General features: G+C 40.0%; 3 protein-coding genes, 1 long non-coding RNA gene and 1 pseudogene across 9 annotated transcripts; 3 read left to right on the top strand and 2 right to left on the bottom strand.

The window, feature by feature from the left end:
- Window positions 1–81,971: 81,971 nt before the first annotated feature.
- LOC114111290 (deoxyuridine 5'-triphosphate nucleotidohydrolase, mitochondrial-like) lies at window positions 81,972–82,528 on the top strand (annotated as a pseudogene).
- A 66,781-nt stretch (window positions 82,529–149,309) lies between these two features.
- AP1S2 (adaptor related protein complex 1 subunit sigma 2) lies at window positions 149,310–176,173 on the top strand. Of its 5 annotated transcripts, none has more exons than XR_001436851.3 (6): window positions 149,310–149,431; window positions 151,561–151,739; window positions 157,579–157,687; window positions 158,312–158,449; window positions 162,395–162,490; window positions 174,613–176,173. XR_001436851.3 is itself a non-coding variant. In XM_015104804.3 (5 exons), exons 2-5 carry the CDS (start codon window positions 151,561–151,563, stop codon window positions 174,658–174,660), a joined length of 474 nt encoding a protein of 157 aa, XP_014960290.1. In that variant the 5' UTR covers window positions 149,310–149,431; the 3' UTR covers window positions 174,661–176,173. The 5 variants fall into 5 exon arrangements, 3 of the variants coding, with proteins under 3 accessions (XP_014960290.1, XP_014960291.1, XP_014960292.1); XR_001436853.4 differs by lacking the exon at window positions 174,613–176,173 and adding an exon at window positions 163,985–164,136; XM_015104804.3 differs by lacking the exon at window positions 162,395–162,490.
- Window positions 176,174–177,602: 1,429 nt separating this feature from the next.
- Window positions 177,603–200,607, bottom strand: ZRSR2 (zinc finger CCCH-type, RNA binding motif and serine/arginine rich 2). Its single transcript, XM_012106277.5, has 11 exons — window positions 200,544–200,607; window positions 200,078–200,157; window positions 196,587–196,677; window positions 191,287–191,395; window positions 190,853–190,939; window positions 188,017–188,055; window positions 187,315–187,433; window positions 182,530–182,743; window positions 181,633–181,688; window positions 180,599–180,708; window positions 177,603–178,570 (listed from the first exon to the last, which is right to left on the bottom strand). Exons 1-11 carry the CDS (start codon window positions 200,582–200,584, stop codon window positions 178,110–178,112), a joined length of 1,407 nt encoding a protein of 468 aa, XP_011961667.2. The 5' UTR covers window positions 200,585–200,607; the 3' UTR covers window positions 177,603–178,109.
- Window positions 200,608–204,086: 3,479 nt separating this feature from the next.
- LOC114111343 (uncharacterized) lies at window positions 204,087–286,173 on the top strand. The gene is made up of 3 exons (XR_009598911.1): window positions 204,087–204,126; window positions 281,326–281,439; window positions 285,948–286,173. It is a non-coding gene; the product is annotated as an uncharacterized LOC114111343 (long non-coding RNA).
- LOC101104372 (carbonic anhydrase 5B, mitochondrial) lies at window positions 204,980–236,035 on the bottom strand. Of its 2 annotated transcripts, none has more exons than XM_004021933.5 (8): window positions 235,953–236,035; window positions 226,912–227,106; window positions 215,790–215,987; window positions 213,023–213,141; window positions 211,881–211,976; window positions 211,279–211,341; window positions 210,082–210,237; window positions 204,980–207,294 (listed from the first exon to the last, which is right to left on the bottom strand). In XM_004021933.5, exons 2-8 carry the CDS (start codon window positions 227,051–227,053, stop codon window positions 207,115–207,117), a joined length of 954 nt encoding a protein of 317 aa, XP_004021982.2. In that variant the 5' UTR covers window positions 227,054–227,106; window positions 235,953–236,035; the 3' UTR covers window positions 204,980–207,114. The 2 variants fall into 2 exon arrangements, with proteins under 2 accessions (XP_004021982.2, XP_060264274.1); XM_060408291.1 differs by lacking the exon at window positions 235,953–236,035 and adding an exon at window positions 228,318–228,428.
- Window positions 286,174–288,358: the final 2,185 nt, after the last annotated feature.

Raw genomic sequence — 288,358 nt, 5'->3', positions numbered from 1 at the left:
AGTTGGACTGTAAAGAAAGCTGAGTGCCGAAGAATTGATGCTTTTGAACTGTGGTGCTGGAAAGACTCTTGACAGTCCCTTGGACTGCAAGGAGATCCAACCAGTCCTAAATATTCATTGGAAAGACTGATGTTGAAGCTGAAACTCTAATACTCTGGCCACCTGATGGAAAAATCTGACTCACTAGAAAAGACCCTGATGCTGGGAAAGATTGAAGAGAGAGGAGAAGACGACAGAGGGTGAGGTGGTTGGATGGCATCACTGACTCAATGGACATGAGTTTGGGTAAACTCCGGGAGTTGGTGATGAACATGGAGGCCTGGCATGCTGCAGTCCATGGGGTCACAAAGAGTTGGACACGACTGAGCGACTGAACTGAACTGAACTGAACTGAACCAGGAAAAATACACCTATAAAGATAAGAATATATGTTAAAAGGAGAAAATGACCTTTAAATTTAGTATATTAAAGATAAGTATTTCAGAAAAGAAAAAAAAGAAGACAAGAGCAATATAATTCTCTTTTTACATGGAAAGTTTCCAAATAAATTTAAAAAGAAACAAGAGCTTTGATTTAGAAATATAGTCATATTCTTAAAGCTTCCACATATTCTGGCTTATAATGCAGTTAGAAGAAACTGCAATGTTCCATCAGTCAGAGTGAAAGTTCTATAGTCCACAGAGGACACTGTGAGGGATGATAAAGCAGCTCTTCAGGTGGAGACTGGTCACACACATGGGAACACTTCATAAGCATCCTTAAACCACAGGCTCTATATTCATCATTCCAGATTTAAAGAAAATCTTAAGCACGCTTACAGTTACCAAAAATCTCAATTATAGATATCCTGTCTCCTTCACTAAATGTATGTTTACCAAAATGATTTAAGAGAACAAAAGTAGCAAAGAATGGAATTAAAACTACAGCATGAGTCCTCAAACTGGGGTTATACAAAGACTTTGCAAATGGTACATGGACATAAATAGTCTTGAGGAAAACAATTTCAATTCAACTTCCATATATAACCAATATCTCCTATAAGTGATCTGCCTGAGAGATGCATTATATCTGATCTTCTTTCCTACTTCTCTTTTCACAAACATCTTTTTCCATGTTTCAAAGGAAGGCATATTTCTTTGAATTTCCAAACTGGATTATCATGCATTATCCCAGAATGTGAAAACTTTAGGGGCACCAAACAAAGGAATAGTTTAAAATATTCGTGTTTGCAAACTTCATCTATTCAAATCACCATAAACTCACAGGAGTACATCTTTCTTATCTTGTATATATTCTTATTAAATGAGAAGGATTGTAAGACTCATGTTGAAATGTTCTATATTTTAAAATATTGTAGTATGAAGGAGGGATTGTGGGCCTGATAATCAAAAATTTTCATTTAGGAAGCACACCTCTCAATTCTGTCAACTATTGTAAAATAACACATTGCTCCTGAGGATAATTCCTGTGAGACTGTTGTCAACAAAGATATGAAACCACCATCTTATGATATCATTTATTTACAAAAGAACTAGGCTCAAAAAAAAAAAAAGATCTGATTTGTTAAATGAGGAAAGCTAAGGGTACTATGGAAAAGGTACTATCATTAAAGCTTGCTTGGGAAACCTTTTACATATTAGTTTTCTTCTCTTGAAAATACTGTGATTTGAACAAGGTTATGAATCTGAGAGCACAGTTCATTCTTTACAGAAATATTTATTGAGTAATTTCTATTTACCAGACGTTTTAGATTCTCAGATGCAACACTACATAAAATGAACAAAAATCTAGGTTCACAGGAAAGACAAACAATAAATAAAATATGTAAATGTATAGTACATTAGAAAGTTATGAGTGTACAGAGAACAAGAAAAAGGGGATGAAGAACAGGGAGAGCCAGGAGGCACAGGGGATTTTAAGTTAAGTGGGCAGAGATAGCTCCATTTAAAAGGTGACATTTGCACAAACGTCAAACGTTTGAAGCAGATGAAGGAGCAAGACTTTTGGATATTTGAGTGGGGGTGGTTGCTGAGCAGAGCAGGGAAAGCATGTGGAAAGAACCAGGGGCAAAGTATGCTTGGCTTGCTCAAGGAACAGCAAGAAGGTCAGTGAGGAGAGGAGTAAGTGAGAGGGAGAGTAGAAGAAGAAGAAATGATACGGGTAATGTAGTGCTAGACCATGTGCTAGAAACTCACAGGCTACTGCAAGGATTTGACTTTTACTCTGGATAAGGATTTTGTGGAGTATCATGGTCTGACTTAATGTTAAGTGGCACACTAACTGCTGTATTGAGAAGAGACTATAGGGAGCAAGGACAGAAGCAAAAGACCCAGCAAGGCGGTTACTGCAGTAATCCAGAAAGAGACCAAGATGGCAGTCAAGGAGGTGATAAAAAGAAGTGAGACTCTGCATATATTCTGAAGGTAAAGTCAACAGAATTTTCTGACAGATTGGCTGTAGGGTGTGAAACAGAATAGCTCTATATCTATTGGAAAAATAAATTCATAGTTTAAAATTTTCTAGAAAAAAAATTCCAGAAACAGATGGTTTCACTTGTAAATTCTATTACATGTTTATGGAAGAAATCATACCAATCTTACTAAGACTCTTTTAGAAAATTAAAGATGACAGATCACTGCTCAACTCTTTTTGTGTGGTCAGCATCATCCTAATTCTAAAACCCGATAAAGGCAGTCCAAAAAAGAAATTTATAGACCAGTACCATGCATGAACACAGATGCAAAAAAAGTCCTTAACAAAACATTACGAAATGGAATCCAACAATATAACAAAAGGATAATACATGATGACCAAGTAGGGTTTATCTCAGGAATGCAAAGTTGTTTAACATTTGAGACTTCCCTGGTGGTCCACTGGCTAGAATTCCACACTTTCAATGCAGGGGGCTGCAGGTCGGATCCCTGATTAAGAACTAAGATGTCACATGCTGTGAGGCAGAACAAAAAATTGAAAAAAATTTTTTTAAGTTGTTTAACATTTAAAGATCAATCAAGGTAATTCACCATATTAATAAAGGAGGAAAACTATATGATAATTTGAATAGATGCAGAAAAAAATTCAGCACCCACTCATCATGTAAACTCTTAGCAAACTAGAAATAAAAGGGATTTAACCTGATAAAGGACATCTGTTAAAAACCTGAAGCTAACTTTGCATTTAATAGTGAAAGTCTGAATATTTTTGCTCAGACTAAAAAGGCAAGGTTGCTCACTATCATCCCTTCTATTCGATATTATAGAGGAGGTCTTAGCCAATTAAATAAGGCAAAATTTTAAAGTTAAAAGAAATAAAAGGCAGAAAGAGTGGAAAAAAGTAAAGCTGTCTGTATTTGCTGATGACATGACTATACGAAAGCTTGAATGTGAAAGTGTTAGTTGCTCAGTTGTGTTTGACTGTAGCCCACCAGGCTCCTCTGTCCATGGAATTTTCCTGGTAAGAATACTGAAGTGGGTTGCCATGCCATTCTCTAGGGGATCTTCCCAACCCAGGAACTGAACCCAGGTCCCCAGTATTGCAGGCAGATGCTTTACCATATGAGCCACCAGGGAAGCCCATACAAAAGCCTAAAGAATCACAAAATAAATGCTAGAAGTAATAAGTAAATTTAGCAAGGTCACAGAATACAATGTTAATTTAAAAAATCAAGCAGTGTCACAAACAATTGGAGACTTAAAATTTTAAACTGATTCTATCTATAGTATCAAACATTATGGAATAATTCTAACATATACCATGTTACATTATATAAACATAATAACAAAAGACTTTTAATATCTACATTAAAAATACAAAACACTGTTGTGAGTAGTTAAAGAAGATCTAAATAAATGCTAAGATAAATCATTTCATAGATTAGAACATTCAGTTTTATCAAGATGTCAATTCTCCCAAAATTAATCTACAGATTCAATGCAATTCTAACCAAACCCTCAGCAGAATTTTTTTGTATAAATATCAACAAGCTAAATCTAGAATTACACGAAAATCAAGGGGAACAAAGCACCTAAAACAACTTTGAAAAAAAGAACAAAGTCAAGAACTTAAACTATCTAACTTCATGAAATTATCATGACAGTGATAATTATGCTAAAATTATCAAGACTGGCATAATGATTGACAAAAAGATCAATTGAACTGAATATAGCCCAGAAATTGACCTCCAATTATATGGTCCTTTGATTTTTTTATAATGGCACCAAAGGAATCTGAAAAGAATAGTCTTTTCAACAAATGCTGCTGCAATAATTAGATATCTATATTAATGGGAAAAAAATAATATCAGCCTCCACCTCACGCCATATACAAAAAATTAAACTTAAAGGCTAACTTAGCCCTAAAGCTTTGAAAACCATGTATCTGACAAAGGACTGATATCCAGAATATATGAAGAATGCCTAAAAATTAATAATTAAAAGCTAAATATTCAATTAAAAAACAAAATATTTTTAAATGGGCAAAATATTTAAATAGGCATTTCATAAAAGAACATGTACTAATGGCTAAAACATACATGAAAAAGTACTTGACATCATTAGTCATTGCTGCTGCTGCTGCTGCTGCTAAGTCACCTCAGTCGTGTCCGACTCTGTGCGATCCCAGAGACAGCAGCCCACCAGGCTCCCCCGTCTCTGGGATTCTCCAGGCAAGAACACTGGAGTGGGTTGCCATTTCCTTCTCCAATTCATGAAAGTGAAAAGTGAAAGTGAAAGTGAAAGTGAAGTCGTGTCCGACTCTTTGCGACCCCAAGGACTGCAGCCTACTAGGCTCCTCCGTCCATGGGATTTTCCAGGCAAGAGTACTGGAGTGGGGTGCCATCGCCTTCTCTGAACACTGACCCTACAATCCAGCAATTCCTCTTAGGTATTACTTAACAGAAATGAAAATATATATCCACAAAAAGACTTGTACACAAATGTTCATGGCAATTTTCTTTTAAATAGTCAAAACTAGAAACAGCCCAGGTGTCTATCAATAGAATGGATAAGCAAACTATGATATAGTCAGATAATGGAATAAAACGCAGCAACAGAAGGACTGAGCTACCAATACACACTAAAACATGAATGAATCTCGAAAACATTATGTTGAGTGAAAGAAGCCATCCGCAAAAGGATACACGTTATATGCTTCCATTCAAATAAAGTTCTCAGTTCAGTTCAGTCATTCAGTCGTGTCTGACTCTTTGTGACCCCATGAACCGCAGCACACCAGGCCTCCCTGTCTATCACCAACTCCCGGAGTCCACCCAAACCCATGTCCATCGAGTTGGTGATGCCATCCAACCATCTCATTCTCTGTTATCCCCTTCTCCTCCTGCTCTCAATCTTTCCCAGCATCAGGGACTTTTCCAATGAGTCAACTCTTCGCATCAGGTGGCCAAAGTATTGGAGTTTCAGCTTCAACATCAGTCATTCCAATGAACATTCAGGACTGATCTCCTTCAGAATGGACTGGTTGGATCTCCTTGCAGTCCAAGGGACTCTCAAGAGTCTTCTCCAACACCACAGTTCAAAAGCATCAATTTTCTGGTGCTCAGCTTTCTTCACAGTCCCACCCTCACATCCATACATGACCACTGGGAAAACCATAGCCTTGACTAGATGGACCTTTGTTGACAAAGTAATGTCTCTGCTTTTGAATACGCTATCTAGGTTTCATAACTTTTCTTCCAAGGAGTAAGCATCTTTTAATTTCATGGCTGCAGTCACCATCTGCAGTGATTTTGGAGCCAAAAAAATAAAGTCTGACACTGTTTCCCCATCTATTTCCCATGAAGTGATGGGACCAGATGCCATGATCTTCGTTTTCTGAATGTTGAGCTTTAAGCCAACTTTTTCACTCTCCTCTTGCACTTTCATCAAGAGGCTTTTTAGCTCCTCTTCGCTTTCTGCCGTAAGTGTGGTGTCATCTGCATATCTGAGGTTATTCATATTTCTCCCGGCAATCTTGATTCCAGCTTGTGCTTCCTCCAGCCCAGCGTTTCTCATGATGTACTCTGCATAGAAGCTAAATAAGCAGGGTGACAATATACAGCCTTGACGTACTCCTTTTCCTATTTGGAACCAGTCTGTTGTTCCATGTCCAGTTCTAACTGTTGCTTCCTGACCTGCATATAGGTTTTTCAAGAGGCAGGTCAGGTAATCTGGTATTCCCATCTCTTTTAGAATTTTCCACAGTTGATTGTGATCCACACAGTCAAAGGCTTTGGCACAGTCAATAAAGCAGTAATAGATGTTTTCCTGGAACTCTCTTGCTTTTTCGATGATCCAGCGGATGTTGGCAATTTGATCTGTGGTTCCTCTGCCTTTTCTAAAACCAGCTTAAAGTTCTAGAACAGGCAGATCTCATCTATAATGGAAAATAATTAGGATAATGGTTTCCTGGTAGGGAAGAGGGTGTGAAGGGGCAATCAGTGTATGTGTGGGAAAGGGCAACATTCTATGTCTTGATGGGGGTTTGTATTCATCAAAATTCAGTGGATATATGCTTAAGATTTGTCTATTTCATTATACGTAAATTTTATACCAAGAGACAAACTTTAGAGAAACATTGAACTCTAATTGGTAGTATGAATGCTGAAGTATACACAGGGAGTGTACAGATATCTTCAGTTTACTTTGAAATTTGTCAAAAATTAAGATGAGTTGATATAGGTGATAAAACGTGTATAGGAAAATATAAATGGTAGGTGCTAGATATATAAATATTCACTATAAAACTCTTTCAATTTTGTGGTATGTTTGAAATTTTCCACAATAAAACAATTTTTAAAATTAAAACTATATAGCAGTGTTGATATCCTTTCAAGATAATTAAAAGGTTTTTTCCCCAAAAGTACAATACATGCACATTGATCTGGAGTTCAGAGCAAAATAATTAGTAGTGGGGTGATTTATCAGGCACTCATTAATTCATTCATACATTTAATAGTTATTCATTGAGCATCTATTATATGACAGGCCCTTGAAAGAAAGCAAAAATGCACAACAGTCCACTCAATAAGTAATTATCTATTTTCACCCAAGTAACCCACTTGGAAAGCAATGCTTTGGGGAAATGAGGCATGACAAGCAAGCCTGTCATTCACAGCTATTTTTTTAACGTAACAGTTTGCCCAGTAAAGAAGTCATTTCCAATATGAAAAAGCAACACTGTTAGACAGGAAATAATTGCACAAATACTACTGTGAATTTTAAATTGTTTCTTAAACATACTTTCAACCTTGGAAGCAGAAAAATTGAGACTTAAGGAAAGAGAAGGCCTCACTAACATAACATGTGCTTTTTCAAACGTTGGTATTACGCTGACAGATCGAGAGAGCTCTAAATGTCATTTTCTCACAAGAAGCTATTATGCACAGTGCTTGAACAGGGCTGGAGGACCTAGCAACAGAAGCAGGGGAAAGGTTTCCAAGGCGAGAGGTTTAGCTCTGAAACAAGCTTAAATTGGCATGCCTAGAGGTCTTGACCAGGAAAACGAACGGCCAGCCAGTGTATCAGCCTAATAACAGGTCTTATTTCCCTAGATGATGCTGGATTTATTAGATACATACTCTTAAAAATGCATGATTTTCCAGTGTAATTCAAGTTACATAGCACAAACACTGATGAATACTTTTGTATGCAAATATATTTCGGTCTATGAATCCACTGCTTCTCTCAGACACCAAAGCACGAGTTTTAGGTTGGGAATCGGAAATAATCCCAGTTATATACTGTTCTAATTCACATTCCAGCACTAAATGTAGACTCTGAGTAATTTAGATGTTAGAAAGCATGGCTGAAGGGTGAGACAGAGGCTGAGAATTTGCAAACCAGATAATTTAAAAGCCTTGCTTGACACTCTCACGCAGCACTGGGTGCTTTGAAATGTACTTAGGCTACGGGACTCAGTTTTCCCTTCTTTTTTCTAGGGATTATCCTACTCCCTATTTTGTCCAAATTAGCCATCAGAGTTTCTATTATTTGAAACCCTGCCTAAACCATCTCCTCTTCCTTCAAGGGCCCGGGGAAGGAATGTCTTGAATTTTATCTTCTTTGTCTTTCCTTTAATCTTCTTTCTTTTCACTATCAGGGTGGCGTTCAAAGAAAAAAAGTCACAAAAAGGGCTATTTTATAGCTAGAAATGGAACTGGAGAGAGATGCATGTGGGCATCATTGGCTTCAGAGGTAAAGCAGGGGTGGGGAGAGCAACAGTTATGGATTCTCTAAATTCAAATTTAGAGTACTTTCATCACATAAATAGTGAAGCCCTCTTCCTCCTCTCTCTGCTGCTTCTGCGAAACACTGCCCAGTATGTACAGTATGAGACCAGAAATCAGCTTCTCTCTTTCTCTCAATTTACCAAAAGGCCCTCCATAGGACAAAGAGAATGATAATTAAAGTACACTATAGACAGCTCTTGTGCCCTGATGAAACACAACCCACACACAAATACAGACGTTTTTCCTATGTTTGTCCCAAGGGCTTCACCACATCACTGACTCTAGCATCTGAGCAGAGACCATAAATAAGGAGATGTTTGTTGTTCCATGACACAAAAGCAAAAACCAGGCACAGAACTTAAAACTTCCATCTACTTTAATCTGGTTCTTAAATCTCTATCTGGCCTGGTATCTCACAAAGTCTTGAGACTTGGTGTCAAAACAATAGGATGGAGAACAAAGTTAGAGAACAAATGCCTTCATCCCTACCCTACAAGTCACATCCTAAAACTGACCCAGGCAACAAGCCCTGATTCTATCCACTGCTCTTATTTGTCCAGATGGCTGTCTTCAAATTCCTTTAACAGAAAAGTCCCTCCTCAGAGCATTCGTGGACTAAATTCACTAGCCTTCCCCTTGATCTTAATTCAGCTATTGAGATAATCCAAACCTCTTTATATTTCTATTAGTTTTTGCTTACTCCATTGTCTGTTTTCTCAATTTTTATTTATAATCTCACTTGTATTCTTTTTGTAGCACCTCAAAAAGCCACACCAAATATTTGCTTTAGAAATCTGTTTTTCTCAGCCATTGCTCAGGAAAAAAACACAATCAAATTCTTCCCTCACTACTGGTTGAAAAGTCAAAAGATAACATCTGTTTTTACAAACAATACTTTCTTCTCATAATTCAGTCAGTTCAGTTCAGTTCAGTTCAGTCACTTAGTCATGTCCAACTCTTTGTGACCCCATGGACTACAGCATGCCAGGCTTCCCTGTCCATCACCAACTCCTGGAGCTTGCTAAAATTCATGCCCATCAAGTCAGTGATGCCATCCAACCATCTCATCCTCTGTCATCCCCTTCTCCTCCCGCCTTCAATCTTTCCCAGCATCAGGGTCTTTTCAAATGAGTCAGTTCTTTGCATCAGGTGGCCAAAGTATTGGAGCTTCAGCTTCAACATCAGTCCTTCCAATGAATATTCAGGACTGATCTCCTTTAGGATGGACTGGTTGGATCTCCTTGCAGTCCAAGGGACTCTCAAGAGTCTTCTCCAACACCACAGTTCAAAAGCATCAATTCTTCAGCTCTCAGCTTTCTTTATAGTCCAACTCTCACATCCATAAATGGCTACTGGAAAAACCATAGCTTTGACTAGACAGACCTTTGTCGGCAAAGTAATGCTGTAATAAAGATTTTGGAGGTTTTAAGTGACCAAAACCCAGTTCAAATTTACTTAAGCACAAGAAGGGGGAACTCAGGGGCTTATTTTATTGACAAGTCTGAGTAATCTGGCAGGAGTCCAGAAAAAGAGCCTCATTCCATTTTCTGAGATCAAATCCTATATGCTTGGTCTTACTATTAGGAAGAAATACATATTTTCAACAGCCAGCCAAAGTCCCAAGGAAGGGAATGGCAATACGCAGGCAAGGGTTGTCCATGATCGCAATATGCTAGAAAATAGCCCATACCTCTGGATTTCCACACTGGGTCCCAGCAAAGCAGTTGAGTTTTGGGTCAGAAGAACCCTGCTGCCAAAAGGACAGCAAATTCAAAGACATCAGTTCTGATTTCCTGTGGAACACGCTTTACCCCCACCAGCTTGCTTTTAGGAGGTACAAGAAGATCTTGCCACTTTGGCAACTGGAGTCTAGGAATGAACTCATTTTGCACACTGGTGAGACCTGGGGGACACTTTAAATACAAAATGTACAAAGACCATAACCTTCTGAAAACAATGCCTTCTCCTTTGTTCTCTAACCTGGAGGAGGGGGTAGCCATGAAGATTTCAGACAATATAAAAATGGTCATGCGCAAGCCTCCAGGAACTTGCAGTTCTTCCAGGTTAAGAGAAAGGAACTCACATAAGATTATTTAGAGTGAGGTTTGATGATTAATTTAATTCAAACGCTTTAAAGATTATATTAAATATACTCCAGCAACTTTCATACTTTCAGTTCTGAAATTCTAATTCCAGATTTTGTGATTTTCATTTAAACATAGAGCAACAGTGATTTTAAAATAATTATCCCTGAAAGTGATGTCACTCAGTTGTGTCCAACTCTTTGTGACTGCATGGACTGTAGCCTACCAGGCTCCTCCATCCATGGGATTTTCCAGGCAAGAATACTGGAGTTGGTTGTCATTTCCTTCTCCAGGAGATCTTCCTGACCCAGGGATTGAAGCCGGGTCTCCTGCATTGTAGGCAGATGCTTTACCGTCTGAGCCACCAGGGAAGTCCATTATCCCTTAAGTTTTATTAAAAATAATGCAGCTATAAGTAAAGAGCATTACTTTCAAGACCTCAATTTGAAATGAAATGCAGAATTTCTAGATTTTAATGCATCATAAGCCACCAATTTCATAAAATTGCATCCACTTATCAAAGCTTATATCACCCCATGGAAGCAGCCCTTTGAAAAGGTATGAGGTATTTGAATTTCTAATGTCTCCATTTAGCCAATTATAGGCAGGTCTTCATATATCGTTCCCTTAAAAATATTATAAAGGCACTTTCTACCATGGTTCTAGCATGGTTGAAAAATGTTAAAGGCATTAATTTCATTGAACTACAAGAAAATTTTAGATCAGAAAATGACAAGAAGATGTTTTTAAAACGAAACATTTTCCTTGTGCTTAATGTGGCCTCAATTGCATTGAAACAGCTAAAATTTTGACAAAAGAGATAATCTCTGTCTTTAGGAAAAGTTTCACATAAAATGAAGATAATTATTGTAGGGATGGAAGATAGTTTTCACTCCAAATGAGATGTACATATTACTTATCAAGTTATATACAGAAATATGCTTGCCAGGCAGTGACCATTAAATCCTCAATATTTTTATACAGTAAGAGTGGACAAGCCTCTCAATTTCACCAGTTTTCATAACTTTCAAGAGTTTCAGGCCTAACAAATTTAGAAAAGGTAGGAATTAAGGAAAAGTAAAAATGCTGATTTAAATAAGAAATGTCATTATGGAAGATAAGGAAAATGAAAATAGTAATAAAATTCTTTTATTTCCTAAAAATATTACTTCTAGCCTTTCTAAACACTAGATTGATATCTGTATCTGAGAATGCGGTCACCAGTCTCCAATATGACCCCCTAGTATCCCTATTCCCTGGTTTATGCCCATGTACATAGTCCCCTACCACAATGAATAAGACAGACTGTATAATCAACAAGATATTACAGAAGGGATGGCATATGACCTTGAAAGTCTGGGTCATACAGACATTGAAGATTTTGTCCTACTTTCTCTTGGACCACTCACTCTGGGTAAGCCAGTTTCCATGCCATCATGACACTCAATCAGCAACTGGAGAGGCCTATATGACAAGAAACTGAGGACTCCTGCCAATATAGCCAGATGAGTGGGCCATCTTGGAAGTGAATCTTCTAGCCACTGTGAAACTCTCAAATGACTGCAGTCCTAGCTAACATCTTTTTTTTTTTTTTTTGGTCTGTCCTGGGTCTTCATTGCTGCGTGAGGGCTTTTTCTACTTGCGGAGAGGAGGGGCTACTCTCTAGATGCAGTGCATGGGTTTCTCATTGTAGCGGTTTCTCTTGCTGCAGAGCATGGGCTCTAGGCACACGGGCTTCAGTAGCTGTGGCACAGGGGCTCATTAGTTGTGGCTCCTGGGCTCTGGAGCGCAGGCTCAGTTGTTGTGGCAAGGGAGCTTGCTCTGTGGCATGTGGAATCTCCCTAGACAAGGGATTGAACCTATGTCCCCTGTATTGGCAGGCGGATTCTTATCCACTGTGCTACCAGGGAAGTCTCCTACCTGACATCTTGACTGAAACCTTATGAGAGGTCCTGAGCCAGAACTACACAGTTAAGATGCTCTCAAATTTTCAACACATAGTAACCATGAGATAATAAATATTTGTTGTTTTAAGCCACTAGGTTTTAGAGTAATTTATTATGCATAGTAGAAAACTAATACAGAGAATTTCAATATAATTTAGGTCTATAAATATTATAGAAGTCTTTTGCTAAAATCAATTGATAAGTTGTTAACTTGATGGATGATACTCTTTCTGTCCAAGGATCTTTGATGGTTGTCACATAGGGCTGTGACTTGTGATAGTTTGTCTAATAATAATCACAAACTCAAAGAACAATAAGACTATTTGATAATCCTTTACAGAACATTCAAATTATTTTATTACTACAAATAACATTAAAGGGACATTTCCAGACAGGCTAAGAATTCCTAATTCTAGAAGATAATACTGAAAATGTTTATTTTCTGTTTGTGCAAGAAATATCATTTTCTGAGAATTATCTGGAAAATACTTCATTACTTGGTGGTGGTGGCAGGAGCACTATCACTAAAGATTTAATATTTGGAAATGCCAAAATCGTTTTCATTTTCTCTGATTATCATGAATTCAATCAGAAGAGACTAAGAAAAACAGTTAAATCCTAGCAAAAACTTCAAAGTCCTAAGATAATCATGGCATTGTAGCAAGTAAGAAAGATAAATATAAAACATACTCTCAATGAATAGGTGAAGCAGAGGGGATTTTTTTAAGGAAGTGAAATTATTCTATGTGATACTGTAATGGTGGATACTTGTCACTATACATTCGTTAAAATCCATAGAATATACAACGTCAAGAGTGACACCTAATGCAAACTATGGACTTCGGGTGATAATGATGTGTTAATGTTGGTTCACTGATTTTAAAAAATGTACCACTCTGGAGGCGGATGCTGATGGTAGGAGAGGCTGTGGGAATGGAGGGAGGGGTTAAATGGGAACTTCTCTGTACTTGATGTTCGATTTCACTGTGAACCTACAACTGAACCTACAAGTGTTCTAAAAATGAAGTCTATTAATAAGAGGAGAAAAAGTTTCTGCCATCTAGGAATTTTTATCATTTGTTTAACAAATAGTTGCTTGGGTTTCCTTTTTCTATTCTTTTACATTCCATCTTTGCAGGTCATTATGCTTTATGTGTCTTATAAATGGCACATAGTTTGGATTTGGGGTTTTATCTAATCTAAGAAGCTCTACACTTAATGAGGAATGTTGAACCATTTATACTTATGATTACTACAGATATATGTGGATTTCTTTTCATTATTTTGAGTGTTCTAGCTACTTTGATTTTTCTTTGCTTCTTTTTTTTTTCCTTTTGCTTCTTTTTCTCCCCTCTTTTTCTATTTTCCATTTACTTAGAAAATATACATCTTATTTCAATTATTTTAATAGAAAGATTATATATACCTACCTGACTTTAATATTTTGAGTGTAATCACACGATTAGACTCCTCCTGACAATGCAAAGTACTCAGAATTCTGTAACTCAAGATACATATCCCCAGTGCTCCATGATAGGTCATATAATATTTAATTCTATTTTATTTATACTTTATACCACTTTATGCCCCCCTCCACTGTCATAATTGCTCTTATTATTATGGGGTTATTTTCAGACAGTCATTGGATCTTTAAAATTACCAACCTGCTTGCCAATTTCTTTGTTCAACGTGACTCCTTAGATATCGATTCTTCTTTCTAGGTTTGATTTCCTTCTTACAGAAGTGCATCTTTTAATTTTTTTAATTTTAAATTTATTTTTTAATGGAAGGATAATCACTTTATAGTATTGTGTTGGCTTCGGCCAAACATCAACATGAATCACATATAGCATCTTTTAATATTAAGGGTTTGTGAATAGTCAAGTCTTTCAGACTTTGTTGGGGAAAAAAACTTTATTTCACTTTAGTCTCAATAGATAGTAGTATGATTCTTTAAATTTTCCTGCTAATCATTTGATTGTTCTTACTTTGTCTACATTATCTGACTCTTAATTCCCCCGATCCTTTAAATTTTCTCCTTCCAATTTCACATTAGCAGATGTTGAGCATTCTTACTCTCCTTCACTTTCCTTTAACCTGTATTTCACAATTTCTCTTCTTTTTATGTATATAAGCTAAATTCTGGTGAAACATTTAAATCTATGTTCTAATTCCCTATTTATGTCTTATCATAATGACTCAACTTGACTCAGCTATGACTAGCATTTATACAGTGAAATTATTGAGCTAACTAGAATTATAATGAAATTATAGTGGGAAAATGAGTGTTTATGAAACGTTCATTTGTGTGATGGGGGTGAAGAGATCTGAAAGAGCTAAGTCTTGACTTAGGATAGTGAAAAAATAGTTAGATAATTCCTATAAGTTAAACCAATACAATATTGTAAAGTAATTAACCTCCTATTAAAATTAATAAATTTATATTTTTAAAAAAATTTAAAAAAAAAGAATAGACATCAAAAAAATTAAGAAGTTGAAAAGTTACCTTTAAAGAAGGAAAAGGAGTAAAATAGAGGCTGGGGACTGATATTTAGCCATAATAAGTCTTGGGAATAGCAAGGAGAGATAAGAAAGATAAGAGAGAGAAGAAAGCCTTCCTTAGTGATCAATGCAAAGAAACAGAGGAAAACAATAGAATGGGAAAGACTAGAGATCTCTTCAAGAAAATTAGAGATATCAAGGGAACATTTCATGCAAATATGGGCTCAATAAAGGATAGAAATGGTATGGACCTAACAGAAGCAGGAGATATTAAGAAGAGGTTGCAGCAATACACAGAAGAGCTAAACAAAAAAGATCTTCATGAACCAGATAACTACAATGGTGTGATCACTCACCTAGAGCCAGACATCCTAGACTCTGAAGTCAGGTGGACCTTAGGAAGTATTACTACGAACAAAGCTAGTGGACGTGATGGAATTCCAGTTGAGCTATTTCAAATCCTAAAAGATGATGCTGTGAAAGTGCTGCTGCACTCAATATGCCAGCAAATTTGGAAAACTCAGCAGTGGCCACAGGACTGGAAAAGGTCAGTTTTCATTCCAATCCCAAAGAAAGGCAATGCCAAAGAATGCTCAAACTACCACACAATTGCACTCATCTTACATGCTTGAGAAGTAATACTCAAAATTCTCCAAGCCAGGCTTCAGCAATACGTGAACCGTGAATTTCCAGATGTTCAAGCTGATTTTAGAAAAGGCAGAAGAACCAGAGATCAAATTGTCAACATCCGCTGGATCATCGAAAAAGCAAGAGAGTTCCAGAAAAACATCTACTTCTGCTTTGTTGACTATCCCAAAGCCTTTGACTGTGTGGATCACAACAAACTGTGGAAAATTCTTTAAGAGATGGGAATACCAGACCACCTGACCTGCCTCCTGAGAAATCTGTATGCAGGTCAAGAAGCAACAGTTAGAACTGGACATGGAACAACAGACTGGTTCCAAATAGGGAAAGGAGTACATCAAGGCTGTATATTGTCACCCTGCTTATTTAATTTATATATAGAGTACATCATGAGAAATGCTGGGCTGGAGGAAGCACAAGCTGGAATCAAGATTACCAGGAGAAATATCAATAACCTCAGATATGCAGATAACACCACCCTTATGGCAGAAAGTGAAGAACTAAAGAGCCTCTTGATAAAAGTGAAAGAGGAGAGTGAAAAAGTTGACTTAACAGTCAACATTCAGAAAACTAAGATCATGGCCTCTGGTCCCATCACTTCATGGCAAGTAGATGGGGAAACAATGGAAACAGTGGCTGACTTTATTTTCCTGGGCTCCAAAATCACTGCAGATGGTGATTGCAGCCATGAAATTAAAAGACCCTTGCTCCTTGGAAGAAAAGCTATAACCAACCTAGATAGCATATTCAAAAGCAGAGACATTACTTTGTCAACAAAGGTCCGTCTAGTCAAGGCTATGGTTTTTCCAGTAGTCATGTATGGATGTGAGAGTTGGACTATAAAGAAAGCTGAGCACCAAAGAATGGATGCTTTTGAACTGTGGTGTTGGAGAAGACTCTTGAGAGTCCCTTGGACGGCAAGGAGATCCAACCAGTCCATCCAAAAGGAAATCAGTCCTGAATATTCATTGGAAGGACTGATGCTGAAGCTGAAACTCTAATACTTTGGCCACCTGATGCAAAGAACTGACTCATTTGAAAAGACCCTGATGCTGGGAAAGATTGAAGGCAGGAGGGGAAGGGGACGACAGAGGGTGAAGTGGCTGGGTGGCATCACCAACTGAATGGACATGACCTTGAGTAAACTCCAGGAGTTGGTGATGGACAGGGGAGCCTGGTGTGCTGCCGTCCATGGGGTTGCAAAGAGTCAGACTCGACTGAGCAACTGAACTGAACTGAAGTCTTGGGAAGTATTCAATGCTTTAAATTATACAGAAGAATAGCAGAAAAAAAAATTTTTTTCAAAAGTGGCTGAATGGAAATGAAACTGTTGAGAAGAGTTGTGCATATTTAAATAACAAGTAAGAGGAATGAATAGGTGGAGTACAGAGTATTTTTAGAAAATGAAACTATTCTTTATGATACTATAATGGAAGATATATGTCATTATACATTTGTCCAAATCCATAGATGTACCACACCAAGAGTGAACCCTAATGTAAACTATGGACTTTGGGTGATTGTAATGTGTCAATGTAGGTTCATCAATTGTAACAAACGTACCACTCTGGTAGAGGTGTTGATAATGGGGGAGGACATGCATGTTGGGGGAAGCTTTGCTGTGAACCAAACACTGCTGTAAAAAATAAAGTCTATATTTTTAAAAATCAAATAAGAATTAGCATGTTACCCTAATTGCAATTTGAAAGTATAACAGCAAGGTAAAATGACATCCTCTAAGTATCTGCAGTCAATTCTGAATCTTTGCTAACTGTGAATCTTTTACCACTAATTTTCCATGTTGAAATTTGTAAAAAAGAAACCCCTAATGTACCTTTGTTTCTATATCTCATGCTGTAACTTATAACGTTTGCAAAATATAGAAGTACCAGTGGGGAAACCTGTGTTAATAAAATGTCTTAATGTTTTTAACTGCTGTAAAATATTAAGACATTTAGAAAAATAAAAATTTTCAATAACCAGTACAGCAGTAAATCATTTGGTGACCTAACAAATTTGGAGAAACTCGTCCACCATTAAATTTTTCTGTTTACTTGACTGAGCACACACACACACACTTACCTGGTTAAGAAGACAACTTTCTGTCCAAAGTGGCTCACAGAGAAAGAGCAAGGTGGTGAGCTCTGATAAAGTACATGCTACAGTGTTTCTATTTACTCAGTAGAGATTTGCTAATAGAAAATTGGCTTGGTTATAAGATAAATCAGTTTTGAAGATCTAAAATACACCTTGCTGGTTATAGTTAACAATACTTTATGATATACTTGAAATTTACTATGAGAATAGATCTTAAATATTCTCACACATACACATGTAGTGGTAACTATGCAAGATGATGGATGTGTTAACTAACCTCATTTCATAGCATATACATATATCAAATTATGTTGTATACTTTAAACTTAGTGTTATTTGTCAACTTTATCCCAATAAAGCTGGAAAAGAAATAAAACACAAATTGGACTCCCTCCCCCAAAACGAAGGAAAAATTCTATTTTTTGGGAAAAAAGAGAAGTGAAAGAATCCAAACCAGCACTGTCCAAAGGAATGTAACACAAGCCATACATGTAATTTTAATGTTTCCAGCAGCCATATTAAAAAGTAACAAGGAACAGGTGAATATTTTATTTAATCCAATACATCCTAAAAATTATCATTTTAACATGTAATATAAAAATATTAATGACAGATTTTACTTTCTTTTTTGTACTAATTCTTCAAAATCTGGTGTATACTTTACATTTATAGCACATCTCAGTTTGCACTAGCCACATTTCAAGTGTTCAAAAGCCACACATGCTAGCATCTACTATCTTCAATAGCATAGGTATAAACTCCCACCTTTTCATGTTCAAACAAGACTCAAAATTGTAGAAAGATAATTTACTAGGAAAAATGGCAGAAAAGCAGGAAAGACTGATCAGAGGTGCCTATGTTAGCATTTCAGACAACAGGGCTTTCCTTCCTATTTCTAAAAGTCCCCTTGATCAGGATTGATCTAGAGCAGGGTCACCAAATTTCTTCTGTAAAGGGCCAGATAATAAATATTTTAGACTTTGCAGGTTACATGATCTCTGTTGCAACTACTCTACTCTGCTGTTACAACAAGAAAGCAGCCATAGACAACACATTAAACAAGTGGGCATGGTTGGATTCCACCAAAGCTTTAACTATGGGCACTGAAATTTGAATTTCAAATAATTTTCATGTTGTAAAATTTTTGTTTCAAACATTTAAAAATATTAAAAAAATTCTTACCTCGTGAGCCCTAACAAAACAGGTGATGGGCCAGACTTGGTCCACTGGCTGTAGTTTACCAACTCCTGACCTGGAGGACAGAGATTAAGAAAAGGGAGTGCTAAGAAATTGTTTTAATTACAGACATTTGTCAAAGAATGAAAACCAGTGCTTTGGAAGCTAGAAGACAGAGAATGTGAAAAGAATACAGAACTTAGTGTTCAACCATCTCTGTTTTGACATGTCTACATGCTTGTACCCTAGTCACATTGATTCTTCTCTGGTCCTCAGCATCTTCTTGTCAGCTAGATGATTAATTACCATGGCAACCCCAATGAGTCCAACAATAGCTCATATACTTATACTGCATTAAATCAAAATTGGTAATATTTTAAACAGAGTCTGGGAAAATTTACCATTTAAAATACAGAGGAATGGCTTTCTTGAGAAATAAATAGGATTGCAGAGATCTATAAATAGCTTAAACACTGCAATACTAATTTGGAAACAACTCTTACTATAAATAAGTGAATCATCATGCATTACAATAAAGAGAGATTATATGTGACAGCCCTGGAGCCTAATTCTAATTATTATTTACATTTTAAAGAAATAATAGATGCATATCTTGAAATACTCAAATTTTCAGATTCTCCACTGTCATTAGCGAAAATATGTGTAGTTGTCCAGTATTTCACATTATTTCTTATTTCCTCTTATTTTACAAACCTTCCATTAAGTAAAGCTTAAGAAGGCAAACTCAGCCAAACTTTTAACCTAATGTAAAATAACTGCTTGGATATATAACTTTAGTTGTGCTTCTTAATGAATTAGAATTCACAATTAAAGTATAAATGGAAAAGACAATTTGTTGATCCGATTTTTCTATTAACATTAAGATGACTTCTCCCGTCATGACCTACCCCAAGAATTTCAGCCAAAAAAAGAAAGAAAGAAAACAGCAACAGAATTAGCTGTAAGTTGCAACTTGAAAGAGATGGTATGGATTGGTTTCTTCCAAACTATTCTTACCTCTATCTCTTTTCCCTTGACTTTCTTTATCAGAAGACTAAAAGGCTAACAATTTAACTTCCACTGTTAGAGTTCACCATATCACCAGGTTCTTGCCACAAGATAAAGGCTAAAGAAATCCCTGAGCAGAGTTACTTTACCTGAATAAACATAGTAGAAGCCCTTTGTTCCTCCCTCTTCTCCCTGCCTGGAACAGAGAAATAATGCTTGGAGGCACGGCAGCCATCTTGCAACTCTGGTGACAAAGACACTTGTTAAGAGTGGGAAAATAGGAAACTAGAAAGAGTCTGGTGGCTCAGAGGTTAAAGCGTCTTCCTGGAATGCGGAGACCGGGGTTTGATCCCCGGAAAGATCCCCTGGAGAAGGAAAATAGCAACCCACTCCAGTACTCTTGCCTGGAGAATCCCATGGAGGGAGGAGCCTGGTAGGTTACAGTACATGGGGTCTCAAAGAGTTAGACATGACTGAGTGACTTCACTTCACTTCAGAGTCTGGATCCCTTGATATCATCTTTGAGCCCTGGATAATAATCTGGGAAGTCTTCCTTGGCACTTTTTATTTTGTGAGAATAGTAACACTCTTTCATACTTCAGTTCAGTTCAGTTCAGTTCAGTCGCTCAGTCATGTCCGACTCTCTGAAACCCCATGAATTGCAGCACGCCAGGCCTCCCTGTCCATCACCAACTCCCGGAGTTCACTCAAACTCATGTCCATCAAGTCGGTGATGCCATCCAGCCATCTCATCCTCTGTCGTCCCCTTCTCCTCCTGCCCCCAATCCCTCCCAGCATCAGAGTCTTTTCCAATGAGTCAACTCTTCACATGAGGTGGCCAAAGTACTGGAGCTTCAGCTTTAGCATCATTCCCTCCAAAGAACACCCCAGGGCTGATATCCTTCAGAATAGACTGGTTTGATCTCCTTGCAGTCCAAGGGACTCTCAAGAGTCTTCTCCAACACCACAGTTCAAAAGCATCAATTCTTCAGTGCTCAGCTTTCTTCACAATCCAACTCTCACATCCATACATGACTACTGGAAAAACCATAGCCTTGACTAGACGGACCTTTGTTGACAAAGTAATGTCTCTGCTTTTGAATATGCTATCTAGGTTTCATAACTTTTCTTCCAAGGAGTAAGCATCTTTTAATTTCATGGCTGCAATCACCATCTGCAGTGATTTTAGAGCCCCAAAAAATAAAGTCTGACACTGTTTCTACTGTTTCCCCATCTATTTCCCTTGAAGCGATGGGACCAGATGCCATGATCTTCGTTTTCTGAATGTTGAGCTTTAAGCCAACTTTTTCACTCTCCTCTTTCACTTTCATCAAGAGGCTTTTTAGTTCCTCTTCACTTTCTGCCATAAGGGTGGTGTCATCTGCATATCTGAGGTTATTAATATTTCTCCTGGCAATCTTGATTCCAGCTTGTGCTTCTTCCAGCCCAGCGTTTCCCATGATGTGCTCTGCATAGAAGTTAAATAAGCAGGGTGACAATATACAGCTTTGACGTACTCCTTTTCCTATTTGGAACCAGTCTGTTGTTCCATGTCCAGTTCTAATTGTTGATTCCCAACCTGCATATAAGTTTCTCAAGAGGCAGGTCAGGTGGTCTGACATTCCCATCTCTTGAAGAACTTTCCACAGCTTATTGTGATCCACACAGTCAAAGGCTTTGGGATAGTCAACAAAGCAGAAGTAGATGTTTTTCTGGAACTCTCTTGCTTTTTCAATGATCCAGCGGATGTTGGCAATTTGATCTCTGGTTCCTCTGCCTTTTCTAAAATCAGCTTGAACGTCTGGAAGTTCACGGTTCACGTATTGCTGAAGCCTGGCTTGGAGAATTTTGAGCATTACTTTACAAGCATGTGAGATGAGTGCAATTGTGTGGTAGTTTAAGCATTCTTTGGCATTGCCTTTCTTTGGGATTGGAATGAAAACTGACCTTTTCCAGTCCTGTGGACACTACTGCCACTCTTTCATACTTAAACAGTCATTATCTGTGAAGTTTTCTGGGGTTTGGGGGGTTTTATTTTTACAGCTAATTTTATTTGTAGCTGGTAAACAACTAAAACCAAGGCAGGATTACTTCCCATCTACTATATATCAGTGGTTCTCACACTAGAAAACAGATCAAAATCACCTGGAAGACTTACTAAAATTCAGATTGCTAGGGTCTAGCCCCAGAGTTTCTAATTCAGTAGGTCTTGGATGGCTCACAGGAAACTGCATTTCTAACAAGTACCCAGGTAATGCAGCTCTGGCTGCATCAGGGGCCACACTTTAAGGACCATTGGATTACACAATAGCATTTCATAACATAACACACAACACAACACTCTATAGCATAGCATACCACAGAACACCACAGCACAGGATTGCATAATATAATATAACATGCATAATATAACATAACATCCAACTCTCCAGGTTTCTATTTCCCTGTTGCTTTGCTTTTTAAAAAATAAATTTCTGCCTGAAATCTAGACCAAATATACTCTTTAGTAATCTTAACACCAAGTGTAAAAATAAGTCACAAAAAGATCAGCAGATGTTATAGTTCTGCTCCTGCCTGAAGCTAGAAGATAGGGAAAGAGCCGTCTAGCACTTGCCAGGCTAGACTATTTGCCATGTCATTTCCTGGCACATAATTATGCTGCTTGCTGACAACTATTCTACCTTCTGTCCTTTCGTAAATTGTAAATGACAGTTTGGAAGCTGTTGGCTGAAAATTCTGGGAAAAAAAAAAAAAAAAACATTTACAAGGAGAGGCAAGGATAAAATCATGGTCAATTTAGACCAGGTGCTGATAAGCTAGACCTGAGAAACACTGTCAAGTTAGCATGCTGTGAAAGAGATGACATTTCCTGTACCTTCCTCTTCCCTACCTCCACTCCTATGACCCAGAGTCTCAAAGCATGTGATTCACTCAATAATTCAAATGAGTCAGAAAGACCAGTGCTTGGAAGACTTTTGCTACCTGCTAGAATAACACACAGTTGAATTTTATACTTAGGGTGAAGAGAAAAAGTTTCTATCATGTCCAAATGTTGCCCTATACCTACTGTCTGCCCCCCTCCCCATAATGACCGGCTTCAAAAGCCCTCGAAAAGAGTCATGCTTTGAGAACAGTGACTCAGCCATTGTCCAGGTCAAGTATGCGGTGTACTTTAGCTCTCCCCCCCCCCCCCCCCCCCCCCCCCCCCCGCCACCCGCTGCCCAGGAACTGGTCAAAATAATCCTTCTGCCCTAGTAGCTACATGTTTTAAGCCATGCTTTGTTAACCAACTAGGAAAGATGGATGAGTCTAATTCACCAATCACTCATCCACTCCCCATTGCATCCAGGAGCTTAGTGAGTGGGACAAAATAACTAGTGTGAGTTAAATAATCAAACCTGGTCAGGCTTCATGTAAATTCAGAATTTGGGGATCAGAGTAAAGCCCATTAGTCCTCCTAGAGATAACATCTAATACCCTGACTTTCTTTTACCTCTGCCCCACCCACTGAGCTAAGAACTCATAGCTTCCCAGAATATACTCCTATGATCACCTACACTCCTTCAAACACTTGCAGACTTCAGCACCAGGGATTTCTGGTTTTAAACCTTCTCAAGTATTCATTTTAGCATTCCAACAAGTTTTGATTCTTTGCATTTTCCGTGAACAGCCAGAGAATAAGAAACAGAGTATAGAGCCATCTCTCAGTGTTCCTTCTTGATCTAATTTAGCTTTTCAAGTGCAGTCAAAGCTCCTAAGTTTCTCTTTAAAACAACTCCAGTTGCAGCTGTTTTCAGGTATACTTTATATAAGGTATTGTACTGAAAGCACAAATTATAAGAAGCTAAGCATTAAACGGAGGCACAAGCATCCAAGTAGAGTGACTGTAGAGAAGTCATCCTCAAACGCTGAAAGGTAGAGAGGGCCTCACAGTGGACTTGAACTTGCAGGAAGGATAGACCATAACTCCAAAGAGAAACTTCTGAGAGATGTGATGCCAAGAAAGGAAGCATGAGGTAAAGTGGAAGGAACATGGGTTTGGGGGTCACACAGATCTGGGTTTGAAGCCACTGCCTAGATGTGAGTTGAGTGAGTTACTTCAATACTATGATGCCTTAATTTCCTTATGTGTGAAATAAGAATAATAATACTTCTCTTGAAGGACTGTCCTAAAACTACTAAAAAATTTTAAAAGGGTGTAAAATATCAACATATAGCTCAATCAATGAAGCTATAATGGTAAAATCTCAAGTGTGGGCTTAAACATGAGGTATACCTGGTAGGACCAGTTTGGCTGGGGTGAATGCTTTCCAGAAAGGACTCAGGGGGACATTAAAAGAAAAAAAACTGAATCAGTAAATAAATGCAGATTTCAGCTGTCCTTGAATTGCCCCAGGCTACGGAGTTCAAACTTGACTCTGGAGACAATATAAATATGAAACCTATCAAGGATTTTTTAGGAAGGGAAGTGACATGTTCATACCAGTAATTACAGGATGGGGATCATGTGTATACCTGTGGCGGATTCATGTTGATGTATGGCAAAACCAAAACAATATTGTAAAGTAATTAGCCTCCAATTAAAATAAATAAATTTATATTAAAAAATAAAATAAGAATTAAATGTTAAAAAAAAAGACTCTTCTTGTACTGACTGGAACTGAGGAAATTAGTTGTTATTCTCAAGTGGGTTAATTTCCCCTTTATGCCAAATTTGTGTTCTACTCCAGCAAAGTATCTGGGTCACTGTGGCTCTAGTAGTCAGGCTAAGCTAAGTAACAAACTAACTCCCAATCTCAGTGACCTGACCCAACAAAGATATATTTTTTCTCAGACTTCATACCCAGTACCAGTTCATGGGACTCTGCTCCATATAGTAACTCAAGAATCAAAGCTGATGGAGGTGCCACCATCTTGTCACACCATGATCTCAACACAAGATTTCTAGGGCTACTGCAAGAAGGGAAGAAACAGTTGAGAGGAGACACAGAGACCTTATGGCCAGGTGTGAAAGTGGCACATTTCACTGCTGCCCACATTCTATTGGTCATAACTCAATCTCAACCTAACTGCCCAGGTGGCTGGGAAACACAGAGGAACACATGCAATGTTAGGCAAGCAGCTCTCTGCCACCAGGGAGCCATCCCTTCCTTTTATACTCTTCCCTTATGCAATTGCAGGCCCACCACCCTAAAGGCTCCTTAGAGGCTGTAGCATGTCAGGCCTTCCTCAAAGTTCTCTTTAAGTCACTAAGTTGAGCTCCGTTCCACAGTGCAGTTCAATGAACTGAGCTACTGAGGGTACAAGACAGACAGATCGAGAAAACTTAAAGATAAATGAATGTATTTCAGATGTGTCTGCTCTTCAGAGCTGGCAAAGTATGAATAAGAGCTGAGTAAACTGGAAGGCCAATGTTGTAGTTCTAAAACAAATTCACTGTAAAGATTCCAATGCCTTTAATGCAGTGATAAAGTACAGATGTTCAGCATGTCGAGAACATAAAGAAATTATAAATGCACAGTGGAACAATATGCCAAAAGTGAGTGACTACACATGAATTATTCCAACTAATCCATAAATAAAAACATATGCCAATACAGTAGTCCCTGAAGAACAACGTGTCATGTGTTTAAAAAAATTCTAGGTGAAAGTTTGAGAACTGACGAAAGTGGGATCTTTACTACTACTAAGAATGACTCTCTTGATAAGAATGTTTGTTGTTGCTGCTGCTGCTGCTAAGTTGCTTCAGTCGTGTCTGACTCTGTGCAACTGCATAGACAGCAGCCCACCAGGCTCTGCTATTCCTGGGATTCTCCAGGCAAGAACATTGGAGTGGGTTGCCATTTCCTTCCCCAGTGCATGAAAGTGAAAAGTGAACGTGAAGTCACTCAGTCGTGTCTGACTCTTCGCGACCCCATGGACCACAGCCTACCAGGCTCCTCTGTCCATGGGATTTTCCAGGCAGATAAGAATGTTTACTAAGTGCTAAAAATCTTACAGCTGTTCATTTCATCTTCGCAACAACCTATGTGTTGATGTTATCATCATTTTACAGATAAAGGAAGTAACTCATTCAAGGCCTCCTAACTAGTAAGTGGAAGATCTAAGATTCAAACCTAAGCAGTCTTTCTAGACAAACTGAACTTCATTATTGTGTTTGGCCTCTGATACAAATGAACCATATCTGGAATTCTGCAGGCCCACTGAAACCTTCTGAGGTAACCTTAAAAACCCCATTATGCTCTCCAGCAACTGGCCCAAAAAACAGACTCTTTAGATAGCATCATTCACAAAGCTCCTCATATGGCTATTTTGCCTCTGATTCGACTTGGGAGAGACTGAAAGAGGTCTAAGAGGAATCAGATTATCCTGCTAAACTTGGGCAACTAGCAACAGAAATTAAAATATCACAGACACCATGAATCAAGAGACTTGAGTTCTAGTCCTGGATTCTACACTTTCCTAGCTGTGTAAACAAAGTCACAAATATTTATTGACCATTGTTCTGGCTATCTGGGGTTTCCCTGATGGTTCAGTGGGTAAAGAATCCACCTACAATGCATGAGACACAGTTTTGATCCCTGGGTCACAAAGATCCCTGGAGGAGGAAATGGTAACCCACTCGAGTATTCTTGCCTGGAAAATTCCATGGACAGAAGAGCCTGGAAGGCTACCGTCCATGATGTCACAAAGAATCAGGTATGACTGAGCACGTGGCACTGGTGATTGACTTTTTAGTAACAAAACACCCCAAAATTTAGTCACTTCAAAGAACAACAATCATTTTGTTGTATCTCATGATGTTATGAGTCAAGAATTTGGGCAGTGCTCAGTTGATTCCACTGCTCCTCATGTTACCAACTGAGATTACTCAGTGGTAGTCGGCTGGTGGATGGGCCAGTCTGGATGGCCCCAGATGGCTTTTTGCACATGTCTGGCAGTGATAGCTGTAAGGCTAGACTCTGCTGAGACTGTTGACTAGAGTTCCCGTACATGGCCCCTCCAACATCGTGATCTCATGATAGTCACAATTCTTATAAGTTGACTGGTTTCCCTCAAGGCAAGCATTTCAAGAGGCTTAGCTACAAGGTGTATTATTCCCTAGCCTCAGAGTTTCGGAACATCACTTCTACCATGATTTATTGATTAAGAAAGTCATTAAGTCCAGTTCTAAATGAAGGGAAGAAGAAATGGATTCCACTTCTCAGTGGGAGGAGTCACAAAAAAGAAGCCATTTTTTAAAAAACTGAAGTACAGCTGATTTACAATATTGTGCCAATCTCTGCTATATAACAAAGTGACTCAGTTATATGCATATGTACATTCTTTTTTATATTCTTTTCCATTATGGTTTATCATAGGATATTAAATATAGTTTCCCGTGGTATACATTAGGATCTGTTGTTTATCCATTGTAAATGTAATAGTCTACCAACCCCTGACTCCCAGCCCACCCCTTTCCCTTCCCATCCCCCTCACCTTGACAAGCACAAGTCTATTCTCTATGTCTATGAGTCCGTTTCTGTTTTGTAGATAGGTTCATCTATGCCATATTTCAGATTCCACATGTAAGTAGTATCCTTGATATGTCTTTCTGGCTTACTTTACTTAGTATGACAATCTCCTATCACATCCATGTTGCTGCAAATGGCATTACATCATTCTTTTTCATGGCCAAGTAGTATTCCATTGTATATATGTACCACATCTTCTTTATCTATTCCTCTGTTGAGGGACATTTAGGTTGTTTCCATATTTTGGCTATTGTGAACAGTGCTGCTATGAACATTGGGGTGCATTTATCTTTTTGAATTATACTTTTGTCCAGGTATATTCCCAGGAGTGCAATTGCTGGATCATATGGTAATTCAATTTTTAGTTTTCTGAGGAACCTCCATGCTGTTTTCCATAGTGGCTGTACCAATTTACATTCCCACTAACAGTGTAGGAGGAGGGTTCCCTGTTCTCCACATCCTCTCCAGCATTTGTTCTTTGTAGATTTTTTACTGATGGCCAATAGGACTAATGTGAGGTGGTACCACATTGTAGTTTTGATTTGCATTTCTCTAATAATCAGAGATGCTGAGCATCCTTTCATGTGCCTACTGAGTCATCTATATGTTGAAAGAAGCCATCTTGAATCTATTGCAAGCAACCACTCTATGCCAAGCACCATACTAGTCATCAGTTCAGTTCAGTCACTCAGTTATATCCAACTTTTTGTGACCCCATGGACTGCAGCATGCCAGGCTTTCCTGTCCATCACCAACTCCTGGAGCTTGCTCAAACTCATGTCATACATACATTCATAGATATACAAGGTCCATGTTTTCCTGGGTTATATGTACGCTTTTCAATATAAAATGAAAAAATTTTATTATGACATTGTATATTTTCTTTGATTGTTCATTTGAGATAGGGCTTCCTCTTGATTCTCCAGGAGAATAAACTAGTCCAATAAAGAACCAAATAGTAAATATTTTGGTTTTGCAAGTCATACAATCTCTGTTGCAGCTACTCAACTCTACTGTTCATAACCCCAAGCAGCTATACACAACATGTAAATACATGAGCACGTGTGCATACTCAGTCACTCAGTCACGTCCAACTCTTTGCAACCTCATGATCTGTAGCCTGCCAGGCTCCTCTGTCCATGGTATTCTCCAGGCAAGAATACTGGAGTGGGTTGCCATTTCCATCTCCATGGGAGCTTCCCAACTCAGTGATCAAACCTGCGTCTCCTGCATCTCCTGCACTGGCAGGCAGATTCTTTGTGGGTTTTTTTTTTTTTTTTTTTTGGATGAAAAATAAAATGTGTTTACTGCAAGCAAACATTTTGGAGAGGTAAACACTTATTGCAAGTACTGTACAGGCTTAGAAAGATCTTTTTTTAGCCAGCTAAGGGCAGGCAGATTCTTTACCACTGAGCCACCTAGGAAGCAAGTGAGAATGACTGAGTTCCAACAAAAGTTTATTTACAAAACCAGGCATTGGTCTTGATTTGGCTTGCAGACCATAGATTACCAACCCCTGGTCTAGTAGATGATAGGTGCTCAAATAACTATTGGTTGGATGGACAAATTTTAAGGCTTGGAAAATACTTGTATGAGCTTTCATTACTTCAAATGCCCATCTGTTCCTTTTCACACAGGATTCAAGAAACCCACTGTCATTCAGGTCAGCCCCACAGGACCTCCATGGATATCAAGGGTCTAGGCCATCAGGCCATGTAACCCATAATCTAAATCTGGAGTTGGAAAATCAGATTAAAAAAAAAAAAAGTTCCAAGAGGACAGATCAGATGTGGGAGATAAGCAATTCAGTTTAATAACTCAGGAACAATGGGACAAATTGTCAGCTTTATCAACTGATTTTATATACCATGCTTCATCAATTCTTAGATGACATTTATGGGAGGAAATGCGGCCAATTAAACAATGAAACACCCTAGCCTATAAGATGTATTCCAATTTCAGAGGGGTTAACAAGTGGGAAAAAGTGAATGTCAGAGAACCAATGAGATATAAATTTTCTCATTCATTTGTCCACAAAACAAACAAAAGCAAAGTATCACTTATAGCACCTATAAGTCCCAAGCACTTTGCATAAATATTTCTGTGCAATCCTTACATCCATTTAGAGTGGTTCATTATTCTATGCTTTTTACACTCCTGCCTCCCTAAACCACATGTGGTTTCTTGGATAGACCATTCTCTTCCCACTCCAGGTATTTTTCAAATGCCATTGCTTCTCCCTGGACCCTCGTCCTATTCCTATAGTTCATCCTTAAACACTTTCAGGTATCAACCCTTTTGTTTCTGACTCAAGAAAACATTTTCTAAGCACAGTGCTTATGTGGCTATAATTCAGCAAATCTAAGATGTCCTTAACTCTAAAACACACAACTATTAATATTTTCTATACCACTAAGAAAGAAAAACACAACAATTAAATCATGACCTACTATCAGGCATAATACACATCTCAGTTTCACAGATGTTAAATTGGATGTGTGAGGGGGGATGTACACTTTGGAGATGATGAAATCTGTTAGTTCAGTACAAGTCAGTGATTTTCAAAGACTTAACACCTGAAATAATAGGTGATGTCGCCTTCCATACTGTTTGTCTTCCAGTACAAGGGATGAGATGAAGGAAATCTTACTCACAAAAATTCCTAGGAAAGCTGCAAATGGTGGCAAGAAAGTCCCAGCTGAGAACCACTGCTTTAAATGATAGCTCTGAAGGACACCAATGGTTGTGGGAAGACCAGTCAGGAAGTAGTTACAGAAATTGGGAAGACAGAGTCATGACATGGAGTAGTGTGTGGTTTCAGTTCAATTCAGTTGAGTCGCTCAGTCGTGTCTGACTTTTTGCGACCCCATGAATCGCAGCACGCCAGGCCTCCCTGTCCATCACCAACTCCCGGAGTTTACCCAAACTCACATCCATCGAGTCAGTGATGCCATCCAGCCATCTCATCCTCTGTTGTCCCCTTCTCCTCCTGCCCCCAATCCCTCCCAGCATCAGGGTCTTTTCCAATGAGTCAACTCTTCGCATGAGGTGGCCAAAGTATTGGAGTTTCAGCCTCAGCATCAGTCCTTCCAATGAACATCCAAGACTGATAGAGAAAAAAAAAGTCATAGTTGTTAACTTTCCTTATACCAACCTATCTGATAGGTACTATTAGCACCATTTAACAGATGAGGAAACTAAGGAATAGAGAGTTTGGGAAACTTGTCCCCAGTGGGAGAACCAAGACTCAAGCACAGGCAGCTGGAATATATTCTTTTAGAGCCAGAAATCAATAAGACTTAGTGATGACATTAAGTGAGAGAAGGAAAAGGGGAATAAAAAGGTTATTCCAGTTTGGGGCATAAGTAATGGTGGATGGAGGTGACATTTACTGAATGAAGAGTACTGTAAGAGGAACAAATTGTGAGAGGTAAAGAGAGGGAGTCAAAAATTCCACTTTGGACAATGTTACATTTGAGGTGCCTATGAGACATTCAATGCTATGCTATGCTATGCTAAGTCACTTCAGTCATGTCCGACTCTGTGCAACCCCAGAGGCGGCAGCCCACCAGGCTTTCCCATCCCTGGGGTTCTCCAGGCAAGAACACTGGAGTGGGTTGCCATTTCCTTCTCCAATGCATGAAAGTGAAAAGTGAAAGTGAAGTCGCTCAGTCATGTCCGACTCTTAGCGACCCCATGGACTGAAGCCTACCAGGCTCCTCCGTCCATGGGATTCTCCAGGCAAGAGCACTGGAGTGGGGTGCCATTGCCTTCTCCGATGAGACATTCAATAGAGGGATCAAATAAGCAGTTGGTATGGCTCAGAACTATTCTGAATAAAAATTCTAGACTTGTCCCCATTTAAAGTTTTAGTTCTAGTTGTGGATAAAATCATTTACACAGAATGGAGAATGAGTTGTGGATAAAATCATTTACACAGAATGGAGAATGAGTTGTGGATAAAATCATTTACACAGAATGGAGAATGAGAAGGAAAGTTGTATAACTTTCCAACTGCTTTATCTGCTTCCTTTGGCTTTTTTCTCCTCTCCTGAAAAACTATCTGGCTGACTAGCAACTCTTTTAAGGAGATGTACAGAAGAATGAGATGGTTGGATGGCATCACCGACTCAATGGACATGAGTCTGAGCAAACTCTGAGAGAGAGTGGAGGACAGGGAAGTCTGGCATCCTGCAGTCCATGGGCTCCACTTACTGGACCTGCAGTCCATCCTTCAGTCCACTCAATGACAGAACAACAAACAACAACAAAGGCCAAGTTCAGCTTTTCATCCATTCCATGCTGTTCCATTATTCAACACATCACCATTATTTGGAATCTTCTTTCCATGAGATGGGTAACTCAATGAGGTCTATAGTGCAGATCATAAACAGTTCTCAAAACCTCAGACTGGTTAAGAAGAGGCAGCATAATTAGCGAATAAGAGTTCCATCTCTGATGTAACAATGCAAGGGTTTGAATCCCAGATCCATAATGTATCACCACATGAACTTGGGGAAGTTACTTAAGCTCGCAAAACCCTACTTCCCTCATCTGTAAAGTGGGCTTGATAATAGCTCCTGAGCTCGCTGGCTTATTTTGAGAGAAAATTCATTCACAGCACAGAGCAGGGTGCCTTGCCCATAGTAACTGCTAAATAAATATTAGCTGTTCTTATTAATTCAGATGAACCATAAGTAAATGGGTCATGTTGCTTGTAAAATTTCTTTTAAGCAGTCAGTTCTAAACACTGACACATTAAAAAAGAGAATGACAGTTCTTTCTGCAGCGTTCTCATGCTCATGTGATAAGATACTGTCAGGAGGCCTGAAAGAGCTCTCTAGCCCATCCTCAAACTTCATATTTCCTGATTCATAAAATCCCATTTGCATAGGACAATGCCTTCTGCTCCTATGTTCAGGGATTTGGGCAGAAGTAAGGCAGTTAATGTGTTAAGCTATTTCAAATCCTGAAAGATGATGCTGTGAAAGTGCTGTACTCAATATGCCAGCGAATTTGGAACACTCAGCAGTGGCCACAGGACTGGAAAAGGTCAGTTTTCATTCCAATCCCCCCAAAAAAGGCAATGCCAAAGAATGCTCAATCTACCACATAATTGCACTCATCTCACATGCTAGTAAAGTAATGCTCAAAATTCTCCAAGCCAGGCTTCAGCAATACGTGAACTGTGAACTTCCCAATGCTCAAGCTGGATTTAGAAAAGGCAGAGGAATCAGAGATCAAATTGCCAACATCCGTTGGATCATGGATAAAGCATGAGAGTTCCAGAAAAACATCTATTTCTGCTTTATTGATTATGCCAAAGCCTTTGACTGTGTGGATCACAATAAACTGTGGAAAACTCTGAAAGAGATGGGAATACCAGAACACCTGACCTGCCTCTTGAGAAATCTGTATGCAGGTCAGGAAGCAACAGTTAGAACTGGACATGGAACAACAGACTGGTTCCAAATAGGAAAAGGAGTACATCAAGGCTGTATATTGTCACCCTGCTTATTTAACTTATATGCAGAGTACATCATGAGAAACGCTGGACTGGAAGAAACGCAAGCTGGAATCAAGATTGCCGGGAGAAATATCAATAACCTCAGATATGCAGATGACACCACCCTTATGGCAGAAAGTGAAGAGGAACTGAAGAGCCTCTTGATGAAAGTGAAAGAGGAGAGTGAAAAAGTTGGCTTAAAGCTCAACATTCAGAAAACGAAGATCATGGCATCTGGTCCCATCACTTCATGGGAAATAGATGGGGAAACAGTGGAAATAGTGTCAGACTTTATTTTGGGGGGCTCCAAAATCACTGCAGATGGTGACTACAGCCATGAAATTAAAAGACGCCTACTCCTTGGAAGGAAAGTTATGACCAACCTAGATAGCATATTCAAAAGCAGAGGTATTACTTTGTCAACAAAGGTCCGTCTAGTCAAGGCTATGGTTTCTCCAGTGGTCAAGCATGGATGTGAAAGTTGGACTATAAAGAAAGCTGAGCACTGAAGAATTGATGCTTTTGAACTGTGGTGTTGGAGAGGACTCTTGAGAGTCCCTTGGACTGCAAGGAGATCCAACCAGTCCATCCTAAAGGAGATCAGTCCTGGGTGTTCATTGGAAGGACTGATGCTGAAGCTGAAACTCCAGTACTTTGGCCACCTCATGTGAAGAGTTGACTCATTGGAAGAGACCCTGATGCTGGGAAGGATTGGGGGCAGGAGGAGAAGGGGACAACAGAGGATGAGATGGCTGGATGGCATCACCGACTCGATGGAGATGAGTTTGAATAAACTCCAGGCATTGGTGATGGACAGGGAGGCCTGGCGTGCTGTGATTCATGGGGTCGCAAAGAGTTGGACACAACTGAGTGACTGAACTGAACTGAACTGAAGGCAGTTACTGTAATCCCCCTGATGGGTACAACAAAAGAAAAGAACTAGGATGCAACCCCCAGAGAACAAATCTCCACTCCTTCTCAGATCTATGGACAAGATAAGATTTCCCTATTTTGGACAGTAAATGGATTGTTTGGGGGGAGTTGAGATGATCACAAAGACATATGCCTGGGCATTAAGGCTGGGCTACGGAAGTCCTCATTCTCACTGGACATCAGAATCAGCAAGCAAGATTCTGAATGATACCTGTCATTCAGAGAGGGTTCCACTCTCAGAGATTCTGAGGTAATTAATTGGGGAACACCCACTTTGAAGTACTGCTTAGCAGTTTCTAACACAGTAAACATATATCTGCCCTAACAGCCAAAAAAATCCACTCCTGGGTATACACTCAACTGAAATGAGTGCTCATTGTCCACCAGAAGGTATGCACAAGAATGTTCACAGCAGTTTCATTCAAAGTAAAACAAAAATTGGAAACAACCTAAATGCCCCTCGGTATTGCAGAACATTGCTTCCATGACCCCCTGTGGATATTAAATTCTGCAGATGCTCAAGTCCATCATATAAAATGGGGTGCTTAGTTGCTCAGTCATGTCTGACTCTTTGCAACCCCATGGACTGTGGCCTGCAAGGCTCCTCTGTCCAAGGGAATTCTCTAGGCAAGAATACTGGAGTGGGTTACCATTCCCTTCTCCAGAGGATCTTCCCAACCCAGGGATCAAACCCAGGTCTCCTGCATTGCAGGCGGATTCTTTCCGTCTAAGCCACCAGGGAAGCCCATAAAATGGGGTAGCATGTGCATATAGCCTATGCACACCCTCCCACACACTTCAAATCAGCTCTAGATTTCATATAATACCTAATACAATGTAAATGGTATGTAAATAGTTGATTGTTGTTGTTCAGTTGCTCAGTTGCATCTCTTTGCAACCCCATGAACTGCAGCACGCCAGGCTTCCCTGTCCTTCACCATCTCCTGGAGCTTGCTCAAACTCACCTCCATTGAGTCAGTGATGCCATCCAACCATCTCATCCTCTGTCATCCCCTTTTCCTCCTGCCCTCAATCTTTCCCAGCATCTGGGTCTTTTCGATTGAGTCAGCTTTCCACATCAGGTGGCCAAAGTATTGGAGCTTCAGCTTCAGCCATCAGTCCTTCCAATGAATATTCAGGATTGATTTCCCTTAAGATTGACTGGTTTGATCTCCTTGCAGTCCAAGGGACTCTCAAGAGTCTTTTCCAACTCCACAATTCAAAAAAATCAATTCTTTGATGCTCAGCCTTCTTCAAATAGCTGATAGCACATAGCAAACTCAAGTTTTGCTTTTTGGAACTTTCTGGAATATTTTTAAATACATTTGATCTGTGGTCAGCTAATTCTGTGGATGTGGAACTTGTGGATATAGAGCGCTAACTTTATAGTAGAATGGACAAATAAAATGTAGTAGTTTCTACTACTACACAGCAATGGAAAAGAGTAAACATCTGATACACATAACAGCATGGAGGAATCTCACTCATGATGAAATAAGTGAAAGAAGCCAGATAGAAGCATATCTACTACATGATTCTATTTACCATAAGTTCAAAAACAGGCTGGACTCACCCACGATGATGCAGGACAGAAGAACAGTAACCCTCAGGAGTGTTCTTCTGAGGTTCTGGGAATGATCTTAACCTGGGTAATGATAATACAAGTGGATGCATATATAAAAATTCATTATGTTGTACACTTAAGATTTTTGCTCTGTATGTCTATTTACTTGTTTGTTTTAAATCTCAATTACAAACATTAAAAAGTCCCCCAAGTGATTCTTAGATGTGACCAGAATTGAGAACCACTGCCATCAGGCTACCAGGTCTGCCAGAGTATTGTTCTACCCACACCCAGCTTTGTCCTTAGATAACAGATTTTGCCATGTCATTCTTTGCTCTCCTAAAACCACTCAAAACACTCCTGAGAGGCTAACAGAGAAAGCACTAAGTGCATCATTTAAAATTCCTAGCAAGGCTATTATCTTCACTAATTCATCTTTTCTGTACTTTGCAGTTTCTAAGAGATGAGACTTTTCTCGTTAGTCCTTAAACTCTATAGGTCCAAATGTCCAGAAAGAAATCTATGGCATCACTGCTGACCTCTTAACATTCCTCTGGTTTGGAACTTTCTCTTCTATACTGAAAGCCCATGCAAAAAATTTAAAGAACAGTGGAACTATGTAGAAGCCAAGAAATAATCCACTCTGAGGCCCAGACAGGAGAACTGATTTGTCTTATGTCACCCAACAAATCAGTAATCTGACATTTTCATACACTGATGATCTGACACTTTGCCATTAACATGCATTTTTGAATAAGAAACGCTGTCCCCAAAGTCACCTGGTGAAACACCAATAGTAACAGCAGAGGCTTTGGGAAATTTGGTTGTTGTTCACTTAATGTTTTTTCATCCAAATGGTAGCTAAAAATGCATCTTCTATTTCTAGCATTATACCTGGCCTAGTGACATGGCACCAATAATCTTGAAGTCTCCATGTGCCCGTGGTCACTCATTTGAAGGTGCCAGAGTATTGCAAACTAGCTCAATCTGCAGTGAATGGGGCGAGTGTTATGGTGCAAAATACACTAATCAGATAGAGTTCCAGTCTGAAATCTGCCTCCTACCAGACCCTAAGCAAATCATGAAAACCCCAAGAGCTTCAGCTTGTTTATCTATAAAATGGGAAAATGAGCTACGGTTCAAGTATTTCACTGACTTATTTTAAGTATCAAATGAGACAAGGTTTATGAAACTACCATAAGCCTCTACCAAAACACATAAGGCTTCCTTCTTTTTTTTTTCATGATACTAAATATATCTGTGAAGTCAAAGGAGGAGAATAAAGCTGGAAATGTGCTAATGGATGGTTTTTCTACTAAAATATTTGCCAGCAAAAGACATCTTGTTAACAAGCTACTCTGTATACTGTAACATATATTTCACAATTTATCTACCTCCTGCAGGCTGTCAAAATAATTGGCCTATAATATTTTTAAAATATAGTCAGCCATCTCTGGATTTATTATGTGTATATCTATTTGCATAATGATGACTGAATTTACACATCATGTATCTTTCCAGACTTTAGGTTTCCATTACTCTTTCTCTGAAAATCCACAAGTTTTTTTACAAAATGCAAGAGTCTCTAAGCATGGTTACCATTTCCTTCAGCATAAAAATAAGTGACGGAAGCAGTGCTCCACTGTTACCCTGGAGATGAGAGACTAGTTACCATTGATAACAAACTTGGAATTTCTCTTCCGTTGGCCAGAGAAGAGGTGGTTCCAGATTTGCTGCTCAACTCTGTCAAGGCAGCAACCCCAACCTCAGTAAGTTGACAGAACACTTGAGGCAGAGGCACTGTTGCCCATCATCGTTGTATCTACTATTAGGAAAAGATTTAGTAGCCCAATCCAAGCTAAGTGTAAACAGAAAGGTGGTGGCCCCAGTAGACAGTGACAGCTGGTTCTGCCAACTGGCTCTCCCAAAGCCATCCCCAGCCCATTCTCCCTTGCTGTGTTACACTACAGAGAGTGGCAAGTCAGATGCTTTCCCATATTCCCTTGCAGCTCTGGTTTGCTATATGACCCAGCTCTGGCCCGTGAGCTACAACTGAGTTTTTTAGCTTTTTTGCCCATAGAGTCTATCTCATTATAGTCAAATTACTGTGGCTTGAAGTCATTTGAAATATTTCTTCTCCCTGTACTTTATTATTATTATTATTTTAATTTGGTCATGCCACATGGCATGTGGGACCTTAATTCCCTGACCAGGGGTCGAACCAGAAGCCCCTGCATTGGAAGTGCAAGCATAAACACAGGACCATGAGGGAAGACCCTTTTCTCTGTGCTTTTGCCACTAACTTACTATATACCTTTAGATTTGTTTCATTTTGTTTTTGATTTTTAGGAAATGCTTCTAAATTTAATTTTGTTTAGAGTTATATAAAATATTTACATGATTCCAAAGTCAAATCTGCAAAACATAGTAAATTAGGAAGCCCACTTTCTATCCCTGTCTCTTCTACCTGGATTCTTCCTTACTCCTACGCATGGCTATTTTAAAGATTTTGGCTTACTTTTCCACTGTGTGGTTTTTTTTTTTATTTTAATTTTTAAATAATTCTAGATTTACAGAAAGTTGCAAACATAATTGAAACTCCTTATATAACTTTCATCCAGCTCCCCTAATGTTATTGTTGTTTAGTCGCAATGTTGGACACTTTTGCGACCCCCTGGACTGAGCCCACCAGGCTTCTCTGTTCAAGGGATTTCCCAGGCAAAAATACTGCAGCTGGTTGCCATTCGCTTATCCAGAGGATCTTCCTAACTCAGGGATTTAACCCATGTCTCCTGCGTTGGCAGGCAGATTCTTTACCACTGAGTCTCCAGAGAAGCCCTCTGCTAACGTTACATCTTACTTAACCATGGTACATTTGTCAAAACAGAAATTAAGATTGGTACAATACTATTAACCAAGCCATAGATTTCTTTAGATATCATCATATTGTTGTTGTCCCACTAACATCCTTTTTCTGGGCCAAGATCCTGCATTACGTTTAGATATCATGACTACTTAGTCTTCTCCAATCTGAGATGGTTTGCCAACCTTTCTTTATCTTTTGTGATTTTGACACCTTTGGAAAGGACTGGTCAGTTATATTATGTAATATTTCATAATTTGAGTTTGAATGATGGGTCTTCATGGTTAAATTCAGGTTAAGCGTTTTTGACAAGAAAATCATAGACGTGATGCTATACCTTTCTCAGTGCATCGTGTCAGGCATATGATGTTAATTAACAACATTACCAATGAGGTTAACTTGGTAAAGGTGGTGTGTCACAGGTCTCTCCACTGTAAAGCTACTATTTTTCCCTTTATAACTACTAAATATTTGGGGGAGATACATTAAAACTATGCAAATATCTATCTTATTTCTACCCAAACTTTAATCCACTAATCTAGCATCCATTAAGAATTCTTGCCTAAAACAATTATTAGCATAGCTTTAAACAAATGGTGATTTTTCTATTTACATCATTCTTTCTATATTTGTTATTGAAATTCTATCAAAAACAGAACTTTTCTGCCTCTTTCACTTTAAAAAATTATTTATTTATTTATTTTTGGCTGCACTGGGTCTTCGTTGCTGTGCAGGCTTTTCTCTAGTTGTGGTGATGGAGGAGGGGAGGGGGGCTACTCTTCAATGTGATGCGTGGGCTTTTCATTGCAGTGGCTTCTCTTATTGCAGAGCATGGACTCTAGGGCATGCAGACTTCAGTAGTTGCAGTATATGGGCTCAGCAGTTGCAGTTCATGGGCTCTAGAGCACAGGCTCAGTAGTTGTGGCGCACGGGCTTAGTTGCCCTGTAACATGTGGGATCTTTCTGGACCAGGGATCAAACCCATGTCCCTGCACTGGCAGGAGGATTCTTAATGACTGAACTACCAGGGAAATCCAGCTTCCATTTATTATTTTACCCAATTTATTTACATCAGTATGAATTCATGGATATTCATCTCATTCTATAGGTTATAATCCATTACTATCATTATTTTTTTTATTGCTCATATTTTCCCAGACTTGGTCATGAAGAGTTCCTTCTTGTTGACTCTCCTGTTCTTTCAATACATTTCCATGATTTTTCAGCACTTCTATTTTCTGATACCACAAGATGTTTTGGCTCTTCCTGTATCTTCCCTGCCCTAGTTCCAAAGTCAGTCATATCTGTAAGGAATCCTGGTTCCTTTTATTGGAGAATAGATTTGAGCATTATGTGTGCTTCTGGCTACTGGCTACTGAACATCATCAAAATTAAATTATTTTGTTTTGCAAAAGATACTGTTAAGAAAAATAAAAGCCACAGATTGGGAGAAAATATTTCTAGAATATATATCTGGTTAAAGACTTGTCCCCAGAGTATTAAAAAAAAAAAAAACTCTCAAAAATCAATAGCAAGAAAACAAACAACTCAATTAAAAATGGGTCAAGAATTTGAACAGACACTTAACCAAAGAAGATGCGTGGGTGGCAAATAAGCATATGAAAAGTAACATTTTTAGTCACTTGAATATGCAACTTAAACCACAATGAAATACCATTATATACCTATTAGAATGATCAAAACTGAAAATCAAAAATAATTCAAATATCCTCCATTGGAGAATATAGAAACAAACTGGTATACATATATAATGAAACCTACTTAGCCAGAAAATGGAACAAATTACTGATACATGCAACGACATAGATGAATTTCAAATGCGCTGTGCCAGATGAAAGAAGCCAGACCAAAGGCTACATCCTATATGATTCCATTTGCATGACTTCCTGGGAAAGGCAGAGAGATCAGATCAGTGGTTATCAGAGGATGGAGTTAGGGGAGAGGATAATTACAAAGGCACACTAGGAAATTTTAGGGAAATATTCTATATCTTGCTTGTCATGGTAGTTACAAAACAGATATAATATGTCACAGTGGGTACATGCATTTGTCAAATTTCATAGACCTGTATAGCAAAAAAAAATGAATTTTTCTATATATGATTCATTCCTCAATAAAAAGGGGGGAGGGGAAGCAGGGCAGGATGCAAAGAAATTCAAATCACATCTCTGAAACTCCAGATTATCTATGTCTAGTCAAACTGCCCACAACATTTAACAGGGTGCCTTAAATTTTCTATAACTTTTTGTGCTTCTGTGATCAGAGGCCCGGAAATAGCCATGAAACATGTGAATAAAGTACCTTGTACAATTGGAACAGGATTTTACAAGAAAAAAAATGAGAAAAGCAGCTATTCTTCTACGCTGATAAAAGGTGTAAGAAGCAAACCATGTTAAGAGGCTTAAAGACCTAAGCTCTGGAAATCTTAATTTAAGAGACACAGATGGGCCAATTACTGCTTTTGAATAAAAGACAGAAAATCTTCCCCAGCTTTGTTCAGGGCAGTGAGTCATTCTGAGTGAATCTGTTCAGAACAACAATTCAGCAAGGCAACAGACATCGCTCATTACGGAGGTGGGGAAGAGGTATAGGCCCACTCTGAAGAAGAACTGTCCCCTCTGTCTTCTTGAAACCTGAAGTCAGGTATGTTCTTGTCCTAACATCCTCCTCCCATCTTCCCATCAAGTCCACCTCTTCTACATCGAGTGCAAATCCCTTATAGCCCCTTCTGCACCAATGAGGACAGTCTACAAACTGCAGTCCATCAGCCAAGCCCAGCCAGCTACAAGGTTTTGTATGACCTGTGAGTGAAGAGTGTGTTTTTACAATTTTTTAATGATTGAAAAAAATTAAAAGAAGAATAATATTTCAAGAAGTGTGAAAATTAAATGGAATTTGAATTTCAGGGCCCATTAATAAAGTTTTAGTGAAACACAGACATGCCTGTTTCTGCATTGCCTATGAATAGTTTCACAACAGCTGAGCTAAGAAACTGCTAAAAAGACCACGTGACTCACAAAGCCTAAAATATTTACTATCTGCCCCTTTACAGAAAAAGTTTGCTGACCCTTAATTTAGGCATTTTCATTCTGTTGCTTCTAAGTTGATGTCTAGACTATAAACTTATAAAAAGATGAGTTCCAGAAGCATCATTTACACAGTAGATCATGTCTCTATGACATCATAACAAATTGTGCTCAATACATTTGGCTGCTGCTAAGTAGGATAAAGACATGGAACACTGAGGGAAGAAAAGAATAATTTGAGAAATACATGGATTCTTTGTTTCTAAAACTACTTAAGTACCCCATAGTTGTACACACTCTTATAGGAAATTTGTAGAGTTTGAAACAATAACTATTCATTATGTACTGCTTCACAAATTTGAGTCACTCAACTGGAACATTTTACCAATTTCTCAACTCTACAAGTTACATTTTCTTTCCAACAAGAGTGTGAGAATCCTATCCAGAGCAGTGATGACAAGTTATATTGATTCTGTGCCTTTCCTTCCTCATCTGTTTATATTTTAGCACTGCTCATATTTTCTTTTGACATTAATCAGATTATGAGGCCAAATGATATAGCAAAAAGAATGCTGGATCCAGAATACGATTTATTTATTTATTTTACTTTATTTTATTTTACAATACTGTATTGGTTTTGCCACACATCGACATGAATTCACCACGGGTGCACATGCGTTCCCAAACATGAACCCCCCTCCCACCTCCCTCCCCACAACATCTCTCTGGGTCATCACCGTGCACCAGCCCCAAGCATGCTGCATCCTGCATCGGACATAGACTGGCGATTCGATTCTTACATGATAGTATACATGTTACAATGCCATTCTCCCAAATCATCCCACCCTCTCCCTCTGAGTTCAAAAGTCCGTTATACACATCTGTGTCTTTTTTGCTGTCTTGCATACAGGGTCGTCGTCATTGCCATCTTTCTAGATTCCATATATATGTGTTAGTATACTGTATTGGTGTTTTTCTTTCTGGCTTACTTCGCTCTGTATAATCGGCTCTAGTTTCATCCATCTCATCAGAACTGATTCAAATGTATTCTTTTTAACGGCTGAGTAATACTCCATTGTGTATATGTACCACAGCTTTCTTATCCGTTCATCTGCTGATGGACATCTAGGTTGAATCTAAAAGTATGCATTTATATCTTGGTTATACCATTTACATTAGATGAATTTTGTAACATCTTGCAACCCTGATGTCCTTATCTGTAAAGTATGAATAAAAATTACACTTCACTGGACTTCTAAGCACTAATAGTTATGTGCAGGCATCATGCTTCTGTTATGATCAGGATGATGTATTCTATCTATCTTCTGGATCCCTTCCCTTTCTGCTCCCACAACATTATGAAAAGTACTTGTCTGATATTAAGAAAGCCAACTGTTAAGTAACAGAGTTCCTCAACAAGTGTGGCCAGCAAATCACTCAAAAAAAAAAATCAGTTGTTTAAATTTTTTGATTAATTATTCTTATAAACTCACTTAACTGATGTTTGGCCCTTAAGCAGACAAAGACTAAACAGCTTAATATTGCTTTTATTCTGTGCTTAGGAAAACAGTCTCATTTTCAATTAGCAGCATCAAAGATATCTCACTAATAGGAGTTGATGATCAATTAACTATGAGCTACACTGCTGTAAAGAGAAAATGCTCACTTCTCTTCTGCAGTCATTATTCTTCAAAAACACTGGGGGTGTGTCATCAAATACAGGAATGATTATCAGATCTTATGAGTTCTGAAGTAACTATTTAAAATGTCATTAACCATTTCCATGGAAAACATACCTATTAAGGGTCATAAAAGGACAAAAACGATTGGCTCCAGATGTCGTGAATAATGTCAACTCCTACGTACATGTGCGAGGCACTGGCAACTTAGAAGCACTGAATTGGGGATCAGGGGCCTGAGTTTTAGTCTTAAATCTAATACTAACCAGTGAAATGGGCAAGTGTTGCTCTATGAGCCAGGTTTTGAGTTCACAAATGTTAACTTTCCATTCTGAAGCAATTTAATAACTGTGCCTCTTTAGTGTTCTAGGCACCAACCAAGAGGATGTTCCTTCTAATAAAGCTGTGACTGAAAGGTTCAAAATTCTGAAAGACAGCAGTTATAAGGGTTGTTGGGTTTTTTAGAAAGCATTCTCTTTTATTCTATTGAAGATTATATGCATTAAAAATCTGATACTACTCACTGAGTCTTTTGGCCATCTGCTTGTGAGGTTTCTTTTTTTTTTAACCATTTATCATTTATTTATTATTATTTTTTTTTTACTTTACTATATTGTAGTGGTTTTGCCATACATCAACATGAATCTGCCACGGGTGTACACGTGTTCCCCATCCTGAACCCCCTCTCCCACCTCCCTCCCCAGAGGTTTCTTTGCTTTAATTGTCTCCTATGACCTAGCAGTAACTCTGGGAGATGGTGAAGGACAGGGAAGCCTGGCGTGCTGCAGTCCATGGGGTTGCAAAGAGTTGGACACGACTAAGCGACTGAATGACAACAACAACATGACCTAGCAGTAAAGACCCCATCGCAAACAAGGTCAGGCTCCCTTGAATGAGTCTTAGCCCCAGACAAAGAGATTGGCTTTGCTCTGTAATACCTAAAGTGACTAAGAATATTGATCTGTGGGGGAAAAAAAAAAGCAACTTCTGATATACAAAACTAATCTAATGGTCATAACTAGACCTCAATATTTTTACAAGCTCATTTGACACTCACAGCCAGGCCATTTTTGTTCTCTTGGAGAATATAAACTCACAGTATATCAGCCTCAAACAAGATTACTCTGAGATCATGATAAAATGAAATGAAACAAGACCACTTCATAATTTTAAACACAAACAAAAACAAGGTCACTGACACTCACAAAATACCCAGCCATAGCATTGTCCTCACTTTCTGATAGCACCCCATCTAGACCAAACTCCTGCTTTCTTAGACTCTCCTCTAACTCACCCCATTGGAGCCCAAATCCTATAGTATGGTCTAACACTCTCTTACAGAGGGACCCCATGATTCCCTGCAATGAGTAATAAGCCCAATTTATTTAATCAAGCATCGTACAGTGATATTTGCCTAAAAGGCATTGACACATTCTAATATATCTTTTCTTCTCTCATCTGGGACACCCAGAGCCAAGCTGACAGAACTACTATAAAGGTACAAGCACACCAAAAAAAATCTTACAACGTATAGCAAGCTAAAAAGACTTGGAAGAACAACTTTGCACTCTAGTTCCTGTCCCTTTTGTATCTTTCCTTTATTATCTCTTGGAAATAAAATCTCCCAAGCTTAATCTATAAAAAGAATAAATTGGATTTGAAGGGAAATATCCCAAACTGTGTCCCTTGGGAAACCAGTATCCTTCAAATGTTGATAGGTGATTCCAGAAGGGATTCTGTGGGAAAATGTCTTTGAGAAACTCTACAGTCTATAGTAAGTCCCCTTTCATTGTTCTAGTTCCAGTTCTACAAACTACTTTGAGAGTCATATAAGACCTCTTTAGTTAAATCTCAGTTTCTTACCTGCAAAATGGTTGTTATAATCTGCCATGCCCATTCCCCAGTGTTTGGAAGCAAATTACAAATGTGACAGAAAAGGGGTTTCCCTGGTGGTCCAGTGGCTGAAAATCTGCCTGCCAGTGCTGGGGACATGAGATCAATCCCTGTTCTGGTAAAATTCCACATGCCATGGAGCAACTAACCCCACAAGCTGCAAGTACTGAGCCCACATGCTGGAACTACTGAAGCCCGTGAGCCCTAGAGCCCATGCTCCATAACAGAAGCCATCAAAATGAGAAGCCCACGAACTACAACTAGAGAATAGCTCTGTTCTCTGCAACTAGAGAAAACCTGTGTGCAGCAGTGAAAACCCAGCACAGCCATAAATAAATAAATAAATATTTTAAGTGACAGAAAAGTATTTCAAAAACAGAAGAGTACCATGTTTAGGTGAGACATGGAGGCAGCACTGATTCCACTAGAGAAATCCTTAAAGATAAAAGCCTAGTCCAAAAATTAGGCCAAAAGGATTTGTGTGTACAATGAAACATTACTCAGCCATTAAAAAGAATACATTTGAATCAGTTCTAATGAGGTGGATGAAACTGGAGCCTATTATACAGAGTGAAATAAGCCAGAAAGAAAAACACCAATACAGTATCAGTTCAGTTCAGTTCAGTTGCTCAGTCGTGTCCGACTCTTTGCGACCCCAGGCTCGCAACACACCAGGCCTCCCTGTCCATCATCAATTTCCAGAGTTCACTCAAACTCAAGTCCATCAAGTCAGTGATGCCATCCAGCCATCTCATCCTCTGTCATCCCCTTCTCCTCCTGCCCCCAATCCCTCCCAGCATCAGAGTCTTTTCCGATGAGTCAACTCTTCACATGAGGTGGCCAAAGTACTGGAGTTTCAGCTTTAGCATCATTCCTTCCAAAGAACACCCAGGGCTGATCTCCTTTAGAATGGACTGGTTGGATCTGCTTGCAGTCCAAGGGACTCTCAACAGTCTTCTCCAACACCATGGTTCAAAAGCATACTAACGCATATATATGGAATTTAGAAAGATGGTAATGATAACCCTGTATGCGAGACAGCAAAAGAGACACATGTGTATAGAACAGTCTTTTGGGCTCTGTGGGAGAGGGCGAGGGTGGGATGATATGGGAGAACGGCACTGAAACATGTAAATTATCACATGTGAAACGAATCACCAGTCCAGGTTCGATGCATGATACAGGATGCTCGGGGCTGGTGCACTGGGATGACCCAGAGGGATGGGATGGAGAGGGAGGTGGGAGGGGGGTTCAGGATGGGAAACACATGTACACCCGTGGCAGATTCATGTCAATGTATGGCAAAACCAATACAATATTGTAAAGTAAATAAATAAATAAATAAAACTGAAAACAAAACCAAACAAACAAAAAAAAGGATTTGTGTGTAAACTAGACCAAGCAAAGTGAGGAAGAGGAGACTAGGTATTTCAGGGCTATGGGTGGGAGACAAATCAACCAAAAACTTGCATAAAACAATCAATTATTATATGTTCACAGATTCTGCAGGTCAAGAATTTGAACAGTGCATTATAGGCATGACTTGTCTCCACTCTACAATGTCTGCACCTCAGCTGAAGTGTTTTGACAATGGCTGGTGGGTATATCATCTTGAAGCCTTCCTCATTTACCTCTCTGACACTTGAGGCCAGCTACTGACTGAAATGCTTATATATGGCTTCTCCACATGATCTCTTCACGTGGGCTAATTAGAGCTTTCTAACAGCATGGTGGCTGGGCTCTAAAAGAGCAAGAGGGACATGCATGGCACGTTCATGACCATCCCAGTCCCATTGTGTCACTTTGTCATACTTTAATGGTTAAGACAGTCACAAAGCTTCATCCAGATCAAGGGGAAGGGACACAGACCCTACTACCCAAGAGCAGAAGTGTCAAGGTCACCCCAAAGAAGAGCATATGAGATGGGAGACACTTTTGTGACCATCTTTGGAAAATACTGCCTCTTACCTGGGGCAGATGCAAAGTCAGTGAAGAAATAGGGATTCTTAAAGCCTGGATGGTGGAAGAACAAAAAGAAGAAATCAACATTTTCCCAGACTTCAAGTCTAGGTGGAAAAAGAATAACCACAAAAGGCTTGAGTCAAAGTCAGTTTGCAGAGAAAGATAGTTCAAAAGATGTTCCTAGTAGTTCTGCCTTTTGAGCTTGGAGAAGATATGAACATATTTACTGGCAGAGATAACAGAGCCAAGAGGAAGACTAAAGATAGAAAATGAGAGAGAGGGGCTTCCCTGGTAGCCTAGCGAATAAGAATCCTCCTGCCAATGCAGGGGACACAGGTTCCACCCCTGGTCAGGGAAGATTTCACATGCCGCAGAGTAACTAAGCCCGTGCTCTATAACTACTGAGCCCGAGATCCAGGGCCCACAAACCACAACTACTGAGCCTGTGTGCCGCAATTACCGAAGCCCACGTGCCCAGAGCCTGTGCTCTGCCACAAGAGAAGCCACCGCAATGAGAAGCCGGCATACTACAACAAAATGTAGCCCCCATTTGCCACAACTAGAGAAAGCCTGCACAAAGCAACAAAGACCCAGTGCAGCTATAAATTAAAGAATAAATAAAATGGGCAGAAAATTAATAGGGCAAGATTCTGGAGGAGACCAATGTGACTAAATACTCAGATGGAAGTTTAACTTCACATGGAGAAATACTGCTTCTCTGAGGACACAGGAGGAGAGGATGGGAGAAAAAGAACAGAATTCTGAAACATTATGAAGTGCAGAGAAGGGAAAATGGCAGATCTCAAACTGAATAGCCTATCTTCTCAGGGAAGTATGAGATAAGAAAATCTATTGAAATTAAGATGAGATGTCTTAAAGTCCATAAGAAATAGAAATGACTAAGCAAGAAACTGAATAGAATATCTGTAAGATATAACTCAACTTTTTCTTATTTTGAAAAAAAGTTGAAAGACTGGTAAAATAATAATTATTGACACTGAGTGATGGAACATGGGGATTTATTATACTGTTCTCACTAAGCATGTGTGTAATTGAAATTTTCATAATAAAATGCTTAAAAATTTAACAAGCTATTGAATAATACATGTATCTCTGTTTTTTTTAAAGAGAGTTTCTATAACACTACATTTTTATTTATGCTGCTGCTAAGTCACTTCAGTCGTGTCCGACTGTGTGTGACCCCATAGACGGCAGCCCACCAGGCTCCCCCATCCCTGGGATTCTCCAGGCAAGAACACTGGAGTGGGTTGCCATTTCCTTCTCCAACGCATGAAAGTGAAAAGTGAAAGGGAAGTTGTTCAGTCATGTCCGACTCTTCGCGACCCCATGGACTGCAGCCTACCAGGCTCCTCTGTCCATGGGATTTTCCAGGCAAGAGTGCTGGAGTGGGGTGCCATCGCCTTCTCTGTTTTATTTATGAGTTGTCAGTAAAAATCTTTCCCTTAAGTCAATGGCTCTCAAGAGTGAAAGGATTTTCTATTTGTCTCATACCTATTACTGCCCAGGAGGAAAGTTCAAATCAATTCAAATGTACCTGTAAAATCCTCTGCCTACCAGAGTGATGGTATGGAGAGGGAGGTGGGAGGGGGGTTCAGGAGTGGGAACTTATGTACACCCGTGGCAGATTCATGTTGATGTATGGCAAAACCAATACAGTCTTGTAAAGTAAAAAAAAAAAAAAAAATCCTCTGCCTAATATTTTTTAAATGCCTGTCATACACTTCAGACAACTTATGAAATAATTTTGCTTATTTCCCCTAACAGCACATTATTGCTTTTTGTTGAACTAAACAAAAGTCTTTTATTTCTTTATTATTGTCATCGTTATTATTATTACTTAACACAAACTGGGTTCTATTCTGTCCTCTCTACAGCAATACCCAGATGAAGAATATCACAGGTTTCCAGTCTCATTAAGATTTCTTCCTGGCATCAGGAAAACATTGAGCTGGCAAAATAAATAGCTCAAATCACAGAAATATATTAAAGTGATATGGAATCCTGTATGCTTCATAGCCCTAATCATCAACTCATTTATATTCTTGGGGATTGAAGGAAGTATATTAAGAAAGGATATTCTTGCCTTGTACAAAATTGTCACAGTTGGCTAGCAAGAAATATTAAAGACTAAAGAAATATCCATGAAGCAGTCACTTGGTTTTCTGAAGCATCTCAATGATACCCAGAATTCATCAAGTTCATGGTTCTACATCTTGGATTGTGAAAAGTAACTAGGCAATGTGCGTGATTTTGACCTTTAATCAAGATCTCTTTTTCTTCATTATAGTAGGAATAATGAATAGTCAGAAATATCATTGGCTCAAAGCAACATTCTGGGGAAATGGCTTGTGGGTTTTAGAAATTAGATGGCAGTCAACTCAAAATCTCCAGATGACTTTTTTTTAAGACACTGCAAGTATCTTAAAAGAATAGCCTGCCTTTCCAGCTTTAGCTCTTACCACACCATCCACATGTTGACCAGACTCCTGTTCAGGTAAAAAGCACTAGAGTGAAGAACATACATAATATGGCAGTGAAAAAATCTGAACAGGATAGAGGGACAGGGAGAGAAGACCAAGGAGATTAATGAAACAGGGAAGACCCAAAAGCATGAACTCAAGGTCTGAGGAGCAGAAGACATCATGCCTCCTTTGCTGAGGGGTCAAATTACTTCTTTCATGTCAGGACAGCAACGTAAAGACAGAAAACAGGAAAATTTTCAGTCAAATGCATTGTACTGGGCAAAATAATACCTAGGCAACTTCACTCTCAATGACCTCTCTTGGCAATTTGAGGAATACAAAGGAAAAATTACTGATATCAAATGATTGACACCATTCCTCCCTTGACTGACATTAATCACAAGTTGCTGTCCATAAAGGAATTTTTATTTGATGGAGAAAGAAGCATATGTCACTTTATCTTAGCATCAAACTTAACAGTAGTTCTGGAATTCATTTGCATGGACTACAGGGTATGTCTGGAGCTCTATTCCTGATTTTTATATTCTAAAAATTACAAAGAAGTATAACACATGACAGTCTAAGGGAGAGAGAAAGACCAAGAGTGAGGCTGGAGTGGGACTTATGGAGTGTGACTTTACCTAAATCCCCTCGCTTCCTTACTGGATATAAAATATCAGCCAGATATATACAGACACTCTTGGTGGCCAGAGAAGAATCATCTCATCATTTCCTTTTCTGCTTTATTGATTTCCCAAAAGATATAATCAAAGACTCAGTGTTGGATGGACCTAGTAGAGATGCCACTCATGTTTCTGTTCTTGTACAATCATCCCAGGAGAAAGCCTTGTCCATGGATAGGCACAGCTGTACCACGCACCCCCACACTCTCCGAGGCCATGTAACACAGACTCATGACCCCAGTAATGGGGTCCAAGTCCTGACACAGACTAACTCTTAGGCAAAAAGAGTGAGGAGTAAGTATAGATTTTAACTCTGCAAAATTGATTTCAGGCATTGAACATGAAGCAAATGTTGAAAGGAAAATATAATTTTTGTGCCCAAGTTTCCTTAACTGTCCAATGCCCTTCTGCAAAGATGTCCATGATGTAATACCAAGAACCTGTGATTGTCACCTTACATAGCCAAAGAGATATTCTAGATGCCATTAAGTTAAGGATTTTGAGGTGGGAAGATTATCCTGGATGATCTTGGTGTGCTCAAAGTATTCACATGGGTGCTTATAAAAGGGACATAGGAGGAGTCAGAGAGACGGAGATGTGATAGCTAAAGCAGAAGAACAGAGAGAGAGAGAGATTCAAAGATGCTATCTGGCTGGATTTGAAGACAGAGGAATAAGCCATAAGCCAAGTAATGCACATGGCCTCTAGAAGCCGCAGAAAAGGTAAGGAAACAAATTCTCTGCTAGAACATTCAGAAGGAATCCAGTCTGAAAACCCATTCAGACTTCTGACTTTCAGAACTATAATAAATTTGTGTTGTTTTAAGTCGCTAAGTTTGTGGTCATTTGTTACAGCAGCACTTGGAAACGAATATGACAATAGCCCATACAGACAAGATGAGATCAGTTTACTCCTGGTCCCAAAATTACAACACATGAAGTCCCATCTGACTTGTCAGTATAACTCTAGCCTTTCTTTGACTACTCTCAACACGTAAAAGGGGAAGTTCACTTCTTCCAGGGATTTGCCTTGGTTGTTTCTGGATGACTCAGTCTCCTCCTGGTTTGAAGCCACTCCTTCCCTCCACCCACAGGGCCACTGATGACTCTGCTGCTGGTCAGTGTCCACTCCCAGCTTCACTTCCAAAGCATTCCTGCATTGCTCCTTTGCATTGCTTCACCCAGAGCATGAGCCTAATCAGCTTCCCTAATTTCCAAAGTGAAATGCAAGGCTGCAGCTTATCGTATAAAAAAAATAAGTAATGATAAAACTACTACTTGAGGAAATGACAACACAGAAGTAACTATCTTAGATTGCATTCCTCAGAACTGAAACCTGAGATGAGAATTCTTAGGCACGTGATTTCTTCTAGGACAGAGAAAAGGAATGCGGAAAGTAGGACGGGGTAGTGGAAGGAGTGAAGTAATCGTGAGGTCTTACTGGGATCTAGCTTCAACCTGATCCCACACGGAATTCTGGAGTACAGATTGCACCAGAGGACAGTACCACCTCGAAAAAAAAGGGACCAGCCTTCTGTACCCTGTGTCAGTCTGTCATTAGCTACAGCCACTTGGAGAATGGGGTAACAGGACTCCCAGGTGACAACACTCCCATTCTTCTGGGAGCAATTCTCCAGAGAAAGAGGCAGGGATGAATAGGGGATATTCACTGCTACTAAGGGATGGTGTCAGTTCAGTTCAGTTCAGTTCAGTCACTCACTCGTGTCTGACTCTTTGCGACCCCATGAATCATAGCACACCAGGCCGCCCTGTCCAACACTAACTCGTGGAGTTCACTCAAACTCACGTCCATTAAGTCGGTGATGCCATCCAGCCATCTCATCCTCTGCCGTCCCCTTCTCCTCCTGCCCCCAATCCCTCCCAGCATCAGAGTCTTTTCCAATGAGTCAACGCTTCGCATGAGGTGGCCAAAGTATTGGCGTTTCAGCTTCAGCTTCAGCATCAGTCCTTCTAATGAACACCCAGGACTGATCTCCTTTAGGATGGACTGGTTGGATCTCCTTGCAGTCCAATGGACTCTCAAGAGTCTTCTCCAACACCACAGTTCAAAAGCATCAATTCTTCGGTGCTCAGCTTTCTTTATAGTCCAACTCTCACATCCATACGTGACTACTGGAAAAACCATGGCCTTGACTAGATGGACCTTTGTTGGCAAAGTAATGTCTCTGCTTTTAAATATGCTATCTAGATTGGTCATAACGTTCCTTCCAAGGAGTAAGCATCTTTTAATTTCATGGCTGCAATCACCATCTGCAGTGATTTTGGAGCCAAAAAAATAAAGTCCGACACTGATTTCACTGTTTCCCCATCTATTTCCCATGAAGTGATGGGACTAGATGCCATGATCTTCGTTTTCTGAATGTTGAGCTTTAAGCCAACTTTTTCACTCTCCTCTTGCACTTTCATCAAGAGGCTTTCTCGTTCCTCTTCACTTTCTGCCATAAGGGTGGTGTCATCTGCATATCTGAGGTTATCGATATTTCTCCTGGCAATCTTGATTCCAGCTTGTGCTTCTTCCAGCCCAGCATTTCTCATGATGTACTCTGCATGGAAGTTAAATAAGGAGGGTGACAATATACAGCCTTGACGTACTCCTTTTTGGGGATGGTGTCAGGGGTCCTTAAAAAGGGACATGCGCAGTCACCAAGATCATCCATGAAAAGAACCTATCACAGAGCTCACAACTAGTCCCGGAAGAGCACCTCTGCCAATTGCCCTGACTTCACCACTGTTTGAAAGAGTTAACTTTACTCTTCATTTTTCCACCTCCTTTTCACTCCACCAACAGAAATATCCTTGAGCCATCTCTTCTCTCTGGAGGAGAGGTCCCAGAGACATTTCTTTCTCCCTTAAAGACATCACCCAATTCTGTTTCAGCTTCAGAATTTTTGAAAATGATTGACAGGCCTAACTCCCTAATCTTGGTCTTGGGACTTCCAAGAAGACATTGGAACTAAGAAGCCCAACCTTAGCACATCTGTCTGAAACTAATGTAAAACTGAATAACATGCATGTACCATACTACCAGTCCAATCTACGTTGAGCCAAGGTGATTAGCTCATCATTTCCCTTTCACAGACATTCACTCCTCCTTGGGGAGGAAAAGATTAATTCTTCACTTTTTTCCTGCCATGCACAAACAACTCTATGAGAACAAGCAGGCACTGAAATTTTATAAATCACCTCCTAAGGAAGAACATATCACCAAAAAGTGTTATTCATACTACAGGAGGCAAAACATTAGAGGCCTTGAGAAAAAATTAATGAAAAAAAGGTAGACTAGAAAAGATTTAAATTCATTTCAAATAATAAATGTGCATGCTGTTTAATGGAGCAAGACTGCTTCAGTTCATATATTCATATATGTATATTCAAACATGTGTATGTCTGGGTCACGATGTATTTATTATTATATAGGTAGGAGTAAAAAAAAAAAAAGTTAAAAAAACTCACTGATGTAAATACTTTTCACCACATAGACGACTTCTCTCATTTTCATCCAGAAGAGCTTGGTTTCTTAATGTCACTGAAGGTTTAGAAACCTTCTTTTATCATTGTTGGTCTTTGCTTCCTATCTGCAAAAGAGAAAGATCCATTTGGATATTCGTTTTTCCCCTAAGCAAGAGAATTATTAACTTTATTCCATATCCCAAAGGTGAATTGATCTCTACTTCTCTACAAAGCCTGCTTTAAGCTTTGAAATGATAACATTATGGATTGGAGTAGGTAGAATCAGGTCCCCTAAAAAGATATGCTCAAGTCCTAACTACCAGTACCTATAAATGTGACCTTATTTGGAAATACCATCTTGGCAGAAGTTATCAAGTTAAAAATGGTATCATATTATGTTCAGTTCAGTCGCTCAGTCGTGTCTGACTCTTTGTGACCCCATGAATCGCAACACGCCAGGCCTCCCTGTCCATCACTAACTCCCGGAGTTCACTCAGATTCACGTCCATCGAGTCAGTGATGCCATCCAGCCATCTCATCCTCGGTCATCCCCTTCTCCTCCTGCCCCCCATCCCTCCCAGCATCAGAGTCTTTTCCAATGAGTCAACTCTTCACATGAGGTGGCCAGAGTACTGGAGTTTCAGCTTCAGCATCATTCCTTCCAAAGTAATCCCACGGCTGATCTCCTTCAGAATGGACTGGTTGGATCTCCTTGTAGTCCAAGGGACTCTCAAGAGTCTTCTCCCACAGTACAGTTCAAAAGCATCAATTCTTCAGTGCTCAGCCTTCTTCACAGTCCAACTCCCACATCCATACATGACCACTGGAAAAACCATAGCCTTGACTAGACGGACCTTAGTCAGCAAAGTAATGTCTCTGCTTTTGAATATGCTGTTTAGGTTGGTCATAACTTTTCTTCCAAGGAGTAAGCATCTTTTAATCTCATGGCTGCAGTCACCATCCGCAGTGATTTTGGAGCCCCCCAAAAAATAAAGTCTGACACTGTTTCCCCACCTATTTCCCATGAAGTGATGGGACCGGATGTTAGAGTGGGCCCTAATCCAGAGGCTGGTACCCTGGTAAGAAGGAGGAAACCTGGACACAGAGACACACGAAGAGATGGCTAAGTGATGACAGAGGCAGATCCTGGAATGATGTACCCTCGAGTCCAAGAATGCCCAGAATTGCCAGAGACTACCAGGAACTAGGCAATGGCAACAAAAGACTCTTCCAAGAGCCTTGAGAGAAAGAATGGCCATGCTGACACCTTGATTTTGGATTTCTTGCCTCCAGAACTGTGAGAAAATACTTTTCTTTCATCTTAAGCCTCTGGCAATTTGTTCCAGCAGTTTTAGGAAACTAATACAGGGGTTTTCTTATTTCTATTCTCTCCATTGAATTTTCAAATATATTAGCAAATATTTACATGTACTTGCTTGAATATTCATAAAACCTCTCTGAAAATAATTCTCTGATAACACTAGTTGCCTTTAGGAAATGGAAGTGGGTACCTGAAGAATAAGGGAAGGAGATTTTTTACTATAATATCCTTTTGAATTTTAAACCATGTGATGTATCATCTATTTTTAAAACAAATAAAAATTTTGAAAATTTATGGCTCACACTCAACCTACCTAGCAATCTTCCCCAATTCCCCAGAGATCACTGCTGATGGACACCTGCCCCATTTTTTTAAACAAAGATGTAAAGTCGTAAAAGGAAGGATCACTCTCTTTCATAGAAAACCCACGGTTCACAGTCATTTCCCTTTTGTACCAAAAACCCAAGAAGGCTAACTGTCCAGTCTTATTCAGAAATATTTTTACTCATCTGCCTCTCTCTTTCAAGCTATTTGCTTAAGGATTAAAAAGGTACAGCACTGGCAACTAAAATAATGTTTGTATTCATGCTAACCTTAATTACTGACTTAAATGAAGAGCCATTGTCAGATTTCCTCATTAAAAGACCTATTTTATGAACAGATAACTCACACAAATGATTTAAGAAGGACAGATTCATCAGTTTGAGGTTGAATCCAACAAGGTACACAAAGTTAATTATATAATTTGAAGTGCTGGGCAAAATTGGCTCAAGGGTCTTTTAACATCAAAGCCTCCAGTAGAGAAAGATGTGTAACTGGGGCCTTCAGCTAAACTCTTCTGTATGACAACTGTATACAATATTGGTGATCAGTGCATATTTCATGAATTAAATAAAATTAAAAACATAAAATTAAGAGCTAGAAGACACTCTGGAATTCTTAAGCATGTTTCCCTAGCAATGCTCTGAAAATGAGCACTGGGCTGTGTTGGAGTTTTCTCATCTGAAAAATACAGTGATTATAATTTCTGCCTCTTGGGGTTGCTGAGGAGGTTAATGGATGTGAAGAATATGCAGTAGATGCAATTGGTACCTTGCCCAGATTCCATTTACAAGGCCAGAGCACCCATCCCCTTCCTGGGGAGAATGTGGACTACTCTAGCTGCCTCCTTCTCTGCAGAACTGCCCTGGAGTGATGGTAGCCATGCCCTCCAGGAAGTTACCCCACCCCATGGTCCATCTCCAAAGACTGACTGATATGGGGGTACAAAAGAGACCCCTTCTCTCAAGGCAAGGATAACTCCAAGGTGTGGTTTGTATTTCAGAGCCTCTCTTTAAGAAGGTGAGACCATGTCCTCACTCAGCTTCCCACCTCCTAAGTTCTTCCTGAAGAGCACTGCCCACAATGCACCAGATTTCCTTCAGAGCTTCAGGTTCTGCTTCTACGGAACTCGACCTAAGAGAGGAGGTGTGCGCATGCTAAGATTCTTCAGTCGTGTCCGACTCTGTGTGACCCTATAGTCCACCAGGCTCCTCTGTCCATGGGATTCTCCAGGCAAGAACACTGGAGTGGGTAGCCATTCCCTTCTCCAGGGGATCTTCCCAACCCAGGGGTTGAATTCGGGTCTCCTGCATTGCAGGCAAATTCTTTACCATCTGAGCCAGAAAGTAGCAATACAAAACGTGGAAAGAAAGAAAGTTACTTGGGTGAGTCTATTTCCAAACTAAGAATGAGGAGACAAACCAGGAGCCAGAAAGAGCTAGGCTAGTCCTGCTTAGATTTCTTTTAAAACTAGAATAAATAAATAAAAACTAGAGACCCTGTCGGAGAAGGTAATGGCACCCCACTCTAGTACTCTTGCCTGGAAAATCCCATGGACGGAGGAGTCTGGTGGGCTGGAGTCCATGGGGTCGCTAAGAGTTGGACACGACTGAGCGACTTCCCTTTCACTTTTCATTTTCATGCATTGGAGAAAAAAATGGCAACCCACTCCAGTGTTCTTGCCTGGAGAATCCCAGGGACGGGGGAGCCTGGTGGGCTGCCATCTATGGGGTCGCACAGAGTCGGACACGACTAAGGCGACTTAGCAGCAGCAGCAGCAGAGACCCTGTAGTAAAGGCCTAAATTTAATATTATGTGCTATCCTGACATCTGGTGAAATCAGCAGGGTCTCAAATTGCCTAAATGCAAGTTCCTCTGCCTGCTCTGCCACAAAGGTTCTCTAGCCAAACACCTCTCCTTATCACAAGGACCCACAGCCTTCGAACAATTCAAACAAGCCAGTCATGTCCTCCTGCAGAAGCCAGGGTACACCTCACCCTCTTGAAGCCTGCCTCACCTCACCTTGAAGCTTGTCTCTCACAGCCCCTGGTTGTTTGCTCTGCCTCTCGGCTAACCCCTACATAGCCGTATGTCACATGTGGGATCCTCCTGCTCCAGACTGTGTGTGACTAATAAACCATTGTCCGTCTCATCCCTCCAGTAATGGATGCTGTGTGTTCAGCCATCCCCAAAACTCCAGAGTGGGAATCCACTCACCACGAGTAGGGTAAAGAGAAGGCAGTTGAAACAAACCCTTGTTACCAGGGCTTGTAAGAATTCTTAGCTTTTTAACTTCTCCATTGTTTTGTTAAACTTGTTGATTTTCATATTATGAAATTGAGAAAAGCCAAGTGTGTGTGTATATATATGTATGAGTCAAAGAAACAAGATTAGGTTGGAAGAAGCTGGAGCATCATCTTTCTCAGTGGCAAACACAGTGGCTATGTGGATGAGAGGCAGGGGTGGATAAAGTAGGGCTCAGCTTGGGCCAGAGGAAGAGAAGAATAAATGGACAACTTACTGAGACAAAACTGTGTTCCAAATAGAAGCCTGGATGCTCCCCATTAGACCAAGGTGCTTGCCATTAGAACAGAAACCAAAAATCAGTGGGAATGGATCAGAGCTCAATAGTGAAGGAAGTAAAGGTGCTTGGACAGAAACAAAAAATGAATGACGAGCAGGTGAAATACACACTGTCAAGAACTCTTGATGCTGTGGTTCTTTATTCGTGCAGAATGTGAGGGATGAGATCTGGTTTCTCTCACTAGTTTTAGCTAAGGTCATCAAAAAGTTTAGCAGCCTTTAAAGCACGCAGTACCTCGACCTTGACACTCATCCTAGTTATGAGATCATCAAGGACAAGTTGAAGGAGGGGCCCATTTTTAGAGCCTTACAGGAGAAACCTTTCTGATAATCTTCAAATCACACCCTTCTGGACTTTTCATCAATTCAACTCATGATTTAGGCACTAGGTACCTATACTATATAATACCTAATATACCATGTTTTTCCATATGCGCATCTATGATATGAGAAAATCTTCCCTTTTAACAAGCCCAAAGGTGAACCTTATATATCCCAAATTTTGAGAACTTATACCTGAAAAGATGCAAAGGATAAAACGACAGGTGAAGCAGGGATATTAAAATACAAGAGTGTTCTTTTGGAAAAGATGGGTCAGAGGCATTTCTCCAATGAAGATATGCAGCCAGCCAACAGGCACATGAAATGATGCTCAAAATCACCTTACACCGATGAGCGTGGTCATCATAAAAAAGTCTACAAACAAGGAGTTCCTAGCACTTGAGTGGTTAAGACTTGGCACTTCACTGCCATAGCCTAGGTTGAATGCCTGGTTAGGGAACTAAGATGCCGAAAACTGCAAGGCAAAGCAAAAAGAAAAAGTCTACAAAAAATAAATGCTAGAGAACGTGTGGAGAAAGGGAACTTTCCTACACTGTTGGTAGAAATGTAAATTGGTGCAGTGACTATAGAGAACAATATGAAGGTTCCCTGTGTGCATATGTGCATACTCCGTCATGTCCAATTCTTTGCAAGCTTATAGCCCGCCAGGCTCCTCTGTCCATGGGATTCTCCAGGCAAGAATATTGGAGTGGGTTGCCATTTCCCCCTCCAGGGGATCTTCATGACCCAGAGATCGAACTTACGTCTCCTGAGCGACCTGCATTGGCAGGCAGATTCTTTACCATTGAGCCACCTGGGAAACCCTAACAGATACACACTACTATATATAAAATAGATAAACAATGAGGACTTACTATATAGCACAGGGAACTATATTTAATATCTTATAATAACATACAATGGGAAAGTATCTGAAAAGAATATATATATATGTGTGTGTGTCACACACATATATATATGTATTAATAACTGAGTCACTTTGCTGTACACCTGAAACTAAATCAACATTGTAAAAACTAAAAAAATATACTTCAATTTTAAAACATGGGTCAGAGGGAGTTTTTCTTTAAATAAATAACATAAAATAAAATGAAATAAAATAAAATATTAATACAAGATCACATAGGTTGTCACACTATTAATGGACCAACAGGAGGGGAAGAAACTGTTGAAAAGAAGATGAAGGTAAGTGTTCAGCCTCCTGAAAGACAGGGAGGCTAACTTGGGCTTTGAAGATGAGTAGGATTTAAACAGACATAGAAAGCATTCCACATATCCACACGATGATGAAAGTGAGCACTCAGTATTGATTAATTACTAAAAAATATAATAATAATAACAAACATCTCAACAAGTACACAGTGGCTGCCATTTTAATTTGGCTGACTCCCTATTTGAGGGAAACATTTTGGTTACAAGTGACAAAGAAATCCAATTTAAACACTTAAATCATAAAAACCACAAGTAAATGGTACCACACTAATTTTTTTAAAATAACTTTATTGAGGTTAATTGACATTCAATAAACTGTACATGTTTAAAGTGTATAATTTGATAAGTTTTGACTTATGTATATACCCATGAGGGCTCCCCTGATGGCTCAGTCTGCAATGCAGGAAACTGCCTGCAATGCAGGAGACACAAGTTTGATCCCTGAGCTACAGTCTATGGGGTCGCAAGAGTTGGCCATGATTTAGCGACTAAACCACCACCACCACATACCCATGAAACCATCACCATAGTCAAGATAATGAAAATAAACATCACCCCCAAAAGTTTCTTTGTGCCATTTTGTAAACCCTCCCTCTCAACACCTCCCCCCAAATTCTCCCTCTACACTAACTCTATTCATGAGACTTGACTGTGTAGCTCATGCAGTACCACCAAGGACCTGGTTTCTCACTATGTAGTTTCTTCTCAGCCTTCTATGCTTTTGGCACCATCCTCAGGGGTTCACACTGATCTCCTGGCTTGCTCCTCACTGTAGCAAAATGGCAGCTCAAGTCCAAACCTCATCATCCTCACACCAACACTTTAGGTCAAGAGATGGTTTCTTTCTTTCTTTCTGCTCCATCTTGAATAATGTTCTCACTTGCTCTCTGCACCCCAGCTTCACTGGACTATTTCAAGCTCATCACATTTTTTATTCTTACTTCTATCAAAGCACATGGGTTTCCATGGTACATTCCTCCTCCTCTTCACCTGGTTAACACACACTCTAATTTCATCTCCCAGTGTAAATCTCATGACAAGGTCAGTCCCTGTTATATGCTCTCAGTACATAGTGTAGTTCTCTTTCATGGCAATATTATTCATATAGCCATTTGATTAGTATTTGCCTTTTCTACAACAAAGAAACCATGTCTGGTTTGGTTTATCACTGTATCCTCAGCATCAAGCCAGTGTCTGGACAGTGGGCACTTAATACACATTTATTTGTTGATTGGCTAATTGGATGGATGGATGAATGGATAAATGAACTGATATGTGGATGGATGGGTGGACTTGGCTTCTAAAAATGGTCATGTAACTAATTAGCTACATAACCTTCAGCATTTTTTTTGAGCTTCAGTTCTCTCAACTGTGAAATGAAAAGGTTGGACTAGTTGACCTTTAAGATTCTTTCTGAATTTAAAGTGCTGAATTCATAAAGTGTTACTGGCAACAGAATTTCTTTAACTGCAAGAATAGTGGAAACAAACTAAAAAATGGTGTTTGGAGCTACTCTACTATCCTTTTACAAACGTCACTTTTAATCTAATCCTGACTTTGTGTGGTCTCATGCAGTAGTTAGCAATCTGGAGAAACTGATATCCTACAACTGTTATCAAGCAGCTGGAATTGCCAAAAAGCTAATACAATTTAGAAAAAATATATATTGACAGTCTAGGCAGATGTTAAGTTAAATGTTATTGAGAACATTTTACACACGTTCCTTTCCTAACCCTATCCCCCAAGATTCAGTTCAGTTCAGTCGTTCAGCCATGTCCAACTCTTTGTGACCCCACGAACTGCAGCATGCCAGGCCTCCCTGTCCATCACCAACTCCCAGAGTTCACCCAAACTCATGTCCATCGAATCAGTGATGCCATCCAGCCATCTCATCCTCTGTCATCCCCTTCTCCTCCTGCCCCCCATCCCTCCCAGCATCAGAGTCTTTTCCAGTGAGTCAACTCTTCACATGAGGTGGCCCAAATATTGGAGCTTCAGCTTTAGCATCATTCCTTCCAAAGAAATCCCAGGGCTCATCTCCTTCAGAATGGACTGGTTGGATCTCCTTGCAGTCCAAGGGACTCTCAAGGGTCTTCTCCAACACCACAGTTCAAAAGCATCAATTCTTCGGTGCTCAGCTTTCTTTATAGTCCAACTTTTACATCCATACATGACCACTGGAAAAACCATAGCCTTGACTAGACAGACTTTTGTTGGCAAAGTAATGTCTCTGCTTTTGAATATGCTATCTAGATTGGTCATAACTTTTCTTCCAAGGAGTAAATGTCTTTTAATTTCATGGCTGCAATCACCATCTGCAGTGATTTTGGAGCCAAAAAAATAAAGTCTGACACTGTTTCCACTGTTTCCCCATCTATTTCCCATGAAGTGATGGGACCAGATGCCATGATCTTCGTTTTCTGAATGTTGAGCTTTAAGCCAACTTTTTCACTCTCCTCTTTCACTTTCATCAGGAGGCTTTTTAGTTCCTCTTCACTTTCTGCCATAAGGGTGGTGTCATCTGCATATCTGAGGTTATTCATATTTCTCCCGGCAATCTTGATTCCAGCTTGTGCTTCTTCCAGCCCAGCGTTTCTCATGATGTACTCTGCATAGAAGTCAAATAAGCAGGGTGACAATATACAGTCTTGACGTACTCCTTTTCCTATTTGGAACCAGTCTGTTGTTCCATGTCCAGTTCTAACTGTTGCTTCCTGACCTGCATATAAGTTTCTCAAGAGGCAGGTCAGGTGGTCTGTATTCCCATCTCTCTCAGAATTTTCCACAGTTGATTGTGATCCACACAGTCAAAGGCTTTGGCATAGTCAATAAAGCAGAAATAGATGTTTTTCTGGAACTCTCTTGCTTTTTCGATGATCCAGCAGATGTTGGCAATTTGATCTCTGGTTCCTCTGGAGGCCTTCTCTAAAACCAGCTTGAATATCTGGACATTCAAAGGGTAGATTAGGTTTGATACAATGCTAAAAATAAAATTTCCATCTTTGAGTCATATTTAGTACAAAGCATTATTATAATATTGACATAGTTCTATCTTGAATTTACAAAATAGCCTTGCTATATCAAAATTCACAGAAATTTGATTAGATCCTAAATATATTTTCATTCAGGGTCCAATTCATATCCATCTATTTCTGCATCTTAAAAGAAAATATAAATCATCTTTTCGCTTGACATGCCTATGAAGTGCAAGATAAAATTTCCTACCTGCTCCCCCATTCAACATCTGGATCTGAACTATAATTTGCCTATAAATAAGAAATGATAATTTTGATCAGGCAGCTTTGCAATCTGTTCAAAATAGTCTAGGAATACTTGATTGCATAACAAATCTCCAAGTAAATTAAGTGGTGTTAGGACAGTTTAACTACTATACAATATTTCATTATATTTTATCCCCTTAAAAATTTATACTTTCTAATGAAATGATGCAGCCAGAGTACTGATAAAGAGAGCGCTATATGGAAATGTCTTTGTGAAAAGAACCTTCCCTTGTTGAGGAAACCAAGGCCCTGTTGTTTCTCCTCTAAGTGGCTGGGGCAGGAACTGGCTTACTGTTCCCCAAATCCATTTTCATATTCTCCTTTGCTCCCAGGTAGACTGCATTTCTCAGCCTCCCACATGACAGATTCCTGGCCAATGGAATATAGGCAGGAGGTTATACACCCCACTTCTAAGCCTGGCTTATAAAATCCTCCCATTAAACCTCTATCCTCTTATCTCCCACACATTAAAGATGGCAGAGCTAAGTATGCCTTGCTTTGTGAACACTGTGTAGGGCAGAGCCTCTCTCCACTGTCTCATATTCCCAACCACATCACGAACTTTCAGAAGAGAAACTACAGTATCATATCTCTCATTCTTCTCAGTATCTTAGGCTTCTGAGCACAGCACACTACCAAAAGCCACCACTAAAAATTTGCTATAGGTGATTATTTCTTTTTCCCATTTGTTTCTTCATTTTAAAGACAGAAGAGTAAGGAAGAGAAGAGAGCTTGATATTCCATGACTTTTCTGCCAAAGAACCACCAATCCTTGCATAAAATGGACCCATAAAATAGAATGGCTGAAAGAATGGAGAATATTTTTAGCTTCTTCAAATGAGTGTGTTAGTCCAAGTTCTCACAGAAGCACATGCCAAGATAAGATTAAATATACAGGGATTTTACTAAGAGAAATGCCTATGAAAGAAAATGGAGAGTGAGCCAGGAAAGCTGGACAGTCATGAGACCATGATATGAGGCTGACCCAGAGTGAAGAAGCGATGGGGAGAAGGTGGGGCAGAAGTGTGCTACCATGTAGTCTAAGGAAGGTTTGACAAGGCCATTAGGGAGTCCTCAACCCGAAGTTAGCCATCAGAGGAATCCCATGTCCTTCCAGGAAAAAAAAAAAAAAAAAAACCTGTCTTCTCCTGCCACACATCATTGGCTGGGAGCAGCCCGTGGAGCTTGAGCCCTTGGCTCAAACTTGGAGGTGGATTTCAGAACCCAGTAGCTGGGGCCATCAATCAGTTATACTCCCTGCAGTTCTTCAAAGCACATTCTCATTGTCTCTACAGAGTTCTTTTAAAAGTGACATGAGTTTATCCATCTTATCTATATATCATTTTGTTTTAATAAATTTTAGACACTATGAATAGAAAAAGGATCAGGACCAGAAAAAACTAGATTCCATGATGGGTCCTGTCATAAATTTTGTTTTTATTAGTCACCATCAGTCAATCAAGTAATGTTCCCCCATTGAATAATTAACCAAGTTAGGATTTACACTCAGCTTTTTGTTATGGGTAATGGATTTTAAAAAATGGTTTAATCAAGACAGAGGTTTATTTCCCTCTTATATAATGGAAGTCTGCAGTTAAGTATAACTCTCAAGTATTGTCCTGGACCCAGCCACCTACTATATTTCTATTCCTTCATTCTTAGAGTATGATTACCATCCTCAATGTTACCTCAGGTTCCAGAATGGATGCTGAGAATCCAATTATCATGTTTGTATTCCAGTTAGTTTAAAGGTGAAAAAGTGAAAAGCATAAGGGACATATGCTAACTATGGGCCCCTTTAAAAAAAAGAAATTATTCCTGCGAAGTACCACTATATGCAGACAATTTCAGCATACAACTCATGGGCAACACTGTGCTACATGAAAGGCTGAGGAATATATTCTTTAAGCTGTGCATAAAAATTCCCCAACTCTTTTCATAGAAAAAAGGTTATGAATGCTGCTGCTGCTAAGTCGCTTCAGTCGTGTCCTACGCTGTGCAACCCCAGAGACAGCAGCCCACCAGGCTCCCCCATCCCTGGGATTCTCCAGGCAAGAACACTGGAGTGGGTTGCCATTTCCTTCTCCAATGCATGAAAGTGAAAAGTGAAAGGGAAGTCGCTCAGTCATGTCCGACTCTTAGCGACCCCATGGACTGTAGCCTACCAGGCTCCTCCGTCCATGGGATCTCCCAGACAAGAGTATTGGAGTAGGGTGCCATTGCCTTCTCCAAAGGTTATGAATACTGGACAGTATTCTTTTTCCCAGCCATTTCTTAGGTTTGGTTCTGAAAAGAAAGTTTTAAATAAAATAAAAAAAAAACTGGTGAGGTTTTTCCTGTGCTACTAGATGAATTGATTATATTAATAACAGCCACTGATCCACTTTAATTGCCTTCCATAAATTTGCATATATTGTTTATCAGTTGTCTTGTCCATATAATCTGTTCACTTCGTACTTTATTTCCTCTATGGAGGAAAAGTGTTTTTCCATTGTATTAGAAGCCTTCTAGGCTATCTGCCCAACCCACCAGCTTCCTTCTCTGACAATTGCTCTCCCAGACAAGAGTGGTTCCTGATTCATACTTATAACTACCCAATGCATCTCTTGAGAGTCCCTTGGACTGCAAAAAGATCCAACCAGTCCATTCTGAAGGAGATCAGCCCTGGGATTTCTTTGGAAGGAGTGATCCTAAGGCTGAAGCTCCAGTACTTTGGCCACCTCATGCGAAGAGTTGACTCATTGGAAAAGACTCTGATGCTGGGAGGGATTGGAGGCAGGAGGAGAAGGGGACGACAGAGGATGAGATGGCTGGATGGCATCACTGACTCGATGGACGTGAGTCTGAGCGAACTCCGGGAGTTGGTGATGAAGAGGGAGGCCTGGCGTGCTGCGATTCATGGGGTCACAAAGAGTCGTACATGACTGAGCGACTGAACTGAACTGAACTAATGCATCTCTTGACCCTTGAATATTGAGTCAGAAATAGAAACTAACCCAAGCTGAGCAAACCCATTTCTCTCTTCTGAAAACTAGAATCTGGAATCAAAATTACATATCTGTCTCCACTGGTCATTTGAAGAAAGAAGATGTAAATTTAGAAATTATAGGGACACAACCCAGAGGGATGGTACAGGGAGGGAGGAGGGAGGGGGGCTCAGGATGGGGAACACGTGTACACCTGTGGCGGATTCATGTTGATGTATGGCAAAACCAATACAATATTGTAAAGTAATTAACCTCCAATTAAAATAAATAAATTTATATTTTAAAAAAAAATGATAGGGACAGAAATCTTCTGCCATATTTATGGGACAGTCAAGACAGCCAGTTTGCTGACAGAGGAGAGACCAGCAGAGATGGCACAGCTCTTATTATGCTATAGTTATTGGATTAATGCCTTTCCCAGATATTTTCCAAAATACTATATCCAAGTAGATGAACTGGAAAGAAAATAAACAGCTGGTAGCTAGTTTCAGGGTGCTTTCCAAACTACCTTTATTATTATGCTCTAACCAATACAATCCAAACCTTTTCTTCTATGGTTCTTCCAATGTGGTACACTGGAACCAGAGTAGAATGTGTTGATTTTTCAATGTGTTCCCCAATCCCTATCCCTATCCTTAATGTATATTTCTTTGAGTAGCTGTTACTTCCTACCAGTAGACTTATCCTTCCTGTCATATGTTATCACAGTTATTAAGGATAAAGATAGTGATAAGGGATCAGGTTACTGGTTTGGCTTGTTGGATTCAATCTGAGAAATGGAGTTCACTTGGGGTTCTACACTATGCTACGTCTGGAAACTGAACAGATAAGACATGGACCCTGTCCAGCATTTTATAAGTGACTCTCACCAAACTCTAGTAGTATGTGTGCACATCAAGTCATATCTAGCAAAAAGGAATTAAGATCTCTTAGCTGGAAGATGACTCAATAGCCTAGAGGTAGAAGGAGAAGATGATTCCACTGATTTCTTGGAAAAAGGGGATTGTTTCAAAAGTTTTTTATTTTCCCTCTGTAACCTGATTTTTACCTATACCCTTCTGTTTGTTTGTACTTGGTGTATAGATACTGAGAAGGGGATCAAAAAGAATGCCAAAGCTCTTTTCTGAACACAACGCTATAAGACTGAAAATAACTAAAAGGAAAAAAACCACAAAAAAAACACAAACACGTGCCCACTACCAAACAATCAACAAATCACTAAAGAAATCACAGAGAAAACTTTGAAAAATACCCAGAGACAAATGAAAATGAAAACACAATGATCCAAAACTTAAGGAACACAGCAAAAGCAGTTCTAAAAGGGAAGTTTATAGTGATACAAGCTTGCTGCAGGAAACAGGAAATATCTCAAATAAACAACCGAATCTTACACCTAAAACAAGTAGAGAAAGAAGAACAAACAAAAGCCAAAGTTAGCAAAAGGGAATAAATCATAAAGATCAGAGAAGAAATCAATGAAAGACTTAAAGAAAATCAATAAAACTAAAAGTTGGTTCTTTGAAAAGATAAACAGAAATTGATAAACCTTTAGCCAGACTCATTAAGAAAAAAAGGGAGAGGGTCCAAGTCAATAAAATAAAAAATGAAAAAGAAGTTACAACCAACACTACAGAAATACAAAGGATTATGAGAGACTACTACCAGCAACTATATACCAATAAAATGGACAACCTAGAAGAAATGGACTTCTTAGAAGGGTATAATTTCCCAAGACTGAACCAAGAAGAAACAGAAAATATGAATAGACTAATTACCAGCACTGAAACTGAATTAGTAATTTTAAAACTCCCAAACAAACAAAAGTCCAGGACCAGATGGCTTCACAGATAAATTCTACCAAATATTTAGAGAAAAGTTAATATCTGTCCTTCTGGAACTTAAAATTGCATAGCAAAGAATATTCCGAAACTCATTCTATGAGGCCACCATCACCCTGATACCAAAACCAGACAAAGATACTACACAAGAAAGAAAAATCACAGGCCATTATCACTGATGAACATAAATGCAAAAATCCTCAACAAAATATGAGCAAACCAAATCCAACAATACACTAAAAGGAACATACACCAATATCAAGTAGGATTTATCCCAGGGATGCAAGAATTTTTACTATCTGCAAATTAAACAATGGGATATACTGTATTGACATATTGAAAAATAAAAAACCATATGATCATCTCAATTGATGATGAAAAGCTTTTGATAAAATTCAACATCCATTTATGATAAAAACTCTCCAGCAAGTGCACATACAGGAAACATACCTCAAGATAATAAACACCATATATAACAAACCCATAGCAAGCATCATTCTCAATGGAGAAAAGTTGAAAGCATTCCTTCTAAGATCAGGAAGAAGACAAGAGTAACCACTCTTGCCACTTTTATTCAGCATAGTTTTGGAAGTCCTAGCCATAGCAATCCAAGAAGAAAAAGAAAGAAAAGGAATCCAAATTGGAAAGGAAGGAGTAAACTGTCACTGTTTGCAGAAGACATAATACTATATACAGAAAATTCTAAAAACACTACCAGAAAACTAGAGCTCATCAATTAATTTGGTAAAGTTGTGGGATACAAAATCAATATTCAGAAATTTGTTTCATTTCTATAGACTAACAATGAAATATCAGAAAGAGAAATTAAGAAAACAGTCCCATTTAACATTTCATCAAAAAGAGTAAAATACCTATGAATAAACCTCCCTAAGGAGGCAAAAGACCTGTACTCCAAAAACTATAAGACACTGATGAAAGAAACTGAACATCACACAGATAGAAAGATATACCATGTTCTTGGATTGGAAGAATCAATACTGTTAAAATGACCATACTACCTAAGGCAATCTACAGATTCAATGCAACCCCTCTCAAATTACCAAAGGCATTTTTCACAGAATTAGAACAAAAAATTTTACAATTTGTATGACTCAGATGGTAAAGAATCTGCTTGCAATACAGGTGACTCGGGTTTGATGCCTGAGTTGGGAAGATCCCCTGGAGAAGGAAATGGCAACCCACTCCAGTATTCTTGCCTGGAGAATTCCATGGACAGAGGAGCCTGGAGGGGTACAGTCCATGGGATCGCAAAGAGTCAGACACAACTGAGCGACTAACACACACAGACACACAGACACACACACACACACACAGAGAAATGCCAAAGACCCTGAACAGCCAAAACAATCTTGAGAAAGAAAAAACAAACTTATGTTTACCAGGGAATGAGGGCAAGGAGGGATAAATTGGGAGACTGAGATTGACATATACATATTACTATATATAAAATAGGTAACTAATAAGAACCTACTATATAGCACAGAGAACTTTACTCAGTAGTCTGTAATGGCCTTCATGGGAAAAGAATCTAAAAACAGAGTGGATATATATATAACTGATTCACATTGCTGTACACCTGAAAATAACACAACATTGTAAATCAACTACACTCCAATAATTTTTTTTTAATTTTTAAAAAATTAAAGAGCTGGAGGAAATTAGACTTCCTGACATCAGACTATACCTCAAAACTACAGTAATCAAAAGAGTATGGTACTGGCAGAGAAGCAGACATATAGATCAATGGAACCGGACAGAAAGCCCAGAAATAAGCATACAAATTTATGGTCAATTAATCTACAACAAAAAAGGCAAGAATATATAATGGAGAAAAGACAATCTCTTCAATAAGTGGTGCTGGGAAAATTGGACAGCTATATGTAAAATAAAATTAGAACATTCTCTAGCACCATATATGAAAATAAACTCAAAATGGATTAATGATCTAAATTTAAGACTGGATACTATAAAACCCCTAGAGGACTATATAGGAGAATGCTCTGACATAAACTGCAGCAGTGTTTTTTTGGTTTTTTTTTTTTTTTGGACCCATCTCATAAAGTAATAGAAACAAAATAAAAAATAAACAAATGGGACCTAAATAAACTAAGAAGTTTTTGCACAGCAAAGAAAACAAACAAAAAGGCAACCCTACTGAATGGGAGAAAATATTTGCACATGATATGACTGACAAGGGATTAATTTCCAAAATATACAAACAGGTCATGTAGCTCAAAATCAAAAAATAATAATAATAAATAAACAACCCAATCAAAAAATGGGCAAAAGTTCTAAATAGACATTTCTCCAAAGAAGACATACAGATGTCCAACAGGCACATGAAAAAGATGTTCAACATTGCTAATTGTTGGAGAAATTCAAACTGAAACTGCAATATAGTACAACTTCACACCAGTCAGAATGGTTATCATTAAAAAGTCTACAAATAATAAATGCTGGAAAGGGTGTGGAGAAAAGGGAATCCTCCTACAGTGTTGGTAGGAATATAAATTGGTGCAGCCACTATGGAGAACAGTATGGAGGTCCCTGAAAAAACTAAAAATAGAGTTACTATAAGATCCAGCAATCTCACTCCTGGGCATATATACAGAAAAGAGAAAAACTCTTAATTCAAAAAGATATATGCACCCAATGTTCATAGCAGCACTATTTACAATAGTTCAGATATGGAAACAATCTAAATGTCTATCAACAGACGAATGGATAAAGAAGATGTTGTATATATAGACAATGGAATATTAGTCGGCCATAAAAAATAAATAATGTCATTTGCAGCAACATGGATGGACCTAAAGGTTATCACACTAAGTGAAGTCAGACACAGAAAGACAAATATCGTATGATATCACTTTTATGTGGATCTAAAACAAATGATACAAATGAACTTATTTGCAAAACAGAAAGAAACTCACAGCATAGAAAACAAACTTACGGTTACTAAGATAAATTGGGAATCTGTGATTAACAGATACAGACTACTATATATAAAGTAGATAAACAAGGACTTACTGTATAATATAGAGAACTATACTGAATATCTTGTAATACCCTATAATAGAAACAAATCTGAAAAAGAACACACACACATATATATACTATTGTTCAGTCGCCCAGTTGTGTCCAACTTTTTGCAACCCCACAGACTGCAGCATGCCAGGCCTCCCTATCCTTCACCATCTCCCAAACTTTGCCCAAGTTCATGTCCACTGCATTAGTGATGCCATCCAGCCATCTCATCCTCTAACGCCCTCTTCTCCTGCCCTCAATCTTTACCAGCATCAGGGACTTTTCCAATGAGTCAGCTGTTCACACCAGGTGACCAAAATACTGGAGCTTCAGCTTCAGCATCAGCCCTTCCAATGAGTATTCAGGGTTGATTTTCTTTAAGATTGACTGGTTTGATCTCCTTGCTGTCCAAGGGACTCTCGGGAGTCTTCTCCAGCACCAGAATTCGAAGGCATCAGTTCTTTGGCACTCTGCTTTCTTTACAGTCCAGCTCTCACAACAAGAGTACATGACCACTGGGAAGACCATAGCCTTGACTATATGGATCTTTGTAGGCAGAGTAATGTCTCTGCTTTTCAACACACTGTCTAGGTTTGTCAAAGCTTTCCTTCCAAAAAGTAATCATCTTCTGATTTCATGGCTGCATTCAGCCATCTCAAAGCCCAAGAAGAGGAAATCTGTCACCTCTTCCACCTTTTCCTCTTCTATTTGCCATGAAGTAATGGGGCTGGATCCTGTGGTCTTAGTTTTTTTAATATTTAGTTTTAAGCCAGTTTTTTCACTCTCCTCCTTCACCCTCATCAAGAGGTTCTTTAGTTCCTCTTCGCTTTCTGCCATTAGAGTGGTATCATCCACATATCTGAGGTTGTTGATGTTTCTCTCACCTATCTTGATTCCAGCTTGTAACTCATCCAGCCTGGCATTTCTCATTATGTACTCAGCATATAGGTTAAGTAAACAGGGTGACAACAGACAACACTGTCATACTCCTTTCTCAATCCTGAACCAATGATTTGTTCCATACAGGGTTCTAACTTAACTGTTGCTTCTTGAGCTGCATACAGGTTTCTCAGGAGACAGGAATGATGTCTGGTATTCCCATCTCTTTAAGAGTTTTCCACAGTTTGTTATAATCCATACAAAGGCTTGAGCATAGTTGATGAAACAGAGGTAGATGTTTTTCTGATTCAGATTTATATATACACATATATATATATATATATATATATATATCTGATTCATTTTGATATATACCCCAAACACTGTAAATCAACTATACTTCAATTTAAAAAAAAAAAAAAAAAACAACTTTCTCTTACAAACTTCCTGTGAGAAGAATACAAAACTTCTGTGGGATTCATTAGACCTGTGGGATTCATTACTGGAGACCACCCAGTGTCTTTTATTATATGAAATAAATGGGATGTAGCCTAAAAACAAACAAACAAAAAGTGCCAAAGCAAGGTAAACAAAAGATAAAAATCTACTACAGGTAACTACTTTTAGGTGGTTTTCAAATCAAAAAGCTCAAAATTATGCCAGGTTATGAAAGTTTATAAAAATTTTAATGCAGATATAAGGAAACAGCAATAATTTTTCTTAATCTTCCCATTACCTCTGATCTGCCTTGCTATTAAAAAAAAAAATTGAGTTCCCTGCCTTCTGGAACTTTTTACCAGCAGGAGGTGAGAAATCATATAAATTGCTAGAAACAAATGGTAACAGTCAGTCATTTCTTTTGTAATGGACCATTAGATTGGTGTATTTGCATGTATCATTAAGATTTATTGCAAATTCTCTAATGGAATGACAATGCTAGAGAGATAGTCTGTTTAATACAATTAGAATGTAGGCTTCTGAGGTAAAATTACTACACATTTTTCTTGGAGGAGAAAAAAAATGTATATCCTCTACCATGAAAATACCAGTGAGAAAGAAGGAGCTACTCTGAATGCTTTTGTCCAATTTAATATTTTTCTATCATAACAAAGTTCTTATGAATTTCACATTAGCCAGTGATTTGTAAGGCAAGCATCTTCCAAAGTAAAAAATTTTTAAAGGTATAACACAGGATAATTAAGAACAGGAACATTTCTTTTATTCTTTGATGGAAAAGCCAGACGCTTTCTGGATGCAATTATCAGTGAAGGTCAATGATATGTCTCTAACAAGGAACCGCAGAACACGCATCTGAGCAATGCTTCTTTGTGGCAGATAGAGTTGGAACTAGATACAAACTCCCAAGTGGGACAGAACCAGAGGCCTGCCCTTGTTTAGAGACACACAAAGATCTATCCCAGCTTAGAGGTTGGTTTTTGAGAATTTCTGGTGCCAAATTTAAATTTCATACCTCTTTTTCCCATTAATATTTGGAAGTATTGGTCAAATATCTCCTATCCCCAATGGAAGGACTCCCCAATGAACATTGCTCCCTTCTACTCCCTCAAACAACAGAACTATCCCATCACTCCTTGAACTGTTGTCACAGCTTTCATGGCACCCTGACTCGCTCCAGAGAAATTATAATACCATATGGAAATTAAACTCAATACGGTTCTGCATCTGGAAGAACTTGGGGAATACCTTCCCAAGCTTGTAGTTTTATACTAATTTTTTAAATGAACCTAAGCATTTTGGAGACTTTATTTTTTTAATACAACACTAAATTAACATACTGAATGTTATGCATATATTCTATAGAAAGGTGAGATTAGTAAAAGGAAGAAAGAGAGCTAGATTTAAAAACCAGTGACTTTAATATGTATTTTAACAACATGAATAAGGTAAATCTTCCTACTAGCATCAGAAAGACATTCTGGAATATTTTTCAGAGATGAATTTTGGTTATTTGAAATTTAGTGATAGGATGGGTTTAGGTACAGTCAAATGGATCAATACAAATGGAGTATGGCTAACTCAGAATGCTACACCACCAGAGGAAAGAAAATATTCAAGAGAAATATGTAGTTTACTATACATTCAGAAGTTTAAAGTATTTTTTTTGTTGTTATACTTAAAATGCACATGGTATACTATATTACAAATGAGGAAATAAAGTGTGAAATTAAGTGAACTACTGAGTGGTCAATCAGTTTAAGTACATCATATAGAATATTCATTAAATTGGTTGTATGTGTTACATATTCTAGACAGATCATCCGAGGATATATATACTTTGAAAACAGTCCTGAAGAGTGTAAAGCTATTGACACGTTGATGGATGCTTTCGGCAAATATTCTTCCAAATGGTATATCCAACTAGATGACACTAGCGAAACCCATGTCAGGTACTTTCCTAACTACCCTCTCATTATTATGACTTAACCAATACAATCTCAAACCTTTTCCTCTGATCCTTCCATATGGCATATGGAAATCAGCATCCAATTTGGGGATTTGTTTTATGTCTTTCTCATCCCCATCCCTACCCTCAGTCAGTTCAGTTCATTTGCTCAGCCGTGTCCGACTCTTTGCGACCCCATGAACCGCAGCACGTCGGCCTCCCTGTCCATCACCAACTCCCAGAGTATAGCCAAACCCATGTTCATTGTGTCAGTGATGCCATCCAGCCATCTCATCCTCTGTCGTCCCCTTCTCCTCTTGCCCTCAATCTTTCCCAGCATCAGGGTCTTTTCAAATGAGTCAGCTCTTCGCATCAGGTGGCCAAAGTATTGGAGTTTCAGCTTCAACATCAGTCCCTCCAATGAACACCCAGGACTGATCTCCTTTAGAATGGACTGGTTGGATCTCCTTGCCGTCCAAGGGACTCTCAAGAGTCTTCTCCAACACCACAGTTCAAAACCATCAATTCTTCGGTGCTCAGCTTTCTTTATAGTCCAACTCTCACATCCATACATGACCACTGGGAAAACCATAGCCTTGACTAGAGAGACCTTTGTTGGCAAAGTAATGTCTCTGCTTTTCAATGTGCTGTCTAAGTTGGTCAGAACTTTCCTTCCAAGGAGCAAGCGTCTTCTAATTTTATGGCTGAAATCACCATCTGCAGTGATTTTGGAGACCAGCAACATAAAGTCAGCCACTATTTCCACTGTTTCCCCATCTATTTGCCATGAAGTGATGGGACCAGATGCTATGATCTTCGTTTTCTGAATGTTGAGCTTTAAGCCAACTTTTTCACTCTCCTCTTTCACTTTCATCAAGAGACTCTTTAGTTCTTTTTCACTTTCTGCCATAAGGGTGGTGTCATCTGCATGTGAGGTTATTGATATTTCTCCCGGCAATCTTGATTTCAGCTTGTGCTTCTTCCAGCCCAGTGTTTCTCATGATGTACATGAGTACATCATGAGAATAAGAAGGGTGACAATATACAGCCTTGACGTACTCGTTTTCCTATTTGGAACTAGTCTGTTGTTCCATGTCCAGTTCTAACTGTTGCTTCCTGACCTGTATACAGGTTTCTCAAGAGGCAGGTCAGGTGGTCTGGTATTCCCATCTCTTTCAGAATTTTCCACAGTTTATTGTGATTCACACAGTCAAAGGCTTTGGCATAGTCAATAATGCAGAAATAGATGTTTTTCTGGAACTCTCTTGCTTTTTCAATGATCCAGCAGATGTTGGCAATTTGATCTCTGGTTCAGCCCCAGTGCATATTCCCAAGTGCTTGTTTACTTGTTCATTTATGCATTTGTTTACCATTCTGTGGGCAACCTGAGATTAGCAGTTCATCTCAGCATCCTCAATGCCTGAGACACGGTAAACATCCAACAAATGTTTGATGACAGCAAAATTATGAACCTCAGTCATTTATCAGTGGTGGGATCTTGCCTGGTAAATGGAAATCTGTCTCTTCATCTAAAAAGTAGGTATTCACTCAAGAAGGGAAGTTTGGCCTCATTTTTTGAAGGGAGTAGCATCAAAGTCAGTTGCCAAGCCAGGCTTCAACAGTATGTGTACTGTGAACTTTCAGATACACAAGCTGGATTTAGAAAAGGCAGAGGAACTAGAGAGCAAATTGCCAACATCTGCTGGATTATCAAAAAGGCAAGAGAGTTCCAGAAAAACATCTACTTCTGCATTACTGACTATGCCAAAGCCTTTGACTGTGTAGATCACCACAAACTGTGGAAAATTCTTCAAGAGATGGGAATAACAGACCACCTGACCTGCCTCTTGAGAAACCTGTATACAGGTCAGGAAGCAACAATTAGAACTGGACATGGAACAACAGATTGGTTCCAAATCAGGAAAGGAGTGCATCAAGGGTGTATACTGTCACCCTGCTTATTTAACTTACATGCAGACTACATCATGCAAAAATGCCAGGCTGGCTGAAGCACAAGCTGAAATCAAGATTGCCGGGAGAAATATCAATAACCTCAGTTATGCAGATGATACCACCCTTATGGCAGAAAAAGAAAAAGAACTAAAGAGTCTCTTGTTGAAAATGAAAAAGGAGAGTGAAAAAGCTGGCTTAAAGCTCAACATTCAGAAAACTAAGATCATGGCATCTGGTCCCATCACTTCATGGCAAATAGATGGGGAAACAATGGAAACAGTGACAGACTATTTTTCTGCAGCTTGTGACTGCAGCTATGAAATTAAAAGACGCTTGCTCCTTGGAAGAAAAGCTATGACCAACCTAGACAGCATATTCAAAAGCAGAGACATTACTTTGCCAACAAAAGTCCATCTAGTCAAAGCTATGGTTTTTCCAACAGTATGTATGGATGTGAGAGCTGGACTATAAAGAAAGCTGAGCACCGAAGAATTGATGCTTTTGAACTGTGGTGTTGGAGAAGACTCTTGAGAGTCCCTTGGACTGCAAGGAGATCCAACCAGTCCATCCTAAAAGAAATCAGTCCTGGGTGTTCATCAGAAGGACTGATGCTGAAGCTGAAACTCCAGTACTTTGGCCACCTGATTCGAAGAACTGACTCACTGGAAAAGACCCTGATGGGGGGAAAGATTGAAGGCAGGAGAAGAAGGGGACAAAAGAGGATGAGATCGTTGGATGGTGTCACTGACCCGATGGACATGAGTTTGAGCAGGCTCTGAGAGTTGATGATGGATAGGGAAATCTGGCAGTCCATGGGGTCGCAAAGAGTCAGACACAACTGAGTGACTGAACTGAACTAAGCATCAAAGTGCCTACAGACATAATCTAAAATCATCAGTGTGATTTCCAGAAGTGGTCACTGCAGCCAAGATGAAGTATAATTAGTATAGTTCACTGTCAACCCATCACCTCCCTTGATGTGGACTTTTACCTTAACATAAGTATGGTGCAGTGGTCAGTACATAGGCTCTGGAAGCCAGGCCCTCCCCTTTCGAGCTGGGGGCCCACAGGCAAGTCAGTCAACTTCAGGTTCCATTTTTGTAAAATGAGAACGGTCATTTATATTGTTCTTCCGATGATCTTAGAAATGCTTGACCCAATTGTCAACATGTTCTCAGGAAATTTTAACAAAGCTCAAGATGGTGTACTTTCTTAAGCAGTCATTTCAGTCTGTCAACTCAACTGAGACCTCATGCTCATGTTGTTGTTCAGTCACTAAGTCTTGTCTGACTCTGCGACCCCATGGACTGCAGCAAGCCAGGAAGAGCACTTAGCCAACTCAAAATTGCAATTTTCTTGTTTTCATCTTATTAAACTATAAAGTCTGGCCTCTCATGCTGATTTTCTATAAATACCTTTTTCATCAATTTTTTATGTTAAGATATAGTTCACATGCCATAATATTTACCATTTTCAAATGTAAAATTTAAAAAAACTTAAAGTGGGGATTAATAATACTTGCTTACATTAGCGTTATTTTAAAAAACAAATAAGCTTGTTAGACTATTTGATTTTTATTGCACTGTGATCATCATTATTTTTACCACTATTATTCTCATGATGAAATTTCAACCATTATCCTAGAAGAGAGATTGACTCAGTCCTCTCAAAGTCTATGACTAAATTTGAACTTGAAAGATAGAGCCTGACTCATAGGAACAGGATAATAATGAGACTATATTTTCACAGGAAAATCTGAGTTAGCAGCAAGAATCCTGTTTGTTAAAATTCAGATACAGGTAAATAATGAGTATGGTTCAGGAATAATTGCAGAGTATCCATGGTTACAGAAAATGTTGCAACACCCACCTTGGGAGACGTGTCACTACATTTCTATAAATAGAGTAGAAATTGATTCATTTCCACCTTGATCATGTGTAAGATTCTAATCTTCTCAAGAATAAAGGAACTAGACTTGACATAATAGGGGAATAGGTAATTCAATGGGTATAATGGGCCACATATCTGAGGAAGATCAACAAAGCAAAGGAGGAAGAACGTTTATGAGAGCAAATGGGGCTTCCTTGATCTCCAGGAGGCAAATGTGTGGGGGAAGACTGACCCTGAGAACCTGAACAACCTCAAGCTACCTAAGAGTTTCTCCTGACCACTCATTTCAGTTTTAGAAACAAAACAAAAAGACAGTTGGAAGATTTCTAATTAACCACAAGAGAAAAAAAGGATTTTTAAGGATGGCCATAAGGCCAGAAAGAATGAGAGTAGATGACAGCAACCGAGAGATGACCATAAAATTTTAAAAGCTGCGAAGTGGATGGCTAAGTGGTAAACGACTTAGCATAAACCTAAAATTTGAGTATTTACAAGGATTCAGAATCAGGTAGCATTGTCAACAAAAAAGCCAATCTGAGCTGCAGAATCCCAGGAATGCTCAGAAGTTGGCAGCACCAAGTACTTTTGAAGCTTGAGTGGCAAAAGGCTAAAAAATAACCATAGCTGAGGGAAGTAGTATAATACTAAAATGGAGGAATTAACTCAGAGTTATGACATCTCAGATAATGATATCTTCCCAATCTGTCTCCTACTAGGCTCTGAGAATCAGCAGTTGCTCACTTAGTTCCCAGATAAGAGAATGATGCCTGAGAAATACTGACATGTTTAGTATTTGCTTAGTTACAGACGTGAACATATGGGGATCTCCAATGAAACACTGAGGCCCCATCTCTGTCAAGTCCAATCAGTGTACAATTTCCACTAAACTAAGTTTTTCAGTGTTTTACTCTTAGACAGACTGAGGCAGGAGACAGATGGGCCCCAGGCTGAACAGTTTCTCCCCATGGACAGAAACTCCATAAAAGCAAGATGATGGAGGAGGCTGGGCCCTGCCCAGATGAGATAAAAGACCACATATTTCTCATTCTGTAAGTCAAGGAGAAGAATTATATGAAAAAGATCCTAATGACCCAGATAACCACCATGGTGTGATCACTCACCTAGAGACAGACATCCTGGAGTGTAAAGTCAAGTGCGCCTTAGGAAGCATCACTATGAACAAAGTTAGTGGGGGTGGCTTCTCTCATAGTTCAGTTGGTAAATAATCTACTTGCAATGCAGGAAGCCTGGGTTCGATTCCTGGATCAGGAAGATCTCCTGGAGAAGGAAATGGCAATCCACTCCAGCATTCTTGCCTGGAAAACCCCATGGACAGAGGAGCCTGGGGGGTTACAGTCCATGGGGTCGCAAGAGTAGGACACGATTTAGTGACTAAACCACCACCAGTGGGGGTGATGGAATTCCAGCTGAGCTACTTCAGATCTGAAAAGATGATGCTGTGAAAGTGCTGCTGCGCTCAATATGCCAGCAAATTTGGAAAACTCAGCAGTGGCCACAGGACTGGAAAAGGTCAGTTTTCATTCCAATCCCAAAAAAGGGTAATGCCAAAGAATGTTCAAACTACCACACAGTTGCATTCATCTCACATGCTAGTAAAGCAATGCTCAAAATTCTCCAAGCCCGACTTCAATAGTACGTGAACCGAGAACTTCCAGATGTACAAGCTGGATTCAGAAAAGGCAGAAGAATCAGAGATCAAATTGCCAACATCCATTGGATATAGAAAAATCAAGAGAATTCCAGAAAAACATCTATTTCTGCTTTATTGATTATGCTAGAGCCTTTAACTGTTTGGATCACAACAAACTGTGGAAAATTCTGAAAGAGATGGGAATACCAGACCACCTTACCTGCTTTCTGAGAAACCTGTATGCAGGTCAAGAAGCAAGTTAGAACCGGACGTGGAACAACAGACTGGTTCAAAATTGGTAAAGGAGTATGTCAAGGCTGTACATTGTCACCTTGATTATTTAACTTATATGTGGAGTACATCTGTGAAATGCCAGGCTGGATGAAGCACAAGGTGGAATCAAGATTGCCGGGAGAAATATCAATAACCTCAGATATGCAGATGACACCACCCTTATGGAGGATGTTAAGAGGAACTAAAGAGACTCTCAATGAAGGTGAAAGAGGAGAGTAAAAAGCTGGATGAAAAGTCAACATTCAGAAAACTAAGATCATGGCATCTGGTCCCATCATTTCATGGCAAATAGATGGGGAAACAATGGAAACAGTGACAGACTTTATTTTCTTGTGCTTCAAAATCACTGCAGATGGTGACTGAAGCCATGAATTAAAAGACACTTGCTCCTTTGAAGAAAAGCTATGACCAATCTAGACAGCATATTAAAAAGCAGAGACATTATTTTGCCAACAAGGATTTGTATAGTCAAAGCTATGGTTTTTCCAGTAGTCATGGATGGTTGTGAGAGTTGGACCAGAAAGAAAGCTGAGCTCTGAAGAATTGATGCTTTCAAAGTGTGGTGCTGGAGAAGACTCTTGAGAGTCCCTTGGACTGCAAGGACATCAAACCAGTCAATCCTAAAGGAAATCAATCCTGAATATTCATTTGAAGGACTGATGCTCAAACTGAAGCTCCAATACTTTGGCCACCCAATGCAGAGAGCCAACTCATTGGAAAAGATCCTGATGCTGGGAAAGATGAAGGCAGGTGGAGTAGGGGATGACAAAGGATGACATGGTTGGATGGCATCACTGACACAATGGACATGAATTTGAGGAAGCTCTGGGAGATGGTGAAGGATAGGGAAGCCTGGTGTGCTGCAGTCTATTGTGTTGTGAAGAGTCAGACATGACTGAGTGACTCAACAACAAGTCAAGGAGAGCTCCCTGACTACACATGTGCAGAAAGGCTCCTTGGAGGTCAAAAAGGGAGAGTGCATCATCTGAAAGTAAGTAATGTCAACTTCCCATAAGACTCTTCACCAAAATCTATCTGGGCTAAGAGATGAGTATGCACACTTGGGAGGATACTGAAATATGCCTAATATGGACTCAGAACCAGACAAATCAGAATGACTGGCCAAAGGAAACCTGGAAGGAATGCCCCATAAAAGTGATTCAAATCACTATGAAGGCACGACTCTCTCTGAGCCCACCCAGGTATGTATCTACACATACTGTACTCTTTTTCCTCCTAATAAACACTTTACTTGTTTCACTACTTTCCGTCTTCATGGGAATTCTTTTCTGCAAAGCCAAAGAGCCAGGGCTATGTCACTGACCACTGGTATAGTCGCTAAGTCAGTGCCCTCACCACCTAGACTCGACCTCAATCTCTAGCTAGGAACCGAAGCCCCACTTCAAGTCATTGCAGGCTGAGGTCACCTGAGATCAAGACCACCAAGAATTTCCATTTAAAGAAAATTTCTAACATGAAAGGCAAAGAATATATGGGGTGTGGGGAAGGAAACCAGAGAAAACAGAAACAATGCAGAGAGCAGAAGAAAACTAAACTTCACTGTAAGTAGTATTTTCAAATGATAAATGAGACTGCATCATCCAAGAAACAAGAAGGACATGCTATACAGAAAACAAACAACCCAAGAATATAAAGAGCTTTGAAAATTAAAATATAACAGAAAATAAGTCAATAAAGGAGTGGTAAGATAAAGCTGAAGAAATCTTATAGAAAGTTTTGTCAGCTACGAAGCGGCACTTGCTATCTACCTCTACAAGGATTAAATCACATGCAGATGGAGCTGCTGATTTTCAACATCCCCTGAAAGGAGTTCAGAGTGAAGAGAAGAAATGAGGAACTCTGTGCTGGCTGAGGGAGTGGGGGGGAGGGGAGAAGGGAAATGGCAGAACAGGTTTTCAGATAGTTAGATATTTTCAGGAGCTGATTTTATGAGCCCAATTCTTGTATCTCCTCATATCTAGAAAAGCACCAAAATCCTTCCCGGTGACCAGTGAAGAAAAGCACTAAAATCTTTCCTGACTAGTGAAGGCTTCACAAGACTCATAGAAACCTTCTGGAAAAATATATGCTTGATAAGATCACATATATACTGACTTCCCCCTACCCCCACCCCTGCCCCACCTCTTTGGAGCAATTTCTCAGAGCTATGTGAGATGTTCTTTCCCAGGCTGCGGTCCTCATTTTGCCTCAAATAAAACTCAACTAGAAACTTTAATGTTATGCATTTTTTTTAAGTTGACAGTAGAATAGACAGAAAAAGAAAGAAATGGAAAGTATTATAAGAAAATAAGAGTAAGAAATTCAGAGAATCAATCCATGAGGTTCAAGATTGAATTGTAAGGGTTCTAGAAAGAAAGACAAGAAAATGGACAGGAGGAAACAATTAAAAAATTTTTTTAATTTCCCAGAACAGAATAAGGGGCCAACCCAGCACCATGCCATTGCTAAGGTATTATTCTAAAATTTCAGAACACTGGGTATAAAGAGATTCTAAAGTCTTCCAAGAGAAAAAAACAGCTCACAAATAAAAGCAATAGGCTAGCTAGAAGGAAATGGAGTGATGCTATCAAACTTCCTTTAAAAAATAGTTTCAGAGAACTCATCCACGCGCGCACTCTCTCTCTCTTGTTCCCCCTGCTCCCTCTTGTGCCCACGTTCTACGCTGCCATGCCCTGCTCTCAAGAGGCACAAGTCATCTCCCCAGCAAGTGGCCCGGGCCACGGAGGCGGGAGATATGCGTCTCCTCTTTGCCCGGCTCTCGGAGCACACCACAGCCCCCACCAACGGGTCCACGTGCGCCGCAGGCTACGACCTGTACAGTGCCTATGATTACACAGTACCACCGATGGAGAAAGTGCTTGTGAAAACTGACATTCAGATAGCCCTTCCTTCTGGGTGCTATGGAAGAGCAGCTCCTCATTCTAGCTTGGCAGCAAAACACTTCATAGATGTAGAAGCTGGTGTCATAGATGAAGATTATAGAGGAAATGTTGGTGTTGTCCTGTTTAATTTTGGCAAAGAGAAGTTTGAAGTCAAAAAGGGTGATCGAATTGCACAGCTCATTTGTGAATGGATATTTTACCCAGAAATAGAGGAAGTTCAAATTTTAGATGACACTGAAAGGGGTTCAGGCGGCTTTGGTTCCACTGGAAGTAATTAAAACTTATGCCAAGAACAGGAAATGAGAAAGTACTTTTTTCTTGAAAATAAAGACTTTGCTTAAAAAAAAATAGTTTCAATATAGAACTTTAAATACAACCATATTATCAATGTTTTGAGGGTAGTTTAAAAATATTTTCATACATGTAGCATCTCAAATGAAACTATGTCTCAATGAAACTATGAGCCGTGCCATGTAGGCCACCCAAGATGGATGACTCATGGTCCAGAACATGGAGAGTTCTGACAAAACTGATCCACTGGAGACAGGAATGGCAAACCACTTCAATATTCTTGCATTGGGAATCTCATGAACAGTATGAAAAGGCAAAAAGATATGACACTGAAAGATGAACGCCCTGGTCAGTAACTGCCCAACATGCTACTGGAGATCAGTGGAGAAATAACTTCAGAAAGAACGACGAGATGGAGCCAAAGCGAAAACAACACCCAGTTGTGGATATGACTGGTGATGAAAATAAATTCCAATGCTGTAAAAAACGATATTGCATAGGAACCTGGAATCTTAGGTCTATGAATCAAGGCAACTCAGAGTGGTCAAACAGGAGATGGTAAGAGTGAACATCTACATTTCAGGAATCAGTGAACTAAAATGGATAGGAATGGGAAAATTTAATTCAGATGCCCATTATATCTACTACTGTGGGCAAGAATCCCTTAGAAGAAATGGAGTAGCCATCATAGTCAACAAGAGTCCAAAATGCAGTACTTGGGTGCAATTTCAAAAACGAGAGAATGATTTCTACTAGTTTCCAAGGCAAACCATTCAATATCACAGTAATCCAAGTCTATGCCCCAACACGTAATGCTGAAGAAGCTGAAGTTGAATGGTTCTATGAAGACCTACAAGACCTTCTAGAACTAACACCAAAAAATGATGTCCTTTTCATCATAGGGGACTAGAATGCAAAAGTAGGAAGTCAAGAGATACCTGGAGTAACAGGCAAGTCTGGCCTTGGAGTACAAAATGAAGCAGGGCAAAGGCCCTGCCAAGAGCACACGCTAGTCATAGCAAACAACTTCTTCCAACAGCACAGGAGACGACTCTACATATGGACATCAACAAATGGTCAACACCGAAATCAGATTGATTATATTCGTTGAAGCTGAAGATGGAGAAGTGCTATACAGTCAATAAAAACAAGACCAAGAGCCGACTGTGGCTCAGTTCATTAATTCCTTAATGCACAATTCGGACTTAAATTGAAGAAAGTAGGGAAAACCACTAGACCATTCAGGTATGACCTAAATCAAATCCCTTACAATTATACAGAGGAAGTGACAAAAAGACTCAAGGAATTAGATATGATACAGTGCCTGAAGAACTATAGACAGAGGTTCATGACATTGTACAGGAGACAGGGATCAAGACCATCTCCAAGAAAAAGAAATGCAAGAAAGCAAAATGGTTGTCTGACGAGGTCTTACAAATAACCTGAGAAAAGAAGAGAGGGGAAAGGCAAAGGAGAAAAGGAAAGATATATCCATATGAATGCAGAGTTCCAAAGAATAGCAAGGAGAGGTAAGAAAACCTTCCTCAGTGATCAATGCAAAGATGTAGAGGAAAACAATAGAATGGGAAAGACTAGAGATCTCTTCGAGAAAATTAGAAATAGCAAGGGAACATTTCACGCAAAGATGGGCACAATAAAGGACAGAAATGGTATGGACCTAACAGAAGCAGAAGATATTAAGAAGAGGTAGCAAGAATACACAGAAGAACTATACAAAAAAGATCTTCATGACCCAGATAACCACAACGGTGTGATCACTCACCTACAGCCAGACATCCTGGAGTGAGAAGTCAAGTGGACCTTAAGAAGCATTACTACGAACAAAGCTAGTGGAGGTGATGGAATTCCAGTTGAGCTATTTCTTTTTTTTTTTTTTTCTTTTTTTTTGAGCTATTTCAAATGCTGAAAGATGATGCTGGGAAAGTGCTGCACTCAAAATGCCAGCAAATTTGGAAAACTCAGCAGTGGCCACAGGACTGGAAAAGGTCAGTTTTCATTCCAATCCCTAAGAAGGGCAATGCCAAAGAATGTTCAAACTACCACACAATTTCACTCATCTCACATGGTAGCAAAGTAATGCTCAAAATTCTCCAAGCCAGGCTTCAACACTACATGAACCATGACCTTCCAGATGTTCAAGCTGGATTTAGAAAAGGCAGAGGAACTAGAGATCAAATTGCCAACATCTGTTTGATCATTGAAAAAAGCAAGAGAATACTAGAAAAACATCTACTTCTGCTTTATTGATTACACTAAAGCCTTTGACTGTGTAGATCACAAAAACTGTGAAAAATTCTTAAAGAGATAGGAATACCAGACCACCTTACTTGCCTCTTGAGAAATCTGTATGCAGGTCAAGAAGCAACAGTTAGAACGGGGCATGGAACAACAGCCTGGGTCCAAATAGGGAGAGGAGTATGTCAAGGCTGTATATTGTCACCCTGTTTATTTAATTTATACTCAGAGTACATCACACAAAATGCTGCGCTGGATGAAGCACAAGCTGGAATCAAGATTGCTGGGAGAAATATCAATAACCTCAGATATGCAGATGACACCACTCTTATGGCAGAAAGTAAAGAGGAACTAAAGAGCCTCTTGATGAAAGTGAAAGAGGAGAGTGAAAAAGCTGGCTTAAAACTCAACATTTAGAAAACTAGGATCATGGCATCCGGTCCCATCACTTCATGGCAAATAGATGAGGAAACAATGGAAACAGTGACAAACTATTTTCTTGGGCTCCAAAATCACTGCAGATGGTGAGTGTAGCCATAAAATTAAAAGATGTTTGCTCCTTGGAAGAAAAGTTATGACCAACCTAGACAGCATATTAAAAAGCAGAGACATTAGTTTGCTGACAAAGGTCAGTCTAGTCAAAGCTATGGCTTTTCCAGTAGTCATGTATGGATGTGAGTGTTGAACCATAAAGAAAGCTGAGGGCCAAAGAATTGATGTTTTTGAACTGTGGTGTTGGAGAAAACTCTTGAGAGTCCCTTGGGCTACAAGGAGATCAAACCAGTCAACCCTAAAGGAAATCAGTCCTGAATATTCACTGAAATGACTGATGCTGAAATATTCACTGAAATGATTGAAGCTCGAATACTTTGGTCACCCGATGCGAAGAACTGACTCATTGGAAAAGATCCTGATGCTGGGAAAGATTGAAGGCAGGAGGAGAAGGGGATGACAGAGGATGAGATGGTTGGATGGCATCACCGACTCGATGGACATGAGTTTGAGCAAGCTCCAGGAGGTGATGATGGACAGGGAAGCCTGGCAAGCTGCAGTCCATGGGGTCACAGAGTCAGACATGACTGAGCAACTGAACAATAATAACAATTTGGTGTCGTATACTCTCTGGGTTTGGACAAATGTATAATGATATGTATTCATCATTACAGTATGACACTCTTTTCACTGCCCTAAAAATTATCTGTGCTCTGCTTATTCATCTCTCCTTCACCCCCATCCCCACCAACAAGCACCTGGCAACCACTGATCTTTTTACTGTCTCCATAGTTTGCCTTTTTAAGAATGTCACATAGTTGGAATCATATAGTATTGGTATATACTCATAAAAAATTAGAAAATAAATTAATCATCACAATTCCAGAAGACTGAGTCAATTGACATTGATATTTTGGTTTGAAAACTTAGAGCAAAATAATGATTACACAGTCTTTCAAATGGATATTCTTTAGTGGTGTTCAGTGTTTATATAGAGAGGGAGTGTAGGAGAATGGCACAGCATTAGGATGCTTGCTAGTTCTAGCCTCTCTTAATATTCTCAGTAATGCAACTCCACTCCCCAAAGTCTACACTTCACTCAGCTCTTGGTTCACCATCTTCACCTCCAACCAGCTTTGCAAAGTGTTCCTTCCAACCATGCACAGTGCAGTGTGTAAGAGAATTTCTGTCAGTACAACTTTCTCCATCTTGGCAACATTTCCAATGATGTTTTAGTGCTCCAGTGATCTTTCACCTGCTCCACTTCTTAGCCGTTGGTGCCCTGGAATAATGTCCATGCCTTTTTCCCCACTCTGGCACCAAATTAAGCATGGTAACAAGAGATTATGTCAACATTGTCAGCAGCAGTGAAGACAAGTTAAAACACAATCTGCAATTTTCCAGTTATCATATAAATTTTAGCTTATCTTATTTTATGGTCACCTCCACCAAAATCTCTTTGTGAAGTGTTCACAGAGTTATTAACTTTGATCCATATCTAGTGTAAGGGAAAAAATATCAAACAACTGTTTATATATAAATACTTTAACTTGGATGGGTGGAATTGACTATAGATTAATGAACTTCATCAACAGAACACACTCACTTATTTCCTTGTAAGGGGGAAAAACAACTTGTGTAATCAGGGAGTCAAACTCACTGCTGTTTAACTTTATACTGTTATTGCTAAAAGCACAGGAGCAATGGTGACATCTTGTGTCAGGTTAAAAAGTAACAGGATCTTAATTCCTTATGGTGTCTACCGGGAATACTTTCAATGAGTCCGGGCTAACACTCATCTTTATCTGCGCATTTTAGCTGCGGATCAAATAGTAAAACAGTGCACTGGTTCTTCAGGTGCAGAGATTACATCTTCAGGAATGATGGGGAAAACTCTAATTGGCATTTGATTCATCCAACTGCCACCTCAAGAACATGGCAACCAGGAGTCCCAGTCTAGTTCTTCAACACAGCCCTTAAACCTTGCCAGGATATCCTACTAAAACACATGGGCTAGTGGGCCCATCCACCATCATTCTGCAGCAGCCAGAGGAGAGCTGTGGAGCTCTGTAATGACCGCAATTAGTTATCTGACTGCTTTGAGATTTTTCCCCATCTTTGGCAGGTCTTTGAATGTCATATGACATGACTGCAACCTCTGGAATCCAAAAGATACCATATCAAATACTGCTAGCAACAGATGCCTGCAAAGCCAAATCTCTTTGTTTCGTGTGCTCTTCATGAGAGCACTGGTTCTTAATCATAGCCATACAAAATCACTTGGGGAGCTTATAAAAATATCGATAACTGGATCCATTCTCACTTCAGTTCAGTTGTTTAGCCATGTCCAACTCTTTGCAGTCTCATGGACTGCAACACACCAGGCTTCGCTATCCATCACCAACTCCCGGAGCTTGCTCAAACTCACATACATTGAGTCAGTGATGCCATCCAAACATCTCATCCTCTATCATCCCCTTCTCCTGCTGCCTTCAATCTTTTCCAGCATCAGGGTCTTTTCCAATGAGTCAGTTCTTCACATTAGGTGGCCAAAGTATTGTAGTTTCAGCTTCAGCATCAGTCCTTCCAATGAATATTCAGGACTGATTTCCTTTAGGATGGACTGGTTGGATCTCCTTTCAGGCCAGGGAACTCTCAAGAGTCTTCTCCAACACCACAGTTCAAAAGCATCAATTCTTTAGTGCTCAGCTTTCTTTATAATCCAATTCTCACATCCACACATGACTATTGGAGAAACCATAGCCTTACCTAGACGGACCTTTGTTGGCAAAGTGATGTCTCTGCTTTTTGATGTGCTGTCTAGCTTGGTCATAATTTTGCTTCCAAGGAGCAAGCGTCTTTTAATTTCATGGCTGCAGTCACCATCTGCACTGATTTTGGAACCCAAGAAAATAAAGTCCGTCACTGTTTCCATTGTTTCCCCATCTATTTCCCATGAAGTGATGGGACCAGATGCCATGATCTTAGTTTTATGAATGTTGAGTTTTATGCCAACTTTTTCACTCTCCTCTTTCACTTTCAACAAGAGGCTCTTTAGCTCTTCTTCACTTTCTGCCATAAGGGTGGTATCATCTGCATAACTAAGGTTATTGATATTTCTCCCAGCAATCTTGATTCCAGCTTGTGCTTCATCCAGTGCAACATTTTGTGTGATGTACTCTGCGTATAAATTAAATAAGCAGGGTGACAATATACAGCATTGATGCACTCCTTTCCTGATTTGGAACCAATCTGTTGTTCCATGTCCAGTTCTAACTGTTGCCTCCTGATCTGCATACAGATTTCTCAAGAGGCAGGTCAAATGGTCTGGTATTCCCATCTCTTTCAGAATTTTCTACAGTTTGATGCAATCTACACAGTCAAAGGCTTTGGCGTAATCAATAAAGCAGAAGTAGATGTTTTTCTGGAACTCTCTTGCTTTTTCGATGATCAAATGGATGTTGGCAATTTGATCTCTAGTTCCTCTGCCTTTTCTAAATCCAGCTTGAACATCTGGAAGGTCACGGTTCATGTAGTGTTGAAGCCCTGGCTTGGAGAATTTTGAGCTTTACTAGCATGTGAGATGAGTGCAATTGTATGGTAGTTTGAGTATTCTTTGGCAGTGCTTTTCTTTGGGAAATTACCCAGCACATAAAAACTAGGCTTCCCTGGTGGCTCAGACAGTAAAGAATCTGCCTGTAATGCAGGTGACCCAGGTTCTATCCTTGAGTGGGGAAGATCCACTGGAGAAGGAAATGGCAACCCACTCCAGTGTTCTTGCCTGGAGAATCCCATGGACAAAGGAGCCTGGTAGGTTGCAGTCCATGAGCTTGCAAATAGTCTGACATGAATGAGTGACTTTTACTTTCACTTCACTTTCATAAAAACTAAGCACCCTACACCATGGGTTGCTCTCAATTTCTGAGACTGATTGCATTTTGTGTATGGAATTGTATCTTCCAGGACTTCTCACTTTCTGAGATGGCCCACAGTCTATCTCTGGACTATGTATCTCCCTAAATAAGCTGGCTTTCCCACTTAGTTCTTAGGGCAGAGCCTCTTCACCCACTCATATCCCTCACAAGCGTTCTGTGCCTAGTACTTTGCCCCATGGTGAATTCCTTTTGTGCTGAGACATAAAGAACCAGAGCTTCAGTAAGTCCTGACACCAGGTGAGTGATTTTAATTAAAAAACAGTGGGTTTCATTCCCAGTCCATGAGTTCAAGTTCCAATTCGAGCTTTGGCTGGGTTTGGGTCCCCTCTGAGGTGCAACTGAGTCCAAGTTCAATCTGAGACAAGATGTGTGGTTTCACTTTCATTTATTCGTTCATTCATCAAATACTGATTAATGACTATTATATATAGTCACTGTGCTAGGCATTGGGAACAGAGTGGAGAACAAAACAGACCAGGTCACACTCCCTTTGGAACTCCAGTCCAATACCTGGATTTAAATTATTTATGAAATGGTTATAACATTAATTAACTAATTAATATTAATTCACATTAAATAAATTAAATTTTTATTCAGAGGAAAATGAATAATCTCCTTAATTATTAGAGACTGTGATCGTTTTTGTTTCTTTGTCAAAGTACAAAGGAACTTCATGCTACAAATGAAATCCAAAGGCAAACGGAAAAGGAAAGACATACCCATTTGAATGCAGAGTTCCAAAGAATAGCAAGGATAGATAAGAAAGCCTTCCTCAGGGATCAATGCAAAGATGTAGAGGAAAACAATAGAATGGGAAAGACTAGAGATCTCTTCGAGAAAATTAGAAATAGCAAGGGAACATTTCACGCAAAGATGGGCACAATAAAGGACAGAAATGGTATGGACCTAACAGAAGCAGAAGATATTAAGAAGAGGTGGCAAGAATACACAGAAGAACTGTACAAAAAAGATCTTCATGACCCAGATAACCACAACGGTGTGATCACTCACCTACAGCCAGACATCCTGGAGTGAGAAGTTAAGTGGGCCTTAAGAAGCATTACTACAAACAAAGCTAGTGGAGGTGATGGAATTCCAGTTGAGCTATTTCAAATCCTGAAAGATGATGCTGGGAAAGTGCTGCACTCAAAATGCCAGCAAATTTGGAAAACTCAGCAGTGGCCACAGGACTGGAAAAGGTCAGTTTTCATTCCAATCCCAAAGAAAGGCAATGCCAAAGAATGTTCAAACTACCACACAATTTCACTCATCTCACACGCTAGTAAAGTAATGCTCAAAATTCTCCAAGCCAGGCTTCAGCAATACATGAACTGTGAACTTTCAGATGTTCAATCTGGTTTTAGAGAAGACAGAGGAACCAGAGATCAAATTGCCAACATCTACTGGATCATCGAAAAAAGCATGAGAGTTCCAGAAAAATATCTATTTCTGCTTTATTGACTATGCCAAAGCCTTTGACTGTGTGGATCACAATCAACTGTGGAAAATTCTGAGAGAGATGGGAATACAGACCACCTGACCTGCCTCTTGAGAAACCTATATGCAGGTCAGGAAGCAACAGTTAGAACTGGACATGGAACAACAGACTGGTTCCAAATAGGAAAAGGAGTATGTCAAGGCTGTATATTATCACCCTGCTTATTTAACTTATATGCAGAGTACATCATGAGAAACGTGGGCTGGAAGAAGCACAAGCTGGAATCAAGATTGCCGGGAGAAATGTCAGTAACCTCAGATATGCAGATGACACCACCCTTATGCCAGAAAGTGAAGAGGAACTAAAGAGCCTCTTGATGAAAGTGAAAGAGGAGAGTGAAAGAGTTGGCTTAAAGCTCAACATTCAGGAAACGAAGATCATGGCATCTGGTCCCATCACTTCATGGGAAATAGATGGGGAAACAGTGGAAACCGTGTCAGACTTTATTTTTTTGGCTCCAAAATCACTGCAGATGGTGACTGCAGCCATGAAATTAAAAGACATTTACTCCTTGGAAGGAAAGTTATGACCAATCTAGATAGCATATTCAAAAACAGAGACATTACTTTGCCAACAAAAGTCCGTCTAGTTAAGGCTATGGTTTTCCAGTAGTCATGTATGGATGTGAGAGTTGGACTATGAAGAAAGCTGAAAGCCGAAGAATTGATGCTTTTGAACTGTGGTGTTGGAGAAGACTCTTGAGTGTCCCTTGCACTCCAAGGAGATCCAACCAGTCCATTCTAAAGGAGATCAGTCTTGGGTGTACTTTGGAAGGAATGATGCCAAAGCTGAAACTCCAGGACTCTGGTCACCTAATGTGAAGAACTGACTCATTGCAAAAGACTCTGATGCTGGGAGGGATTGGTGGCATGAGGAGAAGGGAATGACAGAGGATAAGATGGCTGGATGGCATCACCGACTTGATGGACATGAGTTTGAGTTAACTCTGGGAGTTATTGATGGACAGGGAGGCCTGGCATGCTGCAATTCATGGGGTTGCAAAGAATCAGACATGACTGAGTGACTGAACTGAACTGAACTGAAAAGATGATGCTGTGAAAGTACTGCTGCACTCAATATGGCAGCAAATTTGGAAAATTCAGCTGTGGCCACAGGAGTGGAAAAGGTCAGTTTTCATTCCAATCCCTAAGAAGGGCAATGCCAAAAATTGCTCAAACTACCACACAATTGCACGCATCTCCCTGCAACTGGGAGACCTGGGTTCAGTCCCTGGGCTGGGAAGAGCCCCTGGAGAAGGGAAAGGCTACCCACTCCCATATTCTGGCCATGGAATGGGTAGCAATAAGTTGGAGGGTGAAAAAGCTGGCTTAAAACTCAACATTCAGAAAACAAAGACATGGCATCCAGTCCCATCACTTCATGGGAAATAGATGGGGAAACAATGGAATCAGTGACAGACTTTATTTTTTTGCAGCTTGTGACTGCAGCCATGAAATTAAAAGACGCTTGCTCCTTGGAAGAAAAGCTATAACCAACCCAGACAGCATATTAAAAAGCAGAGACATTACTTCACTGACAAAGGTCCATCTATCAAAGCTATGGTTTTTCCAGTAGTCATGTATGGATGTGAGAGTTGGACTATAAAGAAACCTGAGCACCAAAGAATTGATGCTTTTGAATTGTGTTGGAGAAAATTCTTGAGAGTCCCTTGGACTGCAAGGAGATCCAACCAGTCAATCCTAAAGGAAATCATTCCTGAATATTCATTGGAAGGACTGATACTGAAGATGAAACTCCAATACTTTGGCCACCTGATGTGAAGAACTGACTCACTGGGAAACATTGAAGGCAGGAGGAGAAGGGAACGACAGAGGATGAGATGATTGGATGGCATTACCGACTCGACGGACTTGAGTTTGAGCAAGCTCCGGGAGGTGGTAATGGACAGAGAAGCCTGGCGTGCTGTAGTCCATGGGGTTGCAAAGAGTTTGACATGACTGAACTGAATGAAAGGACTGTTAAAATAACCCACAAGATAGGTTTGGAAAGAAAAAGTTGATAACCTAAGCAAAGCCAAACATTATATTTCCATCAAGTCAACAAAGGACCTCGCTATTCCTCTATTCTGAGACAGAACCATCCACAGAAAGATTAGAAATTGCACAAGCCCACACTGACCTCTATCTATTCTATCCATGTCATTTTTAAGGTGGAGATCATGAGTCCTGCTGGTCAGGCTGTGAGATTCCTCTGTTCTTTGTTTTATAATGTGGTGATTAGGCCTTTCACACATCTTACCTAACATAATCAGTGAGCCATCTTGTGAGAAAAGAATTGCTATCTCCATCTTACCCAGGAGGAAATAGAGATTGGGAGAATAAAATAATTTGCACAAGGCTACCCCTGCCACAAGTGGTGATGCCAGGATTTTAAACCCCAAATTTGTCTGCCTCTTGAGTTTATATTATTTTATTTTCACTGTGACACAATGTCTGGGATCATAAGTTTTGTGAAATCAAAATAAATATCTTTCTAGTTCTGGTGTCTGAATGGAAGGGGATCTCTTTGTTCAGCAAGAACCAAGAGAGGACTTAACTGGTTCTTGAAATTAATAGCAATGAAAAGAAGCTTCAGTGACAATAGAGCATGGGCAAATCATTTTTTTTCCTGTACCTAAATTTCTTTAGGTGATAACTGGGAATAATAAAACAGAAAAACCCCAAAGGGACACTATACAAATCAATCTAGTGTTTATGACAGGTTAGGAAAAGAATATTAAAAATTCTTATTAGTATATTTCTCTTCTATGTTAACAAGACTATTATTTTTTTAAAAATCTGGAAATAATAAACAAACAAAATGTTCATAGATAGGACTATGAATAATTTAACTGTGGTATATTCACTAAGTGGAATATAGCAACAGTAGTAAAAATGAATGAACTTCAGCTACAGACAACAATATGGATGAACTGATGAATGTTAGAAACTTGACAGAAAAAAAATTACATATATTGTGATGCCACTTTTATACAGCTTAAAAACAAGCAAAACTAAAAAAACTGTTTAGGAATGCATCTATATATAGTAAAAGTGTTTTGTTTTTAATGAATGGGAATGCAGAATTTAGAAGAGCAGTTATTTTTGTGGAAGAAGTAGAAATAGTGGGGGATAGCCCAGATATTAATGTTTCAGGCCCTGCATGTTTATATTTTAATATTTTTACAACTTATATATTAATATATTATATATCATATTTATTATTTTGCATATATAAAACATTATGTAATACAAATTTAACATAAAAATACCTTTTCTGTCCATTGTGAAATGAATACTTAAAAGATATTAAGACCAATCTATTTTCCTTAAAAAGTTAAGAATCTATAAGAATTGAGAAGCAGAGCAAGTGAAGTCTGAATTCTAGTGCAAAGGACTCAATGCATTTCTCCAGCTAGCCTTTGGAGGGGCCCCTATCAGCTGATATAGCAGTTTCCTGAAACATAGGATCATCCTTCCAACCCAACTCCAAACATCTCATTATTACTGAACTGGCTCATATTAGCCACTGGCTCCCTTCCACCAGATAAGACCATTTGACATATTATGTAACCATTTTGAGTAGCTTCTTACTCACCACAACATATCTTCAATCTGGAACATTGGATGGGCATTTTTCAAAGACTGGGAAAATAATGACCATTATCAGCAACTTCCTGTTATTCTTTGTGTCCTTGATGCTACAAGGGAAGAGTTCATGAGAGAACTCAGAAATGTTGGAAAAACCTTCTGGGTCCTGGATTTATATTTGGCAGTTTTCCTTCTGAGAAAAGTTCCCTGCACTTTTATAGTTGCTTTCTAAGGCAAAATGAAATGACTTGGTTTTTAACCCCTTTGACCCTCATGTCTGTCTTAAAGGACTTGGAGAAAAGTGGAGAGGAGTGAGGCAGGGAGTGGGGAAGAGAAGGAGAAGTTGGGGAGGGAGGACAAGGAGAAGGGGTCAGTTGGTAGGGGAATATGAAATGGGGAGAGAGAGGGGGAAGTGAAGAAGGGAAGGAAGAAGAGAGTATTGGGGGGGCGGGGGGACGTGGGAAGGAGAGAAGGAGGGGAAGGAGGGAGGACAAAGTGACTTAGTCTACCTCTGGGAATTGGAATTTCAGAACAAGGTAATGCACCAGAGGGCAGAGGCCTGGAGCACAGGAACTAGATGGGAATCCCAAACATGTATATCGAAAAGCTTCATCTCACTAAAAAGAAGAATACTTGATCATTCGTGGCCTAGTCCTGCTAGCAACTTCATTGAACAGAAGGCAGACAAAAGAAATGGGACAGACAATTCTTAATAGCTGAGAACAGTTGTTTAAATAGAAGTGTGAAGAACCTTTGAAGAAATAGCATTATCTATAAGCCCAAAAGGCAAGGAAGATAAAACTGGATGTAGACTTGAAAGTAAACACGTTTCTACTGATTCATAGAAAAGACAGAATCACAGAAGAGGTAGTACCAGGGGACTCAAATTCAAGCTTGAAGCTCTAAAAATAGAGTTCTGACTATGAAATAAGAATACTGTGATAAACATGAAGAAAGAATTAAAGAAACAAATTTTGCTATGAGCTCAGGTGTTTAAAAGGTTAAGAAATGGCTATAAAACCTCTCCCAACTCACTGCAACTCCAGCGAGGATTTGGGGCATCAAGAACAAAATGAAGGTAGCACAGACTGCAGTCACAGTTCCAAATTAGAGGACCAAAGGCTCTCCTGGTTCTCTCTTGTGCTCCCTACCAGAGTGCCTCAAGTCGTAGTCTGAGAGATCTCCCTGGCAATTGTCAACTACAAATTGGCAGTTACCAAGAGCATTGCCAAGGAGGAATTCGTCATCTGCCTCTAAGGAGATTGAACTCTGCTGCTATACCTATTGACCTTCAACAGCCCCTGAGGGAGTTGAGGGTGGAGTGAGGCAGTCTGTGCTCCAGAGAATCTGGTGGGACGGGTCTTTAGAAAGTTGGATGTTTTTAGGAACAGATTTTATTATCTCAATCCTTGTATCTCCTCATATCTAGAAAGTGAAAGTGAAGTCGCTCAGTCCTGTCCGACTGTTTGCGACCCCATGGACTGTAGCCTACCAGGCTCCTCTGTCCATGGGATTTTCCAGGCAATAGTACTGGAGTGGATTGCCATTGCCTTCTCCAGGGGATCTTCCCGACCCAGGGATTGCACCCAGGTCTCCCACATTGTAGACAGACGCTTAACCATCTGAGCCACCAGGGAAGTCCTCATATCTAGAGAAGCACTAAATCCTTTCATGGTGACATCAGATCCTCATGACTAACAAAAAACCTTTTGTAAAATGAGTGCTTCATGGTACTGAACTCCCCTTTCACCCACACCTTATATATTGACTTTCCCCCACTGCCGCTTTGGAGCAGTCTTTCAGAGCTATCTGAAATGCTGCCTCCCGCGCTGCAGTCCTCATTTTGCCCCAAATAAAACTTAACTCATGACTCTCAAGTTGTACATCTTTTTTTAGTAGACACAATTATGGAGAGAGATCCAGAAAAAGAAATGTCAGATAGCTGCTCAATGGTCACCAGTATCCAGGTCTTAAAAGACAAAAAGGAGTTCTTGATCTTTCTACAAGATCCATCCTGGATTCCCAAAGCAGGTAAGCAGTTAGGGATGCAGACTATGTTAGGAATAGGAGCATGCTTTTACCATCCAGGGTCCTGCTAGGAAACAGATGGCAGGGGAGTAGAGCAGGCTACCACACAATTGTGGCACTTTGGTATGTGAACTGTTTTGAGCTGGAGGCAATCAAGACCCATCAGATTCAAGAAAAACTTTTACTTTCCCCTAACTACCTAAAATAATTTAAATAGGGGACCTGGCCCAGAAAGAGAGCTATTACCAGATATAACTTTCTTACGTGAATAACCTATCTGTATAGCAGGGCCAACATCTAATTACCAAACATCTGCTCTTCTTATCCTGTAAAATACTCCCCCTCCCCTTTGTTCAACTTTTTTTTTTTTTTTTTTTGGCTGGGTGGCTTCCAGGATCTTAGTTCCCTGACCAGGAATTTAACCCAGGTCCTTGGCAGTGAAAGTGTGGAGTCCTAACCACTGGACCACCAAAGAATTCCTGGTTCCTTCCCCTTTGAAGTCGCAGGCTCCTATCCCATTTCTTAACTTGAAATGACATATAAGCCTCAATTGCCTGCTTTACCCTTGGGTCTCATTCTTTTTATGGTGCTTCCCCAAGTACAAAATTTACTTTGCTTTTCTCCTGCTAATCTGTCATATGTGAATTTGATTCTTAGATCAGCCAAAGAATATAGAAGAGAAAAAGGGAAATTTTTCCATCTCTACAACCATGGGGTAAGTGAGAAGGGATTAATGAAGAACTCTTTAGGGCAAGGTTAAGGTAAACCAAAAAGGAATGGTGCAGTGTCATGGGGTGAGCAACTCCCTGAAAACTGAGGTCTGGGAGGGGGAACCCAGCACAAAAGCCATCATCAATACAAGAAGGCATCTAATGACAAGGAGGGAAATGGGAATCAGACTACATCAACCATCTCTCCCTAGTCCTCCTCCAATGTCCTACTTGTGCTTCCCACTACCAGAGGGTAAATGAGCCCAGTGAGGAGGGCCACAGAGAAAGGTAAAGAAGGATGGGGAATACATCCAGAAGGAAAACAGAACAGCAAATGCAATCGTTCAAAAATTATGAGTATATGCAAAGATTTAGCTACAAGGAGAATCATCACAGCATTTGTAAAAGCAAAAATACGGAAATGACCTAAATACTACATAGCGAAAAAAATTATGTCACCCACATGAGGGCAGAGACAATCTTGCCTATTTTTGTATATAAACTACAGAAATTGGAACAATGCCTTGCATAGAAAAATATTCCTTAAACATTAAATATGCTAGTGTAGGGATATATTTATGGACATGGAAAGATGTTCATAATTCAGTTTTAGAAAACAGGTTACAAAATAATGTGGTAATGATCCCATTTTGTTTGATAGCTGGCTACATAGATAGATAGGGGATGTAGGTTTGGAAAAACACACAAGGAAATAGAATAATTAATGACGTTCTGAGGGACACTGAGTTTTGTTTTGTTTGATTTATTTTTATGCTTCATTTTCTGATATTCCTGTAATGAATACAAATTCCTTTTATAATAAGAAAATACATCTTTTTTCAGTTTTATTTATAAAACAGTGTTCATTTTCCTGGTGTTTTCCTTTCTCTTCCCTGTATCATCTCTTGCTCCATAACCTTGAGAGTAGCAGCAGATGGCTGGGCAGGCATGTGGATCGAGGGGAAGGGAGGGAATCCCTCCATATGGGAGTCATGACTCACAGCTTTCACAGCTTATGGAGCACCAAGGATCAAAATATAGAAGAGTGGTGGGGCCTAGGAAAACCTCCTGTTCCCAAAGCTTAAATCTTAGGAAGCTGAGAATTATAGTACATGCTGAAGATGACTAAAAAGCATTTTTAAGTTGCATTGGAAGCAAGATAAACAGCACAGAAGAACATCACTGCTAAGGAAAGATGTCACATTACCAGATAGCAGGGAGAAGATGCAATCTATTCCAATTTTACTTTCATGTCAACCATAAACAAGGCTTTCTTCTCCATTTCTCTTTCTTGGCCATCATCATCACCACTGTCACCTTCATCATCATGATCATCACCACCATTATCCTCCAAAATCACTACCATCATCTCCATTCTAGATAGTAAACTTCCTCAGTTCAGTTCACTTCAGTCGCTCAGCCGTGTCTAACTCTTTGCAACCCCATGGACTGCAGCTTGCCAGGCTTCCCTGTCCATCATCACCTCCCGGAGTTTACTCAAACTCATGTCCATCGAGTCGGTGATGCCATCCAACCATCTCATCCTCTGTCATTCCCTTCTTCTGCTACCTTCAATCTTTCCCAGCATCAGGGTCTTTTGTAGTGAGTTAGTTCTTTGCATCAAGTGGCCAAAGTATTGAAGTTTCAGCTTCAGCATCAGTCCCTCAAATGAATATTCAGGACTGATTTCCTTTAGGATGGACTGGTTGGATCTACTTGTAGCCCAAGGGACTCCCAAGAGTCTTCTCCAACACCACAGCTCAAAAGCATCAATTCTTCAGCACTCAGCTTTCATCATAGTCCAACTCTCACATCCATACATGACTACTGGAAAAACTAGGCCTTGACTAGATGGACCTTTACTGGCAAAGTAATGTCTCTGTTTCTTAATATGCTGTCTAGATTGGTCATAGCTTTTATTCCAAGGAGTAAGCATCTTTTAATTTCATGGCTGCAGTCACCATCTGCAGTGATTTTGGAGTCCAAGAAAATAAAGTCTGTCACTGTTTCCATTGTTTCCCCATCTATTTGCCATGAAGTGATGGAACCAGATGCCATGATCTTAGTTTTTTGAATGTTGAGTTTTAAGCCAACTTTTTCACTCTTCCCTTCACTTTCATCAAGAGACTCTTTAGTTTTTCACTTTCTGCCATAAGTGTGGTGTCATCTGTGAACTGAGGTTATTGATATTTCTCCCAGCAATCTTGATTCCAGCTTGTGCTTCACCCAGCCCAGCATTTCACATGACGTACTCTGCATAGAAGTTAAATAAGCAGGGTGACAATATACAGCCTTGACATACTCCTTTCCCTATTTGGAACCAGTCTGTTGTTCCATGTCCAGTTCTAACTGTTGCTTCCTGACCTTTATATAAGTTTCTCAAGAGGCAGGTTAGGTGGTCTGGTATTCCCATCTCTTTCAGAATTTTCCATAGTTAGTTGTGATCCACACAGTCAAAGGCTTTGGCGTAATCAATAAGGCAGAAGTAGATGTTTTTCTGGAACTCTCTTGCTTTTTCAATGATCGAATGGATGTTGGCAATTTGATCTCTGGTTCCTCTGCCTTTTCTAAAACCAGCTTGAACATCTGGAAGTTCATGGTTCACGTACTGTTGAAGCCTTACTTGGAGAATTTTGAGCACTGCTTTGCTAGTGTGTGAGATGAGTGCAATTGTGCAGTAGTTTGAACATTTTTTGGCATTGCCTTTCTTTGGGATTGGAATGAAAACTGATCTTTTCCAGTCCTGTGACCACTGCTGAATTTTCCAAGTTTGCTGGCATATTGAGTGCAGCACTTTCACAGCATCATCTTTCAGGATTTGAAATAGCTCAACTGGAATTCCATCACCTCCACTAACTTTGTTTGTAGTGATACTTCCTAAGGCCCACTTAACTTCTCACTCCAGGATGTCTGGCTGTAGGTGAGTGATCACACCGTCATGGTTATCTGGGTCATGAAGATGTTTTTTGTATAGTTCTTCTGTGTATTCTTGCCACCTCTTCTTAATATCTTCTGCTTCTGTTAGGTCCATACCATTTCTGTCCTTTATTGTGCCCATCTGTGTATGAAATGTTCCCTTGGTGTCTCTAATTTATTGACGAGATCTCTAGTCCTTCCCATTCTATTGTTTTCCTCTATTTCTTTGCGCTGATCACTGAGGAAGGCTTTCTTATCTATCCTTGCTATTCTTTGGAACTCTTCATTCAGATGGGTATATCTTTCCTAAGAGTGGCAAAAGAAAACTTCCTAAAAATACTTCCTAAAAAAACTTCCTAAAAAAACTTTCCTAAAAGTGCCAAGAAAACTTTCTAAGAGTGGCCAAACAGGACTTGTGTGCTAAGTCACTTGAGTCATGTCTGACTCTTTGCAATCCTATGGACTATAGCCTGCCAGGCTTTTCTGTCCACAGGATTCTCTAGCCAATAATACTGGGGTTGGTTACCATTCCCTTCCCCAAGGGATCTTCCCAAGCCAGGGATTGAAAATAGGCCTTATCCTTGTATTAATATATATACCAAAATAGTTAACACATGATTCTACATCAGATACACACAAATTAAATTGACAAGTATAAAGGTACTCTTATCAAGTAAGCGGAAAACATGATGTTGGTAGGAACAGTTGATATACTGCATGAAAATTTTATATAGTGAGCCAGTATCACAATGAGTCAGAACTTTTTAATCATGTACCATTCCCCCTAGTATATTTATTTAATTTGTATTTATTTATAAATTTTATATATGTCCTACGTTATAAAATACATATAAAATAAAATTTTTAATGAAACCAGTAATATTTGTTTTCCACAACCCAATGGATGATTTTGGGGTTTACACACCCCATATGGAAGACCACCATCCTAGACAACAGAATCAGAATTGAAAGTTTCTGAAACAAATCTATGATGGTGGCTGTAACCAATAACAGGAGATTAAATATAGATGAAGGTCAAATGTTGCACTTCAATTCCCAAATTGAGCCCACTTTGAGGAATTTTATATGCAAGTACACTACTGTAATACTAGCACATCACCAGCAGATGACTTCTAGCTCTAGTAATTGAAGATGGGTGGACTGAGCAGCAAGCAGTATTTCAAGAAAAACCAACCTTAACAATTATTCAAACCCACCAGATGGTGCCCCATTCTTGCTACTATCACTATGTAACATTGCTGTATTAAATTAGTGTGTTTTCTTTCTAGGGATTTCTTGAAACAAAATAAGGTTTCAGAGGGCAGAAGCAATATGTGCCTGCTTCCATCACTTTAGGAAACTACTTTGATACCAAGGCAACCAGAAATTCTGTTACCTGAGAGAGCCCTGCTTTTCATTCCTTTGGGACCAGCATCCCAGCTCTGGGTTGCTGGTTATTAACTGCAGCAGGAGGGGAGAAAGGAGCAGGCATCCTTACTAGTTCATCAGTGAGGGTGGTTTCCTTGAACAACTCCACTCAAATCTGAATGTTTACCTCACAGTTTCAGGTCAAAGTATGGAATCTCTCTAGAAACTGCCAAACCCTAAAAGTGGGGTTAGGGCAACCAGAGTGTTTTCTGGGTAGAATATCCTTTGGGCCAGCCACAGTGACTTTGTAGAAAGTTATGGTAGGACAGAGCAGAGAGAACAAAGGCTTTGGGGTTAGACAGATGTGGGATGGACTCCATCCACACTGCCTGTGTGACATCAGGCAAGCTACTGAGCTTCTCCATCACAAAAGGCAGTTAGTGAAATGCTGTTAGATTTTCTAGGCTTATTGTAAATGCTGGAAAGAATATTCATAGAGCATCATGCACAAGATCCAAGCTCTCCATTCACTCAGTCATGCCTGAAGATGTGAATACCTGAGCCACTTGTTAAAAATACAGATATTTCTCCCCTAGAGATTCAGATGTCACAAGCCCAGAGTGAACAAAGGATAAACCAGGGTGAATATTCCATAATTTCCTGCCTTGGGGAAACCTGTTCATTTTAAGAAGTCCCCCTCACCCCCTAGGTGATTATTATTGTCAAACAAGCTTAGGAATCCCCACACCAACAGTTTGTTTGTTTGTTTGTTTTTTACCATTGCTGTGCCCACTGCTGTGTCACTGCTAGTTTGTTCCTTCCTGCCACCCCGCAGCACTACTCCAGGGTGCCACCATTATAGAGTCTGCCTACTTTCTTCCACCAAGGAAAATTCCCTGCATTTTCTACTCCACTTCCTTCCTCCCACCCTCACTCCTCAGTCAACCTGCTCTCCACCATCTGTCAAGTTGGAAAGACTGGAGTAGATGGATTCGTGTGAAGGCTTTGAACTGAAAGTGACTTACTGAGCTGCACAGGCCAGGGAGTTTTTCAAAAGAAGTGGCTTAAACTCGAGAGATTCATCCTAAATAATAGCATGTATGTAAGAATCACTGGAGAACTTGATAAAATACAGATTCTATTATTAGATACTAGATCTAAGATGGGGCCCCAGACTCTGCATTCCTAACAAGCTCCCAAGTAAGCCAATGCTGTTGGTCCAAGGACATTCTGATTGTCAAGGGGTGAATGGTGAAGAAAAGACCTACATCCCCAAAGGACTGGAAATATATCAACACCTAGAGACTAACGTGAACATGAACATCTAGAGTCTGTTAAGTTAGGAAAGCTTCAAGAGACAGGCCTGGTAACAGTACACACACAACCAACAAACACTATGTCAGAACTTTTCAACACCTTCAATAACTTAAAAATCATTACTTTCCATGAGGGAACATTTCCATACAGAAATGACAACTAACAGCTCCAAAGTTTATCGTAAAAGCATCTAATGCAGTTATTTTAAAAATCACATCTCAATAATCATAAAAGGTAAGTAGAGGCAAATGTGCTCTTTTACACATGACAGACAATACAAGAACACCAAGATAATTGTTGACAGAGCCAGTTTTCCTCAAACAAAGAAATTTCCATTTGCCACTATGGCACAGTCAACTCTACAAACATAAAAGGTTTTGAACAAGTTCAACTGGCTTCTGTTGTTAACTTCTTGGAGAAAGTTAAAACACAATGTGAAACAAAAAATGCTGAATGTGAGAAATGGGGACAATGGAGTACAGCCCTGGTGTTCTGGAAGTTGAGCAGTAACCTATTTGTAAATCTGGAAGGTCTCTGAAAAGCAGCCACTGGCTGATCAAAAACGTCATACAGTACAAACTCCTTAACTGCAATTGTCTATTGGGAAAACAAGCTCCACCTTAGGTGTGTGACAGTGATGCTTCTAGGAAAACTGATATCCATGGTTACAAACATATCATTTGATTCTAAAGCTCCACACATTATCTAGAAAAGCCACCTTTGGTACTCGCACAGATCCAGAGCCTCTTCCTAGGGCCGGTGGAACTTTCTGGAACAACAGGACAAAGTTGGTTTACAATCTGTTTAAAACTGCCACCACTCTCAAAAGGACCCTGGCTATGCCTGATCTGGAGCCCATATTGCTCTTTCTCCAGAAAGCTTTCCTCCTCTCCCTGGAAACCTGGCTTTTTAGCCTCCAGCTGCTGAGCTACCCGGCGGAGAAAAACAACATCAAGCAATGTCAGGCAGAAATTTTCACTATGTCTGCAGTTCTGCTGGTGTTTGTGGGAAGATAATATTATGTCAACCTTACACAGGGATAGTCTTCTTTGTACACTCCCACTCATCAGATTTTAACCTCTGGTGACTTTTTGAACTAGAAGACAGAGGAATAGCCTCTTTGCTGTTTACATTGGGACAAAATGGGATAGTTGTGCAGTTTATCTCTGGTATTATATACGTCATTCAGACTTATTTTCGTGTTTTAGTTTTGGGTTGAGCTATAACGCACATACAGAAAAATGCACAAATCATTATGTATGAACAGCTCAGCAAGTGTTCACAAACTGATCACACCTTTTGACTCTCCTCCAAACAGGAACTGGAGCACTGGAACATCCCAGAAGACCCCTCTGTGCCCTCTCTCAGTCACTATATCCTCCTCTCCCCAGGAATGGCTCTCCTGGCTTTTGTTACTCTATAGATTAGTTTGGTGTATTTTCAAACTTTAAACACAATTCTAAAAATGGGCTTATTTTTGACATATGAAATTAAAAGGTAATAATATTAATACCAAATTTGTTTAAGTTGCTTGTTTTCATGGTAATTTAAGAGTCCAAAAACTAAAGTGTCTCTTTTACTTCAGTCCAATTGCTATGGACTGGATTGTACACTCCCTAAATTCAAACGTTGAAGTCCTAACCACCAAAGTGACTGTATTTCCAGAAAGGGCGTTTAGAAGATAATTAAGGTAAAATGAGGTCATAAGGGCTCTGTATAGGACTGTGGCCTTATAAGAAGGGGAATATTTCTTTCTCCCCTGTTAGAACACAGTAAGAAGACTACCGAAGGCTATCATCAGCAAGCCAGGAAGACAGGGCTCATGAGGATCCAGATCACCTGGCACCTTGAGCTTGGACTTCCCACCTTCCAGAAACGTGAGAAATTAATTATTGTTGTTTAAGCCACCCAGTCCGTGGTGTTTTGTTATGGCAGGCTGACCTCATACACCAATTTTCCTAAAAGTGTATTTTACTTTTTTGAGTAATAAATTCACTGCTGAAGACCAGACTCTTCATTTCAAAATAATGCATTGGGTTTTGTTTTGTTTTTAGTTTAAAGAGAACTTGGCATACAAAATTAAATTGGAACTGCCCAATAAGAAAAGTACATTTATTAGATAAACATGCGAAGTCAAGTGGGCCTTAGGAAGCATCATTACCAACAAAGCTAGTAGAAGGGATGCAATTCCAGTGGAACTATTTCAAATCCTAAAAGATGATGCTGTGAAAGCGCTGCTGCACTCAATATGCCAGCAAATTTGGAAAATTCAGCAGGATTGGAAAAGGTCAGTTTTCATTCCAATCCCAAAGAAAGGCAATGCCAAAGAATGCTCAAACTACCACACAATTGCACTCATCTCACACGCTAGTAAAGTAATGCTCAAAATTCTCCAAGCCAGGCTTCAACAGTACGTGAACTGTGAACTTCCAGGTGTTCAAGCTGGTTTGAGAAAAGTCAAAGGAACTAGAGATCAAATTGCCAACATCCATTGGCTCATCAAAAAAGCAAGAGAGTTCCAGAAAACATCTATTTCTGCTTTATTGACTATGCCAAAGCCTTTGACTGTATGGATCACCACAAACTATGGAAAATTCTTAAAGAGATGGGAATGTCAGACCACCTGACCTGCCTCTTGAGAAATCTGTATGCAGGTCAGGAAGCAACAGTTAGAACTGGACATGGAACAACAGCCTGGTTCCAAATAGGGAAAGGAGTACGTCAAGGCTGTATATTGTCACCCTGCTCATTTAACTTATATGCAGAGTACATCATGACAAACACTAGGCTGGATGAAGCACAAGCTGGAATCAAGATTGCTGGGAGAAATATCAATAACTTCAGATATGCAGATGACATCACCCTTATGGCAGGTGTCACTGAACTTCCCAAGGAAAGTGTAAATTTAATAGATGAGAGAGATCTTGCCTTTTTCTCTTTGCACCCCAGCACTTAGCATATAGATCTCCTTCAGTTCAGTTCAGTTACTCAGTCGTGTCTGACTCTGTGACCCCATGGACTACAGCATGCCAGGCCTCCCTTTCCATCACCAACTCCCAAAGTTTACTCAAACTCATGTCCCCTGCAGTCACCATCTGCAATGATTTTGGAGCCCCCCAAAATAAAGTCTGTCACTGTTTCCCATCTATTTCCCATGAAGTGATGGGACCAGATGCCATGATCTTAGTTTTCTGAATGTTGAGCTTTAAGCCAACTTTTTCATGCTCCTCTTTCACTTTCATCAAGAGGCCCTTTAGTTCTTCTTGCCAACAAAGGTCCGTCTAGTCAAGGCTATGGTTTTTCCAGTAGTCATGTATGGATGTGAGGGTTAGACTATAAAGAAAGCTGAGCACCAAAGAATTGATGCTTTTGAACTGTGGTGTTGGAGAAGACTCTTGAGAGTCCCTTGGACTGCCAAGGAGATCCAACCAGTCCATCCTAAAGGAAAATCAGTCCTGAATGTTCATTGGAAGGACGGATTCTGAAGCTGAAACTCCAATACTTTGGCCACCTGATGTGAGGAACTGACTCATTGGTAAAGACCTTGATGCTGGGAAAGATGAAGGCGGGAGGAGAAGGGGATGACAGAGGATGAGATGGTTGGATGGCATCACCGAGTCAATGGACATGAGTTTGAGTAAACTCCGGAAGTTGGTGATGAAAAGGGAGGCCTGGCATGCTGCAGTCCATGGGGTCACAAAGAGTCAGACACGACTGAGCGACTGAACTGAACTCCAGCTAAGTGCTGGGGTGCAAAGAGAAAAAGGCAAGATCTCTCTCGTCTATTAAATTTTACTTTCCTTGGGAAGTTCAATCATTCCAAGTCAATGGCAGATATTAATGACTTTGCTAACATAGGTTTAGATGCCCTGACTTTGAAGTAATGTAATAAAACCCTGTCCTTGCCACTGCCTTTGAAATCAGGGTGGTAGCTGCAGCGCCTCACACTAAAAGTAGACACCCAACACATGTTGTTGATTAAAGAGGCGGCTGGAGGATTCTGAAGTGTAGTTGGAGCAAGAGAAGTGCCAAGACGTGGCTCTATTTAATTAACACTCTGTTGGGAAGAATCAGGCTCCCAGTGGAATCACCCATAGTACCCAAAGGGAATGCAGTGATTCTATTTGCAAGCCAGTGTGACAAGAAGTGTTTCCACTGAGTCATATTTTCAAAAGTCATCATTTTCTTCTTCTGTAAACAAATGCCAATTAATGTGTAGGATTTGACTTTCTCAGAGTTGAATAAAAATAACACAGCAACTGGGTGGTATGCAATTTGCCACTTGTGCTTTTAATTTACAAACCTATTGCATGACACTTGTGCCGTCAGAGAAACAAGAAATAATCAGAAAGGTAGACTAATAGGGAAAATAAGATGTTTGTGATATCTGGGTCCTCCTCATAGCTCAAAAGGCACTGTTTGTTATACTGCGTCCAAATATAAAACAAATGATCTGTCTCCAACATAAACTAGCCTGAACACCAGCCAAATGAAAGCAGCTGCCACTAGATTAAAAAGTCATTTTCTCAGCCAACTCAGATTAAAAAAGAAACATTTTATGAACATATTTCTTCAACTCTAGCAGATTTTTATTATTGTATGTTTCAGCTGCACATAAAAATAAAAACAGCATCTCCTGGTATGACCATTTGTCAGAAATTTAATTTCAGATAAACAGATGGTGCTAAACTAAAAATATTAGTAGGATATCATCTGTAAAATTCAAATAATTTTAGTATGTGTTGTCTTTAGTCTTTTTTTTAAACATAGAAATTTCTTTTTCTAAATAAATCACACCAAAATATAACAAATTTTCATTTTCAAGGATGTTGAACAAGGGTCTCTTGTGTTCCCCATCTCTAGGGGCTCTTGACAAGAAATAAATTTAGAATATACTGCTCTTTTTTCACTTCAGGGCCCGGAAATAAATCTGGATAAAATGTTAAAGGCTACAAACTGAAGTTAGAATTATCTTTACAGGTTGATTTACTTGCTGTTCAAGACTTGGGCACATTTTGAGCACCTGGAGGTCCAAGTTCTACATGCCAATGACCCAGTGAAAGTAAGTAGATAAAGGAGAAAAGGAGTCACACAGCAAATAGCTGAAAGACAATTTTCCCAAGTTCCATTAAAACAAAAAATTAAAGCCGTCCCTCCAATCATTCAGTGAAAGTTCTACCCCAGGACCAACAGCCACAGCAACTCCAACTTTGGGACCAACCAAAGCATCTGCCTACAATGCGGGAGACCTGGGTTTGATCCCTGGGTCGGGAAGATCCCTTGGAGAAGGAAATAGCAACCCACTCCAGTACTCTTGCCTGAAAGATCCCATGAACAGAGGATCCTGGTAGGCTACAGTTCATGGGGTCGCAAAGAGACAACTGAGCGACTTCACTTTCACTTTCAAAGCTCTTACTGACTTGAAGTACAGATTAGATTAGAGTGCATTTCATTATGTATCGCATATATCAGGCTGAACTGCATGAAACTGCCAATATCCAACCAGTTTTGACTGTCATCTATTTCAAACAAATACGGAGACTGTTTCTGAGGACCACTTCATTTCTAACTCCACCCCTAGTACAAATCAAGAATGTTACTCAATATGTACCAGATTGTATAGGAGGTGCTTGGCCATTTGGGTCTGCTTCCTTGCCTTTAGAAAACTATTCTTTTCCTCATTGGTCTAATCAGATCTAATTCTCTAGCAGGACAGAGCTTTTTCACCAAGGCTGTGGACATCTTTGGAGCATAGGTTTCAGGGGGATTAGTGAAAACTTAGATATTCTATACATAATTGTGTGTGTATTTTGGAGTTGGGATTGGGCAAGAGAAGTGAGTCCATGATATTTACCAGCTTTAAGAGAAAAGAATGGGTCAAAATTGTTAGCTGCTCAAAAATCCTGCCTTGTCCCTGAAAACTCTAGCTTACGTTGATCGCATCCTGAAAGCAGTTCTGAAAAACTTAGTGTACTTAAACATAAACTGACTCACATGCTATTAATACTTGCTGGTTTGAGAAATGTCTTCTCTTACAGATCAGATAGAAAGTTCCAAGAGGCATAGCTCTTTTATGCTTCTTGTATCTCCCCTTAGTTTCCAGCACATGGGTTTAATCTTAAAGGTTAATTAAAAATTTTCATTAACAAATAACATGTGTCACTGTTCCTTAAAATTATTAAAAATTTGAGTTTTCTAGTGAAAATTCATCTACCATCACATACTTCTTTATTTCTATAGTTTACAACTGGATTTGTTTATTGTTCACATGAATTATTCTATTTGTAAAAAGAACAGTAAAAATATATAAAAATCATTATTCAAAGAACATAATTAAGAGTATAAATCTGATATCAAAAGTTTATTGTAATGATATGTAAAAAGTTGCATCTGCCCCTGCTGCCACCAGCATCCATAGTTATGAGTTAACTGGTTCAGATAAATAAACAGCTTTGGCATTATTTTTCGGAGAAATGGAAGAAGGCCAAGCCCTATTTGGAAATATATTGGTAGCCTTAAAGGGATTTAAAATACACATACATAATTTTCCTGGGTTTATACTATCTTAGATGAGTGATTCTATAAGGCAAGGTTTCTCAACCTTGGTGAAAGTGAAAGTCGCTCAATCGTGTCTGACTCTTTGAGACCCCATGGACTATACAGTCCATGGAATTCTCCAGGCCAGAATACTGGAGTGGGTAGCCTTTCCCTTCTCCAGGGGATCTTCCCAACCCAGGGATTGACCCAGGTCTCCCACATTGCAGGCGGATTCTTTACCAGCTGAGCCACCAGGGAAGTCCAAGAATACTGGAGTCAGTAACCTAGTCCTTCGCCAGGGGATCTTCCCTACCCAGGGATAGAACCGGGCTCTCCTGAATTGCAGGTGGATTCTTTACCAACTGAGCTATCAGGGAAACCCTCTCAACCTTCGTACTATTGGCATTTTGGACTAGATAATTCTTTGTTGTGGGGCTGTCCTGTGCAGTGTCGGATATTTAACAACATCCCTGGCTTTTACCACTCAGTGCCAAGGTAAGCCCTCCTTCAGCTAGGACAACCGAATATATCTCCACTCATTGCTAAATGTTGGGAGGGAGCAAAATCACCCCCAGTTAAGGCTCAAGAAGACTTACTTAACCTTTTCACTCAGTACCTAACCTATCCCATGTGTTTCTCCTTACCTCATGAAGAGGAGAACCTCACTAGAAATAATAAAGTATTTCCTCAAAGGTTTTCTGTTAGGGTTGCCGGATTTAGCAATTAAAAATAGAAGATGCCAGCAGGGAGGAGGGAGGGGGTTTCAAGCTGGGGGGACACATGTATACTTGTAGCTGATTCATGTTGATGTATGGCAGGAACCATCACAATACTGTAAGGTAATTATCCTCCAATTAAAATAAATTAATTTAAAAAAAGATGCCCAGTTAAATTTGAATTTCAGATAACAATGAGTAATTTTTTGTACAAACATGTCCCAAATGTTGCATAGTATTTAATTTGGCAACCTTATTCCCCATGAAATACTAAAATCATAAACAAATTGCCAATTCATGACAGGGGGAAAACGATTAAATAGTTACTGTGACTCTTTTCTACTCCAGTGCTGTATTGAAGTGATGAGAACTGGGCTGTGTTGCAAATAAGTCACTTTGTTGTTGTTTTTGTATTGTTGTTAAAATAATAATAATAATATACTTCACAGCAGGTCATAGTGAAAACAGCACTTACTTTGGAACCAAGTAGCTCTGAGTTGAAACTTGACAGTCATTTTTGAAGGTGTGAACTTTGACAAGTTAACTTCTGAATCTCTACTTCCTCTTTTATGAAAAAATTAAAAAAACTCGCAGGCGTGGGAGAGGGAATTATAAATTCTGTTACTGAGTAGCTGGGTGAGTCTATGATGAAATGAGGTAGCTTTTTAAAGATGAAGTGAATAATATTAATACATAACATTGCTGACACTTGGCACTCTCTGGATGTGTGGGGATGATGACCTAGGACTCCAGGAGGCTGTGGACAGGATGTTCTTCTGGTGCTGCTCCTATCCCAGATGTAATCTCATAGGCCCCAAGCAAAGGCCCCAGGCAGCACCTGCCAGGGGGCAAAAGAGGAAGCTAAGTTACCCATTCACTCATACCCGCACCTGACTAATAATAGCTGAACTACCCACTCACAGGGCCCCCTGAATGGGGCTGCTAGCAATACTGAGCAGAGAAGTGTGAAAAACCGAGAAAAAAAAAAAAAAAGGGAACCACAGCCTGACATTTGTAAGGCTATGGTGTTCAACTCCTAAAATGCTCTTCTCAAAAAAGCTTTTCACTCAGATTTTTTCACCTTGCAACTGGTCTGACAGTGTAAAAGATATATTGAGTTTTTTAAAAGATACTTCCCTGTATTTCTATTTCTTCATTCCCAAAAGGAAGGAGTGGGGCAAGTGAACTCTAATATTCATTCCAAGTTTGAAAAACTATGTGAAAAAAACTATTCCTCCTTTCAAAGGGCTTCCCTCGTGGCTCAGCTGGTAAAGAATCCACCTGCAATGCAGGAGACCTGGGTTTGATCCCTAGGTTGGGAAAATCCCCTGGAGAAGGAAACAGCTACCCACTCCAGTATTCTGACCTGGAGAATTCCATGGAGTCGGACAGGACTGAGTGACTTTCACTTTGACTTCACTTTTCCTTTCAGAGGCCCAACTGAAGCTGGTTCCTCCTGAAGGGTTTTGCTCTGGAAATCCTGCCGGCACTAGCCTCTCCCTTAGCTTGTGATATAAAGATTATATTACCTGCATAATGTATAAAGAATAAAATAAATATCTATGTTCCACTGCTCAATCTAAGAAATAATGTTACTGATGTTTTCAAGGCCCCATCTGTATCCCTTTCACTCCCAGAAGTAAAAGGGATACAGACTTTTGTTAACTATGTATCCTTTTTTTACTACTTCTTTGCTTTTCTTAATAATTTTATAACATATATATCTATCCCTAAAGAGTATTCATTTAAAGTTGTTGCTTCTGAATGTTATATCTGTGTTTTCATACTTTATATATTCTATATTCTGTGACTTCTACTCATTAGTGTATTTGTGAGACAGCCATGTTGATGGGTGAAATTCTAGTTCAAGCATGATCACTGGCTCCATCACATTCTATTATTGAATATACTAGCATTTACTTATTCATCATACTGGTCAGTGGACTATTAGGCTGTTTTCAGTTTGCTGCTATTTTGAATAATGCTTTGGTGGCCATTTTATTCTTTATGCCTCCTGGTGCAAAGAGACTAGGGTTTCTTAGGGTAGGTGCATCTTCTCTTTTCTCAGTTCAGTTCAATCTCTCAGTCATGTCTGACTCTTTGCAACCCCATGGACTGAAGCACGCCAGGCCTCCCTGTCCATCATCAACTCCCGGAGTTTACTCAGACTCATGTCCATTGAGTCAGTGATGCCATCCAACCATCTCATCCTCTGTCATCCTCTTCTCCTCCTGCCTTCAATCTTTCCCAGCATCAGGGTCTTTTCCAATGAGTCAGTTCTTCACATCAGGTGACCAAAGTATTGCAGTTTCAGCTTCAGCATCAGTCCTTCCAATGAATATTCAGGACTAATTTCTTTTAGGATGGACTGGTCTCCTTGCTGTCCAAGGGACTCTCAAGATTCTTCTCCAACACCACAGTTCAAAAGCATCAGTTCTTCAGTGCTCAGCTTTCTTTATAGTCCAACTCTCACATCCATACATGACTACTGGAAAAACCATAGCTCTGACTAGATGGACCTTTGTTGGCAAAGTATTGTCTCTGCTTTTTAATAAGCTGTCTAGGTTGACCAGCAAGCTGTCTTTTAATTTCATGGCTGCAGTCACCATTTGCAGTGATTTTGCCCCCCACCCCCACCCAAATAAAGCCTATCACTGTTTCCACTGTTTCCCCATCTATTTCCCATGAAGTGATGGGACCAGATGCCATGATCTTCATTTTCTGAATGTTGAGCTTTAAGCCAACTTTTTCACTCTCCTCTTTCACTTTCATCAAGAGGCTTATTAGTTGTTCTTTACTTTCTGCCATAAGGGTGGTGTCCTCTGCATATCTGAGGTTATTGATATTTCTCCTAGTAATCTTGATTTCAGCTTGTGCTTCTTCCAGCCCAGCATTTCTAATGATGTACTCTGCATATAAGTTAAATAAGCAGGGTGACAATATACAGTCTTGACATACTCCTCTCCCTATTTGGAACCAGTCTGTTGTTCCATGTCCAGTTCTAACTGTTGCTTCTTGACCTGCATACAGATTGCTCAGGAGGCAGGTCAAGTGGTCTCTTATTCCCATCTCTTTAACAATTTTCCACAGTTTGTTGTGATTCACACAGTCAAAGGCTTTGGCATGGTCAATGTTTTCCAAAGGGGCTTACCAATTTACATCCTCACCAGCAGCCTATCAGTTCTCCTTGCTGCATGTCTTCTACCCAGGATACTGTGAGAGCAAAATAATCAGTTTCTCTGCTTGCAGTGGGCAAAGAGACCATTCTCCTACCCACCCCTTTTCTTAAGAGTACTTCCTAAAACACAGGGACAGAATTAATCTGAGCCCTCATTCTAAACTTTGGAATAGAGATAAATCTCTCTATGGGTTAAGCCCAGTCTCCAGCCTTTACAACAGAGTTATCTCCAAGGCCAGGAGCAAACAGAATTGTAAATACACGTGTACCTCTGGAATTAGCTAAGGGGTTGGTAGGAGACTTTCAGAAGGCACAATCCTTTGTCTTTCCAGGAGATAAGAGAAGTCATTGCTCTTTCTTCTGCTCTGCTCTATAAATTACATGAGACTTTGTCCTAATTTGTAGTCTCTTGCATGGACCACCTGCATCATGTGTTTTCTCTCTTCTAAAATTGATATGGAGGAGGTCTTGCTGGCAGGATTGTTTTGTTTCTCCAACATATTACTCTTTCATCCATTATTAAAATGTTTTTTAAATTTTGGGAATAAATTTAGATTTGCAGAAAAATTGTAAAGATAGCATAGAGAGTTCCCATGCACCCCTGATTTCCACTCACTGGAAATTTTTATTTAGTTGAATATTTAGTATCTTACATTATTTGCATATCATGTATATTATACATATTATATATATATATGTTTGCTCATATGCATTTTTATTTACATAAGGGTCTGGGCAAGGTGCTGCTCTAGGTATCAGTACTTACTATAAGGTCTTAACAATAGGAAGAAAGGCCCTAGCTGAATTTGAAGGCAGAGGTGGGAGACGGCCAAATTGTTCCCTTAAGAAAATGAAAGGAATTTATATTTGTCTTCTGAGAGAAATGAAGCAGAAAATGGGAAGGAGAAGAAAACTTAACAAGGACACAAGCTGATACGGAGCTGCAGAGGAGGCCAAGCAATTGTTTTAAGAACCAGGATATTGAATGTTAATTTTAAGTTTTGTCCACTCTAAAGCTGGGATGCACCAAAAACACAGTTCAGCCACATGCCCAATGGCCCAAGCAAGGCCAGAACCAAATATTCTATCCTAGGATGAAATTCCATACATAAAATTTTATTTTACAATATTAGAATTGTATTATTAAAAGTTATAGTCATTTTTTTAAGTACAATGGTTTACTGTAGCTATAGAAACATTTGGGCTCAGACAGCTGCTGGCCTGCTCTTTCAACCACTGCACCATCGTTTGTAATTTTGTACCAAAGGGATACTCACTTTCAAGTGAGGTCAGAACAGGTACACCATGTTTCTGGCCAGCACCACCTGCATGGAATTCTGTCCCTAGTGATGCCATCACAGATTTATTAAGTTTCTTTCCTAATAGTAACTGACCAAGGTCAAAATTTACCTCTTGAAGTCCAAGGTTAGGTCGATAGTGACAGTGCAATTTCACTGAAGCAGGCTCAACCAACTGAGCTTTGTGCAGGATTTAAAGAAGACAATTTCTGAATATTTTCAGGAGCTGCCTTAAGATTGTTTTTCTTGCTCTGGTTTTATATTTCTAATATGTGTTCAGCACTTACAATGTTTCACATGATCACAGGAGATAAATTTGTCCTCAAACCTTGGATCTGGAAATGTGGCATTGGAGCAAGTAATTGGCTTTCAAGATGACAAAACTATCTCTGAATTTCCACCTGAATCTCAGCTTTCATTGCATTCACACCAATTTCAGCATCTTCACTGGAGAAAAATGATAGAGGTATCTCTCCAGCAGGTCATGGAGAAAATACTTGCAGCTTCAAGGCACATCAGGCTGGTTAACTGCTTCAGTAGCTTTCAGCAAATAACTACCTTCTCTGCAAATAACTGCTGGCTGCTAATAAGCCCTGCTATGTTGGTATCGTTATCTTCAAAACACAGAATTAAGGTTCTATTGCCCAAGTAACTTTTTTTTTAAATGCGTTAATGCTGCTTTTATATCTTGTTTGCTGCAGTTTGGAAAACACCTTGCACACTGTTTAAGAAAGGAGTTCTCGTTCATTAAAGGCAACAATGAGTTAAATTAATACTTCCTCAGCTTTAGTGATGCCCAGGGATTCTGATTTGGTAGCTTGGGGTAGGACCCACATTTCTTTTTTTTTTAAGATTTATTTATTGATTTTTGGCTGTGCTGGGTCTCTGTTGCTGCATATGGGGTTTCTCTAGTTGCAGCGAGCAAGTGGGGGAAGACTTTTTGCTTGTAGTGCGTGGGTTTCTCATTGCAGTGGCTTCTTGTTGTGGAGTGCAGGCTCTAGGGTGCTCAGGCTGCAGTAGTTGTGGCACACAGGCTTAGTTGCTTGACGACATTTGGAGTCTTCGTGGACCAGGGATCTAACCCATGTCCCCTGCATTGGCAGGCAGATTCTTAACCACTGTACCACCAGTGAAGCCCCAAAATTCACATTTCTAATGAGTTTCCAGGAGCTCCAGCTGCTGGTAAGGGGCCCGTACTTGGAACAGCTCCAGGTTAAATCATGACCTTGTCCCCACCCACTGTCTTCTGTTGTGGGTCTGGTTTGCTGCAGGGGTGTCCATCTGCTTTTCTTGTTTTGCCAGCTTCTAAACTTCTTTCCAAGGAAACCACTTAGTCGTCTATTTTTTTTTAACAGCTTCATTGAGATATAATACACATATCGTATAATTCATCCATTTGAAGTGTACAATCCAATGGTTTTTACTATATCTACAAAGTTATGCAACCATCATCCTAATTTTAGAATATCTGCATCATCTCAAAAAGAAACTCTCTTAAACTCTCACTACCACCTCTCTCCAGGCCCTGGCAACCTCTAATCTTCCTAATGTCTCTACAAATGTGCCTATTCTAGCCATGTCACAGAAACAGAACCAGTCACCCTCTGTCCTTGAGTATTTTCATGAAGGGACAGGAACACAGCAATATTTGTCATGACTAAACATGATGAGAAAAACAACCCTGTTGGGCACCGTTCTTTAAAAGACAAGGCCCTTGAAGATGATATCTCTTCTGGAACAGGGTCAGTTAGTGGTGTTAGCGGCAAAGGTTATCCGGATTTTGAAAGTTTACTGTTGTGGTGGCATCTACTTACCTTACGTGGCCATCACTCCACCTTGTGAGAACGATTCATTCTTCTTTTGGAGAACTCATCTTCACTGGTCCAATAGTGTGATTGTAATGGTACTACTAGTACCTCTTCCCAACTCCCATCACTCCACCTCTTTAATCCACGTTATGGACTGAATGTTTGTGTCTGCCCAAAATTCATATGTTGGAACCCTAACCTTGAATGCATGGGCTTTAGGAGGCAGAGCCTTTCTTTCAGAAGTGATTAAGTCATGACGTGGAGCCCTCATAAATGGGATTAGTGCTCTCATAATAGAGAGAGCTTGCTTCTTCTCTCTGCTCTGTGCTAAGTAAGAAGGTTCAGTTCAGTTCAGTTCAGTAGCCGTGTCCGACTCTTTGCAACCCCATGAATCGCAGCACGCCAGGCCTCCCTATCCATCACCAACTCCCGGAGTTCACTCAGACTCACGTCCATCGAGTCAGTGATGCCATCCAGCCATCTCATCCTCAGTCATCCCCTTCTCCTCCTGCCCCCAATCCCTCCCAGCATCAGAGTCTTTTCCAATGAGTCAACTCTTTGCATGAGGTGACCAAAGTACTGGAGTTTCAGCTTCAGCATCATTCCTTCCAAAGAAATCCCAGGGCTGATCTCCTTCAGAATGGACTGGTTGGATCTCCTTGCAGTCCAAGGGACTCTCAAGAGTCTTAACCACAGTTCAAAAGCATCAGTTCTTCGGCGCTCAGCAACTGTAAAGCAGAAAGAAGGCTCTCATCAGAACTCAACCATGATGGCACCCTAATTAAAACTCCCACCCTTTAGAATTCTGAGAAATAAATGTTGCTTAAGCCCCCCAATATATAATATTCTGTTATAGCTGCTTGAGCTAAGACAACCCAATTCATAGGAGAAGATACACGATCCAAGTTTGCTCTGTCAGAGGCCTTCCCTGGACATTTTCAAAACTGTCCTAAAAAAAAAATAATAATAATAATAAAAGATGCAAAAGAAGAAGAATGTACCAGTTTTAAAAAGACAGCCACCATGGAAAACAGTATGGTGATTTCTCAAAAAATAAAAATAGCACTACACTGTGATCCCACAAAAAGAAAAAAAAAACTGTCCTAAGGGAATGAAACTGCTGGGAGAATATGAGCCCTTGATCTGCCATCAATCAAGAGTTTCAACGTCCTGGTTGATATGGGCAGGGAGTCAGAATCTTGAGGAGAGGGGATTCCAATCTTGTCCCTGAGGTTCCCACGTTCTTGCTTCCCTAAGAGTTGGGTTTGTTCATTCAGTCTCTATTCTAGAAGTATGGAATGGACCTCAGGCAGGTCTGAAGGCTCAGACCTAGAAACTTGTGGTAAATTAACCTTTAATGTTACCAGTCTCATGGCAAATGAGAGGTGTGTCTACTTCTTATACCTTCTATCTGCTTATATCTCTGTGTCTCACTTCTCATATACAGTGAGCAGGCAAGCAGATAGCAGGTTCTCCCCAGTATGACTGAAAGGGGCTAAGAGAGTAAAAAGACCTCAAGGGTAGAGAAGAGCGAAGTTCTCATTCTGTGCTCACTGTCCTTAAAGGGATCCTGGAGGAATAAGGATGTAAGCCACATCGTCTCCTGCTTTGTGAGGTTGCTGGGTGCAGCTGTCTTTGTATCTTTTGATATCAGAGAAAACACATTCCTTTAAAAGTGTTATGGGCATCTTTCCACCAATCACATCACTGCCCCACTGAGACACAGTGCGCAATAAATTATCCCAAGATCCTGCCAATAAATCCCTTTTAACCTAAAGTCCTTGGTTTGCTTTACCATATGTTTTGAAAAGTTCCAACTATATACAACTACTGATGCTAAGAAATTTAGTTGTCATCCTGCTTATCTAAAGATAAGATATTCACTATACTTTTGCATAAATGTGACTGTCAGGCTGAACACCATGTACCGCTACCAACCCTGGAGGAGGACTCCAAACACTTCTACCTACCTGGTGTGTTGGGTTGGAGTTGCCAAGGAAAACACAACACAGTCAAGCACCAGATGGAATGATGCTTTACTTACATAGAGAGGAAACAGCAAGATCAGCTTCAATAGTGGGTTTCAGCCCCTTGTGGCCAGCAGGCCCCAGGGCAGCCAACACAGAGCAAAGGTCTATGCACACCCCTCTTGTGCTGCAACAGAAGGACCCTGACCTCTCCCTGTGGAATCTGAAATATTGAAAGCTGGATGCCTGCCTGTGGGCCGTTAATATACATACTTAGGCACCATCAACACTCTGTGAGCATAAAACAGGGAAAGATACTACATACAAGACAGAAAGACCAGCATGGGCTATGTGGGCTCTTAACCTCTTGGTAAGGAAGTGTTCCAGGCCCAAAGTGAAAGTGTTAGTTGCTCAGTCATGCCCAACTCTTTGCCCAAGGCTCTTTCGTATTTGGCTGAGCAGAGGGTCAAAAGATTGCCTTTCGATCCTGTCTTTACCCAAAACAACCATATTTACTTGGAAACTTTGGCTTTCGAGACACAGAAACCCCAACTCAGAACTGGCTCACACAACTAATAAAGTTCAGTAGTAAGAGTCTCAGCTCCATTTATTTGTAACTCTTTGCTCTGCCTTCTTATGCAATACTGTCACCATTTTAAGACAGGTATTCTTTATGGAAGCAAAACAGGTGCACACTTTGTCTCTCCTTAAACTCTTCTGTACTTGGACAAACTCAGCATTCTTGAAACAAAGGGGAAGGCATTAAGGCTGCCACTTGTTGCGAGAGACAATCTCAAAGTTTGACATGTTTTTCTGGGCTCTGTTTTCACTTAGTTTTATAATGGTTGAATTCAATTGTTTCCCGAGTATTGTCAATGAAAGAACATAGCCCTGCCTCAAAGAAATGGAGTCTTCTAGTCAACACACAAATAGTTGCTCTGAATATAATACAGAATGCTAATTTAAAGGTAACCCAAGAAACCCAGAAGAGGCTACTTAGCCTAACCTAGAGTACTATAACCCTGGATGAGGCCATGGCAATCCACTCAAGTATTCTTGCCTGGAGAATCCCATGGAGAGAGGAGCCTGGTGGGCTACAATCCATGGAGTCACAAAGAGTCAGACATGACTGAAGTGACTTAGCACAGCACAGAGTGCTATAAAGGCTTCCTGGTAAACAATTTACCTGCGCTTTGAAGGTATTTCCACTTGGGACTTCAACTCCATACAGACACTTATGAGAGCAAGGCCTGTCACCACAGTATCCACTTATCCTAGCAGGGACTAGCTCTCATGCCAACCTAAATTTGTTCCAGAAGAAGCCATTGCACAGTTGCATTTTAACTGGTTTGTGGTTTTCTTGTTTCCATTTTCAGTCAGTTGTTTATTCTTTTCGTACATTCTCCTTCCTCAACTTCTGACAGTGTAACAATCCAATCCTGCTCTCCTCCATTTGTTCTTACAGCTCTCACCTTCTCTATCTACATGTGAAAACTTGATTTTCATTTTCCAATGTATGGAGACACAGAAGTAGTTTTCAGAGCAAGTTTGACAATACGGGGAAGGTGAGAACTGACATTTATTAAGCACCAACAGTGTGCCAGGCACAAGAGAAGGCTTTTTTTGCATCCATTTAATTCTCAGAGAAGTCTGTGAGATAGATATAGTATCCTTGTTTTACAAATGAGGAAACTGAGCCCAGAGAAGATATGTTACTCACAGAATTCTATACAGCTGCTTAGTGGAGTGGTTGCATTCTCTACATAAGGCTACCTGATTTCAAAGTTTTTCCAAAGCTACATTCTTTTCATTACCAAGTGATTTAAATTTTCATTGCAAAGAAAAATCATCTGGAGAAGTTATACACACACACACACACACACACACACACACACACACACACACACACACACATACCAAGACCTGGGCCCCACATCTAGAGATCCTCATTTTAAATGGGGGTGGGGCCAGTATTTTCCTTCAAATCTCCTTGGATGATTCTAATGAGAATCCAGGCTTAAAACAAATTGTACTAGAATGTGTTGCCTCCCAAACCATATCAATAAATTTCATGAAACCTAGCAGAGGCTGGACAGCACTTCAATCTCAACATCTAAAAATAGCTAATAGCGGCACCAATACACAGTATTAAAGGAAACTGAGGATAATTTCACCTAGAATGCTTCACCCATGCAAAGTGTTTATGATCGGCCTGGGACCAAGATAGCACAAATCAGACTCCGGAAGCCTGCTCTTGACTTTGCTTCTGAGCCTGTGTATGACGGTTGTCTTCTCAGCACACACTGCAAATGCCCTGCGCCATGTCCCCCTGGCAGGGCCTGGGTCATCTGCAGCTGTTGGGAAAGACAGTCTGCTGACAGCTCTTCACCTCCAGCAACCACCATGTCTTTCTATCTCTGCCCCAGGGCTTCACTAGCACCTTCAGCGTGAGCTCAGTGGTGCAGGGCATCTAGGAAGGGCCAGGGACTTAACTCAGCCTTTTTTGCTTACTTCTCCCTCGCCGTCCAAAAGTCCCCACTCCCTCACTTATGCTCCCTGAGGTCACGTCCCCTGTTTACTCCCTGCACTCAAATCCTAGTCTCAGGATCTGCTTTGGAAGAACCAGACAGGAAATAACCTCCAAGTGTTTCATTTTAGCCTCAGATACAAATAAGCATTAGGCCAACAATGATACTAACTTATATATGAATTTTACTTTATAGCTTACAAAGAGCTTTCACACTCTCATTTTGATCACTAAAGGAGAACATTCCCTAACACCATCACAAGGGGAATTGGAGATGGATACAATTCTCTTTCATTTCTTGAGAGTAAAGTATTCCATTATCATAATAAAGACAGGCATAGATTAACTTTTCCCTGTATGCACACACTCTGCCCATTCTTGACTCTGTGTGTTCTTCATAAGAAAAATGGACAATTCAAGCAAATATTAGAAATAATTCTATTGTTTTATATAGTGGATTCTCAATCAATTAGTGCAACAATGTTAGTGTGGGTTTTTTTTTTTTAAACTTTTATCGTGAATAGTCATTCATGCTTCATTACGTAAAATTATATGTCAAAAAATGTTGTGGAAACATTTTTCACTGAGGTAAATACAATTTCACATGGGTCACAGACTAGGGATAACACGGAAATTCAACATTTTTTATGTGTTCTTATAAGTTAAATAAAAATGAGATAGAAAGGGGGAGATCATTGGGGTTGCACCGTAAAAAGTAATATACCTTTGCCATTTCTAAAGATTCTGCTGGGTATTATAGCTTACAGCAGTGTCAACTATAGAAAACTTTAAATAAAATTGACTGGCTTGAGGAAAGGATATTATTATTTTGAGAACAGGAATGAGCAAAAATGCACAGTTCTCTCTCTGAATCTAAATCCTTAATGAAATGGATAATCCTGCAGTAGAAGAATTCAATTTAAGCTATTATTGTCCCATCTGTGCTGAGTCAGGGCTGGCCACCTTGCACAGAAAAGTAGGGCTCCTTTTCAGTAGAATTGCCATCTTTTCTCTACAATTTGGATCTTTTTGCTGCTGGTTGGATTTCTATTATTTGTATTTGAAGGAATTTCAAAGCATTTCCTTAAAAACAAGATAAAAAGTTTTAAGTTTATATGAGAGGTACCACATGAACCATGTAAGTAAGGTTCTTTTAGTTCTTTATTTACTTTTCAAGAAAATTTAGAAGATTTCTTAAAATGTCTAAACTCTAATATCCACAACTGAAGCCTTGAACTTTCAGAGTTTTTTATCTTAATCCATTGCCTGCCCCCAGGGAGAAGGTGGATTTGCTAGTGACTGCATATTTGACCTTCTTAGTATAGTCATGGTTCCTCAAATACATAAACAATTCCTGTTTTAGCCACCAATCCCTACTGGAACATTCTGTGTCAAACTGGGGAGAGCAACGGGTTGGGCTCTGTCTGTAGTCTAGCATTTCTACTCTTGATAATAATAGTAGGGAGATGTTCACATATTAATTAAAACAGTAGTAGTGTTCTTGATCATGATGCTAATTATTACTACAGGCTTAGGACAGACTGCAAAACAGTAAAATGTAGTAAGTGCATATATTCACCCATTTTCCTGTGCTAAATTAATACGACATTTATCTTGGGGAAGCAGAAAGGTGTAATGCTGTTTTCAACATTTTTCTTTGGAACTTTTCATCTTTACCATTGGCTTTTGGATTGTAAATGGAAATCAGTTCTTTGGAAAAACTCAAAATGCATTCACATCTCCTTTGAGGCATATAATCTAAAAGAGGTGATTATTTGTTATCAGCATTCCAAAAATGCTGTTTATTGGGATGACTGCCCTTATCTACATTTATTTTTATAACTTACCAAACACTATCATTCTAGTCTGCAAGTAACTTTAAGAGGAAAAAAGTGTTTGAAATGGATTGTACTGAAATTAATAGAGACTTCAGTTTTGGTATTTCCTACCTGAGGACTGTCTGAGACTCAGTTGAGTTGTTTAGAATCTTCCTATGGCCCCACATTGACTTGAATTTTATGAGTGTTGCTCATGAAGATGTCATCTTATCCAGATGAGGCATTTACATTTTACTCTGGGTTATGGAACAACTTCTGTTTTTCTCTTTGCTAGGGTAGATGTATTTGTGATATATGAATTTATGGTTCTGAAAAGTTTTAAGTAATCAGTTAACTTAAAGTTCAAACACTACCACATAACACAGAATACTTGTTTGTGTTTGCAAACAGCAAACATTACTTTAAAATCATTCCTGCTGTAATGTTCAGATGAGCTTTCTTTCAACACTTGGAAATTATAATATTCTTGGATGTTTTATTTACCAGCTCCCTTTCTCCTACTGCTGTTTGTAAGTTGAAAGAACAATGCAAGACAAAAGATTTAAGTTTAAATCAGGTGAAGGTTACAAACGGTGGTGACTGGAACTGGACTGGAACACAGATATTCCTATGTCACTTCATGCAGATTTTTTTCTGGGTCTGGCTAAGAGTTAAGTCCTTTGATATCAGCTAAGACTGTCAAAATCAAGTCAGTTGTGAAAATTCAAGTCTTATGAGGCATTCTTTATCTGGAAATCTGTAAGTATGCCCAGGCCCTCAGGAGAAAATCTGGTGAAAAAGATTTTGCAAGAGCAGATTTGAATTTTCTAATGCATGTTTCACAGTTGGAAACAAATCATGTTTATTACCTTTTTCTTATTTTTCATCTGCAATTTGTAGATTCATAAATACTATACATAGTTAAAAATTGAATGGAATTCTATGATTTACTTTTTTGTAATTTTTTAGAATGCAACTGTCTTGTTCTTTGGTGCTCTAATGATATTGAATATAAAAAGTATTATATAAGCATTTTGATGGATTTTCGTTTTAAAAAATCAATGGTGTGGAAGTTGACTCTGGAATAATACAGTTTCTGATTTGGTGTCTAAATTGAACTTTTTCTACTCCTACTCCCACTCTCCTGTACACACTCCACTCATTAACTGCATTAGGTATGGCACCTGGGGGGGAAAGTGCTCCTAAGAGAGATATCAGTACATCAAGCAAAATATTTGATAACCAGTGGTTTTTGAGTTTGTCAATATAGAAGATTACTGAAATTTTAATATTAATCTGTTATGAGATGTTGGAAATAAATCCAGGCACTTTTAGTGCATTCTTCAACAGGCTACCTGGGTAGCCTCTAGCACTAGCAGCTATTGTCATGTTGATTTTTCTTAAACAGGCATTTATTCTTCCTAGCTTTTGTTACTCTCTGAAGGAAAAACTAAATCCTTAAAATTAACCCTGGTTAAAATATATATTCGGTTCAGTTCAGTTCAGTCGCTCAGTCGTGTCCAACTCTTTGCGACCCCATGACTGCAGTATGCCAGGCCTCCCTATCCGTCACCAGCTCCCGGAGCTTACTCAAATTCATGTCCATTGAGTCGGTGATGCCATGCAACCATCTCATCCTCTGTCGTCCCCTTCTCCTGCCTTCAATCTTTCCCAGCATCAGGGTCTTTTCAATGAGTCAGTTCTTCTCATCAGGTGGCCAAAGTATTGGAGTATCAGCTTCAGCTTCAGTCCTTCCAATGAATATTCAGGACTGATTTCCTTTAGGATGGACTGGTTGTGTTAACTGGCCTAGGAAATCTCTGGGCTTTGCTGGCGGTCCAGTGCTTGAGAGTCTGCCTGCGAGTGCAGGGGACGAGGGTTTGATCCCTGATCCAGGAAGATCCCATATGTTTCAGGGCAACTAAGCCCATGCACCACAACTATTGAGCAGGTGCTCTACAGCAAGTGAGCCACAACTACTAAGTCCATCTGCCGCAACCACTGAAGCCCCTGAGCCTAGAGCCCACGCTCCACAAGAGAAGCCAATGCATTGAGAAGCCCACACACCACAAAGAGTAGCTCCCCTCACCACAACTAGACAAAGCCCACATGCAGCAACAAAGCCCCAGTGCAGCCATAAATAAATACACACACACACACTCATAAAGAAAATTTCCGATTTTTTTCTACAGGTGACCCATCTGACCCACTGATGTTATTTGCAAAATTAAAAAAATACACACACACACAAATAAATATCATCTGGTTAGGTTTTAACTCATCTTTCCTGCTTGCTTCAATCTTTCAAAATCCTGATTCTAAATCCTGATTCTAAATCCTTCCATTTGGATGTCACCTGAAAATTTGATCAGTTTGCCATTTCAAGAGACGGATAGTCTGCTGGATGGGCCTGGGCCTTCCCTCAGGGAGCTGAGTAACACACTGTCTCATAAAAAAGACCTCAAGGTGTTCAGATGAGAAGCATTTGTGGTGTGCAAATTTTATGGTGCTTCACATCCTAGATAAGGATGAGTCTCACTTCAGCAAGGCCATTCTGCTGACCATTAATCCAAGTCTTCCTAATTCCTGATGATGCTCTCCTGATGTGGTACCTCTTGCCTTTCCTAACTTCTCTAGAAGTAAAGAGGAGCAGAGTCCTCCTAGAGCCAACCCTTGGTGCTTCCCACTATATCCTGCCTCTAACGCTTCCCATGGAAAGAGCAGCTGCTGTGAAAAACAGTTCAATAGTTCCTCAAAAGGTTAAAGACAGAATTTCCATATGGCCCAGCAATTCCACTCCTAGGTATATACCCAAAAGAATTAAGAACAAGTGTTCAAACAAAAATTGTTCACAAATGTTCAGAGCAGTATTGTTCACAATAGCCTAAAGGTGGAAACAACTCTAATTTCCATTAACTGATGAATGGGTGAACAAAATCTAATATAACATTACTCAACTATTAAAATGGATAAAGTACTGATACAGGCTACAACACAGATGAACTTTGAAAACGTGATGCTAGGTGAAAGAAGCCAGATAAAAAAGACCATGTTATATGACTCCATTTATACAATGCACTCAGAATAAGCACACTCACAGACACAGAAAGCAGATTAGTGACTGCACAGGAATGGGGGTAGGGGAAAGTGGAGAAGAATAGCAGTTTCCTTCTGGGGTGATGAAAAAGTTCTAGGACTAAAGAGCAGTGACAGTTGTACAACATTGTGAATGTACTTAATACCATTGAACTGTATACTTCAAAATGGTAAATTTTATATTATGTGTATTTTAGTACCACACTTTAAAAAAAAGAAACTAATAAAAAAGAACAAAGCCAACTAACAAGGTGACCATTCAGAGCATATCTATCCATCTCATCTATGAGGATATCAAGAACTTGCCAAATACTTTGCAGAAATCTCTGTACATGATTTGTACTACATTACTTTGATCAACCGGCTTAATATCATTCATGAAGGTGTAAGTGAAAGGAAGTCTGATAACTTATGTGATGTTCTTTGTGACCCTACCATCCTAGCTCCCACAGTTCACTCACTTCCTGTGTGGGTGCTTATAAATCATTCTTTGAATATCGTAGTCAGTTACCTGGGAGTAACATCAAGTATACTAGGCTGTTATTTTTGGCACTGTCTCCTTTTTCAGGATTAGGACTCTCCCTATACCCCACCCCATGCCCTTCCATTCCTCTGGCTTTTCTCCTCTTCCCCAACCACAGGAATTTAGGGTCTCATTTTTAAGTTTTCTCTGAGGGTTTATCACATTCACCCAGGCCCGCCCAGCACTTACAGCCAATCCATCCTGCACCTTTTGTCTCTGTGGTGGTGGTGATGTTCTTGTTTTTATCTCACTTCTCATCACTATCCTCTTCATTCACTTCACTCCAGACATACTAGTCTCCTTCCAATTCCTTACATTATATATGGCTTGCTTCCTCATGCTGAACTCTAAGATTTGGCAGTCTCTGTTCTCTCTGCCTGGAAAGCTTACCTCCTGGATTCTACTGGTTCACTGCCTCACTTTCTTCAACTTGTGCTCAAATATCACTTTGCCAGAGAGGCATTTCCCAACCAGTGTATATAGAGATTCCTGAGACCCCTCTCTGACATTTCTCTCTCTCCCTATTTATCACCTTCTGACCTATTTGTTTATCTGCTTATTGTGTGTCTCCCTCTCTCACTCTCTTCCCTTCACCTCTTGGCACTCCTCACCACTTGACAGATTTATGTGTTTATATTTGGGTTGTCTGGCTCTGCTAGGATATGACGGGGGCTGTTTTATTTATGTAATAAATCGAGATTGGCCTTCAACTCTCCCCTGACCCGTTCAGTCAATCAACCAGGAGTTATTGAGCAATTTTTATATGCCAGGCACTGTGTTAAGTCTCTGAACTAAGGAAAATGAAAAGACATGGCCCCTGCTTATAAGTAGCTTCCGGACTAGTCAGAGTAGGTCATAGGAGAGGCTACAACCTAGGGAATGAAGAGGTGATAAGGGCTGAGGTTTTCTGAAGGCCAAGGAAGGCTTCTGCAGATGTTCAGAGTCACTGAGTTCTCATTCAAAGAACTTTAATATTCTAAGGCTGGAGCACCAGATATGAGGGAGAGAAGGGTAGCACTTATTATCACTTGATTATTTGTTAATTGTTTATCTGCCCCATTCTCTTCCCTTTAGTTCCTGGGCTTATCACCTTCTGAGCAAGCCCCAAGAGTCTGACCCCGAGGGCCATCACACAGAGTTTGACACCTGTAGGTCATGGAACATGTGGTCAAGAAGACAGCAAGGGGGAAAGGAGGCCTGGAACCCAGCAGTTACGCTGTTTGTACAAAGCCCTCATTATTCTTGCTTTCAGATGGCTGCAGTACTTAAGAAAGCTGCCAAGTCAGATTAAAATCAATCAAGAATGTAGAATATGGGTCTTAGGTTCAACAGACAGAACTACTGGCGAGGGAGTCGTTGTTAATACAAAAGCCTCCCTGTTTCAGCGTAGGCTGGATCAGGGCAATGTTCAGGGAAAGGCTGGTTAACCAACCCAGCATGTAATTGAGTCTGTTCTTTTCTCTGTTCTACTAATGATTCATTAAGCAGAGTGTACCACTCACTGTGATCCAGACTCATGACTTCAAATCAAACAGAGGAGGCCAATTTCTGCAAAGTACAGGAAGGAAACAATCAGTGCCCTGGGCTTGGTTGAACCCTGCAACTGCTTTGCTCTAGGCAAGGCGTTTTGGGAAAACTATAGCTTCTTTCTGCAGAACCAGTAGTAGAAAAAGTCGAGGCTAATAATAAAGACATGCGTTGGACTTGGTTACCATCACACAAAATTTTTTTTTCTCACAAACCTATAAATAATTATGAAGTTAGGACATTTTAGCTGTAGTTAAATGATTGTGTTAGGGAAAGAGACGGACAACCGGCACTAAATTTTTTAATATACAAATATTATAGTGTTAAGAAATTAACTTAGACATGTTACTTTAAGGGAGGCTGAGGATTATTGGAAAGTTACTGTGTAAGAAATTAATAATAATATTCATATTCCATGGTATATCTACTACCTACTAAGCATTATGATGTTATTAGCATACTTTATTTCACCTTCAAAATAACTTCCTGAAATATATATTAATGACCTCCTTTAACAGATGAGGAAACTTTGTCTCTGAAAGATTAAGCAAAGTGACTAAGGGACCCAGAAAAAGCCAGGATTTAAAGCCTGAGACTGTTTGGGTTGGTAGGGCAAGTCTTATGTTTTCTATTGTGCCCTGAAAAGCTCTTCTAAGATTTTGTGTCAAATACCAAGTACTTTTCAAATCAAAGTCCTACTGGAGAGAGACTAGGATGAGAATTAGGAAAATATTTTTATTTAACATAAATTTACAATGATGGAAATCATAGTATGGAGGCGCAGTTTCTTTAGAGTACAAACACACAATTTTTCACTCTTAAATTAGGAGATATCCACAAGCAAAAAGAAAGCACTTGAAGGAGAGAAATCACCTCAATGCAAGGCTACATCATAGATATAAAGTGAGAAAGCATCTTCATGAGAAATACAGAGAAGCTTCAGAAAAAGAGCCTCTTCACTGAGTGCCTGTGGGTTGGGCATTATAGGGGAGAGCCAAAACAAATTCTTGACACTGGCCTTTTACCCTATTTGTGCCTGTATATTCTAGACTTCTGATACATAAATCAGGAACATCTCATTTCTGCTTAGGGTGGAGAGAAACGACATCAAAACACATACCCACAAATCCCCAAACAACTGACAGGAGGTAGGATTTTCTGGATGCCTAAATTGAAAAAAAAAGCCTTTAAGGTTCTGAGCATTCAACCCTTCATATAGCAGAGGAGTCCCCTCTGCCAAGTCATTTGTTTGAATATCTCCAACAACTGGGAGTTCACCTACTTTGATTCCAGACTCTTAATTATTAGTAGTTACTTGTTTATATTTTATCTGAAATCTACTACCCCAATAACTTTTATCTGTCAATGCTCATTTTCCTCTTGAAAGTAGAGAGAATTCTGTCTTATGTTCCAGCTCTTTCAATGTTGTGAGAGAGCCATCCTTTTGCCCCTATTTTATTCCCTGAGCTAACCATCTTCACTCATTTCAGCTGTTGCTCATAGACCATGATTTACAGTACTCTATGATAGGACTGCTATGAAGGAGTTGAAGTTGGTCTATGTCTCTCATGAAATATATTTCCCAGAATTGAACATAATAAATCAAAGTTTAGTAAGATTGATTATCAAAAGCCCAGAACAGTCAGAATACTGTATTTCTACTTAAACAGCCCAATATTCCTTTGGTGTTTTTTTTCTTTTTTTCTTCTTTTGTTTTATAGCCTTATCATGCTCTTGGCTTATATTGGCTTAAGGCCACTAACATCCCTAAGTCTTCTTTTCAACATGCTGCTATTTAGCAAGTTCTCCCTACATCCTCAACTTTGGTTCCAAGGATAGAACACTAAAACTTGTCCATTAAACTTTTAATAGAGATGACCATTTATTTACATATTTACCCTGCCTTTTTGCAAAAGATACTAGCTGATACATCATTCCTGGGCCGATGCCAATTTGGAATCTGCTTTGTCATCTGATTTATTCACACAATTTATTCACACTCTCTCCCAGATTCTTGTTCTCTATACACTGATAACCAGATCCATTCAGCCCATATCCAGATACTTAAAAAGGATCATGATAGTAAAGCAACCCTGTTCAAGATAGATTTTCAACAAAATTTGCCAGATTTGACAGAGATCCATTAATCAGCTTTCTTACAATAGAATGATTATGCTGTTAAATTATCCAATCATCCATCCAATAATTTCTCCCTCTTTTCAGGAAGGATGCCACAAAAGTGTTTGAAAAATGCCTTGCAGAAGCACAGAAACTCTATGTCCACAGGATTCCTTTGATCTACTCATCTAGTAAACATATAACAAAAGAAAGCAAGGCCTGTCAGGCTATCTCTTCTTAGTGAATTCGTGCTGGGTTCTTTAAGGATCACCGCTTCTCTCTTTGGGAGTTCACGCATCACCCATTTGATGGTCTTAACAGAGAGTAAATATTGAAATCTTGTTAATATTTGCATCATCTACCATCTCCCCGGGTTGGGAAGATCCCTGGAGAGGGAAATGGCAACCCACTCCAGTACTCTTGCCTGGGGAGTTCCATGGACAGAGGAGCCTGGATGACCATAGTCCATGGGGTTGCAAAGAGTTGGACATGACTGAGCAATTAACACTAGACTACTACACCATCTCCCAGTTTTGAAAACCAAGACATTTGTCCATCTCCTGTCTTCAGGAAGTACTTCTATTTCTAATCTATAGGAAACATAGATTGCAGATGATATTTTAAGAATCTCTTTTAAAAATTGTCTTCATAATCTCAGATGTGATGTGTCCCAACTTGAAGATTTGCATTTTTAGTTTGCATCCTTGGAATGGGAGTGATGGTGGTATGGGGAGAGAATAGTTTCCCTAAAGAATAAGGGTGCTGTTTTTAGAAGGAGTGAGAGATGCTGGGCAAACAAAAGAGATTCCACTGCATCAGTGAACCTTCAAATTCAAATACCCTTCAGCAAGCTTCAGTTCTCTCTAGCTGGTCTTTCTTGCATTAGTGTTATAGCTCTGTGCTGTTCTTGTGGTTTGAGTCTTTGATTACTACCTACCTCCCTCTTCCCAGGTTTTTATGTGTCGTTTACAATCTGAGCTCCTCAGAGAGCCTTAGCCCCTCTCACCAGCACATTTAGTCTCTTGGATTACTTCCTGTACCATTATTAATAAGGGGCTCTAGTCCCTTCATACAGATAACAGTCCCTTCTGCTTATTTGTAATTGACATTTTCCGGAGGTTGATGCATTCATTCGGCTTTATTGCTTTTAGTAGGCTCTGATCCCATTTTTGCAGTTTCAGTTTCCAACATGGTTAAAAAAAATTATCCAAAGACCAGAGAAGATAAAGCTGTTGAGGGCTTCTAAGGTCAATAGGTTAGAAAATAAATTATTCCATTATCACGATGAAAACTGAGTCCTCGCATTAACGTTCCTAATTGCTTGCTTACCTTGTTTTCATACTTTCTAAGTGAACAAGAACAAAGCCACTTGCTGCTGTTCTCATTAACACTAATGATCAATAAGTGGAAAAAACTTTTTCTGCTGATTCTTATATTTTGTTCAACATTATGTAGGCTTAATTTAGAGCTTATTAAGGCATTGCCAGTTTTGCTCATTATCTCCTCCATAAGATGAATGTTTCTTAGGCAAGTAGTTAACATGAAGCAACAATGACTGACTCAGTTTTTGTCATTAAGCAAGACTTCTGGTTATGTTTACTGCTGGGGGTGGGAGGGAAAAAGCAAGCATGAGTGTTTAATACTGACTTAGATACTCCCCAGAGAAGGAAGAGATGTACTTATAACAATTTCAAAGCTGAATGTCAATGACCAGAGTTGACTTTGCATACAGGCAAGTGTTTGCCTTGCATCCTCTCCCGAACTCTTTTGAGGTTCTTTCCAGCCATTAAAATCGTGCTCTGAAATGAAATCCTGCCACAACATGGATGAACCTTGAAAACACTATGCTAAGTGAAGGAAGCCAGACACAAAGAACCACCCATGATATGCTTCTGTTTATACTGAATGGTCAGAATAGGTAAATCTTTAGACAGAAAGCAGATGTGGCTGCCAGGGGTTGGGTGGTAGTGAAGGGGGAGTGCTGGGGAGATTGGAGATGATGACTAAGGGGTGTAGAGTTTCTTTTTGGAGTGAGGAAAATGTTTTGAAATTGACTGTGGTGATGGTTGCACAACTCTGTGAATATACTAAAAGCCACTGAATTGTATACTATAAATGGATGAACTGTGTGACATGTGAATTATGTCTCAATAAAAACTTCTTTTTTTTAATCACACCCTACTCCTCCTGCTGCCATTATATACTACTCCTTCTTTGGAGTCTTTAGCAACTGGATCACTGTCACCTTTTCCATCAGGTCTTGCTACCATCCCGGATAACTTCGACATCCACATAGATAACCTACTACTCATCAGTCAACCAGAGAAGGCAATGGCAACCCACTCTAGTACTCTTGCCTGGAAAATCCCATGGATGGAGGAACCTGGTAGGCTGCAGTCCATGGGGTTGCGAAGAGTCGGACATGACTGAACGACTTCACTTTCACTTTTCACTTTCATGCATTGGAGAAGGAGATGGCAACCCACTCCAGTGTTCTTGCCTGGAGAATCCCAGGGACGGGGGAGCCTGGTGGGCTGCCGTCTATGGGGTTGCACAGGGTCAGACACGACTGAAGTGACTTAGCAGCAGCAGCATCAGTCAATCAAGTGAGTCCCTTCCTGGGTCTTCTCTGCAAAGGAGGACCTTTGCCTCCTTTCTACCTGGCCACCACTCCACCTTTATTTGTTACATTTTCCACCCAACCTCCCACCTCCCCCACCTCTAAAACAATGCCCTCACAGGTCTATCTCAGAACACGACTCCCAACACTTCCAGCTGGCTCACTCAGCTGCTCTAATTCTAACCTGGCCCTGGTGCGCACAGGGTCCTCCTCTTCCACTGACCCCATCACTTTGCCTCCTTCTGCTCTATCATATCATCATCCACCACCTCCCTCCTGCCCCAAAACTCCCTGCTTGGGAATGGCTCTCCTTTTCTAGCTTGAATTCCACTTCAGTGTTTTGTCCTTCTCTCTCAGCCATCAGGCAAATCTCAACCCTCCACCAAAGCACCTAATTCCAGAATGACCCAGCCACAGATCTCATCTCCACTGCACACTCAGCGCCCTCAGTGATCTGTTCACATTGCTCCAGGATCCTCTCTCCAGTTCTCCAAGGTCTCTGGGAGAAACCTGCAGATAATCTGCCCTCCGCCTCTATGTCAGAGGGGAAGAAGTTGCTTCCCTACCACCAAAGTATGTGCTTGCTGGCATCCTTTTCTCTCCCACCATTCGCTGATCTGAACAAAATGGAAAAAATATCCCTTCTCTTATTTAGCCTATACCCTGTCTGGCTTGCATCACCTCCCTCACAGCATCCTTGTAGGACTAGTATTTACTCCTTCCCCCCATATCTTCAGCCTTTTCCTCTCTACTAACTCCTACCCATCAATATGGCTCTCCCTCCTGAAGCAATAAGAGCACCTCAAACTTGATGCCATCCCCCCTTCTCCAGCTCTCTTTCTTCCTCTTTAAATACAAAGATGTATTTGTATTGTAAATACAAAGATGTATTTGGCTCTCTCTCCCAAGACAGCCATCTTCACTTCTCCCTTTCCACTTTTTCCTCTATGTGCTCAGGGTGTTTCCACACATCACTTCAAGCAAATGGCTTTTTTGAATCTCATGAGCCCTTTCTATTTCTTCTTGAATTCTCAGCAATATCTGGCACATTCAGCAACTTTCTCCTTATCAGGATCTCTTCCTTTAGCTTCATTACTCTACATACTTCTCAGTCTCCTCCTATGCTTCTGACCACTCTTTCTCAGTCTTCTTCTGAGGCTTTTCATTTGCCTGCCCCCTAAAAGTTAGTTTTCCTGAGCTGTGTCCTGGGTATGTGAATAAGTAATTAATTTATAACAAACTTACACAAACTTAGCAGTTTAAAACAACATCCATCTATTTTCTCTCAGCTTCTGTGGGTCAGGAGTCCAGATTAGCTGGGTCCTCTGCTCAGGTCTCACAAGGCTAAAATTAAGGTGTTGGCTGGGGCTATATTCTCATCTGGAGCTTGGAGTCCTCTTCCAAGCTCATTCAGGTTGTTGGCAGAATTCAGTTCCTTGTGGCCATAAGACAGGTCTGTTTTTGGTTGGCTGTCAGCTGGGTTCATTCCCACCTCCTAGAAGCTATCCTCAGGTCCTGCCACGTGGGTTCCTCTATCTCATCAATGAAGAACTCCCTCTGATCAAATCCCTCTTATGCTTCAAACTTCTCTGATTTCTTTTTCTATTAGCTGGAGAAAATTCTCATCTTTAAAAAAGTCCCATATGATTAAGTCAGGCCCAGTTTTATAATCTCTCCACTTTGTCAACTGATTGGTAACCTTAATTATATCTGAAAACTCCCTTTGGCCAGGTAAACTAACATAACATCATGGAAATCGCCTTATAATTCTGTCTTTCATGGTATTTTTTAAAAGAAATATATTATTGTTGTACACAATCTTCTGGAGTGACCTCATCCTCCTACTCAGCTTAATTTACCAGTTCTATGCTGATGACTCACAAACCTCTAGTTTCAGCCCTAACCTTACTCCTGAGCCTTCAGATTTAAATCAGCAACTCCCACTGTCCATTTCGAGGCCCCACAGATATCTGATTTTGGAGGATGAAAAACGAGTTCATTATTTCACCACCAGTCTGCCTTCCTCCTGGGATCTGTCTCTCAGGGAAACATCCCCCAGTGGCATCCTTGACTTTACACTCACTTCCCCTACACTGGGATCAAAGCAACCTACCTCCTAACTCTCTCTAATCAATCCTTTCTTTTTATTCCTTGTTCAAGCTACCTCCACCTCTCATGTGAATTATTTAATAGCTTCCCAATTGCTCTCTCAGCCACCAGTCTTGACCCCTGCAGTGGACACTGTGGATCTGCTTGCTCAATATCAGTGCTCCTGATATTCAGTATTCCTTCCAGAAGATTCCAACAATCAGGTGCACCTATGCAATACCTGGAAGGGGGAAGTAACAGATCATGAAGAGGCGGGGGCCTCACCTCTCCTATTGCTGCTGACTAGCATGGTTAGGGAAGCATCTGACTTTCAGGAGCAGTTGTAGAGGGAGTCCAGTGCCCAGTCTCTAGCCACAGGAGTGTAAAGAAGGTAGACCCATGGCATCTACTTTGCTAGCAGCAGATTTTTTATTTCTCAATTACAGCAGAGGCAGTATAGGCCTGAAGCTAGCAGTGATGAAGACAGCTTCTCAGCATTCCAGCTCACTGATTATTGCAGACATAGTAGCTCCCTGGCAGTCAAGTTCTGCAGTGTTTTTCTGGAAGGTTTTCCCAGAAACTCAGCCTAGATTTGGCTCTTCCAATCATTTTCAGACTGCTTCTGTTTGTTTTAGTTACAACGGTTTATTTTATCTGCAACTAAACTCAGATTAAAGTGCATCCTACAATTAACTGCATTTCACCCTGAGTGATTTTTCTGAAACTCTAAAACTCAAATCCAGTAATGGTACTGCCCTTGCTTAAAATCTTTAAATATCCCCAATATCTTTATATAAAGCCCAAAGGCTTTAATCCTGTTGAAACATCCTGTATAATCTGGTCTTCTTATTCTCTGCAGATTCATATTTACCTAGGTACTCCCTGACCACACTGATCTTCTATTTAGGTCAGCGAGACAGTCATACATTCATCTCATCTTTGTATATACCATTCTTAGAACACTCTTGTCTGTCTTCTCTTGACTTTTTTCTTTCCCAATTTTGGCATAATGGCTGTATCCTACAAAAATACTTCTCTGACCTCCCCAATTCTGCTGTGGCCCTCTTGGTAGGATGGATGGGATGGGGATGGGGGGGTCCTTTTAAAATGTACACTCCTTGGAAATTCTTAGAACTCTGTAATAAAGACGGGGGCTCCCCACTCTCCATCCAGGAACTGGGGGCCCTCCATGCCAGGCATCCTGCTGGCAATGCTACACAGGCCCAGGAGGAGCCCCTGTCCTCCCAGGCTCACATGCTTGTATCACCATGAAGGCTGGCTTCTGAGATGTTGCAGCATGGGTACCTCTCCCAGAGGACCCGACCAGTGGCTTAGATGGTGACTGCAGCCATGAAATTAAAAGATGCTTGCTACTTGGAAGAAAAGCTATGACCAACCTAGACAGCATATTAAAAAGCAGAGACATTACTTTGCCGACAAAGGTCCACAGAGTCAAAGCTATGGTTTTTCCAGTAGTCACGTATCGATGTGAGAGTTAGACTATAAAGAAAGCTGAGCACCGAAGAGTTGATGCTTTTGAACTGTGGTGTTGGAGAAGACTCTTGAGAGTCCCTTGGACTGCAAGGAGATCCAACCAGTCTACCCTAAAGGAAATCAGTCCTGAATGTTCATTGGAAGGACTGATGCTGAAGCTGAAGCTCCAATACTTTGGCCACCTGATGCGAAGAACTAACTCACTGGAAAAGACCCTGATGCTGGGAAAGAGTGAAGGAAGGAAGAGAAGGGGATGACAGAGGATGAGATGGTTGGACTGCATCACCAGGTCGATGGACATGAGTTTGAGCAAGCTCCAGGAGTTGGTAATGGACAGGGAAGCCTGGCATGCTGCAGTCCCTGGGGTCACAAAGAGTCAGACATGACTGAGTGACTGAACTGACCCCACCACTTATCACTGTTGCTGTCTGGGTTAGGCACTCTCCTGTATGTTCTCACAGCAACCTGGCCTTCTCCCTTTTGAAACACTTACTTTACTGCAGTGGGATTGCCAGTTGTAAACTGTGCCCTCCTGCCCTTATAGTATATGCACCTGGTAGAAGGTTTCATGTCTATGTTGTTCTCTATTTTACCCTTAGTACCCAATGAGTATCTGGCCCAGACTTAGGCGTAAATATTAAAGTAATAAACAAATTGAATCATTTTAAGTAGAGGGTCTAATCTTCACTGGATTTAAGTTTCAGGGGAAAAAAAAAACACTCAGATGGCCACATGCAGAAGAAATTACAGTAATGGGATCAGATGGAGGAAATGAGCTGAGAGAGAAAATCCAGTCTGTTGATCTGACCCAGAGCAATATTAGTGGGGATGGAAAGGAGATTACTCTGTATGCTATGGTAGGGTGAGAGGAGCATTAAAAACTGATAACACTCAAGGAGTTTATTTGAGCGATATGGGCTTATTTTTCTTTTAGCATCCAATTCAAAGTAATGTATTCTGAGCATCTACTCTATGGACTTAACAAGGTGGCAGAATAGAAAGACATGTGCTCATCTTTTCCCGCGAGAATTCCAAAATTGCAACTCGCTGCTGAACAATCATCAACAGGAGAATGTTGGATCCCATCAAAAAAAGATACTCCATATCCAAGGATAAAGGAGAAGCCCCAACAAGATGGTAGGAGGGGTGAAATCGAGTTTAGAGTCAAACCCCAACCCTCCAGAGATGCTCGGAGGGCTCAAGTAACCTTGTGCATGCACACCAGGACCCAGACGCCCCACAGAGACTGAGCCAGACTTGCCTTTCAGTGTTTGAGTGTCTCCTGCAGAGGCACAGGTCAGCGGTGACCTGCCACAGGGACAGGGACTCTGGCTGCAGAAGACCTGGGTCACACTGTGTGTAGCATAAGCCCTCTTGGAGGGCTTTAGCCCCACCATAGAGCTGCCGAGCAGATGACTCAAAAATTGCAGAAAAATTATGCCAAAGACATTCTTGTACTGTTAAGTTCTAGAACCCACAACAGATTTCTGAACCTGGGGATCCAGCAAAGGAACTGAGAACCACCAGGGAATTTGACTTTGGAGGCCAGTGGGAGACTGAGCCAGACTTGCCTGTGAGTGTCCAGGAGTCTCGGTGTAGGCATGGGTCAACAGTTCGGCCTCAGGTCAAACAACAGGGAAGGAACATAGCCCCGCCCATCAACAGAAAATTGGATTAAAGATTAACTGAGCATGACCCTGCCCATTAGAACAAGACCCAGTTTCCCCCCACAGTCAGTCTCTTCTATCAGGAAGCTTCCATAAGCCTCTTATCCTTATTCATCAGAGGGCAGACAAAATGAAAACCACAATCACAGAAAACTAACCAAACTGATCACATGGACCACAACCTTGTCTAACTCAATAAAACTATGAGCCACGTTGTGTAGGGCCACCCAAGACGGACAGGTCATGGTGGAGAGTTCTGACAAAACGAAGTCCACTGGAGAAGGGAATGGCAAACCACTTCTGTATTCTTGCCTTGAGAACCCCACGAAAAGTATGAAAAGGCAAAAAGATAGGACACTGAAAGATGAACTCCCCAGGTCAGTAGGTGTCCAAAATGCTACTGGAGAAGAGTGGATAAATAATTCCAGAAAGAATGAAGAGATGGAGCCAAAGTGAAAACAACACCCAGTTGTGGATGTGACTGGTGATGGAAATAAAGTCGGAAGCTGTAAAGAACAATACTGCATAGGAACCTGGAATGTTAGGTCCATGAATCAAGGTAAATTGGAAGTGTTCAAACAGGAGATGGCAAGAGTGATCATCAACATTTTAGGAATCAGTGAACTAAAATGGACTGGAATGGGTGAATTTAATTCAGATGACCATTATATCTACTACTGTGGTTAAGAATCCCTTAGAAGAAATGGAGTAGCCCTCATAGTCAACAAAAGAATCCAAAATGCAGTACTTCGGTGCAATCTCAAAAATGACAGAATGATCTCTGTTCATTTCCAAGGCAAGCCATTCAATACCACAGTAATCCAAGTCTATGCCCCAACCATTAATGCCAAAGAAGCCAAAGTTGAATGGTTCTATGATGACCTGCAAGACCTTCTAGAACTAACACCAAAAAATGATGTCTTATTCATCACAGGGGATTGGAATGCAAAAGTAGGAAGTCAAGAGATACCTGGAGCAACAGGCAAATTTAGCCTTGGAGTACAAAGTGAAGCAGGACAAAGGCTAACAGAGTTTTGTCAAGAGAACACACTGGTCACAGCAAACACCCTCCTTCAACAACACAAGAGAGACAACTCTATACATGGACATCACCAGATGGTCAACACTGAAATCAGATTGATTATATTCTTTGCAGCCAAAGATGGAGAAGCTCTACACAGTCAGCAAAAACAAGATCAGGAGCTGACGTGGCTCAGATCATGAAATCCTTATTGCCAAATTCAGATTTAAATTGAAGTAGAGAAAACCACTAGACCATTCAGGTATGACCTAAATCTAATCCCTTACGATTATACAGTGGAAGTGACAAACAGACTCAAGGGATTAGATCTGATAGACAGAGTGGCTTAAGAACTATGGACAGAGGTTCGTGACATTGTACAGGATGCAGGGATCAAGACCAACCTCAAGAAAAAGAAGAGCAAAAAGGCAGAATCATTGTCTGAAGAGGCCTTACAAATAGCTGAGAAAAGAAGAGAAGCAAAATGAGGAGAAAAGGAAAGATATACCCATTTGAATGAAGGGTTCCAAAGAATAGCAAGGAGAGATAAGAAAGCCTTCCTCAGTAATCAACACAAAGAAATCAAGGCAAACAATAGAATGGAAAAGACTAGAGATCTCGTCAAGAAAATTAGAGATACCAAGGGAACATTTCATGCAAAGATGGGCTCAATAAAGGATGGAAACAGTATGGACCTAAGAGAAGCAGATGATATTAAGAAGAGGTGGCAAGAATACACAGAAGAACTATACAAAAAAGATTCTAATGATCCAGATAACCATGATGGTGTGATCACTCACCTAGAGCTAGACATCCTGGAATGCGAAGTCAAGTGGGCCTTAGAAAGCATCACTACGAACAAAGCTAGTGGAGGTGATGGAATTCCAGCTGAGCTATTTCAAGTCCTTAAAGATGATGCTGTTAAAATGCTGCATTCAATATGCCAGCAAATTTGGAAAACTCAGCTGTGGCCACAAGACTGGAAAAGGTCAGTTTTCATTCCAACCCCAAAGAAAGGCAATGTCAAAGAATGTTAAAATTATTGCACACTTGCACTCATCTCACACACTAGCAAAGTAATGCTCAAAATTCTCCAAGTGAAGCTTCAACAGTACACGAACCATGAATTTCCAGATGTTCATGCTGGATTTAGAAAAGGAAGAGGAATCAGAGGGCAAATTGCCAACAAAAAACATCTACTTCTGCTCTATTGACTACACCAATGCCTTTGACTGTGTGGATCACAACAAACTATGGAAAATTCTTAAAGAGATGGGAATACCAGACCACCTTACCTGCCTCCTGAGAAATCTGTATGCAGGTTAAGAACAACAGTTAGAACAGGACGTGGAACAATGAACTGGTTCCAAATCGGGAAAGGAGTGCATCAACGCTGTATATTGTCACCCTGCTTATTTAACTTATATGCAGAGTACATTATGTGAAATGCCGGGCTGGACAAAGCACAAGCTGGAATCGAGACTGTCGGGAGTAATATCTATAACCTCAAATTTGCAGATGACACCACCCTTATGGTAGAAAGCAAAGAGGAACTAAAGAGCCTCTTGATGAAAGTGAAAGAGGAGAGTGAAAAAGCTGGCTTAAAACTCAACATTAAGATCATGGCATCCAGTCTCATCAGTTCATGGCAATTAGATGGGGAAACAATGGAAACAGTGACAAACTTTATTTTCTTGAGCTCCAAAATCACTGCAGATGGTGACTATAGCCATGAAATTAAAAGACGCTTGCTCCTTGGAAGAAAAGCTATTACCAACCTTGACAGCATATTAAAAAGCAGACACATTACTTAGCCAACAAAGGTCCATCTAGTCAAAGCTATGGTTTTTCCAGTAGTCATGTATGGATGTGAGAGTTGGACTATAGGAAAGCTGAGCGCCAAAGAATTGATGCTTTTTAACTGTGGTGTTGGGGAAGACTCTTTTTGAGAATCACTTGGACCACAAGGAGATCAGACTAATCAATCCGAAAGGAAATCAGTCCTGAATATTCACTGGAAGGACAGATGCTGAAGCTGAAACTCCAATACTTTGGCCACCTGATGCGAAGAACTGACTCCTTGGAAAAGACCCTGATGCTGGGAAAGATTGAAAGCGGGAGGAGAAGGGGATGACAGAGGATGACGTGGTTGGATGGCATCACCAACTTGATGGACATGAGTTTGAGTAAGCTCCGGGAGTTGGTGATGGACAGGGAGGCCTGGCGTGCTGCAGTCCATGGGGGTCACAAAAAGTCAGACAGAACTGAGCAACTGAACTGAACTAAACTCTATGCAAAGTATTGGATTAGGTTCTGTGATAGAAAGATTAGTAAATTACTATCCCAATCCTGGAGATCGCAAAGGTTTCAGTTTGTTTGTGCAGACAGAAATACTTTAGAGCCAAGCAGAAAGGCAAGATAAAGAAGAGTTTGTATTTTGAGGTGTTGTGGGTGTGTGGTTTTCCAGTTTATCTGTTTATTTTTGTCTAAAGATAGTGGGCAAAACCAATACAGTATTGCAAAGTAAAAAAAGTTAAAATTAAATAAAGTTGGCTTAAAGCTCAACATTCAGAAAACGAAAAAAAAAAAAAAGATAGTGGGTTAGTAATTTATGGGCAGGAGACAATGGACTATGGTGGGAAACCACTGGCTGGATATAGAACACAGGGCTCTGAGCTCCTCATGATCTTGAGCAACTTGTTTACTTTTGGGGGGCTAAATTTCCTTATTTGTAAAATGAAGTTTTTAAGTGAAGCGGCCTTTAAAAATCCATTATTTCACTTATTTGTTACATTTAAAATGTATGTATTTTTTCTAAAATTTTTTCAAACCATTCAATTCAAATGTCTGTTTATTCTAAACAGTGTTTCAGGATAATGTTTTAACTTTGTCCTATAGTATTTAGAAGACAAAGATATAATCTGATCATAAATAAACTGTCAGCTTTGGTGTCTTGGTTCTAAGAAACTGACATCATCCACTTTTGACAACTAGGGATAGTTCACCAGAATATGCTCCCCCATGCCATTTTCTTGGCTCCTTGAGTCATCTGATTTTTAAAATATTGCATCATCTACTGCCTGGTACAAATGCTATGTTTTGCCAGAGGAATGTAAAGTTAATGAGAAATCTCAAATCAGTCTTTTCTGCCCCTTTGATAGATGAGTAGTTTTAAATTCTGAACTAAGATTTTTATATATAGGTTTCTCTTCATATTTCAATCAAAGGGAGACACATGTAGGAGCACAAAAAGGTTCAGAATTTAGACAAAAAGCTAGCCACTTGAAAATGTACCACTCTTCCCATCGTTATGGCTTCTTCTCTTTGTAATAAAGTATGTAACAGTTTGCAAGGATGGCGAGTAACACTAATAGTTGTAACAGATGAACCTGGAAAAAAATCACTGGCTTGATATAGTTATTTCTCATTCACTTAAAGTACAACTGGTGGAAGGAATGATGATGCTGGTAGTAGTCCGTGTGTCTGCTCCATGCAGTCATTCAAGAACCCAGGCTGATAGCAACTCAGCCATCCTCAAAGCCTGATTTCCAAGGTCACCCTGGGTGGCCACCTCCAGGGGACAAAAGCAGGGTTGAGGCGGGAGGGAAGGAAGAGACCTTCTTGTGGAAGGTTTTCTGGGCCCAGCCTGACAGCTCTTCCGTCCACATTTCATAGCCTGATCTCAGCCCCACGGGCCTATCTAACTGCAAGGGAGGTGGAGGAACAGGGTAGCCGGATGCCAAGGAAGAGAAGGCAGATTTTGATTAAAATACTACTTAGTGGTTTCTGCCTTATCCAGGGATACAGATTCTGTTTAGCTGGTCCCTCTCAACTCTCTCCCTTCTACCTCATGTCTGTAATTGCTGACAAAGTATTTAGAGGTAATCCCCACTTGGAGGAAGTAGTTGGAAAAAAAATTTGTATCAGTAGTGATATTCATCAAGTAAGAATCTGATTTTTATGGTACAACCTTCAAGTTTCTCTACGTGCCCTAATTTCTAACTTGGACTATTACAGTACATTCGTTTGTAAAAGGCACATCATGATCATAGGCAACTGTGGGTTGTGTATATAGACTGAGTTTCAGGTTCATATAACTGGGAATATTGCTTTCCCAATGTTATAAGACTTAATGAGATCAGCAATAAAAAATATTCAGATCTCAAGTTTCTTTTAGATCATTTGTCTGGGAAAATTATATCACAATCACTGGCTTTGAGAAATTTTCTACTAGCTATCATAGCTTTTTTTTCTATAGGGTAGTAGAAATGGCAACCCACTCCAGTATTCTTGCCTGGAGAATTCCATGGACAGAGGAACCTGGCAGGCTACAGTCCATGAGGTCGCAAAGAGTCAGATACAACTAAGCGACTAACACACAGTGTTTCTCCAAGTGTGATTCTAAGACCAGGAGCATCAGCACCACCTGGGAACGTTAGAAAAGCAACTCTTACCATAAAACTTCTAAAAGAGAATACAGGCAAAAGATTATCTGACATAAACTATAGCAATGTTTTCTTAGTTCAGTCTCCTGAGGAAAAAGAAATGAAAGCAAAAATAAACAAATGGGACCTAATCAAATTTATAAGCTTTTGCACAGTAAAGAAAACCACCAATAATACGAAAAGACAATCTATGGAAAGGGAGAAAATATTTGCAAAAGATATGACCAACAAGAGATAAATTTCCAAAATATACAACCACCTCATACAGCTCAATATATATATACTTTAAAAACCTATTCAGAAAACAGGCAGAAGACTAAATCAACATTTGTCCAAAGAAGACATACAGATGGCCAACAGACACATGAAAGATGTTCAACATCGCTAATTGTAAGAGAAATACAAATCAAAACTACAGTGAGATAACATCTCATATGGGTCAACATGGACAGCATCAAAAAATCCACAAACAATAAATGCTGGAGAGGATGTGGAGGAAAGGGAACCCTCCTGCACTGCTGATAGGAATATAAATTGATACAGTCACTATGGAGAATAGTATGGAGGTTCCTTAAAAAACTAAAAGTAGTGTTACCATATTATCCAGCAATCCTACTCCTGGGCACATATCCAGAAAAGACAAAAACTCTAATTTGAAAAGAATCATGCACCACTATGTTCATAGAAGCATTATTCACAATAGCCAAGACATGGAAATAACCTGTGTCCTTTGATAGATGATTGGATAAAGATGCGGTGGTGGTTCGTGTCTGACCCTTGTGACCCCATGGACTGTAGCCAGTCAGTCTCCCCTGTCCATAGGATTTCCCAGGCAAGAATACTTAAGTGGGTTGTCATTTTCTTCTCCAGGGGATCTTCCCGACCCAGGGACTGAACCCGGGTATCCTACATTGCAGGTGGATTCTTTACAGGCTGAGATACCAAGGAAGCCCAAAGAAGATGTGAGGTGTGTGTGTGTGTGTGTGTGTGTGTGTGTGTAAACACACAGTATGGAATATTACTCAGCGAAGAATGAAATAATGCCATCTGCAGCAACATGGATGGACCTAGAGATTATCATACTAAGTGAAGTAAGTCAGACACAAAGAGAAAAGATCGTATGACATCACATATATGTGGAATCTAAAAAAAAGATACAAACTTATTTATAAAACAGAAACAGACTCACAGATATAAAAGACAAACTTACAGATACCAAAAGGGAAAAGTGGGGGGAAGATGGATTAGGAGCTCGGGATTAACAGATAGGAACTACTACACATAACACAGGTAAACACCTACAATGGAAGAATCTAAAAATGAATATATCCTTATGCTGCTAAGTCACTTCAGTCGTGTCCGACTCTGTGCGACCCCATAGATGGCAGCCCACCAGGCTCCCCCGTCCCTGGGATTCTCCCGGCAATAACACTGGAGTGGGTTGCCATTTCTTCCTCCAATGCATAAAAGTGAAAAGTGAAAGTGAAGTCATTCAGTCGTGTCCGACTCTTAGCGACCCCATGGAGTGCAGCCTACCAGGCTCCTCCATCCATGGGATTTTCCAGGCAAAAGTACTGGAATGCGGTGCCATTGCCTCCTCCAGAAGCATCTCTAGGGGTTTCCTAAAAGAAAATGTATTCACATGTTTGACTGGTGATTGCTCCCCTGACCATCCAGAGTTTGTTGCCAAAAGACATGGAATTCTGTGTCAGGAGATCATTTTGGAGCTTTAGGATAGAGTCAACATCTTACTTGTCTTTGTATCTACATTACCTTCCATAGTGCCAAGCAGAGAGCAAACATAATAAACATATATGTTAATGAATGAATGTATGGAATAGTCACCTCATGGATCTTGGTTGTAAGTAACTTCCACTAATATTTCAGGATCACTTTGAAAAAAAATCCCATTTGGATAGCTTATTCTTGTTAGGTTAAAGAATACTAACTGCCTCACATATGTGGCCAGCCTTTTTAGCAGTTATGGATTTTACCTATCAAATATTAAGAATGCCCCCAACTATTCCAAGAGAAAACAAACATATGAAGGTAAGTGCTTATTTCATTTCTTTAAATATCTATATGATATCTCCATTGCTGCATGTTAACCTCTTCATTGACTAACTCAGGTTTCTCAACCTCGGCACTATTGACATTTTGGGCTGCATAATTCTTTGTCATAGAAGCTGTTCTGTGCATTACAGCAGCATCAACAACTGTTCCTGAGCTCCCTTATCCTGCTGTGACAACCCAAACGTCTCCAGATATTGCCAAGTGTCCGCTGGTGGGGGATAAAATTGCCCAGGCTGAGAATCCTTGCTTTAATGTAATACTAAAAGGAGAAGAGTCATTTTCCTGCATTTTCTTCAAAGCTATGGAAACAGGCTTCAAGAAAGAACATATGTTCTACATTTCTCTTTAGTTCATTGTGGAAGACTTTGTGACAGGGACAGCCCTTTCTACTTGAAATGATTTGGCTCATAAATCCTCATTATTTTAGGCCAGTTTTCTCCTTAAAACAATTTTATCTTAGGAGACGCAAATTCACAAACTCTAAGTATCTTTTTGACACTTGCTGTGATTTTCTATACTGATTCAGCACTGAATTCCATTAGAAGACATTTTTATTTAATAAATAATAAATAACATATAGACTGGCTAAAGGAACACTGCACAAATCCATAATACAGTGCTAGCATTAACAGAAGAGTTTTTATCTACTTCATTACAGTATTTCAAAAAACTAAGTAAAACCTACACTAAAATAAAATGTAATAATAACTTTTATTACATCCTACCTCAAGATTCTATCCCTGGAAAGACATCACTGCTTCTGGAATTTACTTCCTGGTATTGAAATATACTAATAATGCTAATTCTCTCTTCTTTTTAGTCTTATATTATTTTTTAATATTCATTTTTATTTATTTATTTGGCTGCATCAGGTCTTAGTTGGGGTATGTGGGATCTTTTCAGTTGCACCCTCTATTTCTAGATTTATTTTCTGTTACTGCATGAGGGCTTAGCACTGTTTCAACATTCCTTCACTTCTGTCCTCCATATTCTCAATATAAATACAGTACTATTTTTACTTAAATTGTCAGTGCTTAATAATGCACCTTGTCAGTGCTTAATGACACCCTTGTTGACACTCTCACATTAATGTCCCCTTAACGTCCCCTCCCTTACCATCTATGTGGGTCTATACTTTAAATATTCCTCTTCTTTTATTTTTTTTTTCATTTAATGGCATTTTGAGAGGGAGAGGAGATAAAAACATATGGCCATCACATATTTAACAGGAAATTAAAACTATTTTTGAAAAATTATAAAAATCTCAAAATTTTACTGTTAGAAGGTAGAAATCTCTATTTCACCCTCACCACTTGGATTTAGTACAAATAAAAGCTAGGCACTTTCTTTTTTAAGAAAACAAGTGATGTTAACTTGACTTACTGCAATCATTTTGCAATATACATAACTATTGAATCATTATGTTATACATCTGAAATTAATATGTGATATGTCCATTATATCTTAATAAAAACATAAATAAAAGGTAGGTTACCAGAAATACTTCAATTCTTCCCCTTCTGTACACTTGGAATACAGTTATTTCTATTCCATGATAAATCTCTTCTCTCTTCTGACCTTGCTAATTTTCTTTTATCTACCAGGACCACTGAAACCTGGAAAACATCTGGCAGCCGTGCGTCATGAAACCACATGCTCTTTTTCCATGAAAAACAGTAGTGTAATAAATATCTCCTGTATCAGAAAAAAAGAATAAAATCTTATTTTTAGTTTTTGATAAAAAATAATTCTTGTACCATCAATCAATAACAATCAAGAAATCAGGACCACCCAGATAACAATAGCAGAGGACTAAAAACAAGATACCCTATTAACATGACAGATGAAGAAGATACTAGGTGAGAAGAACCCTCTATATAACAAACAAAGCCCACAATTTCCAAATTGTGGGAATCAAAGTCAAGCAGTTAATTACCAACAAAGACAATAACAGTGCTCCTTTTGTCTTTCACAGTGAATGCACAATTAACACTTAATCTAAGACTGGGAATAAGCCATCTATAATCTACTGAAAAAGACCATCTGCTTCTATAAATTTTGTTCTTATACACTTGCCAAAAGAAGAGAACATATTAACAAAATAATGGGCCCTGCACTGTTAATTGCTAGGTTGTTTGCAGTTGTGCTGTTGCTATTAGAATTTAATAAGCCATTCCTTCTGCTAAATTAATAAGCAGCCAAGATTATGTAATAACTGCTTTCAGCTGCTAATTATTTTTCCCATAATTCCTCTCCCTCCCTCCCCTTAACCCCCACCTTTTCTTGGCTAGGAACATCAGAGACTGCCAGCATGTCATCAGCAAGTCTCCCGGCCTCGGTTTCAGAACCACAGACCAAGATGAGGAACACAGCCAATGACTTTAAACTTGGAGGTAGTTATCTCAGGAAATTTGAGGACATGAGTTTTATACAGAAAAGCAGCTTTTCTAGATTTGGATTCAGGGGGCGAGTTTTCATTACATACTATTAGATCTGTCTTTGGCTAATGGCATGTTTTGTGTAGTAAGGGAGAAATGGGACATTAACATGTGCCTCTGGGACAGGACTGGTCAGGTTGCTGAGAGAAATTTGGACAGGGGGCCTAAAGACCTACAGGAAGTCAACTCTGTGCTTTATGTTGACCACTTTTAAAATATTACAGTAAATGTTTATCATACACATTAGTAGCAAAATTTCCAAGCAGCATAGCAGTGTCTGAAAGGGGAGGTAATATACATTTTTATCTTGCCAAAGAAGGGCATTAAAAAATGCCCCCAAATCCCTATTATGTACTTAGTTTTACAGACATTTTAACACACGTGAAAAGAACACAATCCCTAATAAAGGATTCCTTTAGATTGATTAAACTTCGCTTCCTAGAAAACTTTCCCTTTGGGCCATTAAAAAATTCTGGCGACTATGTTTGGGTGCCTCTGCAAAAAGGCCATAGCTTAACAAAAGCAATATTCTAAATTTCCTTTGTAAGAACCGGTGACTGGGATAATGAATAGCGTTCGACATAAGAAACCCGTGGCTGCTCAAGCAAGGTCACTTAATCCCGTGGGGCTCCCCTTTACTCATCTGTAAAAGATGAGTCGGACTGGATGATTCAACCACTCTCTCAATCGAAAAAAATGGACATCCATTATGTGCCAGACACAATGCTCAGCACCATGGCTCTTAACAAACAAATCTACCGTTTTAGAGTCCTTATCAGTCAACTCACATTTATTAGAGGTGTTACATACCAGGCAGAGAACTAGGCTGGGATGTAAAATGAATAAAACTCAAGATGTGCTAATGGGTATATGGGTGAGTGAGGCTTCATAGGAGCTGTGACATTTGAGAGCAAGGGCATGCCAGGCAGAGAAAGTCGTCGGCAAGACTAAACTGGAACCCAAGCGGCTGTGGGGGAGGTGAGGGTGAAAGAAGCGGAATCTAGAAGAGGTGCCGGTCGGGCTTTTCAGCAGGGAACGGACAGTAACTCCTCAGGTTCGCAGCACTGAGGATGAGCGAGGCAAGCCCCGGCAAGAGACAGTTGCAGTTTGGGGCGAAAAGGTGTCTAGGACTGCAGCACTGCGATGGGAAGGGCCGGATTCCGGGTGGTTTTGAGGCAAAGTAATTGCAAAAAAGCCCTCTAAACGCGGGCACGAGCTCCACGAAAGAGCTTTGTTTTCTTCCGAGTTGCAGCACTCCCTCTCTCCCCTCACCAACAGTACCGGCCATTAAACGGCCCCGTCCCACCCTCTCGGGGCACCGAGAGTTGTCGGAGCTCGAATGCGGTTCTTGGAAGTACGGACCTTCCCTGCCCAGCTTAGTACGGTCAATAAACGGCACAGTGAAACACTGTCTTCTCTCCACAAAATAGACCCGACAGCCGCGCGCGTCAGAGAAGCGCACTCAGGAGAGCGCAGGCGCGCCAGCCCTGGCAACAGCCGCTTCCGGGTCACGTGGCCTGGCTTCCGGTCCGGACCTCCCTCTCGGTAGAGACGCGGCCAATCAGATTCCTCGGACTTCGCGGTCACCTGAGCTGCCTTCGGAGCCGTTGGCAACAGCCGAGCTGCAGCCAGCGCACCGCCCAGCCCGCCCCTCTGCTCGCCGCAGCCCCGGCTCCTCCCTCGTCCGGCCCCCGGGGCGGGGTCTGTCGGCTCGCCCTCCCCTCTCAGCCTAAGCCTTCCCTCCGCGAACCGGGTCCCCTCCCCACAGCAAAACGGCTTCTCTTCCTCAGCTCAGCGACAGGGGCTTCCCCTTAGTCGCCGCCGCCGACGCTGCCGCCGCCGCCGCCGCCGGCCGAGCCCCGCCGCAGTCGCGGCCCGCGGCCGCCGTAAGTCCCGGGAGGCGAGCGGGGACACCGGGGTCGGGGAGTGGGGAGGGAGGGTCGGGCGAGCCCCCCGCCGCCCAACGAGCGCCTGGACGACCCCACCCCGCGCCCGCCCGCCCGGCCCGCTACTGGGGCACCGCGCCCCGAAACTCACTTCTCTTTGCTTCCGCGCCCCTCTCCACTCGGCGCCGCGTCCCGGGCTGCGGGGGCCAGTTTCGGACGCTGCAGCGGGTCCGCGGCACCTGTGGTTTGGGAATCGCCTCAAGTTTTGCGGGGCATTTGCGGGCGGGGTCGGCGGCCGGGGGCGGCGGAGACGGAGGACTCTTGGCGCCCCCTGCGCGGCGGCGGTTGCCATTGTCTTCCCCGCTCCTTGCTTGTCACCTCGCCCGGGCTCGATCGGTCAGTGATGGAGTGCGGCCCCGTGGGGCGGCGGGCAGGCAACGGCCCCTGGCCCCGAGCCCGCTCCGCGGCCGAGCCCATTGTTTTTAATACCAATCTCCAGGAATTGAGGCGCCTTGTGATTTGAAGCAAAATCGGAGCGTTGGTTTTTAACTAGAGGGAAGGAATACTTGTGCCTTGCGACCAGGCATCATCCTATGTTAACATATAATTTATTTTAAAGAGCATAAATTATTTATTCGTCATATAAAGTGATGGTGGGGAGAGATGGAGGACCTTGCTATAGACTCCCTTGAGTCCTAGAGTTTCAAAAGCAAACCCCCAGTCCTCCTGGTCTCCAAGATCCTGGAATACGGGTCTGTTCTTTTCCAAGTTCTGCTAACGGGTTTGCGTGAAACATTGTCCAGTTGATGCGTTACTTGCTGTCCCTTTCTAATGTCGCTGTCTTAACAGGACTTCTGTATGAGGCACTTTGACATCACCAGTGTTGTTCGTTTATTTCGTGCCAGTGATGCGTTTTAAGTGTGATGTTAACAGCCAGTTTCAACTTTATTTAAGTTAAATTGTCGCATCGTAAATTTCTAAATACCTTATTGATGCCCGTTTGGATTATTACAAAAAGCGGCAATGATTTCTTGGTGAAATTTAGCGCCCATTTTATTCAGATGGATGGTGTAAATTCCCCCACCCCATGTTCAAATTCAGTATGGTGTGGTTAATACCAAGAGTCAGGCTGAATCCTACTTGCAGAAACTAGTACTGAAACTTAGAATAATTAAAAGAAAAGAAAATATCTAATTTCTACCTTTAAATTACCTTTGTAGAAACAATGCTTTCTGTTTGCAGTTGGGGAGACTGAATTACAAGAAGGTTTCCTTAAAAATTAAAACATGTAGACTAATCATCATTTGCAGATTCTAAATAAATGTATACAAAATAGTTTGTGTGAAATACACTAGAATTCAGCATCCACTCCATCTGTAGATGCTATGTTTTTAAATCGTTTTAAATGAAGTATTTCGTGTAATGTCTGAATGTGTGTAGCTCTTAGTTTGGCTTTTTAAAGGTTTATATTCTCTTCCGTAAAACTATATTAACTCACTTTATTGTGTGTATATTTATGTTGGAATTTTTAAAATGAGATGCGAATTTTTTTAATCAGGCTTTTATTAAGAAAAATGTGTTTATGGGATTTTTTTGGTTTATATTTTAGTTCTTTTGTTTTGCTTAAAATATGTAAACATAAACTGAAGACAGCATTTCAAGTTATAGCAGTCTGTCTACAAGTAATTCAGTTTGGCTCTAGAACAGCTTATTCTGTGTAGGGTGGAAAATAGTAGGTCTGTTTATTTCAAATGCATCTAAACCAGTTGATGTCAACAGTTCTCTTTTGATCCATATACATTCCTATAGCACACATACACAATAGTTTCTTAAATTGCAAGAATTATCTTTCTTTTTCATCAGAATTTTCACCTCACCTGTTTTTGTCCTCCCCCTCTCCTCCAAACTTAAATGGAACAGGGTGAGGTGGGAGGATTTGCATCTGGTGGAAAGATCTTTCTACAAGAATTTCCTGCTATTTTAACTAGCATAGAAATATTGATGGCTACTCATCATTTGTTGGCTAAACGCCCTGTCCCTCAAAGCTTCTCTTTGCCACGTGTCATCTTAATCTTAACTTTATTGAATCAAAGTATTGCCTGTAATCTTGGTTCTGTTTATCTTAACAGATGCAGTTTATGTTGCTTTTTAGTCGTCAGGGAAAGCTTCGACTGCAGAAATGGTATGTCCCATTATCAGACAAAGAGAAGAAAAAGATCACAAGAGAACTTGTTCAAACCGTTTTAGCACGGAAACCTAAAATGTGCAGCTTTCTTGAATGGCGAGATCTGAAGATTGTTTACAAAAGGTATAATTTTTATTTATTAGAAGGATGAAATAGAATCAGTTATTAGATCATTTATAATGTGGAAATTGCAGACTTTCAAGAGATTACATTTATAAATAAAGATTACTAAAGATATAAATGAAATAGTCTTAAGGTAAAGCTTTGTACTTTTAAGATAACTACTGTTTTGGTGAAATGATAAAATCATGGGACTCTTTTTAAACGAAATTATGTAACTAAAGGCATAAATGATACTTCATGCTTAATCATCTTTTTAGGAAAACTGAAAGAATTCATTTCTTTGCAGGGGAAAATAAAGTCAGTATTTTAAATTGTGTGAGTAATTTTCTGAATTTAGATAAGCATTTACCTCCCCCTCCTTTCTCCCCGCAAATCCGTAATGACTGGTATTCGATATGCCTTTTAATCTGACTTTCAGAATCTCTTATTCATGTATAAACTCCTTGGATATGTACACTGTTTTAGTCATAGATGTTTAAAAATCGGATATATACACGACTTGTTCGTTACTGCTTATTAGTTTGAAGTACACTTGTTGCTGTGGTGGTGGTGTGATTAGATCTGGTAGATAGATAATTTTGCCCAGAACAGATTTTAAAAATTTTGATGTTGCAAAATGACTCATAGATTGGCTTTGAACACTAAGCTTTTAAATGATGTTATACGTCTTTATTAATAGCTGAAACCTTTTTGATACCTTAAACTTCTCAAGATTGTTCTAATAGGGTTAAAAGAAATATAATCACTTTGTTTCTTCACTATTTCTGTTCCCTTACAGTTAACTTTCTGAATTTAAGATAAGAATGTTCATGCATATAAAAATTCTCTTCTGTGGGGGCTGTGCAGAGAACTAACTATGGATTGCAAGGAGGGTCAAAGAGAAGTCTGGGTGTTATCTCAATTTTCATTTATTCCACTCTACTATGGATGGGGTTGTGGGCAAGATGGCAAAGAAAGACATGAAGATTATAGAACATGTAGAATTTTTAAAATACCATGGATGACTCTAACAATTTTTAAAATACCATAGACTCCTCTTTACAATCGAATGAATTTAGTCATCTTTGGGTGATTTTGTATCCAGTGTTTGCTGTAGTATTTGTTGAGAAAACTCATAAAAATACCATTTTAGAGGTGGAAGATGTTTTAGAGTAATCTAGTCAAGTGTTTTGTTTTTTTTTTTTTTTTAAAGAAACTTTTTGTCCCAGAGATGAAACCTTAAATGAAACAAGTGGAAGTGGAGGTGCTTGTGTGACTGTATCTCTACTCACTTGGCTTCCACCCTCTGTGTAGGGCTCCTGAGTTTGAAAACCACTACTGTTGGTCAAAACTGAGTTTTATTTTAAAAAAATGAGAATTTGGGAGAAGTGACTTGTCCAAGGTCAGTTGCTCATGACTGCCATAGGGGCCAGAACTCAAATCTTAAACCTGGAGGCAAGGGTTTTAAGCTGGGATGAGAAGAAAATTTGCATTTCTTTAAGGATCCTGTAGTTGGAAAATGGGTAGGGGGAGGGCTGAGACTGGCACCTGAGGGATCTATTAGGTTATGGTGGTCCTGAAGGAAGATTTCTGCTATGGGCTCAGCAGGTGGAAGAGTTGTTGCTGAGGTAAGTTTGGTAAGACTTGGTCATTGCTAGAAGCAGGCAGGGCAGTGAAAGAGGGGGAGGACTGGGGTGATTCCGCACTTCTGGTTCAGCTGATGAGGTAAATGGTGAGGTAGAAAGTTGACTTTGAGGAGCCTGTGTGACTTCGATTTGGAGATGCCTAGGTTTCTCAGGGTGGGCATAGGCATGGACGTCTGGGGGGAAATGAGGCGTAAAGTGTTAATCACCAGCATTTAAGCGGCAGACAGAGGGTAAGTTATAGGGTCAGTCACCTTAGGAGAGGGGAGAGAGTTCAAAACTAAGGTCACCAGTGCCAAATGTTGCATGAAGGTCAACTAAAGTGAAGAATCTATTAGATTTTACAGTGAGCATTTCACAAAATGTCCTTTTCAGTGAAATAGTAGAGACAGAACTCTTGAAAAAATAGGACAAAGTGTGAAGAGGTAGAGACAATAAAACAGCAGGTGTAGACTGTTGGGGGGGGGTGGGGGGGGCGGGGGAAGCTTTGCTATGAAGGACAGAAGAGGTGATAACCACCCATAGACAGGAGTGGGGAGACAGGGTTAAAAAATGGCATGAGAAACTTAAGCTTATTTCTAGATGGGGAAAGGAGTCCCCCATGTGGAGGAGGAAAATACTAGCAAGGGAATCAGTCCCGGGAATCAAGATTCTTGGAGCTGAAGGAGATGGCCTGTCCATCAAGAGGAAAGAAGCACTAGTTGGTACTGTGCATAGCATTCAGCCCATCCATGTTGGGATACTGCTTTTTCTGTTGTAAAAACCTATAAAATGTAGTCTCACCTGACTCTGATATTTACATCAAATTCCTATAAATAAAGATGCATTTAAAAATACCAGCTTTGCTAAGATGAAATTCACATACAAAAGTTAGATCCCATTTTATACTAGAAACTTTCCTAGCACCTTAAGGACATTTTTTTGGTAGATATGAACAGGTGATTATTTCCCTAGTCCAGCTGGAAGAGAAGACCTTTTAAGTAAAAGAATTACCACTTAGCTCCTGAGAAATTCTGAACTAGCATTTTTTGCTGTTCATATCACCAAGTGATCTTTCTGTTTGCCTTTTTCAAGTTGCCTCATCCACATTCTTTATTCCTGAGCCTTTCTTACAGTTGCCCCTCTTGGGGAGGGAGAGGTGAGAGAGTGGAGTAAGCTGAAAAAATAGACTGAAAATCTGGGGACTTAAGTTCAATTCCTTTGTGCCATTAGTTTTGTGACTTTGAACAGGTCATTTTGCCTTTGTTTCCTCATCTCTAAAATAAATACTCTTGAAGATCCTGCGAAGACAGAAAACACTATGCTTTTTTGATTCCTATTTTGTGCAGCATGTTACAGGATTAAAGTCTTTAAAAAATATACACCTACCAATTACGAGCTTCAGAATTTGTTTAAGAGTACTGTATTGATTTTCTTCACTAACAAAAGAATTTTTAATGACATACCAGTAGAATATTGAGAACAGTTTGGTTACGTTCATCCATAGTCAGCTGATATTTAGCTGACTGGGGAGAAGTCATGTGTTATGAATATAAGAATAGGCACTTTCAGATGTTCTCTGAGTGCCAGTAATTAGAGTAAGCCTTAATCTACTCTGCTAAAAATAACCAAACATACCTTCTTTCTTACTAGTCTATTAATTTTACTTCAGATTTAGACTTACAAATAGGCACTGAGAGAACAAAATGAATTCATTATTGAATTTTTTTTTTTAAATCACTTGGTTCTAAAAATAAGGAATACTCTTCAGGTTCTCTTGGTAATCTTTTACTAAATCAGTATAACAATTTTTCTTTCCCTCAGAGCATGTGAAATATTGCTTTGAATATGTTTTAATTTTTACCAGTTGCAGGATTACTTTATTTAATACAGTTTTGGACTGTAGTTTTTAATATAAAACTTGGGCTCTGGAGTCAGATTACTGTTCCTGAGAAGGTTACTCAGTTAAGCCCAAATCTCCTATAAATGCAAATAATAATGGTATCTCTCTGAAAGTTTTTTTGTGAGGATTAAAATGGTAAATTATGCCAAGGCCTTAGGTAACATATAGTGCCTTAGTCACAGTGAGGATTCAATGAATGTTACCTGTTATTATGCTTCTGTTTCTTCCTTAAACTTTTTGGAACGAGGTGCCTTCTTATGGCCTAATAACTAGATGTTCACCTACAGTGAAGAATTCATTTAATTTGATATTAAAATAATATTTCTGAATGATTCATACAATCTAGGACCTTTGACTACTGTTTAAATGCTATTTATTTATAAGTAAAAGGCAGTTCTGTGTTTAAGGAGCAAGAGTGATGTAAGCATTAGATTGCTTAACAGTAGCATTGGAGAAATCTTGAAATTAAAAGTAAAAGGAATTTTACCCAACATTGCCTATTAGTAAATTCTTTCTAGTAGAATTTATTTAGCACTGTGTTCATATCAGCTAGTCGTGTCAGTTTTTTATTTACCATTTTTAATATCTTTCCCTTTAATCTTTAGTTTTATTAATTCAGAGAATCTTATGTGTCATTTGTATCAGTTTTCCAGATTTACAACTCTATTTGAGCAGCATGGGTTAAGGAGGATGGAAGGTTGGGTTGGAATATCTCATTGCCTTTAAAGCAATAAACAGAATAGTGCTGGGAGAGGGAGCGCTTTGTTAGTAAAGTTGGAGGTGGTGCATGTTGTGCCCTTTATGATAATAAATGAATGTGCTTGAATGCCTTCTCAAAGACTGCAGGAGACCAACCATTTAAAATAACATCGTGAATGTAGAAATCAGATAGAATGGACATGGCAACTAGTGTACGTGTATGACAAGGGAGTCACTATGGTAGGTGGAAAAAGGCCTGGAGTTAAGGTCTCAAGATCAGATTTCTTGTCCCAGTTCAACCACTTGGCAGGCCTTGTACTTTTGGGCCTCTGTTTTCTTCTGTAATCAAGGATGATGGTGTTTACTGTTGAAAAGCTCAAATAAGAGGAAATGTTTTTTGGTAATATTGAAATTAATAGTGTTATGAAAATGCTAGTTATTCTCAGACTGAAGAGCAGAAATTCATTGGATTTCAAAACTGAGGTTGTATGTGTGTGTGTTTGTGTATTATTTTACATTAATGCTATGAGCAGTGATTACCCATTGTTTTTCCTAAAAATTGCTTAAATGCTCCTCAGTGGAAATTATAACGGCACCTGAGACTTATTTGGAATGTCTTAGTTTTTCATTTTGTTCCTTTTCAAAAGCTTCAAACACATTTAAACCATTTGAAAATACTTTTAATCCTCCTCAAAGGACTTGGTTAGGTCATCCTTTGTTGTGCCTCAAGGTTTTGTGTTAATAAGTTTTGGCTTCCTTGGGTCAAGTATAACCTAGTCCCATGTACTAGAATTCTTATTTGGAGAATATGAGTTTTCCAACCTTATACCTTCTTCAAGGGTAAATAGCCTGAACTTCAACAAGGAAAACTTAGAAAATTTGAGGACATGTCTTAGTTTTCCCTGTTCTCTTTCTGCAACTTCTGTGATACTTGCAACTTGTTTTTTTTCCCTCAAGGCTTATTTTCCACAATCCTATATACCTCCTTTAAAAATAATTCTATGCTGTTAGGAGTCAAGATGGTAGTTACCTTTGGGGATAGGAGGCTGTGACCTGGAGAGGTTAGAAGAGGGGCTTCAGAGGTTCAGTAATAATTCTGTTTTGTGGTCCAAGTGCTGGTACCACAGGTACGTTCACAGTGAAAACTCATCAAGCTGTACATTTATGACTTGAGGTCTTCTCTGTGTGTATATTACGTTTTAGTAAAACAGTCCAGAACATTGACTTCATGTTGACAGTATCTTCAATAAATCCTTCAGTTGGAAAGTTTATTTTCTTCCCTGTTTACTTGTGGTTTGAAATAGTCACACAGTGCATTTTGTTTTAAGTAAAATTCAGAACAACGTATGTCAACTATGTTTTAGAATATTCCTACAAAAGGAGCCTGAATGAAGGAAGAGCAAATAAATAACTCTTTCTAGATAGTGTGTGATTTTTTTTTTTGCTTTCCTGTACTTTTCAGAATTTCTTTTTTGTACATTTATTATTTTATAGTCTAGGAGAAAAACAATTTGCTGTTGTAAAGAGGAAATAAATTGTATAGGCACAAGGTCTTTCACGATAGGATATGAAAGTATATTTTAGAAAATACATGATTATAGGGTAAATGTTTTTCTGCATCTGTTTTTTGTTACAGATATGCCAGTCTGTATTTTTGCTGTGCTATTGAGGACCAGGACAACGAACTAATTACCCTGGAAATAATTCATCGTTACGTGGAATTACTTGACAAGTATTTTGGCAGTGTGAGTAGTATTTTGTTTTAGGAAATTGAATGCCATAATATATATTTTTTAACCTTTTCTGTAACAAGTTTATTATTTGTCTTCAGAATTCTATTTGACAGTAACCTCAAGAGAGGGAAGGAATGACTCTATTTCTTGTCATTGAATGTCAGAATTGCCTAGTCAGTTAACTGCCAGAATTGCTTGACCCCACAGACCTACTCATTTAATTATGCTGGTGAGAATGAAGTTTAAAATAGTGAAATAGAAAGGAGTCCAGCTGTAAAGATTAATATACTGGAAGTGCTTAGTATAGAATTTAGATTTGGTTAGCACTTGTAATCATATTACCCAGAAATATGTAAATATTTCAAAAGAGCAGTCTTTATGAGTAGAAAATCATTATTAAGTTGCCCAAGTTAGGAGCTTGCAGAACCTGGTCTTTCTTAGCTTGAAGGCATTGTGTGTTTCAAGTACTTGAGACTTGAAGTTAAGCTGACTAAATCAATGATGCTTAGTTAGCAGGATTGCCATTTTTAGATATAATTAGATTAATTCACTCTGGTCAGATTTTATTGACTACCTGATAGTAGATAAATATCTTCTGCTTTCTTCAGGTTTTATTTATTTATTTTTGCTTTTCAGGTGTGTGAACTTGATATCATTTTCAATTTTGAGAAGGCTTATTTTATTTTGGATGAGTTTCTTTTGGGAGGAGAAGTTCAGGAGACATCCAAGAAGAATGTCCTTAAAGCAATTGAGCAGGCTGATCTACTGCAGGAGGTAAGCTACTCAGAGTTCTCTTAACTAGACACTGGCATGTTTTGCTCTTGCTAGGGAAGTCTCAGTCATCTTCCCTCATTCTTACAGTTTCAGAAATTACTCTGAAGCATGCTTGGCATGTAGTGTCCATGTGCAGTTTATTGATTGGCATATTTGTCAGTCACGTCAACTCAGTTATCTGTGGATGTATTGTTTACTTTGGAGATGGTCTGGAGATGGCCCATTTTTGGACCCCAAAACACCAAAGTCCAAACATTTAGAGGGACAGACTACTTTAAGATGGGAAAAGTAGGAGTAATTTGAGAACTCTGTGTCTGTTGTTCTGAATTACTTAAGATAACCCCTTATTTCATTAGTGTCTGCAATGAGGAGTTGACTGTGAGATTATGGCATTTTCATTCCAAGTTGGTTCATATTTTCATCCCATGTCCATTAAGTGCAAATGTAGCCAAGCAAATGATAGTGTTTTATTATATTTTTTGTAGAGTCCTCTAGTTTCTTGTTAGCAAAACTAACTGAAAAGTATTTCTACTTCTCTTTGCTTTTCTTGAATACAAACCCACATTTTGTCAAACAGCTACATTCTTGTCTTGCCTTGATATCACAAGAACCACTGATAAAACCCCCTTCACTTTCTAATTTCCAGTTGTCTTTGGTTAAATGTATATTTGATGCTTCTGTACCTTCAATTTCTGAAGCTAAAAATTCATAGATAAGGCTACCTTTCCTGAAAAACTTAATGATACATTAATTCAGGTACCTAGTTGAATTATGCTTTAGTCATAATTGAAGTTTAATCAAATAGAAAATTTGTAGCAAGAGGAGGAATTAGTCAATATTAAAAAATGTTACTTGTTTTCATTACAGTAAGAATCTTTTATATTATTATTGAAGGAGGTTTTAAATCAGAGTAAATCTTTTTTCTTCATTATAATTTATTAACTGTTGGCCTCATTCGGGCTTCTCATTCAGGATCTCTCAGTAATCCCTCTGCATCAGTCACTGATTTAGGTCAGTTGTGGGGATTGTTTGAAGTTGGGATGACAACATCTATAACATACATAAATTAAACATTAGACAGTGATTTTTTACATTTAATGATACTGAGTTACCAAAACAGGGGTTAAGGTGCCTGCAGAATGAAGTATTTTGTTGACAGCCCTAATACCATCTGCTGCTCACTAGTGAAATGAACACAGCCCCTTTTCTGTGTGTGTATGGTTTACTATAGTTTTTTATTAATTGATTGCATACTTGTCTTTGGGAGTTTTTTTTCTTTAAGTGTCAGGTGTGCTGACTACACACTCCTATTCTACTGTTATAAAATTGGGTTAAAGTTAGCACCTCCTTATTTTGCTGTTTGCTGACCAGACTTTTCTGAAAATTAGGTCAAAACAAGGGTCATAACTTGGAAATTTTTCATATTTGTTCCTTTATTTGATCACTTTTATATTTTATTATTATGGAACTATATTCTGTTGTATCAGATCCTGGTATTTCCTTTAGTTTGTTTATCATTTCCTAATTAACTACATTTGCCTTAAAACATTTCTATAGTTGTTGAAGTTAAGCTTTTATTTTTAATATGTTTTTTCTGGAGAATAATGTTTAGTGCATTGATACCTTCTTGTGTTTGGGTTGTTTTTTAAACTTTACTGGGAAATCGCTATATACTTTACAATATGACAAATATGCTGAATTTACTTTATAGCCTGTATTGAATAATGTACTAGAGGATCAGAAAGTTATTACATGTACATGTTTGTGAATGTGTGTGTGTGTCTCCCCTATAAAAGTATTTTAATAAGAAGGCTCCTTTTTTGAAGTTGTATTTTATATCTCTAAGTGGGAAAAGTAGGAATGGAGAGAGAAGCATGGGATGTCCATAGTTCCATGCAAAATTCTCCTTACCCCATCTTCACCTAGTTTAAAAAAAAAGTTTACTACTGTTGGTTATAGTTCCTTGTCTTTAGAAGAGACAAGGCCCTATTTCTCTTCTGTGACTACCTTTACATTTGTTTTCTTGGTACATAAACCGAATTGATAACTACTAAGGACATTTTCTATTCAATGGACCAAGTGAACCATTTTTCTTAATTTCCCCATGCAAGCAAGTCTTAAGGAGACAGAAAGTGGCTGGTCCATTCTGAATTTACAATGATGTTAAGGCCTTTATGAAACCAAGCTAAAGTCTGTATAAGGCAGTTAAGCTTCAGGTTATTCTGTTCAGTTTAACAGTTTAACTTGTTTATTCATATTATTCACCAACAACATATTGTCACAGGAAATCCAGGATGATAAGATGTTTCCTAAAACAGTCATTTATATGTTGATACATGATACAAGTTTACATCTCTGGGAGAGTATTTGAATCTTATGTTCACCAAATAGATGATAGAATATGATGAGAAAAAACATTCCACAGACTGCTAAAATGATTTGTCTGGACACTGTGATAATAAAAAAGAACTTCGATGATAGCTAATCCTTACTGAGCACCTAGATGTGGGGCATCCTATGCTAATCATCAGGATTTCCTGAGAAAGGGTCCTGAGAGCTTTTTAACCAATGAAGTAGAGGCTCAGTGAAGTTCCAGTGACTGATCCTAGGTAGCAGTTGGCAAAACCAGGATTCTAAACCCAGATCTGCTAGACTTCAGAACTGTATGAAATCTTAACCACTGTGTTCTGTCTGCCCCAACTCCCATTCAGGTATTTTCTTGGTATGTATATTTTAAACATTCTGTTTTAGATACCAAGTTCTGTTTGCCTCAGTAATATAGTAAAGAAATTCCCTATTCTCCTGGAAATATTGTCCAGTTTATCAGTAGTTGGAATTCATTAATCGGATATATAGATATACATTAGTATTTTTCAAGTCATCTCTTGTTGGGTTTATCAGAATGTCTAAATCTATAGTAGCTTTTTTGGTCTTATAATTTAGGGTATAATAATCACTTAGTTTATGTCATGAAATGATTTTGCTTCCAAAATTGTACATATAGCTGTAAAGACACTTATCTAAATGCAGTCTTAAATTTGTAGAAGTCCAAATTTATTTTAGTTTACATATATCATGATTTTTTTTTTCCTGGTGTCAGGTCTTTTACTTGAATCAATTGTTCTGAACACCAAAGATGACTGAACTATATTGAAAATATCTGCTGGCTTAAAGATACATGCAAATCACAAAATAATTTTGGTTTTAATCCTTTTTTAATTTTGTGAAATAATACATTTCTATCTTTATGAATTTTTATTTTCAGAAATAGTTCTTTGAAATGTCTCTTTTACTTTGTGTAAATGTTATGTAGTTTGTCTAGGTAGTCCTTCATTTCATAGGCAAATAGGGTAGGACATCAGTGGATAAAGTAGATTTTGTATTAGCATTTTACACTCAGTAATGAGAACATAAAATGAATGTTTATTTGAATCATAATTACTAAAATATCAGACATTGTGATTAAAAAATAAAGATATCTTTCTTATTTTACTTACTTAGTAAAGAAGGGTTCAGTTTTAATATTTCTAGACTGAACTCTGTTTATTTCTTTTGGTATTCCAGTGTATGACTCCTTAATTAGATTTGGGGGTAAAGCCCAGAAAAATTGGTCCATTATCCAATTTTTAATGTTTGACCGTTGGAATTTAAAACATATTTTCTTAACATGCCACTAGTACTTAACTTGATTCTTAAATTATTAAAGTGCAACATGCTGAGATTGCTAAATTGACTTTTTTTTTTTGCAATACTTGAACATTTTCCCTAGCACCAAATACCTATTTTAAGCTAGATTAGATTTTTTTTGGAGGGAGGGCATGGGGGAGTGGTATAGTTGGGGTTTATTTTATAAACATTACATATAATGACCAAGGAAATAATAGAGTGCATATTCTTTGTGAAGTCAGGCACTTACCAGTTTTTCTCTGCTCCTTAATTTTATAGAGCCAGAATGAAGAATGGGGAGGTTTGTCTGAGGATATCTTATGATAAAGAGCAGTCTAAGGCTTTAGTCCCTTTGACCCCCCAACTTATTTATTGGTAACTACTAAATTTACCATTTTTGTGGCATGGATAAGATGGGGTGTTATGCAAAAACTGTTGCACGTGAAATGATTTCAAGTCCTTGCTTGATCTGTGAAGATCAAATAGTTAAATACTGGGCGTTGGGCTTTAACCCTTAGCGGTAGATGCATGATGGTGTTGATCAGCGCTTTGAGATGTGTCAGCCTTTTTTTTTTATACTAACAGCATCATTTTCAAATTTGTGGAGGCTTTCCTTTTGAGCTTTGTTTGCTGTTGGTATTGTTTCTCACTAAAGTAATCTGAGAAATGAAAAACAAGTGAGGTACCAAAAGCAAGCATTACACTCATGAATTTGCTTCTACTTCACGGTGGTCCACTATATAAACAGGTTTATTGGATTTACAGTTGTTAATTTGCCTCATCTAGAAAGTGGTGCTCTATGGAAAATTAGTGCTGCTAAAATTGATTTGTTTTAGTGCTGGGGCTGCATGATATATCTTAGTACTATACAACATCTTTGTGGAAGTAGTAATTAATAAATCTGTTGGACTGCATAAAAACGGAAAGGTAAGAATCTTAGGCGACAAAGGGATTTCTTTAAACATGGATCTTTTGTAAATTAAAAGTATTTTAAGTAAGTACATACTTATCAAAGTATTTGATAACATGCTTCTTAATAAGTTTTTTTAATTAAAATCTTGCTAATTAAGAATATTAAGGCATTGGGTAGTTAAACTCTATTAAGAATATCTTACATTGTTTTAAAAATCAGATGCTTTCAAATATGTACAGTAATATACAGTAATATAACAGCAAAAAGCATTTTGATAAAAATCCTCTTAGATTGGTTTTAATAAGACAAACTCCTATAATTCCTTTGTAATTACCACTGTTTATGTTAAAACCTTTAAGCCTAAACCTTCTTTTCAGTTGGGTTAAAAATTAACAAGGCTATAGTCCTTTATACCAGCATATTTTAATTTTTTATATGTTAACTTGATTGGGTTCTACTAGAACCGATTCTGGATAAGTGAGGTTTAGTTACATTAATGCTTCAAATGGAAAACACAGAAGGATAGATACAGAGAAAACAGAAGGTGGAACAAATCTTGCCTTTCACTTTGCATTTAATAAGAAGCAATTTGGCCAATGCCCTTGGTCACTGGTTTTCAGGTTGTAATCATTCACTCTATGTCTTTCGAGCTCTTTTTCCTTTGCTTTTCAGAATTTTGAGAATTTCCTCCTTACTCTTTCATTTTAATTCATTTTGAGCCAACTCTTGCTACTCTGGTCTATTTGTAATAAAAGTCGGAATAACTTAAAATATTCAGTTACTGTAAATCTGATTTTCCGAAGTATTTGACAAGAAGCCACAGTAATACCATACTTTTTTATATCACAATAGTTACATATACATAAACTTAAATTATATATGCTTACTCGTATTTCTTGTTTTATAGTCTCATGTTGTCTGTTCTTTTTTTTTAATGCTGATCCTGATCTACTAAGTTGATTGCATGAGCCCTAGGATTGAGACCTGCACAGGGACCTGCAAAGAACATATTCCTAGGTGTTGGTGATGGTTTTGTTTATTTATGTATTTATTTTTTAAAATTAAAGTAAGTTGACATGATTTTAAAAAAAAAGTACTTTCTGAAAAATTTCAGTGTTTGAGTTCTTTTTTTACGCTCCTCTGAGACATTGGTGGTTTTTTTTTTTTTGCTTTTTCTGTGGTCTTTTTTAAAATAAAAATTCCCACTATAGGAATACAAGCAAAGACACTAGAATATAATCTTACCCACCAACCAGAGAATTAGATTAATTCTGGTTCTCAACTGGAGTTGGGAGTAGGGCAGTTGTGCCTCCTCAGGGGACACTGGGCAATGGCTGGACACATTTTTTATTGTTACTACTAGCCACTACTAGCCATGAGGTGCCACTGGCATCTAGTAGGTGAAGATCAAAGATGCTATTAAATATCTAACAATGCCCAGAACAGCCCTCTCAGAGTAAGAAATTATCCTGCCTCAAGTGTCAATGGTGCTGAGGTCCAGAAACCCTGGTTTAATTTAACACCGTGTAATATATAAAGATTTCATTTACAGATTTCATTTATATTTATGGACTGCTACATCTTTTCGATATAATATGCAGATTACAAATGACTAGCCAAAAATGAGTCAAAAGTATAAGGGGAAAAAAACCCTAAAAATTGTGAAGAAAGGGATAAATGTACTCAAGAACATGTAAATGGCTATAAAACTCACCTCTGTGATTCACCAAAATTACTTTTACTTGATCAAAAATAACTTTTGATAACCAGAGATAACCCACAGCAAAACTTATGGGATGTCACTGTATAATTTAATTTCCTCAACAACTAAATCTGTTAACATTTATTCATGTTATTTAGTTTTTGTCTGGAAACAAAATTGAGCATACCCTGTAGGCAGTTAGAACACTTGAACTTGCTGCCAATTTCCCTATCCACCTTAGGGATTTGATAATTCCTTATGAGAGGAATAGTTTAAATGACCAGAAATTACATATATAATATAGACTTATATTGTACATACATACTTTTTTATTGTTTTTCTTTTATGCCCTATTAGCCTTATAGAATTTACTTAGTAAAGAGAATATTTGAAATTCAGTGATTCCAAGAAATCATTTATATTTTGAAAACCTTGGTTAAATTTAGGGCATTTCAAGTTATGATCCAAATGGAAGACCAAGACAAATACAATACAATTACCCTAAGATGTACTTAAAACTATTTCTTTACAGTCTAAAGTTATATTTACTAAGTTAATTATTCTGCTTCTTTATTTTTATTTTTTTGGTTTGTTTCTTGGATTGGCAAAGAATTGTTTTCTCCTTATGAGCACTTAAATTTGTATTCTATTTTGGAGGATTAGTTTAGTGATATCTATTAACAAATGTGTACACTTTTTGCCCCATTAGTTACACTTGAAGGAATTTTATCCAACAGAAATACACAAATGCACTAAGACACACGCTGGGTATAATACTAAACCATTGGAACCTAATCAGATGTCCATCAATGGGAAATAGGTTAAGAAAATTACAGTATACCATATATGAAACTGTTACCTGGCTATAAAAGAAATGAGGTCAATTTCTATGTAATGATATGGAAAGATACTCAAGGTTTATCAAGTAAGAAAAGATCTAGGAATAGGACATTAAAAGTATTACCTCTGATGATATTTGAGGTCCCCCCCACCTCCTGTTTTAAAACATGTAATGTAAAAAAAAAAATCACTCAACTTTCCTAGTGCTTCAGAAGTGCTTGTGAAATAAGACACCATGAGTCCTGTCATCTAAAAGATACCACATTAAGTGCTTTCATTTTTTTCTCTTTTTACTCATTGCTAAAAAGAGATCTTCATGAGTTTGGACACTCAGCGGCCCTTTGGTCTTTAGATCAAGTAATAGGGTTCCAGAGGTAAGAGTAAGGACTTTGCCACAGTATTCAGTAAAAACTAGCACTGTATTCTAGAACATGAAGGATTAAGGATACTACATTATAGTGCATGGAATAAGTGAAGCCCCTTTAAGAAAAACTGGAGTGTAGCAGTAACTTCAAATTATACTTATTTATATATATATATATATATTTTTTAGGGCTTCCCTGGTGACTCAGTGGTAAAGAATCCACCTGCTAATGCAGGAGACACAGGTTCAATCCCTGGGTTGGAAAAATACCCTGGAAAAGGAAGTGGTACCCCACTCCAGTATTCTTGCCTGGAGAAGCCCATGGGCAAAGGAGCCCAGTGGACCACAGTCCATAGGGTCTCAAAGGGTCGACACGAACCTGCGTGCATATGTATATATATTATTAAATGTACGTAATTTTCTCTTTGATTGCCTTGCATACCAGAAAGAAAAATCAGGATACTAGGTTTTCCGTTTTGGATCCATACCACTAGTTTATTTAAGCACTTCTCGTCCCAACAAGACTTAAGCCTTTAGATGATTTTACTTGTGAGTCATCAGCCTAGTATAGTGAATATCTGGGAATTTTAAGGTAGTGGGGTTTGTTTTAGAAACATAGGTGGCTTTGAGAACAGGTGTAACTTAATTCCTCTCTGCTGTGTTTGTCGTCCTACACTTCCCACTACAGTTCAGTTCAGTCGCTCAGTCGTGTCCGACTCTTTGCGACCCCATGAATCGCAGCACACCAGGCCTCCCTGTCCATCACCAACTCCTGGAGTTCACTCAGACTCACGTCCATCGAGTCGGTGATGCCATCCAGCCACCTCATCCTGTCGTCCCTTTCTCCTCCTGCCCCCAATCCCTTGGATTGAGAAAAAGATTATTCTTAGGATGGAGGAAAGTTGAATGTGCATGTATACTAAGGAAAAGAGCGAATGCAGAGAGCAATGAAAAACAGGAATAGAATAACGGAAAAAGTATATTGGGAGGGTGAGGGAGGGTGAATAGGAATGGAATCACAAGCATTGGTTTGGGTAAGACGAGTCTTCTCCCTCCTCTGTTTTGAGGTTAATGGGTTTAATGAGCTTAGTGGGCCGTAGATTTCTTTTTTTTCCTCATGAGTTAGGTGAGTTGAGAAACTGTCTAGAGGAGAGCTGCTGGGACTGAGGAGAAAGAAGGGGCAGATAATTTGAAATGTTGAAGGTTTGGCACAGACTTAATGGGGAAGAAGTCAGTGATTTGCCCAGATTAAAGGCCCATTTCAGATTGAAAATAGTAAATATCTAATCTTTATTCCAAAAATAGGTCTCCAGTGTGTACTAAGGGCAACTTGTGGTTTATATTTATTTGTGTAATACACTGGATTAAAATTCTTTTTCTCACTATTTTCCTTTTGGTCTTTATTCCCACATGGTCTATATCACTGACATTTCAGTGTATTTAACTCAGTTTGCTAGGTCATAGAAGACAGTAGGTCTAGTTCTGCAGAGGACTTTCACCCTCCCCGATTCTTAATTAATATAATTATTCCATGACTCATAAAATGTTCTGGTGGTGTGAAGGCCCAGAATACTGGGGTTATATTTAATCCACTATAATGTTTTCCTTGTATATAAGAGAAAAAATAACTGTTAATTATGGGCATATCTATCATTTAACTAAAAATCAACCTTAAGTGTTAAATGGTCATTAAGGCATTTATTTATAGCATAACCTTTTCTGCTTCTGTCGGTTTAAAATGGGAAAGTATTTGAAACATGTTATAGCAACTTAAAAGTGTTGAAAGAATACATTTGTTTTTGTAGATTTTAGAGTTTTTCTTCTTGAAGAATGTTTTTCAGGTGAGGATTTCTGCCTTTGAAGAGTATTCTTCACAATTAACTGGATGCTAATTTCTTGTTTAAGTACAGTAATATGAATCATTGCTATAAAGAATAGTTTGGCTTTATCAACTCTTTTCTTTCCTGGTAGTGGTTTAGTTTAGTTGCTCAGTTGTGTCCAACTCTTTGCAACCCCGTGGACAACAGTTCTTTTCTAAAGGGTAGTAAAAGGTCTGTTAGAAATGCCCCAGGCAGTCAGAGTTGAGAATTGCTCCTATAGAATTGTTCCTTTTCTTTCATGGTTGTCTCCTCTGGTGAGGAACTGCTGTGTACTTGACCCTGTTTGGGAAACTACCTTTTTGTTTTCTTTTTTTTCCTCCCTTACTGAATTTTTCTTTTAATTGTTGGTTTTTACTTGGTGTAATATAAAATTGAGAAACAAAACAAAAAAGATGCAAAGCTATAAAGGCTCAGATATTGGTATTATTTAGGTGAAAGTTTATTTGATAGACTTAAATTTTTCTTGTTCTCGCACCAGAAAACAGAGAATATGTTTTACAGCAAGAGTTTGACTGGGTGTAAGAAAAAGCATACTAGAATACGTGCTGGAGTACTAACATGCATCAAAATGTAGTAGGATATATAAATTCAGTTTGTAATAACAGTCTTGTCAAGTTTGTTACTTATTACGTGAAAAGTTTAATTACATTAAATCCTAAGAGATAGTCCCACTTACTTAACTGATGATATTTTCATAGGAAATTTTGCTCTGATAATGATTCATCATTGGGGCTTATAATTTATTGTTTTACACAGAGAATATTGAAATAGGTTCAGAGTTCATTGACCAAAAAACTATTATTAATATCATTGATACAGAAATAGAATTCCCTCATTAAAATGAAGCATTTGGGGGTTCGATTTATTATTGATATTATTTTAGCTTTTTGCTTTATTTCACAATGTTCCCAGTGGGAGAAAAAAAGCAATTATATCTTTAAACTGTTTAGGGATTATCTGAGGATTAAAATTTTACTGGCTTTTTTCTTCAAATACTTTTGTATTTAATGGTTATTATATAAGGTATCTGTTACATATTTTATTGGAACAGTTTATATTGACTTTGTAGCCTAACAGTTCAAAGTGCCAAGTTGAATAAATAGTAAATTGAGGATATCTTAAAAGCAGTCAAGCAATTTTAAACTTTTTTGAGTCACAAGCCTTTTGGCTCAGGGTATAATTGCTTTGAGAGTCTGATGGTCCATGGGCTGCCTTTTCAGGAAAATCTGTATCTAATTTTGCCCCTGGTTTCAGGGAGTTTTGGAGTCCCTAGATATTCATCTCTTCTGTGCGCTCTAGGGTCAGTTTAAAACCACTTCAGGTTACCTTGTTGATGTGTGAGAAACATCCTTTTAGATACATTTAGAGGCATAGACATTTAACAAATCTGTTTGGTGAATTCTTTAAAATCTGTCTTCAGGATTATTTAAAAAGTAATACCCTTAGTCACAAAGGCATAGTCTTTGGAATTTTCTTTTTTTGGTAAGCTAAGCGAATGATTAAAAACCTCTATTGCTACTAAATAGGTAACTACTTTTCCATTCTTTTCTTGGGAAAGATTTTCCTTTAGAATCTGTAAAAGTTCATGGTCATTCTAGGATGTAATGATTTTCATTAAGGGATTAAATTCCTTTGCTTTATGTAGTAAAATCCTGATGAACTTGAACACTGGCGGGAGGGATTATTCTAACTGGATTTTGAGTTAACTCAGTGTTGACTAGATGACTTATACTGAAAAATCTTTTCAGTATATTTTTAGTAAATACAGTGCTTTTGGATTTTGTAGGACATAGGTCATCATTTTGGTTATTGTTATATACATTAAAGTTATAAAAGATGAATATGAATTCCTGGGCATTGTTTAGAAGCTAAGTATTCCGCCATGAACCAAAATTCTAAAAACAAATTCTAAGTTTCAATTAAGTTTTCTTTGCTGTGCACTGAACATTCTAGAAATCTGATTGTGTCTGTGTCAGTTTGTATACTGTGTGTAAGAATATATGCATTTCTTTTGTAGCCACGTCATGAATATTTTAATGTCCCTGTGTACTAAATGACCACTCATCGTGTATGCAGAATTTCACAGAGGAAATAGAAAGCTGATATGCTTATGAAAGAAAATATCCTCAGCTTGGTGACTGATTGCCTTGTGTAATAATAGAACATTTTAGAACCGTTACCTTTGTAATAATTTTCCTGTTCTCATCCTCTTTTCTGTTTTATTTTCATTCTGTGTGTGATCTTGATACAGCTTTTCCTGCTTGCAACTGGTTTAATTTCTTCTTGAAAAATATGATCTATGATCATTTTGAGTAATGTTTCATTTCAAACACCTACATGTCGTCATTTGTGAACCATCTGTGATTAATCTTGTAAGAGAATACCTAGCAATCATTAAATGTTTACCAAAGAAAATGGAGCTGAAATGCTTGGTCAAAATTAGCAGTGCCACAATATAGCATGATTTGATCTTCAAATGTTGGCAGGATGGGACTATATTTAGGGTATTTATAGTATACATGAGGAAACATTTTTAATTATCACATAAAAGTATATTTGGCAATAATACAAGAAAGTAAAATCTATACTATTATATAATATTTAAGGTAAAACATTAACGATTTCTAAAAAATTTGTAATGCCACATTTATTGACTCATATTTGTGCTATACAATATCAAACAATCCCTCTAAGAACTATCAGAAAGCTATGTCAGAAAAGTCTCTTCTGCAATATCTATTGTTTAAAAGTAAGTAATCCTTTCAAAGTATTAATATAGGGTTTATTTTATATAGTTAAGATTCTAATATTGTTTAAATACTGTAATATTTTACTAGTTATATAGTTAAGTCTGCATTTAGATACTTAATGATTTGTTAAATATGGTTTTATATTTCAGATATTAAAACCTTTAATATTGATCATTGTGTTTTAATAAAACATGCAACATATATTATTATAAAGAGGAAATTACCAAATAATTCATTGTTACTGTTTAGAGAGTTTAAGGCCCAACTTAAGTAAGCTATCATTAAACAAGTTCAAAAGATGCTCAGAGTGGTTTACCACTGAAAGAAGACCTGTGAAAATGTGTATTAGACAGGGGTGCAGATCAGTTGTTTCCATTCTTCCATTCTTGCTGTACTACATAACATTTGAAGCACCTGGATGGGCTATCAAATGATAAATTAGCATTATACATTGATAACATTGGGAAACATTGGTCTTTCATTTCCACTTTTTTCCTCCTTCCCTCCCCCAGCCCTGCAACATGGTATTCATCTGGTTTTAATGCTGCATAAATATGCATTGTCTCATGCCTGTTTGCTTTGGATGCTGTATGCCCAGCTGTAACAAGATGTTGCTTCTTTTGTTATTTGTATACAGCCGCTTGCTTTAAACTAGTAGATTCTGAAATAGCTTTCCTTGCATGTCTAAAATAAAAATATTGCATGTACTTTGTCTCATGTGAATGACTTTTTTCTTCTCCATCCTTTTGACAAGTAATATATTTCATATTTTAATTTTTCAGGTAATTTTTAAAAATGATGGTTTAAATGTAACAAAATTTACTAGTTTAACCATTTTTAAGTGTACAGTTTAGTAGGTTCAGTATATTCACATTGTTGCACAACATATCTCTAGTTTTTCATCTTGCAAAACTGAAACTGTATCCATTAGAAACAACTATTCCCCATTTCCCCTCCCCTCAGCCATTGGTAACCACCTTTCTACTTTGTTTCTATGAATTTGACTAGTTTACATAATAGTTTTTTCTAGATGGTTTTGAGCTACAATTTCAGTGTGAACATGTGAAAATTAATTTTATATTACAATTGATTAAAAAACTAACTTACTATTTGTATAAGTCTCAGTGGAAGAAAATATATAAATGATTCTTTGAAATTAGGCCTTTTAGAAAGGACAGATATTTCAAATGCATTGAGGAGCAATGTGGTTCTCTTCAAGAAATGCTGTCTATATAAGATTGCAAGCAGTGAGCACATAAGGGGAAATCTAACCAGCTTCAACGAGTAGGATGAGGGGGCATGTTTACATGGATAAGCTAAGAATCTTAACTCTATAGAATTCAATGTAGGCACCCTGTAATACATTAAAGGTTGTATGACATTTTAAAAATTATTTAACATTAAGTGAAAATGATTATTTTTAAATTTCCCCCCTTATTTAATATGTGATTCATGAAAACTCTGAGACCGTACAAATAGAACAGTATAAGAAACCCTTATGTACACATCACTCATCTCCAACAACCATCAACAACTCAATGTTGTTTCATAAATCACCACCCTACCATGCCTTTTTTGCCTGAGTATTTTACAGCAAGCCCTAGACATCCTATCATTTCATCTTATATACTTCAGTATGTATCCCTAAGAGATAAGGACAGTCCCCCAAATTAACAGTAATTCCTAATATCTTATTCTTGATTCGTTATTTTCCTAATTGCCTGGAAATTGTATTTTTATAATCAGTTTCTTAGAGCCAGATTCCAAACAAGTTTCACACTGTATCTGATCTTTTTAAGTCTCTATTAATCTTTAATGAAAGTGAAAGTGAAGTCGCTCAGTCGTGTCCGACTCTTTGCCACCCTGTGGACTGTAGCCTACTAGGCTTGTCCCGTCCATGGGATTTTCCAGCCAAGAGTACTGGAGTGGGTTGCCTTTTCCTTCTTCAGGGGATCTTCCTGACACAGGGATCGAACCTAGGTCTCCCTCATTGCAGGCAGACGCTTTACCCTCTGAGCCACCTAAGTACTTTAATAATTAAAGTAATCTTTAATAATTCTGTAAATCTTTAATTTTTACCCTCCCTTGCCTTTTTTTTTTTGGTTAAACTGAGTCTCCTATACGGTAGAATTTCCTCCATTCTGTATTTGGCAGATTATAATGGCGATGTTTAACTTGTTTTCTTATCCTCCATATATATTTAGATCTGTAGCCTGGTTAGGTTGAGGTTCAATTCAGAGGTGGAAAGGAGGGCAAGAATACTTCATAAAAAATAGCCTTTTATCACCAAAGCTGACTTTTACCCATTTTTCCTTAATGCACAAACATACTAAAAGGTCATTATATGAACTTTGTATATAGAGTTGGTTTATAAAAGGCTAAATACCTTTATTTAGATTTCAGTTGTGTCATGTATCAGCTAACATATTTTGAGCACTTTCTGTGAATCAGGCACTAAGCCTTATTTCTCTTAATCTCTACAAATGAAGGTAAGTGCTATGATCCTTGTTTTCCAAATAAGGAGACAGACCAGAGAGTTTAAATAATTAATTTGAGATTATTCCATGTAGTGCTTTACATAAAATTAAATCTAATGTATGGATTTATGGTTTAATTAATTTTTCTTCTCCTGTTTTGTGCTGTACCACAATTAGGATGCAAAAGTAAGTCATTCGGGTACAAAAAATTGTTTTCCTCTGTTAAAATCTAGTATGCCTTTTAATGACAAACTTGTTGCTACTAATACCTGAAATTTGACCTAGTTGGTCCTTTTATTTTGTGCTGTACAAAACTGACACTTTGGAAAATTTTTAATTTTTTAATAGTATGCTTGCTTTGGTTAGTCTTTGGCATTTACAGATGAGTATTGGTTGTTACATAGAACAAAAGGCACTTCTGTCTCAGGTATCAGAGCATTCTTTCTGTATGTTGCTTCCACTGAAGCCATCGGTTGCTCTGGGGAGGTCTGGAAGGTAAGTTCCTGAAGACAGGAATAAATACGTGTGACTCAAAAATAAGAGCAAGGAAAATAAAAATATGTGAAGAATGGGGAGAACTCAGGGGGTTTCCCTGGTCTTTATTTAGGGGAGGTTTTGAATTTTTACACTAAGACAACTTATGTTTTCTGTAGAAAGTGCGAGTCGCTCAGTCGTGTCTGACTCTTTGTGACCCCATGGACTACACAGTCCATGGAATTCTCCAGGCCAGAATACTGGAGTGGGTAGCCTTTTCCTCAGAGAAGGCAATGGCACCCCACTCCAGTACTCTTGCCTGGAAAATCCCATAGACGGAGGAGCCTGGAAGGCTGCAGTCCATGGGGTCGCTGAGGGTCGGACATGACTAAACGACTTCACGTTCACTTTTCACTTATATGCATTGAAGAAGGAAATGGCAACCCACTCCAGTGTTCTTGCCTGCAGAATCCCAGAGACGGGGGAGCCTAATGGGCTGCTGACTATGGGGTCGCACAGAGTCGGACACGACTGAAGTGACTTGGCAGCAGCAGCAGCAGCCTTTCCCTTCTCCAGGGGATCTTCCCAACCCAGGGATCAAACCTAGGTCTCCCACATTACAGGTGGATTCTTTACCAGCTGAGCCACCAAGGAATCCCAAGAATACTGGAGTGGGTAGCCTATCCCTTCTCCAGCAGATCTTCCTGACCCAGGAATCAAACCGGGGTCTCTTGCATTGCAGGCAGATTCTTTACCAACTGAGCTATCAGAGAAGCCTTTCTGTAGAAAGGTCACTATCAATAATTTCCTTAAATGCCAGTGGGTTTGACAGCTTTTTGTATTACAGCAATGGAGCACAGCAGAATTGGTAGGTAATCAGTAGGTATTTAATGCATGCTGAAAAAAATCTTCCTGTGGTCTCTGGTGTTTGGGACACAAATTGCTAAATAAGCACTGGCTCTCCATGGAAGTGCCCAGACTGCTGAACTGCTTGTGTTCAGCTTCTCTGAAACTTGCATGCGCTTCCGTGTCCGTGTCTTCACATTCTCAAACCTCCCCAGATCTGCTTACCAGAGTCTCACATTTTCCCTCCACAGGAAGCTGAAACCCCACGTAGTGTTCTTGAAGAAATTGGACTGACATAACTCTCCTCCCCTGTTGATGACTTCCTGTGGCATTTCACACACTGTAGATGGTCACTGCCTTCATGTCCATGTTAGCTAATGGTGTAAGATGATGTCTTGTCAGTATTACTGTTCTGCTAAGCTGCTTCATTCAGGCCTACACAATTTTTTTTTAAGGGAACTTTGGTTAATCAAGTGATAACAAGGGACTTAAATATGAATTAGAATGAATGCAAAAAAAAAGTAGTTTTTCTGGCTATTTTAAAGTTTATAGGTCCGTTTCTCTTGAATAGGTTATTACTTTTGATTATGTGTATCTATGAGTATGACACAATCAGGCAATATACATTTATTATTCTCTTTGGCAAAAAAATCATGTGAAAGAAACCTGGTTTTATGAAACCAAAGACTACTGCATTTCAGTATATATGCGAATAAAGGGAATTGACATGTCACATATCAAATGAATGGAAATTTCACTCTATGTTGAAACTCAAATTATACCAAAGACCCTTATTAGAAAATAAACACCTTAAAACAAAGGGAATACATACAAAAAACTAATGGAATGATGCTGTTTTACACTAAAAATTATTTCATAGGCATTCCAAACCTGGGACGAGGAACAGAGAGAAGCTGTTTCATAATAGTAAACATACTATTTTTAAGGCCAAGCAACATTTGACTCCGGACAAATTTTTTTGTGGTCATAATCATTTAGTCACTTAGTTGGATTGTTTTTGATGTCTCCCAAATAAAATGAAAATGTTGACTTACCAGGGATTCTTAATAACTGTATCTTATGGAAAATGTGTTGCTCTTTTCACAAAGTGTTGCATAAGTCATTGTTTAAAGCATGAATATTCCTTCTGGGGTGCTTGTTACAGCCAAGTTTATTTTACTCCCCTATTGCTTCCCTCCACTTAGAAGTGCAGTAAACTTTAGGGCAGCTTCCTTCCCTTCCATGGCACTGCCTAGTTATTGGGAGTCCTAAATATAAAAACAGACACCACCTCTCATGAAAGTGTGAGTTGAATGAAGTAAAATGGCATTAGTGGGCACTATATTTTTTAAGGATATAGTCGTTTCAATGTCACTTTTATACATACTTCTACGTATGTAAACGTCTTCACAGTTTACACTTTTCATTTGTATCGCTGGGCTGGATTAAGCTTTGTTGTGATTGTGACCAATATTGAGGCCACGTGAGCACTATCTTACCACATTGCCAATTAGTCATAATAAATGTTCAACGTACACAACTGTAGTGTGTTTTTATCTTTTTCCAAAAGCCTGTCAAACTATGAAGAGCTGCTAAAGGAAGAATTTTTTCAGAAAATTTTCGAGTTAAGATGTTGAAAATTCACCTCCATTTGAATGTGGTGGTGGTTAAAAGCACACACAAGATAAATGGTGGAAGATTTAAGGAGTCTTCATGTACTTCAAACCCATTAAAAAATAATGTGGAGTCCATGCTACTGAGAGCTTATCTACATACTTATTTTCAATCAATAAATGCCGCTTTTAAAACCTTGATGCAGTTGATTTTTCTCTTTCTGAATGAGTTCAAATCACTCTAGGTAATCAAAGGTGTCCTAACTCAACTGGAGTTCCCCTACAAACTGGAGGTACTTGCACACTTGCTGAGATGGATGGGTATAAGCAAATTACTGCATAGTATAAGTACCAAAGCAAAGCTTTGGTTATCTTGATAGTTGAGGGGCTGCCTATTAACTACAGATAGGAAATGTGACATAAAAATAATGTGGAGTTTTTTTAAAAGTATACTCATTTCTGGAATAAAATATCTTTATAGGAAAATAATAAAAAGGATATTTAAGAAGGAGGAAACAACTACCATATCAAATGAAGTTGCTAGTCTGCTAAAAATAAAAGATGTGTGCAATTTTTAATACGTATGTGTAGATTTCAAGAGCCTCTAACAATGCAGGTGTCTCTTCACTGAAAACAGGCCTATGGCAATGTAGAGTTGCAATTTTTGAATCATAAATAGTAATCAAATTATAAATTAAAAAAAATACAAGTTTAAGTTCAAAGGAATACACAAAAGACTAATAGATATTTAACAGAGTAATGACCCAGTCACTTGAGGGAAAAGTCAATTACCTTGAGAACAAGCTGATGTTCATCTTTTTTCCTTCTTGATCTATTAAAATGAATGTTCAGCTTTGAATGCCACATTTTATTATCTCATCTGTATTTAGGAAAGGATTGAAAAATTTTGAATTTAGTGAGAACTGTTCAGTATTAGTGAATCCTGTAGATACTTACAGAAATTTTTCAATAATTTTCCAGGCATTTATATTTTGAAACAAATCAATTTTTCTTTTTTTCTTGGCTGTGCTGTACAATTTGTGTGATTTTAGTTTCCCAACCAGGGAATCGAACCCTTGGCTGTGAGAGCTAGGGGTCCTAACCACTGGACCACCAGGGAATTCCCTAATGTTTTTTTCAACAAGTTTTCTCTGAGCACTTTTTATCAGAATTGCTTTAGTATCTGGCATATTCAGCAATGAACTCTGTAACACAATACAAAATAGATGAATGCCCTAATGGAAAACTGTGGGGGAGAGGGTGGGGAAACAACTAACTCTTTAGTACTTTAAGAAAGTGAATTTTAAAGTAAAAAGCTGTTCAGCTATTAACATATAAAAAATCCAACAATAAGGGGCAAACAACCAAACTGAATGCCCATTAAATACAGAAAGTATTTGGCTTAGCTTATATGTACAGAGATAAGTAAACCAAAAAATTTTCCAAACTGGCAAAATAAACTGGAAAAGTAACTTGGCATAGGAACAGCAAAATTTATTGTTGACAGCATAAAATTTTTCGTAGTCTTTATGGACGGCAATTTGGAAATACTTTCTCTTGATATAATTTATACTATGACAATGATCAGAAATGGGTTAAAGTATTTAAGAAAATCCACCACAGGACTGTTTATAGCATGGGATTCTTTAATAGTGCAAAATTTAAAATAACTTAAAAATCCAACAATAGGGATGACTTAGTAAACATAGATCCACACTATGCAGTGAGTAAAACAGACTAGAGCTTGATGAAATAAGACAATGTTTGGTGTGAAAAAAACATGTCAACTACAGCCATGATCTTTGTGTAAAAAAAATGTGTGCACACTCATATACTCAGAAAAAAAGATTTAAAGGAACACTGCAGTGTTAACTGGTTATCTTTAAGGGTCAGGATTTTAATTTTGGGGCTGTATACATTTTATGTTTTCTAGGTTCTCTATACTAAACACACTGTGATTATCAGAGAATAAAAATATTTTAAAACAGGGTTCCAGTCTACATACAGTTTTGCCAGACTTGCTAAGCCACATGAGCTGAGAGCCCTCCATCCAAGTATGTAGCCGCCATAATAAATAAGGTGTACGATCACTGAAAAACACAGTCAGTTTATTTGGATTTGGGGCTCTGAAGAGTTCAGTCTCTGCTCCCTGACCTCCTCCCGCCACGGCTCCTGGACCTGGAGGAGCTCTGGCTGCGGCTCCTGCGGCTATGGCTCCGGCTGCCCCGTCCGCGGCTGCGGTCCCTTTTTCTTCCTCTGCTTCGGGAACTGTGCCTTCCCCGGCTTCTGGACCTGTGTTTGTGAGATTTCTTGGCTCCGTGACTACTCCTCCTCTTCCGGTCAGCCTCCCCGTTCCTCTTGTAGGAGTGGGCCAGCCCAGGGCTCCTTCTCCTCCTCCTCCTCGGCCTGCTGTAGTAGTCGTCGTGGGGGCCCAGCCTCGCCCTCCTCTCTGAGCTCTTCCCAAAGGAGGAGCCAGTCCGATCTGGAGATAGGTAGATGTCTCGATTCGCTTCCCAAAACTCATTGTTGGGATTTCTGAACACGTGAAGGAAGTTGCAGTGTTTCCCTCTGGGACACTGCTGTATTTCAAATAAACCTGCAATGGCACAGCAAGGGAACAGGTTTACTGCTGGCACTACATCCTTTTCACAAGGTACATTTCTGATGTTCGCTTGTGATAGGACTAGTTTCTCCTTACATACTTTGACCTCACAGTTTGGGTTCCCTGAATTTCAAAAATATTAAATGCTCTAACAAAAGGCACTGTGAAAAGTAATACATCAGAACTTCTAATTAACCAGAATGCCCCATTCCCCTACTGGGTTATGGTGTGGAGTGCAACCCAACCAATGGCAACCATATTATTTATTACTTTTTCTATTGTTTTACCATTCTGCTGACTGACAATGCAGATCCCTAACTAACACTGAAGAACCAGCCCTGGTCGGCAGTCCTGGTGGCAGCATGCGTTGAGGGCACGGTGGTGGGAGGATAGAACCACTGGCTAAAATAAAGAGCATGTTGTAAGTAGAGGATCCTGTATTTTCTTACATCTCAAGAAGATGATAAACACTGGCCTAATGCTTTATCAGGTGCTTTTAATATGAAAGACTTTTGTCAACAGTGAAATCTACTTGCACAGTTTAGAGATCCTTGAAGATTTTTAAACTTTTTTGAAAAAGTGGTAAATGATCTAAATATGTAAAAGAGTTAAACATGAAATACCTGTACACCATACACTATATACAGAAAGTCAGTCAAAATGGGTCAGAGTCCTAAACGTAAGCTATGGAACTATACATTCTTGGAAGAAAACACGCAAGTAAATCTTCATGGCATGGGCTGACATGGATTCTTAGATATGATACCAAAGCACAAGCAAAAAAAAAGAAAAAATAGATGAATTGTGAGTCATCAAAATTAAAAACTTTTGTGCTTCAAAGGACACCTTCAAAGTGAAAAGACAATCTATATAATGGGAGAAAATATTTGCAAATCATATCTCCAATAAGGGACCTGTCTGTAGAACATATCAAAGAACTCTTACAACTCAATAATAAAAAGACAAAAGAAAAATGGGCAAAGTATCTGAACAGACATCTCTCCAAAGATGATATACTGTGGCCAATAATCCAATAATAAAGACACAAAAAATGCTCAGTAGTTAACTAGTCACACTCAGAAGCACCTCACTGAAATCACACTGGATTCCTGGGAACTGACAAAGGTAACTGCCTTCATGGAGAAAACAGAGCCATCTCTTTCAGTCCCAAAGTCTTTAAGGTATAATGGTTCTTCTGGCCTGCCAAAGAAAGGAATTCTAAATGCCTCCCCCCCGCCCACCTCCCGCTTCACATGATTTTTAAGCGACAGCATCCATTAAGACCAGGTTTGCCAAAGATTCAGACTTTATAAATTTACAGATTTTGAAATAGAAGATTTTAAGCAAGCGAGTATAAAGTGAAGTGAAGCAAAGGGTAAGGGAAGTGGCCCCCAAAGGCACTGGCAGCTCCTCTCATAGCTTCCGGGGCACTTCAACAATAAATGGTTTGGCTAAGCCTATTTGATAGAAATCACAACAGAATGACCCCTTCAAAATTGCCAGCTACTCAAAGACTGACTCATTTCCTGATTCGGCAGCCACTATCTGATGAGTCAGTCTGACTGAATGTGCCCTGACCAGGTTCCAAAGCTATAATCAATCTCTAAGGCACAAAAGTTTGTATTTCAATAAGGCAGGAAGTGTTACAGGTACTGTTTTAGGTGGCAAAGATGACAAGGTTCATTAGGGATAAAGATGGGGGAAAAAAACATCTCAAGTGAGGACCCAATGAATAAAAAACATAGATACAACTTCTCAGGCTTCCTGCAGAGCCTAGGACTTTGAGCACTTACCTTGTCACCTATACACCATGCCCCCAGTCACTGCATCCATAAAGTGACCCACAAGGTCGGTTACAGGTCTAAAATGTGATGTACTTTATATAGTGGTCTCTGTTCATCTACCAGGTGAGGCAAAAGCTAATCTCCACTCCTTTAAAAGGTTGCTTTCCCCTCTCCCCCCAAGAATATCACTTTATATGACAGTGGAACAGTTGGGGAAAAAAAATCATGTTGTATTTACCACAAATTGCCATTTTCCATCGGGTCACTGGGCAGAATTCACACTGAAGCTGTCGTCCTGCGTACCACCGTCCATTAAACAGAGAAAGGGCTGCTTGGCATTCTTCTTCCCTTTAAACCACAAAGGATGTAACTTTATAGAGTAACTTTCTAATATGTAGATTAATCCTATCATTAACTAACTCTTCTATTTGTTTACCAGAGGGCCACCAAGCTCACTGCTTCTGTGCTACCTAGGGAGTCCTCATTACAGCATTCAAGCTCCTGAAGCTCACAATTTATTCAGAAACCTTTTTTTTTTTCTAACTAACCTCTCAGAGATTCTGATGCATGGAAACCAGCTTGAGTCAAAGCTTCTTAAACCAAAAGACTGGACCATTAAAAATGCAGAAGTGTTTTCCACTGTCAGTGCCTGTTCTTTCTCAGCTCAGATCGCTGTCCTTCCTATTACAATGGTTAATTTACCCCATTAGCCATGGCTCCTCGCAGGCAAACAACATGACGAGCATAAATGACACGCTAGCTGCTCTCTTAGCAGGCAAAATGCACACTGAAATTATTTGGGGCTTTAATTTCTCACTCTTTCGATTTATCCTTTTCTGTTCTCTATTCTGGTTATCCCTTTTCAGTTTGTGTTTTAATTATTAAAATTATATAAGTAAAAAATTCACTATATTGCAAAAGATTAAAAACTCTAAGTATACAAAGAATGAAATACAAATATATAATTTTCTAATCTTTTCTGTATTTCTAGATCAGCTCCTAATATTTACACTTTTAAAAATACCATGCAGGGACTTCCCTGTTCCAGTGGTTTAAAGACTCTGAGCTTCCAATGCATGGGGCACAAGCTCGATCCCTGGTTAGGGAACTAAGATCCTGCATGCCCTTCAGTGCAGCCAAAAAAAAAAAAAAAAAAAAACAACCCATGCATATGAAAGCTATATAGTCAGGGAAAAAAATCCCACATGTCAATGTAAGTCACAACACTGTACTGTGACAAAATGTGAAGATGTTTATGTTCAGAATACTTACGATTGATACTGAACATACACATTGCCCCTCAGATGAGGTTCCAAGTTGCAGCTGACCTAAGGAGCAACGAAGAACTGATTTACTAAAAAAAAGACAAAAACGTAAGGAAAAGAAGCCCTCCAGTCATGATACGTACTTCTGTCCAGGCCGACATTACCATAAGATGTTATCAATCAAAAATTTCAAAATTAAGATACTACCCCATGCTCACATCTATTTAAGGCATACTTCAGCACATAGCAGTGTTGCAGGCAATTACCTGATCCTTTTTTTGTTCAAAGATATAAAATGTTACACACATGCATAAAAATAGACTATTACAAAAAAGAAAAAAAATACAGAGACTAGTAATCAGCCCCTATATACATCACCCAGATTTAATACTAACATTTTCCATTTTTGACTGAGCATGTTTAAATACATAAAACATGAAAGACCCAGTTAAGGCCCTTCCATCCTGTTCTCCCTCCTCCATCATATAGATCAGCACTCTCCTGAGGTTGGGCAAATCCTTCGCATTCCAAATACACCCAGACATGGGCACCCCTGTCTACATAGACCCAATACCCACAGCGCACATATACATGTGCATGCATGCTAAGTCGTTTCAGTCTGTCCGACTCTGCGACTCTATGGACTGTAGGCCGCCAGGCACCCCTGTCCATGGGATTCCAGGCAAGAATACTGGTGTGGGTTGCCATGCCCTCCTCCAGGGGATCTTCTTGACCCAGGGATTGAACCCACATCTCTTATGTCTCCTGCATTGACAGTTCTTTACCATTAGCACCATATACGTGTGTCATAAAATATATATATTTATGCATGGACATGACATAGAGGCAGAGCCTGCGCCCTCGCTTTCCCACTCCCTCCTTCACGTGCACTGCTCGTGCCCACCTTAAACTGGATCACTTTTCCCACATTCTTGAACTCAGGGAGCACGTCATCATAGAAGTCCAAGAACTGCTGGTAGGTTTCCTCTTCGCTGTACTCCAGGCTTGCATCGGGGTCATAGTCGTCCCTTCTGCACTGCTCCATCCCAAACGTTGTAAACATGCTTTTAATAAGAAGGGTGGGACTCGATGTCGGGAAATTATGTTTACGTGAACACCTGCATATGAAGGAAAAACTTCAGCAGTCCAATGGTGAGAAATTACACATAAGATACCTGCATTAAACTGTGAGATAAAGACTTGAGCAACTTAGCTGTCTTGACTAAACTGTAAGATGACAAACCTCATTCAGACTTTAAATATCAACACTTAACAAAACTGTTCTACAGCTGACCTATATATTGGATCTCATTAAAATGTATTGTTGGGAATTATTTCCAAGTTCAGGAGTCATTTTAGCTGCCTTTTACTGAAATTCAGAAAGCCTTACAGACATGGAAGCACATGGAAAGAGGAGCTGCGTGGGCATGACAGACAGTGATGACAGGCACAGAGACACCATGTGTGGGACTCAGGACAACGTGAGAATAGTGCAATCCTGATTCCATACAGTCACCAACAAACCCAACACCTAGAGAACAGAGTATGCTGACAGTTTTAGCTAAATGGAATGCAGTTCATAGTTTTCATGGCATTTTTATATTATTTCCTCTGATCCTTGCAACCTGTTATGACAGCCAGGGCTAGTATTTTCTCCACTTTGAAAGAAAGAAAGTGAGGCCTAGAAAAGCACACAAGTTACCTGGCTGGGGAGAGAAGATCCCAGAGATCTGAGCTAATCGACAGTCCACTGCTTATGTGTTATATGATGTGCTAAATGTTAAGGAATTTCTCTTTTATGAAGGAGGTTGACCATTGTGAAGAACAATTTTCTTTTCAGTTTAAATTAGACCGGGTTGTAACTGAGTAATTTTTTACAAAAAAATCTTTCATATGAGTTTACTTTCTTATTTATTCTTTCTCCTCAAATAAAATGAAGAGGGGAAAAAATACAGTTTAAGATTCCAAATCATCAAATTTTCCTGATTAAATTTCTAGCTTAAAAATTACAACAAAATTTTTAGAAAAAAACCCCAAGAACTCTTGAAGAAAAAAAAGTTGAAGAACAAACCAAGTGTTAGAAAAAAAAAACAATGGCCCTGAAATGAATGTTTAACTCATGTTTACTTTCCACTGTCTGTAACATACATCTGTACACCTGGCTGAGACAATGCACAAGAATGCCTTGCACATAACATGCCCAACTCAGAAATGTGCAATCAGTGCTCATTAATGTGAAATTTTCTAGTTTTCAAAGGACTCTCCTAGATTATTCAGCCAAAGACTTAGTTATGAAATCCATCTTCCCAAGGACAAGTGCCCACAGAAAAAAGAAAAGGAATCAACCTGGTTGGCAGTGTTAGCAGAACCAGAATTTTACAAGTATGAAGCACATACAGAATTAAATGAGAAACCAATTTAACAAGGTTAAAATCCTCATGGGATTCTTATATCTGAATAAACTGGGCTCTAGTACCCAGGATGTCAAATGAACATTTGTGAGTTTTGGAACAGTGCCAAAGTCCCCGTCTAGGGGAAAATCCCACTTGGCCTGGAGACAGTCCACATAGTATGAGTGTATTTAAGGCTAGTTCTACAGCTTATACTGAAAATTCAGCTAAGACAAGGGATACTTGGGAAGGCAGTCTAAAGCTGTGGTACCCAAACCCCTGTGATTCTTAGAATCATCTGGGAAGAGCTGAGATTTCTTTGGTCCTGCCCTAGACCAATCTATTCAGACCTCAAAGAGTGGGGAACCCATGTTTTCAAAGTAACTCTACACGTGGTCCTTAAGGTCAGTCATATCTAGGGACTCCTGGTTTAGGCCACGCTATTTGCCCATTAATAATAATAATAATTATTATTTACCCATTATTCAGATCCTTGAATCAAGTAAGACTGCCACAAAATCAGGTAGTTGGACATTACCTTAACTGGAAGGTCAGCCAATAAATGGCATGGGTCTCCAAATGCCCCCTCAGGTAGAACTGACTATGCCTCTTTTTCTCTTCTCAGGGGAGAACTCCAGGCACTCACTACCTTTGTTCTTTATAGAATAAAGTTACACACTAAAGTTAGGCTCTGATTATTTACTGAAGGTCTTTGTGAGAAATATTCTCATGAAAATTACATATGCATCTGTTAATAAAATATCCATGAAAGTTACTGTCCACCTTCCTACTCAGTATCTTTATACAGTATTTTATGGGAAAACATTTAGACTCTGATGCCTACAAAATCTGTCATTCCAGAGATCCCACTCATTTCCTTTTTGGTAAAAACTACAAAGCTCATTGTTGTGTGGGATGGATATAACTCCAAAGTCAAATGTACTGTACATTCACAGTAATGCACTTCTCCTTTCCTTGCTATTTATTTTATTAAACAGTGTAGTAGACTATGAGCCTTCTTTAAACCACTTTTGGAAACAAGTAAGGTATTAAATAACCACTCTGGTCAAAGAATTTTACTTTTCACCAGTGATTATGTTCTTTAAGGACCAACAAACAAACAAAAAAAAAAACCTGAGCTTCCCTCCAAGCTGTGACTCTAAGAAAAATCAACTCTAGAAAGGTTCTAGAATTGAATATTATACTAACTACAAAAACAAAGCGACCAAAGAGATGCTTCGGTTATGCAAATGTGTGCTTATGTGACAGACCTCAACAGAGAAGGACAGTTGCATGATCTTGAGCAAGACACTGGGGCTCTCTGTGGAAGGGGAGCAGCATCTTTGTTTGAAGGGACGGTACTGGATTTTGTAACTGCTAGTTTCACGGAATCTTATTTCACAATTCATCACCTGAGTGATGAAAATATCCAAATCAGTACTTTTTAAAGTACTTTTTTTGATAGTTGCGATGGTGAAATGTCACATGCCTATGAAAATATTAAGAAATCTTCACAAACTAATCTGACTACTGTCAATATTTCCTTGAAATGGCTCTCAGGGATGAGTTTTGAGAACCTGACAGACCATTCCCCTTTTCACAATTAAGTCCTGTCAACCAATTTCCTGAAACCCTTTAGAACATCTTCCCTTCTCTCACTTATGCCCAACAGAAGAAGAATCCAGAATCCGATGACTGCAAGCCTTCACATCATTACTACTTTGATGAAATTAAACATACATTTGGGAAACGTTTCTAAGGGTACGAAGGGGGATAAAGTCTTTCTCTCTTCCTTTTCCTAAGGAGCCCAGATCCTCAAGAGGAGGCTTTCACTACTGACTGGATTCTGTGAATACTTTCACAGACATTCTGGGCATATAGCATCCCAACTATAAAACATAAAAGGAGTCACAAATCCTACATCAGTGACTCTCAATCCTGGGGCATATTACAAATACCTGAGCACATTTCAAAAATTAGGGTGCCCAAGTCTCAAAAACTCTGATTTACTCAATTTGAGATAAGACGTAATTTTTTTCAAGCCTTCTAGATGGTTCTAGTCGGAATCTAGGGTTGAGAACCACTGTTCTTAAAAACTGTAAAATGATGTAATGGCTTAAATTTTAAAAGAAAGAGAAAGCTAGAGAAGGTTCATATTTTCAAAGAAGGAAATAAAACTCACAGCATGTATAACTTTATGAATAAAATAAACACGAGAGACAACATACAGTTTCTCATTAAATACATATGAATTTGCCAATTCATATCCCTTTTTATGATGAATAGGACACTAAGATATAATTAGATCTTTTCTTCTGCAGAATGAAAAGTAATAATTAGATTTTGCCTCAGATGGATTTATTCGCCATTATGAATTATTTATCCACTTTAAGTTGTTCAGTCATAAACAAGCCAAATTATAAAAATCATCATTGCCTGCCATACAGTTGATATTTAAATATTTGCCAAATGAATCAAAACATCAACACTTAGTTTTCTAAGTGAATGTCCTGTTTTAAAATCATTGATCCAAAAGAGGCAGGGAACCAGAGGGTCTCAGAGAATAATGGCAACAGTAACAAAAAGAAATTATCAGCAAACACTCAACGCTTGCCATGGGCCTGCCACATTTGACCTGTCGACCTGCTTTCCCTGAATTCACTCATTTCAGCCTCACAACTGCCTTGGAGTTGGAGAGTACTACTTTTAATATCCACTTTACAGATGAGGAATCTAAGGCACTAAGGACTTAAGTAACTTTCTCACTGCTATAGCCACTTAAGCCAGATGCTGAACCCTGCGTCTGTTCCTCGATCAGAGCAGACTGAGAATGTGCACTAGAATTTTTCTCTACTCACTCAGATCCTGTCTTTCACAGACATCCCTTTGGGCATGCCAGTTTTTAAAGCCTCCTTCGTGCACAGTATTTGCCATTCAAAAAATAAAGCCAGGCTGCTCCAGTCTTTTGAAATAGATTTCCTCATCCCAGTTCACCCATGTGGACCAATTCAAGCGCAGGAAGAAAACAAAAGTGAAAGGTCCTCAGACAGCTGTGGGAGGAATGAAAAGGAAGCCCTGCCAAAGAACTGGACCAACTTACCCGGGGCGGATGGGGAAGAGGGTGTCAGGGAGCAGGGGACACTCAGCTTGGGGAACTAGAGCAGCAGCAAGAACATAGCAGAGGCCTGACTGAACATGAACATTTCAAACTCCAGCCTGTGCCATTCTCCAAATGGGAACTTGGAAACCTTGATGTTTTGAGTCACTTAACTCTGACACAATAAAACAAAATTGGTTACCGATCTCCGAATCTGCACGCTCCTGTTTTACTGTAGAATGGACAATTAGCTCGATCTTTCTCCATTACTCTTAATTCCATGGGTGGTTCTGGGTTTTGCCATGTGGCACCATTTTCCAACTGTTGAAAATAACCGTGACTTTATTTGATGTAAAAATCCATAAAGAATTAAATGTTTAAAAGGTATTCAAATATTTCAGTCAAAAATAAAAACAGATTCCTGTAAAAATATACACATTTAAGTTGTGCCACACAATCGAGACTCTACAAACAACTGTCATGAGATGTCTCCCCTGGCTCCTGGGCACTGTCTAGCATCAGGCATTGCCTCGGCTACCAGGAGCACTCACCAAGGTTTCCCTTCTGTCCATCGATTCTGAAAAGAGTCAAAGGACTTGTTAGGGAACTATCCCTTGATTTACTCTGAATCAAGTTAAAATATCCATTGGGGTGTAAAAATGTGTGAGGCTGATTACACATTCTTTAAGGACTATAAACAAGTCCAGTCCACAGGGGTGATTTTTGCTTTTGTTCATCAATTCACTTTTGTTGTTGCTGTTGTACAAATTACAGAGCCTCAGATGTGAATCCCACATTCAGACGGGATCTAAGTAACTTACCACAAAATTAACATTACTGGAAGTAGAGTTTTTAAAGAAATGTTCATTGGCCTCAAATTGTTAATGAAAGGTTTTAGAAATACCTCATTTTCAGCCTGCTCCAGCATCTTCTGCACAGCTTCCTACAAATGGTGCAAACATAGGACTAATGAAAACCTTGAAGTCAGGTAAGTCATATCTGGTTTATCTGGTTAAGAATCTCATGTATAACAATTAAAAAAAAAACCCATCACACAAAAGGCTTCAGGTTGTAATTTGCTTTCTATAGCACAATCTTCCGAAAAGCTTTCAAAAGACATACAGCTGAGAATCTTCATTCAACTAGGACATTAAACAGCTAACATTTCAAAACATAGTCTTCTAATAGTTTCAGTAAGAGTAATATTTAGCAGATTTGAACATATATTCCACATTCTAGTTTTTAAGGTGAGGTACTAGTGAATATCATAAAAGACAATGGTAGCTGAAACATCACAAACACTTAACAGATGCTACATTATGATATGAACAGTAGGAACTGGGATTGATGAAAAATCTCAAACTTTCTGATAAGGCAGTATCACAGTTCTGCACTATGCCAGTAAAAGTTGACATCCTTGGCATTTAAATAAGCTTTAAATTATGTTTGACAGACTTTTCCCTAGCTCCTTAAAATAATACATAAAAGACTTATGTCTAGCTGCTTATTTGATTAACTACCTGGCCATGTAAGGGTCCTTAGTAACTTAATGTGCTCAAAATGGAACTCTACTCTTCCCTACTCCTTACCAATCTAAATGCCTCATCTCAAACAGAGCTGCCATGTGCCTACATGCTCAAATTAAAAACATATGGCTTGAATTCTCTCCTCCTTTCCCCTTCCTGCCCATTCAGCCTACCAGCTAGAGTTCCACTAACTGCCACAACTCATTACAAATCTGTGTACTTCTCTGTATTAAGCATCAACTGCCATCCAAACCACCATCATGTCCTGTTTGGAGCAACAGCCTTCTAATTGGTCACAACAGTTCTACTCTTGCTTCCTTAGTCATCACTCCCAACTGCCACCTGCTATTCTTTATACAAAAGTTAGAATGATCTGTTAAAGGTAAAGATATAAATTAAATGAAGTCAGTCCCTGCTTCAAAACCCTTTAATGGCTTCCCATGACACTTCAGGTAAAATCCAAACTCCTCCTTCCCACCCAGGAGGCCTTACATGAATGATCCTGCCTACCCTCCTGAACTTGGGCCCACCTCTGCCACTCTCCTCTTTTTGGTCTCTAGGATTTAGGCACCCTAACCTCCTTTCAGCTCCAGGCTCAGACTTCCCTGCCTCTGCCTGGAACCCTTCTCCCCAAGATCTCTACACTCAGCCGTCAGTTCACACATCGGCACCTCCTCAGAGCAGTCTTCCTTGACAGGCAATCAATTGAAAGATGTAGTTTCCTACCACAATCAGTCTGTCATGTGACCTACTTTCTTTCTTTATACCACATACCATTACCTTAAAGCACCTAAAATGATCTTTTTGGTTACTTATCATTCAGTTTCCCCATCAAGAAACTGAACGCAATGAATACAGATCTTTGTAGCTACCCTATCTCCAATCCCAGAGAAGCATCTAGCTCACAGCAGAAAACTCAGAATGCAGATCCCTTTATATATGCTTAGAATTGACTTCATTTTACCCACTTCTCATGTCTCAGCAGACTTTCTTTGAAACAAAAACTTTAGCTTTTATCTGGTGCCAGAAAAGACCTCAATTGAAAAACATTTCACTATTAAAATAGTTATTACTCTCTCTCTAAAAAAAAAAAAAAAAGACAAGCTCCAAACGATTTTCCTGCCCCCTAAAAACCTAGCATGATCTTGCCTCATCTGGAAAGCAGTACTCAAGTAAGGGTTTTTTAAATTTACACTGGAATTAACTGATGGCTTGAGACACAAGAAACAAAGGTTGCTTCTACCCCATTATGACTAGGATGTAAACAAATGCATTTTTCCCACCAGCAGGTGATTACCCAATTTTATGCTATTCAAATGTAGCAATATCACAGAAAAGATACATCCTGATGAATCAGTGAAGGAAAGATGAGCTGTGATATCTTTGAAATAAATGCACTGTTAAGGAATAGCAGCAAAATAGACCAAAGCAATCCTTAAAAACAATCCTAGAAGATACAGATACATACAAATACCTTAAGATTCTTTTTTCGTGTGAACAACGATGTTACTTACAACTGTCTTTAGAGCACAAGTTAGAAAAGAAGTCAAAACTTAATAACAAAAAATATTTCCTAATCTCTCAATACTTGAGCTTCTGATTTCTTTCAATCTATTAGTTCTTGCTGACATGTCCAAAGTAGTGAAGTCTCTTACGAATCAAACAAAGGTGGAAACTATAAAAAATAATATTCACTAAGTCAACCCATATACAACAAAACCTCAGAAAAACACCGTCTGCTGTGGAATGGTACAAAGTGTAAAGCAGGGGTCAGCTTCCTGTTTTTATCAATAAAACAATAAGGTTTTATTGGAATTTGGCCACAACCCTTTATTTGCATGTTACCTATAGCTGCTTTCATGGGACACTGGCACTGTTGGATGTTTTCAACAGAGACCATACAGACCATAAAGCCTGAAATATTTACTCTGACCCTTTACAGAAAAAGCTGGCCAATCCCTAGTATACAGGATAAGATAGGTAGAGTTGGGGGAAAAAACCCTTAATTTAAGGCATCTGCCACAGCAAACACCCAGAGAAAAGCATCATAAGAAAATACTAGTGTATATCTAAACTAAAAACATGACTCTTTCTAAAGAAAAAACCAAGCTCAAACCCAGATATGCCTATAGCTTATTCTTCCACCCCATCATCCACCCCATCCACCCACTAAGAGGATACGCAGTGCGTTTATCCTCCTGTGACAGGCATCACCTCTCTTTCTTTCTTCTCCTGTAGCTTCTGCTGCTCCTCTTCTCTCTCTTTTCTCTGCTGTTCTTCCCATTCTTCCTTTAACTTTCTCTTTACAGAGGGGAAAAAATAAAAAGAAGAAAGGTAATTTTTTTCACACTCACGTTTTTAAAACATTTGACATATGGGGCAAATAAATGAAAAATGTTAACATTGGTAAAATGTATAACATCCCTCCCCCTCTTTTATTTGGCTGCACCAGCTCTCAGTTGCAGCACGCAGGATCTAGTTCCCTGACCAAGGACCAAACCCAGGCCCCCTGTATTGGGAGCACAGAGTCTTAGCCACTGGACCACCAGGGAAGCCCTAACATCTGGTTTCTAAAGTTCAAGGTATGTAACTCTTACTGAGAGTCATTTTGGTTAACTAGTTAATTGGTTATCTGATTAATACCATACCTCTTGTTCTTCCTGCCGTTTTCTAGCTGCCTCTTCCTTTTCCTTCTTTATTCTGAATTCTTCTTGTGCCTTCTGCTCCCGCAGCAACCATTCCTCATGTAATTTTTGCCTATTGACGTAATGATGTGATCAAATAAAAGGAATGGGCGCTAATCCACAAATACATCCACACATATATGAAAGTAAAATGACATTTTGTGAATGATGAAAGTATCATGAAAGATATTTTCTAGAAAGCAGTTAAGTAGAGGTAAGAGGACCAGGATACATGAGTAGTGATCCTGGAAAAGCACTGCATTTTAGCAACTATCCTCCTAGAGGGAAACAGTGTAAAATCATTACTTCTACATTTCCTAACTGTAACATCTTTAGACAAACCAATGACACTCTAGCTTTCTCTTTAGGTTGGCCACAGTGATGTTTCAGTTCAGTCGCTCAGTCATGTCCGACTCTTTGCAACCCCATGACCGCAGCACACCAGGCTTCCCTGGCCATCACCAACTCTCGGAGTTTATCCAAACTCATGTCCACTGAGTCGGTGATACTATCCAACCATCTTATCCCCTGTCGTCCCCTCCTCCTCCTGCCTTCGATCTTTCCAAACATCAGGGTCTTTTCAAATGAGTCAGCTCTTGGCATCAGGCAGCCAAAATACTGGAGTTTCAGCTTTAACATCAGTCCTTCCAATGAACAACCAGGACTGATTTCCTTTAGGATGGACTGGTTGGATCTCCTTGCAGTCCAAGGGACTCTCAAGAGTCTTCTCCAACACCACAGTTCAAAAGCATCAATTCTTCGGTGCTCAGCTTTCTTTATAGTCCAACTCTCACATCCATACATGACCACGGGAAAAACCATAGCCTTGACTAGATGGACCTTTGTTGACACAGTAATGTCTCTGCTTTTTAATATGCTATCTAGGTTGGTCATAACTTTCCTTCCAGGGAGTAAGCATCTTTTAATTTCATGGCTGCAATCACCATCTGCAGTGATTTTGGAGCACAAAAAAATAGTCAGCTACTGTTTCCCCATCTATTTGCCATGAAGTGATGGGACCAGATGCCATGATCTTCGTTTTCTGAATGTTGAGCTTTAAGCCAACTTTTTCACTCTCCTCTTTCACTTTCATCAAGAGGCTCTTTAGTTCATCTTCACTTTCTGCCATAAGAGTGGTTTCATCTGCATATCTGAGGTTATTGACATTTCTCCCAGCAATCTTGATTCCAGCTTCTGCTTCTTCCAGCCCAGCGTTTCTCATGATGCACTCTGCATATAAGTTAAATAAGTAGGGTGACAATATACAGCCTTGATGTACTCCTTTTCCGATTTGGAACCAGGCTGTTGTTCCATGTCCAGTTCTAACTGTTGCTTCCTGACCTGCATACAGGTTTCTCAAGAGGCAGGTCATGTGGTCTGGTATTCCCATCTCTTGAAGAATTTTCCACAGTTTATTGTGATCCACACAGTGAAAGGCTTTGGCAGAGTCAAGAAAGCAGAAATAGATGTTTTTCTGGAATTCTCTTGCTTTTTCGATGATCCAGCCGATGTTGGCAATTTGATCTCTGGTTCCTCTGCCTTTTCTAAAACCAGCTTGAACATCTGGAAGTTCACGGTTCATGTATTGCTGAAGCCTGGCTTAGAGAATTTTGAGTATTACTTTACTAACGTGTGAGATGCGTGCAACTGTGTGGTAGTTTGAGCATTGCCTTTCTTTGGGATTGGAATGAAAACTGACCTTTTCCAGTCCTGTGGCCACTGCTGAGTTTTCCAAATTTGCTGACATATTGAGTATAGCACTTTCACAGCATCATCTTTTAGGATTTGAAATAGCTCAACTGGAATTCCATCACCTCCACTAGCTTTGTTCGTAGTGATACTCATAAGGCCACTTGACTTCACATTCCAGGATGTCTGGCTCTAGGTGAGTGATCACACTATCGTGATTATCTGGGTCGTGAAGATCTTTTTGTATTGTTCTTCTGTGTCTTCTTGCCACCTTTTCTTAATATCTTCTGCTTCTGTTAGGTCTATACCATTTCTGTCCTTTATTGAGCCCATCTTTGCATAAAATGTTCCCTTGGTATCTCTAATTTTCTTGAAGAGATCTCTGTCTTTCCTGTTCTGTTGTTTTCCTCTATTTCTTTGCATTGATCGCTGAGGAAGGCTTTCTTCTCTTCTTGCTATTCTTTGGAACTCTGCATTCAAATGGGTATATCTTTCCTTTTTTTCTTTGCTTTTCGCTTCTCTTCTTTTCACAGCTATTTATTTGTAAGGCCTCCTCAGACAGCCATTTTGCTTTTTTGCATTTCTTTTTCTTGGGGATGGTCTTGACCTCTGTCTCCTGTACAAATGTCACGAACCTTTAGGTGCCAATAAGTGAGTAACATCCAGCTTTTCACATTCAGAAAGTATTACCCTTCCTATTCCATGCAGTTTGAAAGTGCCAAATGCAGGACTGTAGCATGACAAAAACCTGGCATCTCCTGCTCTAAACCCTTGGACTGCTACTCTTTACAGTTCAAAGACTTGGTTTGCCTCAAGCAAAAGAGAACTATATTGTGATCACGTCTTTAAAATAAAGCTTTAAGAAACGATGACAAAGAGTTAAAAAAAAAATGAGTTGGTGTCTAGTTTATGCTTAGAAATGACCAGTTATAAAGAGTGATCTTGTATTACAATGGTATCTCAGATATCCAATACCACAAGTTTCCAACTTAAAGACAGGTTATATTTCAAAAGTTTATTAGCCAATTTGGTGTTCAAAAACCTTGACTGTATATTGTCCCACTGAATTTATTAAAGGAAAATGAAATATGAGAAACTGTACTATATTACTTCAGGGACATCAGGAGTTAAATAAGGTTTTATGTCTAGTCTGGAGACCCAACCACAATTTCAAATACTCAATGGGAGAAAGTATTCCATTTCCTACTACAGATTCCAGGAACCTATCTTTTAGCCATGGTAGAGACTGGCATGTTGCATATGCCAGCGTTTCTGTGTATGTCATGGGGTATATGTAGATGTTTCAGTGTGCAGAACTCTGATTCATGAACTGCAGTATTTTCAAATAATTATCCTGCTTTTCAACAGTAAAGTATTATGCAACACTTACAGGAATAAACAAATATTAATGGAACACAAAGACACATGTATGTGATTTAAAAGAAGCACCTAAGTAAATGGGGAAGCAAAAAAAAAAAAGACTTCCCTATTTCATACTATACATATTATCCTCATCTTAACAGAAATCTCTAATAAGAACAACCAGAGTTATTATAGCATCTCCTATCTGCTCACACTATGTTAAGCACTATACACTTACCACCTCATTAATCTCATTCAATCTGCTCAATTCTACGTAGTAGGTACTATGATTATTATTATATTTTTTGGCTATGCCATGCAGCATGAGGGATCTCAGTTCCCCAACCAGGGAGTCCTAACTACTGGACCACCAGGGAAGTCCCTGTTTATGTTCCTATTTAGGGTGAGGAAATCGAAGCTTAGAGAGATTCAGCAACTTGAACACAGCTAGTAAGTAGCAGAGCCAAGAATGGAATGCAGATCTGGCTGAATTCAACTCCATGTTTCCCGTCACTACTACCTTTTTTTTTCCCCAGCATTTTGATACTTCCACCTACTTATGTGCTTAGGTAGGTAATAGGAATTAATTACAAGAAAAGAAGCAACATTACCAGTGAACACACTAAATAGCTGGAGAGGGTCTATCAAGTTTTTTTTCCTTTAAAATATTATTTATTTTTTGTTGTGGCAAAGTATATATATCATAAGACTTACCATTTAAGTGTACGGTTGAGTAGCATTAAGCAAATTCCTATTACTGTGTACTACTTTTTAAAAAAGCCCAGAAAACAAAACAGTACTCCCTGAAAAATACCAAAAAAAAAAAAAAAAAGAGCAGAATATTTTTGTCATCTTGTGCTGGGGAAGGCCTTTTAAAGTCAGACACCAAGGCCAGATATCATGATGAAATTGACAACACGGAAATCAAATTAATTAACTAACACTAGAATCTAAGTTAGGACTGATGACAAACGGAAAACATATATATCACACACATGACAGATATAGGATTAATATCCTTAATCAAGTAATAACATTGCCTATATAACAAAAAAAATGTATCCCCAAAGAGAAAGGTTTAAGCAATCTACAAATAGATATTATATAAAAAGATACTCAACCTACGAATTAAGTAGAATATATCTGAACTCTACTCAATACTCTGTGATGATATATATGGGAAAAGAATTTTAAAAAGGAGTGGATGTAAGTATACATACAACTGATTCACTTTGCTATACAGAAGAAAGTAATGCAACATTGTAAATCAACTGAACTCTAATGAAAGGTTTTTTAAAATGTATATTTGAAAAGATGAGAAATAACTTTTTACTATAGAAGTTTTAAGAACTGATAATGCGTATTGTGACTGACAGTATGGAGAGATGGGCACCTTGATTCACTCTTGGAAAGGTGGGAAACTGCAAACCGGGATGCTCTTTCTACCTGCATAAAAGTGCATTTTATGTGCACTTTTCCTCTCGGCATTTTTCTAAGGAAATAATAGGACAATACCAAGGATATATAATCATGGATACTCGCTGCAACTTTTTTTAATAATAGTAAAAAGCCTGAATGTAAATAAATAACAAATAGTAAATGAGAGTAAATTAATAGTACCATGGTAAGTGAATGTGATTTAACAGTAACCAATATTTATTTCGAGAACTAAACATTCATCAGTAGAGAACTATAAATTATGAATAGGGAATAAATTATGCTAGTCATACAATGGATACTGTGTTGCTACTGAAATGGTTGATTAGATCTTTGTATCCACACTGAAGTAAATGTCCTATACACTTAGCAGAAAAAAGCAATCTATAGAAAAATATGTATAAATATCCTCCCACGAAAGAAATAAATATATATATATATATTTTCATCTACAGTTTCTTTCTTACCTTCTTAACAGTGGCTATCTTTAGGTATGTGGAGTTTATTGAAGTCTCTTCACTGTTTACACTTACTAATTATATGGATTTTTTTCTCAAAAAACATTTACAACTTAGCAAAAAGAGTGAAAAAACTATTTTTAAAGACAACATCTTATTTCAGCCCATCAAGTAGAGATTTAAACAGCTTATCCAGGGTATTTTACAAGATCTATTTTGTATAAAATTGTGTAAAGAAGACCTGGCCTAGTTAGTGAAGACTTAGGATATTCAAGTAAAAGAACTGGGCTTGCAGAAAGAGCTTCAATCAGTGCTGACCTCTCTCTCTCCAACAGCCTCTCTTCTTCTTCTTGTTCTTCAGTCAAAGCATCTGCCACTGCCTCCTCTTCCTCCTCCTTCTGTGAGAGTCCTGAAGGAATGTAAATGTTTTAGGACACTATCCGTGTATTACAAAGCCTTGGTCAATAATTCCAAGAAAAAAAATTATATACAATTTTTTATCTTTACAATTATGGTACAAACCTCTTTTTAAAACTTTCTAACAATAAAGGGACCCCAACCACCCAAATTGGAACAATGTGAACACTGAAAAGAACAATTATGGTAGTAGATTAACACATTAAACTGATATCCCCTAAAATGGTGAGATATGGGAGGGAATATCCATCTTTATAGAAGAATGGCAACTGAAAAATGTAGACAGACTTAAGTAGAATAGTCCTCACTGCTGTACCCCACTGTAGGAACTAACTGTTGGGAGGAGGATATTTATTTACACTATCTCAAAATACCAGCCTACAGATGAATACTAATTACAAAGGGGGAAATATCTATTACAGTGGAGCCATCTGATTGGCAACACTTTGACCACACTTCACATCACTAGGAGTGGGACAGCTTGACATGAGAGGCCCCCAGATGTATGCAATGAGAGCTATATAGCATCAGTTGTGCAATATTTTTTCATAGTGTACCTGAAGCTACTCAGGAGAAGATGTACTAATCTAGAATGCAGGGCATTCCACAAAACTGGCTTGAGCTTTTCAAAATAATCAAACTTGAACTGGGAAAGTTTACATATGGTCTGTATATCATATTGCTGAATTACTATTCCTTTATTTGTTTAGTATTGTGGCCTTATTCTTAAGAGATGCAGGCTTAAGTATTTAGGCGTGAGGGCTATGTATATGCAACTGCCATGCAAAGGGTTCAGAAAAAATTTGTACACATGTGTCTATCTATCTATATACAGAGAAAGTAAGGCAAAATGTTAACAACTGACAAACCTAGGCAAAGGGTTCATAATGTCTACTGTACATCATGGATGTCTACTGTCACAATTTAAATTTGTGGGGAGAAAAAAAGGAGGAAAACTGAAGTGATCTTATGGAACTATAACAGAAGATCTCAGGCTAAAAGGAAAAAGATACTGTCTTTTTAAATACATTAAATACTTTAATACATTAAATACATTAAATACCTTTAAATACATTAAGTATTTAAAAAGTGAAAAGTGTTAGTCACTCAGTCGTGTCCAACTCTTTTTGATCCCATGGACTGTAGCCCGACAGGCTCCCCTGTCCCTGGAATTCTCGAAGCAAGAATACTGGAGTGAGTAGCCATTCTCTTCTCAAAGGGATCTTCCTGACTCAGGATCGAGCCTGGGTCTCCCACACTGCAGGCAGATTCTTTACTGTCTGAGCCACCTGGGAAGCCCATATTAAGTATAGGTCTAACCAAAGGCTCACCTAGTCCTAGATAACTACAGTACTGAAACACTGAACGATGCAGTGGTTACAGGCACTGGCCGTACATGCAGTTGAAAATCCATGTATAACTTTAAAGTCACCCCTCCACATTCACAGTTCTTCCATATCTGCAGTTCTGCATCCTTGGAGTCACCCAACTGCAGACCATGTAGTACAACAGTATTTACTACTGAAGAAAATCCACATATAAGTGAACGTGCGCAGTTCAAAACCCACGCAGTTTAAGGGGCAAGTGTGTATCTAACTGTATTATACATGTAAGTATATATGGAGTCATTCTACAGTTTTCCAGCTTCCTTTTTTCCTTCGTGTTACCTTAATTTCTGATAATGCAGCTTATTTCAGGTTATTTCAAATAGAATTGGGTGCTAAAGAAGCTACCTGTAATAGAGAGGTTGATAATCCAGAAATTTCTACCAATCACTTGCCAATTCACTCTAGAGCAATTCTTACAGAATATTTCTATATTGTAGTCTTCTGGGTAATGTTTGGCCATCCAAGTGTGCTACAACCCAACAGCAGTGTTTGGTTGACCATAGTATTCATGAAGCACCACTAAGTAAAAAATTGTGAGCTGGAGTAGGCCAAAGCAGGAGCAGTCATCCAGAGGCAAGTGCTTCATTGTGGCTCTGCCATTAACCATATATAATCATGAGCAGACCAGTGAGCTGCATCCTTCAACTGACTAAACTGCCAAAGGACACATCCACTTGCCTATTCATAGAGGCTCACTCCAAATGCACTTTACAAAGTTAAAAGGGAATAAAAAATATCAATGCAATACATTGGAATTGAAGTATATAAAGCAAAAGAGAAAGACTTTTAAAAAGTTGGGGCATGTTACAAGAAAACAGGTTAACATAGTAAGGAAACCGAGAACTTTAAGGGCGGTGGGGAATTACTAAGGGCATCAAAAATGCCAATCTACCCTGTTTCTTTTATCCCTGATGTTTTATCCTGTCTCAAGTGGGACCAGTTTTGAATTAAAAAAGAGATAGTAATACAGGCTGCAGGGCAATGCACTGTTCCTTTCATTCTAAATATCCCAAGTATTGCTACTCAAACAGTTTCTGGGCAACTCTAATGATAAATAAAACCTCTATGGCTATTTTTCTCAAGGCCCCAAAGTCCTGGTTCCTTGAGGCCATGGTCTGTGGACTTCAAGAATTGTCCAGGATAATTTACTAGGCATATTTTGGTTAATGTATATGACAACCATTATAACTCAGTACTCCTGTGTGATTTCAGTGCTTCCATGTGCATTTATTACTATTATATAACTTTACAACTAAGGTCATTAAACAGGTAGGTTTAATAAACAAACAGATTCTGCCATGTGAGGGCCAAATGACACCACCACCAGTACAGATGAAGGTTCCCACAGTATTTTAATAGGAAGAAAAAGTGATAAATAACCACATGGCAATAGTAGTAGTAGCATTCCAAACTCCACTCAGTACCATATTAATGTCCTGAGCATCTGTTTCCCATCATCCCTAACATTACATAAATGTAGATATAGCGATGTCGGTCGAGTGGTTAAGACTCCGCATTTCCACTGCAAGGGACATGAGGTCCGTCCCTGGTGCGGGAACTAACACCCCACATGCCACGCAGTGCGGCCAAACCAAAAGCCAAGTTAAGTTTCATAATTAATTTCATCTGTATGTATTTAAATAAGATCAACAAGGGGTCTCTCACGTTAGTGTAGTTTGAGAAAAACTTGCAAAATGTCTAAACCCCTCGAATCCTGCTGGTTTTACAAAGAAAAATATTCGCCGAATACTTACTATGTGCAAGGGCTGTGCTAGCTGCTGTAATTCATGATGCCTGCACCTGTAATATTAGATACTTTATAAATACTGATTCACCATGACTTCTTCCCCCTCGAGTAAGTACTTTTACCACTGTTTCTGATATGGGTCTAACAACTTTTTGAGGGGTCGTGGCCACAAGCAACTATGTATTAGATAACAATACTTGGACGGGAGTCGCGGGGGCAATTTAATACACAGAAAATAAGATAAGTAAGTCTATTACCAGAGTCTCTCAGTCGAGCGAGTTCCTGTCGCCGTTTCTTTCGTTTCTCCTTCTTCAGGGCAGCCCTGTACTTTTTGTGGCTGGAAAAACAAGACACACACTCCAGCGTCAGCGGCCGCAACTGCAGCGCTGCCTGAGCTCCCTTCTCCGCGCCCAGCGACAGGAACTCCAACAGTGAAATCTTGCTTCCCGTGTTTTAATTACAGAACATGCCTTTACCACCGCCTCGCCATCCCATGCGCACACGGCAGGTCTTCTCCATGCCCCTCTGCTCCCCTTCTCGCCTCCCTGAGCCCACAGATGCCCACTGGTAATTCAGGCGCGCCCAGGGAAAGGATAGAGCTGCTGCGATGGCTCGTGTGCTTGGCCCAGCTCCCCTTTACTTCATGCTTGCACATCTTCCATGCCCAGCCTCGGTCTGCTCCGTCCCCTTTTCTCTCAGCTCATCTCTCCTAAACCAGCTCACCTCAGCTTCTCCAAAAACAGCATATTCTCGGGCGCCGCCATCTTGCCAGCGCCGCCACGCCCACGGGAGCCGGCCGGAAAAGGCGGGCTTGAGGACGTGCGCAGACGCAGTTGCTGCGCGGCTTCTCGGGCGAGAGTGGAGGGGAGCGTTTCTGACCTAAGACTAAAGGCAGGGGTAGGTAGCTCGTATTCCAAAAGTCTGCACAACTAAATGTCTCCTTCCCGAAAAAGGAGAAGGGGCACCTACCCTCCCCTGTAAGTAGTTCTTCTCTCCTAGCGCTTCCCCAGTGCGTTATCATTACCTCTTCCCAACTCATTGTGAGGTGTTTTGTGGTCAAGAAGTTAGTTACACCTCTCCTTTTCTCGTCATCCATTCACGAAGCTTCATCGTACACAACGCGGCTAGCCTTTCTTTCCAGTCCGAGGCTGTGCCTCCATTCGTGGTTCCACTTATTGTCGCCTTAGACAGAGCCCTACACTCCTCCCCCTTCCACTGACACCTGCCGGCTCTAGAGGCTACAGAGGTGCAACCTCTGCTCCCAAGGAATTTCCAACCTAGAGACAGAGAAGGACCAATTCACAGATAAGATTGTGTATTATAGGCAACTCAGTTTACATTACAAAGGCCACCTGGGAATTCAAGGAGAGCTTTCTAATGCCTGAGTTGTTTTGAAGGCGGTTGGGCTAACCCGCCTGCCAATGCAGGGAAGAGACGTGGGTTCAATACCTGGGTGGGGAAGATCCCCTCGCATAGGAAATGGCAAACCGCTCCAGTATTCCTGGCTTGGAGAATCCCATGGACAGAGGACTCTGGTGGGCTACAGTCCATAGGGTAACAAAGAGTCTAACACTACTGAAGCGACTTAGCACACAGGCACGAAGGGCTATTACTTCAGGTGGAGAAGGCTGGGAATGGAATTGCAGGTAAATCAGCACAAGCAAAGGCACTGAGCGATGAAACAACGTGGAGTCTGCCATAACCGCGAGAACTTCGGCCATCGAGTATAAAGGGCAATATGAGAGTATCAAGAATAGATAGAGGTGGCTGGTGCTAGGTTATGGCGAAGGGCCATTCCCAAAAGCTTTAATTATGCTCTGTAGGGAATAGGGAACCCTTGCAAGTTGAGTTGAGGCTTTTGTGATCGTATTTGTGTTTTAGGTAAGTGACTGGTTTGCAGTATAAAGGATACAGCCGGAATAAAGCAATCTAGGTGAGAGGTAACAAGGAATTAAACTGGGACAACAAGAGTAAGAGATTGAGAAAGCAAAATCAATCCTGCTAATAATTAGACGGTGGTTTACACACATAAGACCAAGAAAAAACGTTTCTCCCAAGGACACATTGCAACTGCAAAAGGATTAACAATCCCCTTCTTTTAATAATTGGATAACTTCCTTCCTGGCTTGTCTTTGTTCCTCCCTCATCCAAATCAAATTTACTGAGATACCCAATTACTAAGCTGCCTGTTTCCCTACTCCCTCCCTGAAATCATACAGCAGAAGCCCAAACTCTTCATAAACTCTGCCTTACTCTTTCTTACAAAGACACTTGCATAATAAACAAGGCTCCAAGGTGGCCTTGTTCAGCTCAGTGCATCAGTAATTAGGAAAATAGACTTTGGAGTTGGATGGACTGGGAAACTACAGCCTTGACTATTTGATCTTTTTTTTTTTAAATCTGAGTCCTAACCAGTAGACTGGCAGGGAACTCCCAGTTCCTAATGTTTAGCCCTCAGTTTTCTCATCTGTAAAAATCAGGGAAATGCTATATGTTGGCATAGTGTCTGGCGATAATTAGTGTCCCAGAAACATTAGTTGTTATTAATAGCAGCAGTAGCTTGAAAACTTCCCAACGCCCTCAAGAGTAGATTAAATACTTGTCCTATGGGTGCTCCTTGCACAAGTATTTCACCTTTTATAACACCTATCACACTATATTGTACTTTGTTGCCTCCATAAGACTTCATCTTGCACTGTATCTTAAACTTCTTGAAGGTGGAGATTTGGCAGTTATAGCCTCTAACTAGAGAATTCCTTGGCTGGCACAAAATATAACTGTGCAGATCTCCAATTTTGCTGGTTTCTGTGACCAGGAATTATGCTGAGAATTGTTGCCATTCTGAAAGCATTAGTGTTTGGGTTGCTGTAACATTTCTTATGAATCAGACCAGACTCTCATATCAGAATAATTAAAGATGTCTTCTAGGAAGATACGCCTAATTTAAAAGGATACAGATTTAGATTTTATTCTATTATGATTTAGAAGTGAATTTAAATCTTCATTTATAGGAGTTAGATATTTATCTTCAGCAATTAACTGCTGAATTCATTTTCATGAATAAGTTTAAATTAATTTCATTACAGAAGTTACTCTACAAGCCAGTTTCATTTCCAAACTATAGTTCCCATCATTTGATAAATCATAAGATAAAAATAAGATATGTAAAAATGTAATACAAAGATATAGTCTACTATGATATTCTGATAAATAGAACAAATTTATATTTATTCTGCAATGTAACATGTATTTTCTATTTTTCTTGGTGCCTGAAATACAACTTCTACTTATTCTCAAGTATACATGTTTATCCCTTTTTTATGGGAAAAAGCCTAAGTTTTTGTCTTAAATTGTCAATAGGAAATAACTGATTATTCTTAAAAAGTTAAAGAAAATACTTTTCCTTTATATTTAAAATATTTCACATTTATAAATATATAAATGATGTAATAGATAATGGTATTACAAATATGCTATTATTAAATGAGTCTTAATTACTATAAAATGACAAAAGAATGATCCATAATTGTATTTTTTTTTCATTTATAGCAAGCATAAAGGGAGAGCAAGAAAAAAATATTTACTCTTTACCAGGTTGGGAGTCTTTCAATTAATTTGGCTTTTTTATTGCTCTCATAGGACAGTAATACTGGGACTCACTGAATGGTCAATGCAGGAATTCTCATGAAAGAATATTTCTTGCCTACCATTAATTTCATTATTAAATCACCAGATTTACTCAAGGAGATACAGTGGAGTCTCAAGTCCTCTTCAACACTCATTGCTATGCCAAAGGCTTTATATATTTTCCAGATTACAGTTATCCCTAAAAGTAACAAGATAAGATACTTATAAATGCATATTAATATGAAAATACTTAGAAATCTATATATGTACAACTGATTAAAAGTTTTCTTTGGAGGAAGGAGCTATCCAGTGGTAGTTATTCTTTATTCAGTTCTTTATTCAATCAGTTCTTATTCATTTATTAATGAATAAAGTTATTCTTTATTCATTCTTACTGATTCTTTTGTCTAGTGATAAGCTCAGAGCAACACAACTGTTAGAATGGTGACAGATGGTATCCCCACCTAGAACCCAAACCAAAGTACCACTTTTGAAGAGTAGGTTGAATTTGAAAAGCAGGAATCCAAATGTATATAGGGACAAGTGTCTTAGTCTGTTCAGGCTGCCATAATAATATACCAGACTGGATGGCTTATAAATAACAAGATTTATTTCTTACAGTTCTAGAGGCTGGGAAGTCCAAAATCAAGGTGGTGGCAGATGGCATATTTAGTGTCTGGTGAGTACTTTCTTACTAATTCATAGATGGCCGTCTTCTTTCTATGTCCTCACATGGTGGAAGGGCTGAGAGAGCTCTGTGGGTCTCTTTTATAAGATCACTAACTCCATCATGAGGGCCCCAACCTCATGACCTAGTCATTTCTCAAAGGCTCCACCTTCTAATGGCATCACATTGGGAGTTAGGTTTCCAACATATGAATTTTGAGGGGACACATTCAGTTCCCAACAATAAGAAAGCAGTACTATTTATAGGTGAAGTAGCCAGTATTGTTAATATGTACTAATTAGATTGCAAAATTGAGCTTATTCACTTAATTGAATTGTATCCATTTTGATCAGTAAAATTTGATATGAAAGAACTTAAAGTTGAATTGAAAAGACAATACAACATTAAGTAGAACAGTTATCAAAATTTGAGTCTTCAAGTGAATGGAAAAACACCTAAAGTGATTACAGTACTGTTTTTGCTAATATTGTGCCAAAAGAATGTGTTCCCCCCGCCCCATCCCCCTACCCTGCCACCCTCCACTCCCCTGTAATCAAGAGAAGGGCATCTTCCTAAACTTTTTTGAGGTGGAAGCCTGGTTTTAGAATAACCAACCTTACCGTAACCCATGTAGCCCTGGGAAAGGAGAATGGGGCTGGCAGCTTGCCCTACTGGTGATGTCAGCAGATTGTGCACTGGTTCCATAGAAATTGGAGCACTGGATGGATCTTTCCATTCCTGCTTCTCTGGTAAATCCCTCATGAGTTTTCCAGTCATTTTTTGATCTGCATGTTGTCTCACTAATTTTACAAACATCTTACATACTCAAAGAAACTAATAGGAACAAAAAGTCATTTAACAAATATTAACATTTTAAAGAAAAGGTTTTATTATATTATGTAATGAAAATGAGCAGCAATTGTAATACAAAGAAGGACATGGTTGAGAGTGAAAGAGGGTACTGTTAAAAACTACACCAGAACACTAGATGTATGTTAATCAGGGGTGGCCAACCTGGACACACCCTATGAATATCTTCTATATCTCTAAGATGGAAGGGCAGGTGAGGAATTCTGTGCATTGGTTCTCCCTCCAATTTAGAAGACTCACTGCAATAGAATTTTACACCAAGAATTTGCAAGAAAGCTAGGAGGGAAGCCTGTACATATCTCATGTGTGTACCTGTTAAAGATAACTATGGTTTGCAATGGCTTCCCAGGGGATTCAGTGGGTAAAGAATCCACCTGCAATGCAGGAGATACAGGAGACGTGGGTTCGATCCCTGCGTCGGGAAGATCCCCTGGAGGAGGGCATAGCAACCCACTCCAGTATTCTTACCTGGAGAATTCCATGGACAGAGGAGCCTGGCGGGCTACAGTCCATAGAGTCGCAAAGAGTTGGACACAACTGAAGTGACTGAGTATGCACGCAGGCATGGTTTAAAACAGATAAGAATAAAGTTAACATAGCTTTTTCCCCATATTAATCTTGTAAAGAATTTTATTCATTTCCTAGAGCATGTATGCTTCCATTTTCCAGAGAAAGCATGCACTGTAGAAGCAATGCCTTCACCCTCTTCCTTTTTTAAGAGCAGAGATATGCCCCTAAACTTAAACATACAACTCCAACCCTATTTTTTTTCCCTACTGAATGTATTAGTTACTTTTACCTGTGGTAAAATACACATTAAAATGAAATTTACCATCTTAACCTTTTTCATTGTATAGTTCAGTAATGTTAAGTATATTCATCCAACCTTATCTTACAGATCAGATGACTAGCATACTAATGAAACAAATATACTAGTAAATGCAGTATTGAGTTTGAATACAGGCTTATAGGCAATTAGAAACATTCCACATATTTACAAGCAAGGGTGACTCTGGATTGGATTCCTCACAGTATGTAGAATTATCTAGGTTTTACCTATCTGATGAGTTTCTTTCCTTCTTATTATAGCAAAAATCTTCTAAACCACTGTATAAATTAGGATATTTATATTATCTCCTACCTTGCACAGAACCTCAACTAATGAAATAAAATACAGTTCAGATAGTTTTAAAGGGAAGTCAAGATAGTTTTTTCAGTGTGGAAAATATGATTGTATTCTATGAATCAGTGTACATACAATGCAAAATAATATTGTAAACCATAGACTATTGTATTACTAGTCTTTTGAAAAATATTTCTGTAAAATAGATCATGAAAGCATTTCTAGGCACTCAAAGCATTTTCTTTAAAATGTTCTGCATATGCTTTTCTTTTTTCTTTTTGAGATGAACATATTTGTGGTTATATTTTCCTCAGAATGCATATGCTTTCTATATGATCAAGCCTTTAAGTAGAACATCTGGCTTTCAGAAATACAAAAGAATTTCCAGATATAAGTATACACTTGTGTTTTTAGGATTACAAAATATTTTTTCTATATCATTAATTGATAGTAAGTAATCATATCATGTGTTAGTGATGACAGCTAAAAGTTGAGGCACATATACCCACTGAGAAGGCCTTATAAAAGAATACACAGTTATGTTTTAAAATCAAATATACCTAAAACATAGCCAGTGTTCAACCAAGAAGTGCCAATCTGGGTCCTGTGGCTGTTTCTGAAAACCCTGCATTCCGGATGGTCAGTGTCTGTGTCTTACCAGTTGTTAAATCTTTTGATTCTCATCCCTACTTATAACTCTAGAATCACCAATTGATAAACATAAAAAAACAGCTCAAAAATGTTGCGTGTAAAAAGATATTACAGTTACCAACAGGTTGCTATAAGAGAAACTTGTATCTCTTACTGGTACTTCAGTGATAAACATCAGCAGCAATAAAAGTAAAAATTTGTTTACTAAAGAGCTTCCCTCAAAGACTAAGGAACACTGCCATACGAAGAAAGGCTCGTTTATAATTGTTAAATGCAGGCATTTAGAAGAGTCTAGTTAACAATATTTAAAGAAGTAGTATATATTTAAGCAAGATAACTACCTAGATAATGGCATCTTAGGGGGTCACTTGGCTGGTGGAAGGCTTGGGTTTTGCCTGTATGTTTAGCACATAGTCATGACGGAAGGATGAGCGGACAGTGCGGTTCATTAGGGGCTGAAGGGGGCGGAAGTTGTCCACCATTCTTTTCTCTTTCTCCCCCTCAGAAGTGAAGAGCAGGGTTCGAAATTGCTCAAGCTAGAAACGGAAACAGGAAGCATAAATATTTTCAATAGAAAGATAGCTTTACTTCATGAATAAATTACTTTCATTTTTACTGCTTTCATTTTAAACTTGTATATATTCATATAGCTAAAAGAACAGAAGGAATTATGTGCATCTGTATAAATAAAAGACCAGAAGGATTTATCCAAACAATGATTAACACGTAGTGGTAAGATTATAGGCAACTAGGATTACTGATGACAGCTAACATTTTTTCTTACTGAATTTTCTGTGTTGAAATTTCATTTGAAAAGTTCTCACATGGGCCACTGACCCTCTGATTTATTTTATTTATTTTTCAATGTTATATCAATTTTTAAATATGAAGGATAGTAATAGACTAAATGCATAGGTCCCCAAGACCAGTCTTATGAGCAAACTCTGTATTGTCATTTATTTGTAGTGGTTTTCACTACACAAATTTTTTTTCTTTAAATTATGTTGTCTACTAGTTGCTATCTCTGTGACTTCTGGTTTCGATACATGGTTAGAAAAGCTTCCTCCATTTGGACGTATGAAGAGATTTTCCTGGGCTTATCCTAGTACTTTTGTGACAGTATTTTTAATACTTAATATGTCTGGAATATATTCTTGTCTAAGGTTTGAATGGTTGATCCAGCTTTTTGTCCCCAAGTGTCTGCTCAATTGTCCCCATTGATCTTACTGAATAATCTCATCTTTTCCCCCTAATGAGCTGAGATGCAACTTTTATCATAAACTAAATTCCCATATCTACATATGAGACATATTTCTGACATATTTCTGAATCTACATTTTTCATCCTATGATTGATCTCTTTATTTGTGTACCAGCACAACACTATTTGGGCTTCCTCAGTGGTAAAGAATCTGCCTGCTGATGCAGGAGATGCCGATTCAATCCCTGGGTTGGGAAGATCCCCTGGAGGAGGAAATGGCAACCCACTCCAGTATTCTTGCCTGGGAAATTCCATGGACAGAGCTGGGCTATAGTCCATGGAGTCACAAAGAATCAGACAGGACTGAGTGACTGAGCACACAACACTATTTAACTATTGAGGCTTTGTAACTTGGTTGATTTAATCATCTTTCATTTTCTCTTTCACAATTTCCCTGGCTATTTGTTTATACTTTTTTTTCCACATGAGGCCAGAAGTAGCCTATTTTTAAAATCCTATTGGTATATTTATTGGGATTACATCAAATTTATGTAATTCATGGACAATAACAACTTAAGGAGACTTGACATTACAGGTATCTTTATGATATCTTCCTATTCAATCACATGGAAGTAATTTTTTATCAGTTCAAGTCTATTACGTCTTTCAGGAGTATTTTAAGTTTTCTTGTTAAGCTGGTTCCAAGATATTTTGTATTTTTTCTTTCCATTATAAATAGCATTCTTTCTTCCATTATATCTTTTAACTGACTGTGATTCCTCCATGTCAAAGGTACTGATTTCTAGAAATTAATATTTTGTACTCCACTAATTACTGAATTATCATATTTTTGTAGTAGTTCCTTTTATTGTTTCTCTAATTTATTTTTTCTTTTCTTGTCTAATTATACTACTTCCAGAATAAAACTTAATTTAAAATTTAATATAGTAATATTCTTTTCCATATTAAGCATCCTACTTACTTTAGAACTGAGATCAATCTATTTTATCAAATTAGAGAAGTCTCTATACATTCCTATTTTATTGAAAATTAAAAAGAAAAACATGAATGTTGAATTTTGCTAGTGCATTTTAAGAATCTATGGAAATAATAATAATTTTTATATTTAGATTCATTGATATGATAAATAATATTCCTAGTATTGAACCATCCTTGCATTACTAGAATAAATACTACTTGAACAGAGTATAATATATATTTCTTTTAGCACACTGCTGGATTCTGTTTCTGAAATACTATTTTAGTTTTTGTGTGTGTGTGTTTTTTTTTTAACCACAACCTCTATGTGATGTGCAGGATCCTAGTTCCCTGACCAGGGATCAGACCTGAGTCCCTTGCATTGAGGGTGTGGAGTCTTAACCACTGAACCACCAAGGAAGTCCCTATTTTAGCTTTTTAAAAAATATATTCTTCAGAGATATCAGTCTGTAAAATTTTTTTTTTTTTGGTCGTATCTTTGGTGGATGTTGGTGTCAGTTATCCTGGCTTCATAAAAAAGATTTTGGAACTTTTGTTCTTGTGAAAATGCTTTGTGATGAATTAAAATCCCATAAAGCAAGCATAAGCAAATACTACTGCAGTTCACTTATATTATGAATTAAATAGGATTTGTGTGTTAACATAGTAATTAACACCTATTTAGTTTCTAGGGAAAAATAAACTCCAGGGTCAAAACAACTGACTTAAAATTTCTGGACACATGCTGTTGGCTTCTGTTTTTATCCTGAGGTTCCATAGCAAAATTCCCTTAAAGCTTTTGAAGAGTTTTGAGCACATCTACTTTCAGCCTTCCTTATTCCCTTTAAAAGGGTCTTGTTTACATAAAGATTCATATTTACATATAAAATATATAATACATAAAACACATGTAATTGTCAAATATGGAAGTAAAAAGCTTATGTTTCCTAAGTTTTAACTCTTCTCTCTAGCCAATTTGAAGCATTCCCTAATTTATATCCAAAATAACACAAGATGTTAGCACATTTTAATAAAAATATATAAGTATTACAAGATAGTAAAAGCTGATGCCAATGTTTGAGCTCAGCCTTGTTTTAAAGGCACAGACTAGAATTTCTTTATATAGAAATGTGGAAAGAACATACCTGATCATGATCAACCTCTACAGGCTGCTTCTTAATGATCCAAGTGACAGACTCAGAGAGTGGCGGTGTAGTCAGGGACCCCGAGTAGGTCCAATAATCTGGGCAAGTAGGCATCAGACAGGAAGGGTCGAATGACCCAAATTCTGCAAGTGTGTCCTAGCCAAGAGAAGGAGTCATTGAGTCATCATTTCATGGTGAAAACAACTCGGGAATCATATGATGTGGTGATGATTCTAGGGGAGTCTGAGGACCTGCAGTGGTCCAGATGGGCTCCAGGTACCTCTGGTCACCTTAGGACGAAATCACACTCTCGCTTTGTTCTTACAATTAACCATGTATTTCTGATAGTCCTCAGTGGGAACAGAGCAAAAGCCATTTTCTCCCTCAGTTCTAGTGAGGTTAGCATAGGCTGGCTTCCCTGAACTCTTTGAGAGGCATTAGGTAGTAGCTGGTGCATAAACATGGAGGCTTTTCATTTTCGAGAGACTAAAAGAATTCACCTTTCTAAAATGAAGTGCATTAGGAGGAGACAGGATCCTGGATTGGGAACGGGAGAGGGAGGGATAGGGACATGGGAAGGGGGGCAGAAGAGTGAGAGAGAGAAAGGAAGAGGAAAAAGAGGGAGATAGAGAAGGAAGGAATGGGAAGGAGGTGGGGGAGAGAGACAGAGGCAGAGAGGGGGAGGGAACAGAAAGAGAATAGACTTTCAGGGAGTAGCCCCATCTGGGATTCTGAATATTGAACAATTAATCTTTGGGGCACACAGAAATATCCACCCTGAAGGATGTGGTAATTGTTCTGTAAGACTGGACAAACCAAGTTTCTATCAAACTTTGTTCCCTGCCTGTGGGAGGGTAGCTAGACTCCAGAAGGCTGCCCTGAGGGTTTGCACAAGGATTGAGAAGGAGCAGGGGTTGGGGCTGAGAAGGGGACTCCTTCGGTTCCTGAGTCCCTGAGTGTTCAATGGCATGGCAGCCAAAGCAGAGCCCTTCTGTCCCCTGCAGAGTGTCCCAGGGCCAGGGGCTCTCTCAACAGAAGCGTCATAAATGGCAAGTTGTCTGAAGGGGAGACTTTCAAAGAGAACCTCAGTTGCACTGAGGTGAGTTACATTTCCCAACTCAAAGTGCCCTATTATTGTCTCCACTCAGAGATTGAAACATAAAGCATATCTCAAGTGATTTAGAGGGGAAAAATTACCTTGTGCTTAATTGATGGCAAAATATTCACCAGTTTCTGTAGCTCTTTGTGATGCTTGCCTAGCTAAAGAAACAATGAGAAAATACTAAAAAAAAAAAAAAAAACCAATAGAAATCTCACTTTTGAAACTGCAACAAAATGTAAATTAAAATTAACCACCTGGTGATTATATAAAAACAAACCAACCATACTACTTAAGCTACATTTAAACTGGTAATTTAGAATGTTTTAAACATCACTGAATTCAATTAGACACAGAAAACTGAGTAGGCTGTTTGCTGACAGGGTCAACGTGCCTATAGGCGAAGGTGCCCTGCTCCATTTAAGCATCATTTCTTTAATTAAAATTAAAAATTGTTCCACAAATTAGCCACATTTCTTTTTTTTTTAAGTGGTCACATTTCCAGTGCTCAGTTGCCACAGGTGGCTTGTGACTACCGTACTGGACTGTGCATTGCTATACCATTTGAAATATATTCATAACAACCTTGTCTTTTAAACATTTTTATCTCAATATTTTTAGAACTTAAAATTGCAATGTTGTATCTTTTCATCCTAGGATACACTATATCATTTAAAGCTAGTAGGATTTTTTTTTTTACCTTTAAAAATACTCCTATCACAGCCAAACCATTTTCTTCCAGTGCTGCATCCTCAAAGTGTTCAAACTTGACTGCATTCCAATGTACCAAGTGCAGCTGAAACACCATTAAAAAATGGTTTCACATATGATTGTGTAGGATTGCTCAAAAACAGCCTTATTCACATATGATATTTACTGTGCTTCCTCACCCAAAATAAAGCCACTGAGAAAAGCATATGACAATCTGGTGCAAAATAAGACAATTAAAGAACAGGAAGAAATATATACAGGGGCAGTAATTAATACTACTTTGGAATAGGCTTTATTTGGGGTGAAAATTTTGTATACACATATGTGTATATATCTATCTCCAAGTGAATAACATTTCAGTGAGGGAGCAACATTTGTCTATTCCCATCCTGATTTGCATGAAACACTCATATACAAAATCCATTTGCATCTAAAGGAGAGATGTTTATGTTGAGAGAAATAGATTCTCCCTATGTGGACTAGGAGTTTAGGACAAATTTGTTCGAGGCATAACCACTTAAAATGTGTTTCTTTTTAAGGTACCATTTAAAACTAAATTAGGTGGAAAGTTGTTAGGAAGAAATTCTATGTATTTTGGCCCCTTTTATTTCCCTACAAATCATTCCTTGTCCATCATTCATGAATCCTCACCCTGCCTCCCAAGTGACACTCTCAAGGTCATGTTTAACTTTTTCCTCTCCTTTCCTGAAGAGGACTCTGCCTCCAAGTCATTTTGCTTTAATTTCAAAAGTGCTTGTTAAGTCGTCCTCTTTTTCTCTGTTTCTATTGCCACCACTTTCATTTAGGCTCCCAGCATCTCTCACTTGGGTTAACTTGACCTGGTGACCCTGCACTGTGCCTGCGTTATTAATTTAGGCTATCGTGTGAGCCTAGCTTAGAATTCTAGAAGAATTCTGTTTCAGGACCTTAAGGTTGATTTCTGTCATATTATTTGAAATGAGGGCAGTTATTATTTTTACATGTTTGAACTGGGAATCATCAAATATGCCCTTGAGAGAGTTAGCATTTGTAGGAATTACCTGATTCTTCTTGATAATTTCTTAGAACTGGAAACTCAGAACTATTCCTTCTTCTCCACTGTTGTCACTGTTCCCAAACTTCTCAACTTACCTCTGCCGGGTAACATTTGCTGTCCACGGTATGCTCAGAGCCCCAGGCATCAATGGCCCCCCAGTGAAAATGGAACTGCTTTAGTCGGTAGTTGTGTTCCAGGGGTCCTCCCTCGATCACTGAAATGGCACATCCAACAATTCAGGGGATTTGATGTTTTTGATGTTGTGGAGGAATGCAGGGGAAAAGTAGACTCTGTGGGTGGACCTTCTCATGAACTGTCTTAAGTGGAGCACACTGTATTATATACCAGTGTTTACAAACTTGATTTCCATGCAGTTAATATATGCATAAGGGCAAGACCTGCACCCAGAATGACACCAGGATTTAACTATACTTCAAGCCGCACACAATTATTAAAAGCTAATTCTTGCCTTAGTTTTATGGTCTATATTTACTATGGCCAGTGTTTTTTATGCACAATAAAATGCAGATTTCTCTCAGCATATTTATCTAACATCGTCTTATAAAACTGAAATATGGGTACAAAAGATACTTTCTTTTTTATGCGCCAGCACTCTGCTTTTCAATATTTGAAGATAACAGTGGTTCTTTTCCTTACATTGAAATGGAAAAGGAAATTTGCAAATCAAAAACTATCACCTATCTCCCTTTGGACAGAGTGAACAATGTGAGTCATCCACATACTTTACTTTCTGGAACTACTGAAATCAGTACATTATAGGGGAAATGTTCAGATATGAGTTTTAAAAGTCATCCTTCCTCAGGCTTTGGGTTGTGCAGTTTTTTGTTTTTTTGTTTTTTGCTTGAATCTGCTGAAGCTGTTAGTTCCTCATTTCTGGCATCTGAGCAGACCCTGGCGATGTCTGTTCATGGTTAAACCATACAACAACAGGAAAACCAAACCTTCCATCTCATCCATATTAACTATTTTAGAGTTTATTGCCTCATTAGTTGAATTTTATGTATGCAAATGACTGAGTACAGTCATCCAGAGGTCCAAATACACTGGCTATGTCATGTAATGGTCTACTGTTAATCTTACTGGCTTTCATAAATGTTTTACATAATTTCCTTTTTTGAAAAAAGAAAGAGTTTTAAAAAAAGGAGTTTTGTAAGGGTGAGCAAAGACACTAATGACTACTTTTCTTTGAGGGCTAGGGGAAGTGCAGAGAATAATACCACATGATTCACTAAATTAGTAAGAGTATGATACTAAAGTGTAGTGAAATAGACATAAAATTGTCTTCTAAAAAATTCTGATTTTTCTATGCCAGCTCCATATTGTGAGCATGAATTTGGCAAATGTTCAGTCTAATCTGTTGGGTGAAATTGAAATCCTGCCCGGCCACATGTGGAATCTTCTCGGACCAAGGATTAAACCCATGTACCCTGCACTAGCAGGCAGATTCTTAATGACTGGACCACCAGGGAAGTTCTGAGATATACTTTTAACTTTATTCATTAACACTTTCATGGATGTATTTCACCTTCATGAGAGAAAATCAAAGCTTCTCAATCTTAGCTCTATTGATTTTCTTTTGCAGTAAAGAATGATTTAGGCCTAATAAAAATCAAATTTAATTACTGTATCAGTATTGGTAATAGAAAGAAACAAATGCACTCTAGTGAGTGCATCTATTGATATTTGAAGCTGGATAACTCTTCATAAATGCTGGTGATTGTGGCCTCGACCCACGAGATGCCGACAGTACACTCCTCCCAATGTGACAACCAAAATGCCTATAGCTGTTGCCACGTCCCTAGTCCCTGGGGAGGGATGGGCAGCAAAATTGCCAGTGGCTGAGAACCATTCCTTAAGATGGATCATGTGCTTAGTTGCTCAGTCATGTCTGACTCTTTGCGACCCCACAGACTGTAGCATGGCAGGGTCCTCTCTCCATGGGATCCTCCAGCCAGGAAGACTGGAGTGGGTTGCCATTTCCTCCTCAAGGGTATCTTCCTGACCCAGGGATCAAGCCTGTGTCTCCTGCATTGCAGGCAGATTCTTTACCTGCTGAGCCATGGGTCAATCATTGCTTAAGATACATTATTTCAAGTAACAATTATTTCAGACAAATTAAGATTATTAGATACTATCAAATTCAGTTTGAAAAAAGAATCCTGCATAGAATTAATCACATGGTTTTCAATAGACACTAAAAGTTTCAGGTAAACTTTGAAGTCATTAGATTAGTTTATATCTGGGTAGGCTGAAAAAAAGTAGATTTAAAAGCAATATAATATTTGAATTTTAAAATCTCTTTTAAATTGTGCTTCATTTACACTAGGTAATATTGTTTAACAAAATTAACAGAACATGAGTTTCCATTTTTCTTACATACCATTGGTCTCTTAACTAGTTTAGACTGTAACCTCATGCACACATGAATATGCTTTATGCCCCATTTCAGTGGTATTGTAGTCTCATCAGTTAGATCTATTTAAATAATATTACAATCTAAATAAAAATGTCTTATAAAGTCAGCAAGCAGAGAAAATTTGTACATATGCAATACACATATGCAAAAGAAATTTCTAGCAAGGGTTTAATTTCAAAGCCTATCTTTTTATCACTTACAAATTCTCTCTATAGAGATATTTGTTCACTAATGAAAAACACTACCGATACTAGAGGAAAACGTTCATAAAAAAGAGAAGGGGCTTCTTCCATACATTATGAAAGTAAGTCCAATGAGTCCCATACCACTGCTACCAAGAGACTTCCCGGGGCTGTGTGATGTGGCCTATGCTGACATGAAGTTGTCCCTTTAACTCCAGATGAGACCACGGGTCTGGCTCTCACCTGATTTATCTGCAGAGTCTTCAAATTCCACGAGGAAAGAGTACCCGTTATTCCAGACGTGGAGGCAGGTGGTCGGGTCATAAGAGATGGTGAGCGGCTGTAAGCCAGGATCGTAGACACTGTCCCTCCACCGGATGTTGATGGGCGACTGGCGCTCACCCGCCGGGGCCAGGTCCACTTTCTCCCAGAGGGGGTGCACTAGGAGAAAGCACATCGGGGCTGTCATCGAGAGGCCCACTAGCTGGGATCCTCACTGTGGGGATCATATGGGCCCACGTAGGCGTGTCCTCTGAGTTCACCTCTCATAGGAGCCAGCTGTGAGGATTAGGCAGACATCCTGCAAAGCCTGGCCAGACGTTACCATTGCTAAGGTCCCTGGAGTTCTGTCTGTCACATGCATAGCTATGACACTGTAAGTTCAGGGGTACACGCACACTCTGTCTCACATGGCATCACCGGTGCTGATTTTTCTACCAGACTCAAGCGCCAGGTCTTTGTGGCAAGTCTCTGATAAATCTCAACAAATTTCTTATAATAAAGAGAGCTATGCACATGTGATAGACAGACTCCATGTGTATAATTCAGGTTGTCCAGGTCTCTGCCCTTTAGAAGCTGCATGGATGGGCAGAACCAAGACCAACAGGAAAACCAGACAAAATATGAATTGAGATAAATCATGACCAATGCCCCTCTGTACCTCATCCGACCGCTGAGAACGAACCTGAGGATTTGAGAAAGTGACAAGGCAGCTGCTGCCCAGTCAAACCCCTCTGTGCATGGCAGGGTCACTGGTACTCCACTTGTCAGAAAAAAACAAGCTTGCCTCCGGTTTCCTCTTACACGGGAGATAGTTCTCTTCCTGAGATAGCTGCCCCAAGCGGGATCCTACAAGTGGCCCACAGTATAGACAAAGAGTGTGCCAAGGCAGTTTCTAGACCAGTGGTTCTCACAGGAGGGAGCTATGGGGACCCCAGGGGACATTTGGCAATGTCTGGAGACACTTTTCAGTTGTCCAACTGGAGGAGGGTGCTACTGACATCTAGTGGGTAGAGGCCAGAGATGCAGCTAAACATCCTCCATAGTAGCAGGACGGGCTTTCACAAGAATTACATGCCCCCAAATATCAGTAATGCCAAAGTTGAGAAAGCTTGGTCTAGAGCCAAAAGCAATAGGCAAACTCAGGGTATTCCCTTTTTTCTGCTCAGCTTTTCACATACTGCAGATCATCTCTTCTCTAGAGAGGTCTGAACCCAACGTTTTGGGTTTTCTCCCTCGGTATAAAGTAACTTCTGAAGAACAAAAACTTGAGAGCAGGAGAACTTTCTGTTTCAGAAATCTAAAGTGAAAACTGGGGGGAACTGGCACCATATAATCATATTATTATTGGATTGGAATGCAGATTCTTTGCAGGCAGGAGCCATGTCTTCCTCCCCCTTTATTGTGCCCTGTAGCTCCTAATTTGATAAATGCCCTTTAATCTGAGCATGGATTATCCAAATGCTATTGTTAGGTTAAAAAGCTACATTTTATTAGTGTTTAGTTTGGTATTTTAAAGCTTTCAGAAACCCCCAGAACAGGCCTGAGTCAGTCTTAAAGCTGACCGCCAGCAGAGACCTGACAACATGTCCCCTGAGATGCCCAGAGGGAGGCTGAGACTTTGAGCATTCACACCCTTCAAAACCAGCTGGTGAGGGTCTGTCTCCCATGGAGACTAGGGAAGACAGGAATGATGAGCAGATGCCTAAGACGATGCCCTGTTTCACCTTTAATTGGCCCCCACTTTGTTCAGGAAATGCCTAAAATCTTCTCCCTCACCCACAGAAACAGTAGCCTGAGGAAACCAGGCCTGTTCCTTCAGTGGCTCTTTTATGGTCATAACGGGCTTCCCAGGTGGCACAGTAGTAAAGAATCCACCTGCCAATGCAGGAGACACGAGAGACTCAGTTTGATCCCTGGGTTGGGAGGATCCCCTGGCATAGGAAATGGTAACCCACTCCAGTTATCTTGCCTGGAGAATTCCATGGATGGAGGAGCCTGGCGGGCTACAGTCATGGGGTCGCAAAGCATGCAGGTATGGTCATAACACTCCTATCAATTCACGCCCTTCAATTCACAAGTTTAGCTTCCAAGCTTTCCCCCACTCACCTCCTCCTTTTGGAACCCAACCCCCTCCACCCGCCTCCACCCACCATTAGGGAGGCCTTGGTCACTGTCCCCTTAGAGAAGCCAGCTTTTGCCCAGGCTTGTTTTGCCAATGATAAAGTCACATTTTTGTTCTCGTCTCTCTTCCTCTTCCTCCATTCTAACAAAGTACAGATTAAAATGATTTCTTGATGGTTGCTCAGAATTTGCCTCAAAGCAGGAAGATGATTACATGCTCTGACAACGGAGCCTGTGTTTCCAGTTTCTTCTTGTGTGGGGAAAATGAAATGAATAGCAAGAGTGATTCTATCAACCGTGGTTTAAGGGGCTACACCACACTATTAGGTGTCATTAATGAAAGCCCTTAGATCTCATGTGCCTGGCTTGGCTTTAGTTCTTGTTTATATGACTGGTCCTGGCTTTGATTTTTCTTTGTGCTTATACCACCTATGGCCCCAGCCTGGGCTGGGATGGGGGAGGGGCATCACTTTTAGCCCCTGAGAAGCTTATTCTTGCCTTAGCCCCTCAGTTCCTGCTCTTCCTGCTCCTCAGAAGTTAATTTCCTCTCATTGAGTTTCTGGCTGGCTTCTATTACATTTAGATATTGGGCTTTTCACTTCCTCAGTAAAATCTTCTCTCACTACTCTCCTATATAATATGATCCCCTCTTATTTTTTAATCACAGCACTCTGATCTTTTTCCCTCACGTTTATTACATAGGCATAGTCATAATTATATACATATGAAGGGTAGCACAATATGCTACTGTAGGGGAGTAAAAATAACTTTCCCTCAGCCTTTTAGGTCCTTAGCTGAGACCCCCACACCCCCACCATAATAAAAAGACAGATTATAGGGACAAAAAAAATTTAATTACCTACTTACTTACTGGAATCCCCACAAGGATATAAAACTGAAAAGGCATCTGGAAAATTGTGGCTTAAATACTATTATGAGCTAAGGGCTGGGACCAATCTGGGACTTCAAAGGGGAGGAATGAATTTCACAGGAAGGTGAGAAGAGGAAATACATCCTAAACAAAGTTTATAGAAAGGTGAACCAGTAACAGTTGTCTTCCAGGTACAGGCCCCCTTTCTAATGTAAATGGATTTTGCAAAAAAACCTGGTAGTTTATACTGTGTTTCCAGAGCTTCTTTGTCTGCAGTGTCTCAAAATAATTAGCTCAAAATAATCCATATGTCAAAGAGGCATATTTTGGGGTAGTGGAAGGGAACCGAATATGCAACCCCCAAATGTATCTCTTTGGTATAAGGATTATTTTGAGAAACAGCAGACATAGGAGAAGCTCTGGAAACAGAGTGGAAGTTACCAATTTGTAAAGGAAATTTACATTTCCAGCAGAAAGCTCCATTTGAAAGGGTGTCTCCCTCTCAGTATCAGGAAGAGGAGGATGACTAAGTCACCAAAAACTCATCAGTCGAGAATGCAGGACTTAGATCTGTAGAGCAGCCTTACCCTTGTTGAACGTGCTTTTCCTGGTCATCTCCAATAACACCCCTGTCTCAGCAGCCTCTTTTGTCTGTAGCTAGAGTGGGTATTGAGGTGGTCTAGGGCCACCTGGAGGAATTCCTGCTTTCCTGGGTCTCTCCCATGCTATCGAGGAGGTATGCATGTTATTAAACCCTTTTTGTTTGTTTTCTTCCTGTTAATCTGCCTTATTACAGAGGCCTCAGCCAGGACCCTAGAAGGCTAGAGGGAAAATGAGTTCTCCCCCTCAGTGTTCTGCAGTCCAGGACCAAGCTGCAGACAAAGGCCACCATTGGGAAGGGCTCATTCCCTTTTTATCTTTGTTTCCTATTACCCTGCTGATCATCACACTATTTTTTCTTTAATCTTCCTTCAGGTTTGTCTCTTCTTGCCTTGCCCGTGACATGGCCACCAGCCTAGTTTAGGCCTCTCAGCCCCACACTTCACACCACACTGCTTAGTTGTTTCTCCTCCTGTCTCACCCCTCTCTACTCCATCTTCCCAAACTGGTCTTGACATCTTCTCCAGTCACTTTAATCTTTCCTTCTTCAGAACTCATATTGCATTCATTCTCACACCATTTAGCACCAACCATTTCACATATAAAGTGTATTTGCTTTATCTGCTCAAAGGGCCTGTATCCTCCACTTTTTATACAGCCCAGGGTCAAAGTTGGTGCCATGCACAAAGGAGGCACTGAATGCTTATGTTACGAATAGAGAAAACCAGACAAGGTCATGCCAAGTCTCTCTACCCTTACCTCACAGTCTCTCCAACCAAGCAAGCAGGCTTACCCCCAGAACCCTTGTGTTCAGATGATCACATCTGCCAGTTTCTCTCTCATTTCTTAAAATCCTACGAGGCTCTCAAGGTCGGTCAAAGCCCATTCCCTAACAAACCCACACTATATTAAGCATCCCTTCACCTGCTGTTGCTCTCTTAACCTGCACTGTCTAATATGGTAGCCACTCACCCCATATGACTTGTTTAAATTGAGATGTGCTGTAAAACACCTAGGGACTTTGAAGACTGAGTACAAAACAAAGAATGTAAAATAGTTCATTTATAATTCTTATATTCATTTTAAAGAGACAAGATATATTTTGGATATATTGGGTTAAATAAAATATATTAGTGAAATTAATTTCCCCTCTGTACTATATCTCACCTATATATTTGATATATTATAATTAATTTCACAAATGAATAAAATTTATTTTTTCTTTTTTCCCCCAGTTTTATTGAGATGTAACTGACATACTACTTGTTCTTTTTAAAATGTGGTTATTGGAAAATATAGAATTGTCTATATGGCTCATATTTGTGGCTCATATTCCATTTATTTACTGGACATTACTGTTCTATACCATCATTAACCTTTTCTCCTGTGCCTTGCCCTGTACTGTCCTTTTTCTTGAGATGTGCTGTTTACTCATCAAATTGAACACCATCCTAGCAGGCCTACGTCTACTGCAGTAAGAGGATACATAGGGACCCTCCATGTGACTTTGTTGAGGATGGTCACAGAATCACAAACTGCCTTGTTAGAGCATCAGGGCTGTAAGAGGCACTTTGACGCTGAGCCCAGGTAACCACAGCATCACACGCAATTACCACCACAGCAGACTAAGGCCCACACTTCCTGGTGGTCAGTTTAGGGCTATTTGTTAGTGCGCTGTAGCTGCAGATTAAATTCACCCATTCCCAACCATTTTAGTTGACTGAATCCTAAGGTGTCGATGTTCACTCTTGCCATCTCCTGCTTAACCACTTCCAATTTACCTTGATTCATGGACCTAACATTCCAGGCTCCTATGCAATATTGTTCTTTACAGCTTTGGTCTTGACTTTCACCACAAGACACATTCACAACTGAGCATCATTTGCACTTTGGCCCAGCTGCTTCATTCTTTCTGAACCTATTAGTAATTGCCCTCTGCTCTTCCCCAGTAGATACTGGATACCTTCTGACCTGGGGGAGCTCACCCTCCAATGTCACATTTTTTGCCTTTTCATTCTGTACATGGGATTTTCTAGGCAAGAGATTGGAGTGGTTGCCATTTCCTCGTCCAGTGGACTACTTTTGTCAGAACTCTTCACTATGACCCATCCATCTTAAGTGGCCTTGCATGGCATGGCTCATAGCTTCATTGAATTATGCAAGCCCCTTTGCCATGACAAGGCTGTGATCCATGAAAGGGATCCACAAATTTAATTCAGATGACCATTATATCTACTACAGTAGGCAAGAATCCCTTAGAAGAAATGGAGTAGCCCTTATAGTCAACAAAAGAAGCTGAAATGCAGTACTTGGTGCAATCTCAAAAACAGCAGAATCATCTCAGTTCGTGTCCAAGGCAAACCATTCAACATCATAGTAATCCAAGTCTGTGCCCCAACCACTAATGCAAAGAAGCTGAAGTTGGTTGGTTCTATGAAGACCTACAAAACTCTCTAGAACTAACACCATAAAAAGATGTCCTTTTCATCATAGGGGGTTGGAACACAAAAGGAGGAAGTCAAGAGATACCTGGAATGACAGGCAAGTTTGGCCCTGGAGTACAAAATGAAGCAGGACACAGGCTAACAGAGTTTTGTCAAGAGAACATGCTGGTCATAGCAAGCACCCTTTTCCAACAACACACAAGACGACTCTATATGGGCATGACTGAATAGTCAATACCAAAATCAAATTGATTATATTCTTTGTAGCTGAAGATGGAGAAGCTCTATACAGTCAGCAAAAACAAGACCTGGAGCTAACTGTGGCTCAGATCATCAGCTCCTTATTGCAAAATTCAGTCTTAAATTGAAGAAAGTGGGGAAAACCACTGGGCCATTCAGGTAGGACCTAAATCAAATCCCTCATGATTATGCAGTGGAGGTGACAAATAGATTCAAGGGATTAGATGTGACAGACAGAGTGCCTGAAGAACTATGGACAGAAGTTTGTAACATTGTACAGGAGGCAGTGACCAAAAACACTGCAAAGAAAAAGAAATTAAAAAAGGCAAAGTGGTTGTCTGAGGAGGCTTTACAAATAGCAGACAAAAGAAGAGAAGCAAAAAGCAAGAAGGAAGAAAGGGAAAGATAAATCCAACTGAATGCAGAGTTCCAGAGAATAGCAAGGACAGATAAGAACGCCTTTTTAAATGAACAATGCAAAGACATAGAGGAAAACAATAGAATGGGAAAGACTACAGGTCTCTTCAAGAAAACTGGAGATATCAAGGGACCATTTCATGCAAGGATGGGCATGATAAAGGACAGAAATGGAACAGACCTAACAGAAGCAGAAGAGATTAAGAAGAGGTGGCAAGAATACACAGAACTATACAAGAAAGGTCATAATGACCTGGATAACCATGATGGTGTGGTCACTCACCTACAGCCAGACATCCTGGAGGTGAAGTCAAATGGGCCTTAGGAAGCATTACTATAAACAATGCTAGTGGAGGTGATGGAATTCCAGCTGAGCTATTTAAAATTCTAAAAGATGATACTGTTAAAGTGCTGCACTCAATATGTTAGCAAATTTGGAAAAATCAGCAGTGGCCACAGGACTGGATGAGGTCAGTTTTTCTCCAATCCCAAAGAAGGGCAATGCCAAAGAATGTTCAAACTACCATACAATTGTGGTCATTTCATATGCTAGCAAGGTCATGCTTAAAATCCTTCAAGCTAGGTTTCAGCAGCATGTGAACCAAGAACTACCAGATGTACAAGCTGGATTTAGAAAAGGCAGAGGAACCAGAGATCAAATTGCCAACATTGGTTGGATCACAGAGAAAGCAAGGGAATTCCAGAAAAAACATATAATTCTGCTTTGTTGACTATGCTAAAGCCTTTGACTGTGTGGATCACAACAAACTGTGAAAAATTCTTAAACAGATGGGAGTACCAGAATATCTTACCTGTCTCCTGAGAAACTTGTATGTGGATCAAGAAGCAACAGTTAGAACCAGACATGGAACAATCGACTGGTTCAAAATTGGAAAAGGGTAAGTCAAGGCTGTATATTGTCACCATGCTTATTTAACTTCTATGCAGAGTACATTATGTGATATGCCAGGCTGGAAGAATCACAAGCTGGAATCCAGATTGCCGGGAGAAACAACAGCAACCTCAGATATGCAGCTTTCTCTTATGGCAGAAAGTGCAGAGAAACTAAAGAGTCTCTTGATGAGGGTGAGAGAGGAGAGTGAAAAAGCTGGCTTAAAACTCAATATTCAAAAAACTAAAATCATGGCATCTGGTCCCACCACTTCATGGCATATAGATGGGGAAACAGTGGAAACAGTGACAGATTTTATTTTCCTGGACTCCATAATCACTGCAGACGGTGACTGTTGCCAAGAAATTAAAAGACACTTGCTCCTTGGAAGAAAAGCTATGAAAAAACCTAGACAGCGTATTCAAAAGGAGAGACATCACTTTGCTGACAAAGGTCCATCTAGTCAAAGCTATGGTTTTTCCAGTAGTCATGTATGGATGTGAGAGTTGGACCATAAAGAAAGCTGAGCACCAAACAATTGATGCTTTCGAGTTGTGGTGCTGGAGAAGACTCTTGAAAGTCCCATGGACTGCAAGGAGATCCAACCAGTCCATCCTAAAGGAAATCAACCCTGAATATTCATTGGAAGGACTGATGCTGAAACTGAAGCTCCAATATTTTGGCCACCTGATGCGGAGAGCTGACTCATTGGAAAAGACCCTGATGCTGGGAAAGATTGAAGGTGGGAGGAGAAGGGGACAACAGAGGATGAGATTGTTGGATGGCATCACCAAGTTAGTGGACATGACTTTGAACAAACTCTGGGAGATAGTGGAGCACAGAGGAGTCTGGCAGGCTGCAGTCCATGGGGTTGCAAAGAGTGGGACATGATTTAGCGACTGTCAATGGCTGCAGAGACCCCTGAGGCTGTTACTGTAATTCCAAAGGGCTCTTAATAGGTTAGTTGTTTCTCAAGATTATTTGAAAGTTAATGAAGACAACACATTCTGGATATCCCAGCCTCTGTTATCTGGGAAATACAGAAATTTTTGTGAAGACATTGCAAAACAAACTTTTGAGTACTGTTGTTCTCCAGGCTTTATTGGTGTTCTTTAAAATTAATTGGAGCACTAATAGAACCGTTTTCTAACACTGTTCAGTTATTAATAGATAAGTACTGTAAACTAAAACTTTCTCTGATGATGAAAATGGCTGACACGGTAAGTGCTAGGCACTTGTGGCTATTGTCAGCTACAGATTGGCATTTGCCATGGGCACTTGCCATCCATCTCTGCGAGAATTAAATTATGTATTGCTACAGCTGCTGATTTTCAACACCGCCTGAAAGATTAGGATTGAGAGCAGAAGTGTGGCCCTCTGTGCTCAGGGAAAACATGGCAGTACAGGTCGTCAGATAGGTATTTTCAGGAGCCGACTTTATGAGCCCAGTTCTTGTATCTCCTCATGTAGAAAAGCACTAATAGCCTTCATGGTGACGACAGCTCCTCATGACTAGGCATTTAGGCTCAATTTCAGTAGGTGATACATGAAGTGAAATTAATTTTTTTCATTTTGGGTAATTGGTGCAGGCTTTTATCTTTATTTTATCATATTACCAGTCCGTAGGGTTAGGACTGTCAACATTTACTGTCTGTAACTTGAGAGCACAGCAAATAGCAGTTTGAGTTGACACCAGTGATTCCCTGGGGCTGATGGGGAATGAAGGTAGAGCACGGGGCACAGGCCCCAGTGAAATGCTGCTTCTCAATCTGGCATCACCCTCCTCCTCAGTCAGTCCTCGCTGTGCTCCCCAGATCCTAAAAATGGTCAGACATCTGAGGGGGCTGCTGAGCATATGACATGATGATGGTGGTGATGACGTGACAACTGTGGTACTGGAGGTAGCTGCTAGCACTGAGTTCTCACTGTGTGGGACACGCTTGCTAAGGACTTTGAACATTATCTTTTCTAACCCTCAACTATTTTGGATCATTCTTGGTCACTGGACCTTATGCTGAGGTACTGCGTTTCTAGGAATAATGAGTATTGTCCTTAGAGCTAAGCAGATAAGGGACCAGGACATGCTCAGTGGCTCAGGGCAGCAAAGACCAAATATTATTCTGGGTGAAACAAGAAGGGACAGTATAAACATCTAAAGCAAAGCCAAATTATGACTGTCATCAGTCTGTCTTAGTAAGCTACAAACAAGAACATGTGATATGGGAAATTAATCAAGGGTAGCCCCTCATCCCTACATCATTACCACTTTTTGTTTTTGTCGTTACCAAAAGGAGCAAACTTTTATGGGTTTTTTTTTTTTTTTTGGCCCCACCACTCGGCTTGTGGTATCTTGCTTCCCCAACTAGGGATCAAACCAGGGCCCTTATCAGTGAAAGTGTGGAGTCCTAACTGCTTGACTACCAGGGAATTCCTTAGGAGCAAAGTATTCTAAAGACATGAGCATATTGAATATTAGACCCTTAACTTTCAAGTTTCTGTTAAAAAAAAAAAAAAACCTTTCTGTTAGTAACTAGATAAATATGACTAATTTTTTTCCATTTTTAGCCTTAGACTGCAAAGTACCAGTGTTGAGAAGAAGCCATTCTGGGGAGGATGTGGGCTTGCTGGTAGGAAGCCACACCCAGCAACCAGAAATTTATTATGACTCAGGCCAGTTCAGTTTAATGAGAACACAGTTAGTGATGGAAGAAACAAAATAAACTTAGAATAAAAAAATATATATATGAAGCAGTTTCAAGGCAATGGATTTAGCTAGACTGGCATTCTCATAAATTCCTTTTTTAATGTGCAAATAAGGTCAGAGAGAGTAAACCCAAGGAAGAAAAGTTGAGAAACCTACAATCTGGAAGCAAAGCAACATTGGAAAACTGTGTGAATTCACTGTGAATGGTGGAAAATATAGAAAATAACTATTTGGCAGATACACTTAACCAGTGCATTAAACTCATGTCTCCACCATCACACACATTATCCTCTCCTATCATCCCAGGGGTTCTGTGCCAGTGTCCCTTTGCCTCCAGGGGACCTTTAGGGAGGTCTTGAGACAGTTAGGGATGCCATGCAACATCTGCAGTGCACAGTCCAGCCCCGACAGCACGGAATGAGCCACCCCCATGACAGCAGTGCCGTGGAGTCAGGGAAGACCGCCTGCCACCTCCCCTGATCTGCGGGGTCACAGCGAAGCACACATGGGCCAGGTGGTCAGCTACAAGTAACTCTTCTGCAATTTCTGATGAGAGATGGAACGTTCCAGACTACATCATCATGATGTGTACCTCAGACTTAGGTCAGCTGTAGCTCAATAAAGTTAGGGGAAAAACTTCCCATATTTTCACAAACAGGGAAATAATGGGGTATTCTCCTCAAGGCATCTAATCCCAGTCTGGAATGCCACTGACATCAGAGCTGCACACTCAACACACGTGACTCTTAGGAGACAACCAGGCTTCCGCTCTGTCCAGGCAGCCGTGTACTCACAGACTCGGTTCCGGGATTTGTAAGTGCAGGTGTAGAGGCTGCAAAGCCTTGCAGGCGTGGACCTCGGAATCTGGAACCTTCTCCACAGTGTCTTGCATGGAGAGGCTTGAAGAATGACCCTCAGGTAACTCATCACCACCATCTTTAGCTTAAAATCTTGATCAGCTCTCCAGTAGCTTGCAGAAACCTAATAACCTAGAGGCAGGACAAAAGAGGCAACGCCATAAACAACAGAGGTCCCGATCATGTGGAAAACATCATTCAGATTATTAGTACATAGGATGGGAGGCCAAGTGAGAGTCAGTCATTTATCCACTCTTATTCTTCAAACACATTGTTCACCTCATTGGCAGGTCCAGATGACTGACTCAGGCGCCTTGCCTTTACCTTATGGTTACTAAATATTAGCGGTTCAGAGAAAGGACTCTCTTAATCCACAAAATGAAAGAGTGTTAACAATACAGCTTCTTAAATTAGAAACAAAATTTTACTCCTTGAAATCCAGATTAATAGTCCAGCATGGTACTGATATTTAGGAGAAACCAAAGATTAAAGTTTCCTCCAGGCAGCCTGAATTTAAAAAAAAAAGAAATCAATCTGCATCTGGACTGCTTAAAAAAAAAAAAGATATATCCCCCCAAAACACTCATGGGTAGTTTTTGAAACACTTTTAAATGCTAGTGTGTCCTTTAAAGAAGTAGGTCTCATATCCCTACATGTAAGACCCGAAGGACTCCCAAAGTTCTGCCTGATCTAAAAGAGAAACCTTCCTGAATATGTGAACCTAACCTAACCTCACAGCTTGGGAATTCTGCCAGTAAACATTTTTGTTTCAACATTTTTTTTGCTCTTAAACACTCTGTTGGGTGCTGGGAGGTAGTAAAGATGAAGTAGATCATAAAAAAGAATGAAGTTCTTGTACATGCTATAATGTGCTGAACCTCGAAAACAGTGTGCTAAGTGAAAGAAGCCAGACACAAAAGATCACATATGGTATGATTTCATTTGTATGAAATACTCAGAATAGGGAAATCTACAGAGACAGAAAACAGGTTGAGCAGAGGGGGAAACGGGGAATAACTGGTGAATCGGTATGGGGTTTTCTTTTGGGTGATATAATTATTTTAGAACCAGATAGAGGTAGTTGTTACATAACATTGGGACTGTACTAAATGCCTCTGAATTGTACATTTTAAAGTGGCCAATTTGGGGAATTCCCTGGTGATCCACTGATTAAGACTCCTCATTCCACTGCAGGGGACCTGGATTCAATCCCTGGTCAGGAACTGGGATCCCACAGGCCACGCACTGTGGCCAAAATATTAAAGATAAAATACCTAATCTTATGTTATGTGAATTTTGCCTCAGTAAAATAATGCACATCATATGGGAAGGAAAACACGTACCAAACCAGTTCTCAGCAGGTATTGGTACCTCCTGAGTCTGCTTTCTCCTGCCAAAGGAGGCGTCTCAGCAATTTGGCCTTGACTGGGGTGCAAAGGCACCAAAAGGGAAACTGAGGGGACAAGAAGACACGTCACTTACTGACCTGCACTTTATTCATTCATACCATGTTTCCCCAAGAAGAGCGTTAGATACAGAAAAAGCACATGACCACAAGCGATGCTGAGCAAGGAGGGACACATTCTCATTTCATCCTCCCTCTGTTCGTATACTTCACTGCAATTAATTAGCCATGAACTAGCCCTTCTGCCTGTACTGCTACCCTTGTCACTGCTAGCTCCGAGCTGGAGGAGACAAGGCTGCACCCAAGGGAAAGGAGAGAAAATCACACCTAAGGTATGTCCAGTGAGTGCAAGACACAGAGAACAGAGAACTTCCTGTCACTGCCCTGCAAAGCACAAGTGAGGGCTCCAGACAGATCTCTATAACTGGCTCCCCACAAACCATGTGCCCACACCCGTATTGTAACATGAAGCACAGCATGGTGACAAGCCAGCCTTTCAGCCCGGGGCCATGCCCTCTGTTGTACACATCACTTTGCCAGTGAACACACTGAACTAAGGGAGTGGAGGTGCATGGTCACCACATTAAAGGGGACCGATAGGGAGCTCGTGACTCCCAGGGAGGCTCCTCTCCTGCAAGCCTAACTCCCTACCTAGGGTCTTTAGGCCAGTGACACCTAAAGTGTGTCTGCATTGCCAAAGGTATTTGATATTCTCAAACTAAGTTAAAATCACTTTTGTTCATAGTTTTATGTGTATGTTTGCATATATATTTTAAGGGTGTGGGTATGTAAAAATATACCTTATTTAAGATATGCAAAGTCTGACACGATTTCAAATAGAGACTGATAATGAAATTTCAAGATATTATCTTGATAGTGCCTTGAGTCAAACAAGTACCTTGTTTTCAAAAATCTTAATATTTGAAATATCATTAACCGAATTAACTGAGCAAGGTTAAAGAGTGGATGATTTGCCACATCAATTCAGAATCTATTTCTGCTTTTTAAAATTTTTTTATTTTGGAAAACTTCAAACTTATAGAAATAGTGAAAATACTGTAATAAAACTACCTATGTACTTGCTACTGCATTTCAACAATTATCTCTTGGTGGCTAAGCAAGTTTTATTTGTGCCCAACCCACCACTTCCCCTCTCTGAATTATTTGAAACAAATCCAAGAAATCTTAGAAACTTATCCATGATTTTATTTTCCACATGAAAGTGAAAGTGAAAGTCACTCAGTTGTGTCCAACTCTTGTGACCCCATAGACTGTCCATGGAGTTCTCCAGGCCAGAATACTGGAGTGGGTAGCCTTTCCCTTCTCCAGGGGATCTTCCCAACCCAGGGATCGAACCCAGGTTTCCTGCATTGCAGGCGGATTCTTTACCAACTGAGCTATCAGGGAAGCCAGGGAAAATATCCTCCAAATTCATAGTTTGTTCTCCATGAAAATAATCTATATGAAATAGCCCTTGGCAATAGTTTATTGGCAGAATATGAAAACTATCAATTTTTCAAACTTAAAAACAGCACAAAAGCACAGTAACCAGATACCTTCTCAGTGCCTACCTATCCCTTAAAGTAAACACTTCATTTCTCTCTTGATATCTCCACTCTAATCTTGGATTAGCACTCAGGTTCAGAACTTTATGCTTCTAATTTATAAGACTATGTCTAGCATGAAACAGCTGGAGAAGGCAATGGCACTCCACTCCAGTACTCTTGCCTGGAAAATCCCATGGACGGAGGAGCCTGGTAGGCTGCAGTCCATGGGGTCACTAAGAGTCGGATACGACTGAGCAACTTCACTTTCACTTTTCACTTTCCTGCATTGGAGAAGGAAATGGCAACCCACTCCAGTATTCTTGCCTGGAGAATCCCAGGGATGGCGGAGCGTGGTGAGCTCTCATCTTTGGGGTCGCACAGAGTTGGACACGACTGAAGTGACTTAGCAGCAGTAGCAGCAGCAGCATGAAACAGCATAATCTATAATCATGGGTCAGCAGGGTCAAAGGAGTATATGAACGGAAATGTTTAAGATTAAGACTGAAGGGAGTTCCCTGGCAGTCCAGTGGTTAAGGCTCTCTGGCAGTCCAGTGGTTAAGGCTCCTTAACCAGTGGGTTAAGGTTCAATCCCTGATCAGGTAACTAAGATCTTGCATGCCACACAGCACAGCCGAAAAGAAAAGAAAACAAAAAAGATTAAGATTTAATGTACATCCTTCAATTTATGCAAGAAAGAATCCAGAACCAGAGGAGCAGGAAAAACAGTCATTCAGTAACGCTGCACAAGAAGTAGAGTTTCTGTGACTTCAAATAGTGTAAGGTCTGAGAAAAGCCCAGAAAATCCTGTTAAGTATTACATAAATGAAAATTATTATTACTCAAATTGAATTTGCTAAAATGCTACCCATGATATAAGTACAAAAATTAAGAAACTAGAAAGCAGCTTTAGATGATTTTTAATGTCATTATTTTCTTTTTAAGACAGTATCATGAAGTAATTCCGACTAAATAGGATTCTCTCTGATAAAATCAATTTGTAAACTTTCAAAATTGCTAAGAGATATGGGGAAATCTTGCCTTAATTCTGTGCTTCTTTCCATTGACTTCCATTCCTGTATTGAAGCAATAATGAGTGATTATCTCATGCAAAGCACTGTGCTGGGTTAAGATAATAAAGTTATGTTTTCTCCTTATTCTCACAAGCTTGCCATCTACAAAGAAAAACTATTTAAACAAATAACTTCTCTTTTTAAGTTACTTTTTCATTGCAGTAAAATATACATATTTATTGTTTTCACCTTTTTAAAGTATACAGTTCAGTGGCATTAAATACATTCACAATGTTGTGTAACCATCACCACCAAAACTTTTTCATCATCCTCAAAAACAAGCTCTGTACCCATTAAACAATAGCTCCCCATTCCTTCCCATGTCATAGCCCCTAGGAACCTCTATTCTTTCTGTCTCTATGTATTTGCCTACTCCACAGTGGACTCATAGAATATTTTTTTCCTTGAGTCTGGCTTATTTCACTTAGCATAATTAAATACTTCTTAATCAGAGTCAGATCTGATGACAGCCCTGACTTAACTCAATGAGAACATAGAGAGTAGAGGCTTTAACTTTCAGGAACAGGTATCATCTGGAACCATGGGTCAGAGGGGACAGTTTTAACAGGTGGGGCAAAGGCAGAGAGATGGCCGGGGAGGAATGATAAGGACATTTAGGCGATGGATGGACTGCTTAAGAGCCAAGGCCAGAGAGGACGACTGGGGTTGAGTTGAAATGGGAAAAGCTTTGGGTTTCTTCAGTAATCAATCTCAGTGTCAAAAGAGGTGGGCAAACATGTGAAAAAGGACTCCTTTCTTGCTTACAATCTGGATGGTAATGCCCAGGAAGACAGTGCCAAGTGTAAGATACTGGTTTGTCCTTCAAAGGGAAGGTCGTGATAAGACAAGGCCACAGACATGCCTGATGACTGAGGGAATTGTACAGAAAAATGGGCACACACTTGGCCCTGCCTGTGGAGCTGGGTGGGGAATCTGAGGCCTGTTGGCATGGCACCTGGAGAAGTCTGGGTAACTGATCCTTGGTCTAGCTCCACAGAGAGTAATCAGGAAAGCACGAGGCCAGGGTGAGCTGACATCACAGGCTGGGGCTGACTGCTGGGGCCATGGCCATTGGGGGACTGCCCTGCGTGCTACAGTCGTGCTGTCTGTGAACAGCATTGAGGCTAATGACACATGGCCCAGAGGAAGTGTCTCCTGTCCACTTCGAGACTGGCTGTCTAGGGCTGGGGGGAAACGAGCTCTAGACTATCTAACATCACCCTCACTCACAGTAGTCTCCCCAGGGCCCACTCGATGTGGGGGGGGAATGCATGTAGTAGTCTGGAGAGCTGAACCTCTGTCCCCTAAGAATGCTGCTGATCTCACTGAAGAACACTGACTCTGAAGATTACCTTTTGTGTTTTTAGACAAAAACAAAACCCAAATCCTTTTTTTGGTAACAGAGCCAAGTGTATCAGAACTTCCCATCCTCCCAAGTCTTCTATGAATATTTTTCAAGGTGTTGGCTAAGCAGATACTCAGGGAACACAGTGGAAGGTAGAGCTGGATAGAGATTTGAGATTAATTAAGGGAATATTAATTTCCAAGAGACAAGGTGACTTTCAGATGTTATTCCCTGTGTACAGGATGAAGCACTGATGGTTTCTGATGACTCTGTCAGCTCGGCACAGGATGGATGGGACTGGGCAAAGAGGGGAGCCAGGAAAGCCATTCAATCCATCACTCTTATTCTGTCATTCACGAGGACATCAATCAAATATGATAAATAGCAATGTTGTGCACAATTAAACTAAAATATGTTCAGTGAAAAGTAGAGCAGGCTAAGGTGAATTTGTAGTGCCACAGGGGAGGGGGTGTTGGGTTTTAAATAAATTGCTCAGGAGAAACCTTATTGAGAAGGTGAAATTTGAGCAAAGACCTTATTGAGAAGGTGAAATTGCTCAGGAGAGACCTTATTGAGAAGGAGGTGAAAGAATTATTTATACGGCTTTCAGGAGGAGGGTTATTCCAGGCAGAGGAAAATGCCTGTGCAAAAACCCTGAGGTGGGAGCTTGTCTGGCACATTCAGGGGACAGTGAGGAGGCCAATATGACGGGAGTGCAGCAAAGCAGAGGTAAGGCAGTAGGAGATGAGGTCCAGAGGTAATGAATGCTAAGCAGATTTCTAGGCCATTGTAAAGGTTCCCCACTGTGGGAACACAGTAGAGTTTTTGGAGTAGAGGAGGAATTTAATCTGATACACTTTTAAAAAATGTCATTCAGGAAAATGGAAAATGACCAGAATGGAAGAAAGAAGCAGGGACTCCATTCAGGATAATCCAAGGGCTGCAACTAAGGATGCTGCAGTGAATGTGGTGGGAAGTGGTTGGGCATTGGCCGTATCTTGGGGACACAGCCTGTAAGATGTGAAAGAAAGCAGTCAAGGGAGACTGGCAGATTCTTGCCCTAAACAACTGCAAGGATGGAGTTGCCATGAACTGAGATGGGAAGGCTGTGTGTGGAAAAGGGTTTGGGTGGGAAATCCATAGATCAGATTTGGGTATGTGGAGTTTGAAATGAAATTCCAGTAATTCAACTGAGAGAATATGGTAGAATAGTCTAACTCATGGTAGAACGAGGATGAATCCCTGAACAGAGAAACAGAACCTGGCACAGCGGGTGAGGGAAAGATGGTGCTCTTATTGCTAACCCTACTGGATTTGAGGTGCTGAGGCGGGGGCAGGCGAGAGCAAAGGTCTAGGGAGAGTTGGCAATGCAGCGCTGCTGCTCAGGAGACGTGAGGCTAGAAAGAGAAACAAAATCCCCTCCCCCAGGGGTAACAGGTGTCTAGAGGGAGACTAACAAAATGGAGTGATTACGGAGGCCTAGAGAAAAGGAAGTCAAATGCAATCAAGGAAGGAAGGGAGCATGAAAGGTCAGGGGCAAGGAGGGTTCCAGGGAAATCCGAATACAAAGAAAACTTAGCTAATGCTCAGTTACAATACCTGTAACAATACATGAGATTATTTATGCTAAAGCCAAAGGCCAATCCCCTCTGTTACATTAAAAGGTAGAATTTATTGAGAGGTGAGGTGGTTATTTAAATTTACCCATGGGTCTTATAAAGCCCAAGCTAGTGAAACCACAAATGTTTAATTATCAACCATAATATGTAACAGTAAACTACTAGCAGACATTACTGGGTGTCACAGAAAATCTGTCCTTACTTATGTGTGTCCTTAAAGATGGGACCATGGGATGAAGGGGCCCCAGAAGAGCCTTTGTTATTGCTAATTATTTACGTATGTCCCTGGATCTTACTGATACATCCCTTATCTGTTTTGCAGATTTGGAAATGTGTGAGGGGAAAAAAAGATTCTGAAAGCCTTTAAAAAATTATTCATAAATCATGTATTAAACGACAGTAATTTGAACTCTGCCTGATTAAGCAATTTATAATACATGCAAAACAGCAAGAAAAGGGTACTGTGACTAAAGGTTACAATTACATTGAAAAAAATTCCTGATTCTCATCAGATTCACTTTTCCATTTCTCACCTCCTCATTTCCAAAGGAAGCAAGCCTTTTGCAGTTCCCTGACATGGAAATTAGGGGTTATGTTGCCATGTCTTGACTGAAAAAGCTGAGTTTCTTCTCACCCACTTCTCTGATAGCAGGATCCCAATCTGGGATTGCCAAAGGTTTCAGAATACATTTCTAGTAGCTGTTTTGCGTGCTGCAATTAACTTCCCCAGTGTGGCCAATGAGATGAAATGCATTTCCCTCCTTCCATCAGATTTCCAAAATACTCATATTACCTCATAAGTCACTCAGTCTTTATTGAGTTCTGACTGTGAGCAGTCACAGCCTTTTGCCTTGCTCCTAGGACAACAAGGCAGGAGTGTACAGAGAGAATGGTATCCTGCTGCTCTTGACCTTTTGGTGAATTTTAGTCCTGCTACTATGTAAAAATTGTCTGAGTAAAGGAAGAAAGCTCCAGATAGCTGAAAGGTTTTCCATTCCTCCAAATGTGCAAAAACAGTGATCCTTCTGTAGGATGTGCAAGGGAGGAGAGGGGTAGGGTCTGGGACAGCTTCCCTCAGAGAAATCTAGCTACTCCCTTGCATATTCCAGCAAGGTTTTTCATAGCAGAGTGAAGATGGCCAGATGAGTAGTAAAGGGGGAAGAAGGGGAAGCAGAAAGCAATGTGGTTTTCAGTGGCTGGGTGAGAACAAGTTCTGTCCACATTAAGGTGTACACATTAACTTCTCAAATATCTCAGTTTCCCAGTGAAAATACGCCAGAGGGGAGGGCACTTATATTAACAAGTTGGCACCAGCCTCAGGGCAGTAGCATTTAACACTGAATTTTAACACTGAATGCCACAAAGACTCAAAACAGACATCAACAATGTTTGTACTGCGGAGGTTCTCTTCCAGTTCTGGGGTGGGGCACGAAACAAAAAGGCAAAAGGGAATTGTGGAACGGAGAACGCTCAGATTTGTCCACGTGACACAGCTGTGAGGCAGATACCCTGCCCTGGGGGTGGCTATGACTCCGTTCTCAGACCCGGACATATTGGGGGGGGGGGCGGGGAATGCAGGGAAGACCCAAGTCATTCCTAGTTTGCTGCGCCTCGGTTTTCGGAACTGCAGTCTCAGATTTGTAGTCCTTATACAATTTCAAGCTATTTCACAGCAGGTTGGACTTTTTGAGTTATTCACATCCAACCACCCCTAGCAAAACTCCCTCCCAAGTAACTGCCCTTATGCCCCGACAAGTTCCCTGAGACAGCTGTTTACCCGTCGACTGCAAATAATCCTAAAAGAGGTGCAGCCATCTGGTTGGTGACTCCCACAGTAGAAGAGGTCCCGGGGCAAGGAGAACGGGCGGGGGCGATGCCCTACGGGCCTCCGCAGTCCCCGGGCAACTATTCGCAGGACCAACAGCTGTCCGGGCTCTGAGACCCGGCCTGCCTCCGGTATAGTCCCCAATCTACGTGGCTACCCATCCTTACCTGAGCCTTTCCCCAGAGAACGAACCGTGCGGCTCGCTCTAGTCCCCGCAGCAGGAGCGCTTGGCCATCGTAGCCACGCCTCCATCTCGCCCACAGCCCTGACCAAGCGCGTACCCCTCTAGGCCACGCCCCATATGGGATAGCCGCGCCCCTCCAGGCCGATCCTGTCCCTGCCGGTTGGCCTGGCCATGTTCCTCGCTCCAAAGCCACTCCCTTTTCTTTAGGACCCCACCTTGAGTTCCGCCTGGGCCCACCCCCTCCACCTTGGTAACGCCCCTGCATTCCGCTCTGGTCCCGCCCCTCAAGCCCTGCTTAGCGGCTCAAGCTCCCGCCTTGGAGCAGGACTTTGTTGCGGGAATTCGAGGTCGTGTGGGCGGCCCTCACCTTGAGTCTAGAGAAGCCCTCTTGGGTTCTGGCAAAGTTTTGTCGCATGAAGTCAGATGGCGGGCCTAAGTGCCTCGTCTAAAAAATTGCTTTTCTCAAGTTTCTCTCATTTCCAAACATCAAGACTAGATATACTGAGAACAGGTGATTCGGGGAAACGCAAACACTGGACAGATCTTGCAACCGTGATTCTTTCCTCTAGTTTGCATTTCCACTTTACCCCAGTTTTTTTGACCCAGTTTTCATGTCCTCCAGACTGGAAGTCAGTTTTCACGTTCTTTAAACCAGAACTGTCACCCACGTTCTTTCTAGTCCCTTGTGCATGCTTGCTAAGTCGCATCAGTAGTATCCGACTCTTTGTGACCCTGTGGACCGTAACCCACTAGGCTCCTCTGTCCATGTGATTCTCCACGCAAGAATACTGGAGTGGGTTGCCATGGCCTCTTCAGGAGATCTTCCTAACCCAGGGATGGAACCCGCATCTCTTATGTCTCCTGCATTGGCAGACAGGTTCTTTACCACTAGTGCCACTTGGGAAGCCCCTTCTAGTCCCTCATGGGACCTTAAAGGCTAGGAGATCAATGGAGTAACCAGAACTCATGTATTTCCTGGTGTCTCTGGCTCCAGTGAGCTCTTGCTGTCTAGGGCCTGTCAAAACATTATCACATTTAGACTGAAACTCAGGTTGCCACTCTGAGTGCGTTGAGATTGTTCTGCCAGCCTCATTCTCTCCATTTACAACTCTGGGTCCACAAGGAAAGTATATAGAGGTGATAACAAGCTTCCCCACCCCTATACAGAAATGTTTGATTCATTCATTCAAATCATATTTATTGAGAACATGCTCCCCTGACAAGCCTCAAGGAGTTGCAGAATGAAGTAGTTCCAACTTGGATTGGGACATGACAAGAAATGATGAGAAAAAGATGTGGCAATAAATTGATAGGTAGGAAAGGATTTGGTAATCACAGGTCTTCCTGATTTGATTAATAGAAATATTTTGGGGGAGCAAATATAGAAGCAAACTTTTATAGGACTTAGTACACTTCTTTACACGATAAATTCTCAGTAAATCTTCACTGAAACCCTTCTGTGTAGAAAGATAACATTTCCCCTTCTAACCAGTAAAATTTGCTACTTGTATATCTTCAAGTATACAAGGGCTTCCCTTGTGGCTCAACTGGTAAAGAATCCACCTGCAATGTGGGAGACCTAGGTTCGATCCCTGGGCTGGGAAGATCCCCTGGAGAAGGGAAAGGCTACCCACTCCTGTATTCTGGCTGGGAAAATTCCATGGACTGTATAGTCCATGGGGTCACAAAGAGTCAGACACGACTGAGCGACTTTCACTATATCTTCAAATGCCAACAAATAAAGATTTTATGATAGCATATTTGGTTACTTTTTGTTCTCTTCCCACCCTCCACTGCATTTCTGGCTTGAAGATAGTGGGAATGTTCACAGTATTGTGCTAGAAGGAACACAAAGAAAAGAACACTTTTCAACTGAACGCTTTCATTAAGCTCACCCTGACCCTGAAAACTCTGTCTCATTTATAAAATATTTCAACTATCAGTCATTTTTTGTCCTAAAAATCAACTCACAGAAACTGGTCCAAATACAAGCTGTACAAATTAAGGAGTCAATTTTTGTACAGTTAGTCATACTTCACCTCCTTCCACAAATGATTTGAAGTAGTTTACTAAAATATAGGTATTACTGGATAAATGAAATAGTTGAAGGAACCAGGGAAAGTGGAACTTAATGGAAGGAGAATAATGCAGCTGATGATAAAATTAGCTTTTAAGTGAATAGGCCATCAAATCCAAAATAGCTGTTTAAGATCAATCAGAGATTTGCCCCCCAAGCTTATGAATGGCAATAGAAACAAGGAAATAGCTATCATTTAAAGGTCTTCCAATGTTCATAAGATAAAAATCAACCTTTTGTTCTTTTAGAAATGCAGTGTTTCTTGAATTTTAGTCCTGGAAGAAATCCCATTTCTCTGTGTAGATGATGTAGTGACCTAAGTGGGAAATACAGAATTAAACACAGGTCCCCTCAATGTAAACTGTTGGTACAATCACTAAGCACAGTGCATTAATCAATCCTATGAACCATCAAAACTTTTCTGTTCATCCAAATATACAGACCCTTAATAGTCTGACTTAATTCAGGGTAGCAGTTTGATAATTTCTCCCCAGGATGGCAAATATGTTTCAACTCATATGTCAACTTGGAGTCATTTGTAGTGGCTGCTTTGATAACTGTGTTGACTTTTGTGGCTTTGTCTAGGCTCAGAAGGAAGAAGTTCTGTGATTGATTAGCAATGTCTATCATGGGTGCAGAATGGGTGAGTGGCTGCATGCAAAACCCTATCTGGTGTCCCTGATTTGTAGAAAGGAGGTCTTGATCCAGGGCTTTTGTATCAGTTCAGTTCAGTTCAGTCACTCAGTCATGTCTGACTCCTTTTGACCCCATGCACCACAGCATGCCAGTCCTCCCTGTCCATCACCAACTCCTGGAGTTTACCCAAACTCATGTCCATTGAGTTGGTGATGCCATCCAACCATCTCATCTTCTGTCGGCCCCTTCTCCTCCCACCCTCAATCTTTCCCAGCATCAGGGTCTTTTCAAATGAGAAGCTCTTCACATCAGATGGCCAAAGTGTTGGAGTTTCAGCTTCAACATCTGTCCTTCCAAACTGGTTGGATCTCTTTGCTGTCCAAGGGACTCTCAAGAGTCTTGTCCAACACCACAGTTCGAAAGCATCAATTCTTTGGCTCTCAGCTTTCTTTATAGTCCAACTCTCACATCCATACATGACTACTGGAAAAACCATTGCCTTGACTAGATGGACCTTTGTTGGTAAAGTAATGTCTCTGCTTTTTAATATGCTGTCTAGTTTGGTCATAACTTTCCTTCCAAGGAGTAAGCGTCTTTTAATTTCATGGCTGCGGTCACCATCTGCAGTGATTTTGGAGCCCCAAAAAATAAAGTCCTATCACTTCACGGCAAATAGATGGGGAAACAGTGGAAACAGGGCTTTTGTATAGTCACTCCAGATCTACAGTTCTCTAGACGTAGTGTTAGTCGCTTAGTCAGGTCTGACTCTTTGCAACCCCATGGACTGTAGCCTGCCAGGCTCCTCTGTCCATAGGATTCTCCAGGCAAGAATACTGGAGTGGGTAGCCATTCCCTTCTTCAAGAGATCTTCCTGAACCAGGGATTGAACCCTGGTCTCCTTCATCACAGGCAGATTCTTTTCTGCCTGAGCCACCAGGGAAACCCACAGTTCTCTAGGGCTTTTGATAAATACCTGACAGTAGAGAGTTCAAGGTCCCTCTCTCAAACTCTGTCCCATCCACACTGGTCTTCCCCTGTTCACTCCTATCTCAGAACATTTTCCTTCACCTTTCCCATTGTTTGGACTATTCTTTGCCTAGATTCACATGGCTGGCTTTTTCTCATCTTTCAGGGTTCAGCTAAAATGCCATCTCTTTAGAGATGTCTCTCTTAACATCCATATCTGATGTTATATCCAGAGCCTCTCAGTCTGTACTGGGTGTTTGATTCACCTGGAGATCTTATTAAAGTGGAGACTCTCAGTGGTTCCGGGATGTGCACTGAAGTTCTGCCTTTCAAGGAGTCTCCCAGGAGATGTTTACAAAAGACACTTTAAATAGCAGCCTAACTTCTCCCTCTCTGTCACATTATTTGTTTCATTTTCTTCATGTTGTATCTCACTATTTGAAATTATATATATATCTGTTTGTATATTGGATTGTTTGTTGATTGTTTATTAAATGTAAATTCCATGAGAGCAGGGACTTTGACCAATTGATTCAACTTTGTATCCCCAACACTTAACACAGTACCTGGCACATCTGTGGATGCTCTTTCAATGTTGCTGGATGAACGATGTTATTCAAGATTCACCGATTTCTTTATCTCTTCAGTGCCCATGTATCAACTATTGAGTGACTGTTTATTTACACACCAGGAACTAGATTATAAGTGGAAAAAAGGCAGTGCTTCTCAGGTACCAGTAAGTGAACTGTTAGTTACTGGTCCAAACTGAGATAAGAAACTTGAACTAGAATGTAAATCTGATCTGTCACTAAGGACAATGTTTAGTTAGGATAACATTTTCTATTCTTCATAGCAAGACTTTACTGATGAAGCAAGCAATGAATGAGTTGTTTTCCCTTCTGGGGCAAGTTCCTCTTCTCATCCTGGTAACTGTCAGAATTGGCACCTGGTGGTAGGACACATTTTGAGTAGTGCTGATATAGAGGAGAGAAATACGTAGTCTATTATATGAAACGTATGATTTTCCATCTTCAGAGAATTTATAGGCAGGTAGAAATACACATTTAAAGATAGAATTAGAAGATTTTTAGTTACTTGCTACAATAAACAATTGTATGAGAGAACAGAGACTTGTGAGAGAGAATGAACACTTTTTTAGGAGAAAGAATTGCCCAATTTAGGAGAAAATGGGGAATTGTGGAACAGAACAGAAAATTGTGAGAGAAAGGGATAATTATAGAAGAGAATGGAGAAGTGTGGGAGACAATGGGGGAATTTTGTAAGTAAAGGAAGAATTGTGGGAGAAAAATAATTATTTGATAGAAAAGAATGATGAAAGAAAGCACTCTGGGAGGGAGTGAAAGATTGTGGACAAGAACAGAGAACTGTGGGAGAGACAAGAAATTTGGGGTGACAAGGTGTAATAGTTAAGTTTATGTGTCACTTTGTTGGGCTACAGTGCTCAGTGTCACTCAAACATTATTCTGGATGCTTCTGTGAAGGTGGGTTGTGGAGGGATGATATTCACATTAACATCAGTGGACTCTGAGTAAAGTATCAGTCAGTTCAGTCACCCAGTCATGTTTGACTCTTTGTGACCCCATGGACTGTAGCCCACCAGGCTCCTCTATCCATGGGGGTTCTCCAGACAAGAATATTGGAGTGGGTTGCCATGCCCTCCTCCAGGGGATCTTCCCAACCCAGGGATCAAACCCAGGTATCCCACAGTGCAGGTGGATTCTTTACCATCTGAGCCACCAGGGAAGCCCAAGAACACTGGAGTAGGTAGCCTATCCCTTTCCCAGGGGATCGTCCTGACCCAGGAATCGAACTGGGGTCTCTTGCATTGCAGATGGATTCTTTACCAGCTGAGCTACCAAGGAAACCCCACATGCCACTAGGCATGGCCAAAAAAAAAAAAAAAAGAATTTTGGCCTGGAAAAACAAGCATTATAGGCCAAGAACATGAAAAAAATTTCAATATAACATCCAAGAAGCAGTGTAGATAATTGAACATCTAAGAGAAAATATCAGAAGACTTAGTCCATCCTTGCTTTTACTGCATGGGACTTAATATAATTTATTTGCCTTAATTCATAGACACACAGGTACACATGCCCCCCTTTCAAGAAAATGTTCTTTAGATCCCCACTTTAGGAATACAACTTGGGCAAAGTTGCAGTTACTCAGTTTGTTTAGTTTTCATTTCCCAGCAGTAGTGATTAACTTTCACTGAAATAAAATAATGTTAGACTGTGAAAAATAAGTCAAAATTTATAATGGTTGTGACTGTTAACCTGTAAAATTTGATGAGTCCTTTGAATATCCTAGGATTGAATATCATGAGATTTTCTCATCGTAAAGTAGAGCATAGAATATAAGGATAAAGACAAAAATAATTTTAAAGTCTAGTTTATGACAAATGCTATCATAAAGTTGGTTTTCTTTTTACCCATCTAGGAAGTTGTTTTCTTCTATCTAGAAATGAGAAAAAAAATTATAATGCACCCAAGACACTTCATTTCCAACAGTTTGAAGCTTAGAAATCCAGTTTATGATAAGAATTAGTCAATTCAGCAGTCAAATATTCATGGACCATGAGAAATGCAAAAAAAAAAAAAAAAAAAAGAACCAAATATAGTTCTTGCCCTCTAGGAAGTTTTAATTTTGTAGGATACAAAAGTAAATCATGTTGGCTATAGCTGCATGTATGAATGTGAAAAAATGCTATGAGAATACAGGAGGAAAGGATAAAAAGTTGGATTGGACTATTATAAAACTTTACCCAAAAAAGGATAAGAAAGGTTTCTCAAAGAAAGTGATAGTAGAGGTAGACCTGGAATTATGGCTAAGACATTTAAAGGTTAAAAAAAAAAAAGAAAAATTTCATAGCGTTCAAATAAAACTATAGTATAAATATGCAAAGAACAAAGGCAGCTGGTGCTGGCTGGTAGAATGGCTCAGATGGGGGCAATAGTGTAGGTGCATCTGACCACTGGGTTCAGACCTCAGAGGCCAGAGAGTTCGGATTCTCTGTCACAGGCCCTGGTGCTAATGAAGATTTCGATGTGGAAACGTTGTTGTTGTTTACTTGCTCAGTCATGTTGGACTCTTTACGACCCCATGAACTATAACCCACCAGGCTCCCCTGTTCATGGGATTCCCCAGGCGAGAATACTGGAGTGGGTTGCCATTTCCTTCTCCAGGGGATCTTCCCTACCCAGGGATCAAACCCGTGTCTCCTGCATTGGCAGGCGGATTCTTTACCATTGAGCCACCAGGGAAGCCGGATGACCTCAGCATAAACGACAAGGAGAACAAGGAAGGTAGAACAGGACTCAGGACTGAATTTTTAGTGTGGCAGCTCATAGTCCCTCTAACAACCAGGGGGCGCCAGTGAGGCTCTGTAGGGAGGGAAAAAAGGACAAGAATTAGAACAAATGAATGAAAAGTGGAAGCAGGAGAAGGGGAGTTTGAGCATAATAGGTGACATTGACTTTATGCCACCCTTTCTGGACCTAAGTTATTGTTTCCACTTGTAAGGTGACACCCTGGACTGAAGGATATTTCAGTTTTCACTCAGGTTTACTAATTCTGCAGTGTTCTGTGGGGTTGAGGTAGGTGCTATGTAATCTGAAAAACCAGTTCCTGAGCTAAGTGATGTGACCAGAAAAGCCCAGAAAAAGAAAGCTTTCTCAGGATGGAAGTGAGGAGGCGGTGGTTGCCCTGGTGGAGGATCAGATCCACGTGGTCTTAATCCAGGGGACTTTGGGAACAAGTTTTGACTTAGAACAGGTGAGTGAATTCCAAGAACACAAGGAGCAGAAGAGGTGAGCACATCAGCTGTCTCCTTGCCCCCCGTTGTAGGTCTCTCAACCTTAATGCGCCTCCTACTGACCTCACTCTCCTTCCTTCTGGGCCCTTCTGATCTGCGAGCAGAGTAGCACTGTTTCCTTCTACTCAGTTTTCCCAGGCTAGACATCCCTGTGGTTCTTGACTGCCTTCACATCTACACTCTCCATAATCAGTCAGAATCAGTGACTGTGAGGCCCTGTAGCTTCTGCCTCCTAAAGGTCTCTTGCATCTGTCCCCACGTCTCCACACCAATTGGCACTGTCATCACTGATGCACCACCACTTCCTCCATGACTTGTTACAGCTGGCTTATGGCTGACATCTTGGCTCTGGTCTCTCCCACACTATGCACCATACTGGTCCTATAGGCAGATCTTAGCATGTCTCTACTAACCTAAGCACATTAACTTGCTTTTCGGTGGCCACCAGATAAAGTCCACACTCCTTGGTAGAGTCTGTAAAAGCACTTATTACCTGGTCCCAACCCTTCCCTCCAGCTTCCCACAACCCATCCACACCATCCCATGCACATACAGACATTCTGCCCTGTGTCTCCACACAGGACCTTCCCTCTCTGGGTTCTTTCTCCTCTCTGATGCTGATCTATTGTACAAGGCTCAGCCTGAACATCGCGTCCTCCAGAAACTTTCACCAAAGCTCCAAAAATCATTGTAGCACTGCATTTTTGTGTGTTCCTTTGTCCGTTTACAAATTTTTAAAAAGTAAAAAACTAGTATTGTCCTTCTTTACTTGTTAGTTCTATACTTTATGCTTCTCAAGGACATTCGCCATCTCTGACTGCAGTACTGCTGACCATATAGCTGATGCTCAATGAATATTTGGTTAAGATCAAATCCAGTTCACTTGTGTAAAATTCCTAGCAAGTGCCAGACACCATGTCAGAGTTAATAATGGAAGTTCAGCAAGAGCTCAGTGAATCATAAAGCAGTAAAGGCTTAAGGATATGATGAATCAGTCAGGCTTCATCATGACGGTTTACAAAAGGAGAAGCCTAATTCTGTTTGCTGTACTTAGTTTGTAACCGTGGACATTTTTCCCCACATGTTGAAAAGTAGTTCTTGCATTACGAATATCACCTTTAGTGAAGAGGCCAAAATTGAAGCAGCTGGAAAGAAGGGGAAAGACTAACCTATATCTTGGTCCCAAGATTACTGTTTCAGAAAAGAGGGCTGCCTGTTTGTTTGGGTTCTAGCAGCAGTATAATATCTGTGGTGGTATAACAGGAGTCTGCTGTTCATGGGTCATACCCTGGACTAGTTTCCTTATGTGTATCCACATCGTTAGCCCAGATTCATGTACCTTCATATTTTAAATGCCAATTGGAAATATTCACTTGCCGAGTTTGTCTTTTATATCTACCCCTCACCAACATTTGCCCCATTTTCCCTTCAAAATATGAACATGTTATATAATTTATTATCAATAGTAGTATAGTTAGCATTGATTGAATGACTACTACATGCCAGGAATTGTTTGCATAAAGCATATACATCTTATTTGACACTCACAAGGGCTCATGAGATAAATACTGTTAAGTAACTAAGTGAAATTTGCAAAGAGGGCTATTCCTTAGCTTACTTCACTTCAGTTCAGTTCAGTTGATCAGTCATGTCTGACTCTTTGCTACCCCATGGACTACAGCATGCCAGGCCTCCCTGTCCATCACCAACTCCCAGAGTTTACTCAAACTCATGCCCATTGAGTCGGTGATGCCATCCAACCATCTCATCCTCTGTTGGCCCCTTCTCTTCCCGCCCTCAATCTTTCCCAGCATCAGGGTCTTTTCAAATGAGAAGCTCTTCTCATCAGGTGGCCAAAGTATTGGAGTTTCAGCTTCAACATCACTCTTTCCAATGAATATTCAGGATTGATTTCCTTTAGGATGGACTGGTTTGAGCTCCTTGTAGTCTAAGGGACTCTCAAGAGTCTTCTCCAACACCACAGTTCGAAAGCATCAATTCTTTGGCGCTCAGCTTTCTTTATAGTCCAACTCTCACATCCATACATGACCACTGGAAAAACCATAGCCTTGACAAGACCAACCTTTGTTGGCAAAGTAATGTCTCTGCTTTTTAATATGCTGTCTAGGTTGGTCATAACTTTTCTTCCAAGGAGTAAGTGTCTTTTATTTCATGGCTGCAGTCACCATCTGCAGTGATTTTGGAGCCCCCAAAAATAAAATCAGCCACTGTTTCCACTGTTTCCCCATCTATTTGCCATGAAGTGATGGGACCGGATGCCATGGTCTTAGTTTTCTGAATGTTGAGCTTTAAGCGAACTCTTTCACTTTCATCAAGAGGCTCTTTAGTTCTCACTTTCTGCCATAAGGGTGGTGTTATCTGCATATCTGAGGTTATTGATATTTCTCCCGGCAGTCTTGATTCCAGCTTGTGGTTCATCCAGCCTAGCATTTCTCATGATGTACTCTGCATATAAGCTGACTTGGATGAGGCCAAAATGAGGAGCCCTATGCCCAGATGCCACTAACTCACGAGGTTATCCTGATGGCTCTTGCATGGCAAGTCCATTCCTTAAATTTAAATTATATGTCACCCAGCCTTTAATACATTTAACAAGTGTTGTCATTGCTTGTATCTTGCTTAAAAAGTTATTAGGAAGACCTCAACTCATTTATTACTACTAAGTTTTAAAATTCCATTATTCATTATTCTTATTTCCCAGCTAGATCTTATAGAACCATTCAGTACATCCAAAGCTATACACAGACTCCAACTTTCCATCAAAAATCTGTAGTTTAACATTATTATTAAAACCAACCTTTGAGTAATTATTAAATGCATGGGCCGAGCATTAGGTATGAGCACAAGATGGTACATGAAATGCACAGTGATACTGGCAGTGATCATGAGTTTTAGTTAAAGGTGTTTTTGACCAAGTTCCAAGGTAATAAACTGGAGGATGTTGAGGAAAGTGAGGGCCTGCAGCACCCCAATGGGGACACAAGGAGGGGCGAGGTGGCTTCCTCCTCAGACACCATTTGTTGGAATCAGCTCATTGGTCTCTAGAGGAAGATGCTGCCAGCATGTGGTCTCTTCTTATAAAGCATTTTCAATCTTGTTACTTAATATTAACAGTTAAATGTTTATTCAAGGAGGGGATATTTAAAAGGAACAAAATCTAGCCACAAAATACATACTAAAAATTGAAGCATGATTTTTCCCCATAAGCCTTAAACAGAAAAATAAAATGAAATTTTAATTAGGCAAGTCAGATAAAGTAGGTGAGGTAAGCTAAAATTAATCAGTTATAGTAACAATGATATTAACTGAGGTTTAATTAGAAATAAAGATCATAGGTTTTACTCTTCTACATTCTCATTAGCCATCTTAACAAGATAAATGAGCTTATTGAAATAGTAAATTCAGAATATAGAGCAAGTGATATATTATAAGCTTATAGTACATATGATGAAAAAATTATATAATATATATTATATAAAATGAGAGGTATATAATTATATATTATAATACATAGTATATGTTATATAAAATAAGATACAAGTATCCCATAAGTTTATGAAATGATAATCTTTAGAGAAATATTATTTAGGTCTTTAACTGGTTCTTTTTTCCTACTTATTAGTTATGTTAATAGAATAACCCCAAATATAAAATATGGGAGTTAGTAAAATTGATAAGTCAGGCTAATGATAATATGAAGTCGGGGGGAGGCTTCATTAGAATATACCAAAATGCTACAGTCACCACAGAGGAAAACAGAGTTTTAAAAGAGGAAAGATTCAAGTCTAAGTAAAAGCTCATCTGCACAAGCAATGTAAAAAGTTAATGCAAATTCTGCATTCTTTTCCACATAAGACTGACGTGTCCAAGTTGAGAGCTCTTTAAAGTAGACTGTGCAGTCCTAAGAAGCAGCTTCTACAGAGCAGTCAAGGCTGAACCCAGTCATTGAACCCGATCGCATATCTAAGCAGATAATGAGAAAGCAAACTACGTATACAGCTAGGAGGTTTTCCTCAGAATATGACATATAACTTATTTATTTGTACAGTAAGCAATAAAAGCAATGATGCCAGTTACCAAGGTGTCAGTGCCAAATATTGTCTCCAATATACTAGAGCCCAAAGTGGCTGTTTCTGATACGGTCGGAAGGAATGCATGGTCCATTACCCAAAAGCATCTGCACATGAAAGTGGCATCATTAGGTTAAAACAGGGTTCCTCAACCTTGCGTTATTGACATTTGGGGCCAGATAACTCTTTGTTATGGAGTTGGGTGGAGCAGGGAGAAGGCTGTCCTGTGCATTGCAGGATGTTTAGCAGCATCCCTGGTCTCTACCTACCCATTCAATGCCATAGAACTCTCTATCCCTGCTCCCCACATTTGTAACACCTGAAAATGCCTCCAGATATTTCTGAATGTTCTCTGGGGGAAAAATCACCCCTGATTGAGAACCACTGGGTAAAAGATAATAGATTTGCACAGAGGGAAACATCTCTTACCTCCATATGTATCTTAACCCAATGATAGCTTTTTTTTGTCACCTTTCTCATTATTCTGAAAATATTTTGTAATTATTAGAAACTTCTTGAAATTGTTTATTATATAGATATATCAATTTCACTCTAATTTAACTATGAAGGATCACATTTGATTAAAAATGTACAACTTCTATTCTAGAAAGTGGGTGACTCTAAACATAATTGAGATGCTAACTTTTATTTTTTATTTTATTTTTTTTAAATTTGAGATGCTAATTGTTAAAGTGTAAAGTTTTTTCTTATAAAAGATTTCCGTAATCCGTGATTAAAGGTTTCATTTGGTTTCTTTTAAATGTGGCATAGCCAGATACATTATGCAAAAACCATTAAAAATGTATAAAGTAATGTATTTTAAATGGTTTTACAGTTTGCTGTAGTAGATTTAGGTACTCTAGGTTTAGTAAATTTGTGACAATGAAGCAGAATAATCAGGGTCAAAATTCAAAAGGGATATTGGCTCCCTACTACATCTTGTTTTAGCGCAGGTAAATGGAGCATATATCCGCCACATGCATTTACAGCTCTGATGAACTTTAAAACGCATCTTATGTGAGTCAAAAGACCAACTCATGTGTTTTCTTTTCGTCTGATCTCATATTTAATTCATTCTCCAGATCAGTAGTTACATGCCGAGAAACTGCTTTCCAGTAGTGATGTGGAGTATGAAAAAGCACGGAGAAATCAATTTCTCTTTCCTGTCTCAGGAGACTCAGTGCCTTTTGTATTGCTCATGGCAATAGTAGTCTCAACTTTTTATCTGCATTCTTGAAACTCTAAACACTGGCAGTAATAGGGCCATATTCTGAATGCTTGAAAGTGCTTTGTCATCATTACCACTGTTACTATCAAGTTATTAGGCTGCTATATGTGGAAATGAGCTGAAATGAGCACTGTATGAAGCAAGTTACATAAAAATGAATCCTCTGGAAGTTCATTACTTAAAATTTGCACATCAAAACAAACCCAAACTTTGTGTAAGATTTTGAGAAGTGTAAGAAAGTAAAGACAGTATGCTGAGAAGAAAATTTCTAGCATTTAATTCTGTTTTCCGTCTGTTTCATTGAAATCTTCATCAAACTATTTAATAATTTATTTTTAGTACTTTCTGTTCATGGGGTCACAAACAATCAGACACAACTGAGCAACTGAACTGAACTGAACTGATGTGATGTATATGTAACTTGTGGTATCTTTGGATTTGGAGTGGAATTATTGACAGTGTCTCATAATAGTTACTTGAGCTTTTGTCTTTCTATTCACCCGACAGGATCTATAAAAGTCCATTTATTTTTAGTCATGTCATTTGGGGCCACACATCTACCGATTCCTTTTGCTAATATCAAACAAATCCAAACATATGAGCACATCAGCTCATAGTCAGGAATTTGCTTGATCCTGATATAAAAATCTTACTACCTTAAGAAATTTCCCTTTTCATAGCATTTTAATATTTTAATATGTTTGCTTTAAAACAATATGAAATAGTTACCTATGATACCTTTATTGTAAAAAGGGAAATTTACTCAGCACAGTGTTCTCACAATTCCTTTAAAAAGAATATTGTTAGATGCTCATTTGAAGTTATTAATGAAATATCCTTGGCTACTAATGGATCAATTTTAAGACTTTCTTTTATAAATCCTAAGATTAAAAAAGAGTTAATGTACTTGAGATTAACAAGAATACTATTTAAAATATAGCATATACATAGATACTTATAGTTAAATCTGAGAAAAACTTAGAAATTTAGAAAACACTTCTCAAAATAATTACTGTTATAGAATAAATGAAACTATGATTATAACTTCCCTGGAAGCTCAGCTGGTAAAGAATCTGCCTGCAATGCAGGAGACCCTGCTTTGATTCCTGGGTTGGGAAGATCCCCTGGAGAAGGGATAGGCTAGTACGCTTGCCTGGAAAATCCCATGGACGGAGGAGCCTGGTAGGCTGCAGTCCATGGGGTCGCTAAGAGTCGGACACAACTGAGCGATTTCACTTTCACTTTTCACTTTCATGCATTGGAGAAGGAAATGGCAACCCACTCCAGTGTTCTTGCCTGGAGAATCCCAGGGACAGGGGAGCCTGTTGGGCTGCCGTCTCTGGAGTTGCACAGAATCGGACACGACTGAAGCGACTTAGCAGCAGCCACTCCAGTATTCTTGGGCTTCCCTGGTGGCTCAGCTGGTAAAGAGAACACCTGCAATGTGGGAGACCTGGGTTTGATCCCTGGGTTGGGAAGATCCCCTGGAGAAGGGAGAAGCTACCCACTCCAGTATTCTGGCCTGGGGAATTCCATGGACTGTATAGTACATGGGGTTGCAAAGAGTCAGACATGACTGAGCGACTTTCATTTTCACCCTTTCATTTTTCATGGTTATAACTATTTTGGAATTAATCATAATGAGGCCACTGTACATCTACACTTCTTATGTCATGTGGCCAGAGCAGTACTCAGAGTAAAATTCATAGCCATAGATGTTTTCATTGTCAACTAAGAATAAAAATGGGGCTGGTGCACTGAGAAGACCCAGAGGGATGGTATGGGGAGGGAGGAGGGAGGGGGGGTTCAGGATGGGGAACACATGTATACCTGTGGCAGATTCATGTTGATCTATGGCAAAACCAATACAATATTGTAAAGTAATTAACATCCAATTAAAATAAATAAATTTATATTAAAAAATTAAAAAATGAGCTTCTTAGTCAATTCAAGAGTTATAAAAAGAACAGCAAAACAAGTATAACAAAGAAGGACTTAATAAATGTAAATAAGATGGATCAGTCAGAAAACAGGAAGAAGACAAACAAAAATTAAGAACATGATCTTTGAAAAAGATAATAAACCTTCTGACAAGTCTAATGGAAAAATGAGAAGAAAATTAATGTATTCTGTATTAAATATGTAGGAAACATAGTAACAAATATAGAGATTTTATGGGAAATTTTCTATAAAGCTCAAGAGAGTTATTAGAAAATCTGAAAGAATGAAATTAAATTAATGTATTCTCTATTAAATATGTAGGAAACATAGTAACATATAGATATTTTATGAGAAATTTTCTATAAAGCTCAAGAGAGTTATAGAAAATCTGAAAGAATGAATTTCTTTTCTTAGAAATTGTAAGGAACCTAAATTGATTCAGAAAAAAGTATGAAATCTTAAATAACAATGGAAGAAATTGAAAGTTTTCAGAGAACTCCTTGTGCCAAATATGTATGTATGGTCCAGATTATTTACCTGTAACATTTTAATTTCTTATGCTTTCAAAGTATTTCTATACATAGAAAATGTTGGAAGTATTTCTGTGTTTTTCAAGGTGGCAATATAATGACCAAAATAGACTCTTCGAGAATGATCACCAGAAAAGGAACTCACATGCTTTTCTTCTTATAAAAGTAAGTCTAAACATCCAAGGAGAAAAGAAGCAAAGTCAGTTCAGTTCAGTTCAGTCACTCAGTCATGTCTGACTCTTTGCGACCCCATGGACTGCAGGACACCAGGCTTCCCTGTCCATCACAAACTCCTGGAGCTTGCTCAAACTCATGTCCATTGAGTCAGTGATGCCGTCCAACCATCTCATCCTCTGTCGACCCCTTCTCCTCCCGCCTTCAATCTTTCCCAGAATCAGGGTCTTTTCCGATGAGTCAGTTCTTCATATCAGGAGGCCAAGGTATTGGAGTTTCAGCTTCAGCATCAGTCCTTCCAATGAATATTCAGGACTGATTATCTTTAGAATGGACTGGTTGGATCTCCTTGCAGTCCAAGAGACTCTCAAGAGTCTTCTCCAACACCACAGTTCAAAAGCATCAATTCTTCGGCACTCAGCTTTCTTTATAGTCCAACTCTCACATCCATACATGATTACTGGAAAAACCACAGCTTTGACTAGATGGACCTTTGTCAGCAATGTAATGTCTCTGCTTTTTAATATGTTGTCTAGGTTGGTCATAGCTTTTCTTGCAAGTGTCTTTTAATTTCATGGCTGCAGTCACCATCTGCAGTGATTTTGGAGCCCAAGAAAATAAAGTTTGTCACTGTTTCCATTGTTCACCCATCTATTTGCCATGAAGTGATGGGACCAGATGCCTTGATCTTAGTTTTCTGAATGTTGAGCTTTAAGCCAACTTTTTCCCTCTCCTCTTTCACTTTTATCAAGAGGCTCTTTAGTTCCTCTTTGCTTTCTGCCACAAGGGTTGTGTCATCTGTATATCTGAGGTCATTGATATTTCTCCCGGCAATCTTGATTCCAGCTTGTGCTTCCTCCAGCCTGGCATTTCACATGATATACTCTGCATATAAGTTAAATAAGCAGGGTGACAATATACAGCCTTGACGTACTCCTTTCCCAATTTGGAACCAGTCTGTTGTTTCATGTCTAGTTCTAACCATCACTTCTTGACCTGCATACAGATTCCTCAGGAGGCAGGTCAGGTGGTCTGTTATTCCCATCTCTTGAAAAAATTTTCACAGTTTTTTCTGATCTACACGAAGGCTTTGGTGTAATCAATAAAGCAGAAGTAGATGTTTTTCTGGAATTCTCTTGCTTTTTCTGTGATCCAGCGGATATTGTCAATTTGATCTCTGGTTCCTCTGCCTTTTCTAAATCCAGCTTCAACATCTGGAAGTTCATGGTTCACGTACTGTTGAAGCCTGGCTTGGAGAATTTTGACTATTACTTTGCTAGCGTGTGAGATGAGTGCAATTATGTGGTAGTTTGAACATTCTTTGGCATTGCCCTTCTTTGGGATTGGAATGAAAACTGACCTTTTCTAGTCCTGTGGCTACTGCTGAGTTTTCCAAATTTGCTGGCATGTTGAGTGCAGCACTTTCACAGCATCATCTTTCAGGATTTGAAATAGCTCAACTGGAATTCCATCACCTCCACTAGCTTTGTTTGTAGTGATGCTTCCTAAGGCCCTTAGTTACTGATGCTTCCTTACTTACTAAAGTAAGTTCAGTACCTTGTTAAATATAATCAACTGAGTTTATCTAAGGATTGGATTAATGTAAAGAAATTTACTAGTATAATGCACCAAGTCGTAAAACCCCAATAATAGATGCTGAAAAGACAGTTGATAAAATTCAACAATTATGATTAAAAGGAATTTTCAGTAAACTAGGAATAAAAAAAGATACTTTTATCTCTATGGCAAAACAGGATCAACAGCTAAGTATTACTATTGAAAAGTAAGAGAAAAATTTTAAATCATGTTTGCTGCTAAGTCGCTTCAGTGTGTCTGACTCTATGTGACCCCATAGACGGCAGCCCATCAGGCTCCCCCGTCCCTGGGATTCTCCAGGCAAGAATACTGGAGTGGGTTGTCATTCCCTTCTCCAGTGCATGAAAGTAAAAAGCGAAAGTGAAGTCACTTAGTCGTGTCCGACTCTTAGCGACCCCATGGACTGCAGCCTACCAGGCTCTTCCATCCATGGGATTTTCCAGGCAAGAGTACTGGAGTGGGGTGCCACTGCCTTCTCCAAATCATGTTTAGATGACATGAAATATAGGATTGCTTCCTGGAAAATACAAGAGAAAGGGGGGAACTAATAACTGACATTGTCTGTGCACACATAAATTCATGCCAAAAAAATTTGAGAAAAGTGAAGACTGCCAGTAAAAGCGGCAAAGGATCAAATAAGCAATTTATTAAAAAAAGAACTACAAATGGCCATTCAACGTATAAAACTTAAACTTTACTATGAAACAAAGAATTGCAAATCAAAGCAGTATTTATGTACTGCTGTAGCATTTGTTTTGCCAAGAGTTTTGAGCACTGTAATATCTGGTTCAGGATACTAGAAAATGAAAATGTAAATACTGCAAAATATATATACACTGACATATACTTTTGAAAGGAAATTAGCATGTATAAAAACATTACATTTTTGCATAACTTTTAAAAAATTGAAGTATAGTTGATTTACAGTATTTTATTAGTCTAGTATACAGTATAGTGACTGTATTCAGTATTTCATTATTATACTCCATTAAAGTTATTATAAGATAATGGCTATAATTACCTGTACTATACAATATATCTTTGTTGCTTATATATTTTACACATATTAGTTTATAAATTTTTTAATTGCAGTATAGTTTATTTACAGTATTATGTTAGTTTGTTTTTATATAATGTTTAACTTCAAAATTTAAATTTTAATAATTTATACCAAAGATATTATTACCAATGAGCAAAAATTGTTACCTTACAGAATATTTATTACAGTGTTTTATATTATAGTAAAAAAGAAAAGAAATTACATTGAAAAGCATATGACATATCTATAAAATGAATGCAATATTAAACCATCATTAACAACTATGTTAATAAAAAAGACTTAATGATGTGGACGGAGAAGGCAATGGCACTCCACTCCAGTACTCTTGCCTGGAAAATCCCATGGACGGAGGAGCCCGGTGGGCTGCAGTCCATGGGGTCGATAAGAGTCGGACATGACTGAGCGACTTCACTTTCACTTTCACTTTCACGTATTGGAGAAGGAAATGGCAACCCACTCCAGTGTTCTTGCCTGGAGAGTCCCAGGGACAGGAGAGCCTGGTGGGCTGCCGTCTATGGGGTCACACAGAGTGGGACACAACTGAAGCAACTTAGCATCAGCATAGCATCAATGATGTGGACGTACATTCAAAATAAACTGTTCAGTTCAAGAAACAAGGTGACAAAGCCTAATAATAGTATAATCTCAGGTTTTTTGAGATATAGCTCATAAATCGTTTAATTTAAGGTTGATCTGATACAATTTTATGCTACAATATGATTACCACTATAGCATTAGCTAATACCTCTCTGTCATTATGTGCTGAGAATAATTAAGATCTAATATCTTAGCAGCTTTGAATTTTATAAGGCAGTATTGTTGACTATAATCACTATGCTGTACATTAGGTCTCCAGAACTTATTTCTCTCCTAGTTGCCGCTTTGTACCCTTCAATATCTCCTTAATTCCCCCACCTCCTGGTAACTGCCATTCTACTCCCAGTTTTGTTTCTAGGAAGAAATGAATCTATATTTACACACACACGCCCATACACAGTAAGACCCAAAACTAAGAAAGATATGTTCCAAATATTTAGAAAACATTACCAATGGTCATTGATGCTGGTAGAATTACAGGTGACTTCTACTTTTCTCTTTTGACTTCTCTATTATTTTCTATAGAGAACTTGTATTGCTCTTTTTTCTATCTTTAAAAAAATGATACAATGAGGATAGGGAAATCATAATTCAAAAGAGAAGAGATTTTCTTTTCTTTTCAAATGAGTGACTTAACACTGACAAAACCTCAGCATTTTACTGTCTTTAATCTTCATCACATAAGTGGCTAAGTAACAGCAAAAGAGAGACATTTGATACTTTTATAAAGTTTTAAGGCTAAAAGAAAGCTGAATCAGATCTTTATCTTTTAACTCAGCTTTGTTCCTTGATGCAAATGATTAACTTTGTTATAATCTCTATTTATTGTCTCCCCCACCCCCACCTGCCATGATGCTTTTATAAGGCATAACTAAGATAAGCTGAGAGTTGGGCACAACTGAGCAACTTCACTTTCGCTTTTCACTTTCATGTGTTGGAGAAGAAAATGGCAACCCACTCCAGTATTCTTGCCTGGAGAATCCCAGAGACAGAGGAGCCTAGTGGGCTGCCATCTGTGGGGTTGCACAGAGTTGGACACAATAAGCTCATCTAGTCTGACTTTGTTTTCAGGGGTTAGTTACGCAGGCCATTCGTTCTAGGAAATATCCCCTAATAGTGAAATTTCTGGAATGACTGGGTTAACTTTTGGCCACGTCTCTCTCTGGTACAACTTTTCCCGACTCTGTGCCCTGGCAACCAAGGTGAAGGGGATGAAGAAAAGCTCCTTAAGTGGAGTTAGCTGACAGCAGTGTGTCATCTATAAGAAACTATGACCCTAACCAGGAAGGGGAAATGAGAAATACAGTTGCTGATATTTTTCTTGTTGTTTCTGTAAAAATCCAAATTTTCTATTTAACAGTGAAGTCATCCAATCTGATTTTTCTATTCACGGTTTTTAAGCAACAAGGTAGAATTTGGGGACTGAACTCATGCAGAGGTGACGTGGTAGAGAGGAAAGCCTGCTGGGGGCTTGATTGGCATCTGTAGAATGCCCATGAGGGGACGGTTCTTCTCTACTCACTGCCATAGTCCTCAGAGCATCTCTGAGATTTTGTTACATGTCCGTTTTGACCAGTGATGACCCAAAACACAGTCTGGTTCAGCATGGTGGAGATAGGGTTCAGGTGTAAGTCATCCAGGCTGGTAAAGCAACACCCATTCCATTCCTCCTGTTGCCACCAATGCCTTAAACACTGAATCCTCAGTTTTCTCGTATGTAAGTTGATTATAACACAGCAATGTGGGGTGCTGTTTTGAGGATTAGAGGAATAGTCCAGCGAAGCTAGTTCATGGTGAAAGTGAAAGTTGCTTAGTCGTGTCCAACTCTTTGCAACCCCAAGGACTATATAGTCCATGGAATTCTCCAGGCCAGAATACTGGAGTGGGTAGCCTTTCCCTTCTCCAGGGGATCTTCCCAGCCCAGGGATCAAACCAGGGTTTCCGGATTCTTTAGCAACCAAGCTATCAGGGAAGCCCTAGCTCATGGTAGGTAGTTCCTAATTACTGTTGTATAACTGCACTGACCATCATAGTCACTAGCCACATATTTTTACATTAAATTAATACAAATTCAGTTTCTCAGCAGCAGTAGCCCCATTGCAGGTGCTCAACAGCCACCTATGCCTAGTGGCTAGTACATTATATTATTGTACTACTATACATACTATATTATTGCAGATACAGAACATTTCCATCATCACAGAATGTTCCATTGGATAGCACTGCTCTATGTCATTAATTTTACACAACTACCAGACCTTAGGGCTGACCAAAAGCATTCTCTTTGATTTGGAAGCTCTCCTGAATGTTTACCTGTGGAGGTGACAGTCAGATGAAGCCAGTCTTGGAAGGGTGTCCTTTGTTCACCAGAGATAGAAAGGAGTGATGTTTGTTTCCTAAATTAAGATAGTCTATCTGTAAGCCAGATATTTCAGCCCTGAAAAGGCAGAGAGTTCACATTGTAAACCTCCAGAAAGGACTAATTCTTTCCACTGTGCATTTAACCAGACAACAGAAGAAAGGGCCAGGGAGGATTCCAACTTCTGAGTCAGCAGAGAAAACATTCTTTGGAGGTAGAGTTTGGGAAGGACAGCTAATCTGTTTTCCAAACAGATTTTCATAAATAACTGACAGGAGATGGGCTGCTTCTATCAAAGTATTAACCCAAATGATTGGGGTTAATCATTAAACCTTTTAGGTGGTGACTTGCTTCTTTGTCTCATATTCTAATCTGGGTCACAGAATGGCTAAGGCAGCTTTAAGTGGAAGGTGGAGTTTTTCTTCTTCTTTCCCTCCCCTGCTTTTTCTGTTTGTTTGTAATTTTCCATTCTGAAACTATGTTGTGGCCTCCTTTCCAAATCAGGTATGTTACCTTGGAAATTAAACATAGATAAAATTTACTGTTGTCCAATTGACAAGTCTCTGATGTAAAGAACTCAGTATTTTTCTGGTTTTGCAGATGTATCAAGGCTTGAAAGGTGAATCGCTAAATGAGTTTGGGAAAAAACTATTAAGCCATATGATGACTGAGGCTAAACTTTTGGGAATATTTGGAGTCGAATATTTGTATGTCTGTTTTCAGGTCATGCCAGTGGCATTAAGTATTAGGACTTATCAGGCCCTGTTTGGCACTTTTTGTCATCATATGCTGCTCTTTCAAGTGCTCAGCAGCCACTTACGTCTAGTGACTGCTTATAGGACAGCACAGGTACAGAACATTTGCATCACTGCAGAAAGTGAATGGTGCTCAACAACACACTTCTGGAGCATTAACTTTAATGTTACACAACTACCAGACCTCAGGGCTGGCCAAAGCCATTCTCTTTGCAAGAAAATGCTTTTAAAATGAAATTAGTTTTAGTATGAGGTCACCTTGGGAGATATAGCCATCAGTGGAGCATCTGCATGTTCATTCTCAAACTTTATTCTCTACTGACTCTGTGCCTTCTTTAGAAATGGGCCCTTCTGCAGAGTTACCGTAAGCTTGAGTAAATTATCCCAAAGACCTCAGTCTCTTGTTTTGTTAAAGGAATAATGGATTCAAATGGAAACTGTTAATAAAACCATTTTGCATGTAGTATTTATCATATAGGCTAAAAATTCAAACCAATGGATAAATACATGCAACAAGTGTGTGTCACTTGATCTGTTAAGTCACATATGAGAGATGAAAATGGGTTCAATTCACTTTCACCCATTTATTGAACACCTATTATATGTCAGGTACATGGGCAGTTCAGTTCAGTCGCTCAGTCATGTCCGGCTCTTTGCGACCCCTTGGACTGCAGCACACCAGGCTTCCCTGTCCATTGCCAACTCCTGGAGCTTGCTCAAACTCATGTCTATCAAGTCAGTGATGCCATCCAATCATCTCATCCTCTGTTGTCCCCTTCTCCTCATGTTTTCAATCTTTCCCAGCATCAGGGTCTTTTCCAATGAGTCAAATCTTCACATCAGATGGCCAAAGTATTGGAGTTTCAGCTTCAGCATCAGTCCTTCTAATGAATATTCAGGACTGATTTCAGTCCTTCTAGTGAATATTCAGGACTGATTCAGGTACATGCACAATAGGCAGCTAAACTGCCAGGAAAATTCTTGTTCATGTATTTTCCATATGTTTTCTTTTTCCTGAGTATTTACCCCAGAGAGAAATTGCAGGTCATAGCATATACCTATGATTAGCTTTAGCAACCTTTTCCTTACTGTCCTCTGTTAAGTTGTACATTTTGATTCCTTTTATGCATGAAGCCTATCTCTTTGAAATGTTTTGAATGCCCTAGTAGAAATGTGTTACATCCAACACACAAGCTTTCAGTCCTTTAACACTTACCCAAGACAAGTGGTTCAGTTGGTGGAAGCACACTGAAACTGCCCACCCTGGCCAGGCACCATAGTAACCATTTGTGTGAATTATTTTGCAATAGGAAGTCCTGGTAAGGAACACGAAACTAATAAGGAACCACCAACTGGAAGAGTTTGGGAAAGGTCAAAAGGATGTACCACGTGTCATACCGCCTCCCAGAATCCTTCTCACTGGCATCCATGTTGGATGAGCAATGTGTGTGCCACTAGAAAGGACTCTGAATCAGAATGGCCAAAGAAAATCTGAAACTGACTCTATCACCATAAAAGCAGAGACTTTCACCTATGTGGCAGAGCAGTCCTCCTGGGTTTCCTTAACCTACTTCTCTCAGCCTGGACACCCTTTCCTAGTAAAGTCTCTTGCTTTGTCAGCTTGTGTGTCTCCTTGGACAATTCATTTCCAAGTGTTAGACAAGAGCCCCGTTTTGGGCCCTGGAAGGGGTCCTGTTTCTTGCAACAGTTCCATTGGCAAGATACTTAATCTAGAACTACATCAATCCTGTTCAGATCTAAATAGCTTGAGGCTTTGTTTTCTGACCAAAAACTCAACTCATCACCAGCCAGCTCATGCTCTTGCGTTAAGAGGAAGCAGCAAAAGGATAGGAGATCAGGTCAAATTATACCCAACACCTGAAAAAAAACTTAGATTCATGCTCTGAGGAGAGCTGGCTAGCATCTTCAGTTTCATCTGCTACACCGAGCTTACCATCCACATTTGAACTTGGGCAAACTGATCACCATCTCATTCTGTCATCTCATTCTGTTCCTTGTCTGAACAGTGTTTGTGTTGATCCCTGATCAATAATGGTCTTTCTTGATTTTTAAACTTCTAGGCATGAAATCTTTCTACACTTTACCTCTTTAAGCAGGGAAAATGAAACTCTAGCTCATTTTCCCTAATATTTATGAAAGTCATTTTGAGGAAAGAAGATCTTAAAATTATTCACTGAAATGAAGATATTGATTTATTTAATTCATTATGAGGTTTATCTCAAACTGCAAGGATGTGTATTAAACATCCCAATTAAACATCCCAAAGGTGAAGCTATGTTGTCAAAATGCCTATTTAATCCACCCAGACATCTTGAATCCACCCTTTGCTGAGCCGCTATACCCCCATTTTTTTTAAGTTTCTTTTTCTTTTTTTTAACCAAGAGAAAGTAGACAGATACATGTTGGTAAATGGTAACTGTTCATATTCACATAGAGACACAATGCAATCTCTGAACCCAATATACAGAGAAAGGAGGGAAAAAGCTGGGATACTGTATACTACTACACTGGGGTCTAGCAGCCTCCAGCTTCCATCAGAGCTAAGGGAGCAGAAGGTTTTCTATTTTTCCCCAAAGAGAGTGGTAGTGTTGATTCCGTAAAGTTTTTGTTGGGACAGGAAGGGATAAAAATGAATTGGAACAGAAAGGAGTAGAGATTCTTTCCCACTGAGTTCTGCTCAAAGTCTTTCCACCAAAATAAGTTATGAACCATGGCATAAAGGAGTTTCTTGACTTCCTACTTTTGCATTCCAGTCCTGTATAATGAAAAAGACATCTTTTTTTGGGTGTTAGTTCTAAAAGGTCTTGTAGGTCTTCATAAAACCATTCAACTTCAGCTTCTTCAGCATTACTGGTTGGGCATAGACTTGGATTACCGTGACATTGAATGGTTTGCCTTGGAGACAAACAGAGATCATTCTGTCATTTTTAAGATTGTATCCAAGTACTGCATTTTGGACTCTCTTGTTGACCATGATGGCTACTCCATTTCTTCTAAGGGATTCCTGCCCACAATAATAGATACAGTGGTCATCTGAGTTAAATTCACCCATTCCAGTCCATTTTAGTTTGCTGATTCCTAGAATGTCGACATTCACTCTTGCCATCTCTTGTTTGACCACTTCCAATTTGCCTTGATTCATGGACCTAACATTCCAGGTTCCTATGCAATATTGCTCTTTACAGCATCGGACCTTGCTTCTATCACCAGTCACATCCACAACTGGGTGTTGTTTTTGCTTTGGTTCCATCCCTTGATTCTTTCTGGAGTTATTTCTCCACTGATCTCCAGTAGCATATTGGGCACCTACTGACCTGGGGAGTTCCTCTTTCAGTATCGTATCTTTTTGCCTTTTCATACTGTTCATGGGGTTCTCAAGGCAAGAATACTGAAGTGGTTTGCCATTCCCTTCTCCAGTGGACCACATTCTGTCAGACCTCTCCACCATGACCTGTCCGTCTTGGGTGGCCCCACAGGGCATGGCTTAGTTTCATTGAGTTAGACAAGGCTGTGGTCCATGTGATCAGATTGACTAGTTTTCTGTGAGTATGGTTTCAGTGTGTCTGTCCTCTGATGCCCTCTCACAACACTTCCCATCTTATTTGAGTTTCTCTTACCTTGGATGTAGGGTATCTCTTCACGGCTACTCCAGCAAAGTGCAGCCACTGTTCCTTACCTTGGACAAGGGGTATCTCCTCATAGCTGCCCCTCCTGACCTTGAACGTGGGGTTGCTCCTCTCATCCACCGCCCCTGACCTCAGGCGTGGGGTAGCTCCTCACAGCCGCCACCCCTGACCTCAGACGTGGGGTTATTCCTCTCAGCCATCGCCCCTGACCTCAGGCGTGGGGAAGCTCCTCTCAGCTGCTGCCCCTGAACTTGGGTGAGGGGGAACTCCTCTCGGCCACACTTCTGCACGGTCCGTCCCAGCCCATGCACTTCTGCATGGTCCATCGCAGCCATTCATGGAGTAACAGGCAAATTTGGCCTTGGAGTACGGAATGAAGTGGGGCAAAGGCTAATAGAGTTTTGCCAAGAGAAAGCACCAGTCGTAGCAAACACCCTCTTCCAACAACACAAGAGAAGATTCTACACATGGACATCACCAGATGGTCAACACCAAAATCAGATTGATTATATTCTTTGCAGCCAAAGATGGAGAAGCTCTATACAGTCAGCAAAAACAAGACCAGGAGCTGACTGTGGCTCAGATCCATGAACTCCTTATTGCCAAATTCAGACTTAAATTGAAGAAAGTAGGGAAAACCGCTAGACCATTCAGGCATGACCTAAATCAAATCACTTATGATTATACAGTGGAAGTGAGAAATAGATTTAAGGGACTAGATCTGATAGAGTGCATGATGAACTATGGACAGAGGTTCGTGACATTGTACAGGAGACAGGGATCAAGACCATCCCCATGGGAAAAAATGCATAAAAGTAAAATGGCTGTCTGAGGAGGCCTTACAAATAGCTGTGAAAAGAAGAGAAGTGAAAAGCAAAGGAGAAAGGGAAAGATATAAGCATCTGAATGCAGAGTTCCAAAGAATAGCAAGGAGGGATAAGAAAGCCTTCCTCAGTGATCAATGCAAAGAAATAGAGGAAAACAACAGAACGGGAAAGACTAGAGATCTCTTCAAGAAAATTAGAGATACCAAGGGAACATTTCATGCAAAAATGGGCTCAATAAAGGACAGAAATGGTATAGACTTAACAGAAGCAGAAGATATTAAGAAGAGGTGGCAAGAATACACAGAAAAACTGTACAAAAAAGATCTTCACGACCCAGATAATCATGATGGTGTGATCACTCACCTAGAGCCAGACATCCTGGAATGTGACGTCAAGTGGGCCTTAGAAAGCATCACTACGAACAAAGGTGATGAAATTCCAGTTGAGCTATTTCAAATCTTGAAAGATAATGCTGTGAAAGTGCTACACTCAATATGCCAGCAAATTTGGAAAACTCAGCAGTGGCCACAGGACTGGAAAAGGTCAGTTTTCATTCCAATCCCAAAGAAAGGAAATGCCAAAGAATGCTCAAACTACCGCACAATTGCACTCATCTCACACGCTAGTAAAGGAATGCTCAAAATTCTCCAATCCAGGCTTCAGCAATACGTGAACCGTGAACTTCCAGATGTTCAAGCTGGATTTAGAAAATCAGGAACCAGAGATCAAATTGCCAACATCCGCTGAATCATGGAAAAGCAAGAGAGTTCCAGAAAAACATCTATTTCTGCTTTATTGACTGCCAAAGCCTTTGACTGTGTGGATCACAATCAACTGTGGAAAATTCTGAAAGAGATGGGAATACCAGACCACCTGACCTGCCTCTTGAAAAACCTATATACAGGTCAGGAAGCAACAGTTAGAATTGGACATGGAACAACAGACTGGTTCCAAATAGGAAAAGGAGTACGTCAAGGCTGTATATTGTCACCCTGCTTATTTAACTTATATGCAGAGTACATCATGAGAAACGCTGGGCTGGAAGAAGCACAAGCTGGAATCAAGATTGCCGGGAGAAATATCAATAACCTCAGATATGCAGATGACACCACCCTATGGCAGAAACTGAAGAGCTGAAGAGCCTTTTGATGAAAGTGCAAGAGGAGAGTGAAAAAGTTGGCTTAAAGCTCAACATTCAGAAAACTAAGATCATAGCATCTGGTCCAATCACTTCATGGGAAGTAGATGGGGAAACAGTGGAAGCAGTGTCAGACTTTATTATTTTGGGCTCCAAAATCACTGCAGATGGTGATTGCAGCCAAGAAATTAAAAGATGCTTACTCCTTGGAAGGAAAGTTATGACCAACCTAGATAGCATATTATAAAGCAGAGACATTACTTTCCAACAAAGGTCCGTCTAGTCAAGGCTATGGGTTTTCCAGTAGGACTGTGAAGAAAGCTGAGCACCGAAGAATTGATGCTTTTGAACTGTGGTGTTGGAGAAGACTCTTGAGAGTCCCTTGACTGCAAGGAGATCCAACCAGTCCATCCTAAGGAGATCAGTCCTGGGTGTTCATTGGAAGGACTGATTCTAAAGCTGAAACTCCAATACTTTGGCCAGCTCATGCGAAGAGTTGACTCATTGGAAAAGACTCTGATGCTGGGAGGGATTGGGGGCAGAAGGAGAAGGGGACAACCGAAGATGAGATGGCTGGATGGCATCACTGACTCAATGGACATGAGTTTGAGTGAACTCCAGGAGTTGGTGATGGACAGGGAGGCCTGGCACACTGCGATTCATGGGGTCACAAAGAGTTAGACATGACTGAGCAACTGAACTGAACTGAACTGAATGATATAAAGGAGAAAGTGAAATGAAAGTGTTAGTCACTCAGTCATGTCCAACTCTTTGTGACCCCCTGGGACTGTAGCCTGCCAGGTTCTTCTGTCCATGGGATTCTCAAGGCAAGCATACTGGAGTGGGTTGCCATTCCCTTGTCCAGGGGATCTTCCTGACCCAGGGATCAAACCCAGGTCTCCCGCATTGGAGGTGAATGCTTTACTCTCTGAGCCACCAGGGAAGGCCTTAAAGGACAAAAGAGAGCTCTAAAACGGGAAACTGAGCACAAGGGGAGAGGAAAAAAAAGACTGCAACTTGCCCCCAGGGACTGGAGAAAATTAAAAAAGGAAGGTTGGCATTCATCAGTGTTACATTAGTCATCTTTTCCTTCATCTTCTTCTTCCTCCCTCTCATTATCATCTTCATCACTTCATCCTCATACTCTTCTTCATCAATATCTTCCAATCCTTTTCCTCTTGATCATCATCATCTTCTTCTTCTCCTTCCCCTTCCCCATCATCCATGACAGGAATCAAGTAATGGATTTGGTGAAATATCATCTTTGATGACCTCTCCTAACTCACCTGCATTTGCATCAGAATGATCAGTAAACCAAGTGAAGAAGCTCCCTGGTCCCTCATGCTATCTCTTCCTGCTGACTTCATTCTGTGTTAGACTTGAATTTTCTGTCATGAAGATTTAGATTTTATTTTTATTTCAACACCTCATTCTTTTGTTGTGTAAAGTTATCATGGATATACAAGGAAGCCTATCCAAAGCCAGTTCTTCCTTCATCATGCTCAGAGAGTTGTCTAACTGCAATGTACATTAGTTTAAAAAACCCAGACTTTGAGCAAAACAGCCGTTACTGACATCCAAGGTGTTCCCTCTGGTTTTCGGTCAATAAGAATACCTCAGACCCAGTGATGGCTTAACAGTTTGTCTGCTGATGGGTAGGGAGGCTATAAGGGACTTGTGTTGAAATTGCATTTTGACAGTGAGCTCCCCTTGCACTGAGACCTTATGTTTATATAGAGTGGCTGTGAGAGAGGTACTGATAGAAATTATCATAGGCTAAAGTCTCAGACGGTAAAGCGTCTGCCCACAATGCCAGAGACCTGGGTTCGATCCCTGGGTCAGGAAAATCCTCTGAAGAAGGAAATGGCAACCCACTCCAGTATTCTTGCCTGGGAAATCCCATGGACAGAGGAACCTGGTGGGCTACAGTCCGGGGTCGCAAAGAGTCAGACACGATTGAGCGACTTCACTTTTCACTTTCAATCAATCTGTACACAATTTTGGGCTTCCCTGGTGGCTCAGATGGTATAGTGTCTGCATGCAATGCGGGAGACCCGGGTTTGATTCCTGGGTTGGGAAGATCGCCTAGAGAAGGAAATGGCAATCCACTCCAGCACTCTTGCTTGGAAAATTCCATGGACAGAGGAGCCTGATAGGCTATGGTCCATGGGGTCACAAAGAGTAGGACACAACTGAGCGACTTCACTTTCACTTTAAAGTCCCCTTAGATCATTCCCTGGAGCAACTACTGTTTACATACTTATACCTTTCAGTTCAGTTCAGTCGCTTAGTCATGTCTGACTCTCTGAGACCGCATGGACTGCAGCATACCAGGCTTCCCTGTCCATCACCAACTCCCGGAGTTTACTCAAACTCATGTCCATCGAGTTGGTGATGCCATCCAACCATCTCATCCTCTGTCGTCCTCTTCTTCCCTGCCTTCAATCTTTCCCAGCATCAGGGTCTTTTCAAATGAGTCAGCTCTTCGCATTAGGTGGCCAAAGTATTGTAGTTTCAGCTTCAGTATCAGTACTTGTGTAAAATTACATGAAAAAGCAGCAATAAGTTGCAGGTCACAAGTGACATTTCTGAAAGCTGTTGCTAGGCCTAAGATATCCCAAATTGCCCAAACCAAATTGGTTAACATGGTTATCTACTGAGCGTCCTTAGGAAATGCTCTTCATGCTGTCTGTAGACCAACAGAGAGACTGGTGGTTAAACATGTATTCTGAAGTAAAAGAACTGACTACCTTGATAACAATCAGACAGGGTGAGGACTTCCTTATGTTGAGTAATCAGGAGAAGGACTCCCTGAAGAGATGCCATTTAAGCTAAGACTGGATTAACAAAAAGGAACATGCAAGCGGAAAAATGTTCAAGGCAGGAGGAAATAGCCCTTGGCAGGACACCCTGGATGGAGAGATGGGCTGCACTCCCTGCCAGGCAGCTTCAGTTCAGTTCAGTCACTCAGTCGTGTCCAGCTCTCTGCGACCCCATGAATTGCAGCATGCCAGGCCTCCCTGTTCATCACCAACTCCCGGAGTTCACTCAGACTCATGTCCATTGAGTCAGTGATGCCATCCAGCCATCTCATCCTCTGTCGTCCCCTTCTCCTCCTGCCCCCAATCCCGCTCAGCATCAGAGTCTTTTCCAATGAGTCAACTCTTCACATGAGGTGGCCAAAGTACTGGAGTTTCAGCTTTAGCATCATTCCTTCCAAAGAAATCCCAGGTTGGATCTCCTTGCAGTCCAAGGGACTCTCAAGAGTCTTCTCCAACACCACAGTTCAAAAGCATCAATTCTTCGGCGCTCAGCCTTCTTCACAGTCCAACATCCATACATGACCACAGGAAAAACCATAGCCTTGACTAGACAGACCTTAGTCGGCAATGTCTCTGCTTTTGAACATACTATCTAGGTTGGTCATAACTTTTCTTCCAAGGAGTAAGCATCTTTTAATTTCATGGCTGCAGTCACCATCTGCAGTGATTTTAGAGCCCAAAAAAATAAAGTCTGACACTGTTTCCCCATCCATTTCCCATGAAGTGATGGGGCCAGATGCCATGATCTTCGTTTTCTGAATGTTGAGCTTTAGGCCAACTTTTTCACTCTCCTCTTTCACTTTCATCAGGAGGCTTTTTAGTTCCTCTTCACTTTCTGCCATAAGGGTGGTGTCATCTGCATATCTGAGGTTATTGATATTTCTCCCGGCAATCTCGATTCCAGCTTGTGTTTCTTCCAGTCCAGCGTTTCTCATGATATACTCTGCATATAAGTTAAATAAGCAGGGTGACAATATACAGCCTTGACGTACTCCTTTTCCTATTTGGAACCAGTCTCTTGTTCCATGTCCAGTTCTAACTGTTGCTTCCTGATCTGTATACAGGTTTCTCAGGAGGCAGGTCAGGTGGTCTGGTATTCCCATCTCTTTCAGAATTTTCCACAGTTGATTGTGATCCACACAGTCAAAGGCTTTGGCATAGTCAATAAAGCAGAAATAGATGTTTTTCTGGAACTCTCTTGCTTTTTCCATGATCCAGCGGATGTTGGCAATTTGATCTCTGGTTCCTCTGCCTTTTCTAAAACCAGCTTGGACATCAGGAAGTTCACAGTTCACGTATTGCTGAAGGCTGGCTTTGAGAATTTTGAGCATTACTTTACTAGCATGTGAGATGAGTGCAATTGTGTGGTAGTTTGAGCATTCTTTGGCATTGCCTTTCTTTGGAATTGAAATGAAAACTGACTTTTCCAGTCCTGTGGCCACTGCTGAGTTTTCCCAATTTACCAGGCATCTTGAGTCCCCACAATACTGCTGTCAGAAGGCTGAGTGATGAGGGCTGCCTAATGAATGGGGTTGTGTTTAAGATGCAGTACAGGTGCTGGGCCCGATTCTACGTGTGCTGCCCTAAAAGTGGCTGCATCTTTACATTAGCAGGTGTCCCCTGTGGGAAAGGGGACCATATGATGCAGTAGGTGAGTGGAAGACACCAGTAGTTTGGCAACTGGTTTCGGTTTTAAGTCTTCTGCCTTTCAGTGGTCTTTTGGTATCAATGTGGAACAGAATGAATTCTGGAGGGTAGCTGTTATGGGATGAATTGTGTCTCATCAAAATTCATATGATGAACTTCCTAATGCCCAGTACCTCATAATGTAACTGTATTTAGAGACATGGTCTTTACAGAGGTAATCAATGTAAGGTACTATAGGACACCAATATGAATGGTGTCCTTATAAAAAGAGATTAGAACAAAGACTTGCAGAGAGGAAAGACCAGGTGAAAACAGAAGGAGAAGATAGCCATCCACAGGTCAAAGAAGGAGGCCTTAAGAAATCAGTCCTGGCTAAGAAATCAATCACAGGCTAATCTTGGACTTCTAGCCTTCAGAAGTGAGAGAAAATACAATTCTATTGAAGCCACCCAGTTTCCAATATTTGTTACAGCAACCCTAACAAGAAAAAAGTAACCAATATTCCTTTCCAGGATAGCTTCAGGGATCCAGATCTTGGACATTTGCTGTTGATTGATGTGGATTTTTGCCTCAATGCTTATTGTATGGATACCACAGAAAATTGAGAGATGCTGAGGTGTGCTGGAAGGAAAAATGCAATGAGTAATTCACTAAAGATAGTAAAGTAATAAACAGAGCAATGAAGGCTCTCAATTTCATCCCAGCTTTTCCCCAGTCCTAATTAGAGTATCTCTTCTATCAAGCATGATCACCTCCATGACACAGGGTTATTGTCTCCTCTGCATATTTGGGAACCTACGAGCGGCCTACCCTTGTCCCAGTAGAACCTGGCTGGACTCTGCAGGAGGGTGTTCCTTCTAGAGTGAGGTCCTGGCTGCCTCCATGTGGGACTTACGTCCAGTCAGCATGACCCCACGCAGGCAGTGGAAGAGAAGGTCAGGGGTCTCAAAGGCAGAGGTGTGGGCCTGCAGAGAAGGGGCGGGGCACCTCCACCACCCTCCCCGGAGGACGGGTGGGCTGGCTGGCAGCAGTCTGCACTTGCAGCCCACAGGGAGCTGACAGCTGGGCCCATGTGAGGAGCTGGTGCCCAGGCCACACTGGTGCCAAACTTGCCTGCTCCCCTGCCCACCCCAGGTCACACAGAGCCGCCAGTAGAGAGAGGAGTCGTCGGTGAGAGGAGAGATGGGCACGTCGTTCCCCGATTTGCACACGTGCCGAGGAGTAGCACCAGAGTAGCAGCGCCTAGAGCTCCGGACACCATGAGAGTGTGTCCAGGCGCTGAGACCATCCTGCGGGTGGAATAGAGACTGGCACCTGCCTCTCAGCTGGAGAAAGCTGAAGGCAAAGGCAGCTCGAGCCTGCATGAGCGAGAACAGCTTTGCCAGCAGTCTGCCTTCGGATGGCTGCTGGGGCCAAGTGGAGGCCACTGAAGGGAGCTGGACGGGCCTGTGGGGCCCAAGATCCAAGTGCAGGGCCCAGGGAAGGCGGAGAGTGGGCAGGCAGGGCGAGGTGGAAGCCATCGTCTGTGCCAGGGGAAGGGCCAGTGCAGAGATCACCACACCTTCTCCGAAGGCCCCAAGCGCACTCCGGGGGGACAGGAGGGCCCGCCATGATGAGGCCACCAGCAGGCAGGGGCACACGGGGAGCCCACCTGGGGAACCGAAGCTGGCCTCGTCCTCTCCTGCAGATCCCCGCCCCCTCCCCTGTCCCTTTTCCATCCCTCAGTGAGCAGGAGTCGGGGGAGGTCAGGGGCTATGGGCAGGAGGAGTGGAGCCTGGAGGGCAGAATGCATCCTGCACAGGCCAGCCCAGTGGGGAGGGAAGCTGAGTGTCAGAGGCGCGAAGACAGTTGATCTAGGTTTTGATGAGACTGGCCTGAGCTCTTCAACACCCAGAAATGCCACGCCAGCTCCATCAGTCCCTCCAGACGCTGCAGGAGTGAAGGAGAGAGAGAGCTGACAGAGCACCCAAGGCAGTGGTGTGAGAAGCAGAAGACTTCTTCACTGGGCTCTCCTGAGGCTGCATGTGCCGCACTGCTGGGTGGGAGCCAGAGAAACGGGTAGCCACTATCGGAAGCCTGCTGTGTAGGCTGCCACATAGGCCCTGAGACCTCAGTGATGGGTAAATCCAGGTCCCACAGAGGACATTCGCGAGAAGCTGGCCCAGGCACACATGGAAGATGAATGAAATGTGACAGAACCAATTCTTCTGAAATCATTACTGGCAGATCTTGATATCAGGTGCTTTTCTTGCTCTTCCACGAGTTTTCTTAACAGTAGGGGGGGATGATTCAAGTAAAAGACTAAGTGGAAGAAAGTTCTGCTTTTATTGGATCAGGTTACATTCAGTTTTCTTGGGACTTTGAAAATAGTAAACAGGTGTTTTCAAGGTTTTGTTGTAAAGTTTGGTCCAGATTTTTGAAAAGATTTTCACAGGAAGTTTTAAATGTTGAAAGTATTATCTCAGGAAATTATGCTGAACTTGTAGTCCATTTTCCAGGTCAACTGAGAAATTTATCTGCCTCCTTTACTCAAATACTGTTTTTATCGGATGATTTATCATTTTTAGCAGAGAAGAAGTGTAACTCAAGCACGGTGTTCTCTTTCTGAGTAAAATGATGCAGGGCACGGAATGAACTTCTCCCTCTGTCTAACTATTCAGGGATAAGCCTTGTGATCTAAGGAGGAACAACATGCTCTTGTATCCATGGTAAGGGGATTAACGGTCTTGTGCTTGTAAAAGAGCAGCCCGGCTCCTATTTAGTCCTTTGATTTCAAGAAACAAGAGCCTGATTCTTCTCAGCCCAGTTGGCCCTGTCTGGTGCCACTGGTGAGAAGTGGCAGTGGAGCCACTTCTTAGACAGTTCCCTTCAGTCCAGGGCTCCCCACGCTTTAGGAAAGGGAGCGGACAGTTCTATCTTTTTAGTGGTTTGCTGACAGAAGCAATTGTTTATGTCTAAGTATTGCTGTTTCTGACACAGTTTGACAAAATTATTATTCAAGTGAATAGAGAGGATTCCATCAGACCCATGTCTATTTACAGATCTTGAAAATGTGTGTTTTCCATGTAGCTGTGCTAGTGCAGTTTCGCTCTGTGTTTGTTTTTATTGAACTGTAATAGAGCCCATTGTGTGAGCTGCAAGTGTAAAACATAATGACTTGATATTTGTGTGTATTGTGAAATGATCACCACAATAAGTGTGAATAACATCTGTCACCATGTATTGTAATAAGATTGTATTTGTCGTGATGAGAACTTTTAAAAACTTAGGCATTTCAGTTTATTACATCAAAACATGCTTTAAAAGACACGTTTAGTTCAGTAAGTGCTGTTGGCTGATTTTTCATTTCACGCAAACCCTAGAGGACATTCACTCTGGTCACTTTGGGAAGAAAGGCTGTGGAAGAAGTCATGCTGGTTGGATGTATGACGTATAAATGGAAGGAATTTGCATCTTTTGGTCGCTAAGTGAATTATCTATTGAAATCTGTAAATCAGTCTTCATGTTACTTACTTTAGCACCAACTTTGTTTACATGTACACTTCCTCTTGGCTATTTCTGTCTGCATGATATTCAGGAGTCTTCGTATAGTAGGGAGTCCTCTGTGTTATGCTGTCTGAATATTTGTGACTGGGGAACAAAGGTTTGGGAAAGAAATCTCCCTCCTTTCCTTGATTCCTTTTCTATTATTGCTATGCTACCCCCAACTTAGTTTCTCTGTTCCTCTCTTTTTGGGATATTGTAGAAACAGTGAATAAAAACGATGGAGCTCATTTCTCCATTCTGTTAGTTCATCCATCCATCCATCCATTCATTTCACAGTCCCTGAGTGTCCACATGGACGGCTCTTTGGGAATACAGACTTGGCCTCAGGCCCCAGGCCAGGAGAAATCTTGTGTTGCTGATGGACAGAGTGCTTGATAGGCTCCCAGGGGATGTCAGCTGATAAAATTGAAAATGGTGTTCAAAGCTTAGTCTATGAAATTCTCCTGTGGGTAACAATTAGAACCTCTCCTGACAAAGACTGTCGACAAGCAACATGGAATTCAGAAGTCCTGTTCTCCCCACAATCCTGGGTCAATTCTCAGATGGAGCATGGAGCCTGTGGGCAGATTCTGGCAACTTGGGAGTTTTGGCTTCCATGTTGGATTTAATCTTTTGTTAGGCTCACACTATGAACTTGATCTTCAAGAGTCTTTTTTTAAAATAAATGTATGTATTTTTAAATTGAAGGATAATTGCTTTACAGAACTTAGTTGTTTTCTGTCAAACCTCAACGTGAATCAGGCATAAGTATACACATGCCACCTCCCACTGGAACCTCCCTCCATCCTCCTCCCCACCCCACCCATCTAGGTTGATACTGAGCTCCTGTCTGAGTTCATAATTCCCCCGAGTCATACAGCAAATTCCCATTGGCTACCTATTGTACTGGCTTAAAGCTGGCTTAAAACTGAACATTCAAAAAACTAAGATCATGGCATCCAGTCCCATCCCTCCATGCCAAATAGATGGAGAAACAATGGAAACAGTGACAGACTTTATTTTCTTGGGCTCCAGAATCACTGGAGATGGTGACTGCAGCCATGAAATTAAAAGACGTTTGTTCCTTGGAAGAAAAGCTATGACCAACCAAGACAGAATAGTAAAAAGCAGAGACATTACTTTGCCAACAAAGTCCATCTAGTCAAAGCTATGGTTTTTCCAGTAGTCATGTACGGATGTGAGAGTTGGACTGTGAAGAAAGCTGAGCGCCGAAGAATTGATGCTTTTGAACTGTGGTGTTGGAGAAGACTCTTGAGAGTCCCTTGGACTGCAAGGAAATCAAACCAATCAGTCCTGAATATTCATTGGAAGGACTGATGCTGAAGCTGAAGCTCCAATACTTTGGCCACCTGATGCAAAGAGCTGACTCATTGGAAAAGACCCTGATGCTGGGAAAGATTGAAGGCAGGAGGAGAAGGGGAGAACAGAGGACGAGAGATAGTTGGATGGCATCACTGACTCGATGGACTGAGTTTGAGGAAGCTCCGGAAGCTGGTGATGGACAGGGAAGCCTGACAGGCTGTGGTCCATGGGGTATCATAGAGTCAGACAGGACCGAGCGACTGAAGTGAACTGAATTGACCTATTTTACATATGGTAATATAAGTTTCCATGTTATTCTCTGCATACATCTCACCCTCTCCAAGAGTCTTAATAGCCCTAAATGCCCTTGCAGTTGAGGTCTTCTCCCAACCCCCGCTAACCATAGTGGCCAGTCATTGTTAGCTCTTAGTGAGCATCTGTGAGTGAATGAAGCATGCTTAACATCTGGCTCTTAACCCAGGGGCCCATCTCCTGGGCTACAGTGGACATAAGAAGATGGTGTCTGACCCCCCGTTTCTCCCTCTTGTTGCACTCCACTGCCCTGGGCAGATACTCCCCCGGGGAACGTAGTGGGGATGGTCACGGTAGAAGGAGCTCTCCCTGCCTGTGTTTTAGCTCGTGTTGGACTTCAGTGTCTTACCCCTGTGGGAACCAAGACAGTGGTTAATTTCTCAAAGGATCTTCCAAACCAGGAGGCAACCCCAGCCCACTGGGGCGTCTCCATCTTCACGTGCAGCCTCTGCTTTGCAGCTGCCTCCAGAAGCAGGGGTGTGCTTTCCCCTGGCCCTTTCTCCACAACGTTGCTACTCTAGCAAGTAGGCTTACTCCATCCCAGGTCAACTGCTTCAGTCAGAAGAAAATGGAAACACATCTCTGCAATTCTGTCTATTTCTGCAGTTGTAATTTGTAGAGCACAAGCTTACTGGTGTGTTTGCTTAAAACCTTAGGCTTACTTTTTTTGGCCAAACCATCATGGAGGAGGGATACTTACTATTCTATTGAGGAAGACCCAAAGTAGTTAAACTAATCACCTTTTTGGTCATATCAACTTTCGAGAAATGATGCTTCTTAAGACATAGTAGAATGGGAGATATCCTAATGAATACTTGGTCAATTTGAGTATATAAAGAAACTACTTAAAATTTTTTGTGTAATTATTACAGCCACTCTCATATGGATGAACTCAATATCTTTCGGTTGAATTCAGCTTATTTTCAAAGTACATTTGTATCGGTTATGTGGTTATCAATGAAGCCAGTAAGAACTGTTACTTTTCCATTGCTGCCTTTTATGCTTAGAGATCATTTTAGTATGCCCAGGTAACTTTAAAAATCACTGCTTTGTTCCTCTGTTTCTATGAATATGTGTAATTTTTTCCTCTGTTTCTCTGAATATGTGTATGTGTTTGTGTAAATTTGACAAAGATATCTCTATCTATATATATACTTAGAAAAGAGTTGAAAAATAATACCGAACTCCTGTGTACCAGGGGCCCTCCACCTGGGGGGACTTCATCCTTCCATTGCTCCCAAGGATATGTGGAAATGTCTCGAGCATTTTGGTTTTCACAGTTTGATATGCTACTGGCAAGAGTTATTTAGCTTAAAATGTTAACAGTACTGAGGATGAGAAAGAAACTCTGCTCTAGACCTGTTTCCTAATGGGTTAAATCACCATGACAGATATATGAAAATTAAGAAATTAACATGAATTCAATAGTATTAAACTATGGAATTTTTAAATTTCCCTTTTTAAAAACCTGTGTCCTTTTTTTTCTGTTCCAAGAGCACCCCTTTTTAGTCGGATCCATTCTAGGACACCATCTGCAACTTGCTTTGTTTTTCATGACCTTGGCACTTGAGAAGCAATTTCTTAGTGTCTCTCACCTGCATATGGTACACACTACATCCAGATAGCACCTCCAGGTGGCGCATGGAAATGCAGTATGTCCTGGGGGCATGCTGATCTGGAGATGCCCTGGCATTGAGCCGGTGGAGAGAGGAGAGATAACCAATGCGGTGCTGAGCTCAGGAGAGCCTCACATCAGGAGGAATTTTCCCCTCAAAATGCCAACGACACCCTCACTGATGCACAAAGGGCCCAGTCCCTTTCTAGTAGGTGATGCAGAGTGAAATGCCTTGTCTCAAGTCTAGCAAAGGGCAGGTAGTAAACTTCAAAATAAAAGCGTGATTTATTGAGTTTCAGCCCAAGACATTTGCTGTGTAACAGTAACTGTCACCATTGAAAATGTTGCCTTTAACAAGTATAGAAACAATTTTAATGATCCGGAAATCTTTATCTCTAAGTAGATAAGAGCTTTTCCTTGTATTTGTTGAGGTGCTGTGTAACAGCCTGAGTTGCGTCTGGTGGAAACTCTGAGTGAAGAATTGGAATGCATGGGACGGGACAGTGGAGTTTCCTGGTGATGGGGACAGAGGCAGCGTTCGTGGCCCCAGGGGGTGGATGGAGTCGTGTGCATCCCTTCTCCTGCCTTGCTTCTTTTCATAGCATGCCTCCTCGCCTACCAGTGTGCACATTTATTTATGTGCTTACCTTCTGTCTCTGCCCTCTTAGAAAACACACTCAATGGGAGGGAGAAGGGACTTTGCTCTTTATAGCTATCTTCCAACTCTCTGAAGGGGAATAGTTTGAAATTCATATTTGAACAGATTTAAAGATGCTTCAGATGGAACAATCCAAGCAAAGTGTCCAATTGACCCCTTGCTTGGTTCTGGCCTTCTCTATTATGCCAGCTTGTTACTTTGTTTTTACTTAATGGATAGGAATGGCTGTGCCACCCATAATATGCCACTCCCACCTTTTTCATTGGACAGGATATTTTTGAGTTGTTTAAAAAAAAATGTAACTCTAGCTCAGTAGTTTTCAACTAGGGGTCATTTCTGTCCTTCAGGGAATGTTTGGCAATGTCTGGAGACATGTTTGATTGTTATTACTGGAGGATGTCCTGCTGATACCTAGGCCATAGAGGCCTTTGCTGCTCAACGTCCTGCAACCCACAGGGCGTGCACAGCACAAAATTATGTGGCCCAAACCCAGCCGTGGAGGAACCCCTGGGCTCTTTCCTGCCTTAAATCTGTGGAATAGTCGTCCCTTGGTAGCAATACCATATTGACTTTATCCCTTCCTCTTTATTGGACGTTTAGGTTCTTTCAGTTCTCTCCGCTGACTAAGGGGGCTGGCAGGAACCACCTCACCATCTGTGTGTGTCTGTGGGGGGGATGTGAGTGGGTGGAAGAGTGTTTCTGGTGGCCCCACTGTGTTCAAGGAAAAACTTCCAAATGCTGCTTCAGAAGGGCTGGACCCATTGATGCCCACAGCACTGCTTGAGATTCCAATTCTCTGCATCCTGTCCAGCATTTGATATTAGTCACCTTTTTGAGTTTGCCAACCTGAAGATGTTAAATGAAGAGCTCCTTTTTAAAAATTGCATTGTCTGATTGTTATGTGCTGTGTGCTTAGTTGTGTCCGACTCTTTGCCACTGCATGGACTGTCACCCGCCAGGCTCCTCTGTCCATGGGGATTCTCAGGCAAGAAATCTAGACTGGGTTGCCATGTCTTCCTCCAGGGGATCTTCCCAATCCAGGGATTGAACCCAGGTCCCCTGCATTGCAAGTGGTTGCTTTACTGTCTGAGCCACCAGAGAAGCCAAAGAATACTGGAGTGGGTAGCCTATCCCTTCTCCAGAGCATCCTGCCGACCCAGGAATCGAACCGGGGTCTCCTGTTAATAAGGCCCAATACATGAGTCATTCGCATTGCAAGCATTCTACAAATTGGGGGATATGTTATTGGCCAGCACATAACCATTTCATTTTGTTCAGCTCTGTGTCTTTGAAAATGGCATGTGTTGGGAGACCAGGCTTGACAGTTCCTGCCAGCAGAGGTCACTGTCCCTCAGTGATTCTCCACCAGTGTCATTGTGCACCATCCCCCCACCCCACCGGCAACATCTGGCAGTGACTGGAGACTTTCAAAGTAGGTTATGTGCTGTCACCTAGAGGAGAGGTACCAGAGAGTGAGTGAAAGTCGCTCAGTCATGTCCAATTCTCTGGGACCCCGTGGACTGTAGCCTGCCAGCCTCCTCTGTCCATGGGAATCTCCAGGCAAGAAATCTGCAGTGGGTTGCCATGCCTTCCTCCAGGGGATCTTCCCAATTCAGGCATTGAACCCAGGTCCCGTGCATTGCAGGCGGATTCTTTACCTTCTAAGCAACCAGGAATACTGGAGTGGGTAGCTCCTCCCTTCTCCTGGGGATCTTCCCAACCCAGGAAACGAACCGGGGTCTCCTGTTAATAAGGCCCAATACATGAGTCATTAGCACCCCAAGTATTCTACAAGTTGGGGGATATGTTATTGTCCAGCACACGCCATTTCATTTTGTTCATCTCTGTGTTTTTGAAAATGGCATGTGTTGGGAGACCAGGCTTGACAGTTCCTGCCAGCAGAGGTCACTGTCCCTCAGTGATTCTCCACCAGTGTCATTCTGCACCGACCCCCCTCTCCTCCTCCCCCGGCAACATCTGGCAGTGACTGGAGACAGGTGTGATTTTCAAAGGAGGTTATGTGCTGTCACCTAGAGGAGAGGTACCAGAGAGTGAGTGAAAGTCGCTCAGTCGTGTCCAACTCCTCGCGACCGCATGGACTGTAGCCTGCCAGGCTCCTCTGTCCATGAAATTCTCCAGGCCAGAATACTGGAGTGGGTAGCTGTTCCTTTCTCCAGCGGATCTTTTGAACTCAGGAATTGAACCCAGGTCTCCCACATTGCAGGCAGATTCTTTACCAACTGAGCCACCAGGAATACCCAGAGGGGAGAAACCAGGGTTTCTGCTAAAACCCTGTGATGCCGAGGTCTGCACCCCACAGAGAATTGTCTGGCCCAACAGAGCCAAGGTGGAGAAAACATACTGTGGATAAAATCCTAATATTTGAATCTTTGAAAGGAAGACAATGACAATCCCCATAGTAATAATGAAACTTTTTATTATTATGTAAAAGAAGAACAACCTTTAAGCTCTATAAAGGTTATAGAGGGAAAAGCTCACCTTCCTGAGAAGGGTCTTCTTGGGGGAAAAGGCAGGAAGGAGTGAAGGCTTGGGAATTAGCGGTGCCCCCTCAGTGTGGGCTCTGCAGGGTGGCGGGGTGGCTCGGGGGCTGGGCTGGTGTGCTGGCTGGGGTGGAGGGAGGTGGCTTGGCATATATGTGACTCAGGCAGGGGTAGGGCAGGGCTCAGCTGGGTAAAAAGAACTGTGGGTGGGAGTTTCATGGGGAGGTGGTGTCCGGTCCCTGACTCTCTGGACACGAGGGGGGACATCAGGCTGCAGGAGGCCCAGGACAGAGTGCTGGTCTACTCCCATCTCTGCAGGGAGGCTCTGTGACTCTGCCCTGGGGGTTGGGGGTGGCAGATGGGGGGAGTAGGCGAGTAGGGGTGCTGGCCTTGGAGCAGGGTGGGCTGCAGGCAGGGAAGGCTCAGGCAGGGCCAGAAGTCTGGTTCTCAGACGCTGATGCACCCGGAGCAGAAGCTGCTTCTCAGAGGCCCTGGCTTGGGCACAAAGGCAGGGACCACTCCATTAGCCGACAGCCTGGACTCCAAGCTCTGCCTCCTTCTCTTGATCTCAGAACAGTCAAAAATAAGCGAGGCTCATCAAAGCTCCTTTCGAGTGAGTGGTCTCAGTCTGGTCTCACTGGCACAGAGGTCCGGTTGCTCCGGGCTGGGCAGACACCGGGCGGGGCAGACACGTGTACACGCTGCCCGTGCGCTCAGGGAGGGTGATCTGGACGGTCACCAGGCTCCGTCTGCTGCGGCGGTGGCGGCGGTTCCGGCGGTTCCGCAGGCGAGTCTTCCTGGAAGTCTTGCGATGGCGGGAAAAGCGCAGCCCCTTGAAGTGGTGGAGGAGCAGCCAGCTGGGAAAGGGCCTCCAGGCCTGGTACACCAAGGCCCTGCAGGTCGGACTACGGTACAAGGTGGGCGAGTTGCCCCGGAGCCGGCTGCTGCGGCCCCGGGGCGCACGGCGGACCAACAGGACTTGGCCTGGGCCCTGGCCCAGCGGGAGGTGAGAGGGCCCTGGGAACCCAGGCTGCGCGGCCTTGTCTGTGCCCAGCCACCAGCCCAGGTACCTGCTCAGGAAGCTGCCCATGCTGGCCAAGCGGCGGGGTCGGATCTTCGAGCTGCTTTGTCTTCTAGGAGTCCGAGGTCAGCAGACGTGAAGCGCAAGAGGCTCAGGCAACCGTTGGCATCGGGCTACAGGCTGGCGCATGTGGTGCTGGCACCTCGGGGTCCCCTGGGTTCGGGGTCGTGCGCACGCTAGGACTGTGCCCCCGGACGCAGGACCTCAGTGGCTGCCCCTGCCCTCTGAGCAGAGTGGTTCCTCCAAGGGTCCACTGCAGGCTCTGGATCTTGGCTCTGGGCAGATCAGCCTAGGAGTGCCTGAAATCTTTGTGCTTTATATTTGAAGGGACAAAAATGAAACAGTGTACAAGTTTTTGTATTCTTGTCTTTTGAAGTAAAACAGTGACTGAAAAGATAATGATTGGGCAATGTGAAGATATAGAAACAAAGAATAGCTTTGGGGCTAGGGAACTGATAATAGTTTAGACTGTAATTCGGCCATATAGCAGATCACTTGACTCCCAGTTCCCTGAAAGACAAAGATAAAGGCCTGAAACACATTCCTAAATTGTTTTTCTAGGAGGCTGACCCCCCACCCCTCAAGGCTTCCTAAGGGTCTCAGTGGTAAAACAAAACAAAACAAAACAACTCTGCCTGCCAATGTAGGAGATGCGGGAAACCCAGGTTCCATCCCTGTATTGGGAAGGTCCCCTGCAGAAGGGAATGGCAAACCACTCCAGCATTCTTGCCTGGGAAATCCCATGGACAGAGGAGCATGATGGATTGCAGTCCATGGGATCCCGGAATCAGACATGACTGAATGACTGACTTGGCAAGAGCACAACTCCCTCCAGTTGAAGAAAACTGCTGACCACAAGAACGCAGATCCTAGACTGGTTGAAATTGAAAACTAATGATGCTTGAAACTTCACCTTGATGCGACCAATCCAAGAATTGTTCACGAGGTGATCATGCCCTGCTCCTTGAAAACTATAAAACTCCTCACTACTCTGTTCAGAGTGGGTCACACAATGTTAAGGGCATTAGCCCACTGTGGCCCCCTTTGCCTGGCAAAGCAGTAAAAGCTACTCTTGTATACTTCACCCAAAACTCTCTCTGTGTTTCTGTTCGGCAATGTTGAACAGAGACCAAGTTTAGGCAACAAAGACATAATCTGTACCAGGTCTTGAAAACTACAGAAAATTGACAGAAGGGCATTCTCTTTCAGTATGTAAAAATGAACACAGTGCACTTGAATGCTCCTTTAAGGGAAAGGAGTGAATTTCCTTGTATCCACAGAGGCTGTGTTTCTTCTAGTGAAAGTGAAAGTCACTCAGTTGTGTCTGACTCTTTGAGACCCCATGGACTTAGTCCATTGAATTATCCAGGCCAGAATACTGCAATGGGTAGACTTTCCCTTCTCCAGGGGATGTTCCCAAACCAGGGATCAAACCCAGGCCTCCCACTTTGCAGGTGGATTCTTTACCAGCTGAGCCACAGGGAAGCCCAAGAGTACTGGAGGGGGTAGCCTATCCCTTCTCACGGATCTGCCCAACCCAGAAATCAAACCGGGGTCTCCTGCATTGCAGGTGGATTCTTTACCAAGTGAGCTATGAGGAAATGGTTGCTAATGTCACTTTTGGAAATTTTATTTTTAAGGACTGGAGAAAGTCATTCAGGATTCATTTCTTAACCCAGACAATATTGGTTTAGTGTGCACTCTCCTGTAATTTTCTACCTTCATACATTTCATCCATTCATATATAGATCAATGCCCTTTCTTTCTTGTGAAAGAAGAAATGATCCAGGTATACAGGGTAGAGTGAGGCACATTTCCAGTTTACACTTGGAAGCTGATACCTACAAAAACAGTGTTCAAAGCCTGCTTGCAAAGATTAGAGCACTTCAGTCCAGAGATCTGTTACTGGGCCGACCCCAATACTGAAGTGAGAGAGGGGCAGAGACAGAGGCCAAGAGAGGCAGCAAGTAGTGGATCAGCAGATTTGTCTGGTTCTGAGAGGTGGAAGGCTGAATGAGGAGGACACTAGAAAGATCTTGATGAGGAAACAGAAAAGACTTCAGAATTAGGGAGGCCAGGCCAAGTGTTGAGGAAACGGATGCTGTCACCTAACAGGTGGTGGAGGTTGCAATTCCTGCCGCCTTCCACTGAGTCATTCCTTTTGGTTTTTGGGTTTGTTTTACTCTTGGTTAAATTTCTTATTTAAGAATGATCCCCAAGCCTATGATTTTGAAATAAAGGAAATTTCCTATATTATTTTATTGTTAATTGAGACATGTCTTCATAATAGTAGAAATGAGTTAATTCATACCTTAGATACCTCTTAAGGTACTTGTAACACTGAAGTGGAATTACAATGCAATTTGGTAGTTTTTTGCTTATAATGTGTTTTTATTTTCTTCTCATCGTCTGCAGAATTTCCCACGTCCTGCTTTGCAATGTAACACAGCGGATGTCGTTCTGGTTTGTAGTTACTGATCCTTCAAGAAATCACACCCTTCCTGCTGTTGAGGTACAGTCAGCCATCAGGTAATCACTGCTAAGTATACCTTCTCCTGGTAAATCAACTTGTTGATTAATTCAGCTGTTTTCATAGATTTTGAAGACTTCTCTCTCCGCTTCACAATGATTTGTTGATTAAGATGTCAGTGATTTTGCTGTGGTGGGCCAGAGGCCACCAGCATGGAGTGGGCAGAGGTTCGGGATGCTAGTTATCATCCTCCAGTGCCCAGGACAGCACTTCCCAGCAAAGAACTGTTCAACCCCCAGTGTCAGTCGTGCTGTGGTTGAGAAGCTCTGCGTTAACATTAGCTAAGGTGGTTTCGTTCTGTCTTCCTTTGGCAAGAACACCCTGAAAGGCGCTATTGTGTGATGGTTCATCACATGCATTCTTGAGCCTGAATGCTCAGGTTTTGAATCGTCGTCGTTTTGCCTCTTGGTAGCTATTAGAATACAGACAAGTTACTTCCCCCCTTTTTGCTTTCCTCTTATCATCTATAAAACAGAAAGAATTATGGTACTCTCCTCTGGGAGTTGTTGAGTAGATTAAATGCAAAGCATTTCGAGGGGCAAGTCATACCTTTGACTTTTATTTAGAAGTCAAGAAAAATATTCACATTTCTTGGGTTTCTAAGGACTTACCTTCTTGAGTTAATGTACAGTCCTTACCTTTAAAGCATACTTTTTGGGGTAAGAAAAAGGTAAAATCTTGACTCTTATATAAATGAAAAATAAATGCTATCAAAGAATTTGGGCTTTCCCGGTGGCTCAGGTGGTAAAGAATCTACCTGCAATGTGGGAGACCTGGGTTAGATCCCTGGGTTGGGAAGATCCCTTGAGAAGGCAGCGGCTACCCATTCCAGTATTTTGGCCTGGAGAATTCCATGGACTGTATATCCGTGATGTCACAAAGAGTTGACACCACCGAGTGACTTTCACTTTCACTTTCATCAAAGATTTTATTATCTTATAAGTTAATGAGGAAACTAGTAAGATATTAAAACCATTTTAATGGAGACTTCAAGGCAGCATGCAAATATAGGAATTGAAGATTTGTGGTGTTTATTAACTAAAAGAGCCGCCAGTCTATCCATTGGCAGTGCTCCACCAGACACAATTCACCTGATTTTCTGTGGACAAGAATCATTTACATTATATTAGTTTTCTCAACTTACAAATCTGAAAAATAACTCAAAGACAGTAAAAGGTGGAAATTGTTCAGAAGGGTAGACTGGCCAGACACTCAGTCATATTTTTCACCCATTTGAAGTTTTACCCATTTTTTTCCTGACACTTCACCTCCTCCTCTCCTTGGGATTAGAATAAACTTTCAGAAGTGAAATATATTCCTTTCTGCACAGAATCAGAGGATGCAGTTTTTATTTCAATTAGTGTGCAATTTATGTGTGTCAGAACTTCAGATCCCACACATGATTGGTGTTGGGCAAATTGATTTAGAAATCAAGAAAGATATACAATTTCTTGGGTTTCTAAGGATTTACCTTCTTGAGTTAATGTATAGTCCTTAGCTTTAAATTTTAGAGAAAGAAGGGTAAAATCTTGACTCTCATATAAATGAAAAATAAATACTATCAAAGACTTTGGGCTTCCCTTGTGGCTCAGCTAGAGAATGAATTCCCAATATAATCTCTATCCTGAGAAAGAAAGATTGAAACAAAGTTCACCCTCTTTACAAAGGGATTTACAGGTTATTGAAATGCACATTTTTCTCATTATATCTAGTGAAAGAATTCATTTGCTCTTTGTAAAATGTTACCATTTAAGGCAATATGTGTATAATGGAATGCCAAATGTTTTTGTGCCATCATCTGTTTCCCTTGCTGAAGTGAAGGCATTGCGGCTCTGTACCAGTGGGAAATGGTTTAAGAAGAAGGTTTGAATTAAATTGTTTCTGCACCTTTGCCACTAAGAATACTGCTGAGAGCCACTACTTAGGGAGTAAAATTAGGAATACTGTATTTTGTGAGAAAGGGGATTTTATTCAAGCCCTGTGATCAGGGAGGACTACAAGGAAAATGAGGGCACTGTGCTTAAACCAGGCTTCAGTTATTGTGGGGGGAGGAGTGAGTGCTTAGGCTGAAGGTGGAGGATGGAGATGAATATGTTCCCAACAAAATGTCTGTTTCAAAGGCCCCAGTAGGAAGGGCTGTTTGGTGGATGATGGCCAGTAGAATGGGAATTGATGTCAGGGTATGGATAGGGCTCATGAGGAGTGTATGAAATTAAAGGAAACAATACCAGGAGGGCAGGACAGAGTGAAAAGAAAGGACATGGTACCTGGAAGCAGCTAATAGGAATTTCAAGGCTGAAGAATCTATGTCATCGGGCAAAATGATACTAGTTCGACCCAGTGCTTGCTTAGTATTTTCTGGTTCATGCGGCATATTCTGATGCATCTTTGGCTTTTAGTATCAACACCAGTCATTTCTGAGTAGTTATTATTATCCCTGCTTTATAAATGAGAAAATTGAGGCTCAGGGAGATAAACTGATTTTCCCAGGTCACCTTGTGAGAAAAATAGAGTGACGACTTGAACACAGGCATGCTGCCTTCGCATCCAGTGATTTGTTTTTCCCCTGCTCTACTAGAGTATCCACACCTATGGAATTAGGTGGGGGATGAAAGATCAGTTCCAAGATGTCTGCTTTTGGTCTGTTTTGAGGACCTGGCCTTATTCAATGCCAATTTTGAATAGAAAGTATCCATGGTGATCGACGCCTATTGGGGATTTCAGTGGTAAATGGAGATACAGTGTGTATTGAACTGGATCTTCTGATCAGCCTGACTGCTAAGCAACAAAGTAGACAGAATGAGAACACAGAGCAACTTTTCATTTTACTGTTATCTGTTGGTAGGGGGCTCATCATTTTGTGAAAAGTTTTGTATTATCGAAATTAGGTTACAAAAAAAGAAACCATTCCATCATTTGATAAAAATTGCACTGAGATTGTCCTGTGCTGCAGATTACCTATCTAGGATTCTCCTTCATGTGAGTAATCTTGCCTCCCTGTAGACTTTCGTTTACTAAGGGTGGTCTTTCCTGACACCCTGGTACTGGTCTGCAGAGATTCTGAAGCTATTACTCTCAGGTTCAAGATGTGCACTGTCCAGTACAGAACTCAGCAGCCACAAGTGGCTCCCAAGACCTCAAAATGTCTCTAATCCAAGATTAGATATGCTCTGTCAAGTACACACTGAATTTCAAGGACTGTGCCCAGAATAAAATGTGAACCAACTTACTCTTGATTATACATTGAAATCATACTTTCTTGGATATATTGGGCAAATATATATTATATTAAAGTCAGTTTTGCCTATTACTATATTTTTAATGCAGCTCCTAGAAAATTTGACATCACCTAAGTTTCACATATTCTGATTTTCAGTTCTGCTCTAGAGGTTGCTGAAATCAGCTCGTTTAGTGTAAATTCAAAAACGACCATACAGTGTCTCCAAGAAATTGACCTAATTTGCAAATGCCAGCTAGAAATTTAGTTTTAGTGAAATAAGTTTTTGCTACCAACCCCTCCCTGACTGCTACCACCACCCAAAATGCAGATTTCCCCCAGGGAACGTAATACATTTACCTTCGTGTTTTTCTAAACTTTTGCTCCTAAAGCACCATTTACTTTAGTCATATGGAACTACTTGCAGTTGACGAAACAAATCATACTCTATACCGGGTCTCCAGTTCCCGTGCCGACTACAGGTCTGAAGTGAGTACTTCGGGGCTGAAGTATTCCTACTTGTCCCTCAAAGCACAGCTCAAAACTTGTCTTCCTAGGAAACCAGCACTGACTTCTTACTATGATGACACCTCTGCTGTATTCCCTCAGTGCCTATTTTTACCTCTTTCATAGAACTTTTTGTACTGCACTATGATTGTGGAGGGACTGGTGGGCTGTTGTTCTAGGCTGTAAGCTACTTGTTTTTTTTGTTTTTTTTTTTTTTTTTTTACCATTTGTATCTGTAGCACCTAGCAGAGGATCTGGTACTTAGTACGTTTTCAGCAATTGTTTGTTGAATTGAATGGAAAAAAAGAAAAACGATCAAATTGATGGATTAGCAGCTCCTCCTGGCTTCATGTTTTCTTTCTGCTCCTGATTTCCTTTATTCTTATGTTTATCATCCACTTTTTACATATTAGTTTGTGTTTTCAGGCTGTTGGTATTTATGTCAGCCACCTAAATAGAGTTCCCTCATTTTAAGCTAGATGCTACCTCTCAGGAAATAAAATGTGGTGGGCAGAGCTCAAAACTCAGGACTTCACGTGACTTCTAGAACATTCATGACAATGGAGGGCAGTGGTGCATAGACAAGCACCTCTCTGGCAGCCAGCACCACCACTTAGAGCAGAAAACCACAGCATGGTTGCCCTCATCAGACTGTTCAACCTGAAGTCTTCTGCTGGGGAGATGCTCTGTTTATAGAGGGGGTGGTAATCCCGGGGACACAGGGCTCTACCTTTGGTTTCTAATGTTTCTTCTCTCTTGTTTTTAATCATCCTTGTATTTTAGGATGAATAGAAACCGGATCAACAATGCCTTCTTTTTGAATGACCAGACTCTGGAATTTTTAAGAATTCCTTCCACTCTTGCACCACCTACTGACCCATCTGTGCCCATCTGGATTATTATATTTGGTGTGATATTCTGCATCGTCCTTGTGGCAACCATGCTATTGATTTTATCGGGAATCCAGCAACATAGAAGGTAAGATATTTATAAAGGGAGACATTGAAAGAGCATTTTCCTGTTTCCTCATGACTTGGAAAAATAAGGAGAGGATTTTCCCCTACCTGAAGTGAATCCCTTATATTATAAACTGAAAAAATGGGCAGTTTTCAAAATATCACTTACGCTTTTGTTTTTGGACACTTTTTGGAGTCCAGAGTCCCTTACTTGACTATGACTACTTCTATTGCCATCTTTCTTTCTTTTCTACACCATGTGAATGTTTCTTATCTAGAGTTGTTTTTAACGTCTGGGTTATGATTTTTTACACTGGATAGACACAGCTTGCAGGCTTCTCGGATAGGCAGAGTTAAACTTTGGTTTTCACCCCCCTCCATACTAGTTCCACCGTTGTTTTCCTACCCTCCCTGGCCTGCCTCTTCAGTACCTATAGCCACCATCTTGTACCAGATACTTTGTGATGTCTTTACATTCCCTCCCTTTGGACGCTCTTCCCTCGAGTCATGTGATTTCATGTAGACCCATGTTCTTCACAGTGGCCTTTGAATCATCTCCCTGTATCAGAATCACCTGGAACACTTGTTGAACACGTAGGTTCCTTTGCTCTACACAGAGCCACTAAAGTTCATTCTCTGAAGGAGATGCATTCTTTTAATGGAAACAGTTGATGTACAATTGAAAGAGATATGTTTTAATGAATATGCAGGTAATTCACTTTTTTGAGGGCTTCCAATTTAACTACTTACATTTCGATTACCACTCATGGAGTTCATTTAGCTGAATTCTGGGGCACATGCAAGCTTTGGTCACTAATTTATTGATATTACTTCCAGAGAGAATTTCAGACTGGTGAAAGAGTTACTAAGGTAGGGAGGAAACAAAGCTTTCACAATGCAAGGAGAAAATAATCTTGTGTACAAGCACCTCTGATTCAGAGGGTAAGTGGAGAGAGTCCTCAGCTCTACTTTGATGCTCCTAAACCTTCCCTTCTGACACCAAGGAAGGGGAATTCTGTGAAGTGGGCATCACAGGCACACACATTGGTTTTCAAAAGCGTTGGTGCCCACATGGGACATGCAGGTTGTGTTTGGCCAAGTTTGTGTTCAAGTAAATGTTTCTGCTGAGATTTTCCGCTTTCCATATGGTTCACGCTGGTTATTAGCAGAAGGTAATCATTTTGAATTTGTGGCTTTGCAATTTTTTTTCACAAATGATCAGTGAAATGCTATGGAATGAATGTGATCTATGTCTAGTCCCTGAATTAAACTTAGGATTAAGATCAAGTTGTAATTGGTTGATTTTCCTGCTCTTGGCATGACATGCAATGCTGAGAGACTTGATCCAAATTATTAATTAGTTTTCTTTTGCTTTCTAGAATATTAGAAAAATTCTGTTCTGATATTTGCGTGCCTGTGTTTAATAGCTTTAAGTTTTATATTAATCCGGAAATGCTAGGATTCCGTGCTTTCTAGCAGTTGTAACCTTCATGAATTCACTTCATCCCCTTGTTTCCCAATTTCCTCACTAGTATGCTATGGTGTAGCTGGTGGAAGAATGGGCTTTGGAGTTGGACTGCTTGGATTCAAATTGTTTATTGGCTGGACTCTGCTCTGGGATGTAATGCATTAACTGTATGGCTATCAGGAAGCACAGGCAATGAGTCAGGGAAGCCAAGCTGAGGAAGACATGGTTTGTGGTGCTGGAGTCAAGTTGGTTAAATGTTTCTTTACTATCTGTGCGTAGATAACTTTGCTCGAGGGACAGTGAGGTGTGTTAGAAAGAATTAATTTGTTGGAATGAAACGTTAATAGAGTAGCATTCTCGAACGAGCGCCTGGCACACAGCAAGTGCTGAGTGAGTGTTAGCTCTCAGTGTTATTTCATTATCCTGCTGTTGCTGGTCTTTCAGTTCATTTGTACTGGGATCAGCTATCTTCCTTCTGAGCAAACTCTCCAGTAAGATAATAATTGGGCGTGTAGCATCATAATCTGTTGCTTGGGAGAAGTGAGCCTGTTGCTACAAGCTTGCCTTCACAAACTTAGTTCATGTTCAAACCAGGGAAACAGATGGACAAATCTCCTGTGTCAACCTGGAGAGCATCAATAATCAGCAAATAGAGACAGGACAGTCATGATAACCTTCTGAAGAAGAATTGATTTGTTAGGTTTTCCACTTGATATGGGAAAATTTTGCTGGGTTTCTCTTGGGAAAAGTATTGCTTCAAAAGTGGGGAG

This window comes from Ovis aries, chromosome X (genome assembly GCF_016772045.2).
Source record: "Ovis aries strain OAR_USU_Benz2616 breed Rambouillet chromosome X, ARS-UI_Ramb_v3.0, whole genome shotgun sequence".
In the NCBI taxonomy this organism is placed as follows: domain Eukaryota; kingdom Metazoa; phylum Chordata; class Mammalia; order Artiodactyla; family Bovidae; genus Ovis; species Ovis aries.
Note: the sequence above shows the minus strand (reverse complement) of the source record. Positions and strands in the feature narration are given on the sequence as shown.

Coding starts and splice junctions, on each gene's coding strand:
- AP1S2 (XM_015104804.3), top strand. CDS start 151,561: ATGCAGTTTATGTTGCTTTTTAGTCGTCAGGGAAAGCTTCGACTGCAG. Junction 157,688..158,311: donor TTGACAAGTATTTTGGCAGT/GTGAGTAGTATT, acceptor TTTGCTTTTCAG/GTGTGTGAACTTGATATCAT. Junction 158,450..174,612: donor AGGCTGATCTACTGCAGGAG/GTAAGCTACTCA, acceptor TTCCCTCCACAG/GAAGCTGAAACCCCACGTAG.
- ZRSR2 (XM_012106277.5), bottom strand. CDS start 200,584: ATGGCGGCGCCCGAGAATATGCTGTTTTTGGAGAAGCTGAG. Junction 191,396..196,586: donor AGGCTGTTGGAGAGAGAGAG/GTCAGCACTGAT, acceptor TTACGTCAATAG/GCAAAAATTACATGAGGAAT. Junction 190,940..191,286: donor AACGGCAGGAAGAACAAGAG/GTATGGTATTAA, acceptor CCCTCTGTAAAG/AGAAAGTTAAAGGAAGAATG.
- LOC101104372 (XM_004021933.5), bottom strand. CDS start 227,053: ATGGTGGTGATGAGTTACCTGAGGGTCATTCTTCAAGCCTCTCCATGC. Junction 211,342..211,880: donor TGATAGGAGTATTTTTAAAG/GTAAAAAAAAAA, acceptor TTGTTTCTTTAG/CTAGGCAAGCATCACAAAGA. Junction 210,238..211,278: donor TGCCATCAATTAAGCACAAG/GTAATTTTTCCC, acceptor TCTCTTGGCTAG/GACACACTTGCAGAATTTGG.